The 211,701-nt window shown below is 43.0% G+C and overlaps 7 protein-coding genes and 7 non-coding genes across 18 annotated transcripts; 11 read left to right on the forward strand and 3 right to left on the reverse strand.

The window, feature by feature from the left end:
* The first annotated feature begins 6,391 nt into the window (after positions 1 to 6,391).
* Positions 6,392 to 11,860, forward strand: LOC149286866 (ubiquitin-conjugating enzyme E2 J2). Of its 2 annotated transcripts, XM_089493774.1 has the most exons (7): positions 6,392 to 6,528; positions 7,937 to 7,945; positions 9,355 to 9,428; positions 9,970 to 10,072; positions 10,597 to 10,735; positions 11,222 to 11,302; positions 11,576 to 11,860. In XM_089493774.1, the coding sequence occupies exons 3-7, from the start codon at positions 9,413 to 9,415 to the stop codon at positions 11,858 to 11,860; spliced, it is 624 nt and encodes a 207-aa protein (XP_089349900.1). In that variant the 5' UTR covers positions 6,392 to 6,528; positions 7,937 to 7,945; positions 9,355 to 9,412. The 2 variants fall into 2 exon arrangements, with proteins under 2 accessions (XP_089349900.1, XP_089349901.1); XM_089493775.1 differs by lacking the exon at positions 7,937 to 7,945 and having other exon boundaries at positions 6,392 to 6,522; positions 9,388 to 9,428.
* A 7,396-nt stretch (positions 11,861 to 19,256) lies between these two features.
* On the forward strand, positions 19,257 to 36,566 carry LOC149286867 (adipolin-like). Its single transcript, XM_089493680.1, has 8 exons — positions 19,257 to 19,427; positions 27,883 to 28,002; positions 29,531 to 29,651; positions 29,998 to 30,182; positions 30,579 to 30,687; positions 30,789 to 30,879; positions 34,906 to 34,984; positions 36,468 to 36,566. Exons 1-8 carry the CDS (start codon positions 19,257 to 19,259, stop codon positions 36,564 to 36,566), a joined length of 975 nt encoding a protein of 324 aa, XP_089349806.1.
* A 29,163-nt stretch (positions 36,567 to 65,729) lies between these two features.
* TRNAL-UAG (transfer RNA leucine (anticodon UAG)) lies at positions 65,730 to 65,811 on the forward strand. Its single transcript has one exon. It is a non-coding gene; the product is annotated as a tRNA-Leu (tRNA).
* Positions 65,812 to 84,366: 18,555 nt separating this feature from the next.
* On the forward strand, positions 84,367 to 85,392 carry LOC149286869 (beta-1,3-galactosyltransferase 6-like). Its single transcript, XM_089493809.1, has one exon. The coding sequence runs from the start codon at positions 84,367 to 84,369 to the stop codon at positions 85,390 to 85,392; it is 1,026 nt and encodes a 341-aa protein (XP_089349935.1).
* Positions 85,393 to 89,776: 4,384 nt separating this feature from the next.
* Positions 89,777 to 96,037, forward strand: LOC149286870 (45 kDa calcium-binding protein). The gene is made up of 6 exons (XM_089493781.1): positions 89,777 to 90,084; positions 92,843 to 92,979; positions 93,258 to 93,371; positions 94,450 to 94,608; positions 95,352 to 95,527; positions 95,861 to 96,037. The coding sequence occupies exons 1-6, from the start codon at positions 89,777 to 89,779 to the stop codon at positions 96,035 to 96,037; spliced, it is 1,071 nt and encodes a 356-aa protein (XP_089349907.1).
* A 3,500-nt stretch (positions 96,038 to 99,537) lies between these two features.
* On the forward strand, positions 99,538 to 121,262 carry LOC149286871 (L-amino-acid oxidase-like). Its single transcript, XM_089493682.1, has 9 exons — positions 99,538 to 99,727; positions 104,320 to 104,614; positions 105,311 to 105,567; positions 117,534 to 117,757; positions 118,117 to 118,226; positions 118,513 to 118,714; positions 119,639 to 119,707; positions 119,830 to 119,963; positions 120,476 to 121,262. The coding sequence occupies exons 1-9, from the start codon at positions 99,538 to 99,540 to the stop codon at positions 121,260 to 121,262; spliced, it is 2,268 nt and encodes a 755-aa protein (XP_089349808.1).
* TRNAF-GAA (transfer RNA phenylalanine (anticodon GAA)) lies at positions 107,972 to 108,044 on the reverse strand. The gene has a single exon. It is a non-coding gene; the product is annotated as a tRNA-Phe (tRNA).
* On the reverse strand, positions 108,188 to 108,260 carry TRNAR-CCU (transfer RNA arginine (anticodon CCU)). Its single transcript has one exon. It is a non-coding gene; the product is annotated as a tRNA-Arg (tRNA).
* Positions 108,553 to 108,634, forward strand: TRNAL-UAG (transfer RNA leucine (anticodon UAG)). Its single transcript has one exon. It is a non-coding gene; the product is annotated as a tRNA-Leu (tRNA).
* On the forward strand, positions 109,609 to 109,681 carry TRNAF-GAA (transfer RNA phenylalanine (anticodon GAA)). Its single transcript has one exon. It is a non-coding gene; the product is annotated as a tRNA-Phe (tRNA).
* A 1,513-nt stretch (positions 121,263 to 122,775) lies between the features above and the next one.
* Positions 122,776 to 122,848, reverse strand: TRNAR-CCU (transfer RNA arginine (anticodon CCU)). Its single transcript has one exon. It is a non-coding gene; the product is annotated as a tRNA-Arg (tRNA).
* Positions 122,849 to 123,158: 310 nt separating this feature from the next.
* On the forward strand, positions 123,159 to 123,241 carry TRNAL-CAG (transfer RNA leucine (anticodon CAG)). Its single transcript has one exon. It is a non-coding gene; the product is annotated as a tRNA-Leu (tRNA).
* Positions 123,242 to 125,302: 2,061 nt separating this feature from the next.
* Positions 125,303 to 144,432, forward strand: LOC149286878 (ubiquitin conjugation factor E4 B-like). The gene is made up of 28 exons (XM_089493683.1): positions 125,303 to 125,341; positions 130,665 to 130,848; positions 132,904 to 133,039; positions 133,228 to 133,315; positions 133,485 to 133,629; positions 133,729 to 133,954; positions 135,788 to 135,895; positions 136,894 to 137,020; positions 137,162 to 137,262; positions 137,755 to 137,869; positions 138,061 to 138,144; positions 138,477 to 138,533; positions 138,739 to 138,855; positions 138,955 to 139,053; positions 139,160 to 139,273; positions 139,494 to 139,692; positions 139,842 to 139,980; positions 140,124 to 140,223; positions 140,352 to 140,479; positions 140,709 to 140,807; positions 140,981 to 141,216; positions 141,984 to 142,110; positions 142,342 to 142,486; positions 143,108 to 143,242; positions 143,335 to 143,526; positions 143,619 to 143,793; positions 143,947 to 144,093; positions 144,358 to 144,432. The coding sequence occupies exons 1-28, from the start codon at positions 125,318 to 125,320 to the stop codon at positions 144,417 to 144,419; spliced, it is 3,609 nt and encodes a 1,202-aa protein (XP_089349809.1). The 5' UTR covers positions 125,303 to 125,317; the 3' UTR covers positions 144,420 to 144,432.
* A 16,215-nt stretch (positions 144,433 to 160,647) lies between these two features.
* LOC149286879 (kinesin-like protein KIF1B) lies at positions 160,648 to 210,637 on the forward strand. 4 transcript variants are annotated; one of them, XM_089493751.1, is made up of 48 exons: positions 160,648 to 160,753; positions 174,995 to 175,071; positions 175,558 to 175,737; positions 175,849 to 175,914; positions 176,946 to 177,124; positions 177,600 to 177,711; positions 177,960 to 178,037; positions 178,283 to 178,348; positions 178,971 to 178,988; positions 179,146 to 179,221; positions 179,307 to 179,385; positions 179,810 to 179,952; positions 180,462 to 180,497; positions 182,451 to 182,662; positions 183,891 to 183,970; positions 184,100 to 184,175; positions 186,240 to 186,319; positions 186,410 to 186,516; positions 186,625 to 186,708; positions 186,882 to 187,062; positions 187,604 to 187,676; positions 195,658 to 195,754; positions 196,180 to 196,328; positions 196,776 to 196,954; positions 197,222 to 197,359; positions 198,774 to 199,022; positions 201,563 to 201,681; positions 201,873 to 201,958; positions 202,241 to 202,370; positions 202,576 to 202,738; positions 203,038 to 203,128; positions 203,256 to 203,365; positions 203,469 to 203,524; positions 204,141 to 204,249; positions 204,326 to 204,392; positions 204,774 to 204,858; positions 204,993 to 205,098; positions 206,249 to 206,363; positions 206,630 to 206,763; positions 206,866 to 206,927; positions 207,796 to 207,941; positions 208,444 to 208,683; positions 208,789 to 208,860; positions 209,089 to 209,210; positions 209,308 to 209,457; positions 210,004 to 210,196; positions 210,294 to 210,412; positions 210,595 to 210,637. In XM_089493751.1, the coding sequence occupies exons 1-48, from the start codon at positions 160,648 to 160,650 to the stop codon at positions 210,635 to 210,637; spliced, it is 5,439 nt and encodes a 1,812-aa protein (XP_089349877.1). The 4 variants fall into 4 exon arrangements, with proteins under 4 accessions (XP_089349877.1, XP_089349878.1, XP_089349879.1 ...); XM_089493752.1 differs by lacking the exon at positions 178,971 to 178,988; XM_089493753.1 differs by lacking the exons at positions 178,971 to 178,988; positions 180,462 to 180,497 and having other exon boundaries at positions 182,529 to 182,662.
* The last annotated feature ends 1,064 nt before the right edge of the window (positions 210,638 to 211,701 follow it).

The raw sequence follows: 211,701 nt of genomic DNA on the forward strand, positions 1-211,701 counted from the left end.
AGCCTCCACATGCCTTATGAAGGGCCAACGCCAATGAGCTTCTCCTGCAAGAAAGACTGGCCCTGTGTAATGTATAACTAACTGGTTTAACTAGGCATTACGCATGGTCAGCTATGACCTTCTTGCAGAAGATGCTCACTGGTTTGGACCTTCATAAACCCGAGTGACCCTCATGACGTGTAAAGTTTCAATTGACTCGGCCCTGGCCAAAACACGCATTGCTCATCTCCAGCTGCTTGGTGCAAAAAAAACAGTGAGACTCAGCGACCATCACCGGCAAAACTACCTTTTGTGATAGTGCACAATCACTGATACATTTGTATCATCAAACATTAATACTGCTCAATACATTAAACATGTAAATAGGATCAGATGCATGCAGAAATGGTCTAGTATGTTAATGAGATGTTGGTAGCTAAATAGAACAGCCTCCCAGCAGAAGTGGTAGAGGGTGATACAGTGAGGGTATTAAACACGCATGGGATAGACATACGGCTCCTGAATCTAAGACGAGACCAACGACTGATTAAGGTTTGTGTCTTTACAGCAGGAGAAACGGGCGACTAGATGGACAGAATGGGGCCGGCATGCTGTAGGTTTCTATGTATGATGCCAACACTATCATTGAATCCACCTACACACGCCTACACACACCTATACACGCTAAGTCCACATATTTACTAAAATAATAAAACAGCGCTTACATATTGGCTCATACGAATATGAGTAATTATTACATACGTCATTAAGCATTCCTACGAAGAAGAGCTTACTGAAGTATTGCAATATATAAATATGTCATATGCAAATCCATATTTCTCCGGAATTTGTGATTAATAACACATTCTGACATCAGTCTGTCTGATGAAGATTAAACTTCGCTCTAAGATGGGGTATGAGAAGGAAATTTGTCTTCCATGGGGTCACATCGAGAAAGCAGCGTGCAACTTCAAACGTGCCCGCTGCTTTCTCAGGCTCTCAAATGCTCCTGAAAACATGAGCCTCTCGGAAACAGCGTCTTACTGAAACGGCTTGAGGAACATAGCAGCCTTATTTGATTTATATAGCGCCGTCATATTCCGCAGCGCTGTACAAATGTAAACCTTTAACTGATTCTGATGTAGGTAAGGCGTGAAAAGGTTTATGGGACTACAATGGAATAAATATATTACTAGCAATTAAAGCTAAATACTTGCATTCCTGTTACCTATAAAGGATATTTAGGTTTTTTAGTCATTCTTTTCAAGGTGTTCCAGCCGTAGGATCGTAGAAATAAATCCGTGCGATGTCGCCATTTTTTAAAAATATTTTTATTTGCGGACAGAAAGTTTCCCGCAAAGCGCTCTGTTTCCGTGGCGACGCTTACATGCATGTACCTGCAACCATTTAAAAAGGACAAGCAACTTTTCTGGTCACTTTTAGCCTACTTTATGATATTTGTCGAAGCTTTTTTTATGTGGAGATGTTCTTGATGTCGTAAAGGAATCCTCCGTCTGGATTCCAAACCGGCCCGTTGTGGTTTGAGGCGCATCGGACAGAATAATACACGAAAAGGAAAGACAGGGAGCAATGCGATTAACCCCTTCACCCCCCCCCCCCAAATTAAACAATTACCCACTTTTGGTCTCTTTTTATTATTTAATCCAAGCATTCAGATTATATACCTTTTGTTTTAGAGAACAGAAATATAAAGACTGGGATATTTCACACCGAGGTGGATTTTTTTTTGATCACCCCTAACGAACGGTTCAAATCTAGACACATAAAAAATGGTTGTAATTTTTTGTGTTTTCCACTCACTGACCCACTAAATACATATTATACGCGTTTTACTTAAAAATTATTTTATTTACTTAATTTTGCTATGTTATTGTATGTTAGTATGGTATGTTATTGTATGTTAGTGTGTGTAAGTATGTTAGTATGGTGTGTTATTGTATGTTAGTGTGTGTAAGTATGTTAGTATGGTGTGTTATTGTATGTTAGTGTGTGTAAGTATGTTAGTATGGTGTGTTACTGTATGTTAGTGTGTGTAAGTATGTTATTATGGTGTGTTACTGTATGTTAGTGTGTGTAAGTATGTTAGTATGGTATGTTATTGTATGTTAGTATGGTATGTTATTGTATGTTAGTGTGTGTAAGTATGTTAGTATGGTATGTTATTGTACGTTAGTGTGTGTAAGTATGTTAGTATGGTGTGTTACTGTATGTTAGTGTGTGTAAGTATGTTAGTATGGTGTGTTACTGTATGTTAGTGTGTGTAAGTATGTTAGTATGGTATGTTATTGTATGTTAGTATGGTATGTTATTGTATGTTAGTGTGTGTAAGTATGTTAGTATGGTATGTTATTGTACGTTAGTGTGTGTAAGTATGTTAGTACAGTATGTTATTGTATGTTAGTGTGTATAAGTATGTTAGTATGCTGTGTTACTGTATGTTAGTATGGTATGTTATTGTGTATAAGTATGTTAGTATGCTGTGTTACTGTATGTTAGTGTGTATAAGTATGTTAGTATGCTGTGTTACTGTATGTTAGTGTGTGTAAGTATGTTATTATGGTATGTTATTGTATGTTAGTGTGTGTGGATGTAAGTGTATGTTTTACAGCATGCGTGTTAATGTATGGTGTAACAGTGTGTGTGTATACGGTGTAAGAGCGAGTTTGCGTGAGATTGAGTTTTAGTTGTAGGGGGTAGGTGGGTTGCCAAAAAAAGTCCTACACGCAGAGACCAGTAACCCGGGCCCATCTCTGGTTTTTATTGGTTTAACACAGGAAAAGACCTGTTATAATGTACGCTTTAGGATGTCTCTTCTCCCGGTGGAACGGGATTATGTGACATTAGCTGCCCAAACCTAGCCCCGTATCTCAAAATGATCTACAAAGCACAACGTGTGCACGTCTACGCCGGGCAAGGAGTGAACGCACCGTATATATCCTGTACCGTATATATTACTAAGCAACGTGATCTGTGTGTCGCCTCGCCTACCCGCTTTACTTAAAAAAGGGTCAAGCCTACAGCTAGTGACATAAAACAGGAATGGAGAACACTTAATAAAGTCACACTTCGGAGTCACTTTAATGACTGTAATCAGCACGGTGAATGAGGACCATTTCAGGGAGCTGTGACTTCACTCCGGACGCTCAAACATCAAATGACTTGTAGTGATGTCCGGATCATGAACGAATCGTTCATTTGATCCGGTTCTTTTTAGTGATCCGGATGAGTCGGTTCACTAGACTGAACGATTCGTTTGTAGCGGTTCAGTCTGTGAATCATCATGCAGCTGTAACCTGATCCTAGAGCTGTGAGTCATCTGCAGAGCACTCTGGGGTCAGGTTACAGCTCATTAATTCTCACAGGAACGATGACTCATAGAGTCAGAGATTCGTTCAAAGAGTCGAATGATCCGAAGAGTCGAATGAACCGAAGAGTCGAATGAACCGAAGAGTCGAATGAACCGAAGAGTCGAATGAACCGAAGAGTCGAATGAACCGAAGAGTCGAATGATTCGAATCTTACAGGGATCCGGATCTTACAAGGATCCGAATCTTACAGAGATTCGAATCATTCAGAGAATATCACTGATACCATACTTTTATAAATAAATACATTAATAATGTTCACACTGCCCCCAGGATTTAGATTCCCCTGAGTTTGCCCCCCTTTACCTATAACTGCACCTACAGTTAACTTTATTAAATTAATTAAATTAACCCTCAATCATCAGCATAAAATTAACCCTTATACCCCATCAACCATAACTGCCCCTGAAATTAACCGTAAAGATCCCATTAACCATAACGGCCCCTGAAATTAACCCTAAAGACCCCATTAACCACAACGGCCCCTGAAATTAACCCTAAATACTCCATTAACCATAACTGCCCCTAAATTAATTGCATGTACTCCAGATAAATTACCTAATAAATTGGTATGGTTGATGGGGTCTTTAGTGTTAATTTGGGGGCAGTTATGCTTAATGGGGTGTTTAAGGATAATTTAGGGGCAGTTATGCTTAATGGGGTCTTTAGTGTTAATTTAGGGGCAGTTATGCTTAATGGGGTGTTTAGGGTTAATTTGGGGGCAGTTATGCTTAATGGGTCTTTAGTGTTAATTTAGGGGCAGTTATGCTTAATGAGGTGTTTAGGGTTAATTTGGGGGCAGTTATGCTTAATGGGGTTTTTAGTGTTAATTTAGGGGCATTTATGCTTAATGAGGTGTTTAGGGTTAATTTGGGGGCAGTTATGCTTAATGGGGTGTTTAGGGTTAATTTGGGGGCAGTTATGCTTAATGGGGTCTTTAGTGTTAATTTGGGGGCAGTTATGCTTAAAGGGGTCTTTAGTGTTAATTTGGGGGCAGTTATGCTTAATGGGGTGTTTAGGGTTAATTTGGGGGCAGTTATGGTTAATAGGGTGTTAAGGGTTAATTTTAGGGGCAGTCATGGTTGATGGGGTGTTAAGGGTTAATTTTAGGGCAGTCATGGTTGATGGGGTGTTTAGGGTTAATTTAATGGTGAGGGTTAATTTAATTAATTTAATAAAGTTAGCTTAAGGTGCAGTTGCAGGTAAAGGGGAATGTAAATCCTGGGGGCAGTGATTATGAATGTATTATTTATAACAGTATGGTGACATTCTCTGAATGATTACAATGCCAATGAAGGCAGAGAGTCGTTCAAAGATCCGGATCTTACAATGATCCGGATCTTACAATGATCCGGATCTTACAGTGATCCGGATCACTGTAAGATTCGGATCCCTGTAAGATCCGAATCTTTGAACGACTCTCTGCCTTCATTGACATCACTGGAGGCAGGGGGGAGGATTCATAACGAAAGGGGCGGGGCCAATCGTTAGTGTGCCTGCACGGAGTTACTGGAAAACAGTAACTCCGTGCAGACACACTGAGTGATCCGAAGATCCGGATCATGAATCGGATCATTTCAGTGAACGAATCGAAATGATCCGATTCACTTTAATGATCCGAACTTCCCATCACTAATGACTTGATGATAATGTAGATTAATTACAGCAGAGGCAGTTTGTGCCCCACAGCAATCCGTAGCTTCCATGGTAACTGACGCTTTCCCCTCTCGTGCCTCAGCACAAGGAAACCGGAAGCGGAAGTCGCAGTGTCCGGGGCGGCCATATTGGAAGCGGGGGAGGAAGAGGCAAGCGAGGAGTGAGAAAGAAGGGCAGACCTAAGCCGGGCTAAGAGGTGAGGAGGCTGGCGGGAGGTGGCAGGCTGTGTCCTCGGAGGGTACGGTGGAGGACCGGCTGCCCTGCTGAATATGTCCGGAATATGCTGAGGAAGCAGGAGAGCCCGAGGCCGGTGAGCTGGGCCCACGCAGGATTCAGGCAATGGAGCCTGGGGCTTGGCTTCCGCGACATGCCAGTCTGGAGCGTGTGCCACGAAGCCGGTGGCCTAGGGGAGCCCCAGTGTAGGGGCGGCTTCTGTGACAGGAGCTTCAAACGTGTCTGGTTTCAGGAAGTGTATTCACGTCCACTGCTTCCTGTGTAACCCGGCCAGGGCGGAATGGGTTAATGGTCAGGTGATATAGTTTGAGAGCAGATCTAGAACGGTTCCTGATCGCAAACCCGGTTCTAGAAGCGACTCCTGAGGTTTCGAAGACGTTTACTCAGTGATTCTGTGAATATATCTCATGTTTATCGCTCAAGCTTTTATTGTTTTAGGGCTGCGCTCGCTAACCGGTTATCCACACACACACACACACACAACCTGTCACCGGGAAGGTAATTACTATTCCACCCTCTGTCCTGATTCCTCGCCCACAGTCTGGGCGTCTTCTAAGACACATTTTAAAAGTGAGCAGCCAGATGCCTGGCGTAATAATCTGACAGCAAAGTGCACTGAGAATCCAGGAAAACACAAGCCCCTGAATGTTTCTCCACCGCCCTGACAATGTATATTTCATTAGGCCATCTGCTGACAGACCTCCAAGTAAAAGGGAATAAAGATGGCCCTTATTAATAAACCAGGGGTCCGATGTTTGCGTAAAATCCAGCGTCTTTCCTCGCAGGAAATGCGTCTGGCTCAACGCATCTCTCTGCACACGATATACTTTAATATGCATTTTTCTATAACGGGGGTCCGAGACATTAAACTGTCCCCTTTAGCTTTATGTGAGCTACTGAATACCCCTCGGCAAGCACACGGTACTGTCTGCCGGGCCCTCCTCACCTGTTGGTTCTGTAAGGCTAATTATTATGTCCTGTTTACCCATTGTACATCGCTACAGAATATGATGGTGCTATATAAACCAATAAATAAGCCATCTCGCTTTATGACACTGGAGCTTGCGATCTAATCGGTCGTTAAACCGCACGTGTGTCAGGAAGACTTTGGTTTACGATTTCATTTTCTATTTCAGATGAGCGGCAACAGCAGTAAGAGAGCTCCGACGACGGCAACGCAGAGGCTGAAGCAGGACTACCTGCGGATCAAGAAAGACCCGGTGCCTTACATCTGCGCGGAGCCGCTGCCTTCCAACATCCTGGAATGGTGAGTGTCCGTGTCTGCGGGACGGTACGAGCCAACAGTCCTGTGTCCGCAGGCTGGTACATGACAACAGTCCCGTGACTCACTCATACCAGACCTTATATAATGTCTGGTACAGAGCTGCGTGTCTCTATCTATTTATCCATCCATCCATCTATCTGTCTGCCTTCCTTATCTGAATCCACATTTATTCCGTTCCGGTGTTTTTCTCTTCCCGTGTTCCTCTCTGTTTGACCCGGTGTTACTCTCCACACTACGAGTTAAATGACCTCATGAATATGAATCGTACAAACGGACTAAAATTCTCCTTTTTCCTTCTGAAGCCGCGTTCTTTGGTGAGGTTTGTGCATTAATCCGAAATAAAAGGAGTTTGTAATTGAGCTGAAACACCGAGTCTCTGCTTTTACTCCGCATTAGGAAGGTGCAAACTCGGCATGCTTCAGCTTCCTGCATCTCATCCAATAACTCGCTGTTTAGTGAATAAATCCCGGAATCGCTGACATGCAGTCATTCCCGACGTGTTTACCCCTGGCTCCCCCAGAATTAAACATGCGCGGGATAAACATACGGCTCCTTAATCTAAGACGAGACCAACCACTGATTAAGGTTTGAGTCTTTACAGCAGGAGAAACGGGCGACTAGACAGGGGCCGAATGGGGCCGATATCAGAGGGTTACAGGCCCTTATCTACCATACGTGATGGACTGTCTCGTAATAATGTCCCGTGTGCCACCTCTGTGCTCCGTGTACTTTTATGTTGTAACGGGACAGATGGTGAAGATTATTCCCCCTGGACTTTTTTTTTTCTCTATTGGTCTATTTTTACTATAAAACAACACTTTATTGCTTCATTGTTTCCAGCCGCCTGTAACGCTCACTTTTACTGCATAAAGGGCAGCGGATCATCACGTGCACGGAGCTCACACGTGGAGCAAACAAAGCAGAAGGCCGTGTGCGGAAGATGTGTTTACCCAGCGGCGAGAAGCCGTCCCGTTGCTCTATTCATAGCGTCCCAGATCTGGCTCCGGCCGCTGTCGGTCTCTTCCAGTTTTTATTTATTTCTCTAGTAACTGCCAGCGTCTGCTCTTTGCCCCAATGTTTGGGTACAACTGTCTTGTTTTTCTTGTTCAGTCACTATACCTCGTTCAGACCAGCCGAGCAGAACTCGAGAGCGTGCACTCGGTTGGCGCATGTTCCGCGTGGAATGGAATGCGTGACTTATAGGGATGTCATTGTAAATTGGATTAATTTATAATTAATAATGTGAATGTTGACAGTATGCAGGAAGAATTTTATAAAGCGTATTATAAGACATAATGGAGCGGAGCGTGTTTCCCAAACATGGGGCTTCTTGGATGAGTATTCGGCTCAGTCGGCGGAGGGCTTTGAATATATAATTTACGGTCTGTGACGTCAGCCGGGCGAGGTTATTGGACTCCTAGGCATGCCCTGTAATGGCTAACATATACTTTTAATACAGAAAGGGGAGCGCGCCCTAAAAACCGTATGCATTCAGATTCCGGGGCACGTTCCAGATCAGCCCACACCCAGGTTAGGTATCAGGGATTCTGCCCTAAACTTAGGGTCAAGCACCCCACCTACCGCACAGGAGCCTCATTAACCCCAGTAAGGACAATGGGTTGTCCTTAGATCCATTAAAATAATGCATGAAGGGGTTAATGGTGTCCCGAGAGGGCTTTAAATAGCTTAAGAGTCTGTTTTGGGTTAAAATGTGGTGCAGTTCCACTGATCCAGCTCCTTGGGAAGCAATAAAAACGTAGGGCTCGTCAGAATTGGGGTACTTTGATGTCGTGGGGGGTGAAGCAATACTTGGCCATATAGAGTGACGAAATCCCTATATTAATGCCTCTGATAGGGGCTTTTAAGCGGTATTTGGTGATTCTACCCTGATTTCTCGCTTTGTTGATTAAAATATACTTTTGGCATTTACTCGCCTTCTATTTTTTTCTTTTATGACGGCAAAAAACTAAAGGGGGGGTCCAGAGTCACAAAGTCCCCTCTGGCCGTGCGATCGTCACATTATTCCTTTAGGCCTCTGTTTGCCGTTCAAATCTTTGTTCATTTAATTAGGTTCATAAAATCCAGATTTTCCCCAATATCTTAATATAACGTTCACGATGATAAACGTTTTGTTTACCGTTGGGCTTCCAGCCACCCATTTAAATATTAATAAAACAAGACACACGGCCTCTGGCAGAATGTAAATCTTGTCTTAAAAATGCAAACATTGAGGGGTTTTTTTCTTCTCATTTTCTGTCTTTAAGTCGCACGTCGAGAAGGCAGTTGCGTTGAGTTGGTTGAGCCCTTAAAATATTTCATGCATGCGCTCTGTACAGATCTGGTTATTCGCCGTCCCGGTATTTTATTTATTTTTTTGCGTTCTGACGTAACGTCCTTCCTTGTCATTCAGGAAAATTGTTTTTCTTCGGCTCTTAAAGTGCAATGATTGTAGAAAGAAAAGAAAAAAAGATAATAATAAGAAAAAAAAAAAGAATTTAATGAAAACGAATAGAAGCCGGTCGTAGTTTATCTGTAAATAATAAGGACTGGCTGGGTCGCTATACAGCGAATTCATTCAGTTCACGTTAAATGTCTGGTTCGCTTTTAACTTTGTTGGTTTCTTTATTACTCAATGACTTTTTGAGGAAATAGAGGCCGGTTTCTTGAAGCAATCGATTCCTTCTTATAGACCGAGCAAAACTACGCCACCCCTGAACGCACGTTCCAGACCGCCAGTGAATATAATAATAATAAATAAAATAAATACAAAATATTGGCTCTGCATTGAGTAATTTTGTTGCTGACATCAGAAAGCTATTTATTTATTTTGTTTTTAATTTATTTTAGGCATTACGTGGTCCGAGGGCCCGAGATGACCCCTTACGAAGGTAAGCGGCTGATCTCAACCGGCTTCCTCCTTCAAACTGTAAGTCCTGTGCATTTTAAACGCGTGTGAAGGGCTATCGACGCATCAGCCCTACGGACTACAACTCCTCTGCCGCTCCGCGGATCACCGGAGTTGTAGTCCAGTCCAAAGGTGAAGTCTCTTGCTTTACTTGGCAGTTTTTTCTTAAAACATTTTTACACCTATATATTTATGTAGCACCAGCAGGTGTACTCGGTGCCATACACATGATATTGTGAATTATACAGGATGCCATGAGTATATATAACAGAGGGTGCAGGGGGTATTAGCGGTGACGCCGAAGAAAAGATTACAGTCTAAATAACATTTATTTCTTATCTGACGTGTGTATCTGGGAGCTGCGATATGAATTAAACTGTGTATGTGTGTGTATATATATATATATATATATATATATATATATATATATATATATATATATATATATATATATATATATAATATGTCTGTTTTAAGTTGTGTTTTATGACGGGTAAACGTTGTGATTTGTTTTTGCTTTCTAGGTGGTTATTATCACGGAAAACTCATATTTCCCAGAGAATTCCCTTTCAAGCCACCCAGTATTTATATGATCACCCCTAACGGACGGTTCAAGTGTAACACACGGTATGGAGTCCAGCGAAAGGGGTTTTTTTGTGCTGCTAACTGTACCTTTTCAAATACTCATTCGGCGGTTCTACATTACATTACCTGTCTGTTTACAATACTTTCTACTTACTAAAAGTCATAGTAGGGGAAGCGCTGGGATGCCGCTAGTGTTTAGGTGGCCATCGGTGCCGGTGGACTGTATTTAGGAACTGGGTTTATGTTTCGCTAACTACCTTCTTCATTACTAGATGAGACCCCATATCATTAGCTAGAGCCGACAAGCTCCTGGTTACTGAACTTTTAATCCACTGTACCAAAAGTACAAGCTTTAGTGTTAGAATGTGTCGTTTTTGAATGTAATAGCGGAGGGTTCATTAGCCTGCCGACCTCATATTTAGTTGAGACCTCATACAATGACATTGAGATTTCCAATTCTTAGTGAGTCTGCCCCAAATTGTAGATTTAAAAGTATACAATTACATTTTATTGAAGAAAAAAAAAAACACAGGCAATCTAATTTATTTTTTTCCCCTCAAATACAGCCTCTGCCTCTCCATCACAGACTTCCACCCAGACACATGGAACCCAGCGTGGTCTGTCTCTACGATATTAACAGGTCTTCTTAGTTTTATGGTGGAAAAAGGACCAACACTGGGCAGTATAGAAACCTCAGACTTTACAGTAAGTGTCAATGCAAGCTATATACATTATATGTTACACGTTACACGCGTGTGTCCAGAGTGCATGTGTGTGAAGAACGCACTGTAAAGGAAATTAGAACGTTGAGAGAACCCAGGAATCTAGCGTTGTAGTGAGTGATTTGTAAAGAACGTCTGTTTTTATGGTGATAATTTATTTGGGGAAAAGGGAAGCTTGGATCATAGACGTATTAAATTCTTGGTGGCTGAGATCGTCGTGTCTTCATACCCTATTTAAATCAGACTCCCTTAATCAAGCCGTGTAATTATGCAATAAATAAATCTTGCCATTCATAGTAACTATATGTTCTGTAGCTTAAAACTATAAGGTAAGGGGTTTTTTTTGTGTGGGTCCACTTACTTTGGTTAGCAATGTGTGGCTTATCATTGGACTTCTGGAAAAAAAAAAGTAATTTTTAGAATGTTCGCCTTTTGTCTTTTTTATCATTATTATTTTTACCGATCACAGAAACGTCAGCTGGCAGCACAAAGTTTAGCGTTTAACCTGAAGGATAAGGTTTTCTGTGAGCTGTTTCCAGAAGTAGTAGAGGTAGGAATACTTTCCGATCTGCAAACTTTTTTTTTGTTGATAAAAATCCTAATAACGCGTAGAATAATTATGTATTCCAAACCCACCTTATGTATATACGATGGGAGCAGCCGTCGTAACTTCCTGTTCTAACCGGAAAATAACGTTTATTCACGTTTGGTATTTTTTTATTGTAACAAAAATAAAACCTATATTAAAACCATTTTCAATCTGTTTAAATATATTTTTAAATAATATTTTAATCTTCCTCTACAATTTTTTTCCCATTTCCAGGAAATCAAACAGAAACAGCGAGCGCAGGAAGAGCTCAGCTCCCGGCCTCCGACTCTCCCTCTCCCCGATGTGGTCCCGGACACAGACGCTCACCTCGGCCAGAACGGCGGCGCCCTGCTAAACGGTCACGTGCCGTTAGCAGCCGCCAATCACCCCGGCCTGCAGCAGCCGAACCGTAACCACGGACTTTTGGGGGGCGCGTTGGCCAACGTCTTCGTTATAGTAGGGTTTGCAGCCTTTGCCTACACAGTGAAGTATGTACTGAGAAGCATAGCTCAAGAATGAAACGTCATCTGGACCCCCCCCCACCCCGAGAATCAGAGACCAAAATAGCGCTAATCGGGAATAATAATGGAACCGCTAGGAGACACTGGACTCATTCAGCGCCGTGTACTGGTTGTTACTATTTGTGCTACTCTCGTGCAGGTGAACTGTCAGTTGGCTCATGGGTTTGTTATCGTTTTTTAGAACAGGAGACGATCGGTCGCGGGTTGTTTCGTGGCGGCAAACAATATAACAGAGACCCGTTCTGGGTTTACTGCGTTCTCTTTTGTTGTTCTCAGTGGCTACCAGATGTCTACCATCTACTTTAGTATAAAAAAAAAAAAAAAAAAAAAAAGAAGCAAAACCCTCGATCTTATACAAAAACCACAGCGCAGCTTTCCCTCCGTCTTTTGAACGCTTCGAGGAAAGCTGACGGCGGCAGAGTCTGTCGATCGGATTTCCAAGAAGACAGAAGGGGAAGTTGGAGACGGTCCGGGTTCCACCGCCTGCTTTGAGACGACGATCGAGGAGGAGGAGGCAGCTGCTCCGTGAACATGAAACCTCTGCTCGTGTTACCTCTTTACGGCAGCCCGTTCAGTGATTATAAATCCTATTTAATAATGTACATGTGTTTTGTGTGTTTCTTTTTAAGACGAGATGTAAGTTTTAGGTATGATAGCGAAGGTGGCATCACTATATATATATATCGCTTAATTTATATCCTAATAAAAAATGGATATTAAACTATTATGGTGACTTGGAACGTGCGACAAACCGCGTTGAGATGACCTAGAAACGCAGAAGATTTGTTATCAGATGAGATCCCTGCAACAAAGGTCCTGACTCTTGTCTTTAGGCGCTCTGGGGCCGAATGTGCCGCGGTTGGTCTTTCCGTTACATGCCTTTTCGTTTGGATGACGAGGTGCGGATACCGGCTGGAACGTATCTGCTAATCTATCAGACCTAAGGGAGGCTGGGTAACATGTTTTACTCCGAAACATCGGACACGGAGCGACTGCACGTTTTTAAATGTAATTGCTATCCGTGTTTAGTTGTGTAATTTATAAATACACCACGTTTTCAGTCTGGCATAAATTTCAAAGCATTTGCGTTATTTGCAGACACTCGAACGGCATGTACCTCTCGGCACTCACGCTTATAGACGTGAACTCGCATGCACTTGCGCAGTGTTATTCGCCAGCCTCTTGTCTTCATTTCCTTCATCTTTATGTTTCATGGTTGCACCCGCCGCGGGGGTTAAAATAATTTCCCCGAATACCCCGTTCTGTGCAGCCATTGCAGGGTTGGGGGGCCGTTGCTCGGACAGCTGAGTGCATGGAGCCAGAGGAGGTGGGCAGCGGTGCGAGTGCTTTAGACAGTATAGGCTGTGTGTAAATCCCACCATTGTGATGAAACGCTTTTTCGGTAAACTCAAAACACGATGATGACTGAAGCCTCAAGTTGGTTGGTTTAATATTTTGCCAAAAATCCTCAGAATCATGGGTGAGAATGAACCTGCGCAGGGTAACGAAGTAATAGACCGGACTGCGATGTATCAAGCTCACTCATCGGAGTAATTCCAACCCCTACGCTCTCTCCTCTAACGCTTCATCTGCTTTTCTTATTGCTATTCTCCCATGCGCAGGATCCCGCTGGTAAATATTTCTTAAAGCTTCGATGGACAAGATGGAGTTCCTTGAACGTTGTTTCTAAACCACTTTACGTAGTGGATGGACCAGAAGGACTGGCGGCTGCAGCGGATATTACCAAAAATGTAAATGGAAAAGAAAAGAAAAACTCCCCGTGTGCGTTTGCCCCCATCCCCTATTTCAGACAAACGTATTCTACCATGTGACATTTACTGCCAGTCAGCTCCAGCAGAGCAGTAGCTTTGCTAACGTCACGGGGGTGTCTAAAGAGCCCCTACTTGTGCATGTGCAATAAGGGCTCCCATTAGTTTCAAAAGGAGCGCTAGCCTGCCACTAATTGGCTGCTTCAAGCTAATCGGTGGTGATCATCTTTGGACCGCAGATGAAGGCTGCTACAGCTCTGTAGCTGCAGCTTCTCCCTAATGTAAGTACCTGGTTTTTTTTTATCCCAGAGATTGCATGGAATTCCTGTGTTTTAAGGTAAGGGTTGATTTTATATAACTTTCATACCTTCATTATCTTCAGTTTACCGCTATGTTTTATAACATGACCAAGTCGCATTCATGACGCGCCTATACTTTATTATAAAACAATTACAATTATGGAATTTTATTCAGCTTGTACTCTGCTTTCTGTCCACTGGGTGGCGCCAGAACACCAGAGAAATAAATCAGAGCAAAAGAGGTCTTTTAGGATAAAAAAAAAAAAAGAGAATTCCCAATTAATTTGATTAAAGTTTTATTTTTAGCAATTGTGTTCTTCGCAGAGCTCAGTAACTGTAAGTAGTTTATAAACTGTAATAGTTTATATCTGTGGCGCTGCACAAAGTACGATTAATCTATGCTAGAGGCCGGTGCTGGTGACGCGTTATCACGCAGCGCTGTATTAAAGTAACGGGACGTCCAATATTTGTAAGCAGAAAAGGCTTAATGCGTGCTGGCAGGAACAGATAGTAACAATAATTACTGTCAGCGTATTCGATGTATCAAGGTCTTACGATAGAATGATCCTAAACTATTGTTCTGTAAGTTGAAATTGTTCTGTGATGCCCTCGTTATGTCCTGTATGTCCATTGTGCAGCGCTGCTGAATATGGTGGTGCTATATGAATCGATGAGTAATATGAGACCATATGACTGCGGTATCACAGAAAAAGATTTTTGTGTTCTAAACTGACTATTAAAAATTCACCGCTCATAATAACAAAGCGGAAGCCTTTAACACAATTACACGCTCTTTAAACACAATAACACTAGATAAGGAAGGGGCTAAAAGTCATGAAACTTGACCCAAAAAATGATCATATGTTAAGAAATTAATAGCAACTTCCATCTGCTTTAAAAAAGAGAAATTGAACTAAAAGAACCCGCGAGCTTCCTTCTATTTCCGTTAAAGCGTTCGGTCTGATTTCAGCCTTCTTATAAAATACTTTCTATTGGAATCACTTCTTCAACGTGGGATCCCAGAGGTCGGCGTAACCGCCCTTCCCGTCATTAAGTTAGATATAAAGAATAAGAATCCCGATTCGGCGTTCCGTCTATGTATATGAGTGTGGGTACGTAACGTATCCAGCCGCACACGCACATTCACATGCGCTGCGAAGGAAGGCGAGAGGAGACAGAAAGCCCGAGCTATAAGAATGTCAGTCTTTGCCATGGACTGTGGATCTGTCAGGACTGTTTAGCTGCCGTCTGACAGATTGTCCTATTTATGTGTCATCAACCGTACTTTTAACAAATTCGGGGCTTGTCTACAACTAACCTAGAAGGGGGGCTGAAGTGGCAGCAGGCGCCAAAGAAGGTTAAATATTATTAACAAATAAAGGCACATACTTTTAATGGAATGTGAGGAAGAGAGGGAGGTGGGGAGAGATGGAGGGGATCCCAACGCGGGCTCCTTAACTCCTTAACTCTTTGAGTCTGTCCAGGGATGTGAGCCGAGGACTCCTAAACCCGATATCTTTCCATCAAGCGTTGTCTCCAGCCAAGATTTACGAGGAGACAGTTCCTGGACTGTCCTAAGATCCATCTTTGACAAGACCTGGTTGTTTTTTTTTCGGAGAAAGAAGTTTTTCTCTGGGGCCGAAACTTCTAGAGAGGGTTTAACGGGATCCTTGGAGCGCGGAGGCGCTGCTGGGTTCATACCGCGTGGCGTTCCTCTTATTACATCTCTTTAAAAGAAATAGCATTTTATCGAACAGACAGATTATATTTAACATTTTTAAAAAATAAATCCAAAAAAGGACAAAATGCACAGTTTCTAACCTGGAATTAATAATGAAAATCAGGAAATGTGAGATTTATGATATGCTAAGATAACAGTAGCAGGCAGGCCGCCTGATGTGCCGGGCGAGACGTTCCAAGTTCATTGGGTTCCGGAGTCATCGCAATCGGCCAGCGTGGCATTCCGCCGGGGAGGGAAGTTGGCAAGACGCAAACTGCAGGAGCAGAATAAAGCAGAGAAAGAGAAAAGAATAATGTTTTTTAAAAATAATATTTTCACCGCTTACCCATCAGGAGCTAAAACTTTGTAAGTTTAGTATCTCTGGGGTTCTGGGTTCTGAGGGTGTGAGGAGACCCCGGAAGGCTTTCCTCTTTTCCATTGATGAGGTGAAGAGATGCCCCATGGTGATTTTTCTCCCCATAAATGATTATCTTGAGTCCACCGTTTGGGGGAAAAAAACCCTATATTGTAAGAAGTGGTGACAAACACCGCAAAGATCAAGAAGAGCGGATATGGACGGGCAGGCAGAGTGTTAATATCATGATGTCATAGGGAGAGGAGAGTATGATGATATGGAGGATGACCGGAGTGATATAGTGGAAAGGAATCTCACGATGATGACACCGGAGAGAGATACTGATGATAGAACACGGAAGTTACTAACAAATATTATATTATGGTATCTGGGATGAGAATAATGGAAAAAAATTATTTGGAGGAAAGAGGAAAATGTGTGAAATGAAATATTTAAGGGGAAAAAAATGAAATGGAATGATTTATTATTATTATTGTAATAGATTGTAAGCTCTTTTGAGCCAGGCTCTTCTTACCTGTTGTTCTGTAAATCAGATTATTATGTTATATACTGCTTGATGTGCTGTGATGTGATGTGTTTACCCATTGTACAGCGCTACAGAATATGATGGCGCTATATAAAACAATAAATAATAATAATAATATTATGTTGACACTGTCAGTCCTAATAATACTAATAATAATAATAAGTCGTCCCATTTATCAGCATTGTCTGGATTACGCTTGGCTTCTGCGATCACGTATCTGTTCGAATCAAAGGAACGCAGAATAGATTTACAAGCGTTTTTTAGTAATCAACTTTTTTTTATGGAATATATACAATTTACCGTTTTATTGGAGAAAAATAATTTCTTGCGCCTTATTTTCCTTTACTGAGAGGGTTGTAGATAAGTGGAACAGCTTCCCAGCAGAGGTGGTAGAGGGTAATACAGCGAGGGAATATAAACGTGTATGGGATAGGCATACGGGCCAAATGTTTCTTATCTACTGTCAAATTCTGTTTCTATATTCACTGTGGAAGAAATTATGCTTTTTGCTCCCTTATAGTCATAATGTGTGGGTTGTACGGGGTTAAAAGGGAAAAACCTGGCATTTTCTGCCATAGAGGAACCATTTCTGCTGCAAAAATAAAGAAAATCAACATCACAATATTCACAATGAAATAATCTGTTCACAATAAGATAATTCCTTCTTACATTTTTTGTTTAGATCAGAGAATTCCAAATAAGTAACAGGAGTCGTAACCGATAACGTCAATCAAAACAAATACCTACAATTTATTAGAAAGGAGGCTCGGAGATTAATTGCAAGTTTACTTACTTACACTAACGATCAGGATTTTGGGGTCACTCAGCTGATTTCATGGAAAACAATGAAATTTCTGCCTGTAACATAATTACAAAAGGGTTCATCAATTAACCTTTTAAACTTAAACTTAGTGATAAAGGGCCATTGGAACACAGGAGTGATGGGAGTGACAAAGGGCCATTGGAACACAGGAGTGATGGGAGTGATAAAGGACTGATGGGAGCGATAAAGGGCCATTGGAACACAGGAGTGATGGGAGTGATAAAGGAGTGATGGGAGCGATAAAGGGCCATTGGAACACAGGAGTGATGGGAGTGATAAAGGGCCATTGGAACACAGGAGTGATGGGAGTGACAAAGGGCCATTGGAACACAGGAGTGATGGGAGTGATAAAGGAGTGATGGGAGCGATAAAGGGCCATTGGAACACAGGAGTGATGGGAGTGATAAAGGGCCACTGGAACACAGGAGTAATGGGAGTGATAAAGGAGTGATGGGAGTGATAAAGGGCCATTGGAACATAGGAGTGATGGGAGCGATAAAGTTGTGATGGGAGTGATGAAGGAGTGATGGGAGTGATAAAGGGCCTCTGTACGCCTATGAAGATATTCAATTAAAAATCTACAGCTAAAATAGTCATTTACAACCTTAACCCTGCCTGCGCTGGACTTCTGATCCATTCCATGTGACCCCAAACTTTTGAACCATTGCGTATATATAGTTTCAAAAAGTTTTAATTCTGTGATTACAGATGAGTTTTTTTTACTTGTCTTTTTCATATCACGTTACTTCCCTTAGGTTTTGGAAGAAAGAAAATATAAAGGGGCTTACGGGTCATTAAAAGTGATTAACATCTCTACGGGGAGGGTTGATCTGCTTATCAATTCTTCCTTAATGGGTCTGTTAAAAAAAAAAAAAAAAAGAGGTTTGACAGATGAGCAAAAAGAGGCCCCTCCTTTCCCAAGACGACTTACTAAGGGCTGTTACAGCAAAGTATATATTTGGAGAAAAGAAGCAGCGTGGAAAGCAACAACAGGACAGACTTCAGGGAACGGAAGAATAAACCGGAACAAAAAGAAACAAATATTACCAGACATGAATTAAATTACAGCACGTGTAGTAATTTAATTTAAAACATTACATCCGAGCGGATTATAAGACTTTGCTTTGCGTTCTTTTTTGGAATCTTCGGGATTATCGGAACATTCTATACTTTTAAAAAGTGATTTCTGTATTTCCTGTGACCTCGTTGAAGAACTGAATTGTTGCAGGTGCCATAGAACCCCCCCAAGAAAAGAACAAATCACATGCTCAGAGATTTTATTTATAAAAGAGGGGATTTCATTGTTTTTCGGCTTCTGAATTAATATTGATCTGAAATATGGAGTGACCATCAAGTGGAGTCTGAGATTGTAAAAGTAAGTGAAGACTGCAAGGAACTGGAGGACAACTCTGGATACAATCGGTTTGTTACCAAAAAGAAAGATGTTGTGTACCGGACAGAATTATTGTTAGAATGTGTTCTTCGCATCAACGTGGACCGAGTTTTAATGATCTTCACGGAGAGAGGTGCTGACCTGATGGATATGAGTGCTGGAAGATATGAGTGCTGGAAGATATGAGCTGAGAAGCCCCCTGATGCTGCAGACCCTACAGGTTACATAGTCCAGTGAGTTTTAATTCATTTCCTTGGACTTTTCACAAAGTCAATGGCAGACAATTTGCTTTCGACGTGTCTGGTTATGTGTAACAAGACCCGGTGGAATTAAGTAGATTTACGCTTTATTCTTGACCTCTCTTGTCTTGACAATCTCTTATCTACACTCAAGGATCAACTTCCACTTGTTTCCTCCGTGTTCAGCATCTTCCAGGAGTACTTGGAGCTTTCTACAGGATCTAAAGGATATATTCTCCCCAGGACACAATGAGGTGTTGCATATGGCTCCTGGTGGCCACAGTTCTGTGCCAGCAACTTACGGTCTTTCGAGTCCTGGCATCTAAGAAAGAACGCAAGAAGGCAAAGGAGTCTCAGCAGTTCACTGAGCCTTTTAACGTCACTTTGTCCAACAGCGAGGAGTTTGATGATTTTGAGAAGGTAAGTTCTCCTCAATCTATCCAACTTTTCTTACAGGATCAGCAGAAGACCCAACGTTCTCATACCAAGTGTGAAGGGAGGTATAGTCCTCTACTCCCAGACAGTACCCCTCATTGATGTTCATTTCCTTGTTAAAGTCCAGGTAACAATGTCAGATTACCTGCACGGTCCCGTCAGCCATCTCTCTCTTAACTAAACCTCCTCCTAAATTCCCACCGACCTCTTTAGTACAAAGGGGCCTCCAGAACACAAAATAAAGATGAATTAATATGTTTCGAAGAATGTTAGAGATTCCTGTACTGGCCACATGAGTCCTGACAGCCAGCCACGTAACCTTCATCAGAGATTCTAAATTGGAACTAAGTGTTTGGCTGACGATCATTCATTATTATCCAATTTACGATTATTTTACAAACCTCAAGTATAACGAAGAGGTTTAACCAAAATGTCTTTGATTTAAGCTATAAATCCCCAAGTTAGAAATGCTTCTAACCAAAGCAGGGGTTCGAGAACACGCGAGCCTCATTTGAAGTTGGTAGGGGAAAGATGGAGCCATAAAGGTGAAAGAACGCTTTGACAGAATGAGTAGTAGATGCTTGGAACGTCCTTCCATGGATGAGTGCTTGGGAAGTGTGTGGGGCTGAGCAGAATAACAAACACCTACGAGCTGCCCCGGGATTCTATGGGGAGTCACAACGTATCTTATTTTCATCAGAAAATGGGATGAATTGTAAGACAGGAACAAAATAACTTCTAATGTTCTAATGAATGAAGCATTTAGAAGGAGTTGATGCATTGAAGGAGTTAAAATGTTACAAATTTATGTGTCTTTCCTCTTATAACGACTACCTCCTTTGTTACTGTTTCCATACTTTTGTTCCAAATCATTTAAAACAACAATAATGGATTCAAACTACACCATGCAGGCTTAGAGTTACATTCATACACACACACATATCATATTATATCACATTATCTCCCTAACACTCTGCTCATAATAGTTTGAAAGGACTTCTGACTCGTCTCCGTCCCATCGATGGAAGTTTATCAGATTTTCCTTTTTTGTTTATAAACAATAAAACGAATGTTTCGGGTCGGCTGTGGCTCGCACCGCATTATATGAGGGCTGGGAATGGATTTACCCCCTACTTAAAAAATGACCATCATTGATTTTTGGTAATGGGCTTTAGATGAGACAGTAAGATATAAAATTGATTGCAGTTATTGTAGGGTATCTATGGATCGCCGGTGTGCCATTAAGCAGATCTGTCACTATTCTACACTTTACAGTTTTATCCACTAAATAATCCCATCTCAGTGGGACCTTCTTCATTTAAACCCACTGTACAGCGCTGTGGAATATGATAGTGCTATATCAATGAATATATAACAATAATAATAATGCTAACATGTTAGAACACGCAATATATATATAAAAAAACCTCATCTTATGTGTATACCTTGAGAGCAGCCAGGATCTGCATGATTATTCCTTCCCGTTAAGTTACCGCTCCCCTGTTGTTATGTTGCTGATTGTTGCTGATTGGTTCAGGCAGTCTTTGAAAATGTGGGGAGAAGGGAGTGAACTTTAGGATATTGATTGTACGATAGGACTTGTGAGGGTGACACATTAGGATTTGGCTAAACGGAATGATTATTGCCCCCTCCTCTTCTATGTTCCTCAGAGGGCAGCAGAGGCCATCAAGTTCCTCAGGGGGTCGCGGAGCGCAGCGGGCAGATTTGGTGCTGGTCTCTCACCCCCCACCATTAAGAAGAAACAGAAATAATGCGACACAAATCGTTACGGATCCTAATTCAGTAAATACTCTCCCCGTTCATTCAGTAGCTTTTACCACAAAATTAATCTTAGCAGTCGCTGGAGGGCAACAAAAATTTCTCCATATGTTTGGGTTCTTTATTTTCAGCAGCGTTCAGAATGGATCATCGTAACCCTTTGTGTACCAGAGGGGCGTCCAACTGCAACAATGTCTGCTTTGATTTAATATAAAACCAAATCTCAATGGTTTAACCCACTTGGAAGTTCCCTTTCTGCAGAATGTTTAGTCTTTTTAGCCTTTTTAGTGAAGTTGTCTGGAAATTTGAATGCTCCACGTGCTTAATGATTGAATAAATGTATATCACAGAAAACGGTCCGGATGTAGACGGTAAGAACTCTCTGCTCTCCCCGTATAGACTTTACCTGTCCTGATATCCACTATTTGCTAGGTAAGCCCAAGAGATGCATCCCTCAAGAACCGGTTAAGAGAGGTTCCATTGGGGAAAAAAAACCCTGTTTTTGTCATCTTGGCATATTCTGGATCTCCCGCATTATTAAAAAGTTGATTTCACTTGTTGGTATCCAAACTTCATCAAACAGGACCAGTCTAAATTAGAGCGTCCAGCTCGCAGAGGCGACAGCATAATGGGGTCACGCAATGCAACTTCATGTGACCCTGCAGTGGTATCAGGACTGCAAAGAACGGCTCCGGGGAAGGTGGAGATGTCAGGTGAGAGGAGGAAAGTGTTATAGGCGTGAGGTATTATTGAAGTGTGTTGTGATGTGTGATTGATAGGTGTGATAGGAGTGAGTTGTGATAAGGTGTGATGGGAGCGAGGTATTATATGTGATAAATGCGAGGGAGTGAGGTGTTAGATGCGTTAGATGCGCAGGGTCTGTTGTCTGCGGGTCTGTTTGTAACCTTGTATCAACATGTTGTGGGAAAGAAGACAAATCAAGACAAATCTTACAAAATAGTATTTCGCACAGATTTCAACTACTGTTTTTACCCGCGGGATGGATTAGAGCGTCGCAAACAAACACAAGCATTTGATTTGTAGAGCTTCCCCGTCATAAAAATGCATTTAAGAATCCAGGTTAAAGGGTTACATCGGGCCTTTGGGTACATCGCAGATATCCGGAATATGTTGCAGGGAATTACGTTGATGCGTTCGTTACAGAGAGTCACAGAAGCGCTAACCGCGCGGATTGACGGCAAGAAAAGGTTCTTCCCAGAGGGAATCCTGGGGGCCGCGTTGTAGGGATTAATAAACTGAGTGAAAATAAGGTGATTTCCAAGAAAGGTCCTTATTGATGTTTTCGAGGGTCTGACACATGCGAGGTGTCCCTGGTGACCCGTATTCAGTCATTGTGTCAGGATCACCCCCCGGGTGCGGGACTTCGGGGCGCACTTCGCGGTTCCTCCTTCTTAATCGGCTCTGCGGTTAACCTGAGTTTCAATCTTCCAAAGCTCTGGCAGCCGTACAGCCCCCGAACTGGCAGCCCTGTCTTGATGCCTTGGCTCGGAGCTGCCAACAAAGTCCTGGGGCTGCTCCTGCATTCCATAGTAATTAAATAGTAACCGAGCGAGGGAGCCGTGTCCAGCAGTCATTCCCAACGGCAACCGATCAGCCCCGGACACCACATAATTCATACCTTCTAAAAGATTCATATGGCTGTAATTACTGTATACAGTAATATAACCCCCACCACTGTATACAGTAATAACCCCCAGCACTGTATACAGTAATATAACCCCCCAGCGCTGTATACAGTAATATAACCCCCCAGCGCTGTATACAGTAATATAACCCCCACCACTGTATACAGTAATAACCCCCAGCACTGTATACAGTAATATAACCCCCCAGCGCTGTATACAATAATATAACCCCCCAGCGCTGTATACAGTAATATAACCCCCAGCGCTGTATACAGTAATATAACCCCCCAGCACTGTATACAGTAATATAACCCCCAGCGCTGTATACAGTAATATAACCCCCCAGCACTGTATACAGTAATATAACCCCCAGCACTGTATACAGTAATATAACCCCCAGCGCTGTATACAGTAATATAACCCCCAGCGCTGTATACAGTAATAACCCCCCAGCGCTGTATACAGTAATATAACCCCCAGCGCTGTATACAGTAATATAACCCCCAGCGCTGTATACAGTAATAACCCCCCAGCGCTGTATACAGTAATATAACCCCCCAGCGCTATATACAGTAATATAACCCCCAGCGCTGTATACAGTAATAACCCCCAGCGCTGTATACAGTAATATAACCCCCAGCGCTGTATACAGTAATATACCCCCCTGCACTGTATACAGTAATATAACCCCCCAGCACTGTATACAGTAATATAACCCCCAGCGCTGTATACAGTAATATAACCCCCAGCGCTGTATACAGTAATATAACCCCCAGCGCTGTATACAGTAATATAACCCCCCAGCGCTGTATGCAGTAATATAACCCCCCAGCACTGTATACAGTAATATAACCCCCAGCGCTGTATACAGTAATATAACCCCCAGCGCTGTATACAGTAATATAACCCCCCCAGCGCTGTATGCAGTAATATAACCCCCAGCGCTGTATACAGTAATATAACCCCCAGCGCTGTATACAGTAATATAACCCCCCAGCGCTGTATACAGTAATATAACCCCCCAGCACTGTATACAGTAATATAACCCCCCAGCGCTGTATACAGTAATATAACCCCCAGCGCTGTATACAGTAATATAACCCCAGCGCTGTATACAGTAGTAACCCCCAGCGCTGTATACAGTAATATAACCCCCAGTGCTGTATACAGTAATATAACCCCCCCAGCACTGTATACAGTAATATAACCCCCAGCGCTGTATACAGTAATATAACCCCAGCGCTGTATACAGTAGTAACCCCCAGCGCTGTATACAGTAATATAACCCCCAGTGCTGTATACAGTAATATAACCCCCCCAGCACTGTATACAGTAATATAACCCCCAGCGCTGTATACAGTAATATAACCCCCAGCACTGTATACAGTAATATAACCCCCAGCGCTGTATACAGTAATATAACCCCCAGCGCTGTATACAGTAATATAACCCCCAGCGCTGTATACAGTAATAACCCCCCAGCGCTGTATACAGTAATATAACCCCCCAGCGCTATATACAGTAATATAACCCTCAGCGCTGTATACAGTAATAACCCCCAGCGCTGTATACAGTAATAACCCCCAGCGCTGTATACAGTAATATAACCCCCAGCGCTGTATACAGTAATATACCCCCCTGCACTGTATACAGTAATATAACCCCCCAGCACTGTATACAGTAATATAACCCCCAGCGCTGTATACAGTAATATAACCCCCAGCGCTGTATACAGTAATATAACCCCCAGCGCTGTATACAGTAATATAACCCCCCCAGCGCTGTATGCAGTAATATAACCCCCAGCGCTGTATACAGTAATATAACCCCCAGTGCTGTATACAGTGATATAACCCCCAGCGCTGTATACAGTAATATAACCCCAGCGCTGTATGCAGTAATATAACCCCCCAGCACTGTATACAGTAATATAACCCCAGCGCTGTATACAGTAATATAACCCCCAGCGCTGTATACAGTAATATAACCCCCAGCGCTGTATACAGTAATATAACCCCCAGCGCTGTATACAGTAATATAACCCCCCAGCGCTGTATACAGTAATATAACCCCAGCGCTGTATACAGTAATATAACCCCCAGCGCTGTATACAGTAATATAACCCCAGCGCTGTATACAGTAATATCCCCCCCAGCACTGTATACAGTAATATAACCCCCCAGCGCTGTATACAGTAATATAACCCCAGTGCTGTATACAGTAATATAACCCCAGCGCTGTATACAGTAATATAACCCCAGCGCTGTATACAGTAATATAACCCCAGTGCTGTATACAGTAATATAACCCCAGCGCTGTATACAGTAATATAACCCCAGCGCTGTATACAGTAATATAACCCCCAGCGCTGTATACAGTAATATAACCCCCCAGCGCTGTATACAGTAATATAACCCCAGCGCTGTATACAGTAATATAACCCCAGCGCTGTATACAGTAATATAACCCCCAGCGCTGTATGGCTGTTCCATTTTAGAGGCGCTGTAAGGTTTAAAGCGAAGTAATCACTGAAACCTTTATGGAGCTGGCTAGTGTGTCACATGACTATTGAGCATCCCCTGAAAAATTATGAATGAGGCAAAATCTTACATGATGAGTTATTATTCTTAATGAAGAATTTGAGCATCCAGCAGTCCTTGGAATGATGTCGCCGATGTTACATTTAGTTACAGAAGTGTTAAATCTTCATACCAGTGAATGAAACATAAATATTGGGGAGATGGGGAAGCAGTCCCAGACCTGCAAGGTGCAGACGAAACAAAAGATCCTTATTACATGAGTTGCGTAAGCCTGGTCTTGGCCCTACCATCTTTTATTGCCTTACTTAGAAGAAATTATTGTTCATTTCTTCATTATTAGAAATAAAATAGAGATTTTACAAGCATCGAAGTCTTGCCCAAGAACCATTATCCTCGTTGCAGCGTTTTATTGCTTCCTGTTTGAAGTGTGGCTGACAAATTCCATACCACACCCTCGATTTACTAATGGCGAAAGCACACTCCGGCAGAAACCCGAGACTGCTAACCTCCCAACGCTTTAACCTCTCCTGGGCCACTCACTCCTCTCCTGGGCCACTCATACTCCTCTCCTGGGCCACTCATACTCCTCTTCTGGACTGGGACAACAATGAGCTTCTCTTCTTGGGTGGTCAGATGAGCAGCTTCCTTGACTACCTCTTCTGGTCAAATAGGCATCTGTCCTGGGCCAATCAGATGATAAGTTCCTCTTCTGGTCCATATAATCAACTTTTCCTGGGCCAATGAGACAACCTCTTCTAAGGTGGTCAGATGGACGATGTTCATGGGCCAATAATCTAGTGACCACCTCTTCTGGACTTGCGCCTTTTCTGGGCTAGCCAGATAAAGAGCTTCTCTTCCATAATGGTCATATCAGCATCTTTCCTTGGCCAATGAGATAATGGCGGTCTCTTCTGGACGCGTCAGATAAGCGCCTTTCCTGAGCCAATCAGATTATGAACTCATCTTCAATGCCAGCCAGATGGGTGCCTTTCCTGGGGCCAATCAGATAATGACCACCTCTTCTGGGCCAGTTGGATTTTTTTATATGAATGCTTCACGTATGGGGTCTCCCATAGTATTAAATTCGACACCAACCTTGTGTTTAATAATTTTTTTAAGGTTCCGAAAGCATCTATACCCCATTTCAGAAGATATTCTCTTAATTAGAATCTTGCTTTTTTAAAAAAAAAGAATGTTTTAGGATTATTCCCGCAGCTCTCGGGCTAGGTAACGCTCCATTCTCCAGCCATCTCCTCTCTATAAAAAACCCCGGACTGTTCAAGTATTTCCTTTCTGGGTCTGTTTTCATTAACAGTTTTTTTTGGATTTTTTTTTTTTTTTTACATCCAAGACCAAATTCATGATTTTAATTTCAGACACTTCATTTCTCCTTGGACCTCAGATAACTTCCCTCGCTCCGTCTACCACCTTGGCAGGGGTCGAGTGTCGCGCGATGTTAAGGAAAGCAAATTGGACAGGCAAGCATCTCTTGGATCACGGAAGTCAGGTGGAAGGGGAGCTAATGAATCGGCTAAATGGAACATGTATTTTTAACTTTTCATACTTTCAACTTTAATAAATATACAAATACATCTTGAGCGTTCTGCCAAGAGTTCGAGGCAGACTTTCCAGAGTCATATTATTTAACCTCTTAATGATATATATAAATGATCTTAATACTAAAACACAGCCGGATTCAACAGTGCATAGAATGATCTACATATACTATTACATATACATATACTATTACATATACATATATGACATATGTAATAATATATATATTATAATAGGAATATTAGGATCGTATATTTGGATTATAGTTAGTTCCGCTTGCAGGCGATATGTGGATGGCGTGGTGACCCGAGGTCTAACCCCCAATTGTGTTAGGACATAGGTTGGTGGTTTGATAGGAAATGGGGTCTCGCATGGCCCTATAAGCAACTGTTTAGGACCCTCTGGTCCACGAGCCTTCCATTGGAAGAGGAAGAGAAGAAGCATCTACAGTGGATCACAGACCTGTCAAAATTTCACATTAAAACCCCACAAACCTGTGAATTTGGGTTATATATGAAGCAATTGCATTTTTTAAAGATGGGACAGCTCTAGCCTTTTCAAAGACTGCAAAGAGATTTATTGTAGACACCCCAGATCCCCCCTAAATACCACAGGCTTTGTTTTCTGGTTATGGGTAGGATGGGAGAAGGGCGTCAATAGGAATAAGTGATACAAACAGTTACCAATGTCCGGTCACCTTGGCCAGAGCACCTATAATAAGGTAACCAGCTGTGTTGGTCCCCAGTTTGTCCTCACACAGCTTCTTTGGAACCCTCTTAAGCCTTAAAGCTTCCAAGTATCTTTTTTTCTTTTTTAAGACACTGTTAATGTATTCATTGTGTTTTAAGGGTTCTTTGATCACCGTTGGGAAGATTGTTGAAGGAAAGCAATCACACGCTTGTTCTTCCCCCGATACAGATCTCTGAGACTCCCGATCCTGAAATTACAGATCCTCGTAAAACCTGGATCAGGTTTATACACCGGACCGAAGAAGGGGCGAACGCCAAAAAGAAATGCAAAGGGAAGGACAAAAAATTAGTAAGTTGAAAATATTATATACTATTCCACCATAATGTTATATTATCTATATAATTATGATTGATGGAACTGGAGTACGATCTAGGTCGGTGGCCCTCAATCTTATTGGAATATTAGATATTTTATAGAATGACGGGGAGCGGTCCTAAACATTTTATTAATAGTGGTCTTATAATGGCTATTAATGGGAGCAGTGTATGGTGGGCATTATCTCTTTTACCGGGTTCCGCTGTATCTTTGGACAGCAGTTTGGTCCCCAAGTAAAATGACATAGGAAGATATATAATATAAAAAACAAAATACTGTCTGCGCTTCTCACCCTACTAAAGTTGGCAACAAATATATAAACATAATATAAATGAGAGGTTTTGGTTATATGAATTGGCCAAAGCATAATTAAGCTCACCCGCCACGTCAAGGCGCACTCTCAATAGGGTGAGAACCTACGCTCACCTCCTACATAGTGGGCAGACAGTATTTTGTTTTTTGTATACATTGTACAGCCAACACACTGTATTTGCAGCGGCTCACACTGTTTGGTAGGCCTCATATTATACATTTGTATTATTTGAGCCTGAGACTAGCTTAGCGCACCGACATTTTTTCTTTTCCCTGTTTGCAGATATATAATATATAATATATATATATATATATATATATATAAATATAATATATATATATTAAATATATATATATATATGTATATATTATATATTTCTATACATATATATATATATATATATATATGATAAAAAGTGGAGACTTTTAAATATTGTATTTAAGCTACAAATTATGGATTCGTATAACTGGTCATGGTGACCCATGCATTAAAAAAGTTTAAGAACCACTGCCCTAGAATCATTCTTGAGTATAGTAATTTATTTTTTTGCAGAAAAATATTTTGCCCAGTAATTTATTTTTATTTGGAGAAAAATATTTTTTCCCGGTATAGTAATTTAGTTTTATTCTGCAAAAATTTTTTTTCCCCCCAGTAATTTGTTTTTTTTTTGCAGAAAAATATTTTTCCAGTAATTTGTTTTTATTTTGCCGAATTCCCCCCCCCCTATAGTTATTCATTTTCATTTTGCAGTTTTTTGTCCATGATTATCTTCCTGCATTATTAATGCTCCATATTCCATAACTATAATATTTTGGGACGGCAAACTCCTGCTTTTAAAATTGTTTAACTCTTTAAGAGCAACCATTTTTTTCTTAGCTACCTAGCAATTTCCCATGCTGGTGTGGGCTGGCTGGGAGTGATGGGTATAGACTGTCTGCCCTTCTTTTAGGGTAACGCGGGTCATTGCTTTCTGTGGCTGTCAGTATAATTGGGATGTGTATGGGGTGTCACTGTTCACCAAGCTGTCATTGTCTCGTTATAGTGACTGATCAGGCTTTATCTTTTCATCACTCTGCTGTAAATCATGCCCTTGGGCTTGACTGTTCACAGACGCCTAATGTATGTTATTCAGACTCTCCACTACCTCTGATTGTATCTGATTATCTTACTATCTTTGTTGCTTCTCAGCGTGGCCCCTTGGGGCTTCCAGGCCCACCGGGCCCTCAAGGGCCCCCAGGACCTCCTGGAATGCCAGGAGCTGAGGTTACCCATGAAGTCTTACTGCAAGAGTTCAAACAAATGTTGAAAGGTATGTTCAGCGGCCATGACATAGGTAGCCTGTGCTAAACCGATAATGTTATAGATTATAGTCTTATTACCATTTTTTTATAGCTTCCATAAGTAGATCACATATCTCCAACGATAATAGTTTCACTAAACCAGGTTTTGATTGCGCACTGGCATCGGGAAAGTCCTTTTAACTTGTTTTAATAGTAGTGGTGAGCAGCCAATGGGAGATGCAATCTCTACAGCGTCTGTCTCCCATTGGTTACAAAGTGTTCGAATCAGATCTTCAACATCCACAAAGATACTTTGTTTACAAGCTGCCATATAATACGCCAGGGTTAGGCGTAACTGCTATATTTTCCCCACAGAGGCTACAGAGCGTCGTTTAATGTCTGGGGACCTTCCAGAGCCCCCCAGTGATATCCCACCCATAGTACTACCTATCGAGGACGTCTTTCCGTACAAACGGGTGGATGAGGCGTTTCATTGCAGACTGAAGGGTCCAGTCATGGTGGACAAGAAGACTTTGGTGGAACTTCAGAACTTCCAGACGGTGAGAAAACGCGAAGAAGGGATGATTATTCAAGATTCAAAACATGTTTTCTAGGTTTTCCTCGATGAATAGTTTGCTGGAAAACCCAATGGATTTGTTCTGTCTTTTCTAACTACATCATGACTCATAATTGAAGGCAATAGATAACCTACCCCCTATTTTGTAATAAGAACTCAAATGCTGTCCTAGATAAGGTGTCAAAGAAATCGAAATCAAAAAAACCGTTCAAGGACAACGTAAAAAAGTATCAGTACTCTACAGAAATTGGCGTACTTACAGCCTTCCAGTGGAAGTATAACAGTTAAAGTAGTTGAAGAATGTATAGAACGTCATTGAGTCATCATCATCAAAATATCAAAATATTAAATGTCTAATTCTGTTCTTTTTCAAATCCAGCCGGCATCCAAAGGCTCTTTCTTAAGAGGTTCTGGGCTGAATCTGGCGACCGGACGCTTCACGGCTTCCATTCCTGGGATTTATCAGTTTTCCGCTCACGTTCACATAGGTGAGTGATAGAAATCTCCACCTGATTTATTTATCTCAGATTCATAATTGTAAAATTCTATGACGGCTCGTACTTTACTTTTTTCTCACTTTTTCTTGCAGACCATAGTGAGATGAAAAGCAAGGGCCAGCTGCGTCCTCGAGACAACGTGCGAGTCCTGATATGCATCGAGTCCCTGTGTCACCGATACACGTGAGTCGTCACCTGTCACCAAGGTTCCGTCGCCATGTAACAACAATCGCGGCACTTTATTTGTTGCCAAAAGAGAGATATCCTTCTTTTGTTCCCAAAATGCAGACAGCTGACACTTTTAAGAGGTGCGGAAATACATCATGAGCATGTCCCATCCACGCTACCTTTCCTCTCGCTAATGCCTCCTGGAAAATACTTTTATTAGACTACTGGGGTTATAACTGGTGGAGGAATCATGACGACGGGGGCAAGATGTCTTTTCTGTGTTTTTCTAAAAAAAATAACCTTGACTTTTTTTAAATGACTTAAAAACTATTTAAAAATGCATTATTACACCATGTGGACTTACTCTGATGTTCTTACATTCTAATAACTATTATACATTTTTTATAAGCAACAGATCCTATATATTTAGGTTTACCGCACATACATACTCGTTAAATTGTGGTTTTTTTTGTCACTATTGTAAAAAAGTAATTCCACTGTATTTTAAACTCATAAAGTCCTGGGCCATCTACACTGCCCAAAAATGCTATCCTGGGAAGATCCCAAAAGTTGCTTTTTGGTACAAAAGTGTTTTTACAGAAAATTTGGAACAAAGACTGACATTTTTATGAAAATACACCGATTTCCGTACGAGAGGCTCAATTATAGCGTTTGAGCTCGGGCTAAAAATGTGCATTGACATCTGGATAAGTTCTCTGTGTTCCCGCTTGGCAGTCAAGCGGTTAATGGCTATTGTAAGTAGCTATTTTTTAAGTTTGTTTTTTTTTGCTTTTTAAAATTTTTTTACATTTAAAATAATTATAACAGTGAATTTACAGGAAGAGCAAAAAATGTGAAAAACAATAGCAAGTGCCAAATGTCTTTTCAACGTATCCTTGTGCTTACCTTCCCAAGATTACCCCCCCCCAGGCTTTGCCCCTCCTCGTGTTCCTTGGCAGGTACGCCGAGACGGAATCAGGTTTTTGCACTAGTAGCGAGAGTCTCGCTGTCGTCAGTCTTATCTCATGCGTTAAAAATGTTCCATTCACGTACAACTCTGCCCACCAGCTCTGGCACCGAATATTTCCCAGCACAAGTTGCTCGCTGCATTGGTTTCCAGTAAACTTTTTTTTTTTTTTTTTATTGTTCTGAAGGAACATAGTGATACTGAGTCTCAAGAGTTTTACAATTCCTAAGAACCTTGGTGAATTAAATAAACCTTCGCTGTCTGTTAGTAAAGAATGTGATACATTTGAGGGCTAAAAATATATTATTTGGATAGATAAACTGTTTGGATTAGGTTTGCATGAGTTGACTCAACACGCTGATGTCCCATGGGCTGACTGAGGTTGACTGAGGTTGACTAGGTGGCACGTTAAAGCAAGAGACCACCAAATGACGTTAAGTGGTCAGTCGTATCTAGCTCTAGCTGGTTGGCCGTACAGTGCAGTACCCGATCTGCCACTCGAGGGGTAGATTGGGTGAGCATTGGGCGCTCTTGGCCAGCGGACCATTGGCCATTGGCCCAGTGTTCTAGATGACCAGTCTGGTTATGGTTTCAAGATTTAGTTCAACTAGACAAATAACATGAAACTTGGATTCTTAAAAACAAAATTTTCCTCTAAAATTGGTGACTTTTGGTGTGGCCACTCTTTGACCTTCCACCTCTCGTTCCAAAACTCAATCCATCCAGCTGCATTAGTGGTGGATAGGCCATGTTATTTTTTTACACTCTGAAAGCCAGAGCATGCGCCATGTCTTGGTCACTCGCTGTACGTCTCTATTATCCCGAGTAACATTAGTGGACTTTTTGGGACGATGATGTGAAAATGATAACCCAAGCCAAACCAGCCTTCTTTGGTCCCATTATCTTAAGAAGAAGTTGTTCTTCAGCAGCAGCAGAAGTGCAAATTTGCAAGATTTGACATTATTCAGTGCTTTTTTTATTTATTTATTTATTTTATCATAAATATCCATTTAATTATGAAGCAATACAATGTTCTTCAGGGCCATTAAGTGCAAAGTAATAATTATTATACTCGTAAAGATGACTGATTCCAGGAACTTTATGGGTTTGCGTTACATAGCTGAGATTCCATGAAAATGTAAAAATGGCTTAGAAAGAATATTGTTGGCTTGATTGTTAATTGTTGATTGTTAACCATTTGCCAACGACGCTGGCCCTTAAAAGCCAACATCTAGGATGCTTCTCAGTTACACGCAAGCTATATTTGAGGAGGTCTTCTTACAAACTAACATAGCTGAAGTCCTACGTCCCATATTCTCTGCCTATTTTGCTGATATGACGTATACATTTAGAAGCAGCAGGGCTCGCGGGTCTGTCATTTCAGCTTTAAGAGAACAAATAGGAGGGAAATCCACGGGGATATCAGAAAGTAAGCAGAGAGTCACAGGATACCTTGTTTTTCTCCACCTGATGTTATCCAATGCTATGGAAGAATGATATTATTCTTTGTAACACGGTTGGAACGTGGAAGTGTGATTGTAACGCCTACCAAAGAATGTAATGATTTAAAACGACTGTCATAGGATCCGTGTCGTTCACAATGAATGTCCCCAGCAGGAGGCCGGGATCTTGGCAGCAATCTGCGGTATTTTGACTCCTTGAAAGAGCGCCGCGCTATGAGTCAAACAAAGTCTTATCAACATCTCTCCTGTATGGGTAATGAAAAGCAGAGCATTATATAAACCTAAAGCAAAAAAAAAAAACCCCATGACATCATTAAGATGGTTCTGATATATTAGAGAAACAAATGGTTACTAAAGGAACAGAGTCGGTTATTTATAGCAGGGTCGTCCCAGGCTGAAAATCCAGTTTCTTTTATGGACAGGACGGCAATATTTCACATTACGCCTGATATACAAGACCGGCTTGGTCATGGACTAGAACATTCAACATACATGTAAAAACTTTTCAGTGAATGACCTATTTGTAGTTCATTTATACTGTGAAAGACACGTAGAATTCAAACCATTGGACCCATCAAGTCTGATGTTCGCAAACTGTGTGCGACCTTTAATCTTTGGTAAGAAAAAAATATATTTCTTTGGATGAGAAGCCTTCAAAACAACCACTAACTTCTCAAAAACCCCACTTCTACCAGATAATTAAAGTCAGAGTAGAACCTTGCTATCTTTTTAATGTTGAAAATGTAAAGCCTTAATACTAGACATCAATGACCATGAATGGTCCAGATATTCCCATAAAAAGTTTCCCATGAACCTTGGACAGCTGGTGGCATCGGACAACAGGTTTGAGAACCAAAGAGAAAAGGTGGTTCTACTCCGTTGCCATTTAAATATTTTATATTATATAATAATATATATATTGTATTAGAATAAAAAGTTAGCAGAGCCTGAAGGTCTCACTCAGTACCATCAAAAACGATAAACGATAAAGAACTTCACAGCGCATGATACATATTAATCGAAAGTGTGAAAGATGGAATGTTCCATAGTTTCATTGTAACTATATTTGGTTTTCTGATTACATAACCTGTGTAAGAATCCAGCGATACCACACACGCTCATGAGTTTATACATGTCAAAGAGGACATGTTTCTTATCAAAGGTATCCTATCTCTGGAATTTACATGGATGCGTTTCGCACGTGGTGAGTGTATTTCTGCAGGACTACATTCTTTAATGACATCATTACTCCCTCTTGTAGCTATCATCGTGCTGATCTCCATCTTCTTTGAGTTTCACAGTTGATAGGCAGCAGGGGTTGAGTGGTCACCGTGTCATCATCAGCAAAGAATCCGAGGTGGAAGGATTCAAGTCAGGGCTGGCTCTCCCCTGGCACAGAACGTTACACGCTGCTAGCATGCTGGCTGTACGATGAACGTAATTTTAAAAGCCCCAGGGAGCTTATAGTGAATGATGGGATATGGTTAGAATTAACTCTTTCATCGGTGAAAATCTGTAGAACAGTGCACCATTTTGTATGCCTTCCATTGAAAGTTCCAATACAAGGACAAGAGTTCCACTGTGACCTTTTGTGTTTTATATTTTTTATAGGTCCCTGGAAGTCATTGCTGGCTTGGAAAGTAACAGCAAAATATTCACCGTCCATGTCCAAGGCTTGTTACAGTTGCAGGTTTGTTGCAGAATATTTTAGTCATTTATTTGTTTGCCAACAAAGATAATTCTAAAATTAGTTTTCTTTATAAAAATCAGCAACTGAGATGCCAGATTTATGTTTGGGTTGAAAGATTTGATTGTTTTTCTGATTTTTATTTTTTTTATTTTTTATTACTGATTAACACTCCCAACAGTATGGTAGCCAAGTAACAGACTAATCCCCGCATCCACTCCCGCTTGGCTGTTGTAATTCATCAATGGGTCCTTTTAACACAAGCTCGTAATTTTACTGGGTGCCGTCATGCAAGTAATTTTTACACAAAACCTCAAAAGAAATGTTGCTGGCTACAGCTTCAAGGTAGACCTGCCACTTTTTCGACAGGTCAGTGATATATGTGTTTGTGTTAGAAACCCACCTTTTGTGTGTATATCATCACAAGAGCAGTCATCCTAACTTCCCGTTCTAGGGATCTGCATGATTATTCCTCCCCATAAAGTTATGTCTCTCCCATTGTGAAGTTGCTGATTGTTGTTGATTGGTTCAGGCAGCCTTGTAAAGGTTCGGGGGAGGAGAAGGGAGAGAACTTTAATGGAAGTTTTTCCATCAAATCTAAGGTCATAAAGTTCATTATGTTCCTTAAAAAATTCCCCACAATGTTTACATGAATTGAAAAAGAAAAAGGAAAAAAAAGCTAGTTTTGATGAATATGATCATTGCATGATATCTAATAATAGCATTTTGGAAATTATAGCTATTTTTAAATGCGTTGAGCACATCTGACCTGAGCCTGAGGTCAATCTCACCTTCTCCTTGGCATTCTATTCTTCTAAACGTTTTGATTTTTAGTTTTTCCCGAAACATTCTATTTTTTTTTTAACCGAAATATGATATATTTTTATTGGGCATGGAATATCATTTAAAATATTTCTATTCTCTTCCGTTATTTTAACTTTATCTTGAACGATATTTTCCCAGAACCCACCTCAATGGGTATTTCGTTATTGGCAGAACTCTGTAAACGAGATTGAATGAGATGATTCCACCAGTGTCTGTTTTGTTTTTTTTCTCTTTTCATTGAAAATCTTGGAATCATTAAAGCCCATAAAGCTTTGCTTTCCTCGGTTACTTTTCTGGAACATTAGCAGCCGTCTCCGTGAGACAGCTAAAAATTACTATTATTGTATTTGGACTGAACGCGCGTCGTTTTTCTTGCTTCTGCCGTGGCATTTTTCTTGTCGATGAGCAGCTTTTAAAATAGCCCTGGTGGGTTTTGATTTGCTACTTAAGCCTCAGTTCCAAGAATATTGCGCCGGGAAATGTTATTGTAGCGACAGTTTATAAAAGTAATGAACCGTGTGCGTACGCCATATGCAAATACCATTTCAGACGTGTTCATTCAATACACGGGAGGTGCGTGCAATGAGTGATTTCAAAAACCGAGGGTTTATCTCTTTATATCTTGTTAATCCAAAGATTTTTTTCCCTCTTTCTGTTTCAGTCTGGACAATACACATCTATATTTGTGGATAACAGCGCCGGGGCTCCCATCATGGTTCAAAATGGGTCGGACTTCATGGGAATTCTAATGGGAATTTAACCAAACCTCTGGAGAGGACGAGATACTGTCTCCTCTAGAACACCATTTAGCGGACCTGCCTTTGGGTGGAAGACGCTTGCCTTGTTGTTCATCTTCTAGGATCTGCTGTTTTTCTGAACCGCTTGCTGACATGACCACGTGGAAAGACCCAACGCAGATGCCTTTCCTGCTACTGTATCTGCCGCTTGTAAGCCATGGACTGCCAGAGGCCTGAGATGCATTTTAATTGTATTATTAAGCAATGAATTGCCGTTCCCCGTTAATTATGATATTTTAATATTCACATGAGAGACAATGTAAAGAAATTCTAATGCCTGGGATGAAGTGCCCTTATCCTATATCTTAATTGAAGTCCATGATTTGAGAAGAAGGAACAAGACTGAGGAACACTTGGACAGCTTATTATGTCTTAATTTGAAAGACTGTATCAGTGCCTCAGCTTGCCACCTATGTCGGGCTCTATCTATAAGTGGGGACAGAATACACACGGAGCCCGGCGTGTTTGCCCAATGGCCACTGAAGGACGCCACGTTGTCACGGCACGGAGACACGCATTACTGCTGAGTTCTCTAATGGACATTTTTCCTCCATTGATTGTAAACTCTCTTGGTTACCAGCCTTTGTCCTTTTATTTTTATCTTATAAAAGTCATGCATAAAATGGCTATATGTTAATAAACAGTGTTTTCACATTCCTCCGGCACGGTGAAAGGGTCTTGGGTTTATGCATTCATTAGGTTTGATGGTATGCCTTGCAAAAAAGATTTGATCCTTTTAAATTGCTTTTCACTTTTTGACACCAGGAAAACGTATTGTGAACAAATTTCGGGTGAAAAAGCAAATTTAGCAGACCCATTCCCCATAAAGCAATGTAGACAAGTCTCTGAAACGCCATGTTTTTGGGGGTGCACGGGGATAGAGGAAGGTCTGCCTTTATTGTATTTATTTTGGCACTTTACACCCAGCCTTGTGTGCAATTTCACTTTGAGTGGGGGGAAGTGGTCAATAAGTCCAAGCAATTCACTACTCAATGCCCAAAGAGCGAGGATGAAGGAGACGTCTTTTGTTAATGATCTCATAATTACAGCATGTTAAGGCATCCCTTCAAATATCTTATTTAGATTTGCCCTCTTGCTGCCCCTGTAGTCTATCCCAGTGATACCCAACAGTGAAGATTTCCGGCTGCCACAGAACTGCAATTTCCATGATATCTTTGGATTTACAGCTCACATCTCTTCTACTATCGGGACAGTTATTGTTCGTGGTACAGTTTGACTCAATAGTAGCCAGTACTCATTACACAAATAGCTACAAAATAATCTTATAAAATTTAAGTGGAAAATGTGGGACTTGTGTGTTTGACTTAAATAGATTATGTTGAAACACATAAAAATAGTAACAATAAAGTGTTTACTGTTATTTCTACTTTCTATTTCATTGGCCATAAATCACCATAAATCACCTTTTCCATATAAATAAGGGCTGTTGTCATCAGAGCAGAAAAACATTCATGGCCGACATGTATTGTGGACGTATCGGTGGCTATTGAACTCAATCTTAATGCCCTTATAAGGACTGACTTTTGTAAATGTTTAGACGTTCAACTTCCTGTTTATGCTCCTCCCACTTGCTCTAGCACTCTGCCTTTAAATCCGCCAATAGCACTTCTGCTTGTTGGGGTCCTGATAATCAAAGAGTTCTGTTTAAAAAGCTACATAAAATATTGTTTTTGTTTCTTTTTTAAAGTTTTAATTTGCATTATGGGAAATTTTAAGATGTTTTAGTCTTAATTTAGGAAATAAACTCACCAACCTCATTTCTCTGACATTAAACACATTTTAGACTGTAACAGTCTACGTATCGGCTTACGCCAGAAGATGGGAAGATTTTGAACATATATGGACAGTTTTTTGGAAGAGAGAGAGACGTTTGCCAACATCTTTCCAGTAAAAATTCATTTTCAGGTCCAGCTCCTACTAACCAAACTCGAGGATAAGTAAACACAGACAATTATGCAAATTACGCTTAAGAACTTCCATACAAGCTGGCAATGGAAATATATAAGCGATTCTGATTTAATATAAATATTATATATTGATTAGCTACAGTAACACCCAAAATCTAAAAGGGGTCAAATAGATTATATATATATATATATATATATATATACACTGTGTCTCCGCATTCAGCCGTGATAACATTTCTGCAGGCTGAGGTGTGTTATTTGTAATGCAGTACGGGGTTAGCCATAAATGGCAATATGTCCAGAATTTGGTTACAGTAATTACTTTTTTTTTTCCAAATAGAAACCTTTTGTTTCCTTTCTTTTAATTTAACTGCCTTTCATCTGCATTCATTTTGGACAACTACAGTAGTTCGATGATTTCTGTAAAAACTCAGTTGAAGGAGAAAAGATATTTACTCCACGGGGTTTGACCTCCAGCGCTGTATACAGTAATATAACCCCCAGCGCTGTATACAGTAATATAACCCCCAGCGCTGTATGCAGTAATAACCCCAGTGCTGTATACAGTAATAACTCCCCCAGCGCTGTATACAGTAATATAACCCCCAGCGCTGTATACAGTAACAACCCCCAGCACTGTATACAGTAATAACTCCCCCAGCGCTGTATACAGTAATATAACCCCCAGCGCTGTATACAGTAATATAACCCCCAGCACTGTATACAGTAATATAACCCCCAGCGCTGTATACAGTAATATAACCCCCAGCGCTGTATACAGTAATATACCCCCCAGCGCTGTATACAGTAATATAACCCCCAGCGCTGTATACAGTAATATAACCCCCAGCGCTGTATACAGTAATATACCCCCCAGCGCTGTATACAGTAATATAACCCCCAGCGCTATATACAGTAATATAACCCCCAGCGCTGTATACAGTAATATAACCCCCAGCGCTGTATACAGTAATAACCCCCAGCGCTGTATACAGTAATATAACCCCCAGCGCTATATACAGTAATATAACCCCCAGCGCTGTATACAGTAATATAACCCCCAGCGCTGTATACAGTAATAACCCCCAGCGCTGTATACAGTAATATACCCCCAGCGCTGTATACAGTAATATAACCCCCAGCGCTGTATACAGTAATATAACCCCCCAGCGCTGTATACAGTAATATAACCCCCAGCGCTGTATACAGTAATATAACCCCCAGCGCTGTATACAGTAATATAACCCCCAGCACTGTATACTGTAATAACTCCCCCAGCACTGTATACAGTAATATAACCCCCAGCGCTGTATACAGTAATATAACCCCCAGTGCTGTATACAGTAATATAACCCCCAGCGCTATATACAGTAATATAACCCCCAGCGCTATATACAGTAATATAACCCCCAGCGCTGTATACAGTAATATAACCCCCAGCGCTGTATACAGTAATATAACCCCCAGCGCTGTATACAGTAATATAACCCCCAGTGGTGTATACAGTAATATAACCCCCAGCACTGTATACAGTAAGAACCCCCAGCGCTGTATACAGTAATAACCCCCAGCACTGTATACAGTAATATAACGCCCAGCGCTGTATACAATAATAACCCCCAGCGCTGTATACAGTAATATAACCCCCAGCGCTGTATACAGTAATATAACCCCCAGTGATGTATACAGTTATAACCCCCAGTGCTGTATACAGTAATATAACCCCCCAGCGCTGTATACAGTAATAACCCCCCAGCGCTGTATACAGTAATATAACCCCATCGCTGTATACAGTAATATAACCCCCAGCGCTGTATACAGTAATATAACCCCCAGCGCTGTATACAGTAATAACCCCCAGTGCTGTATACAGTAATATAACCCCCAGATCTGTATACAGTACTAACCCCCTGTGCTGTATACAGTAATATAACCCCCAGCGCTGTATACAATAATATAACCCCCTGCACTGTATACAGTAATATAACCCCCCAGCGCTGTATACAGTAATATAACCCCCAGCGCTGTATACAGTAATATAACCCCCAGCGCTGTATACAGTAATATAACCCCCAGCGCTGTATACAATAATATAACCCCCTGCACTGTATACAGTAATATAACCCCCCAGCGCTGTATACAGTAATATAACCCCCCAGCGCTGTATACAGTAATATAACTCCCAGCGCTGTATACAGTAATATAACCCCCAGCGCTGTATACAATAATATAACCCCCTGCACTGTATACAGTAATATAACCCCCCAGCGCTGTATACAGTAATATAACCCCCCAGCGCTGTATACAGTAATATAACCCCCACGCTGTATACAGTAATATAACCCCCAGCGCTGTATACAGTAATATAACCCCCAGCGCTGTATACAGTAATATAACCCCCAGCGCTGTATACAATAATAATCCCCAGCGCTGTATACAGTAATATAACCCCCCAGCGCTGTATACAGTAATAACTCTCCAGCGCTGTATACAGTAATAACCCCCCAGTGCTGTATACAGTAATATAACCCCCCAGCGATGTATACAGTAATATAACCCCCAGCGCTGTATACAGTAATATAACCCCCAGCGCTGTATACAGTAATATAACCCCCAGCGCTGTATACAATAATAATCCCCAGCGCTGTATACAGTAATATAACCCCCCAGCGCTGTATACAGTAATAACTCTCCAGCGCTGTATACAGTAATAACCCCCCAGTGCTGTATACAGTAATATAACCCCCCAGCGATGTATACAGTAATATAACCCCCAGCGCTGTATACAGTAATATAACCCCCAGCGCTGTATACAGTAATATAACCCCCAGCGCTGTATACAGTAATATAACCCCCAGCGCTGTATACAGTAATGTTGGTCGCCATTGCCAGAAACCTAGTTTGCTCAATAAATGAAATAATCAGTTTATGTTTAACTCCGCAACAAATGGTAATAAAGCAGGTTTTGTTAAAGGGTTAACAAGATATCTCAACTTTTGACAAAGAAGGAAATAGCTGAGCTTTAAATTTTATTTTCAGCCATAAATAGCGTTCCAAAGTATGTTTAACTAGCTGCTTATAAATCATCATTGTCTCTTGCTTTATTTTTCCAACATAACCAGACTGTGGTTAACCCCTTCCAGTATTCCGTTATTGTTACTTTATTAGCACACAAGAATTTTAGGCTCTGGATGATGGCCAGGGCTCCGGTGCCAAAATTAGGAGAGATAACCGCTGCTCACACCATCACCTGCACAGGGAGGGCAAAATCAGGCATCGGCGTCTGATAACCAGATATCCGGGCAATTTGTTGGTCTAACTCAATGAAAAATGAATCGCATTGCAATCATTAATCTTCTCTCAAGTCCTGAAAGAATGCAGTCGGTTTATAATTTATTCTTGAGGTGCCCTTTCTGAAGGTGTTGGTTCACCACCCAGACAATTCCCGAATAAAGAGGTAAGTCCGGAATCCCAGGTTTAACTCTTTCTGTCCGTGGAAATGCTGGGCTGGTGGCCATGTGCCGGAGGAAGGTTACAGTATTGAGGAGCAGGAGAATTATCGACTGAGGAGATGACCAACAGTGCAGATTCTAAGAGGGTGACTGACAATGTCTGAAGAACTAAAACGGTGAGCAGGTTTTGCTTCTTTCTTAAGATGCCACGAATCTCAGCCAGCTTAAAGGTTTTCCTCTATTTCTTCTCTTTGCTCATTTTGCTCTTTGTTTCTGCCTCTTTTGCTCTTATGGACCCTGCCCTGTTCTTTTCCTTACTTTCTTTTTTCTGTTTCTCTTTCATCTCTTATGGCCCTCCTCCTCTTCCTCTCCTTTCCCCTTCTTTCGTCTCCTTCTCTCTCCTCCCTTCCCTCTCTCCTGTATTGTTTATCACATTTCCTTTCTCATTACTCTCCTCTCTCCCCTCTTTCTCTTTTTTTCTCCTCTCTTTTTTTCTTTATATTCTCTCCCATCTTTCACATTTCTCTCCTGTCCTTTCTCTTTTCTTTATTGCCACTCCTTTCTCTCTCTCCCCTCCTTTCTATCTTAACTCCTCTCCTTAATTTCTCATCTCCCTCTCCCCCTCTTTCTTAGGTCCGGGTACTTGCCTCCAGCTCAGTTGAGTTATAACGCTCTTTCCTTTTCTTTCCCCCCAAATGTTAGGAAGTTGTATGTTGAGAGGCAAGGGCGATTGTGTTTTGTTAGCCTTATATACATCACCGGTGCTTAGGGTCTGTGCTTCATGTTAATCATTTTTAACGGGAAAACAGTCAAGATGGCATTTTTTAGGGCAACTCTAGGTTTTATTCTGTATACAAGGCGGACCTGCCCGCCATCAACCTGTAAGAAGGTTCTGTCCTCTTGCATTAAGGGCCAACATTGCAAAGAAGACAGAGCTAGTCTTCACTGACCTTAAATTTTGTTTTTAGGTTGAGTAAATAGCGTTGGTGTCTCCATGCAGACACCATTGGTATTTATATCAGATGACTTGCGCTACCTCCTGGCATTCATAGATGTTCTACTGGTGCTTAGAAAATGATTTTACTTTTATAAATAGGAAAATCTATTAATCAAGGTCTGGCGCTTGGGGGTCGAGGGACGGGGGACCTCTCGGAGACTAGTGATGACAGGGCGTTAAACACCAGAAATGTATTAGCAATTTGTGTTTCAGTTTAAAAAATGCAGGGAGAAAGCACATTTTGTGCATCAGGGTGGGATTTTGTAGACAGAGATAATGTGTGTTCTCCAACAATTTTGAAATGTGCTCCATTTATTTGAATCACTCATGTGACATATTAATGACTACGCTATTCTCTTTATTCTCATCCTTATACAGAGCTGGAAAGACTGCAGTGCTCTACCTGCTGACCCAATATTAAACTGGGAATTAAAATTGGTTTTGACGCTTTAAGTTAAATAACTTAAACTGGATATACATGGCTAGATAATATTTTGGAGCGAGTGGCAATGAAGGTACATGGGAGGTGCCATTTGTACCTAATGGTTATTCTGGGGCTTATTCTATGAATTATGGGGGTTCTAATGTACCAAAAGCCACCCAACAATCATATAATTTATAGAATGCTGCTATATGTATGAGGATTATGGCTGTTGGGCTGCAAACTCTTTGCTACTGGCAGGGTGGTCAGAATCGGCACTAAATTTAATAATGCCGGCTGAAGATTGGGAGTTGAAATCCAACACCAGTTGGCCAGCCAAAGATCAGCAGCCCTACCCTAAGAATGGACTCAATCTATTCCAACTGCCTTCAATCTCCTTCTTCCTCTCAATATGTATTTGATACAAAATACAAAAATATCCATGGCTTCTCCTCGCTATGTGCAGGCTCGGTCCTGCTTCAGATTCTGTGAGGTATTTAAAGACCCATCAAAGCATGTTGTAATCCGGCATTAGTCTGCTTTCTTCACAGAGATCTAAACCAGGATTATTATTCTTAGGCAAGGAATGTATTTAATTTACCAGCTGCCAAAGAGAAGAGGAACGAATGGTGGATCTCAATAGGAACGTCGGTATCGAAATCCCAATACCAGCGAGTGAGACGAGAGATTTAAGGCTTTGCTGCCAACCGATGCCGGATTTCTAAACCAAAGACTCTTAAAGGGAAATTAAATGTCTGTGATGCAAAGGAAGGACTTTAAAGGAAAGGTATATGAATAAAAACTGACTTTTTAGGAAGCTGAGAGCAGTCGTTTGTAGACAGGGTCGGAATGGCAATGACGGGATGGACCTGGTACATAAATAGCTGTTAGCCGCACCAACGTCACCAGGACTTAAAGTGCCAGGGCCGCTTGGGAATTGTCAGTCCCTAAAGGCGTTCTTTTACAGCAAAATATGATATACTGAACTCTAGGGACACCTAAAGTTCCCAGGGCTCTCTGTGCAATTATTTCATGATAACTATACGTTGGGCAACTATGGACAGATGTGCTGTGGGCTATAAAGCCTTTGTACGAAGGCATATGACACCGTTCTTTTAATGGGCTAACGCATACTGATTTAGTACATCAGGGTAACTTCCAGATATGAATTCTGCTCCCAGGAAGATCTTAGAAAGAGCTATGGACGGGTATTATCATGAACCGAGATCCTCACAACATAAAATGTTCCCAGCGACTCCTTTCATGGGTTTGATCTGTGGGGTTCCAAACGTTAGTGTTGTTTCATCCTGTAACAAACATCTTCCAGATTCAATATGGTTGAGCGTCTGAATCAAATGTTCCAAACGAAACCATCCTTTTCTAAGAATTTGTCCACATCGCAACCAACCTCGAGCATTAACAAAATAAACTCATAAGCGTTATGCTTGCCTGGCTGAGAGCAAAACGTCTATGGATTTTTTATATAACCGGACAACTTTTCATCATGTCCCAGGACAAGACCCAACTGGCAGTGGATATGAAGAACAGCAGTAATGTTCCTGCTGGATCGCTTAAGGTTCCATTTAAAAACAAAGTCTCAGATAAAGTGATATAGGTGATATAATTTTGGGAGTGTGTTCCCTTCTCTGGTTATAAAACACCTTGACTGTATCCATCAGGAGGTGTGATTCACACCGAGCATAAATATTTCAAGTTATGTATCATACGGAAGCGTATCTAATCTACGTTGGCATGGCTTCATCCAGCTTTGGTTAGAAAGAGGTTTATTCGGAGGGGAGAAGCGTGCCAGAGAAGCAGGAGCGGCCGATTGTGTTTTCCAGTAACTCAATTAGTACGAACCATAAGAACTGAGTATTATTCAAGAAGTGAGGAAGAGAATAAAACATGTTTTTCTTAGTCTTGGCCTATGGCAGCTCAGAAAAACAGTGGAAGAAGTGAAAGTTCTGAAAAAAACATTGTAACACTAGAACATTTATAATCATAAGCCGAATACCTTTAGCAGTAGGTGAGGGGTGATCCACCTCTTCAAACAATATTTTACGGCCAGGCCAAGTTGTTAAAAGCGTTTAAGAAAAGCTTCAACTAATTGTTAATGGCGAGCTGGTAAACTAATTTTGATTCGTGTTTTTTTCACTTTTTGGGATAATTTCAGGGCAACTGTTATAACTGTCTATAGCTCATGCTTTGTGTTGGAGATTAATTATCATGGAAGTTGAGATCGGTCTATGGCAGAACCAGCATTATCTAATCATTTCCCTAACCTCAAGTCCTCTACCTTCTCCTCTTCCACCCTTTCAATGGCTGCCTGAACCAATCAGCAACAATCAGTAACTTAATAATTTTTTAAAAAACTCTCCTAAATTTGGGGCAATCACCATGGAAACCAAACAACTATTCCTGCTGATGGTGTCCATCCATCACTGTGTTCTAGAACTGGTTTTGATAAATATGGCCCAATTAATCTGTAAATGCTCAGGTTGCCCCCGGTTCTCTATCCCCAAGCTGTCTTTCATGGTGCAAAGAACCTTTTGGCTCTAGATTTTATACGCTCTCCTGTGTAATAAGCTGGCATCTTCTCTCCCGCTCATGAGTTCGTACTAGTTTGGACCTGCCATATTCCTCTATGATTTTTTTTTTTAGACTAATTAATGCGAAGTAAACAGAATCTGCAAAGAATGGGATTAGTTAATAAATGGTGTTTTGTTTTTTTTAATCACATGGCAACACCCAAGATAGATTCAGGGAGATTGCATTCCTGCTAGAAAATCAAGTATTCTGTATATTTAAAGCAAACCAAACTATATCTCAAATCTTAAAAAAAATGGTTTACATTTCTAGTGCAAAAATTACTTTTTTATTCCAAAGTATTTAAATACTAACATAATTTTTTTTGTTGTCTTACAGACATGGAACGGACTAGTAGACAATAACTAGAAAATAGAATGATGAGTGTCCACTGAACAGGGCCGGACTGGGGATCTTATCCTCACGTAGCATGTAGCCGGAGTTCACGCTGCAGAGTATGGAGTGCCCTCGGCCAGCGGCCAACCGGTCATTTGCCTAGTGTGCCAGATGGCCAGTCCGCCCCTGCCATTGAATCACGAGGGCATTGGGCATTCCCTGTTTCCTTTGGAAAGAAGACAGGTTTAAGGTGCCCACAAGGCATCCATGTCACCTAAAAGATCCTTTTTTGGGGGGATATTTCTGTTTCATTGGAAAGTTTATGTTTTTACGAATCTACCGGTGTGTTCCCCGTGTAGCCAAAACAGAAATGTCCTTTTCTGGCAGGAGACGAAATACAGAAAATGAAATAACGTTAAATGTACGTGTTTGTGAAACAGGATCGTTGTCCAAACTTGAACCTGTACTAAGGGCTTCTTCTCCATCGTCAGCAGCACACATTAACACCACTTAACCCGACATTACCCTCCGCATGATCCAAAACAAAAACACAGCCGTGCACAGATACTGGCGCTCTGGCTAATTGTCCATATATGATTATGACAGTATGGGTGATATATATTGCCTGTGTTGAAAGCCCCTTATTTTGAGGAGCGGTTAAGAAAAAAAAGGATACGGGGGTTATTTTGGGAGATGAAAGTGTTGCCATTCTGTGTTAATCTGCATTTACAAACACGCGCCTTTTTCTTGGGTGCAGAACACCTGACCTGCGGAAACCTTGATAATAAATGAGTGTTTAATTTTCATGGAAAAAGGAAAAGCAGATCTGTTGATGGATTAATTATTTATATATACACACGGTGGAGAGTCACGGTAGGGGTAACGAGCCCGGAATTAGTTGCATTGAGTTTAAGCCACCACCTATACTGAAATTATCACCCAGGTGCGTACTTTTTTGATACGGGTCATGGAGACTTAGTCTTTGAGAGGAGATTTAATCTTTGGTGAGATTGATGATACTTTTTGTATGAGAAACATTCAATATGAATAAACTCTGCAAAATCGAATACTAGAAGACACAGGCTTCCGCCCTACACCATAGTTGAGGACCACACGCTCCTACCCCAACAAAATTGATTTTAGGACAAGGCATTGGATGGAACTCGGTGAAACATGTTTAAAAAATGGATACATTTAATATAAAAACCAGAATATGGGTGGAAGTAGGCAGGGTCAACATTGATGACCTTGAGCATGTGATGTTCTAAGACAGGGGTGTCCAAGTTTTTTCTGCAGTGGGCCACTTCATCAGAATTGTATACGTGCGCGGGCCGCACTCATTTTTCACTGTGACAAAAAATATGGCCTTTAATAAAATATGCAGATTAAAATAAAGTAAAATGACACAAAACCTTTACTCTTCCTCTCACTGATTTCTGGGCCTTGAAAGTTTTGCGACTACAAATTCAGGATTCCCTAGATTTATTCTAGGGATGAACTAAAATGAAAATTCTGGACCAAAACATTCAGGGTTCACTTATCCAAAACCGAAAATGACCCCCACCTTTAAAAATACTAATAAAAACTCACATGTTTAATAAAAGTAGGTAACACGCAATTGGACAAAATTAGCAATATGACTTGGCATGATAGGAGTGTGATTGCTGTTAGCCTAGGCAACCAGTAAATGCTGGTACCTAGGCATGATGGGACTGTGCTCGCTGTGATTGCTGTTAGCAATCACACTCCTATCATGCCAAGTCAGCCAGTACATGCTGGTACAGGGTGGCTGTAAGTGATGTGCAGACCCCATACTGCTGGCAGCATCACTACACAAGGGGGGCAGCTAGCTAGGTTTCAGCATGTACTGGCTGACTTGGCATGATAGGAGTGTGATTGCTAACAGTAGTCACAGTCCCATCATGCCTAGGTTCCAGCACTTACACATCCATCCAGTAAATGCTGGAACCTAGGCATTATGGGACTGTGATTGCTGTTAGCAATCACACTCCTATCATGCCAAGTCAGCCAGTACATGCTGGTACAGGGTGGCTGTAAGTGCAGACCCCATACTGCTGGCATTATCACTACACAAGGGAGGCAGCTGGCCAGGTTTCAGCATGTACTGGCTGACTTGGCATGATAGGAGTGTGATTGCTAACAGCAATCACAGTCCCATCATGCCTAGGTTCCAGCACTTACACATCCATGCTATCACACACACACACACACACACACACTCATTTATTCATATAATCATTAATTCACAGATTCATTCCCTCAATCACACACACTCATTCAAACACCCTCCCCACCCCCTTACCTGTACTGCAGCTCCCTCGATGCCGCTCACAGACTTCAGCAGGGGGCGCGGCCTCCCTCTGCCTTCTCTGCTAAAGCACAGAGGAAGTAGGAAGTCACGTGAACTCCGCTTCCTCTGTGCTGTCCAGAAGACCCTCCCACAAGTAAGTAGCAGGGCTTGAGGTGCGGCTCGTGTAAGATCGGTTGCCCTGGCTGCCGATCTTACGCGGGCCGCACCTCGAGGTCTCGCGGGCCGCATTTGGCCCGCGGGCCGCATGTTGGACGCCCCTGTTCTAAGATGTAAGCCTATTGGGGAATCAAACTCTGGACGTGAATCGGCTAATCCCACCTTAGAAAAGGTATTTCTACGCCGAAACTAATTCCAAAATAACCCCCACTGTAAGAAAACCAAGAGGATCTTCTCCATACAGACTTCAACCACATTCCGTTTCAGAACGAGGGAGTGCGCAAGACAACAGAACTGCCAAAAAATTTCCCATTTAGAAATATATAATGGTTTATGAGCAGTTTTATAGCACTGTAGTACTGAAGAGGTGTCTCGGTTAATAAAATTCTGTGTAAATATAAGTTTGAATGAATCTTCCATACGTCAATGAAGTCTTTTGACAGAATTACGCATTAGACAAATGGGTGCAGAAGGGGGCAGAATTGGTCACGGGAGAAATGCGTTGCTTTTTGGTAGCACAAAAGTCTGATTTCCACCAGGGTCAAACCAGGTTGATGGAATTTTCTTTAAGCTACAGGCTTCCAGGAGCAACATCTGAAGCTCATCAATGTCTTCTTGGGAGCACAGAGCCCAAGCTTGGAATCCATGAGACATCGGTGTCATTACAAACCTCGTTTCATCAACCAAGTGGTTCATCGCTTCCTTCATGCGATATTGTACCTTTTCTTTATCAAAATGGCTTCTGATGATATGTTTTACTTTTAATTCAATACGTTTTTATTGTACTCTCTCACATAAGCCAGAGTGAGGCTCATATATGCCGTTAGCTAAAAACAGTTGGGGAAAAAAAATCAGTGACTCATCCACTACAAAAGTCCATGTGCAATGGTCCAGGGAACTTGAATGTCCTCTTCCTCCGCGTGTCTCCGCAATTATGACCAGGAACAGATGATCCCATAAAACTTGTAGATACGGCTCCTCAATCTAGACCAAGGACTGATTAAGGTTTGAGTTTACAGCAGAAAAAAAGTGGGCAGACTAGACGGGGCCGGCAGATTCTATTTAATATCAGGGTTCAAAAATTTAGATATGGTTGCCGAGAGATGGTCTTCACTCTCGTCAAGTGTCTTGAGATCAATGTGCAAATCAGTTATCGAGCTGAAGCTCGGTTGATGCCACCAACTCAAATTCATGTGAGCATGGGATAGGCATACGGCTCCTGAATCTAAGACGAGACCAACGACTGATTAAGGTTTGAGTCTTTACAGCAGGAGAAACGGGCGACTAGACGGGGGCCGATCTGCCGGCAGGTTCTATATTTCTATTTAATATCATTAATATATTAATGTGTTTATTTGAGTTCCTTTCTTTGGCCATTGCTGGTAAAACTGAAATATACCGCGGCTGCTGTTTAAATCATCGGGTGGGGTCAGTTGACATCACTGAGTTGGATTGACAGGTCATATTATTGTATCTCCTTCACAAAGCTGGAGGCGAAGGTTCCATCTTAAGAACATCGAAGTGTTTTGTTAGTTTTGACTCCATGTAAACACGTTTCTGACAAGTTAAGACAGAAGAGTTTTTTCTGGATTTCTCATCATTAAAACTACATGACAGCAGGAAATCTTTCACTTTTTCAACTCCAGCGAGTGTCAGGAATACATGATATACGTGGTTATCCAAAGCTCAAGGTAGATCCGCTCCCACCCCTCTATCCATGTTACATTTTTAAATGAGAAAACAGTTTTTAGGTTATATATTTTATGTAACCCGTGTGTTTTGGAACCATAGTCAGCTTTTCTTCCTGTTCCCAGTGCCAATAAGTAAACAAGTTCGAATAATTTAAAAACCGAGGCGTAATATCAGTAACCGATCGGGGAGAAGAAGTCTGGGAGATGTTTTGAACACTCCTGAAAACGCCTGTAAATTCCTTGGTTAATGAAGATATCTCACTGGCAAACAACAACATAATCTGTTAAGCAATTATGAAGAATGTTCAAGTGATCCAAAACGTGTGGATTTCATCAACATAATGGTTGGAACACATAGGAGTCCGGTTATGGTCACAGGTTTTCAAGGAAAATGGAGCTTTCGTGATTATTGACAAGAAGAATGCCCAGTAAATAACATAATCTGAATAATTTTCTAAGGTCGATGAGAATCTATACAAAAAGTCACAGAAGAATATGATATTCTAAATGTAAAATTAACTGTGCTGAAGGAAACATGTATCGGACAAGACAAAATGTCCATTGACGACTATAATATCATCAATTCACGGATTTGCAGATTAGAGCCAAAATATGCTGGCCTAAGAAGGAAAAAAATGAAATGGAGTTTAGTGTTTTTTTTAAGAAAAGGACTTTTAACCAATTACCCTCTTTTTGCTATATTTCTCTCATTGGTTACTAAAGTCCATCAATTAGTTGATCAACTTCTTTGATGGCCTCCAGGCTAGTGGATAACATTTAAGGTAATGATAAAAATAATAAATTTTATATAATGAATGATGAACCCAACAAATTTAACGCTCAAAGAATGGCTTTAGGACACATACCCTCAAAGACACACCTAGACAAAAGATATTGTTACATTACAGTGTTGTCGGCAAATTGTCCTACAGAGATCGTCCACTGAGCCTCAGCAGATGGTTCAAGAGCCACAGTCTCTGAGTACAGTATTTAATTACATTAATCTATATTGTATCATAACTTAAATACATCACATGTGTACAGGAGATGTGCATGCTACATGGTATCCACAGTGAGCATGAGACTTGGGTGAGGCAGGAGCAATGAATTGGATCGCGTGGATATTTTACTTGGCTCCAAAAAAAACACGAGAGCTCGGAATGTAAATTGTCTCCTCTGTGGAATGTCGGCTTCGCTGCCAGAACTCACCTGATACCATCTCTGTCTGGCACCGAAGAAGCAGGTGGTTTATCAAGTGACCCGGGGCACGTAGGCACTCTATGTGTATACATATACCTGGCATGGGCAAGGATGCTGAGCTAATTGTCTCTCCTGTTATACGTGGATCTTAGTCCTGTTCTCTGATTGATTCGCAAGTATTTGATAAATAGCTCCACTGGAACACTCCGGGGGTATTAATATCACCCAGGCGGAATAAAAACCATGAGAATGAGCCACATTCAGGATCGGACTGCCCATCTGGCACATTCGGCAGATGCTCGGTAAGCCGTCCGTCGACAGAACCATGCAGCCGCCCCGTCATCACAGTCTGCCCTAAATAAATCATTTTTACCCAAAAACTACCATGTTGAATTGGTGTTAATGTTAGTTTTTCACAGCCATCCATTGAAAATTAGCATTGTGCTCAACTAGCCCCAGTTTGCAAGTCCAAGCCATTATTTGCTGTGTGCTGCATGGCATTAGTCAAACTAGCCTTCCCAGGAGATTAAGACCCACACATTCTATTATTTTGTAGAATGTGGTCAGACAAGGACCCGATACCTTCATCTAATAGATGGAGATATAAAAATTGCGCGAATGCATGAATCACGACAAAAGCACTGAGCTCCGTGGAGCTTTGTTCTGTTTTTAAGTTGCAAATCTCAATAAAAAAATAAAATAAAGTGGACGCACAACTTTAAGCGACGATATATATCATTATATAATGTTGTTCTTCGCTTAAAGCTCCAAACGTCTATCTATTCTTCATCCGCGTTTATTTATCTCCATTGGATACAAACGAAATATTTTTAAAAGCTCTCCAGCCTCTACCATTACTCAGCAGCAGGCATGAGATGGCGGTGATATCATCGCAGTAAAATGCGAACAATAATGGGATTTGGGGCAAAGATACCTGTGAAAATATGTGTGCAGCACACACTAAACGCAGAGGGTCGCAAGCCAAGTACGTATGTGTAAAAACAAAAAAAAAACAGAAAAATGTTGGGGTTTTTTTTTGCTGGCTTTGGCAACCGGAGTGATGAATGTGGTGACAGGCAGCGGCGTAGCTTATACTCCGCTGTAAGTCCTTGGCCCCTTCCAGTTAACCCGGCCAGTTAAAAAAAAATCTCCAGTTTATTTTCTGATAATAATAATATTAAAAAGAAATTCTATGGTTGCATTATCTGAGTGTTACCGTGGCTACTGGTGTCAAGAGATGCATCCCGGCACGGAGCTCGGAAAGTGATTTAACACCATAGGAATGTTTTAATTAATCTAAAAGAAATACTTCTTCCTCCTGTTTTTACTCCGAGACAGTTTGGAAGCCTAATTAGAATTAGGTAGGAACCCATATGGAGATTGGAGTTTAGTTTATTACGACTGCGAGTTTTGCGTTACACTCGGGTTACTGGAATACGGTCCTGGGAAATATACCCGCACCTTTACCTGGGCTGCAGAATAGGTCGGTCCCTAAATAAATAATAATATTATAATAAAGCACTTATATTGCATATTGGAAGGCCCGTTGTCCATGGTCGCATGCTGCCATTTAAAGTGGATCTCCCACCAATTTGTTTTATTAATATTATCAAAAATGATTAAAAATACGTTTTTAAAAATATTGCACTGGTTTATTTTTTTAAAACAGTTGTAGTTTTTGTTCCATAATATATATTTTTTAGGCTGCTGCATATCAGCCGTTTGTATGAGTTCTTGCTCTGTTATCTGACCCTGATCTACTAAACACCCTGACTCCTTATCATACCGCCTGTGGGAAACAGTAGAATGGCTCAGTCTTAATCATTCACTTGACATCCTGACTAATCAAGGTCTGCGAAGGAACGGATTTCATTAGCATTGCCATAAAGCATCAGCGCAGTGTGGTGTTTGAGCCAGGAAAGTAACCCAATTGTGTCTAATTGTGTGCATGAATGTGTAATTGTATGTGTGCATGAATGTGTAATTGTGTGTGTGCATGGATGTCTAATTGTGTGTGTATGAATGTATGTGTTACTGAGTATGAGTAATAATAAAATATTTTTAATCAAAATCTGCTATGTTGAATTGGTGTTAAAGTTATCTTTTCACACCCACTCGTAGAAAATCAGCATGATGCTCAACTAGCCCCAACTTGCCAATTACAGCCATTAATTACGCTGAAGAACACAAAATACCAGCCACCGGCTCTGTGTATTCTGTCTGGAGGGTGTGTGCACCTATATTTTACATATATTAACATATTAATGCATATCTGTTCATTAATGCAGCCAGCCATTTAAGATCGTGGCCGCAGACCTTTTCAATTACTGGTTAAATGTGTCTTTCGGATGGCAGGCGTACGTGCGTATCCCACTCCATGCCTAATTTTGAAAGAGGTCACAAAAAAGACTAACATTATTTCAGAAGAAAAGAGAACTAGTTTATGAGAACCTTCACGATGTCCGTGCCAAACACTCTTGCCACGAGCTACTTAAGTAAAAAAAAAACACGGTGATGTCAATTGCAAATTTAATGGCACGTTCCTCTGAAATTATTATAGGGATAAAAAAGAATTCCTCAGGGTTCCGGCACATGACAAATGCCCAGTCTCCGAGCATTAATGAGAGATGGATTGTGGTTCTGTTTCAGTATTTAGCTTTTGTGGTCCTTGTTGTTAACAAGAAAATATTAACTATTAGCTCAGTTTAAAAATTACAAGTATTCAAAGAAATGTTCTCTGCTTAAAAGTATGGGGGTAACTATAAGATTGCTGCCGGCTGCTTTAGACACAATATTGCGGTGTTTATGTAGTATTCGCTCAAGGGTAGATCTCTTGGGGTAGGGGGGCATTCAATATTCCCTGTCTCCTTAGTTTTTTAAACCAGTTGTAGTTTTTGCCCCATAATATGTTTTCAGGCAGCTGCCTATTAGACATATGTATGAGTTCTCGCTGTTATCTAAACACCCCGACTTCTTATCAAACTGAGTGTGGGAAACAATAGAATGGCTCAATTTAATCACACAGCCAGACACTCTGACTAATGAAAGTCAATGGAGTAACGGACTTCATTAGCATTGCCATAAAGCATCAGCTCAGTGTGGTGTCTGAGAAGGAAAAGTAACCCAAAAGATCACTTTCCTCCGGTCAGTGTTTGGCCCCTCCCTCTTACTCTCAGCCTATTTAAAGGTGTCTGGACTAGCCCCTCCCATATGCACATCTAGTCACACCCCATGTGCTGCTAGCCCTGCCCCCTCATAATTCCTCTCCCCAGAAGAGGGGGAGCTGGTCAGAAATTCACCATGGAGGCTGTGCTCTCCCTTTTAACCTCCCCATTGAACAGTAGCGACCAGACTCCCTGGTACGCAGCTGCTGCCTTTTTGGACGCTCTACTGTATGCTTAGGGCTAGTAGCCCAGTCATTGCGACTACCACCCCCGGCCCTTTCCCCCTCCAGGATTTGCCTGGGGGGCAGTTATCTCTGTTATCTATTAACTCACAAACTAACTTCCAGGGTGAAAGGTTGTTACATCATAACTCCCACTCTAGGTTTCTATTTTAGTTGCTTTGTTTAGCGCTTCCATGGAATGGTAAGAAAAATATTAACTTAATTCAATATTCTAATTGATTCAAGGCTCCTTTGTTCCCGCAGTAATACGCGGACTGCGAGATAAATTGGTTTGAGGTAAACTGGGATTGGCATTTTTAGTACAAGAATAAAAAGAATTAGACCATGAAATTTCGAAACCATAAAAGGTTTGTCTTGTGATATTTGAGATGGTCTCCCAAATGTCTGGCCGATGTCTGTCTCTTCTCTAATGTAGTTTTGTTGTAATAATACACAACTCTTACCCAAGAACAAAATCAACACTGTAACTAAATATACAAAAAATGCAAATTAACATTTTTTTAAATCCACAACCGCAGTATATTTCCCAACGTGGGGGGGGAGAATAGTTTGTCTGCGAACAGTCACGGGTCACTCGCTACCAGCAATTGGGAATATTTTACCCTCCTACCAAAAAAATGAGTTACATCACGATAAACAATATCAAATAGAAGACTTTTTTGCTCAATGTAACCTGTTCTAAATCTTCAAGTTTTAAATCAATCTTGAAAATAAAAATTACACAAGTAAATCATAGATTTCTATCTTAGAAGGAAATCCGCCTGAACTGATCTAATCACATATTTATTAAGAAATATTAACAATCGCAAAGTATGTGTGCTGGCATTTAGTTGTATTCTGTAATGATTATTGGGAACATAAATGTATTTTTCAAAAAATCTTAGGCTTATAACCATTTTGGCTCATAGAATATTCAGCAATTCTTACTTTTTGTAATGACGTTCTCCAACGTCCATCCAATGTGGGGGGAAAAAGCATTAAAGTGAAGAAGTAAGACCCTTGGAGAACAAAAGTGTTATATGAAAAGAGCCATTGTGGTGGAGCCTGGTGAATTACGCAATCGTTAGGAACATTCCATGTGTTACCATGGTGATTACACCACTTTCACCACTGGATTGCTGACGCCAATAGATAGAGAATGATATGAACTATCTGCCCAAGTTCACCTTGCTGTACGGGTGGCTCAGGTTTTCTGAAGAATTCAGTATCCAAATATCACACAAAGACATCCAGGACCGGACTGGTGAAGACGGGCGGCCAGGTCCTCTATACCTAATGCATCGGTTCATCTTAGTCTGTAAATCCTAGTTCTGTGAGATCCTTTGAATGTAGGGACTATAAGAAGCGCTGCGGGAATTGTTGGCGCTATATAAATAAAAGTAATAATAATAATGGTTCAGCAGTTAGACTTTTGTGTTATTTTGCTATTTTTGCAACAATATGTGGATTGTGTAAGAACTTTCATGCCGCTCGCGGGTATTTATCTATACTTTGTACGGTATTTGCATTATTACATCACAGGCTGCATCACACATGATGCAATCAATGCTATGTTCCAAAGAGCTTTCCAAGTTGCGGAAAGGAGCTTCGCCAATAAACAGTCGATCGGTTCTCACGTGACACATAGAATTACATTTTAAAGTTACTATTTGTGCAACATTTTGCAACAAACATTAACCACCAGGACAAAAACCAACATATTAAAATATGGCTGAGGGTTCTTAAGTACTAAGTACAGATTTAGGACTCCCCTCTATTGTGCTTTCCTTCTCTAGACTAAAAGTAGATTGGCGGCCGGCTGACTCTTTTGTCACCGCACGTCTGCCATGCATGTTCATTGTCCAGGTCCCCGTGTCCCTTTAAGGTCCCCGGCGAGAACGCTAAGCCAAGTCTGTTGCATCCTCTCAATGCTCTGCAGGCGCCAGGCTTGACAGTGTTGTGACGGGTCTAGGGAGTGAATGCTGACAGCGAGACGGTCGGTGGCTGAATGACAGCTCTGGCCGGAGGCCAGGAACACGTAGCCCTTTTCAGAGGCTGCGAATGACAAAACTCTCGTTTGGAGAGCACCAAAGGGGGAAGCGTTCCAGGCGCAGCGACTGCCCTGAGAATCCGAGTGGGGTCTAATTACTCCTGCTTCTCTCACGCTGCTTGCATATTCATTTTCCATCAGATGTCAAACCAGAGAGCTCAGCGCTCTCTTTGGGTATCTTTTACGTATAAATACCGGGCACGGGGCTCTTGGGGAGACGTACAACACAAAACCGCAGCTGTAAGATGCAGCGAGTCAAAGCGTTTTGGTGAATTAGTTAAAATATTCCTTGATTCTTATGATTTAGGAGTTGGGATTTTTGCAAATCAAAAAAAAAACTCAAAAAAAAATAAAAATTGACATTGGATTGTGTCTATATCTATACTGTGCTATACGTATGCCATGGGATCACGACATTCCCCAAAACACTCCGGAATATCCCTATCATGCCCAGTTGGACCTCATGTACCCATCATGTTTTATGTAAACTCGTACACGTTCATGAATTAGTATCCATTGTATGATATGACATGGAATTACATTGTACGCACCTGTCATGTATGTATATATATATATATATATATATATACATTAACCTCTACCATTTCTGGGAGGCTGTTCCACTTATCTACCACCCTGCGAATAAATTACAACTTCCTTATATTCATTACTGACAGCGCTGATAATATCAAGTGTAACAGAGATTTCGAGGAGGATTCCAGTACCTTTTAACAAGACAGGTACATGAATGGCTTTAAACTTATTGTAAACAGAGGTATGTTTTTGATCCGAGATTTTTCTTGCATTAAAGTTTTGTATTTTTTTTCCCCTTTTTGAAGCAAAATGAGTGATTCTGCGTTGAGGTCTTTTGCCCTCTTTTCAGCAGGATTTTGTGGGATAGGACCTTTTAAATCCCAGATACAATATAACTACCTCTACGTTAATTGAAGACCCTTAAATTTGAACATGTAACTGATGAAAGCGTTTGACCCACCGTGGGTTTCCGTGTCACGGGGGGGGGGAGACAAATGAATCTATGAATGCTTGGAGAAGCAGCGTTTTAAGCTGCCCATTCTCCATTGTATACAGCCAGAGTTGGCATCATTTACTTGTAATTTATGATTTAATTTATATTTTTGCAGAAATGTTGGGCTTTGGCACCAAGACGCATGTTGAGTGCATCCATTTCTCAACACGTCGCTTGGCTGAGTGCTTTCCTGGCAGACTCATAAATCCATATAACTAGTTCCCAATCTAACTGGTATTGTAAATATAAACCTTTTTTTAAGTGTATACTAAAAAGGGTAACTAGTGCCTGAATTTGGTTAACCCTTTTAATAGCAAACCGTGAATGGGTTATCCTACTTGTTCTAGCAAATTCTAGGGGGATTCACCTTTTTCTCGTACCCCCTTATCCTTGATACCCTGAACCACATGGACCCCTCCAAACCCGGTCTGGTAGGTGAAATGCTAACTGTAACCTTCTAAAGTTTAGAGGATAACACTATTCATTCACTTATTCCATTTACCCAAATGTAATCGTTAATTACATCTAACTCGGGAAGTAACCCACCCATCATGTCAAAGATTAATTTAGGGCAACAGAGACATTTAAATGTTTGGACAGATGTGACGTCCAATGCAACTGTTGAGCTACCTTTTGAGTGGTAGATAAGTGGAACAGCCTCCCAGCAGAAGTGGCAGAGGGTAATACAGTGAGGGTATTAAACATGCATGGGATAGACATACGGCTCCTGAATCTAAGACGAGACCGACGACTGATGAAGGTTTGAGTCTTCACAGCAGAATAGAGGGGCGACTTGACGGGGGCCGAATGGGGCCGATGGATTCTATGTTTCTGTGTAAGGTTGGTTCCGTGTTTAATCTTCTTTTATGATAACTCCACTTTCCTGGTTGTGTTACAAAGATTGTTTTCATACGACACAGCATGGGACCCTCCTGCTCTCAAAAGTTTTTTTTACTAGACCTTAATGATGAATTGCTCCAAAAATACTAAAAGAATGAATGAACGAGGCTAAAAAAGAAAGATGACATCAATGGAGTGGAGGAAAACCAACGTTTCTCTCCCGGCCACGGCCCCCCTTTCTCTGCTGCGAATCTCCCGGAGTCTGCGAAGCGGCTTTCATACACTCAAGGCGCCAAATCATTTGACCCAGGTTATCCTGAGAAGCAGGGGTCTTTTCTGCTTGACTGAGTTGGCTGGAGCCAAAGGCTCCCCTCCCATTCTCCGGCTGTCATTCCAGGTAATAATCAAAAGGTCTTATCTGTAACCTATTACGGAATTATTCTAGTTGTCTGGGCTCCGGGGTCACACTGCCGGGGCACTCATGCAGTTAACCCGCAAAGAGCGAAGAGACAATGTCTGTTAACACCCCTACAACTATTACTTTCCAGACAATGGTCACAAGCATTTCGCGGGACCGACAGCTCGGACGTATTTCAACACGCTGCGCGGGTATCACCGAGACGGCAGACATGTATGTGCGCCTCGCCGGACTTCATAATCACGAGCGATTTTCCAAACGTTAAAGGCGAATTTAGGTGATTTCCACCTCCTTTTGCAGCAAGAACGTTCACGCGCTGCAATAGACAATGGGAATATCTTGTGATGTTTTGGAGAAGAAGCAATAAAAAACCCACCGAACATTAAATCACAAAAGACATCAGAATATTTATTGGATTTTAATGGGAAACAGAACAGGGAGGCTACTTCCCAAAAGTGATATTATTATTAATGGTGTATAAATATCAACATTCCTCGTCGGTTACCAAATAAACAGAAAGTTTTGGTTATTTCAGTTGATAAATATTTAATCGCTTTTGTTTTTCAAAATTATCAACAAGAAAAAAAAGTCGGAAATGACATCAAAATAAGGAAATAGCCTCCGTTAAGATTGAAATGTTCCCCCTGATGTAGCTACATCGGTCTGTGCTGAGCGAGACCACAATATTATTTAAGATTCTTAAAGCTTATTTCTGTTTGTTGAATTATTCGAAGGGCTCAAAGTACATAAAAATAAATAAACAAAAAAAAATTACACACATTGGTCTAAAATCCCATAATTCCTTAATCTCATTGTTATTTTTTTCATGAATGTGTGTATATTTACATTTACCTTCTGAAAAATAAATAACTGTGTTAAGTATTGTATATTATTGTTTAAATATTGTATGAACTGTAATTTAAAATAAAAAGAGAGAGAGAAAGAGAAAAGTGAAGTGAAAGAGGAATCCCAGCACGTTCGGTCAGAGTTACCAAATCAAAACTGGTTAGTAAAGCGAAGGAGATGGAACTTCTTACCCTTCAGTGAATCGGCCCCTGATTCTGCCAATTGGACCCACAAACAATTAAAACATATTCCTAGTACAGAGTACAACATGCTAAGAAATTAGGATAAGTGGATTGCTCTTTGGTAATATTTTCTGATTTGTTTCTACATTTGTCATAGCACTGCTAAATTGTTATTATTATTATTAGATTATTAGATTGTAAATTCTTGTGTGAATAGGGCCCTTCATTCCTCTTGTATCTGTATGTCAATTGCTGTATTGTACTTGTCGTTATCTGTATCATTTTATTCTTTGTACAGCGCTGCGGAATCTGTCGGCACTTTATAAATAAAGTGTAATAATAATATTACTATCATTATCATTATATATTTTATTGCTATTGTCTTGTTGTAAAGTTGTATCGCCATACCTTTTTTTTTTATTAAATCCTGTGTTTTACAGTTCACTAAATGATTCAATACTGTATATTGGTGCTTACCAAATCAACCAATTAATAAATATATATATATATTATCTTTTATTTATATATCGCCAACAATTTACGCAGCGCTTCTTACAATACATATATTTAAGGGGTATGACAAAACCAAAATTGATAGACTGAGACAAACCGACACATTAAATGGATATATATATATATATATATATATATATATATATATATATATATATGAAACCCGCTATATATCTATGCCACATTGTAGCCGTAACTTTGGATCTGCATAATTATCCAGATAATAGTTCCTATTAATTAATTGATTACAAAACAAAAGTACAGGTTATCAGCTTCAAATCCTTCAGCCTGTTATGAAAGCAATAAGAACCATTATCACCAACCATTAAAAATCACATTCTGACATTAAAACATAATTATTGCGCCACCTATTGCCAGGTTGGGGTAGTGCATCTCAGTTATGGAAATAACAATTCGGTGACACCAAATGACCCTTAACAGAGAAGGAATTTACTTGATTGTGACACACAGACTGTGTTTAGAGCTAAGGTCTTTTCTGTGTTGTGCTTGGCACTGGCATCATCTGATTAATGAGGCATTTTTTTTAAGGGGTCTCCAAAAAGAGCAAATATGTTTGTTTATTCTTTTGATTGTTGTGCGTACGGTAAAGAGTTAAAGGCATGAAATTTATGCAGATATAAAATGTAAGCGTATTCATTACAGTAAAATTACGGGGTCTGGCATAACTTTAAAAACACATTTATTGGTTCATTAAATTGCCAGAAGTATATTACCCTTGCCTGCCAGGGAGAGAGGTGTATGTTTAAAAAACTCTTTTCGTTTGCGGAAAATCAGAAATGGGTCTGAATTAGCTGAACTCTCTATTTCCTGCATAATCCAGTTTCATTTTTTCCAAAGGCAAAATGTATTTGTGGTGCTGATTTCAAATCAAGCCCGTGAAAAGGTTCATGCTTTACAGCGGGGGACAATTTAAATAATGTATAGCTAACGTACATATTTTTTTCAAATAAAAGACAAAAATACGGTAGCGGCATTACTAATAGTTTGGTGTTTCTTGTGGATTTGTGATATTTTTTTTATTAATCATTTAATGTAGGATCAAAGAGAGGCTGATAGTTCTATGCACAAGATACGCCTATGCTTGAGCTAAGCTCATATATAAAACAGAAAATATTAAATTTAAAATATATATATATACTATATTACTTTACAAGTCTCTGCATTTGCATGAATATTTGTACACTAGATGTATTAGAACAGCATAAGAAATACGCACAGAATAAGAGTGTTTATTTCCCATTAATAATAACAATAATAATAATAATAATAATAATAATAATGTATTTATCCTGTTAAAAAGTCAACAGCGGGCCAACCGATGCCCTATGTAAAAAATAAAAATGGTGTCTCGTACTATAGGGCATCCATATGGGGGTGGCACACAAAAATGTTACACTGAGGATCTCAGTTGGTGATTAATTGCTACATCATTTATAGTTATTATTTGCTATGGAATGAAAGAGAAAGTACATCTGCAGAATTTAAGACCTGACCCACTTGGCATGGACGCTGGTGCATGCTGGGTAATGGACCTACTTGCACCAAGGGCCAAAAGAATACATTCCCGGTAATAATGATATTCATTAAAAAGAACCAGCCACTTCGCCAAGCACTCACTTTAAATGTCAGTTGATACAAACAACATAAGACAATAAATATACCCAGAAATAAAGGAACAAACTGTGAAAAGTGATGGTTTAATGGGCACACAGATAATTATATGTAAAGAGGGTATGTCAGAACTTATATAACCCTTGAAATATTGTATTGGCAGACCTAAAGCCAAAGTCAAGATTACACAGTTCAGGTTTGGAAGGTTGGTGACCGACAACTACATTTAATTACCCCCCCCCCTCTTTGGCAGTAACCCTGCGTCTTATGTTCGCTTTCCATAAAGGTTCATTAACGAAAGCATCTACAAATCAACAATGATACACGAACAATACGCCTACGCCGGCCTGGTTTAAACAGGAGTTAATTACAATTCTCTGTAGGAATGGTGCAATAACAGTAAATAATTTGACGAAGCTCTTTAATTATTGTTGTTTCAGCTGAAAAAGTCCAATCATTTGCTAAATAAAAAACATTCAGCAGAAAAGAAAATGTGCATATTATCATCCATCAGACTGTACGCTCCTATGATATATTTTTTAGGTTTTATGATTATTATATATTGTATAGCCAAAGTGTGATAAGGAGATGTTGGATGGGTGTTATGGACGTCATTGTGTTAGGTGGGGGTTTTACTAAATCCGATTGCTTCACCATCTCCCATGTATGTCAAAGATCAAAGCTCCTCATGTTGCAACAAAATAAGTCTTCTTACATTTGTTTATTCTTATACCCACAGTAACTTTCTACCCCCTTGTCCCTCTTTCAAACCCTTCTGTCCCTCACCCTACTGGTCTGTCTCTATGCTCTTTCCTGACCCTGTCTTTATCCCTCTCCTGGATCCTTATTGTCCTTGTTTATAACTCTCTGTATCCATTCCTGAGTACAACTCTCGGCTCCTCACATCCCTGCCTATAACTCCCTGACCTTATTTTCGTCCAGAGCCTTGTGCCCCCCATAGATGTCCCTCTCCCCGTCTCTATCTCTGCTCTCTTAATTATTATTATTTATTGTTTTATATAGCGCCATTATATTCCGTAGCTCTGACGCCTATGGTGGTGAAGTCTTTTAAGCAGGAGTTGAATGTAGAGCACTTATGGTGGTCTTCTGGGCACAAGAAGAGACCTTGAAGAAGAGGCTTCCGAAAAGCTTATCTACCTTCACATCTTTTTCTAGCAATTTCAATTAAAAAATCTACTGTATTTACCAAAAAATATAGTAACAGCGATTCTCCACGCATTTAGTTTATTGACTTTACAGAAAAACAAAAGACTCTGTACAAAAGTGTCTGGCATGGGATCCTATGCCCCGTTCCTGTCTGTACTAGATCATGATGTACAGCACAGTACATACCGGCACTAGTCAAGACAACAACAGTGACGGGGGGGGGGTTGCGAATGTATTCACTATGTACGTTAGAAACTGGGGAATTCCATGATGCCTTTCTTCACCTGCCCTAATCATGTCATTAAGTTGAAATTAGTGAAAGTACCTAGTAGGGGATGGAAGGGAGGCGCCTACGAGCCTTCATGCCAGAAGATTACAGGGGAAATACAGACAGTGCTCTCTGTGCCTCTCCAAAAGTAGTGATCCTAATCGGAGGGGGGTCATTAAGTCCTTCTAGTTAATCCCTTCAGAATCTGCTCGTCCTGCCGACCTCCTCTGTCCTTCTCACTATTCTAATGAATCCAAAGGATAAGAGGGATGGTATATTTCAGATGAGTCTGTATTTGCTCGTGATGTAGACGTTGGGTGTACGGTCTCTGAACAACCATTACTGCCTCCAGGTAAACAGCTTTCCACTGAACCTCCCATGGGGATTTCCAAAAATCCATTTAATCCCCACTAATGGGGAAAAAGGGACCAATCGAAAGACACCTTTAGCCGTCGGATGCAAACCTAACCCGTGCAAACAGATAGGGTTGTATTATGGTAACAAGCACTTTTTTTTTCTTGGGTAAACAAGCAACCGCTGACACTAAATGAAAGTTTCCTAGGATTGGGAAAGTTAACGAAGAGCAAAATCTAAGCGTGGATAATTAGCTGATTTAGGCTGATTCAGGACCCCGGGGCTTTTTGGCGTAGCTTTCTAATAGCTGCGCAACCTCAACTGTTATCGAATTATGGTAGATGGTAGCCAAGCTTGAAATATTTCACCCCGAGAACCCTGTGGTTTATTCACTGGTTTGATAATAAATATTGAGACCTTCCTTGTCCCGTGGCACAAAGTGGATCACATAACAGCTCCCCTTTGATATGACCCAACTCCACTCAACTAACGGACCTTATAAATATTCATGGTCCTCATTTTTTACACCAAGGGACAAAAAACCCTGCGCAAGTATCCAATTTCATTATTTCTGGGCTTTATTTATGTAAAATAAGCTTTGTTTTAGGGCATGTGATCCATTTTACATATCAGCACCTGGTGGGAGAGCTGAAAATGTTTGTTTTTCTAATTTTTTCTAAATTCAAATATTTGACTCGGAATGGTATACAGAGATTTTTTTGTGCGATAAACTGTTTTGTCTAAGATCAAATAGAGTGACCATGTCAGAAACTTAGAACGAGCATGTTTATTTCTAAAGAGCTTAAGCATAACCAACTAGCGATATATATATATATATATATATTTTTTTTTTAGATGTATAACACCTCTCCCTCTCTTATATATATATATATATATATATATTTAAGAGAGGGAGAGGTGTTATACATCTAAAAAATGCAAGCCTTAAATGTAGTTAAATAAAAAACAGTAAAATAGGCACAAGAAAAAAATGGGCTGATAAAAAGCCCATAATAATAAAACATAGTTTAATTACAATAAATGTAACCTTCACAATTCGATATTATTCTATTAGTATACTATTCTAATAGTATTGCAATATAAAATAACACCTTTTTTATTGGACTAACATTCCATTTTAAGGACGAGCTGTCGAGAGTATCAACCTCCCTTTACAGAGAGTATTGCTGCTGACTTGATAAAAAAGATTGAGTAAGTGGAACAACATCTTTAAGTCTGTATATTGAGCCATTAAGTATTTAAACAGCATGGAATTTGACACCTAGCGTGATGTCACCGTTTTAATTATGACACAAGAATTTTGTTGTTGGAAAAGGATTCTATGGGTAGCGTGGCCGAGCGGTCTAAGGCGCTGGATTTAGGCTCCAGTCTCTCTGGAGGCGTGGGTTCGAATCCCACCGCTGCCATTAATTTTATAATTTTGTTTATTGCAAAAGTGGCAGATAAACGGAGCAGAATAAATTAAGTACACATCTTAAAATCAATAGAACATGAATACCCTAAAAGGTAAATGATTATTTATTGTTTTATAGCACCATCATATTCCATAGCGCTGTTCAATGGGTAGACCGGAAATAACAGGTGAGGATAATAATAATAATAATAATAATTAATAATGTGTCTGGTAATGAAAAACAAAAATGGTAGTTATCTCGGCATCTGTTTCATCAGCAGAGAATGCCCAAGACAAGTAGTTCAAAGACTGGCACTGGCAGCCATTGATAATACTCTGGGGTATTGACTGACCCTGATCCCGCAGACAGTTACAATGCAACAAGTGACAGATGAATTGGTCTGTAGCAAGTAAGAGATGAGAGAAGGACTCAAGTAATGAGACGAACAGAAGGAACTAGGCAGAGAGGAGGGGAGCGAGAGAGAGATAGTGCGCTCAGGGCCGTAAATCTTGCAGGGGATTAGGGATTTACTTCAGATAGAGGAATGTATACGTTTCTGGCTCCACGGTGGCTGGAAATGCTCTTTCACAGCCAAAGCTTGGTTTGTACTTGGCCGGGGACTCCGCTTTGTATGCCCTCCTAAATTGGAAGGCTGGAAAACCAGAAATCTTGTCTCTGTGTCTCTAGCAAAATATAGCCGTGCAATGAGCCGCGAAGAAATTATTACTATTATTAGTTTGTTTATGATGGTGTAATAATAACTTTAGAGCTGCCAACGTATACTGCAGGGCCGTACAATGGACAGACGCAAATTACAAGTATTTAAAGACAGAAATGTGTTCCTGCACCGATTAATATATATGATCTAATACTTAGAGTAGCTCTCGGTGCTGGAATCCCGCAGTCCGGAAGAAAATGCTTAGAATTACATTTTGTATACTGGCTGGGCTGTGTTTTGGGGCATTTTGTGTCCAGTATAGGGCAGAGAGGGTGGTAGATAAACGGAGGAGCCTCACAGCAGAGGTGGTAGAGGCTAATAAAGTGAGGGAATTCGAACATGAATGGGATAGCCATATGGCTCCTGAATCTAAGACAGAGGACTGATTAAATTGCAGGAACATGTGAGAGACATAAATGAACAACTCGTCACAATTCAGCTGCTGTTCAACTGCAACTCCCATGGTGCTTAGCCAGGCACTGGAGATGGGCATCGTCAGTGCCGGTGCCGTCTTCCAAGTTGGTTTGCCTGCTCAGAAATTAAAGAAATTGAAAGGGGCAGACAGGTTGGTGACTACAGACGGAAGTAAATGAATTCAGTCAATTCCATCTAAATCCTGTGTCTTGGTGTTGATGCTGATCCACTTTATGCTCGGGATTAGTGGGCTTTTTTGTGCGTCTCCGGGCCGGCTGATTTAATCTGCGAAGTTTGTTTTGGTATTCTCGTTGGCACAGATATTAAAGCACCTCAGCGGGAATAATGCTGCCAAACCGATCCAGATGTGTGCCTCTCGGTAGAGTTCCATTATAGAGCATGCAAGTAAAAATTCTTTCTGCCCCCTTCTTCCACCTCCTATGACTCTTCTTAACACTGGCTCATTTTACCTGCCTCAACTGCCCTTCCTTTCGCATGCAGTGTGAAGCAGTTTGCTGGGATTAGAAGAAAAAGAAAACCCATCAAACGCATAAAGAATAATAACTGTGAAAAGAAAATGTGAATTACCGTAAATTTCCTAAAAATACTAATTTATTGGCCGAGAAAGAGGAAAATCACAAAAAGCAATCACACGTTTCCAGATTTGTTTCGAATAAATAATAATACGCCTTCTCGGGACAAAACAGATTTTTTTCAGCTTTATCCATTCGATCATTTCAGATAGAAATCTATTCAGCCTCCTTTCGAAAGGATTGATTTAAATCTACCAGAATTGTTATCTCTGGCAATTAATTCCACATCTTTACTGCCCTTACTGGAGAAAAGTCCTTCCCGAAGGACCATTGGACACAGTCGGACATTGAGCCGTACATTTCTTCTTGAAAAAACTTCTGCTAAATAAGTTACCACTTTGTATTTGAATTTGTACTTTGGGCTTCGTTAATTAACAGTAGTAACTCTCTCCGCCGTCGTCGTCCAAAGCTTTGACCCGTTGGGTATTTTTTCATGGCTGCCTCCTGTCTCGTCATTACTTCGATTTACAGCAATGAACCTCATCAAAGATAGAATAACAAAGCCTTGTGTAAGCGTGAGCTGCCACAACGCCTTCAAAGAAAGAAGATGACGGTCGTTAATCTATGAATTGGTCTTCCATAAAAGAGAAGGTAGTTCAGCAAAGCGAAAGTGTTGATTTGGTAATTGGGGAACCTGTTCCCGCTTGTTCCCCTCTTGGGTATTTGAAGATACACCGTTAGCGTCTTAATTATTGCCCCTGCGCCACTAGGCCTGTTCACGCCATGTTTGCTCTTATGCCAGTGATAGGGATCTTTGATACCTTCGCTCTGCCAACAGTATCTTTCGAAACGCAAAATTATCCTTTTCCTTCAAACTTGTAAAATAATTGTGAAAAGTAAATGTGAATTACTTTGTTTCCGCTACATAGTATCCCTCTTGTTCCTCTTTCCTCAGATATAATGGACATGATTTAGTACCGAAGTCATTGTAAGAGATAAAGGGTGAGAAAATTTGACCGCTCAATAAACAATATTTCATGTATTGAACGAAACTGTCGCATTGGCTTAGAGTATTACATACCACCAAGGTTATAGGTGTCCATGGCCACCCCTACACCTTACCTGGTGAGCCACGTTGAGGTATTCAGCTTGAGTGCCTTGCAAGGAGGACACTTGGAAGGGGCAATAGAGGGATTTACTCCAACAGCACAGACCTCCGCTGAGTTTACAGCTCAATGGGCAAGTGAGGAATATCAGAGGATCTTCTCCACTGGCCAATGGTCCAGACTTCCCGCAAAAGCAGGACAGTAGGGCAGCTACCCAAGACAGTAGGAGAGTGTCCGAAATCCAGGACTGTTGGGAAGTATGGTATTACCGTATTTGCTCGATTATAAGACGAGGTTTTTTCCAGAGCAAATGTCAGAGCAAAATGTCTTATAATCGGGGTCGTCTTATAATCAGACTTCAAATAGGTCTGACTATGAGACTAAGATCCAGATCCCCTGCAGCGATGCAGGAGCCCTGGATCCTCCTGTGTATGCCCCCCCCCCCCCACAACTTACCGGTGCTTCTGAGTCCCCGGTGCTTAGAAATAAAAACAAAATATTTTTCTCAATCGTAGCTTTTATTAACAAACAATAGTTCACATAGTTTACATGAGTTAACATTTACTGGTAAAACTTTTTTTCCTATAGGGTCGTCTTATATTCAGGCTTTTACTTTTTTTTCATAAATTAATATTCAGATTTCGGGGGGTCGTCTTATAATCGAGCAAATACGGTAATTCCCAGTACTAGAATCACCTATCTTAGAGTAAGAGTTACCAAACTCTGCATTGATATTTCTTGTAACTTGCGTTGTAAGACACGAGAAGACATGATGGCCCCACTGCTAAGCTGCTAGGTTAGGTAATAAGAATTATTTCTAGATTTCCTCACCAGCGCACAAGAGTCTGGAAACTTTTACGCAGAAGACTGACATCTCTGAGTTTTAAAAATAGTGTTTTAAATAGCAGTATAACATTCAATATTCTGGGAAAACCACTCACTTAAACTAAATTGCGTCTACCCAAGTATGACAAGCATAAATTATTCCACGTCTTTGTGTCTGCGTACAGTCATCAGTTTTAGATGATATAACAAAAAAAACAATACATTTTATGCTATACGTTAAACGCATAAACATCTTTGTAAAACGGAGGTCCGTTACACAATTCTGCATCTCAATACATGCTATCCTGCTTTGACTTACCTACAACAAATAGAAAGGGTTAACGAGACACCAGTGATCATTAAACGTCCCAGGAGGGTTAAATGCCCCGTTACGCATTGGATGACATCATTAGCAGCCTATATTTGTTCAGCAAAGCTAGGATGATGCCATAAAGGTGGGGAGACATGTCCCTGGCCTGACATGATTATTTTAATGAGCGCTTCTGAAATTTCCTCGCACAAACACACTTACAAACACAAACTATTCCCCCAAACCCACCGACAGCCTTCCCGTTGCATGTGGCTGACGGCAAATCGGGGCTGTCAACAAAATACGGCATTGTGTTTTAAAAAAATATTTCGCTGGCTTTAGATTTGTATTTTTTTTTTATTACAATTGTTGGATTCAGGGCCAAATTAACTCATTCACTGCTAAGCGCTGCAGGACAGGTAGCTCTGAGCTATTGGCAGTGTTTAAAGCGAACAGCGTTCTTTTAATACAATGTAACCGGAGGTGGGAAGGTTATTAAGCTTGAAAGCTCCATTGCATGGCCTTAGAAGTCATCTCTCAGGGGTACTATAATTTAATTACAAAGACAAATGGGATACGCTCAAGGAGAAACATTAGAGCATGTCAAAAGAATGAGAGCGGGTATGGATAGGATATACTATTTCAAAGTATACATGAAAAATGGGACTATGTCAGCTAAGCGGCCCATATCAAGTCTCCATAAGGACCGCCTCGATTCAAAACGATGACATTTTAAGAGTCTATAAATTTGGTGGGTTTTAAATACCTAAAAAAACCCTCTGATTTTAACCTAATTTAAATTTATGTTGTAATATCACAGGACGTTCTCTAAACTCATAAGAAAGGGGTAAAAAATAAGAAAAATGTTGGGTGTAACAGAAGTTTCAAATAATATCCCAGTATAGTCCTAAACAGTTGGCATAATCACGTAATTTAAGCTTTTAGGGTCCCAAAGTGAAAAAATGGGGGGTCTTTATAATTAAGTGAAGTGATGAAAACAATAATGATATATAAACTAAGGTAAGCAAAATGTATGATCGCGAGTGTATCCCGTACATCAAAACGTGAGACATTTGTCATTATTTAATCATTTTTATGTATTAATTGACCGTCATACGGTCTTTCTCAATGGTTAAATCTCATTTAATATTTTGAAAGATTCCAAATTCTATGACAGCTCAGGAAGAGCTGAGAAAACGAATTGTCCATTCTACCCAATTTCCAAATTTTCAATGAATTTCAAACAAAGGTCCGCCTTTTAGAAAACAACTTCATATGATAATCGCAAAAACATAAAGAAAATGTTAAAAGTGACGTTTCCGTTGAAATCAAGTCAGTCTTGCTACTTTGCCTTCGTTGTTCATGAGATGTCACAGAAGTCCAAATCCCATTATGTCTGCCTAACACCTGGTTCCTGGCCCTCTGGCTTTCCGCTTGCACCCAAGACCCCCGGATTACGTCGGATCAGCCCCCGATCCTGTTCTATTCATGGTTATTCCTATCCCTGTCCTTCTACCTGTTCCTCTTCCGAGCCCATCTAATTCTCTCTGTCTGTCCTCGCCGTCTGCAGGACTCCAGCTCCCTTGCTCTCGTTTTGGGTTTGTTTATACAGTTTTATGTTAATCCCGGCTCCCTTCTCATGTCTCAGGCACGAGGCAGAGATTAATGAGGGAGGCAAAGAAATATCAAACAATATCTACCCCCAGACTTCAGGTCTCTTGGTGTGTGTTTAAAGTGTGGGGGGGATCAAACTCTTGTGTTGACAAAGTCTTGTTCTATCTCTTGATGATTAATGTATTTCTATCTTTGGCCTGCCAGTTCTAATTTAACCCAATAAACTCTGGGGAGTATAATAAAAACCACAAAGGAAAACACCAGCCCGGCCAAAATTAAGCTAGAACTACGTTCGTTACAAGTATTACCGTATTCCAATAATAATACTTTCAGGGATGAGACCCAGGATTCAAAATTTAAAGGGACAGTAGAGCTTTGGGGCAATTAAGGAGAATTTTAGTACGTTTCGATCTCAGTAAGGATGCCTGTGAGGTCCAAAGCACTTATTATCATAGATTACAATATTGCTAATAACGAAAGCCCTTATTCTCATGATGATTTGCTACGCATTGAATAGATGAATTCTATGTCCCGAAGCCCCAGTTACCCCTGCAGTAACTTTTGGGGTAACGGTTCGTTCTCCGAAGAATTGGGGACTATATTAGAGAAGAAGACTTACAAACATGAACGCATCTGGTAACAGAACAGCCCAAAATTTGTTGGGCTCACATTTTACTAATTACTGTTTTACTTCCCCTCTCAAATGATTCACTTTAAGACCCTAAAAGCTTAGCCCCCCCCCCCCCCCCGGTGTGATACATGTTTATGTCAACTTCTTGTTGTTGATAAAAATGTTATCATTACTTTCAATTCCTTCTTACATTCAAAAAAATCTTATTTCACCTCTTACAAGTTTGCTTAACAATTAATTTTGCAAGCTAAATCTAAACGAGATGGATTCTGAAATGGTCCAGAAATGATCAATTAATTCTCACAAACCCTAATTAACTTAATCATTTACAACTTAATGGAACATCCCTTTTGGTTACAGTTCTAGGAGAAGGGAGCTAAAGATGCTGTTCCACCTACTCTAATGAATTTAGCACTTTGTTAACTCAACCATTCTTACTATTATTGAGTCAAATTTTTATGTTACATACTACTTGTTATGTCCTGTCTACCCATTGTACAGCGCTACTGAATATGATGGCCCTCTATAAAACAACAAATAATAATAATATTTATATTGAACCAACAATTCCCACATCGCTTCTTGCAGTCCATACATTTAAAGGCTCTGACAAAAAATAGAATTGGCAGATTAAGTCTAACCGGTACATTAGGTAGTAACATACTTCCTAGAACTCTTGGATGCCCCAAAAAAACCTTTAATTATGTGAAATTGTGCATCGTTTAGATAATGAAAAGGCTTCTTACATGTTTCTGGATTCATTGTATGTAATTAAACCTGTAGGGGAAATAAAATGACAGATCTGTTACGATGTATTTACTAAACATACTAGAGAGGGATCAGGAGTGCAGATGACCTGAAGATTCGTCCTGTAGTGTTTTCATGTAGAGGGTGACCTCCTCTCTTCCTGGAACAATTGGAACTTCATCTGGAAAGGTTTCAAAAATGAATGAATGCATTATTTACAGAGTCTGGGAGACTGGGTATAAAGACACCAGTAAGCCACATCCTCACCACTAAGCAAAGGGATTGGGAAAAGGTCCTTGTTAAGAGGAGGTCCGTGTGTGTTTCTGGGATTTGAGACAATGAATTGCGTTGTGTTTTCCTTGGAGGGTTTAATGTGTGGGCTGATCTGGAGGGGACAGCCAGAAAATGCTGTTTTTTCCTGAAGATGGTTGTATATTATGGAAGTTTTGTTTTATTTGTGACTTCTCCCAGTGGGCGCTGGTCTTCTGGGCAGGGTCCTGCCTGGTAATAGTGCCACCTGAGGTCACTTGTCCCATTAACGTACGTGAACATGGGCAATAGTAGGGGAAATGCTATAGTCGGTACCTTTCTATGGAAGCAAGGATCAAGCGTCCAGGCTGCTTCTTTATTTATTATCTGTTTGGTGGGGGTTATCATCATTATGCTATTGACTTGCTATTAAAGTCAAACTGGACCACAATGATCAACCTTTATCACGTCTGGTTCGACCACACTCATGTAGTGTGAGTGGTACACCTAAAGGAGGACCATCCATAACCCAACGCAAGCCAATCCAGCCTACTCCGGTGTAGCAGATACTAGATGTGTCCCACAAGGACCCCAATGACGGGGGGTTGCTGCATATGAAGAATCTGGTTCCGACTTGGCTTTGGCTTTTGGTTCATTTCTACCACGGAGTCATCAGGAATTGAAAAACGTGGTTTCCAAATGAATCAAACCTTAATCAGTCGTTGGTCTCGTCTTAGATTCAGGAGCCGTATGTCTATCCCATGCATGTTTAATACTCTCACTGTATTATAAATGATACATTGTTTCTTATTGTCACTCCAGGCTTTAGTGTCATCAGTGTCCAGTATTTTAGACACCAAGGAGTTAACCTATGACATCACTCATAAAAGTGACAAGGACATTCCAAGAGTAGACATGACACACTAGTTCTCAGTTCCTTTCCCTGGGAGGGAATGGCAGTAAAGAGCCCATGGGAGGTAGACAGGTTAGGAGAAGACGGACTGTATAGAGTCTCCAAAACTCATAACAACATTGCGTGTTCCACTATTCCTGTCTCTAGATCCAGACCCAGACAAGAACCTGTTTTGTTTGTGAGGCATTTTATTAAAGTAATTAACTCGCATGGGTCCCCCCCCCCCTCATTTAATGAACTCTATTTAAAACAACATAATTACATTCTTGGGTTATGATGTCAGTAGTTGCATTGATAGCTTTAACTCATACATCATACTCAAGTGGAACATAACTGGGTTTGTTTATTAAAGACGTATAGTACTTCTTTCTGCTGGAAACTGGGTAAATACCAGTTTTCATGCATATGGTGAAATTTACAGGGAAAAAAAGTGAATGTGAAAAAAGACTTTGGAAAAAAATAGGAATCTGGCTGCATAGTAACTAGTGAACAGGGAAAGATTATGTATAGAGTAAGGGTCTGATTGCTAAACAGTGAGCTCTTTTAATGGGATGAAAAACATAATTTCAATCCATTACCTAGGGGCCAGCTCAGCTCTTCTTGTGGAGTGGTTGCTGCTGCCCACCACATGGCGATGTGTGCCTAATGCAGTGGCCCATTTAATTTGGTCGCTTCCCAAGGCCTGACCCAAAGAACTGCCCCTTCTGCAGCCACAGTCCTCAATGCAGAGGATTATGACATCATATCCTGACGCTTTGTGACTTAATGATTTTAAAACATTTTAAGGAGGCTGTGCCATGCCGACCAAGTCGCCAGGCCATCTAAACAGGCTGGTTGGAGAGATCAGAGCGCTCCCTTGCAACCATCTAATTGACCAGCAACACAGTGAGAAGCCTGATCACCCGAAAGGATGATCTACCCCTGACCCCTGTTTTGCGCCCACCTAGACCTGCCACCCCCAGAATACATTGCTGGCCTAATATATTATCCCCTAACTGAGAGGTTTAGGACTGGGACCAGTCCATGCCACTAAGCTTTAAGGAGCCAAGCCATTCCGTAGAGGGCCTCACTCAGACAGAGCGCAGAAAAAGAGACAAAAAACCCACAACGCGTGATAAGTATTGAAACACAACTTTTTTGTTGTTCACTGAATGTAAAGCTGCTTTCCTTATCCCATTGTAAAAAGCAGGCAGAGAGCCTTACACATACACGAGGATACTGAATGTCGGCTTGAGTGTTTAATCTTGCCAAGTGAGGATAAAGAGATCTAAATCACACGTCTGCTTCTCACTATAATTATTTGCAAAAATGTTGAACTCTGCTAAGGTAATCCGGTCCTGTATCCCCCTCCCCTGTGCCGTTTAAAGGGCGCCTCTGTTGCACTAGTGATCTTGTCCGTGTACATAATATAAACCCGCAGGCTCTTCCAAAGAATGCCTAAACCAACTTAATGGGGAGGAATAACCAGGCAAATCCTGAAAAACATGGGAGTTTAAATCACTGCCCCCGTTATATATCTCCATGATTTTTAGAATAAAAAAAATGTTTTTGGTTAAGGCTTAAAATCAATGAGCCGTAAAACTCAACGAGACGTTTTCAGCAGAAACTGGAAGTGGTATCAGAAATCCAACCTATATAAACGGCAAATGATTGCTTGCTTTCTGGCTACGATGAAACACAATCCGTTTGGGGGAAAAAAGAAAAATTAAAGGAATCGTAGGATTGCCTTCTTTTGTAAAATAAGATTAGCCCTTGAACGTATGTTACTTCCAGAAGCAGTCAGGAGTGGCGGAGCAGAGACAGAAGGTCTGACCCGAGGATACAGAACATTCTGCTCTAACCACCTAACACTTCTTCCTCCCCGTGTCCGCCCCGCAGGCACAGCGCGGAAGACTCGATGCCGCCTGAGAGCGGTGCGCTTTTCTCTAGTCCCATGCCAGTGGAAGGATTTCTCATGTTAGCAAAAAAAGATGTAGAGCTTGTTTATTATTTTTTTTTTTCTGATTGCGCCAGATTTTTTTTCATCATTTAGGCCAACCAATAAACGATACAGGAGAATAAGGCATCGCTTATCTATACAAAGGCAAGGCCTTAATTATAGTTGTTTTTGAGACAATTTAAATGGAGATTATTCTGGGAAACGTTGAACGCCAGAGGCGTGAGATTTAATTGCTGTCTCTGATACTTTATAAAATATTGCATACATTTTAAAATCTGCTGTTTCGATGTACAGCATTGTGACATTTAGGGCTGTAGAACCCTGTAATACCCACAAATATTCTGAGGTTCTAGAAAAGAGGGGCAAAGGGGCGGAAGGCAAGGGCATGGGGGTCCGAAGGGACCCCATACTGAAAAGGGACACTTGAGAGGGATAGAGAGATTTGTCTTCAAGGGCCAAGCTTAATAGACTGTAGCTAGGGGTCCTCATTGGAATTGTACTCTGCATGGGGAAACCATGCTTTCACACTAAAAGCCCCCCTATAGTATCTAGGGGTCCCCATGGTAGTTGTACGCTGCAGGGGCAAACTATTCTTTCACACTAAAAGCCCCCGTAATATCAGGATCACTCCTGCACTTTTGTGTACACAATATGTATGGTCTGCTCTTTTTATACCTATAACCGCATGTTACACAAGACACAAATATATCCATGCAATACCCTGAATAAACGCTTTAAAAATACAGCAAAAAAAGGTTTGGCAAAAGGGGGTCAATGCTGATATTTTTTTTTTAAAAAAACAATGCGTTTTAAAGACGTGTTTATTTTTGTGTGGTCATCTTCATGCTGGTAAAACTTCGGTGGCTGACATAAAATAATATTTATAATATAAATTCCTTTAACAACAAAGACAATGCATTATACACCTTATTGTTCTGATGAATTTGCATATTAATTTCAGAATACTGTTGAAAACTAGAGTTGGAGCTGGACTGCCCCCTGCAGGCCGCGTGTGACATGGCAGCATGTAAAGGAAACCGCAACAAATTTGACTATTTTAATTAAAAAAAGCAGTACTTATCTGTTCATGTACATACGACTGTCTTAATAAGAGACATCGCAATGATCCATTAAAATACGTCTAGTAATATTGGTCATATTTTAACAGCTACATACAGCAACGGAAATTCTGTAGCGCTAATGTCAGAAAGTAAAAGAGAATATCGTGATGAAATTATTTTCATGCGGTGCCAACCCTTTCAAGCGGTATGAACCGTGTTTTCAAACATTGCATTCTGTCCGGTATAGCCCACTGCCAGCATGGCGGCAAGTTGTTTCGGGTGGTAGATCTTGAAACCATAGATTAGGTGTCCCGAGACAAGCTTGTCCCCTCTAGAAAATTCTTTAAAAAAATATCTTTTTTATCCTGGAAAAAAAGTATCCAGGGGTCTCTTCTTAGATGGAATGATTCCATCTTAAGAAGAGACCTCCAAGGTGTCATTTTCAGCTAAAGACTCGTAGGCTAATAAGGCTTCTCAAAAGCAAGACCGTAATAATAATAAAGTTGCTACATTGGCCTTCTGTGTGTGTACAGAACATTTACTGGACCAAATGGAGCTGGGGGCCCATTGTGGCCCCTTCATCCACGACAACTCACCACCTCATCTCGCCAACATTTGTCATCTCCTGCCTGATCTTACCAGTTGGTTGAATGTCGGCTTGGATTTGCTGAGCCTCCTGCGGAAACTTTCAGCTTTACTGGATATACCGTATTTGCTCGATTATAAGACGAGGTTTTTTTCAGAGCAAATGCTCTGAAAAATACCCCTCGTCTTCTAATCGGGGTCGTCTTCTAATCAGACCTCAAATAGAGTCTGATTAGGAGACTAAGATCCAGATCCCCCGCACCGCTGCAGGGGACCTGGATCCTCCTGTCTCACCCCCCCCCCCCATCATACACACTTACCGGTGCTTCCTGCTGTATTGCCGGGGCAGCGGGTTGACGTCTACGCGATCCGCGTAGACAACGTCCGCTGCAGCCGGAAGGAGGTGTGGCTAGCAGCGGGGGTTGTCTGCGTCCGTCGCGAAAACCTTCCCCGACTGTCAGAGATCAGAGTTCCCCGCACCGGTGCGGGGAACTCTGATCTCTGACAGCCGGGGAAAGTATACGCGACGGACGCAGACAAACCCCCGCTGCCAACTCCACCTCCTTCCGGCTGCAGCAGAAGGCGACGTCAACCCGCTGCCCCGGCTGGAAGCACCGGTAAGAGAGGGCTGAGAGGGGAGGGGAGGGGAGAGTGTGTGTGTGTGTGTGTGTTAGTTAAATGGGGGTATAGGGTGTGTGTGTGTGTGTGTTAAATGGGGGCATAGGGCATTTCTGGAGTGGCGTTAAGGGGGCATTTAATAGAGCACTCTGCCTCCTGAAATGCCTTATACACCTATATGCCACTCTGCCCCATAATATGCATTTTAACCCCCTAAATGCCAGAGTGGCATATAGGGGTATAAGGCATTTCTGGAGGCAGAGTGCTCTATACAATGCCTTTTAACTCCCTTAATGCCACTCTGCCTCCTGAAATGCCTTATACCTCCCTATATGCCACTCTGCCCCATAATATGCATTTTAACCCCCTAAATGCCAGAATGGGATATAGGGGTATAAGGCATTTCTGGAGGCAGAGTGGCATATAGGGGTATAAGGCATTTCTGGAGGCAGAGTGGCACATAGGGGGTCAAAAGGCATACCATGGGGCACAGTGGCATATAGAGGGTTAAAAGGCATATCATGGGCCACAGTGCCATATTGGAGTGGCAAGCCTGGGGGCAGATGTGCGTAACTGGGGGACAGGTTGGAAAATACAAGAAATAAAAACAAAAAAAATATTTTTCTCAATCATAGCTTTTATTAAAAAAAATAGTTTACATGAATTAACATTTACTGGTAAAACTTTTTTCCTTTAGGGTCGTCTTATATTCAGGCTTTTTCTTTTTTTCCTAAGTTAATATTCAGATTTTGGGGGGTCGTCTTATAATCAGGGTCGTCTTATAATCGAGCAAATACGGTAGTTAGGCTTTAAAGGTCTCGAGTTACATTGTTCGTTCTCCGCGTCTATCATGTAAAATAAACACGGAGAGAATTATGATGGATTGTTCCTTTGTGAACTAACTCAAGCACTTGCGTGTAATAGTTTGTAACCAGTTCTGTATCAATCCCCAAAGATTTTATCCCCCCCTTCCCCATTCAAGCTAGCGGACAGTTTTTTAACCATGGCCAGATCGGATACTTTGTAATCTTTCCATTTCGATTAGGCTCCGGCGGCAGCTGTATGCGGTGTTAGGAAACTTAAGGTCTATGATTTTCGTGTAATAAATGTTATTTTCTGCTCTGCTGTTACAGTAACGAGTTTTCAACGTGCCTACAAAACCGCAAAAGGGGCGCAGAAAGCCAGAGGAATATTCTCCGTCCATATCCATGTTCTGTCTGCGAGGAAGTCAGCCTGGAGCCGTGACACTGCGGCGTTCCTGGCTAGTGGCCCTGTGGTATTGCTAATACCCATACGCGTTCAAAACAATGATAACCACAAGTCTGAGGAGTTCCCATCATTGTACAGACTAACCTCTAATTTGTGTATATATATATATATATATCACTGAGCAGAACCTTCTTAAAGTTATCGAAGTCTCTTTTGCGGCTCACCATAAGCATTATGAATCTGTGTATAGCTGCTATTCTCCCATCTTCACGCAACGGCCCCCCTCAAGTGTCCTGGTTTTGAGGGTACACTCCAGATTTCCGGACAGTGTCCTGAGTAGCTGCCCCACTGTTGCGGGCACTTGAGATCATGGGACAGTTGTGGAGATCCCCCGACCAGCCCAAGGAGCCGTAAAACCGATGGAGTTCTGTGCAAAATGGAGCTAAAGAAATGTTTAGTTATTATTTCAAAAAAAGTGTTGTTTTTGATGCTGAATAACAAGGTAAATATGATGATATTCTGGCTTAATCGGATCCCTCGTGTTGTATATAATAAAGGACGGGTGATTTATGGTGGGGGGCTTGGAGAGAAATTTCACAAAGACTTTGTTAATGAGGACAGAGTTAGTTAAGCCAAAAAAAATCATGTTTATCTGATAGATGCTGAATATTGGAAACTTAGCTAGTGCTGATTATCAGCCAGCCACTAATGAGTTCTGGAGAGGCTTCAGAGGAAAGTATACGAAACTACAGTACGTCCGAATATCACACAAAATACGGGGAGAAAAAGAGTGCAAAAGGTAAACTGGTAGATTCAGAATGCACAGAAACTAGCAAGAAAATCGACCGGGATGTGGATGAGGGATAAAGATTGCGTGTGATGAATCCTATTACATAGACATGAACAAATGTACTGCGAGAAGCACTGCCGAAAGGAATGGCGCTGTATCAATTAAACATAATAATAATAATAAATTGTATATAAATAATAACAATAAACTGTATATATAATATGTTATGTCCCTGTTCCAGCTGCTAGTTTACACCATATATACCATATATATATATATATATATATATATCCATATATCCTCCTCATTAACTTATCTTTCCCCTTTGAATTATTAATATACTGTTCTTGCCACCTTCTGCCTCTGATCTGAGCTTCCATGCATAGAATTACTACCAGAAAATGTCATTTTTATAGACATTATTTCAGCACTTTGGTGGTCCTAAAACGTATGATCCAAAGAACCAAAAAGTCTGTATCTAAGCAAATAAGCAAACATGTTGTTTGTTTTTTAAACAGCACGTCACCCGTCGCCTTACACTCTCGTCTAGACTCGCCTTTCCCCCCAATGAGTGGCACTGTGTCCCAAAGCCAGTATCTTTAAAAGGTCCCTATGCACATTCTGCGGTCTTTAACCCTTTTGAGGTCAGAGAGGACGGACTTGGGAGTCATACTTTCCTCCTCTTACTGTTACAGTTATGTCTTGAGGAGCGTTAAGTCCCCCTACACCGTTACTATATTTACAACTTGGTGACATCTTCACGTCTCCAAACTTACAGCATAAAATAAGCATAAACCTCATCGCCTGCCAGGATTATGTGATTTTTGTTTGTTTGTTTTCTGGACCGCTGGCAGGATTTACAAGGATTTATTTTCTTGCCTGTGTGCAGTAAAAGCAGATTATAGTCTAGCTCCCCGTTCAGGGTAACGAGGTTCATTAGTCACAAAACACTTAGCCATCTGGTACAGACGTTTTAAAACATAGGTAATTTTACAGCGATGTTACGTTTATGTTACTGTACCCAATAAAAAAAAAATTTCCAATCCCATTTAAAAAAAAAAAATAAAACAGAGTGTGGAATATCTTGTTTTACAAAGATAAATGATATGTTTATGACACGGCATTCAAACTATATTACATGAAGAAATAATGCCAGTTACTTTTTCATTTGCAATTGGTGCTAAGGAGCAAATCTGATTGGGCGACTGTGATCGCTCTCCCCGTCCAATCCATGCAGGAGGATTAGAGGAGATCTTTTGGTTTTTTTTATGGTTTCATTTATTTTGTTGCATTTGAGGGAAATGGGGGGTTACCTGTATAGTTGAAATGTTCTAAAGACCTTGTTGTTCCATTTGCAACAAAAAAGTAAACTTTTAAAAAGCAAATTTAGTTTATTATTTACTGAATAAGCTATACTTTTATTTCAAGCATGATACTTTTATATACACTGTATTTCACGTCCCCAGTGTAACAAAATAATTAATTTTTTCAGAATATTTCAATTTTTTCCATAGCTTTTCCATAAATTTTACATCGCTAATACATTCTTTTTTTTTTTTTTACTTTTGCATTTTTTTGCCCTTTCAATACATACCGTCTAGCAGCAGAATGTATTTTTCCATTGGATTTCAACAACCGGTGCACCTTTTTGCCTTTTCGATTCTTCAGAAGACATTTGAAGTCATTCCTTGCCTGATTCATGTGTTTACTCCTGTGTTCCACTAAAAGGGGATAAAAACAGATTTAAGAAAACACAAATTAAAAATTAAACTACATTGTCTGGCATGTGAGACAGGCAGCTGGTTCCTGTAAAGAAATTAGTTTACAAACTTGGGCCAACTTTTGAGCTGTGATCAAAGACACGCTTTCCCACCTAAGTATCTAATCAGTGTCATTTTGGGTTGGGAGAAAGACAAAACTTTGCGAATCTTAGAATGATTGGGGTGAAGAGTTTAGTAATTTGGCCGGTAAATAAAGTAACTTTTTTTGGACAGATGTTTTAACAACTTTGAAAGGCGCAATCTTTTAGCAGTTTCTGTATCATAATTGACCTTGATTAGGTATGGGGAATGGTTTCAATCAAATGCATGTCTACTGATTAGTTTTAAAAATGGGTACTTCTGCAGAATGCTATAAATCGTCACCTATATAATACTAGATAATAAAGCCTGGTAACGCAGACGCACTGGACAGGATAATTCTTATATATACAAATATACATATACAAAAATGTCTTTGTAAACAAGGGTTGGCGTATAAACAGTTTTACTTGAGGGTACCGAGCTGTAACAGAAAGGGGAGCTTCCATATTCGCAGGAGCGGAACCCAGCGGCAGAGAACCAAATACATGATAAAGTCCAGAACGAGGGCGTAAGAAAGATTGTGGTCAGTCCTACCCATGGTCAGGGCAGGCAGCTGAGATGCAGGGTCAAAACAGGAATGGTCAAAAGCCAGGGAGTCCGATAATACGGGAGCGGGGAACGAAGGTTAGAACGTTTTGTCTCTGCGTTTAAGGCAGAATAACTCAGCACGGAATCAAGGAACTGTCTGGGCTTTAAAGTGGCTGATCCCTGGGGATCTATGGGATCCGCAGTGGTCGGTGGTGTTTCCACTAGACACTCCCACTCTGATCCAGAGACATGCTGTGCGTGGCACGTGGGTTCTGGGACACCCGCAGTCATTAGCGTGGGCACTGGGGGTTATTACTGTATACAGCACTGGGGGGTTATATTACTGTATACAGCACTGGGGGGTTATTACTGTATACAGCGCTGGGGGGTTATACTACTGTATACAGCGCTGGGGGGTTATTACTGTATACAGCGCTGGGGGGTTATATTACTGTATACAGCACTGGGGGGTTATTACTGTATACAGCGCTGGGGGGTTATATTACTGTATAAAGCACTGGGGTTATATTACTGTATACAGCACTGGGGGGTTATATTACTGTATACAGCACTGGGGGTTATTACTGTATACAGCGCTGGGGGTTATATTACTGTATACAGCACTGGGGGGTTATATTACTGTATACAGCACTGGGGGTTATTACTGTATACAGCGCTGGGGGTTATATTACTGTATACAGCGCTGGGGGTTATATTACTGTATACAGCGCTGGGGGTTATATTACTGTATACAGCGCTGGAGGTTATTACTGTATACAGCGCTGGAGGTTATTACTGTATACAGTGCTGGGGGGTTATATTACTGTATACAGCGCTGGGGGTTATATTACTTATACAGTACTGGGGGTTATTACTGTATACAGTGCTGGGGGGGTTATATTACTGTATACAGTACTGGGGGTTATTACTGTATACAGCGCTGGGGGGTATTACCGTATACAGCTCTAGGGTTTGCGCTCAATGAGAGAAATATTTTTCCCAATGAACGGCCCCCATGATAGCTGATATGGTTCTGAGCGCTAAATCCTGTATAAGCTTCTAGTTTGGGCTTTGGGTGGCAGATATAATGTTAACCAAATCAGAGCCACCCATTACATGTTCAATGGGTGCGGTAGTACAGAGGAAAGAAGCCAAATGTACGTGAGGAGGCACTGGGAATTTTTATTTGACAATTATAAGAATAATGGGGTTTATTTACCCCGTTTAATTCATAAGCTAATTTCCTACTGTTTCTATACACATTATCGGGGCTTTTAGGGCTGTAGAACCCCGCGATACCCTCATACCCAGCAAACATTCTGCGCTCCTAGAAAAGAGGGGCATCAGGGGAGGAGAGAGGGGCATCAGGGATTTGGGGCCTAAAAAGGAACTGACCAAACCAAACAAGGACACTTGTGAGGTAATGGACAGTATGCAGTGACTGATTTTACACTCATACTAGTCGGATTCATAATGCAGACCGACGGCCATTCTATCCCCTCATACCTCCGGCCGCAGGAAGCAAGTGCAACTAAACCAGTGCGACCCGATCAGTGTAACAAACTAGAATGTAGAAAACCACAAGTCCCAGAATGCAACGAGACTTCCGTGCGCCTGAGCCACTGTCCACGCATGCGTAAACTCTATGCAGCGCTGTATATTTACATCAGGAAAGGCAGGTGTCAGCGACAGCTGCTGGTGACACCCCGGGGCGAGTGGAGGCGGGGCTATAGGGCCTGTCAGCAACAGGCCGCAGCTCGGCAACGTTGTTCACGTGACCCGCCGGGGGCGTTCCTTGCGCGCGGTTGTCAAACGGATCGCGCGGTAGCGCGGGAAATCCGACGATCACACGGGGAGGGGGCGCGGTGATGACGGCCAATAGGACACGGCACTAGGCCGCCGGTGAGAAGCTGCAATGAACGTGGTACGGTTGGTGTGTCGCCACAAGACGGCGCTGGGCCTGGCCGCCCTGTTCATTTTCGCCGTAGTGCTTCTCTACCTGGCCAAATGCACCTCGGAGAGCCTAAAACCCGTGGGGCCCCGGGGGCTCCCTCACCAGCAGCCACCGCAGTCCCGTCACTCGCAGCAGCAGCCTCACCCCGTGGGGCCGCTAGAGAAGAGCGTCTCGGCCTTCCTGGCGGTGCTGATCGTCAGCGGGCACAAGAACGCTGAGCGGCGGAGCATCATCCGCAGCACGTGGCTGTCTGCGGCGCCCCGGGCCGGGGAGCTCTGGTGCCGCTTCGTGCTGGGGACCGCGGGGCTGAGCGAGGAGGAGGCCGCCTCGCTGGAGATGGAGCAGCAGAGGCACGGGGACCTGCTACTGCTGCCTGAGCTCCGGGACTCCTATGAGAACCTGACGGCCAAGCTGCTGCACATGTACGTGTGGCTGGACCGCCACGTCCACTACAAGTTCGTGCTGAAGGCCGACGACGACACGTTCGCCCGGCTGGACCTGCTGCTGGACGAGCTGAGGCCCAAGGAGCCCCGCAGGCTGTACTGGGGCTTCTTCTCGGGCCGCGGGAGGGTCAAGTCTGCCGGGAAGTGGAAGGAGAGCGACTGGGTGCTGTGCGACTACTACCTGCCCTACGCCCTGGGCGGGGGGTACGTGCTCTCCTGGGACCTGGTCAGGTACCTGAGCCTCAGCAAGGACTTCCTGGCCCACTGGCAGAGCGAGGACGTTTCCCTGGGGGTCTGGCTGGCGCCCCTCGAGGTTGACCGGGTGCACGACCCGCGCTTCGACACGGAGTACAAGTCTCGGGGCTGCAGCAACAAGTACCTGGTGACCCACAAGCAGAGCATCGAGGACATGCTGGAGAAGCACCAGACCCTGGCCAAGGAGGGCAAGCTGTGCAAGGAGGAGGTGAAGCTCAGGCTGTCCTATGTGTATGACTGGGGGGTGCCCCCATCCCAGTGCTGCCAGAGGAAGGACGGCATCCCCTGAGCCCCCCATGGTGCCCACATGTATCAGTGTCCCAGATGATGCCCCCCACGGGGGGCAGGAGGCTCTAGTTCTTGGGTTTGTTGGCACTTTGGACTCTGGACTCCAAAATATGGATCCACCGGATATCTTTTAATTTATTTGGTCATCGTCTGAAGCCTTGTGCGGCGGCTCGCAGTTCTGGTGGCCCGCTAGCCTTTATGGTGTAATAACTCCCGGGGGTGGGGGACTGCGTGTACCCCATGGCTCCTGGGCTATAGAATGACCTGAAACTGATTTACTCATCCAGCCAAAGGACGGGGTTAATACAAATGGCGCGTCAGCCGCATCTTGGGGATATATATCTCTCTATATATATAATGTCGATATTTATGGATGTTCCTTTCGGACGTGCTGTAACTGTGAACGATGTGTTTGTACTTGAATTTCGAGAGAAATCTGTACCTGAGCTTCACCCGCAGCTTCCAGCGTTACAATGTAACTAGTATTTTATTTTTTTTATTTGGATCTGTGAGCTCCTAGAATGTAGTTAACACCCCCCCATCTACGTACAACATGACTGTTCAGGAGACGGCAATGGGCGGTCCCTAAACCCATTGAAAACAATGCATTATATCATTAAGGGGTTAAGTTAGAAACATTTTACATTAAGTTTTTTCAGCAATGCGAGTTGTCCTCCTTACCTGACTGGGTAGCATGTTAGCTGGAAATCATAAATTTTTCTTTATTAATGTAACACACACACGTGTAACATGCGTGTTATAACTGTAAACGACTGGATTTATCTGTAACTTGTCCGGGGCCAGTATTACTCGTTACTTTAACTTCTGGGACCATGGAGGGTGTCCCCCCCCCCCGCCCCCCCCCCCCCCAGCGTTGAGTATTATCCATGCAATGTCCGCCGTGCATGCAGCGCAGTTTCCTTGTGCTGGAAGTGCTGCGTGCCAAGCCATAGCAGAAAGCTTAGCAGGAGAGTCAGGGTTTCAGCTCTCCAGTGTTTATTATGAAGCGCTTCATAATGTCTATAGGAGTCGGTTGGAACCACAGCTCTCCGTTTAGAGAATAAACCCCCAAACCTTTGGGCTGCGTAAGGATCCTCAGTTGATCGGACCAAAGCCTGTCTGATTAAATACTCCATGCCGTGAATTTACTGCTAGAACCAGCCGGCTTCCCGATGGCGTGATGTAAGCATGTAAATCCTAAGCGGACGTTCCCCCGCTGCCGTGACGGTATACGGTGGGCTTCTAATGCACGTATATTTTTTCTTTCAACAGTAGTTTTTATTTCAAAGCGTTTGGGTCTCTGTTTACTGTTCATGATGAATTTAACCAAAAACTGGAGTTGTGGAGCAACGGGTGTAACGGCGACGTTACTTTATAGCCGCTGCGATGTTAAACCCGGTTGCCGTCATGTGATCCATATTGTACGAGTTTTATTACGTGTGTCATTCAGCGGGCTGAAATCTGAAAAAACTACCTCTATTTATAACCCAGGTCGTCTTATTCAGACCTCAGATCCCTGGCACAGCCAACTAAGCCCAGTGACTTGTCCCCTACGCTCAATGTCTCCCTACCTTCTCGGCCGACCGATTCCCTGTCTCCTTCCTTCAACGCTTCTTTTCTTGCCTCTTGTTCTTCTGTCTACTTTCTTCATCAGCTTCTCCCCGGAATTGGCTCCGTTATCGGGGGTACTTCTACTAAAGGGTAGAGCCGCAGCGCACACCACAGGGATAACCTCTCCCCCGTTCTTCCAGTTGGGGCAGATAGGTGTTCACTGAGGTGTTCTGCCTTTTTGCCGAAGTATCTGGATAATGGAGCAGAGACCAGCGAGAAGCCGACAGCGGAAAAGAAGACTGCGATAAAAGTGAGGAAGTGGAACTAGAGCAAAAACTGGGGGGGGGGTCATCTTATAATCAAGCAAATATGGATAGTTAGATTAGTGGAAAGTGACCTGTTCATCATGTATCAAATTTAAGCCATATGTACCTCTGGGGTAATTATTCTGCAGGGCAAAAGTAAATATTAGGACCAATAGCTTTTTTTTTTTGTTAGAATATCACAGCAGAAAGTGGCAAATGTATAAAGTATTTATTTTTAAAAATGTCGTTTTTAATTATCCATGTAAGATGTCAAGCTTTTTATTTATTGTACCCTTCCACGTAGGCTCTACACTGGTAAAGCTTGTAACGACTGAACGTTCTTATGCTAAATGCATGATTTTTAAACAAATAAAAAAAAAAAAAAATTCTTAAAATCTTTGATTTAGTTTTTAATATATTAAAGGTTTCAACACAAATCAGACTCATAAAATCTCTCAATGGTTAACTTGGCAACCTGCGCATTAAAATAAAGTATTGATTATTACTCATACCATTTTTTAGTACAATATTTTAGCCCCCACCATCTACATCTATCTTTGTAGTCCGCACTAAAAATGCACTCATAGCGACGCGCTTAGAACTCGCATAACTGAAGCAAAGCGCTTGTACAAAATAACCGTTTTACAATATTTTTCTGGGCCGCTTTCCAAGTCACTGCCGATCTTCAGACACCTAAATAAGCTGCCCCGAGACTCTTAAAAATAGTAACCCTTTAATAGCCCATTGTGAAGATTCTATGTAGAGACCTAATCTGTTAATCAAGTGGCCGGTCGCCATGGAATCGGTGATTTGGCATTATTTAAAGATACAATTAAGTCACCTGCGCTCAAGCAGGAATATCAACCATAACATACTGGGAGCAAAAGCACCAATTGGAAGTCTTGGAATAGGAAGGAGTCAGACTGTGTGACCCCGAGAATCTGCCCCTCCGCTGGGGAAGATGGATCTTTTTTTAATTTCATAGAATCTGATTACTTCGGACAATAATTCCCTGGTCTCCATTTGATGTATAAGCCGGATTCGGACTGCTTCTTTTATTGCGGCCGTGATGGAAGACAACGCAACGCAAGCCGAGGCAGAGCGAAAAATGCGTCATCTCTTAGCGAGCTTTATAACCCCTATTGTTATATACACCAGAGACACGATACTCGCTTCCTCCATGTCACCAACACGGTAATCAAGTGTTGAGGCCAGAGCAGGCTGTCCTGATTTATGCGCGATAGCGTTATCTCTAGTGTTTGGAACTCGGATCCCAGTGACCCCTGCGGTTACTCATCACTTCCTGCTTCCAGGCTGAGGGGCTGGTGGATTGTAGAGCACCGGGTACACGGCGGCGGGGCAGGCGCCACATATACAGGTAACCGGAGTGTGTATCTTTATGTATATATACATTAACTCCCCCTTAGGTGCTTAATGATGTCATATGTGGCCCCGTGTGGTATAGTCGTTTTACTCTGCCCTCATTGAATATTTGCCAAATGTCTCTGTTCAGGCGGCACAGTCCCTGTTTGGGCCTCAAATCCTCGATGCCCCTCTTTCCTCCCCTGATGCCCCTCTTTTCTAGGAGGTCAGAATGTTTGCTGGGTATGAGGGTATCACTGGGTGCTACACCCCTAAAAGACCCAATAATGTGTAATTTATTCGCCCATTAAAATGTTATTGGGGTGGGGGGGGGTACGTCTTAGTCATATTGGGGAGGAATATCAGGCAGGATTGTGCGTGTCGAGAACAGATGTCTAGACGTGGTGTGACAGAGCGTCATAATTGGCCTTTTACTCGGCCGGGGTACCGTCTGATATTGAATGATATATATATATTCACAGGGAAACTCTGGTCTGTTGTGGTAAAGGTAGGGCAATCACCATGGCAACCAGTAGATTACTTTTTTTTGATCCACCTTTACTGAATTGCATCATAATAGTTCTTTATACGTAACCCCCAATGTCGCTTCACACGATGCCACATCAGTCCTTTTCTCGGTGTTTAATACGGGTGTTCTACCTATTCTTTTGTGTTTAAAATATTTGAAATGAATATCGAATTAACTTTTCTTGGAACACGCAGCGTTCTGTTTTATGGATGATGATGTCATTGTTTTCTAACACACGCTGTCATGGAGTGAGCCTGATCCCTTTGATACTAGACCCTGAGAAAAATACTCGGCCCCCGAGACCCTTTCCGCTCTTTCGTCCCATTCATTTATTTCCGTGTAGAGCTGGGGACCTGCCGGCAGGTAATAGAGAGCTATGACATCATACTACAACTCGGTTTTAATTCCTGAATTTCCAAATAAATATACAGCTGTTTTAGGTTACATGCTGCAGAGAGATCCAGTTTCGTAAGATAAGTGGCACATCCTCCCAGTAGGAGTGGTAGAAGCTAATACAGTGTTAGCGTTCTTCTAGATAAGCTGGTATTGTGAAAAAGTAGAATTATTACTATATTATTAAAGCCTTATTTTTTCCCTTTTTCAGGTGTTTATAAACATTAATAACCCCAAGAAGGATGATGGTATCCAAGCAAGCGTTCCTTTTCAGCCTGGGCTCTCTCTACCTCTCCCTGCTCTTTGTGTTTCTCCTCATGGACGTCTACGCCCGGCCCGCCAACAACTCCGCCTTGAAAGTAAAGCCCCAGGACAGTAAAGATGAGAACGAAATTTTACCCCCGGACCACCTGAACGGGGTGAAGATGGAGATGGACGGCCACCTTAACAAAGAGTTCCATCAGGAGGTTTTCCTGGGTAAGGAGATGGAAGAATTTGACGAAGATTCCGAACCTCGGAGAAACAGGAAGAAGTTATCCGCTATCTTTACAAAGTAAGTCCGACCGCTACTAACGGAAATAAAAGTCCGTTTACTTCCCGGCCGGATGTTTGCGGAGCTTTTCAGAGACCCGGCTGGTGTTTGTTGGACTCCAGTGGGTAGGAGCTGCCAAATGTCTCAGACTTCTGTTTGTTTCTTTGCCTTTCCTAAGCATTCCTTTACAAAGATAAGTGCCCCTCTTTCCTCCCCCCCTTGTGCCCCTCTTTCCTCCTCCCCCTTATGCCCCTCTTTCCTCCTCCCCCTTTTGCCCCCCCGATGCCCCTCTTTCTTCCTCCCCTTGATGCCCCTCTTTTCTAGGAGGTCGGAATGTTTGCTGGGTATGAGGGGATCGCAGGGCTCTACAGCCCTAAAAGCCCCGATAATGTGTATAGAAACGGCTTTATAAAATAAAATGTGTAAACACACAAAAAAGTGTAAAAACCATGGTGATATCGGGAAAATAAAAGGGGGGTGGGGCAAACAGTATTCATGCCTGGGGTGCCGTTTGATCTAGGACCGGTCCTGCGGGGCTGTTCCTGGTAAAGCGCAGTGCTTAGTGAATAGCTCCCTTTGTGTTCGTTATCCGTATAGTTGGGACCGGTTCCTGTAACTCAGACAGCCGCGTGGCATCAGAGTTACATCTAACCACCTCTGCGTGTTATGATTCACAGGGGGGGCCCCGGCCACTGGAAACCAAAAAATGAAATCCCTCCCCTCCCCGCCGTGCCACGCGGGCCGTTCGTTTATACATCTATGAAACCGCGCGACGCGTCCCGGAAACCGATAACCATTTCTTATCTCAACTCCCTCCATATTTTCTTTATTAGAAATCGCAGCCTTTAATATGTAACTAAATCGAGGGAGAAAAGTGAACTTTGAACATCCAGGAAAGTAACCAAAGCAAATATTCCCCTTGTTCTGAGAAATCTGCCCCTGCGTCTTCTGTGGCCTCTTCCTGCTGGGAACGCGGCTCGATGGGGTTCGGTTACCAGAATCGGCAGATTATTTATTAACTCGGATAACCCAAAAGTCCCTGCGTATCGGGGCAGGTAATCGCTCTGCGCACTTCGTCCTCATGGCGGGCGTTCAGGGACGGATCTCTCCGATCATCCGCAGGATGCTACGGTGCTGGATCTTTTTGTATCAAAACTTAGCTATTTCTAAAATGACCTGAATGGAGGGTTTGTAGTGACTCTGAGAAAGAGCGCGAACCCACTTCTATCCCAAATGTTATTTTATAATGAAAGCAACTCTTCCCAGTTAACTTCATCATAAAAAGCATTGAGAAACATGACTGAGAGGGTCATAGATAAGGGGAACGGCCTCCCAGCAGAAGTGGTAGAGGGTAATACAGCGAGGGTATTAAACATGCATGGGATAGACATACGGCTCCTGAATCTAAGACGAGACCAACGACTGATTAAGGACACAGAGGAGGCGTAGATGGAATGATTTCGTGCCGTCTTTGCAGGGACGGTAAAAGTATATTAGAAATGGGATAAGGAAGAGTTGTTTTGCTGCGCCGCGTTGTTCCTGTCGCCGGTGGCGGGTTCCGTTTCTCGCGGCGGGTTCCGTTTCTCACGGTGAGTCGGGTAACGTGTCTGGGGTGGGACGCGGAGACAGTTTGTTATTAATGGGGTCCGCAGGTGTCGCTCGCTACATGCGGTTTCCTGTAGAGGTCGCGTTGCTGTTCATACAACAAACATCAAAGAGAGAATTTCTACGCGCTCCGTAACGTATCTTTATCTCGAGCGATCCGAGTGCCGTTCCACTATATTCAGCATCGCGCAAAAGTGTGGAATTTTCATTTATTTTATTAAGATAGCACCACAAGCACAAATAAAAAAATAAATAAATAGTTTTTGGGTTGTTTTTTTTTTTTATGTTTCAGAAAAGATCCCTTTTATATGACTGATCCAGTTTAAAACACAAAACATTAGGACGCTCATTCCCTTATATTTAGACAAATTCCTGGTTCCCTGTATAAAACAGAATAAAGGTGGGGGGGGCGGGGGTCACAGAAACTTTGGGGTGGGATAGTAAAAATATTAATTAAAAAATTATTCATTTTTTACTATTCCACTAGCTTTGCTTTCTAATGAAATTTAAAGCTTCGGAAATATTATATTTATTTATTTATTTATTTTAGCACAGACTGTGTCTGCATGAATCAGTGCCTATTTTTACCACGCAGAAGACGAACCTCTCAATACTCATCAAATCACCCAAATGTCATTATATACCAAAAACATCATCTGCTAAAACCGTATTCCTTTTTTTTGTCTGCTGACATGCGCGTGAGCCCTCGTCATATGAATACTATATATAAAATAATTCCTTGGTACCAACGACATGTACGTTCTTCATGTTTATATAAAGAACTATTTTGTGCCGTCCCAACATAATCAGCGTTATAATAAAATAAAAAAATAAAAAAATTTTATTAAAATAAAAAAAACAGGAAGCACAAGCTGGGACAAAATGAGGATATCTGTTCATTTATTTTCTAATGATACTGTTGGAAAGAAATCCTCTCCATGATGAGTCCTGCAGCCGGCAGATGCTTCTCCCACCAAACAAATTACCCCTGAATAACACTGAAGGGGCAGGTTATTGCATCAGAGAGCAGATCGTTTCTCCCGTGGTTATGGCGTTGGAGAAGCGAGCGCGTAAGACGTAGAGGATAAATGTCAGCGTGCGGGTGTGGATGGATCAGTACCGGTGCCTTCGTCCCGGTGAGTCTTATTCCTGTAACGCTTCTCGTCATTTCCAGGGTGGACCGGAACAAAGACAAACAGATCAGCGCTCAGGAAATGCAGCGCTGGATAATGGAGAAGACCGAGGAACACTTCCAAGAAGCCGTTAAGGAAAATAAGATGCACTTCCGCGCCGTGGATCCGGATGGTGACGGTAAGCAGAGCACCGGTCGTCGTGGACGGAGCGCTGGCGGTCGGGTGTGGGGTTCATTATTCATTTATCACGCAGGGAGATGTTTTGGGGGGCTGGAATAATATCCCACAAATGTTTTTGGGGTTTTTTGTATAATGTGATGCCGGGGCGAGTGTGGCATCATACGTTCCGAGTGGCCCCTCTTTAGGGACCGTTGGAAGTGCCCAGAGATGCTCATGCATGTAAACACCCCTGACTCGGACATCAAACACCTGAACATGGACCCTCTTCCCCCACAGGGCACGTGTCTTGGGACGAATACAAGATCAAGTTCCTGGCCAGCAAAGGCTTCAATGAAAAGGAAGTGGCGGAAAAACTGAAGAACAACGAGGAGTTAAAGATCGATGAAGAAAGTAAGTCCCCAGCGCACAATATTACTGGGCGTCCACCCGTTGTACGGGTATACGATGGGTCCCCCTAGGGCGAGAACCCGTCCCATCGTATGCATTAGGCTAGCCTGGTGGTAAACTCCCAAAGCGCATGCGGATTACCGACAGGTACACGATGTCACCAACTTCTTCTTCCGTGCCCGGATTGAGTAGCGGCAGGAAAACGAAGGTGTATCGCAAAATCTCTGAGTGTCTATTTTAAGAGCGTAAGAAAAAAAGTTGCGGTTTTGAGAGAATAGTAAAAAAAAAAAAACTAGATGAATTGGTTTCTCGTAGATTCGCCGCTAATGCAAACGGCAGCATTTCTTTTTTTGTCGATAAACGTTTTCTGTGGTTTAAAAACTACAGAAGAGGTGCTTTTTTATTTTATTTTTTTTTTTTTGTAGATGGAATCCTTAAAGATTACTTTTTTATATTCACCTCCCCAGCTGAGTTCTTAAGACTTTGCAAAGCCTTTCTGTAACAAAATGTGTTCTTTTCAGATGCATTAGCCCAATAATCTCATCTTTTTTTGTATCTTCTCCCTGTCATCCCTGCGTCCCCCCCCCCCCCAAACATTTTTACTGCGATTACTTGAGCTTAATAAGCATAGTTTTTGGTTGTTTTTTTACGCCATGTAATTTAATACTTTATCTTCTTTTTGCATGCACTGCAAGAAATGCAGTATTGCTTGAAATACAACAAAAAAAATGGCTATTTTCCAAACGTAGGGGAAAACTTAAAAAATTTGGGGTCACTAAGTGTTTTGTCAATTAAAATATGAAACGGATCAGAAATACAGCACATGATATTGAGTCAAACCCTGAGCGCTCCTGGGTTATAACCTGATTGGGCTGGAAAAGACACAATCCCGTCAAGTTCCGTTTAGTCTTTTGAACTTTGCCCCCAAAATTGCGATCAGTAAAAACATTCCTTTTGGTTTCCATGGTTTCTACGTTTAGAACTTTTGCCCCAGAATGGCCCGAAGTAGTTTTGACTCGTAGTCGGTTGCTACGTGGATCTCGTCTGTTGAAATAACACTTTTTTTTTTTTTATCCCTCAGCGCAAGAAGTGTTGGAGAACCTGAAGGACCGATGGTTTCAGGCGGACAACCCCCCAGCTGACCAGCTTCTGAACGAAGATGAGTTTCTGTCCTTCCTGCACCCCGAGCACAGTCGAGGGATGCTCAAGTTCATGGTGAAGGAGATCGTCCGGGACCTGGGTGAGTAAAGAACCGTCCGTCCCCAATAGGGAGAAACATAACGTATTCTTATTTAGTGTGATCAAGAACTTGCATAGTCAATGGATATTCACGATGAAGTATGGTGCTCCCTCTAAGGCGACTGTCCTCAGCTGGAGTCATTGGCGCATGGCTGGATAAATCAAGAAAGCTACTCCCGTAATATATTTAACTTCCAACATGTGCTGCACCTCTCATATAGTATGTGTGTATATATATATATATATATTTACTATTAATGATAATGGGAACCTCGGCAAGCCTTTCCCCTGGACCCCAGCACCACAGCGGTCGCTCCCTTCCCTCCATTACTCGGCTCGCTCGCTTCTGAGCGCTTTGAATGAGTCATTTTACTGGAAGCCGAGCGTTTGCCCCGCTGTATGATAAACCCGTACATAAGGTGCATATTACACGCCGCACATCTGCCGATGTGGTGAATTCACGTACGTCTCTACATACGCCTCGGCTTTCTAGGCTCATGCAAATATGTGACTGTAAAAAAAAAATAACAATAAAAAAAACAGAAATGGGTTAAAATTGCTGACGCAACGGATGTTTGAAAAGCTCTGTTTTTATGCGGGGATGTTACACCTGCGCTGCAGCTTCCTACCTCGTTTGTGGTCTAAGAAAGAGACTGGGGATAATAACAATCTGCCCTGTGTATTTGTTCAATAAAGCTCCCTCTCTCATATATATATATATATATTATGTATTTTAAAATATAGATCAGAATGGAGACAAAAAGCTGACGCTTTCCGAGTTCATTTCTCTGCCCGTGGGGACCGTTGAAAACCAGCAGGCCCAAGACATTGACGACGATTGGGTGCGAGACCGCAAGAAGGAGTTTGAAGAAGTTATCGACGCAAATCACGATGGAATTGTAACTATGGACGAGCTGGAGGTGAGGAGGTGGCCGGTGACGTGTGTGCACATAGAACATCACAGTATATATAATAATATATATATATATATATAATATATATATATATATATATTATTACACACACAAATATATTAGTATTCAGAAGGCTTCACGTGATATAAGATGCTGCTCTGGTGATGGGCAGTCATAGAAGTCTTAGACATACTTGATACCGCTAAATACTTATTAATGCAAACTCATTGTTATCTAACGCTTCCATTAAACTAGAAATGAGAGCGGACAAGGCTGTACCCCGGGAGGTCCCTCGGCGAGTCTTGCCTTTTCTAATACGAGCGTGCTTTCGCTTTCTAGGAGTACATGGATCCCATGAATGAATATAACGCTCTGAATGAAGCCAAGCAGATGATTGCCGTGGCGGACGAAAACCAGGACCACCATTTGGGTCAGGATGAAATGCTGAAGTACAGCGAATATTTCACCGGCAGCAAGTTGATGGATTACGCGCGCAACGTACACGAGGAGTTCTGAGCCCCCCCTGACCCCGCTTCCAAAGAGATGCCCCTCTCTTCCCCGTCCGCTGGAGGAGTTCCGGGAACGTATCGAGGACGACTCCTGTAGCCGATCGGGAAGAGGGATAACACCCGTTTTGCTGCTACTCTGCCGTGTGCGTTATTGAGTGGGACCCTCGCCTTCCCCACCATGGCAGGATTTGCACATAAGTACTGGCTTTTGTTTGCTTCGGCCAATTCCTCCCCTCTGTTCCCCAGCGATACGGGGAGAGCCCGCGGGGGTCCGATCACTCTCAGCTATTCCTACACTCTGTGTTCAGAAAGGGTCTTGGATCTCTTATGGAAATGACTTCGGCCGGAGGCTGGTGATTAGGGAGCCGTCCGTGTAACATGTATCACGTTAACGTTCAGTTCCTAACACGGGCTGATCTTTGCTTTATGTAAAAGATGTCATATTATCCAATGGCTGTGAATGTCAGAGTCCCGAGCGTCCTGCGGGATACCGTATCCAGATCCTGTAAGGATAAATCTCTATTGATGGAATCTTCAAGGAAAGATTTGCAAGAATTCTAAATTTGTGACAGTCTGCAAAAAAAACAGATTGTTCCAGAATCACAGCTGTTCTTATTACAGATTAAACATTTTCTGGGGCGTAGCAACCAGCGGCGTGACTGTTTTGCTTTTACCAGCTTGCAACAGGCTTTTTTTTCCATTAATATAAATAATAATAATCGGTTGTCAGCCCGCTTCTGGCCGTCGGTTACCACAAAGTTTCCGAGCGATACGTACGGATCTTTCCCGTCATCCATTGCCCTTTGTTGCGTAACGTTGAGCTCTGAAGCAAAAGTTTTTTCCCCTCCGATGATCTGACCACATGGGATTTTTTTTCCTGAGATGTGAGTAAAATGGAAGTTTTAATATTTTCCCCCCCATAACTGGTGAGACAGAGGTGGTGATCTGACAGACGGGGGCCCGATCGTCTTCATAAAGCTTTGTGTATTAAATGTGTTCACGGGGTATTCACAGGGAAGTCGAATTACAGAACCAAACCTTCGTGCGATATTAGAATTCCGGCATTTAGCCTTTTAACTGCAAAATAAAGTACAAAGGTCCTTGTGAACCAACCGGTGACATCATCACGGAACGAGGAAGTAATCGGAGTTCTATGTTATACAAAAAGCAGAAAACACAATCATGAACCACGTAATCCTCTCAATATGGAGTTTTTAATCAATGTAGATACTTTTTATTGGACCGATTGTAGGAAAAGATGTCAAATAAGCTTTCAGGGCTTCGGAGGTCTCTTGTTCAGATGGAAAATATTTCTAACGGAAGAAGAGACCTCTGAGGTCCTGGAAACGCACGAGGCTTTCTCTTTGTGACGCTGACTACAGATTCCATCTTGTTTTGGACCAATACCACCCTATCCGTTTTTTTTGTTTTTTTTTATTAAAGCAAAGTTGCGGCTGGAGGGAAATTGAAAATTAATCCGCCTGATAAGCAGAAATATCAGCTTCTCGAGCAGAAAGAAAATTTGTGGTTTTTTGTCCTTTAATTTTATTTTTTTGATTTTTATGTGTAATATGTCATTCATATTAATAAAAATATATATATTGTATTTCTGTGTCTGTGAAAGCAGAAACCTGTATTACCGAGACGTTACGGAGCAGCTGCCGGTACAAACTTTTTTTGTTTGATTTTGGTTGATTTATTTTTTTGATTTTTTTTTTTTTTTTTTTTTTTTTTTATCTTGATGTGCGTATTTCGACCTCAAACACTAAATTATATGTAAAAACCCTGTCCAGGTTTTGTCCGGATTATTATTATTATTGTTGTTTGTTGATTTTTATAGCACCATCATATTCTGCGGCGCTGTACAATTATCACAGCATCTCTCACGGCAACAGATGCTTCTTAAAAAGATTCTGTGACGTTTTAATGTTTAACATTTTTTACTAAAATATGTAAAATTTAAAATCAGATTTTTGTCCATCTGACCCCCCCCCCCCAAAAAAAGAGAAAATATTGTCTTTAGGAAGTTTATTTCAGTGGAGTTTATTCACTAAACGGAGAGTTGTGTTTCAGCTCCTGTTCACATTATGAAGGATCTGTTCTTTTTGCTGCGACTGCTTTTTACAGATTGAGCCTCAGCCGGCCACTTCTCACAAAAGTTTAGATTTTTAAAGAATTGATTTTATTTATTAATAGCACCTACTAAAACGTAAGATCGTTTAACCAGTCCACTACTATCATTAACCCTATAACTCTAAGCTAATTTTAACCCTCTTTCTACCATCTGTTGGTCTCAGATTCCCTATTCAACTTCTTCTACGCGTTTATTTCTTGTTCCTGTGGCAACCGGACTTACGAAAAATGAAAATGCTGGACAAATTCCGCTCGGAGACTGACAGATTTTGGTGAATATAAAGAAAATGTGCCGTAACACTTTCTTCAAAGAAAATTTTACAAGAATTCTTGATTTAGGAAAGTCTGCAAAAAAAAAAAAAAACAGAAAAAAAATATATCCCAGAATTACAGCTGTAATTACCAATTAAACATTTTCTGGGGTCTAGCAACCAGCGACCAAGTCTATTATTTTCCGATACTTCTCGTTTCAGGGTTCTTTTCCTGTTTTCTGGGGGGGGGTTTAGGGGGGGTTAGGAATAATTCGGTTCGGTTGCATGAATGCTGCAAATTACGGCTTGAGAGCTTTGTAAATGACGCTCGCTGCTACTCATACCGGCTTTACGCTGAGAATCACCGTCTGTCACACCTGGAACCAGATATTAGTAATTTCCTCTTTAACTGCTGAGAAAGCAGTTTTGAAATGTCAAGATTTTAACCGCCGTACGGGGCTGCATATTTCTGCAAATACCCGCAGAATGCAAACTATCGCACGTCGACGTCCGTCTTTCCATCATCTCCGCCGTCCAGCAACATCGTTGCCAATTCTTACAAACGCAGATCATCTCAAGCAGGCGAGAGTCTGAAAGGTGAGCTTTTATGTTAATCAGAAATACCAGTTTTCTGCCTTTATGCCTAATTATTCTTTTTATTTCTCATTGAGTTTAACCTACACTTTATCCTTTGTGTTCCAAACCTCCAGTGGCTATGATGTCATAGACAAAGCCTCCTTAACAATCTGTTTTCCTATAAATAGATACAATTTGACGCGTAAGGCTTGATATCTTGGTTCCTTTTATCTCCTTTCTGGCATTTTGATACTATTTATTTCTAAGAATAAAGATTACGTCACTTATAACGATCCTGACTTTGCTACTTCGTTAACGAACCCCCCCCCCCGTACCCAATAATCTATTCACAAATTTACATTTAATTTATTTTTCTATCCAAGAAATGTTTTAAGAAAAAAATCCCCAAATGCAAATAAGATGAATACGTTGTAAGGAGTCGAGACGTAAAGAAGTATAAATGAACATTGTGGGATTGTAGCACGAAAGCCCTGCCTCCTCATTTGCATATTCTGCAGCCACTCCCCCCAAAAAGTTTATGAATGAAATGTCATCGACTGCGATTGTCAGTTCCTCTTCACTAACGAACCTCAGCGACAAGAGAGAGATGCCGGGTATCTACCTGCTATCAACCATCTTGTTGGCCGTCCCGCTCGCCACCTGGGCATCCTGCCCCGGTCACCAATACCCCATACAATTATCCGGGAGAGAGATCTGCTGCGACTACTGCAGTGCGGGTAAGACGGTGATTTTATGGGGAAAAATCATTTTAAAAATATTATTTCAATACATTTTTTTTTAAAAAAGCTTTAAATTTTTTTAAAAAATTCTGTAGCCTCTATGGGAGAAAGAGAGGGATGCCGGAATATTTTCCTTCCTATAAAGGTTTATTTTTTAAATCGAATGGTTTTCGAAGCACTCGATACTTTGTTACCCAGCGTTGGTTCTAAAGATGCGCTCAGAAAACCACCAGCGGAACCTTAAAGGTGACCGAGGAGAAACGGGAGAAAACGTTTCTCAACTAGATTTTTAGGCTTTTATATGAGCTTCTAGGTATTGTGTAAAAATGTTATTTTATTTTTTATGCCCATTTTCAATTTGCAATTGGCATAAAGTGGGGGAGGAGATCCTTTGGGGGTAACACCTTTTAATGTGGTCTCCAGCCATCCCAGCTATCCCATGCATGTTTAAATCCCCTCTACCACTTCTGCTGGGAGGCTGTGCCACCTTTCTACCACTCTCTCATTAAAGTAAAATTTACTTATATTCCATCTCAGTCTCTGATCCTCTAGTGTTAGATTCCGGTCTCTTGTTGTAATTTTTCTCCTCCTTTGAAATAAACTTCCCTCCCGTACTTTGTTAAATCCCTTTACGTATTTAAATGGTTCTCTCCCATCCCCTCTCTCTCTCTCTCTTCTCTCCCCGTCTCTCTCTCCCATCCCTTCTCTCTTTTCTCTCTCATCCCCTGTGGATGATGTCATTTCTAACATAACTTTTATTTTTTCACTAATAATTCGGATTGTTGCAGAGTGGGAATGTATTTATGAATGTTTCTAATCCACTCATTATTTCAAGATTTCTTTTCTATGCATTATTTCGGTTTAACTCTTTAGTTGACTAGAGGAGCGATTCCCCCTTACTTCTGTACGTGCAAATAAAAAGAGAGACGATTCTAAAAAAGTAAATTGGTTCAGCAAAAAATTATTAAAAAAAACAAATACATTACATAATTACGTTACGTAGACACACCGCTAAATTTGAAAACGCAGCCGAGTTTTTCGGGGCTCAAAGAATTAAGAAAGTAAAAGCTCCGCAGATTAATTCATAAAAAGTGCTACTTTTGATCTATACATTCTGCTGACCAAGTTCTATTTTTAGTATGTTAGCGAGCCTAGACCTAAAGTGTATTAAAAACCTTAAATATTGAAAAAAATTCTATTAATAATTAAATATATTATATAAATAATTAAAACTCCGATTCCAATCAGAATTTTATTAAAATGACATCTCGAGCCTTGCTTTATGACTTGGCGTCTGCAGAGTTTTTGGGAAGAGGATGACGTTTCAGGTCATTCTTGCCCCTCCCCCGCCTCCAGGTATTATTGTACGTTGAATACATAGCGATATAAAATATAATATGAAAATAGTAGTGTTTTTGGCGCATCCGCTAAATTCTGCTCCAAATTTTGGGGAAACTCCATTAGAAAAAATGATGGCGGCGAGCGAGAGGATGAAGGAATTTTGTACCTGCGGCAAAAAAAAGCGAAAACGATTTAATCCATCTTAGTAAATGTCATCTCAGCCCACGAGTTCTTACTCCTCGACACGTGAATCATTTTAGCCGTTACCGTCGCCCTGGGAAACGCTCCTGCAGATAAAAACCAAAAAGTTCCACTTCCTGCTTACCAGATTCTGTTTCCATAACGTGAAAAAAACCCGCCGTGATACAAGTGATACAATGTTATCAGAAGTCGCGAAAACCCCTTTTTTTTAAACTTATTTTATGTTTTAAGATTCAGAATCACGCAAGTTTTCTCACCACTTTCTCACATTTTTGGGGTTTTTGCACCTTTTTTAGGGTTTCGCCCATTTTTTAGGTTTTATCAAATTTTTTAGGTTTTTACATTTTTTTTTAGGTTTTCGCACCACTTTTGACAAGCAGGAGATGTATTTGGCTGAACGCAGCTCCTGAAGGCCGGCCGGGGGCAAGGAATGAGGCAAATGGATAGAGGAGGGGGGGCTGTACAGAAAATGGGAGAAAAAATGAACATTTTTTTCATATACTGTAAAGTACATAGGATGGCTGGAGTGTCCCTTTAACATGATGAACAGCTCTTGGAACGAAACGTTTTTACCCCAGTCTCAGGGTATCGGGGTCTCAGGGTCTTAGGGTCTTGGGGTGAATGGACGGATTCTCAGGGTACATCACCGTAAGAATAAAGCATGTGGCTGCGCATATCCAGCCGCCGACCGCCGGCCTTAAAGTGCCAGGTTAAGATATAACTCAGCTGCTTGCGTAAATGATACCGGCGGGGGATTAGTGATGTCATATGCCTGACGCATCATAACTACCAGTTCGTTATAACTATATTCCAGTTAGATAACTCGCCATTTCTAACCTCACAGATATCAGCGACGGCGACTAACAATATATATATATATTTGTCATTTTTTTCATCTCCAGGAGAGTATATTCTCAAGGACTGCACGGAAAAGAACTCAAAGCCCAAGTGTCTTCCTTGTCCTCAGGGGCATTATAACCCCCCCAACACGAGAAACCCATGTCTGCAGTGCTACTACTGTGACGCCGGTAAGCTGGAAGCGATAGATGATATACAGCATGTATCACTTCCCTTCACTTCCACCATTACTGGTATCAGCAAATCTGTTTCCTAAAATATCACGCTGCTGCCAGACAAACACCCCGTATCACACTATCTGTGGTAAGCAATAGAATGACTCAGTCTTAATCACCCACCCAGAATCTCTGATTTTTATCACCAAATAATTCCCCGTTTTCTTGCTTTAATAGCCAAGCTTTTCTTGGGCATCGGTTCTCATGTTCTCAGTTAAAACGATTTGTTGGAAGGACCTCCAGGTTCAAACTCTTCTTCCGTGTATCATTTCACCGCTACGAGCGTTATGAGCTCTTCTGTTCAAAAACAATGCGATGACATACTGTGTTACCCAGTTACTTAGTCACCCAAGTCTGTCTTATTATAGAGAAAGATATTTTCATACTTTCAGATCGATGTTGTTGGGGTGCTGGCTGATCAACTACATACAGCCCTGTATCAGTTATATTACTGTATACAGCGCTGGGGTTATATTACTGTATACAGCGCTGGGGTTATATTACTGTATACAGTGCTGGGGGTTATATTACTGTATACAGCGCTGGGGGTTATATTACTGTATACAGTGCTGGGGGGTTATATTACTGTATACAGTGCTGGGGGTTATATTACTGTATACAGCGCTGGGGTTATATTACTGTATACAGCGCTGGGGTTATATTACTGTATACAGCGCTGGGGGGTTATATTACTGTATACAGCGCTGGGGGGTTATATTACTGTATACAGCGCTGGGGGGTTATATTACTGTATACAGCGCTGGGGGGTTATTACTGTATACAGTGCTGGGGGGTTATATTACTGTATACAGCGCTGGGGAGTTATTACTGTATACAGCGCTGGGGGGTTATATTACTGTATACAGTGCTGGGGGTTATATTACTGTATACAGTGCTGGGGGTTATATTACTGTATACAGCGTGGGGGTTATATTACTGTATACAGCGCTGGGGGTTATATTACTGTATACAGCGCTGGGGGGTTATATTACTGTATACAGTGCTGGGGGTTATATTACTGTATACAGCGCTGGGGGTTATATTACTGTATACAGCGCTGGGGGTTATATTACTGTATACAGCACTGGGGGGTTATATTACTGTATACAGCGCTGGGGGTTATATTACTGTATACAGTGCTGGGGGTTATATTACTGTATACAGCGTGGGGGTTATATTACTGTATACAGCGCTGGGGGTTATATTACTGTATACAGCACTGGGGGTTATATTACTGTATACAGCGCTGGGGTTATATTACTGTATACAGCGCTGGGGGTTATATTACTGTATACAGCGCTGGGGGGTTATATTACTGTATACAGCGCTGGGGGGTTATTACTGTATACAGTGCTGGGGGGTTATATTACTGTATACAGCACTGGGGAGTTATTACTGTATACAGCGCTGGGGGGTTATATTACTGTATACAGTGCTGGGGGTTATATTACTGTATACAGCGTGGGGGTTATATTACTGTATACAGCGCTGGGGGTTATATTACTGTATACAGCACTGGGGGGTTATATTACTGTATACAGCGCTGGGGGTTATATTACTGTATACAGTGCTGGGGGTTATATTACTGTATACAGCGCTGGGGGGGTTATATTACTGTATACAGCGCTGGGGGGGTTATATTACTGTATACAGCGCTGGGGGTTATATTACTGTATACAGCGCTGGGGGTTATATTACTGTATACAGCGCTGGGGGGTTACCATTTGGGGAAATATGGAGGTTGTGGCATTTTCACTAAGTTTAAATCCTGGTTCAAAGTCTCCGTTGGTCGCTGAGCGCAGATCTCCGCTGGCGGATCCAGATGTTTTCGTGATATTTTATCAGAGACTAAACATAGAAAAACTTACAATTAAACATTTTCAAGGACAATAAAATTTGACATGAAAATAAAAAAAAACGACCATGTTCCTCCAAGCGATAACGCCGTCTGTATTTGTCGCGGATGTTCTGCAGGGACGGGGAGCATCGAGGAGAAGCCGTGTGACAAAAGCTCCGGGGTGGTGTGTCGCTGCCCAAAGGGAAGCTCCAAGAAGAACGAGAGGGAGACGGCCTGCCGGTGCGCCAAAGGAAGGCAACTGCTAGCAAAAGGCAAGTTTGGTAAATCTGGCCACCAACAAGCTGGGCAACAAGGTATCCGCCACCATCCGTGTTACATGTCGTATGTCGCTGTCTTTATTACAGAATGCGTGCCGTGCCCACAAGGACATTTCTCCAGCCAAGAGAACAGCGTATGTCAGCCGTGGACCAAGTAAGTGTGACGGGAACCGCGGAACCTTCTGATTATCTTTAAACGGAGGGAGACGCAGTTGCCCCCCCACCTCTGATCTGATTTAACGTTTTTGAACCTCTGTAGCACGCTTGTTTTTCTTAAATTTCTTCAACATTAGGGCATCTGGATTAAAGAGAACCTTCTGAAGCATTTACACGCTGACGGGGTCCATTCTGTGCTCCATTCCTTTTCTGTGTGGTCCATTTTGGTGAATGTCTATTGAGCAAGATTGGTTAATGTGAGCTGTTTTTGGGACCACCCTATTCCTGGGCCATATTGGCTCCCCCCCCCCCCAGTCTAAAGGCTGACAATCCTCCTCTGCATTTATAATTCAGCCAAAAAATATGAAAAAAATAACCCAAAGCTAATGATGAAGGTGTTGAGCCATTTGGTTCACGGTTTCCATCATATAATGGAAACAAAGTTCCTAACTGTATCTTAGAACAATCAATTATAAGAATATAAATATATATAAATAATACATTAATAATAAATCAGGATAATAAAATGGAATTGTTTAATTTTTTAACACAAACTTAACATTATAATTGTATAAAAAAAAAATCTGACAAAAAAATAAAAAGGTAGACAGTTGTGGTTTCGCCCCTCGATTTCCGTGAGACTCCGCCGTTGCACGCATCATTTGCCTTTGAATTTTTTTTCACCCTGTAACAGCTGCAGCGCTCGAGGTGCAGAGATTCAGACGCCGGGGACAGACGTTTCAGATGCGATATGTACTAAACCCACCAGCCACCAATGGACCTCCACGGCCAAGCTCTCTAACCACAGGACCACGGGAACGGCTTCCAGCAGCTCCAAAAGAAACTCTTCCCACGCCAGCGTCCTCAACAAGGAGGACCACACAACCCTCACCAAAAATAATGACGTATCGATTAAGGACAGCAATGTTCCTGGACCATTTATGAATTGGGGTCAGTAAAATCCGCAAGAGGTCCTTGGTCTCCACCGGAGATTCCACCAGATGTTTCTAGATGATCGCTTGTTCCTCCAGTAAAGTTCCTCTAATTTGCCATTTAGAATTCCATGATTAGGATCTCTGGACGGACTGCGGGCGGTCAAAACCTAAAAGGGACAAATGTTTTATAAGACAATTTTGTTTCCATTTCTGTTGATAATGGGGGGGGGGCGACGACTCTTTCTTTAAACCACGACCCCCTCTTTATTTTGTGTAACTGTATTTTATTTTGCCATCACAGGTACCCTGTGGTTAATTCTCGTTGGGCTCCTTCTGCTTTTCGTCTCTGGGGGAATCACCATAATGATGGCCATACGGTTAAAACCCAAAAAGGGGAACAGAAGATTGTATGTTAGTAAGTGTAACGTGACCAATGTAATACAGAGGGCCTTGTGTTAGATGCCGGTGGCTGCTCTAAGCTACAATGTGAACTCGTTCAATAGAATTATTTAAAAGATTTTCAGGGTGTAGTCTATTTATTGCTCCTTCCTCTCATTCTCTCTGTGGTAGAGCATAGAGATACAGGGACCTTCCACTCCCAACCAAGCAACTCTTACCTGCGCCTCTCATTTTTTTCTCTTGAATTCGCTTTGTTGCTTTTTCCCCCCTTTGTTCCCACTCACTCACCCTCTGTACGCTGTAAACCATAGGCTCAGCTTTCTCAGTTGCAACCAATGCGATGCCATACTGCGTTACTCACTTAGTTACCCAAGTCTGTCTTGTCCCTGCGTAACCAGCGGCCTCTAGTGGCTGAAGAATGAATTGCTGCCCTACTGAAGTCTGTCTTATTATAGAGATGCATAAGTGTCTCTTATGGCTCCCTAATGTGCCATATGGAAATCGTTCTCTGTCCAACATACACATTAACAACTCTGCAAGAGTTATAGATACGGAACTGTAAGAGGAGATGGTTAAACTCCAGTTTTTCCCAGATTGTAGATTTTAATGGGTTAACTCTATCACGCTTGCTTCTAAGACTTTTTCTTCTCTCCTCTTTATTAATTCAGGAAGGTGCAGACTCCCTGTACAGGAAGAAAGCTCCAGCTCCGATTCCAGCCTTGCCAAGCAGTGCTCGGTGTGATTGGGAATCTTGCGCATGGATATAATCACTGGTATCCAGTGAGCCTTTATGGACTAAGCAACGCAAAGATCAAGATGACCACTTTGTGACATGTTCTCCCGGAGTCATCGTTGACACATCGACATGTTGCAAGCGGTTTCTTTTCTATGATGTTTGCAGCTTCCTTAGCATTTTCTTCTAATGTGCCGATTGGTGCAAAAGACTTCAAATCGATCAAATTAAAGGGCATTATACACTTATTGGGGGCGGGGCAGCAAGGAAGGGGCTTCAGACAGTGCTGTCCTGGATCTGGCCTAGGGCAACACCAAAGATAAATATGTCACTGACTCCACGCGTATGATTTTCTTGCCTTCTTGGGAATTGCCCAAAATTTCTCTTTTTTGTCTGGTTTTTGATGAGAACTTAAAAAATATTGTAGATATATAAATATATAAGTAGATACTGAATAACTTCCTAGTACACGTAACACGTTTATTACATGTAAAAGGTGCCTGTGTAGATTAGTAAATGCCGTCTCTGTCACCAAGACAACCCCAACAACTGCCTGTATGATGTCATGTGTGACAGATTGACATTAAATCACCAGAATGTGGATGCAGAAATATAACTTTTTTTTTATATAACTGCCAGCATTTCAAATTACCAAAAAAGGGCACTTTTGTAAAAGGGGTGTCATCAGGGGGTGTGGTTAGGGGAGAGCGTGCAGGGGGAGGGGCTTTACATGACTTTTTATGTGATGTTGTGACCTTTATATTGCTATTTATGCAATAAAAAGTATTAGAAAAATAATGTATCTTATTTTATTTTGCTCTCTGGAATTTTTGATCACTAATGAAAATGTACGAGCTTTGTGTCAGAGCTCCTTCAACAAGAAAAATGGATATTATTATGTATTGATTTATATGGTGCCATCATATTCCGCAGCCTTTTGCAACACAAAATAGAATAGCTGTCTGGACCTCTGAGGTCGTTCATTACATTTCATGAAGAAACCTCTAAGGTCTCCAAAGCTTATGTAACGACATATTTTCTCGAGATGGTCCAAAAACGGGCAAGAACGTTACCAAAATAAATAATACAAAACACTAATATAACATCATGTTAAAAAAAATAATGTATTTGTGAAATGTATGATGTATCATCTAATAACATAAATATAGCAGGAGATGTCTGATAAACAGCAATAAATTAATAATAAGCTCTAAAGAGATTTTAGTTGAAATAATTGTCATCATTGTAGGGAATACTATTATGGAGGATTTGGGTGAGACACAAAAGCTGCCGAAACCCGGGATCGAACCAGGGACCTTTAGATCTTCAGTCTAACGCTCTCCCAACTGAGCTATTTCGGCAGTGATAGGAAAGTCACGCTGTAAGGATGTTGTCAATTATGTGACACTTATTGTTAGTAATGCTTTCAGTATATTATCTGATAGTTCGAAGCTTTTTTATCTTATAAGGTTTGTCAAATAAATGAAAAAAAATAAATTCATCACACCCCAGATGGGACTCGAACCCACAATCCCTGGCTTAGGAGGCCAGTGCCTTATCCATTAGGCCACTGGGGCACACATTAAAGTGTACTTCTCATCCGTGTTTCCATACCATATATGATGCTAATGATTCTATATTGTATTTCCTTTTACAGTGAATTAAAATGCAAACCCTGCCTCCTGAATACAATTAAAACAATATTCTGCTTCGGTTGGATTAGTGTGTAACATCTCGTGAGGTCATTTGTTTAGCGGAAATAAGATAATTATTATAACCTGATTGGTTACTGATAATTACGATTTCAGAATGAATCACACAAGAGACGCTGATGCAGAATTATTCATTCTACGACAGCCGAACACCACTGGTAGCGTGGCCGAGCGGTCTAAGGCGCTGGATTTAGGCTCCAGTCTCCCTGGAGGCGTGGGTTCGAATCCCACCGCTGCCATTATGCAAACTGCTGCTTTTGCAATTACATCCTATTTCCCATAGATGGCGCTGTCCCCACACCAGCCAACCACTAGCTTAGTAAATAATTGTCATAGTGTAATTATGAAATAAAACGCATGTTATGAGCTCCAAATTAAATCGTAGAAATTAATTAAACTATGAACAGCTAAGCACTTCTGTTCTCTCCATTTCCACCCAAAAAGCTGATTTTGACTATTACCAGCCCAGGCAGTGGCGCAACCTTGTATTGCTCATAAACATGACATTATATTTTATATTTCTTGAAAATTGATGTATAATTACCTTGCCTTCTTGCTCTCGTGCCTACCTCAAGGAGGGTATTTTTCACATGCACGCAGGGCATCCTGTGTTCATTGCTTAAACATGATGTCATATCCTGGCACTTCACAACAGAAAATACCCCCCCAAGTGTCAAAACAGGACATGTTTTTTTTCCTTATTTTCCATGTCGGGCCAACATTAGGCGACCTGTCTCCAGTTGCACCCCTTCTGGAACCAGTTTCACCACCTGACACCTCCTAAACATACTGGGTGTAAATGTATTAAAAACCAAGGGCTTAGGTACGTCTCATGGAAACGCTATGCTTTGCGGTAGTGAGTTCATTGAACAACAAATTCAATAATAATAATAACAATAAGCCAAGTAAATAAATGTTATATCAGAATAACTGCTGGGCTCTGAGTGGTGATTGGGCGGCGGACATCTTATTAGATTCTAGCCTCGGTAAGAACAGGGGCATCACTAGACCGAGAGGGCATTTAAAAATGGGAGGCTTTATGGGAACAGTTTGTGTCGGTGCAAAGTCAGTGCTCAGGGAAAGATGGATGATGTGATTTGGAAAACATGACTTAACATAGATAGAAGTTCTGGATCCCACATCAACATATTTACTAAGAAATCCCTGATCGGCTATATCCGGAATATTGAAGTGATCCTCATCACACCCAACTGCCGAAATAGCTCAGTTGGGAGAGCGTTAGACTGAAGATCTAAAGGTCCCTGGTTCGATCCCGGGTTTCGGCAAATGTTTTTTACTTTCATTTTTTCACAGCATATAAGACAATATTTCTTTGTAAATAAAGAATAACATAGGAGATACTACATTTTTATCAACAGGCAAAGTATGCCTAAATTTAAAGGAATTACCTAGAAATTTTAAGATCTGAAAAGTTGGTAAGTTGCCATCTAAATTAGAATAATACAGGTATTTATTTCTTTTTTTTTCTTTCTCTTATTCTTTTTCTTTCTTTGATTCTTTTTCTTTCTTTCTTTCTTTCTTTCTTTCTTTCTGTTTTAAAGGCTATATAAAGCTGTATACTATTTACACACAAATACTGCCACCTGCTGGCAAGATTGCAAGTTTGCAACAACAGGGATCAAAAGATTATTTTGATTATTGAAACTGTTATTGAAGGAATAGTTGAAAGTTGAAATGTGTTCTGTTTGTTGTAAACACTGACTTGCTTTCATATTACCTGATTTGTCAGTGTTGCATGTATTAGGGTGGGTACTCCTCCAGGACAATATGGCTGAAAAAATACATGTTTCACAGCATTCCACACCTGACACATTTCACAACAATTGTAACCCTTTGAGTCCACTTCTTCACTCACCATAATAATCGTTACATGCGCCTATCCATTTGGACTGAACGCACATACTATAATTATTTAGAATTTTTGAACATTAAAGCAGATATGGCAGTTTTCCCAAATCCAAGCTGCCTGTAAAGAAAGGCTTACCCCTAGGTTAGTTACTGTGTGTTAGTGTGTGAAAGTTCAGTGTGAGTTAGAGTGTGAGTATGTGTATGGTGTTAGAGTGTGTGTAAGTAGTGTTAGAGTGAGTATGTGTGGTAGAGTGAGTGCGTATAAATGTATGGTGTTAAGGTCAATATGGTTGTCACAACCCTGGGTTAATAAGAGCCATTGTCATAATCACTGGTTGTGATTCCTATGAATGGACTTTAACCCTTCGTATCTCGGACACCATCGACTGCACCATTTCACCCTTTTCACGCTATTAACCCACGCTAGTGTATGAGGTTAGAGTGTGTGTACTAGTGTATGGCATTAGAGTGAGTATTGGATCCACTTTCCCTAGTGAGTAATTTAACCCCTTAAAGACAATGGGCGGTCCCTAAACCCATTGAAAACAATGCATTTTGAGCCTGTACATGTACAGGCTTTGTCATTAAGGGGTTAAGCAGGAATATGGCCCAGAATATGAATTAACCGCGTCCACCACAAAAATCAAATTTGGTTTAGCAACTTAATGAGTCAACTTAATATTCATCTGATTTGCATGCATTAGCGCGTGTGATCAGTCTATTACGTGATGGTGACGATCCTTCTTCTCAAATCTCCTGTGATGAGGAAGAATCCACCTTTATTGAGAAAGAAAGAAAAAGAAAAGCAAAAGATTAATTCCCAAGATTCCCAAGAGTCGTTTCACAGTTAAGGGGACAGTCCGGTGTCCCAGGCAGCCCTTTAAACAAGGAATGCTGAGAAATAAAAAGGACCTTCCGGTGGAAGCTGCAGCTTCACATCTCTTCCATGGACCAATGATCTGGCCCACTAATTGGATGGAAGCAGCCAATACGTTGCAAGAAAGCCTCCCATTGAATTTAAGGGGGGGCACTTAAAGCCCTAGACAAGAAACTGAATAATCCTAGATAATGCTAGTTTTGACACAAATCTCAGCTTCCCTTAAGTAAAAGAAGCTCTAGTTAAATTGAATCTAGTAATTAGGCATAAAGCTGACACTCTGACAGTTTCCAGTTAAGCTTTTAGAATGTTAATTGGTTTCACGTGCGGACCCGGTCGCTAGCGATGGAAAGATTTATAATAAAAGAGAACGTGTGGACGCAAATTTGGTTCATGGGAAAGATCTTCACTCAACAACCCACGGTGTCTGTAATCACCGCCGCTGGTTTTGGCATTTCTTATGTATTTTTCCCCCAACATGAAGCACAAAGAAAGAACATTTTAATGAGTTTGAGTGGGAATTCTCTCCAAGAACTTTGGGTCACACCTAGATAGAGCTGCCAAACCTTACTGAAACATCTGTATATCCATCTATCCGACACTTACTCTATAATTAATGATTACAGAAATACCCAGCCCATATGACCCAATACAATACATCAATTGTGCTGTTATGATAGTGAATACTCCCAATTGTATATTAACAAACAAACACTAAAAAAAACTGGGGCAAACTATCACCTTAATTACTGATATGTTGAATTATAGGAGCGTTTCTTAACCCGATGTGCCGGAGGGAAAGCAGCTCAATCAGCTGGGCATTGGGTTCCTGCACTGGCCGACCCGATCCTGCATCCAGGTGGGTAACGCCTGCAGTTAGCGGCACAGAGAGTGTAGAGATCATTTCTCGCGCTCTATCCCTGCACGCTGTCTGATCCAGCATGCAGGAAGAAACATCCCATCCATTCCTTGCATGCTGGATCAGTCTGCAAGGAGGGAGAGAGAGACAGGTAAACTGCTGAGGACAAAGAAGGCACAGGAAAGCTGTTTGGGGGCTAAGAGGGCTCATGCAAGCTGTTTGGGGGCTAGGATGGCACAGACAGGCTGTTTGGGAACAAATATGGCTCAGACAAGCTGGAGACAAAGGTGGCACAGACAAGATAACAAAGACCAACTGCTTGAGGACAAAGTTGGCACTGACAAACTGTTTGGTGGCAAACCTGGCACTCTGGGACATGTTGGTGAAGTCGAAGGGGGCCTGGGGGAATTTTCGCACCAGGGCATTATGGTTCTAGCTACGCTGCCTGTCAATGCCCCTGGCTATATGTGAATCCATTGAACATGGACTTTTCTAATGAATCAGAAAATGTAATTTCTGTCTCTCTTTCCTCCTCCTCCCCTACTTTTCTCTACAGATAGCAGGAAGCATATATAGTAGTCACGTAAGCTTGCAATCTGATGCAATTCAGTTAGTTAATAAACCGTCATCTTCAGGAAACGTCTTTCCATGGCTAACACGATGAATTCTATTCCTGTTCATGCTTTCAAAGGAGACAAACTGGGGGAGCAGAAACACGAGGCAGAGATCTCATTTTCTGACTCCAATCCAAAAATTACCACCGTTTTGCTTGTGGTAAGATGCATTACAGCCCATGTAACATGGTTGGTATTTACACCATATCTGGATCCTTTCCATGCTCATATGATGGGACCCTTATGCTTTACAGCCTTCTTTTGATGGCTTTGTCCTGTACCTCATATATGATCTGCTGCGTTAAAGGGACATCCCAGCCATCATATGCACAGAACGCCTTTTATACCCTCCCGCGCAGGCATAGCCCCGGGCTATGATGTCATCTTACCACAGAGGACGTGCTTCCCGAAGAAGAGACTTCCTACTTGTCTCCGCTTTTATAGGCTGTCATTAAACGGAGCGTATCTGACAATTCCGGGAAGACGAGTCCATCAAACACGTTCTTTGGGAAAATGCTCCTCGCTGCTCGCGGGACCAGAAACCTCTGGCGGGGCAAAAGACATCATTTTGCAACATTGATTTGTAACTCGTTTTATGCTATTATGAAACTGCCGAGCACCCCAAAGCCTGTAAAACCTGTTTTCTTTATTAAATTCTGGTAAGTGTTTCACCATTTCCCCAAAAGGTTTGTCGCAAATAGAGTCACAAAGTAACTGGGTGTAGCGTCGGACGGATCACGCAGACGGCAATTATAAGTCTCGCCCTTCAGTTTCAAAGCATTTGGAAATAGGAAATTTGCATTCGGGTTCGATGGATTCCTGACGAGAAGCCGCATATAAACTTACAGATCGATAAGTATTAACCCTTTAATAGTCCCTCACTGAGATTCTACTGTAGTCGCCAAAGGCGGAAGCCAAATGGTTCTAATAACCAGAGATTTATCGACCCTCGGCGCTCCCCTAGTCCTAACCCAGGGCAGATCACCTTGCCGCCCCCTCCGCGCCAAGGTCCGTTACTTTAGTATATGATGTCATATCCTGGCGGCCACCTTCTAAACGAAGCGTGGTGGGGGAGGACTGTGCTGACTCGGCACAGCCCGCCATAGTGAACTCCCTTTTAAGCAGCCCCCTGAGTATTAATGTTGTAGGCCACTCGAGGGTCCCTCTTTTGACGGAGGGGCTGCTGCCTCCCATATCACTGCTAGTAATGGTCCTACCTTATTAGGAGGTGTTCTGAATTCTATCAACTGTTGTCAAGCAGGCAGGGATTAAACCGGCCACATTAACCTTCCGGCGCCCTGCGCAGACCCAAGATAACTCCCAAAGGAGCCGTAACTTTTCTATTTCGCCTGAGTAAACTTCCTCCTTATGTTTCCACATCGCTGGAAATTCCACCAACCTCTTTATGCAGATCCCAGGAGGAATGGCTGTCCTCATTCGCACGGATTAAGAGGTTCCCGAGCTGTGTAGACCATGTTTACATATTATGAGTGTTAACCGATAGCCCGATCACCCTGCCAGGCTAGATAGCCGGTGGACGAGTTGGGCCGACCGGTTCTTAGTTGTCATCAAACTCTTCATTTTAAGGGGTTCTGTAGATTTGCTGCCCCGGGGATGTTAATTATACATTACGTGCAGAACATGCTGTGGGAATGATGCTCACATTGACTCCAACCCCAGAGCTACTACACATTATGTACGTCGTTGGACTGATAAGACCAAGAACGTCTCATACCATATGGCCATGGAAGACCACAGACAATGGTCATGATGACGTTCAACCTTGGGCTTTACACCAAGGACAGAGTTGGCGGATAATGACCCCAACATTGACCTTTACTCTATTCTCTACAAGCTCTCCTAGACCAACTTTGGAGGATTAACTCGTAAAGTAGGGCATCATCGAGCCCGTTGGGAATTGCATTTCTTGATGTTGCTCAATCTGGAGAAGTCACCGGTAAATCAGCTTCTGCGAGTTTTGTGCAACTAATTTTTTAGGCTGAATGTGCCAAACCCTTCGATTTGCATGAAGGCTGAGTTGCTCAGAGTTGTAGGCTGGCTAAAACTATCAGGCATGATCACCCCGTGCTGATCCTCCTCGTCACAAGAACTAACAGTCCTTCCCTCCGTGTTCAGAATTCCGTTACAATCAGGGCCTGACTGGCCATCTGGTACTTGAGGCAAATGCCCAGCTGGCCACTGGCCAACATTGCCACATGCCAGTGGCTGAATATGGCCGACCGTTTGGCCCGTCAGAGAAACGGAAAAAGTGAAAAAGAGCCGTTCCAGAGGCAAATTAATAAGTGCTGCCGACTTAAAGATGGAGGGGAAGAACTTGGCTTGACGGCCACTAGAAAGGACAACAGATAAATACCCCACTGCTTCTATTTGTGATAAAATATATTATGGATGCCATTTTATTAAGATTTCCTTGTAAATAGGGGTTGGGGAATTCACATGCTTTAGAGGAACGTATCTCAAAATTTCAAATTGCTACACTTTTCAAATAAAGTACATGCCCCACATTAATTTAGAAGCCACAACTAATAAACCCACAGCCATATTCCAGGTTTTACTAAATAGCATAAAAATATGAGAATTTCTTTACTGCTAAATAACTAAAAAAAAAAAGTTTTAAAGTGGACTTTTTTTCGAACAGTTGCATTGTCACCGCTATAACCGGGTACGAGGTCAGAAATGGGAACAAAGGACTGACACGCAATTCATGATCTCGATCTAATGCGATTAACCTAATTAACGTATTTATGCTTTCGCAGCAAGGGGCTATATTGTGTTATATCACAATACCACACACAAATAAACACATTTGTCCGTCCCGGACTGCGGCCAGTTGGTTTAATTTGCCCCGCAGCTTCAAAATAGACGAAATTAATTCATGACCAACAGTTTGTTGTTTTTGTTTGGCAATCAGTCTAATTGGAGAAATTTACATTAATCGAGGAGATTGGCAGATTTATGTCTCACAATGACGGAGCCAGAATTATCTAATCAGTTTCGTAGCCTTCATGTCTCGCTGATGACCTTAAAGTGCCAGGGCCGGCTAGTTTTCCCCAGTCCTCCTCTGCATGTATATCTTTTTTGCCCCTTTCCAAGTAATTATATTAATTCACCCTTTAACACTGTATCCAAATAAAATGATATATGTAGCCGGGTAGGTAGTTTTGACCCTTTTTAGGTGGAATGTAAGGAGGTTTTACTTTACTGAGAGGGTGGTAGATAAGTGGAACAGCGTCCAGGCAGAAGTGGTAGAGGCTAATACAGCGAGGGGATTTAAACGTGCATGGGGTAGGCATACGGCTCCTGAATCTAAGACTAATGACCGATTAAGGTTTGAGTCTTTGCAGCAGGAGAAATGGGCGACTAGACGGGGGCCGAATGGGGCCGATCTGCAGGCAAATTGTATGTTTCTGTGTTTCTATTGTCTAGTAAATTAGGCATACACACAGATACTGGCTGCGGTTATAATTCCATTGTCTGGGACATTATTTCCATGCACCCCGGTGGTTAATTTGATGAGATTAACTATTTTATCGCACTACAATTCATGGTTTAGTGAATAAACTTAATATTATTAGAATATGAACTCCATCGGGAGCCGGTAGGTGTGATGCCCCACATAGCACCACCTGCTGGTCAGAAACTGTAACTGCCTCTCTTTTCCTCTAATCCAATCATGACTGTAAAGGGCAAACTTTGCCTTTGGGTCAATGAGATCTTGTAATTCTCTGTCTACATTGTTAACCGGCAGATAATGACATCTCTTTAAATTAACATATTTTCTTTGGTATACAATGAACTAAATGGCACGCCTTTGTGTTCCTGAGGTGCTTTTGTTAGGTAATACTGTACAAGCCCTTCCCATTCTTGTGACAGGTAAGATATAAATACCTAGGACATGAAAAGGATGCACATAGGACGAGGACCTGGCCTTCGGAGTCATGGACACCTTCAGTAAGCAATTTTATTCATTTATATTTATACTTTTTTTTTTTTGTTAACTAGGTCATGCACATCTTTATGTGGTTTTATTGTTTTTTTTCAATTTAGATTTCATTGTGTTTATTATTAATATTGTTATTATTATTGTTATTATTGTTTTTATTAACTTGGTCTTGGACACCATCATTAGGTATTTTTTTATTTTGTATTTATATGTTATTGGTATTGTGAACTTGGTCATGGACACTTTTATTAAGTATTTTTATATTGTTATATAATTATTGCCAGAAGCTTTTCTTGCAAAACTGCAACTTTCTTGCAGAGAGACGTCATATGTTATTAGTCCTTGAATTTCTAGTTATTTCCGCTATGTTTGTCCTTAGCTGGTCTTAGACTTACCAGCAAGTAGAAGCCGGTAGATCAGACCCATAAAGTACATCAAACGTTTGGGGTCACTTTCCTTGTTTACGAAAGAAACTCACTTTTTTTTCCATTAAAATGACATGAAATGGATCAGAGATCCAGCGCAGACGGGGTTAATGCTGTAAATGACTATTGTAGCTGGAAGCGACTGATTTTTAATGGAATCTCTTCATAGGCGTACAGAGGCCCTTTATCACTCCCATCACTCCTATGTTCCAATGGCCCTTTATCACTCCCATCACTTCTGTGTTCCAATGGCTCTTTATCACTCCCATCACTCCTGTGCTCCAATGGCACTTTATCACTCCCATCACTCCTGTGTTCCAATGGCCCTTTATCACTCCCATCACTCCTGTGTTCCAATAAACATTCTAGACTTCTCTGAGTCATGGACACATTGAAGGTAGTGGATGAGTAGAACAGCCTTTCAACAGAAATGGTAGCGGTAAATACATTAAGGTCACTACTTAAACGTATGTGCCACCGGATCCTGTTTGTGTATAAAATGTACTCACGGTTTTGTGTTCCTTTGGCAGGATATCTCTCGCTCATCCTTTTAGCCGCGATATGCCAAGTAAAAGGGGATTTAAGTGAACTGGGGGAATGTTTTGAAGACCCTGAGTATGAAGAGTTATTTAATATTGCCAAGTATGGCCTCCCCAGGAGCAAGACGGTTCGCCATAAGAAAAGCATTATTATCGTCGGCGCAGGAATGGCCGGGCTGAGCGCGGCGAAAGCGTTACAGGACGCCGGTCACACGGTAAGTGCTGCGGGGTCAGTCCCACCGCCTGCCTGTCCTGATACATTTATAAGGAGTCATGTTCTTTGCATCAGAAGCTGCTTAGAAATAAGAAAATTATAGTTTCCTAAATAATTATTAAAAAAATAAATGCATAAAAACAGAAGAATCCAAATCCAAAGAAATGGCCCCGTTTTTCAAGACCCAGTTACTCTGCGTTCTTTGCGGTTTCGCTCTGAGAAGACGAGCGAGGTTCGCTTTGCTTTGTTTAAAAAAAAAATTTTTATGAAAAAATCCCTATTTTAAACGGGAAAATGAAGGGATTAGGAGGTTGTCCCGCGAGTCCTCTGCTCACCGTAAACCACGCTCTCTTTACTTAGGTGACCGTGTTGGAGGCCAGTAACCGCATCGGAGGTCGGGTGGAGACATACAGAGATCCAGAAGGATGGTACGCCGAACTGGGACCCATGCGTCTGCCCATCCCACACAGGTACCAGTATAAACCATTTGGTTGCCCATCTCTTTTTACAACTCCTTTCCATCCCTTTCTCCAGCTGGTCCAAGAGGAGATATCTACGGGCTTTATGGTGGACATTTGACCCCAAAGTCCCATGGTCTTCCATAAGAATTGCTGTGGACCCTGGTGCCCCTGTCACCTCTTTCTCTACCCCTGATTCCGACCGCTTTCCAACGTATCCATTCTTATTTAAGCCGAAGTCCCTCTTTCATCCAATTCTTCGTTGGTTATTCTATTCATTAAATGCTTCCTCTTACAGGATTGTGCGGGAATACATTCAGCAACTTGGACTAAAACTCAATCCCTTTATTACGTCGGACGTGGACAACCTGTATTTGTTTAACAACATAAGGAGGACCCAGAAGCAAGTCATGGACAGGCCGAACGAGTTTCAGTTTGATCTCACGCCCGCAGAAGAACAAAAATCTGTTGCCGCGTTGTATGCAGAATCAGTAGAAAGGGTGAGTGACATCATACCTTAATTCACTAAAAATGCCCCCCAAAAAAATCTTTAAACTTTTGGGAACCCTTGGGCTGAAAAGCAAGTTGGGCTTCATGGGACGCAAATCCGTATTTTGGCAAAAAGTTGAAATATCGCTAAAGAGTAATGTTGGGGCAGACGTCCGTGGCCAATATTACCTTATATGGAGCTGCTGGCCGGCTGAGTATACGGGATTCTAATTACTGCAATTACTTTGCATGCCGTGAGAAAGTAGGTCTTTATTATACAATCCTTGCGCAACATCGCGTTTGCGCAATAGCATCACACCCAACGTTTCAAATTGCCAATCGATACTTTTGTTTTTGGGGGGTGTGGTTAGGGGTGGGGCTTCACAGATGCTCTAAATAAGGATTTATGACCCATTGTCTAATGACTGATTGATACTTTTACTGGTTAAAGTACTTAAAGTATTCAGATGAAGAATAATTGGGTTTATTTACCCCGTTTAATTTATAAACCCATTTTCGGCTGTTTCTATACACATTATTGGGGCTTTTAGGGCTGTAGAACCCTGCGATCCCCTCATACCCAGCAAGCATTCTGCGCTCCTAGAAAAGAGAGGGGCATCAGGGGAGGAAAGAGGGGCTTCAGGGTTTGGGGATTCTTGTGGAAAATTAGCCATGCCCAGGCCCGGACTAGCCATCTGATACACCGGGCTACGTGAGCACAAAAACGTTAAGTTTGGGCGGTCGTATGCAGCCAACAGCCGCGCTCTCGCCATGAGACAGCCGCCGGCCTTAAAGTGCCAGCACTGCCTCATTTTCCCCAGTCCGACCCTGACCATGCCATAAAAATACACGACATTAACACAATCACCCTGAATAGTCGTACATTTAGTCTCCTTGCCCAAGTATCTAATAACGCCTATTTTTCAATCACTCAGCTTCTCAATCAGATGAATGGAAAAGATTGCTCTGAAATACTGGACAGATTTGATGAAACTTCCAAACAGGTAACGTACCTACATGAGTGCGACGTATGGGATTTATATGCTGGGAAATTCTATGGTTCTGTTAATATTTTAGATTAATGGTAACTTTGACTCTGATTTGATGCATTTTTTTTGTAAAACAGGGATTTCTGGTCGAAGAAGGAAGTCTAAGCAGGGGCGCAATCCAAATGCTGGGAAATTACATGAATATGAACGGTCAATACTACGTCTCATTCATCGAATCGATTATGGGAGAAATAATTTTCAACAACAGCAGGTAGAGTAAAGAACAGGACGTCGATGGAATGGAAATGATCTATGAATTGAAATTGAAATGATCTCAATGCTTCCGCGTGTTTAGTAGTCATTACCATATCTACCTGACGGCTTCCTCTTTATAAAGATAAGAGAGCCGAGATGGACTGGAAAGTACTGAATACAGTTGGGTGCTTCCATAGACCTGAGCTAGAATGTCACCCACCAGGACATAGACTCATTCTGCCCGTCTAGTCGCCCGTTTCTCCTGCTGTAAAGACTCAAACCTTAATCAGTCGTTGGTCTCGTCTTAGATTCAGGAGCCGTATGTCTATCCCGCGCATGTTTAATACCCTCACTGTATTAGCCTCGCTGTGTTACTGGAAAGCATTGCACATTCCAAGCCGCCATTATAGAAGGACAGCGAGGTCGGAGAAAGGACTTGAGGGGCTTGTTGCCAAAAGATCAACAACTTTGAGTTATGATGTTTTCATCAGTTGAGTTTTTTTCTTAATATGTCATTTTCCTACGCAGATTCGATGAAATCACCGGCGGTTTCGATCAGCTGCCCTTGGAGCTGTACCGCCGCCTTGGCCAAAACGTCGTGCATCTGAACGCCACGGTGGAGAGAATCACGCAAAGGCAGAAAACGGTCATCGCCCAGTATCGCAAAAACAATTCCTCCTTCCTCACAAGCTTAGCCGCTGACTATGTGATCGTCACCGCCACGGCAAAAGCCGCAAGACGGATCAATTTCACCCCACCTCTCAGTCACAGCAAGAACGACGCTATGAGCTTCGTCCACTACGTCAGCGCCACAAAAATCTTACTCGTTTGCAACGAGCGATTTTGGGAGCGGGATGAAATAGTCGGTGGAAGGTCCTCCACTGACCGTCCTGCACGATACGTCTTTTACCCAAGTCACAACTTCACCGGTGGAAAAGACGTCCTGCTGGCTTCCTATACTTTAGCAGACGATTCCATGTTCTTTGCGTCTCTCAGTGATGAAGAATGTTTCAAGGAGATGCTTGAAGACTTGGAGGCTCTCCACAAAATACCTAAAGAAGAAATCAGAAAAATGTGTCCAAGGGTCCTGGTCAAGAAATGGAGTCTGGACCCTTATTCCATGGGTGGCTTTGCCTACTTCACTCCTTACCAGTTTGGTGACCTTTATGACGCATTATCAAAGCCCGAGGGTAGAATATATTTTGCGGGGGAATATGCATCCGTTCCTCATGGCTGGATAGACACATCTATGAAAAGTGGCTTGAAAGCCGCTAGGGAAATCCACAAAGATGCTAATATGTTGTTCCATGGGTAAATTCTGAAGAATATGATGAGGTATCTTGGTATTCAAGTCATTTTTATGCAAAGTAGCCCTGCAATTATAACCCCCTCTTAAGATCAGTCTAATCAGGGCCGGGCTGGGGGTAACAAGACACTTTAAGGCCAGCGGCCACCAAATTACGTAAGCGCAACTGTCCGCTGGATATGACAGGCCACACGGTATGCTCATGTACCGTGCAGCCAGCCATATCCAGCCAATGGCCACCCAATCTGCTGCTGGAGCGGCAGGTCGGGGGCATATGGAGAGCTGCAGGGCAGTAGCCCACTGGGTATTTGCCCTTTGTGCCAGATGGCCAACATACCTGGGAACTTTTTAAGTGAGCTGACCCTATATTAACCCTCTAATAGCCTATTGGGAAGATTGTGTGGCCCTAGTAAAGGTCCTCATGGAAACCTTGACTTGTCATTATTTAAAGAGACACTTGATTCACCTGCAATGAAGCAGGAATATCAACCATAACGTACTGGGAGTCTTATATAGGATCACAGCGGGGTGGAATAGGAAAAAGTCAGCTATTGTCTGTATGACCCTGAGAATCTGCCTCTTCACCCTGAGATTGGGGCAAAAACCCTCAGAGTTTCCAGGTATGATGGTCGGTCCAAGCCTGCCTCTAATGCTCTGTTACTCATAAAAGACTACTTCAGTGTACATTGCCCTATCACATGTAACATGGTTGACATAGATATCCCAATAAAATGGTAAATCAGTCAACACATTTTAGATACATTTATAGTTCTCCTTCAAATTTTATCCAATGAAAAGTCAGATAATATCTATGTTTAAAAGCAATGTTTTTTTAAAGCAATATTATGTTTGGATATTCTTGTATTAAAAAGAGTTATAGAAAAACAATAAACCTGTATGTATGTATGAGTAATTCTGCATGGGTTATAGGCATAGTCCATGTTTTTAAATATATATACTGCACAGAGTTGTTTTATCTGAAAAATATTAAAAATATTAAAAAGAACCACATGTTGTGCCTTACATGTTGTTAAATGTTACAAATATGATACAGTATGGTACATGGCTATATGCTTTTGTTTTATACAGTTTTAATTTACAAGATATATAAATTGATATTTTATGATTTTCTATTATTATTCTCTAATATTTCTTTATTATAAAAGAAAATATTAAAACATTAATATTTTTAAATTTATTTTAATGCAATTTATATGATTTTTTTTACATGAATATATTTATTTTGTTTTACATTTTCATACAGATAAATCATATAGCGAAATATAAAATTACATTACATTTTATTGAGACATCATGAAGCAATCTGATTTTCAGGCAGCAGGGGGCACCGCATACCTGCTCAGGTCTTTACCTGAAGCTACTGATCATCAGACGAGACACTATACCGGTATTTTACTATAATAATAATAATGGATGATGCGTAGTTAAGAATTACACATTTATGACCTCACTTGTTTCCTGTGCATTTGTAAATTAAGGAAGTAAAAAAAAATTACCCCTGCACCCCAGATGGGACTCGAACCCACAATCCCTGGCTTAGGAGGCCAGTGCCTTATCCATTAGGCCACTGGGGCTTATGTGGAGACAAGATGTCGGTGACTTAGTGCTATCTGTATAGGGAACGTTTTGGCGTTTTTTTTGTTTTCATAAAAATAATAATCTGTATTTAATATGAGGTACTAGCTTTATGAAAGCTACAAATATGTGTTGAGGATCAGGAAATTACGTCATATTCTTATAGTATTTTCCTACAACAGGAGCACAAATTAGCAGCGTCATATCGAAAACATGTTTTAAAATTGGTTCACCTATAATTACAGCCTATGACGTCACAGGATGTTCATGTAAGATTATTGACAAATTTGGTACAAGCACTGCAAGTAAGTCAGGATGGCCGAGCGGTCTAAGGCGCTGCGTTCAGGTCGCAGTCTCCTCTGGAGGCGTGGGTTCGAATCCCACTTCTGACAACCCTGTTTTTTTCCCCCCTTTATATTTATTTTGGGCGTTTAGCATGGACACAGAAAACGTGGAGCTGTCACCATGACAACCCACAGAATGTTCTTCCTTATTCCCCAGTTCAGGGTTTGTAAAAAAAACATGATTCCATTGTAATAAAATTGCAACAAAGTAATATCTTTAGGTAAAGTTTCCAACATACTGTAATGTTAATTATATACATTAGAGACATGATTATTGGTATATTGTACAAAGATTTCTAAATCACAGGAAAATTCCACACTGTAGATCGGGGGAGTGTGTGGTATTTGCCTGGTGTGCCAGTCTGGGTCAGATTATTATTATGAATAATAATTGTATTGTAGTCAGGGATCAGACGCAGACTCCCAAGCTTGAGAATTGACCCTTTTGTTGCCCCTTACTCTGTACTGCCCAGTGGTTGTCCTGTAAGCAGCGGGCTTGGGAACGAGAGAACAAAACCTCGTTCTATTCCCAGTGCCCCCCCCCCCCGGACAGTGGGAGATGTACACAGAGAGGGCTATTGTGTGCTCATTGCCCCAACCCAAAGTATGTGGGTGCTTCGCCAAAGTGGCCTACTGGTATACAGCACACAGTCTATAGGTTCTGTCCAGGCCCTGAATGGCCATCTGGCCCGGTGGGCCATTGGCCAACAGCAACACACACTGACCAGATCCGCCACTCCAGCAGCAGGTTGGGTGTTACAGCGTAAAAACATCCATATCCATCCATCAGCCGCACCGCCGCCATCAGGCAGCCGCTGGTCTTAAAGTGCCAGGGCTGCACCGTCATCCCCAGTCCGGCCCTGATCTGTCTGTTAAATAGCTGCCAGCATTAAAGTGTCATAAAGCATATTAACAACCTCTACGAGAGACAACATGTAAGGAAGAAATCAGCTAGATGGAATTCCCAACAGTCCCGGTGCTCCTGAACGTGGTTCCAACCACTGGCTGAACTGCTGCCAACAAAGAGTATGGTACCATAACTGATCAAAGTGCTGGGGGTTATTAATGTATACAGCGATGGGGGTTATATTACTGTATACAGTGCTGGGGGGTATATTACTGTATGCAGCGCTGGGGTTATTACTGTATACAGCGCTGGGGGGGTTATATTACTGTATACAGCGATGGGGGTTATATTACTGTATACAGTGCTGGGAGGTTATATTACTGTATACAGCGCTGGGGTTATATTACTGTATACAGCGCTGGGGGTTATATTACTGTATACAGTGCTGGGGGTTATTATTACTGTATACAATGCTGGGGGGATATCACTGTATACAGCGCTGGGGGTTATATTACTGTATACAGCACTGGCTTAATTAATAATTACATAAATGTCAGTTTGGCGTTTAATGAAGTAGGCTGTAGAATGTCTTTATAAGTGAATGAGGTTTACGCACATATTGTTTCTAAATTGATGGAATAGTAATAATGTATGCGGATAACCGTAAATGAAGACAGTAAGCTCTTTTGCTCAGGCCCCCGGGCCTTTTTTATTACTATACATTAGGTACATAGTGCTTCGCAGCGGATGAGCTGGGCCTGCAGCCATCTTCCCAGCATCCCTGTCGGCAGGCCCTGTGGCTGCCATGTTGTCATAGGAACTAGACTCTCCCCTTGTTACCAGGTGGCCCCCACCATTCTCTGTCGTATCTGACGGCAACACCTAGTCCCACCCCTGCCCGCTTGTAGTCACGCCCTACGGGTGCGTTGATTGGTCCGTTTTCTCGATCTGTGTCTAGGCCTTCCTGATGTCACGTGAGCATTTTCCCAAGATGGCCGCCCGGTTGTTTTGATGAATAATCCTGTGTGAGGCGGCAGGTTTCGGACAGGCTCCGGTTTACTCGCTGTGAGGCTCGGTGTGTATCGGGTTTACGTTTTTGCCGGTGTTCCTGCGAGTGCTGGAGGAGCGAGCCGGTCGCAGGAAGTTCTTTGTGTCGTTTCTCACGGGCTATCATTACAGACAATGCAGCTGTGAGCCCCGAGGCCCCTGTCTGTCCCTGACCGCCCCCCTGTCCCGTGTTCGGACCCCTCGCTTCTGCCACCATTAAAAGAAAAAATATGGAGGAGCTGAGCGCTGACGAGGTGAGCATTGGGAGTATTAGGTCGTTTGCACCCCATCTTAATGTCTTCTGATCCATCTATCGTAGCCCCACAGTAACCTTTATAAGCCCCAGCCACCCAGGCTTTGTGCTTGCCAGTCATTAATATCCTTAAGAGTTGGATCTTGAGCTCCAACTCCCATAATCCGCAGGCAGCAGCCCCTTGCTTGTGCTCCTGCTTAGTCATCATTAATGCCTTTGTAACAGGAGGTAAGTCTGCTGCTGCAACTCTCAGAAATCGCAGGCAGCCCCTGGCCCCTCTTCTATGTACATATCGTTAAAAAAGCTAACAAGCTCTAGATGTGTTACTGCATCTCCCATTATTCTGAGGCAGCCACGTACTACATACACCCCTGCTTACACATCACAGGTACATCACCCTTTTACCAGAGGGAGATCATCTGCTACTCACATAATACTCGGCCAGTCAATTAATCTCATCTTCGTTACCACTCGTAATTACCCATGCCCCTAAGCGTGGGCTTCCTTGTTGCCCTGCTACCCCCATGATGAGTTAATATTAGTGCCGTTGACCTAGTTTTGGGTTTGTTGCTTTATTTTTGCTCTCCAGCTAAGGAGTTAAATGTTACGTGATGACCGCGTCACGCCGATCCTCGTTAGTAACTCATTGCTCTAAAGAGGTAATTAGATGTCCCGCATCTGCCCGGAATTTGGCTGCGCAGGAAAAGTGGAGGTTTGTTGAGCGGATCTCTGGGAATCCCGGACAGAGCGCCAGAGTATAATATCCCCGTGGGCTGCCGTCGGTGTAATCAAATGTAATTATTCCTCTGCGGACGCCGTTGCCCTGATTTTCAATAAGCGTAATGACATAGAACCTGCTGGCAGATCGGCCCCATCTAGTCACCCGTTACTCCTGCTGTAAAGATAGTCGTTGTTCTCATCTTAAATTCAGAAGTCATATGTCTATCCCATGCATGTTTAATACCCTCACTGTATTACCCTCTACCACCTCTGCTGGGATGCTGTTCCACTAACCTGCCAACCTTATATATATATATTTATACTTCTTGAGTAGCGACAAGTTCAACTTGGATTACTTTTCTGTTCTGTACGGTTTATTATGAAATCTATGTGATTCTAACCGGTTCCAATGTTCGTTATAGTGGAGTCATAACAGCGTTTTGCAATAACAGGACGAGGTGTCAGAATCTATACAGGACGATATAGGCGATGCGTTCCTCGTGCTCTCCAAATGTCAGAGTCTGAGATCTGCCACACGCTAACAGGACTTCTTGTCTCGTAACCAGCGGTGCTGCTTGAGATGAGGAAGGATCCTTTGTGTCTCGGTGCCTGATGAGGTTTCTGTAAGCAGAGTACCTGCTGTGATGTCGGATCTTTTCCGCTTCTCCCTGTCCTACTTTTTTCTTTCTCTGCTTCTTACATGTCCCAATTTTCAGGGACCGGGACACAGAGTCCTATATAGGACGTGGAACGCGTCGGTATCATGCGGCTGTGCCGGCGCTGTACATCACAATGTGTGCCACGCAATAGACTATCTATAAAGAAGCGGAGTCTTATTGACATAATAGGCAAACCGCTGTTAGAGAGCCATAACCAATGTACTTCGGTGACCCCGTCTCGCTGCAGTCACCACCTAAATGATTGTATGGATTCCTTAATTTGTGTGCAAATAAATCCTTGTTAGATCTTTGTCTTTTTAGGCAGTTACCCAAAGAAACCATTAAAATGTTATCACATTTAAACAATAGCAAGTTGGTTGGTCCTAGCACCCTGTCTGTTTGATACATTGTGTGTGGGTCTCCTATACCATGAACCTCAGCAGGAGCTAAACCATAAAATTGGGGGTCTTAGATGACTATTGTAGCTGGAAATGGCTGATTTTTAATGGAATCTCTTTTATAGGCGTACAGAGGCCCTTTCTCACTCCCATCACTCCTGTGCTCCAATGGCCCTTTATCACTCCCATCACTCCTGTGCTCCAATGGCCCTTTATCACTCCCATCACTCCTGTGTTCCGATGGCCCTTTATCACTCCCATCACTCCTGTGCTCCAATGGCCCTTTATCACTCCCATGCTCCAATGGCCCTTTATCACTCCCATCACTCCTGTGCTCCAATGGCACATTGTGTTAGCTGATCCGAGTTTAAGTTTAAAAGACTAATTGATGGTTAGACCCTTTTGCAATTTGGTTACAGTTAGAAATGTCCTTGTTTTCCATGAAAACAGCTGAGTGACCCCAAACCTTTGAGCGGTAGTGTAATTTATACTGGTCATGATAAATGCTCTAAAAGTTACAATTTCCTTTAAAAGGAGTTAAAAATCACTACTTTTATTCACTACATATTTTTTGAGTCTCCCTCATTAAAGGGACAGTCTGTCAATGACTCCCTTTAGAAGAACACATATTAACCCCCCCCCCATGTATTTGCAGAACTCACCACATGACAATTTAAAGGGACCCCTCAGCCATCGCATTCCTTAAAGTGTCTTGCGATGGCTGCTGTGTCCCTTTAGTATTTGAATTATCCGATGACGTCGCTTTGGCCGTATGAACTCGTTTGCTTGAAAGTTAAGTGACAGCTTGTTTATCCCAAAATATAAATAGTTTAACCGATCCTACGCGCCGGTCACATGTTTTTCCGTGGAGCTCGGGCCTGAGATCCCGGCTATACCTCTTGTGCAACCCAGCAGCTGACTGTATGGTGAATGCTGTTTACAGTAACGTTGGACTATAGAAAAGATTTCAATAAAAATGCATTTGTAGCGGGGTTTTTTTCAATCCAGAAGCAATTCGCTGTTAGTCTATACGCTAAGAATGTCCTGTTATTGGCAACATACATTGATCTGGAATTTCTCGCTCTTTTCCCTAACATTAACCCTTCTCGTTCCAGAATCTATATGGTGCAGTGTTCGTGTTTGATGGCCTAAAGGTACATCAAAGATAATAAGATATTTTTGTAATTTCATGTAAAACGTAACGTAATTTCCTGATTAATGGTAAATTTTGGCCAAACTCGTATATTTATTATGCAGCCCTCGTTCATTAAAGGAAGAATATGCATGAGAAATCAGATGCATTTATCAATTCGAAAATTTAATAACTCTCATATGACAATTTATACTACTTTAATACGGTGATTGGTAGTACCCCTAAGGTTCTGGAAGTGGATGTAACACTGTCCTACCTGAGAACTTTGTAAATGAGCGGAGTCTGAGACTCTTTAAATATTAACCCTTTAATGGCCCACCATGCAGATTCTCTGTAGCGACTCGTCAGGTGTGTTACCCGAATGCCTGTAATGCCTGTCCTCGTGGAAATATTGACTTGTCGTTATATGAAGGCATATCCGCCATAACATAATAGGAGTGTTGCATATGATGGCAGCGGTGAGCTATAGGAAGGAGGTGGCTGCAGTCTGTATAACCCTGAGAATCTACCCCTTCACCCTGAGAGTTCCCAGGTATGCCCATTGTAAATGATATTGTGCCGGATTAGCGTCCTTGGATAGCTGGCCCGTTCTACCCCAAGGCAGTCAAGGGCTGTGAGATTAAAAAGGGCCTTACAAATTCTAGACCAAAGCTATGTACACGGAACCTATTCACTAAGCTAGGATATGAACATAACCATTCGCGTGGATGCCCCTTAGTTCCTGTTCTGCCATTTGTACCTCCAGTAAATCCATTTTCCCCAGCTGGACTTTGGACGCACACTGGGATGCTGTCCTGTGAAGTATTGATATACGGACAATAGAAATCGATTGCGTTTGTACTATCTCAAAACTTACATGGAGGTGAAAAGAACTGATGTGTCGTTTCCGGTAAAAGTTTCTGAAGGAGAAGATTAGAATAGAATGAGGGATCTGTTGAGATTCGTTTGCTTAACATACTCGATATTGCGATTCATAGTTTGGTTAACGATGCTGTTCCACTTAGACAAACTGTGCTGTTTGGGCAGTTAATGGTATTGCTTTCCTGTGTGTTTTTCCCCTCCTGTGTTTTTGGCACCCATCTCCTGCATTGCGCAATATAAATTATGTTTTTAAATGCAGCGCCCCTTTTAATTTTTTTATATTTTTTTTTATATGGTTTTTTTTCCCCCCCATTTTTTTTTTTCCAAATATAAGTCCTTGCAGAGTTGAAAACAGTTTCAAGTCCTTGAAAATAACACAGACCCTTGGATGATATGTTCCAGAAGGGAGATGGAATGTATTCCCGAGCTGAGCCGTTTGCAGCAAACCAAGGACTCTTGACTATTGTAAAATCATAACTCCCTTCAGTGTTTTTTAACTGAGCCCCCGAAGCCAAACCACTGAATTTCTACCGCGCTTTCGGAAGCACCTTGCTGTCCTGCGTCTCTGCCACCCAAAACCATTTTGTGGAGCAAATCTAGGAGAAGGTCCACCAAGCCGGTGAAACTCTCTGCGAGTTATGAATATGAAGAAGTGTTTTTATTGTAGTAGTTACATTTTTCAGCCTTGGGCGTATAGAAAGGACTTTTCCGAGACTTTCTTTGAACCATGGATAATGGCGCTTGGCTCCTTGCCGCTGCAGCCCTGTTTCAGGGCACCATTATTATTGAGCGAGCTGCCTTGCTGAGGTCAGTCAGCCCCCCTGGGATGTAATATAGAGTACTGGAAATTTCCAGTTAGAAGAAGAAAAAAAACCCCAGCAAATATTACATCAGGAAAACCTATAATCGTCTCGTTCGGCAGTATTCAGAAGAACGCGTATCGGGTGACCTGCTCTGCAGACGCTGGGTAGGGAAATGGTTTAGAAGAGTTCCTTTTTTGCCACCGGGGTTTTTAAATGCACCCCCTACGGTTTAAATACAATATTCCAAATATTTCAAAGAGTTCTTTCATGGTTTCATTTTTCATAAAGGTATACTTTTTATGAGTTTTGCGTTTACATACGCGGTCTCTTCTTATTGATTCATATTCTATGTGGTTTCCACCAAACTCCACTGTGCCCAAACCTTAGGTGTAAGTGTCCGGAAGACTTTGTCGTGGTCCCCGTGAGGTTTTGGTTACTTTGCAGAACTCTTCTTTGATATGATGTTTTATTGTGCTCGGCAGTGAATGGAAAGGGTAACCGGTATGTGTTCTAAGTCGCAGAACTTCAGCCAGCCATGACCATGTGGCACCAGAGCATCGCTGGAGCAGTTAATTCCAATGGCTTAGATCTGTTCACACCCTCTAGGACTTCTGTAACTAGCCAACGTGACCGCCGATTTCTTTTGATTTTATCTTATATCTGTTTGGATGTTTTAGGTGCCTTTTTAAAGTGAATAGATATTTTGATTCTTTTTCATTTTATTTTTCAGATTAGGAGACGGCGCCTTGCTCGGCTAGCTGGTGGGCCGTCCTCGCAGCCTACAACTCCGCTTACTTCACCACAAAGAGAGAATCCCCCTGGACCACCAGCAGCAGCCGCCCCGGGCACATCCCAACAACTTGGCTTGAATGTTCAGGGAGTAACCCCTGCTACCTCACCCATAGGGGCATCAGGTAGGGATTAATCTGTGCCGTGAGCCAGATCTTTAATGGTGCCAAGATTTCTGGGTCACTTTCTGGGTACTTTGCGGCAACATTGTTAAAAACTTCCGAAAAAGGATATCTACAATAACATAACCAAAATGTTGGGGGTATTTGAAATACACACTGAATAACTCACAGGCAGCCTGCTCGGTGTCAGGGTGATTTATTCACTAAATAACGATTAATTATGAAGGGCTATCACTGGCGGGTTTCTCCAGCAAGAAACTGAAACGCTACTCTCCCTTTGTGAAAAGTGTTTTAAATTGTGTGCGTTGAATTTAAATGTGCATGGGTTAGGGTAAGTATATAGTGCACAACAAGACTATGGTTATATCAGGTTGTGCTGTATATAAGACACAACCAAGAATAAGAAATGAGGCTTCTGCAACAAGAAAGGACATGGAAAAAACGAGGAGTGAGTCCTGTATTTGCAATTGGTTAAACTGTAAGGTTTTAATTCTTTTTGTAGCTTTTTCTGTATATCCTCCTCCGTTTTTGGTCCAAATACCGTAACGTTAAGAGAACGGTTTGTTCCGCCTTCCACGCTTTGGCGACATCGAGGTCTCTGCTGGGTGTTACGCAGCCCGACGACATAAACAAAAGCGTGTTTTGTAAGTCAGATGTTCAGAGTAATCGCAGGTCGGGAAATGTTTCCCCCCCCCCCCCCCCCCCGTCTCGTTGAGATGTGATTAGACCGGCTCGGCTAATTTACATCTCATAAGGATTTCACCCTTCCTCTTAATGACTCCAATTGAATTAAACAGGCTCCTCCGCTCCGGTGTGATGTAGAACGCCCTGGAACCATTTAACCAGATTCTTCTCGCCGGTTCAGTCTACGTTCCAGCTGCATGTTAGCTTTCCCGAGGATAAACAGATTGCCTGTTACACAGATGTGTAACCTAAATGTCCCTATAGTTTTTAACCCACATTCCTGCTTATTTTATGCATCACCCAGTCTTTGATCGATTGCCATTTGCAGGGTAATCTCTCCAGGTATGCCTGTAATTATTGGGAGTGCCAGACAAGCAAGCAGATCCTGCTTCAAAGGGTTAAACTGCGATAATTGTAAAGGCAGCTAGTGTTTTTCTTTAGTAGATCATAGGGTGTGTTTATAGGGAATGCCGATGAGGTGAGTTTGGGAACCCGAGCTGTCACGTCACCATTCATTCACCTTTATAATGTGTATCTCGGTTGGGCGACCGGTCCTTTTCTCGCGCTGCTCTGGGCATCGTTGGCCCCCATTGCAGAGCGTCGGCGAGCGGTGTGCATCAACCGTATAAGCGAGCTGTAAATCTTGTTTTATTGGGCTGCCTAAATAGAGGAAAGTGCGCTGATGGACGTGCCTGTTCTGGATTCCTGTGCCAAGAAGGCAACCCTTTCGGCTTCACAGAACATTTTACCTCTCGATAAGTAAAGGGTTAGTCCAGGGATCTAGTCCCCCAATAACCTAGCATCGCCGCCATCCTATTTTTCCAAGGGCTTTTGGTTTGGTGTGCGGATTTTTCTTTGCTCTAATGAGAGAAAAAAGAGCGGTCGGATCTTGCCTTCTTAACCAGAAGCTCGTCTTTGCCATCAAATCCTGCGCTGATTCAACGATACATTGGAAGACTGACACAGATGTAAGAGAGCCCTCGTGAGATGCTGATAAGAATGCCCCTTAGCGGTGTATCGATATAACGAATAACTTCGCATCTAAGCATTAGCGGTTGGCCGAGGATCATATAAGTTGTAATCAAACTGTAGATAAAGAGCCCAGACCGCCTGGTCTGCTTAGCTTTTGTGGGGGGGGGGGGCATTAAACCTAACATTTTTTAAAGTGTGCAAGAGTGTAAATCACCCCCCAAAAAACCTGATTTAAATAGCTTGTCTGGCGCTATGCACAGGTTAAATATGCGTTGAAAGAGCTCGTTTAAATATAATTTAGCCAACAAATCTTACACATTTTATTCGTACAGTTGGAATATCTCTGCTCATGTTTGATAACGAAGGCTGTTTGGTTTATTTTCTTTCTGTATTTTTCCGCAGGGGTGGTTCATGGAAGTCAGAGTAGTGAAGGCGTCAGCTCGCTCAGCAGTTCCCCATCGAATAGCCTTGAAACGCAATCTCAGTCTCTTTCTCGCTCCCAAAGCATGGACATTGACAGTGTAGCTTGTGAAAAAAGGTAACGCTTCCAAGGCAGAACTGCAAAGAGTTAACGGGTGCGGGGGGGTTGCAGACATTCAGATGTAGGAGATCGGCTTATTGAAATGTAGTTTAAAAGTGTACTAGACAATCACTGCTGATTAATTTAAAGGTAGTAAACCCAGCGTACTTTGATTTAGGTGTTTTTAACCAATATGTTACTTACAGCATGTCCCAGGTGGATGTGGACTCGGGAATTGAGAACATGGAAGTAGATGAAAATGATCGCAGGGAAAAAAGAAGCCTCACAGATAAGGTATCTGTAACGTGTGGGTTTTTTTGGGGGGGGGGGGATAATCATTTGGTTTGTGCACCGACTTAGAGCTCACTAAATCATTTCCCACTTAGGGAGGAATGCTTAAGACTGTTGTGAAAAGATTAGTGTCGGGAAATGTCATTCATCCAATATTTTCTGGGGGTTTCAGGAACCGTCCGCTGGATCCGAGGTTTCTGAGGAACAGTCTTTGCAGCTGGTCTGTAAAATCTTCAGAGTTTCCTGGAAGGACCGGGATAGAGATGTTATTTTCTTGAGGTCGCTGTCGGCTCAGTTTAGACAGAATCCAAAAGAAGGTGATTTTTTCCCACTCGCTCTCTCACGCGTCTGTGGAGGTTATCCGCATGATGTGTATTATTATTATTTGATTTGTTCCTCTTTTCTCCATTTTTCAGTGTACTCCAATTTTAAAGACTTAATTGGGCAGATTTTGATGGAAGTCTTGATGATGTCCACTCAGACAAAAGACGATAACCCGTTTGCCAGCCTCACCGCCACGTCGCAGCCCATTGCAGCCACTCGGCTACCTGAACGGACTCTCGTGCTGAATTCTGCAGCGAATCCTGGCACCAGCCCCATGTTCTGCAATGCCGGCTCCTTCAGTGCCAGCTCGGCGTCCAGGCAAGTCTTTTGCTTAGCGAGCTAAATGTTTGTCCTTGTTGAGGAACACTTTAAAAGAAAAAAAAAAAAAGCTGTAGATCGTTTCCATTTAAATATCACCGCTGTTGTCCTCTGTAGACCTTTTGCCTGATGCTGTGAGTAAGACTTTCACTGACTTTACCACCAACCGGATATACTGAATGTCGCTGGGGGGGCTGTGTGATGTTGGATATTGAAGAGAAGCTCTCAGTCTTAAGTCTGTTTTGTCATTTAGGTTGGGAGAATATGTAACAGCAGCCTGAGAACTTTCTTCTGCGTTATGCCTCACTTTTTATTTCTTCTTTCATACTGGAAGACACTTTTCAGTTAATCTTAACTTGCTGACTCTCTGACATCATAAGTAGCACGCTGTATACTTTGAGTTCCTGCCTCTCTCTCTTTTTTTCTTTTTCTTCCTCTAATTTCCTGTTTTATTCTTCTTTCTTTTTCTCTACGATGTAGTCTGTATGGTTCTAGTCCAGATGTTATCACCAGGTTTCCCGCTGGTTTACCACTGGCTGTTTCACCCAACCTCCCAATCCCCACATCCAGTCCGTCCACAGCGAGGCAATCTCTGCCCAGTGGCATTCGGCTCATTCAGTCAAGCCCACCAGAAGCTCAGACGTCCTCGCCACCCAACAGCCCGTGTACGCTCTCCCGATCAAGGCCCTTGCCCATTCCTTCCAGACAAAGATCGCCCAACGTCTCTCCTGTGGCTTATCTGTCACCGAGCCCTCGAGTGCCGTCTCCCAGCGCTCAATCTTTTCCACCCTCCTCTCCTAGACAGCGAGCCTCAGGCATCCGTCTTTACTCGTTATCTCCTAGACTGTCCCCGAGGCACGCGAGGATTCCTGTTAGGTATTTCATGCATGGTGTGAATCCGTTACTGATCGGTTTTTAGCAGCATGTTTACTAGATCCCATAACAGATCACTTGTTTGGGCATTGGCTGCAGGGTTTTTGATGTTAGAAGACCATGTAACATCCACACCTTCTTTCTTGAGTTGTAGAATATTCCGCTTTGGCTTTTGTCTTTGCTTACTGATTTATAAATGTATACTCCGTAGAGTAAGGATGAGTATCGGTTCATGTGCGATAGACATGAAGCCTTTATTAAAGACTTGCTATGCCCGTTTCTCTGTAGTTCTGATACTGAATCTATAGATATTCCGCCGTTCCTACCGTTTGAACCCTTAAACCATTTTACTTTAACAATTAACTTTTAAGCCCAGCTGTTTTGGGTGAAGTGGGCCGCTTATTAGTCGCGTGAAAGCAGTAATAATTTGTACACGAGTCGTAGAAGCTAGCAGTGATCACCCACCATGATTGTACGGGGTGAAGGACCAGCCGTTTGTGCTGCTGGGGTATAAGCTGAGCAGAAACTAGAGGTTAATTCTGACCCAGGAGCTCGCCTTCCAGCGCCCCCGCGTCCTTACATATCGCATGCTATTACTTCTTTGTATAGCGCCGTCATATTCCGCCTGTTGTGCTCTTAAGAACTGTTCCAATTGTGGGTCAGGAGTGACTATTCACGGCAAATAGGAAGGGCTTTATTCATAAACGTGTCTTTCTAACACCGTTCTTTTGAATGTGTTTCTGTAACCTACTTCTGCAATTGAGGCGCCCACCATGTGTCCCCCTAACTCATCCCTTCTTTACGTTTTCTTTTTATGTAACAAATATTATATTTTAATGATGGACAGGTATACACATTTGTGAAGCTGTGTCCACTGCCCTCTTTTTTTTTTTTTTTTTTCTTTTTTTTGACCCAATTATACCTTTTCCATGTTAACCCTTTGTTCTTATGTTGTGGTAGTATGTACGACAACCCTCTGTCCCTCCTTGCCGCCCGTTCTGATGAGGGTGAGGACAGCAGCGATGATGAAAACGAAGAGGATTTTGCTAGCGTCCAGTTTGGGGGCAGGTATTGGTGGAACGCAGTGATTATGGCACCCTTCAACGCTCGGCCTTGAAACTAGATCTTTAACCCGCTGAATAAAAATGCACTGGAGATTTACCCAACACTTAAGCCTCCGCTCCGCCACTTCACTCTTTTACTTGGTCCGTTAGTGTGGCTGAGAGCTTTACGGAGCTACACGCTTGTGTTGGTTAAATGGCGGATACTTGGGGTGATCCTCATGGCAGCGGGTACCCCATTGGTACCGACCCGTGCTGTGGGCATTTGCTGCATCGGTTTTTGTGTGTCGGCCGTTACGACGCATGTTCTGCTTTTCTTGTTGTTGACTAACCCGCGAGTTTCGTAAGGAAAATAAAAAATCACGGGATACCCTTGGAGATGTCTCTCAAGATGGCGTGTGTGGTGGGTGCGTTGAATGGTCGTATATTTAACTGTTTCTCATGTGCTGTGTGGTAGGAAATATTTGTAATATAATGGGAATATAAAAGGGACCTAACCAAGCACCGCAAAAATGCAGAGGCTACCCCGTCCATTTGTTTTAAGGCTGCGCATGTTCTAATCGGATGCTCTGATGACCAGGGATTTCAGCACTTCGTATAAATCGGTACTTGTACATTTCAGTGAAAACTCAGCGAACTGTATGATACGGTCACTAAATTGCAATTAAGGAGAAAAGTAACTTAACTTGTGGCGTTGCGGTCCAAAGATGGTTAAAGGAGATATTTTAATAATATGCATTATTACTCCTGTCCGCTACCATACACTAAATGCAGTTTCCTTGTGCCGCTGTTTTGTGATGAATAGTCCTAGAGGTCCGGTTGCAATGACCTCGAGCGCAACCTACGATTTAAATCTTAACTCTGGGTGCTGATTGGTCGTTTTCCGCACGCCAATTGTCTATTAATCGCCCTGACGTTTTGTGTGGACTGCTCACCAACTAACCCGTTGCTTTTTTCTTGCATATTTTCTTTAATACACACGTATATAATTTAATGTTCCCGTAGTGGAGCCAGCAGCATGGAATCCTGCAGTGACCATTTCACGATTGACACGTGCAAAGAAACCGAGATGCTCAACTACCTCATCGAGTGCTTTGACAGAGTGGGGATAGAGGAGCGGAAAGCACCGAAGGTAAGCACTTGCCCTCTCATTCCTCCGCTGATGAAACTACGGATATACGTCGTGTGTCTGCGGTGTGTATGTTTGCTGGGCATTGCTGCCTGCATTGTCTGCAGAAATCTAACGCAAGCGCTTACTTTGTCGTCTTTGCAGCTGTGCAGCCAGCCAGATGTGAGCCTGCTCCTGAGCAACCTCCGATCGCAGTGCATCTGCCATGCTGCCCTGGTGTTACAGGGTGCACTGACACAGCCAAGGTAATTCGGCCCCATTCCTGCTGCCATGGCAGACGTGCCATTATTCTGTGTTATGTTACTGTTTGTTAATTTGCCTGCCGACCCACAGGATCAGGTTTAAGTAAAAAAAAAATGAACACAGTGCCGTTGCTCCTAATTGTTCTGATGCCAAGGTTTTGGGAAAGTGGCTTTTCCACTTTGCCCTAGTTCTTTGAGTCCCGTTATCACAGTTTCTCTTTTATTATGTTAATGTTTAATACTTCTCATTTTCATCATTTGTTTTGTTAATACTGGAGATGCACCAGAATTCTGCCTGACCTGTAGTCCCTCGAGGAATGAATTGTCTAGAAGTCTGCAGAAGCCGATGTCCATATATTTCATTTTATACAAAATCAAATTGTTTGTGTTTAACTGTGGTTATGTCCTATAACGCCCCATAAAGGGCCATCAGTGACATCCACAGTTTTTGGCCACTCAGTGCATTTCGTGTTTGCCCCCCCCCCTCTTCCGTAGGCCTGCGCAGCAACCCTCTCTCCTGGTGCCCTACATGCTCTGCCGAAACCTGCCGTTTGGGTTCATCCAAGAACTTGTGAGGTCCACGTATCAGGATGAAGAGGTCTTCAAACAGGTGCAGACCAGACTTTGGCTCTTTATTATGCTTTAGAAAAACAGACATTATCTATGTGAAAATATTTCACTGAGCGGTGGCTGCATATCAGATACACCAAAATGTTATAGTTTAGATATTTAAGAGCACAGGTGAAAGATTTAGGAAATGTTTAGCATTAAAGTTTTCTTTTTTTTCCCCCTTTCATACAGATTTTTATCCCCGTTCTTCAAGGCTTAGCTCAGGCTGCAAAAGAGTGTTCTCTGGACAGCGACAACTTCAAATACCCTCTCATGGTGAGCGTCCCACGTTTTGCAATTTAAACTGTTAAATCCCATTTAAACGTGTCCCACGCCAGGCCCGGTTCACTCCGCACATTTGATTTAATGATGGAGAGCTCTAATTTTACCAATAAAGAGATTGTGGATATCATTTTATTATGATTCCAGCCAGTAACGCTAACATTAACCGACCACCGCGTCATTGGGTAGGCTGTGGTATAAATGGGTATAATCCCAAAATATATTGGCACTTAAAATAACATGAAGCTGTCTTTAAAATAGTTACACATCACACTAATTCCAGTGTACATATTAAGAAATGATTTCAATTTCCTTGTAACTTCTAGGCTTTAGGTGAACTCTGTGAAATGAAGTTTGGGAAGACGCACCCTGTTTGCAGCTTGGTAAGTTAAACAGCACTGTACAGATCTAAGGGTTTCTTTTTTGCACGGTCTGGCTCTCGGCTCCCAAATCTTAAATTTTTTAATGTTTTGGGCACTAAACCAATGTATGTGATGATGAATATGTGTTCTAGAATCGCGTTGTGCGATAAGTCATGTCCTGTAAGGTCACTCATTGAATGTTTTCCTTTTTCTGTTGCTATTTTAGGTAGCCTCGCTTCCATTCTGGTTGCCCAAATCTCTAAGCCCTGCCACAGGACGGGAGCTTCAGCGGCTTTCTTATCTTGGTTCCTTTTTCAGCCTTTCTGTTTTTGCCGAGGACGATGTAAGTCTTTAGTTGAAGTCGTCTTTGGTGCTTTCTAGCAAACCTATACTGTTTGTTTTCCTAAATTTTTTTTTTTATTTTTTTTTATCATCTCTCCAGAATAAAGTTGTAGAGAAATATTTTTCTGGGCCAGCTATAACTCTAGAAAACACAAGAGTGGTCAACCAGTCATTACAGCATTATTTGGAGTCCGCACGGGTACGTCACTTCCCAAAGCTGCTTTTACCGCAAGCGGATATAGAAAAATGTTACTGTGACAAAAGTGATCTAATATCTATGTTTGAAAACTTTATTTTCTTAACAGCAAGACTTATTCAAGATTCTGCACAGTATCCTACTGAATGGAGAGACCAGAGAAGCTGCTCTTAACTACATGGCTGCCATAGTGACTGGTAACATGAAGAAAGCACAGATGCAGGTAACCTCCTTCCCTAGAGATCTTCATATCAACAAAAAATGGACAACTTTTTAAAACACACATTCAATTCTTAACCACTGATGTATTTGCAAGGGCCGTTGCGGCACCCCTAGTCCTACTTTTCCAAGAGTCCCCCCCCCACACCTGTTGATATAAATAGGGTTTGTTTTAAAAGATGATCTCTGAACAAACGGTTCTTTTTATTTCTTTCGTATTGCAGACGGACGACAGGCTTGTTTCAACAGATGGGTTCATGCTAAATTTCCTTTGGGTGCTTCAGCAACTCAGCACCAAAATCAAGCTAGAGACTGTGGATCCCATGTACATTTTCCACCCCAAATGTCGCATAGCACTGCCGACCGATGAGACTCGTATCAAAGCCTCGATGGAAGAAGTGAGCAGCTGGATATCTGAACTAAGTATGTGTTTCTTTATGCAAAGCATCCGATATAAAGGGGCTCTAAAAATTTATATCCTGTTAACATTGGACATGTCTAGAGGGATTTCTGAGGCATGGAATATATTTTAGATATATATTCATTATATTCATAATCAATGTCTTCTGTAGATCAAGACCCATCTTTATTTTCCGAGCCTAAATTCCCAACTGAATGCTTCTTCCTGACCCTGCACGCCCACCATCTTGCCATTCTTCCGAGCTGCAGGCGATACGTCCGTCGCCTGAGAGCCATACGAGAGCTGAACAGGTGAGTGGCACGGCTCCAGCACCATGTTTAATCTCAGGCCGGTAAAGCTGTACGGTCGGTGAGAAAAGGCACATGAAAGTTGAGGGTGCGCTTGCTTTTGGACAGCATTACAAAATTTTCAAACTTTTTCTTGTCCTTTTCAGGACCGTGGAAGAGCTAAAGAACAACGAAAGTCAGTGGAAAGATTCCCCTCTAGCGGCTCGGCACAGAGAGATGTTAAAACGCTGCAAAACACAACTTAAGGTCAGCCTGGTTTGTGAATATCATTTTTTGGTTGAAGATTTTTACATTCATGATGAACTTCATTTCATTTTTTTGTATTTGTGTCCGTTGTTACCAATATGCTTACATGGCTACATGGCATATTGCAGAAGCTGGTGCGCTGCAAGGCCTGTGCCGATGCTGGTTTGTTGGATGAAAACTTCCTTAGAAGATGTCTCAATTTCTATGGAATGGTGATCCAACTGATACTGCGCATCATGGATCCTTCCTTCCCAAAGTGAGCCCTGCTTTTTCTACTTAATGCCTATTTAATTTATTTTGTTCTAATCGTGCATCATGTCTCAACCACAGTTCATTTAGTGATTGTGTAACTCCTTGCCAACCCAGCAATCTGTAATCCAAATCTCCCACTGGAAGCCAGATCCTACTGTGTTCTTTACATTTAAAATCATTTCTTAGTTTTTTAATTCCGCCCTATGTTAACATAATGTTTTTCCTTCCTTTAGTACAACGTTGCCTTTAAACCCAGAGGTCCCCAAAATGTTTGCAGCCTTGCCAGAGTTTTATGTAGAAGATGTAGCGGAGTTTCTCTTTTTTAGTGTGCAGTAAGTAAACCATATGTTTTCCTTCTATACATTGATTATCTATATTCATCTGATTGATAGCGATATATATATATATATATATATTTATATATATATATATATATCAATCAGATGAGACCTCTCCCAGGAACACTGATGACAAAGCTTCCCTTTGTGTTTGCCTCTCCTCTCAGATATGCTCCTCAGGTTCTCTTCGAGCCCTGTACACAAGATGTTGTGACGTTCTTGGTTGTGCTGCTGTGCAGCCAGAATTATATCCGGAATCCTTACCTTGTGGCCAAGTTGGTGGAGGTCATGTACGTTACCAACCCCGCCATCCAGCATAGAACTCAGAAGTTCTTCGAAATGATTGAAGGGCACCCTTTGTCCATAAAACTCCTTGTACCATCGCTGATGAAATTCTACACTGGTACGTAGCGAAATGTGGGGTAACAAACACAAAAATTACTTGTTTTTCTGGAACAATTCTGTGAGCTTCCCTTTTAAAATCAAGTGGTGAGACTAAGCACTAAAAAATGAAACACTGGTTCCGTCCATGTTGTTTATAATTATAACTGCTGTTCCACTTGGGAAGCCATGGGCTGTACTCGGGTATGTTAAGTAAACCTTGGCCGACCTGTCTTTTTATTCTTTCCTTTGAATTTTCTGTTGCATAAAAAACCCACAAATTTTTAAGAATCTTTTTCATTTTCTACGGTAACATCCTATCAGTAGCTGCTTACAAAAGTGTTTAAATCCAGGTTTCTTTTTTTTCTTGTTAAGCACTGAAAGCTCGTCGTCAGGATAACATTCCTTTGATTGTGGCGTTTAACTCATTTCTAGACTTTTTTTAAAAATATTTCAAAAGCTTGTTCTTGGAAATGCATCTAAGAGAAAGTAACTCCTTTGTCCGAACCAATAAGTTCAAATCTGTGCGAGGAAATCTTGAAAGTCTGCTTTTTACAGAGAGTGGGTAAATTACGTGACCTCGTGTCGCGAGCAAGCAGTGCTTGCAGGTCTTCTGCAGCAGCGATTGCTTTCATTAATTACGCCACGTCAAGTTGTGTAAAATCAGATGATCGTTCGGTCAGAGGGTTGCCAGTTTCTCGCGTTTCTGGAGCCGGATAAAACTGCCGCCGGGGGAAATCCGTGTATTTTTACTGAACGTTAAGAGGCCGACGTTTTTCTCTTTCGCAGACGTTGAACACACCGGCGCCACCAGCGAGTTCTACGATAAATTCACCATTCGCTACCACATCAGCACAATTTTCAAGAACCTTTGGCAGAATCCGGCTCATCACGGCACGTTTATGGAAGAATTTAAGTGAGTTATAAATAACTTCGGTTGTATTTCAGTCGAATGGAGAATCCGCTCTAGATTACAAATTAGGAAAGTGTGGGTCTGCCCATCGTAAATCTCAATTAAAGGGCAAATATTGCGACACATACATGTTTCTATATGCACATATATGTGTGAAGGTAAAAAAAAAACCCCTAAACTGTACTTTCTATAAAGACTCCACGTGGACTGATGTTCCCATCTGTGTGTTTGCAGCTCGGGGAAGCAGTTTGTGCGCTATATAAACATGCTGATTAATGACACCACGTTCCTGTTGGATGAGAGTTTGGAGTCTTTGAAACGGATCCATGAGATACAGGAGGAGATGAGGAATAAGGATCACTGGGATCAGCTTCCTCGGGTGAGATACCTCGACTCAAACCCCGGTGGGATCCTTGGGGAAGCTGCCCGCGACATCACAATTAAACATTAAAATGTGGCTGAATTTATCAGCTGAGACTTGAATTACAGATTATGTCCTCAAGTGGGGCTGGTTTACTTTTTTTCCTTTCCTGGTTCCAATGTGTGTAGATAACAAATGTTTTTACTTAATGTGGCACAGAGACGCTTTAAAGGGAAGAGTCATCAGATTTTGTTCACTTTGACTTTAGACACTGGCTTCTCATATAGGTACGATTGCGCCATTTCATCTATGGTGGGACTCCTGTCTGGGCTAGTGGTGTGTTAGTGCTGGCGGATGGGGTAGTGTGTTGGATCATGGAGGGGTTAGAGATTATACGGAGTCCGGGGGGCTGGGGGAGTTTTTAATTAACAGCAATAGATGTGTAAGAAAAATGACATGACTATTTAAAAGCAAAGACACTCGCTCTCTCTCCATCTCTCTCACCGAAATACGTGCCACAGACACTCCCAAGTTACAACACTGAAAGTGCTTAAGGGTCTGTTTATTAAAAACTAAATCGGTTTCTGTCCAGTCGAGCTGAATGCTGCTTGTTAGCTAAATTCTGTCTATCGTCATTAGGATCAGCAGCAAACTCGACAGTCCCAGCTGGCGCAGGACGAGCGCGTGTCCCGCTCTTACCTCGCTCTGGCTACTGAAACCGTGGAAATGTTCCATATCCTTACCAAGCAAGTGCAGAAGCCGTTCCTGCGGCCTGTGAGTACCAGGTTACCTTTTGTTTCCAGGTGGAAGGCCTTCTTGCTATGTTCTGTTCTGACCCTGGCGGGTTTTATTTTTCTTTATTGCAGGAGCTGGGCCCTCGGCTGGCAGCCATGCTCAACTTCAACCTGCAGCAGTTGTGTGGCCCCAAGTGCAGAGACCTGAAGGTGGAGAACCCTGAAAAATACGGGTTTGAACCAAAAAAGCTTCTGGACCAGCTCACAGATATTTACCTACAGCTAGACTGCGCCCGGTTCGCAAAAGCAATCGCAGACGATCAGGTTTGTCATCCCACCCCGCCCCCCCCAATTTTTTTATTTTTATGGATAATTACATTATCAATTTAATCGTTTCAACCATTGATCACTTCCAGAGGTCCTACAGCAAAGAACTTTTTGAGGAAGTCATTACCAAAATGAAGAAAGCTGGAATCAAGTCTACGATTGCCATTGAGAAGTTCAAGCTTCTGGCGGAAAAGGTGGAGGAAATTGTGGCTCGAAATGCTCGGGCAGAAATAGATTACAGCGATGCTCCAGATGAATTCAGAGGTACATTGCCAGACATTATTTAATGCATCAATGAATGGATTCCTTGAACGCCCATCTAACTGACAAGCCATAGAGCGTCTAGTAATATTACAGCAACTTCTTGCTAATTAAGGGTCTCCACCTATTGTGTGGTTTTTTTTTTGTCCCACTCAGATCCACTGATGGACACATTGATGACGGAACCAGTGAGACTTCCCTCTGGAACGATCATGGACAGATCCATTATTCTGCGGCATCTTCTGAATTCTTCCACCGATCCCTTTAACAGACAAACGCTCACGGAGAGCATGCTCGAGCCAGGTATACGCCAAACACATGCGTACAGGCACCGATTATGAGTGTCATCCATTGCTTATCCAGCATATGTATTTGAATCCGTGATTGTACCGTAGGAATACTTTTCCCACGTTTTCCATTGTACTGTCCCTTTAATAGTCTTTCGTGTCTGTTACATTGACAGGATTGTGTAAGTTTTTAAGGCATTCGGCCCCTAGCAGGCTCTTACCTGTCTATTGGTTAAAAGCGAACCCGTTTTATCTTACTCCTTGTATTTGCTTCTTTTAGTGCCAGAATTAAAGGAAAAGATTCAGGCGTGGATGCGCGACAAGCAAAACACGGATCCTTGAACGGGTTAATCGTCTTGGGCTGCCCACTCTGGAAGAAGAGGAACCCTGTACATATATTTAAATAATACAAGAAATTACGCGATCACTTAAAAGATGGAGGAGGGTATATTTTCTTAAATTGGGGCCAGCACTACAGTTCTGTAAGCAGAAACCATTTTTTTTCTGTGCGTAAAAAGGACAAAAAAAAAACCACAAAAAAACATCAACAAACTGATCACAAGCCAAACCGCACCGAGGTGTCAGTTATCTGTTATCCTAAGAGTTCCCCGTTTTCCTCCGTCATGCTGCGGCAAGCTTGGCTCTCCTTTCATTATTGCTCCCCCCCCCCTTTTTTTTTTTTTGTCCTTCTATTAACCTTTCATTAGATTTGGAAAGTTTATGAAAACATAATAATGAGTTGAAATCACCTTTTTCACCCATCCATAGGACATGGCGATCACTGTATGACACAATGGTCTGTCTGGATGAAGACAATATCTGGCGTACGGAGTATTATCGGCTTGCAATCCATTCATTTAGCCTTACCAAAGCAAATGTTGGTGCCGGGCGGCCCGGCATGCGCAAAGATGCTTTTTGCTTTTTTTACGACACCTTTTTTTGTATTACTGCCCTCCACGTCATACTTGAATTCCTGCGCTATCCTTATGTGGAAAGGCAGGAGGTTTTAAAATTAAGTCTGTTTAAAAAAAAAATTAAATAAATAAATAAAAGTGTTCTTGCCCCCTCCCGATATTTCCAGCTCCTCGCAGAGTTCACCCTCTTCATTTTCTGTTCCAGGTTCTGGAAATACAATAAATGATGACAACAAAAAACTCCATTTTATTTATTTTTGTTCTTCTTTGACACAAGTTTTAAGGGCATTAATTACAGTAGGTTAAGAGATTCAGCTCTTTGAAAGTTATCTCTTCCTATTATGTCACTGATTGCCCCTAAACGATATATAGTAAGCGTGTGTGTGTCTGTGTTATTCCCTGTTTTGGGTCCGTCTGGGTTTGGTGGGCACCTGATCCTCATCAGGTTAAGGTAGAGGTGGGACATGGTACACCCGTCAGCATGTTGAGGAGAGAGACAGGCATGGGAGTACAGGGTGTTAATGGTGAGGAATAGTGGGAAGGAGAAAATAGGAAAAGGAGATGTAGGTGAGGAAGGAAAAGAAGGGGGAAGGTTGGGCGGAAAAGTGGGAAGAAGGAAAAGGTAGGTGAAGAAGAGAAAAAAGGGAGGAGGCAGAGGGTGGGCATGGAAAAGTGGGGTGTTAAAGGGAGGAATAGATGGAGTTTAAAAAAAAAAAAAAAAGGGTTTTTTGGCCACCTAACAATGGGCCCCATACACGAGTTAATAAATACATTTCTGGTGTTTTAGTGGCTGAATAGTTCAAATTCTACTTTTTTAAGCCCTTAAGGACCATGGGCTGTCCTTAAAACCCATTAAAAACAATGCATTGTGAGCCCGTACATGTACGCGCTTTGTCATGAAGGGGTTCAATTTCCATTTTCACTTTATTCTCTTGTGAAATTCATCCTTAAAATTTTAACCCAATTGAAAGTTTACCTTGTTTGTTAGATGTTAAATTAGTTGTGGAAACGCCTCTGTCCTGGTTAGGAAAACCTGTAGCTTAATGCGGGCGACAAAATGAGGTGAGACCGCGAAGGATTCTGATTTACTCGGAGCTGTAGAACATAAGTAATTCCCCGTGAAAACCGATTAAATGTATCTCCACGCCAGAGGGGGGTGTAATCCCTGTTAATGGCTCCTGGTCGTAACAAACATAATCTGCTCAGCCGGCGCAGGGCAGACTCTTATTCCATTTAGTCTCTGGCTCTTTCGAGGGTTTGCCAATGAACGCTCCAGCCGGAGGATCCTTCACTAAAAATACACATGCCCAGTCTGTGTCCTTTTGTGACCTCTAAAAATGTGATCCCGAATGCTTGTTCAGGAGCACGCTGGTACTCGGTGCTCTGATACGCTAGGAGTGTAAGTGTACACAGGTGTATGGTGTATAATTATTGCTGCTTAGACTACAATCATGGGACTGGTTTCCTCGGCTCATGCAAGTCTAGAGATTCTCAGGAGAGAGGGAAGAGAGGAAAACATAAGGGGAAAAAAAAAAGAGAGTTTTTTTTTATATAATTCTATCTACTTCAATCCTACGGATCCTTCCTGCTTTTGATCCAAAAGAAGGCAAAACAAAACCCTAATTAACCCTAATTTTTTTATTTATTTTTTTTATTTTGATAATTTTGGGGAAAATATTAATTCTTGACTCCAAAAGGTAATCTGATTTCTCCTATGATCGAGAAGCTCTAAAATATGAATTTTTTTTTCTATCGTTTATACCCCTGTATGTTGTTGAAGGATTCCGATGTATCTGATAGAACCCTCTCTGTTGGCAGTGAATTCCGTACCTTTACTGCCCTCACTGTAAAGAATCCCTTTCTTTGTTGCGCCTGAAATCTCCGCTCTTCCCGTCTCAGAGGCCAACCTCTTGTACGTTTCTGTTAATGAACCGGTCTCTGGTCTGGAGAGCTCTATTTCGTCCCGCATGTATTTATACTTAATATCCCCTCTAAGACTTTTTTTTTTTTTATTATTTTATTTTATCAGAATACCTTCTTGGCCTTTGCAGCTGCTGACTGGCATTGAGAACCGTTGCGAAGTCTGTTGTCTTTCCTTCTCCTTAGTAGTTTTTCCCAGGAGAATAACTATTTATATGTTGCATTGTTATTGTTCCCATAATGCATAACCTTATATTTGTCTGTACTGAACCTCATTTGCCTGCCTGGCCTCCCCTCCGATTCAAGATGTATTCTTGAATGTATGCCTTTAACGACCCTTCAAATAATTTTCCCACTACAGATGTCAAGCTCACTGGCCTGTAGTTGCCTGGCTGGGATTTTGATCCCTTTTTAAATATTGGTGCCACATCTTCCCCTCACCAGTCTATTGGAAACAATGGTCAGGCCAGAATTGGGCTTCGCTCCTTAAGTACCCTTGGGTGTATGCCCTCCGACCCTGGGGTCTTGTCTACCTTAAGTGCGTTTAATTGATTAAGCACTTTTTCTTTTGTCACCCAATCCCCAAGTTCCTTAAAATCAGCCAGCAGTTCAGCCGCTTTCTCTCGGTCATCAATAACCAAATTTCCCATTTCCGACAGGAAAAAAACTAACTCCCCACCATCCATTTACATACTTCAAAATTAAAAAAACAAAACAAAAAAACCTCCTTAGCAACCAGTTTCTCGTTTTCCAATTTAGCCATTTTTAATCGCTTCTTGTACTCCTATAAAGGATGCTGCTGATTGCTCTTTTATAATGTTTGAATGTAAATTATATATATGGTTATCTTGTTAACCCTTTGCTGGCTCTCCAGGGGGAAACCTGCCTGCTAGGGAAATGGACGTTTGTCTAAGGGGAGAAGTTGAGCAACCAAGGAAGTCTCGAATTATTTTGAAGGACTTTGAGTCAATAAATATTTAATAAAAATTGTAAATTAGTGCATTGTCATTGGTTTAGCAAAATAAGAAGGAATGGGGGAGGGGTAAACTGTAAAGTAAAAAAAAAAAAAAAAGTAAGGACTGCTTCTGGAAGGCGAAGACAGTTGGCAGCTATGCTTTTTTTAGGAGTCAAAATGAAGACGTGATGTTTTCAGTACACAGTGCTTATTTTAGTATATAATTAGTGTTTAATATAAAACAATAATAGTTTTATTGGGAATGCACGAGTGGTTGCTATGGCATCACCGGCTCATTTGGGAAGCACAGACGCCGGCTACGCAGAGCCGGTTGTGGGAATTGAGTCACGGCGTGACGTCGGCTGCAGCCGACAGACTTTATTAAAAGAAATGTCTAACGTCAGTAATAAGTAATAACCAGAAGCTCCGTCCATCGCTCGTCAGGATTTTAGATCTACGCTCTAAATATACAGTCTTTAGAATCTTGTCTAAAGTGCCTGTTACTTTTCCCTTTTGTACATCGCTGTGGCATTTGTTGTTGCTATATGTATATATTGACCAGAGAGAGAGTATAGATGTATATGATATGATATATATAATGTGTACCGCGGTAGAGTGGAGGTGAAACATTGATATTTCTATAGATTCCGTGTTTGGAGGTGAATCCGGGATTCGGAGCGGCAGCCGCCGGGTGTCATACAGACCGCCGGCTATTTATGGCCCACCAGCTGTTAAAGTGGATTTAAATGGCCCTTGTGCTATTCCGGTGTTTCCAGGTTTCTATAGATATTTTCACAGCTCGCTCTCTCATCTGGGAAACACAAACTGCTTGGTCAGTAAAAGGGATTTCGTTTCACATCCCTGCCCCAAAGTACAGCAGGGGCCACACTTTACTTTCTAGGCAGCGAAGATGTTACCTGGGATGACTACAGCTCACGGGGTTCTAGAGAAATAACCAAAGCTGCGTAAAATATAAATTTAAATAAAAACGGGGTTTTATCTCATTTCCCCCCCCCCATAAACTCCCTTTATTTGCAGACCTGGGGGCCGCCATTGTGGGCAGTAATGCCATTATTTTGGGTGATACTTTATGCTAATAAAGTTCTTTTTCTAATGAAGTCCTTTCCTCCATAGACTTTAATGAGCTATAGAGTCCCTTTGGGTTATTGAGACTGTGCCATTCTATTTTTTAACTCAAAGCAGTACGATACCGAGGCTTTGTGTTTGCTTAGTAGATCGAGCACAAATATGCAGCTGTCTACAAACATATGAAAATAAAAATGGTTTTTTTTTGTATTTATTGGTCGGTTTTATTAGAGCAGTGACCTGGGGATCCGAATATCTATGCTTTTTAGGTTTTTACGCTCCCCTATTTTAGTATTTTTTTTTTTCACTGTGCATATTTGCAGGTTCTGTGCCAACCTGGTCCCCTCCCGTCACGCAGATCCTCGTTAACGGAGTCCGGGGACATCGTTACTGCACGTCTAGTCTGAAAAAAAAAAAAATCAAAACTTTAAATCAACAAAATGGTTAAAAAGTATCAGCGCCCTAAAATGATACTTTTTAATACAATCTATTGAACCTGTTTATCTTTCATTAAATGCTACACAATCCGTTGACGATTTATTCTCTTGATTACCCCCTGAATCCGCTCGCTGTTATCATTCCTTTACTCTCTGCTTCACATCCATCGTCCCGTTACCTACCAGGGGGAAATACGACGTCCGATTAGACCAAACATTGGATATATGATCCCGGAACATCGATTCAATCAAAAAACATGATCACAAAACCAATCTGGAACTGGGAGTCGTCCCCCCCCCCCCCCCCCCACACACACACACACACAGAACGGCCAGCTCTAGAACGTAGAAAGCATGCGCAAGGTGACTGCACTAAATTTACAAGGAAAATAAGTGATAAGAATATCGCGTTATAGAGACAGTCAGAGGTAAACGGGCCCAAAATAATAAAAAAGGTGCGGATCAGGCGGTTTTATTGGCTGCATGGTGATGAGCTACTATTTAAACGCCACGTAGTTATCATTGCAACAAAAAAAAAAAATGCAGATTCATATTTTTGGCAACTTTCTCCTGGCCTTTGTGTATCTGCCCCCCCCCCCCCCCTTCCGGGGAAGACTGGGTCACTTGGGCTTTATTTCATCTCGTCCCACATCAGCCGACAGCTCTCTGATTTCACGGGGTTAATACAGATCCCAGGGTCAGGTGACCTCCATGCAATGACACCGACGGGGGATGTAAGAGCGTGCCAGTGATGTCATATTCCCACCTACAGTAAATCACATAGGATGATGTCATATACACCGTAATACTAATGTATAGAGGATGCTACGTGACCCAATCCCAGAACGGTCGATGACGTCGCCCTGCTATAGGCGGGGAAGCATTAGAGCGTTACGCATGCCGTTTTATGATTCTATTTACAAACCGCTAAACGAATGCAGGCAGAGGTCGGTTACTGGAGACCGCCAGCCATGGGCTTATTATAAGCCTTATGTTTGGACGCCAGCCCAGGCCCTCCATGTTTATTCTAGAATAATCCAGTAATTTGCACCTTTTATGAGACACAAAAACTACCCCCCCCTCCATGTGTGATGCAAACTCCTCTTGTCTGTTTATTCATTGAAACAACTCCCAGCACGTTTAGCCAGCCACAGACTGGCTGAGCACACTAGGGGTTGTAGTTCGCAGCTATCCGGCATTAGATTGCTCTTTCTCGGTGGAGCGTGGAGGTGGAAGCCGGGAAGCTGCAGCTTCGGCCATAGACGCCCTTATCCCAGCCCTGGGGTCCATGGTGCTGATGCTGCAGCTGAGGCCTCAAACTGCGCGTGCACATCACCTCGTGAACACTAGGGGGAGCCAATCACAGCTCGTCATTCGCAATCCCTAATCTCCTCAACTCATCCTTTAATCCCCGCCCACCTGAACCTCTGCATCTCGGATTGGTTTAGGATTTCTTGTGCGAAGCCGCCATTGAACGGCAGTGCTGCCGTTCTGTAGTGACGCACGACGTGGGAGCCGGCGCAGGCTGCGCTAGGTTGTGTGGACTCAGACTGAGACAGACGGCGGAGGAGGCAGCATCAGCCCAGCAGCGCAGCGCACCCACCAGGCCACCCTTCTTCACACGACCGCCAGCCCGCACTCCACACAACTCCATGGCGGGGCTTCCCTCCGCTGGCTAACCTGGCCACCCGCCACTGCGCAAGGTAAGGCTTTCTAGCCTGTCGCGATATGGAGAGGGCGGGGCTTCGTATCGGGACAGTGGATGGGTGTGGCGTAAATCGCAGTGACATCAGATTACATCATCGCCCCTCCTGGGTGAGATGAATAGTGATAAATATTAGTACATGTCGGTATGGATAGCGCTCACACTGCGATCAGCTGTTTAGGTAAATCCCCGCAGGAAGATCAGCAGATGAAAAAAGTATATTTTTATATGGTGCGTCCCTATATATATATATATAAATAAAGAAATTGTACTAGTGTGCATATAGTCATGAGCTTGTGTGTTTGTGTGTGTGTGATATATATATATATATATATATATATATATGTGTGTGTTTGTGTTTCTATGTGTATATATTTATATATTTAAAGTATATGTGTGTATATAATATATATAGTATGTGTATATACCGTTCATATAATATGTAGACAAATATATGACTGTTTGGAAATCTATGTGACGGTTTTGCGGTTTTATTAGAAATGCCCATAAATATTGTCTTTAGTAATTGGTCCTCTCCCTGATCCATTAATCCGGCCTCATCCTCACTGCCTATTTAACCCTTTAGACCCTCTGGAAAATCAGTGTTGTTGCATATGACGCCATGGCCTAGTATGAAGGGGGGGGGGGTGTCAGCATTCAGTGCAGCAAACCCCCGGGACGGTCCCTAGAATTAATAAATCAGCGCGCTCCTCCTCAGAGGGTTCGCTCGTTGTTATTCGGTTCCGCCGGAGACTTGCTCTGGAAATATGTCTTTAATTAAGTGCAGTCGCCCGGGGTGACGGCTCGGCATGCACTGTGGTCAGGCTGCAGACACGACAGGGCGTGAGAGAAGCTGCAGTCCTGTCTTGAATTTATTAACAATGCTGCTCCGGAGGTCTGTTTTCTCCTTTTTCGCGGTGGAATTCTCCGCGCTCTCCCCCGCCCCAATTATTTCTGCCTTCTCGGGAAGCGATGGCTTTTCCGGCCGCTCTGTCCGTAGAAAGATCCATAACTTCGTTTCATCTATCGGAGGCGCTGCAAACTATTTTATTCGACAGCCGCTGCGTTTTCCGCTTCTGGATGAGACTCCTGCTCCTGCCCCCCCCTTTTTTTTTCTTCCATATCCATATTTTATTCCATCATAAGTGGATATTTGATCCCGTGTTCCGTGTCCAGATGAGCGTTCCAGATGTTTGCCGGCTTCACTAGCTGTAGCAGCCATATTAAGTGAAAGCCCAAGATGGCAGCACACAGCATCTCCCTGGCCTAGCCGCCTCCAGCACATATACGCTCGCAATTATTTATTACCCGAGAAACCTCGCATCGTAGCACAGATTCTCACTTCGCTTTACCTTCAAAATCTGCAATATATCTTACAGTCATACCTGTCAGAATGATTACTAGCATTAAAAATCTTTTTTTATTATGGAAATATATATATTTTTTATGTTTAGGCATTTAACATATTGGGTTGATCAGCCTTTGTGACGCTGCATATATTTTGCTATAGGTGATTGCTGTGTGTTTTGTTAAGAGTTAAAATGTTCACGACACTTACCAGAGCATAAAATAAACCCAAAGTTTATTACACTAAAGGTACGTTAGACAAGTCTTGCGTGATTAAACAAGGACCCCCATTGTGGCGGCAGCCATGTAAGCAAGTAACACCCGTATGTCATAGTCCTGGTCGGTGGTCCGGGCAGGTGTACATTTGTAATTTGGTTAAAACAGGTGTTTTTTTTTGCACAGAAATATATTTTAGCTCGAGGGTCCTCAGGCTGTAGGTAGCTCAGAGCGACTTCCCAGTGTGTAGAATACCCCGATACTGGTTTAAGTTAAGGGTACTTTACCCCAGTGTTACTTTTGGTTCGTGAGATGGACTGGGTTCTTGATTTTGTTTACCCTAGACGATGCCAAAAGTACCCATACAGCTAAGAGGGACCGCGGCAGAGGATGATGTGAGCATCCCCAATATTCCTGCCAGAAAAATGAATCAGCACCCAGCCGTGGGCAGGGATATGCAGATCGGCGCTTGTCCTTCATGGTGGCCACACCCATTTATTGATTAAAATCTGTGGGCTTTAAAACATGACATAACAGTGTTTTGCATGCACGGATTAAGATTTATTGCCCACCCTGTGGGGGGGGGGGAATGTTGACACCGCTGCCCCAAGGCACATGCTGCTTTCAGATTAGTTGATTAGTGCTTTTAAAGTGCAGAGGAGTCGCCCTCCGGAACACCTGTCTGTCAGGCAGGTGCTTTAAATGCACAGCCTCCTCGGCGTGAGATCCGGCCGAAGCATTTGCCTCTATGCGGGGTGGGCTGTGCTATAAAGCAGTGCGTTCTATTATCATATTCGAGTATTAAATGATATGACATAATTTAATAACATGCCACACTCACCAATGGATTCTTGGCATTAATGGCCATGTCTCATTGTGCTGGCAACTCTTCCCTCGGCTTGCTCTTATTGTCCTTTAATTACCCAGCGGAGCTATTGTGCAGACTTATGGAGCAAGTAGTGGCATTTGGACAACAGAATAGGCCTCCCGCTACCTGTATAGGTGTGCCCAGCAGCCCAAAGATGTTAATGATTACCTTTTAGTGGGCCAGTACCCTTAATTTAAGATGAGGATCTAAATATATACATTACTGGTCCTTCTAATTTTCAGGGTATGGACAGCTTATGTGAAGCGCTTACTGTAGAACTGCTGGCTCCCTAAAGGTTATCACAAACTTATTCGTATTGGTCCATTACCATTCCAGCAGTTTTATGGTTAATGGAGGTGACATCGGGTCCCGGAGGAGATGCACAAGGGACAGTTTAGGAGTTGAGGACACATTTAGGTAATAAGTTAGGAACCAGACAAATCTTGCTATTTTTTTTTTTTTTTTTTGAGATGCAAAAGAGTTGCACCCAAAAATGTGAGAGCCGGATCGGGAAATCTAGGAGCCACGGCTAACTGGCTTCTGGGATTTGCCAAGCCCTGTAGTACACATCACATGACCGGGGTGAACAGTAATTGGGTAATATGTAAGGATTATTCTCCGGAGGCAGCCAATGAACTACAGCCTCATATCTCTTCATACAACACAAGAAACAATGCATCCCCCATCATACAATTTATAAATGGGGGATACATTGTTTCCAGTTGATTAGGGAAATATCTGGCCTTCTCACCTTATTTTTGTAGCTAAAGCAAACCGTTAGAACCGGTAGCTCAGTGTAAGGGGGATGTGTGCAGCTAATATGCAGCTGTTTATTAGATATTTAGAAATGAGCCTCGTGTGTCACTTGATAATGAGTCAGCCTGGAACTGCATACCCCAGTTAAGAGCTACTTTCTAAAAGAGAATGAAATCAAATCAATATTTGAGCTTGTAACTAGGGAAAAATGCAGAATCCTTACATATATCATAGCTTATGGATAGCGATCCTACAGGTTTTTGACTAACAAGTCTGCCGGTGACTAAAGGGTAAATCCTAGTTATATATAAGGTCGGCACTTATTATATTTGAAATGTTTTTATTTAATGTATATTTAGGGATTTGGAATGCGAGACGTTAAGTGATCCTTGTACGGGGGAAAAAAGTGGAAGTGTCTAAATTTGTCTGGGACTCATAGGAAATGAGTTGTGTGATGTCACAGGCGAATGGTGCTGGTTGCCATGGAGACCACGTGACAGAAAAGGGAAATCTGACGCTTCAATTAAAAAAGGATCATGAGAAATAGTGCTTACCCATGAGAAAGCATTAATAAAAGATAACTTTACCTTGTCCCTGCGCCTGAAGGTGACCTAATCACGTCATCGGCACAGAGCCAACGTCTTTAACCCAACGCGGGCTAGATATGTAACTAAGGATTTACTGCTTTCAAGTGACCGGCAGCCAGAAGGCGTCATTAAGAAATCAACTGTGACCAGTCAACGCAAGCAGTTTAATTGGTAATAAAATCATGCAAGCAGTGTTTTTAATTAAGCCTAGTTCTTAAAAAGAATAAAAATTAGCCATTCTATCAATATGCAGAAAAAATACACTGCTGCAGAATATGATGGCGCTATATAAATCAGTAGTGTTACTCTTACGAGTGCTGTAATGAACCTGCTTTGACAGGTCAGGAATAATCTGTTACCAATATTGATTTCTATAGTGACATCATATTCCGCAGAGCCAGGCCTGTCCTGTCCTAAGCGGCAGGGTTCAGCTGAATCTCGTAGAGCCACTGCTGAGTTTAGCCAAAGTCAGCGAGATCTCTACTCAGCGATGTCTATAGCCCTGAAATCCCTGAATTTGTGGAGTTCAGGTGGGGAAGTTGATTTTTTTTAGCTGCATCTAAACCAGAGCTGTTTTTTTAGCACCTAAAGGGACACTACTGCTTATGATAGCAAGGAGGGTCCTTTAAATTTTCATGGTGGCCCCCCATTGCAGATGCAATGCAATCCCACCCCAGCTATTTTCTATGCAGGAGATGTGTGATATACTTGTTATACTGCAGCTTCTCCCTAAAGTCTCCCATTATTACTTAGTAGGTTAAATGGATGCATATTAAAATAATTGCAAAGTACCCTGGGATACTGGTGTTAAGTAAAGTGTTTCAAAACAATTTTGCAACAGATGTTTCAAGTAGTTCTTAACATTTTGGTGAATTATGCCAACAATGTATCAAGCCTTGAAAGAAAAAAAAATGCTACAGCTAACCGGGATGTACTTTTAGAGAGGACAGTTTGGACTGGGTTATGTTGGGGACCAGCACAGGCAAACATGCAACTGGAAGAGGGGAAGTCCGAGGAGAAATTACTTAAATCTAATGATCATATTTATCTGCCCACCCAACCCAGGCACTACACTGAATTAGTTCTAGCAACAATCCTGCTTAAAACACAAAACCACAACACCTGAACTAAAACAGGAGGGCAAACAACAAGGCGCTTACCAGCAGGGGATGGAGGTGCAACTGAGCAAGCAGAGCAACTGGGCAGGGTGGGTTAAATAGCACTGGGTCTGGTACAGCAATAGAACACTGATCACTCAAACTAGAACAAAGCAGACGAGCACAGATAAATGGATTCACACCACTGCTGCATCATACATAGCAAGGCCTGTAGCCCAGCCAAGTGCTCCAGTAGAACACTGATCACCTGAACTACACCAAAGCAGATGAGCACAGATACATGGATGCACTCCACTCTTGTAGCATACATAACAAAGGTTGTAGCCCAGCCAGGTACTGGGGTAGAACACTGATCACCTGAACTAGAGAAAAGCAGATGAGCACAGATTGCTGGATTCACACCACCGTTGTAGCATACATAGGGATGCCTGTAACCAGGCCCTGAACATATAGCATTGGCTGTTGTAATGGTTTGTCCCCGGTGAGCTGACGGGTTTTTCTAATAATGGCCCTTTGCGCTCGGCCAGATCTAGATGATTCCTGATATCTGGAGGTATTTAAGATGTGGGATGAGGCTGGGAAGTGACCTCTGCTGTGGGAAATAAGCTGATTATTTGCTTGCGGAGTTCGGTGACCTGAGATAACACGCACACACACACTTACTTGCCTTCAGTTTTTCTGCTTGCTCAATAAACGTTTTGAACAAACAACTCCTAGATACTTAATAAGAAATGTGTTTTATGGACTAGTTGGAAAGCTAGTAATATTGAGTTATTGGGGTCATTTTATCTCTGTGACACCCACCCCACGCGGGGTCTGCACTTAGGCAGAGGTCATCAATTCAAACCAGTTCTTTTAAGAGCATCTGGCAGAACCTGAACAGCTGGCCCGGTAGGTGGTTTGGATGTCTACATGAATGTGAAGGGAGTTTTGGTTACCCTTTGTACCCTTTGAGATCAGACTATAGGTATATTGGTGTCGGCTATTGGCTGTGTTCCAGCGTGTTTATGACCAACAGGATCCCTTTATATAAGGACTCCAAGACAGGCAGCAGGAAGGAGCCCAGCCCGTATATCCGTAAACACATCGGAAAACCAAAGAAAAGAAGCCCGGGCCCCTGGATAAAAGGCTCGCCCGGTGTTTATAGGCAGCATACGCCCTCTGTGAGAAAGCACTGAAAACAGGCATATAACGTGGATTGTGCTAAATGATTAAAATGAACTGTAATGGTGGACTAAATACAACACGGGATGGTTTTCATGCCCTAGATTTCTTCTATATTCAGGGATCCTTACAGGCTAATGGTAGCCCCCCGAACTGTTGGGTACTATTACATTTCATTAAATAAAAAAAACATTTAGTTTTCTTAGCCAGGCAGTTCGTACATTCCTGCATGAACACGGGTGAATACGCCATTCATGTTTCCAGAGATCCGGTAATATATAATATGTATATGAACCAAAAATGTATAAACTGTTAAAAGACAGCATTTAGTCTTGTTTTGTTTGACCACTTTGTTGAGTTTGTCTGATCCCCAAGAGGTTCTGTAGCAGGCGCCAATCTTAATACGGGTGATACCAGTTTCCTTGTGTAGAGCAAATTTGTTTTATGCGGAAATGATGATATTTAGAACACATTCCTTTTGGTCCAGCGATTCTCTGGTAGAAGGGCTGCAGGTGGTTTTTCCCCAGGTTTTTACCCAATTCCACATTTTTGTTGAGAAAAGCCGCAGTCACTGAGGGTTTATTCACTAAAGGGAGAGTTAGCAGGAGAGTTCGGCTTTCATCTCATGGCCTTTATTTTACATTATTAAGGGCCAACCCCAGCGAGCTTCACTTCAAGCAACAGCTTGTCCGGCCCTGCGTAAAGCATATTTAAATCAGGGAGATTTCTTGAAAGCCACAACAGCGATTGAACTATGCATTATGCAGGGCCAGCTCAGCCCTGCCAAGGATGGCCCTGTACAATGCATAGTGAAACCGTACTTCTCTTGCCAATTCCCAGACTTTTAAATAAAAGTTTGGGGAAAATAATAAACTGGGTATTTGGTTGTATTATTCATAGATAATGCAGAAAGGGCGTTGCGTAAGTCCAGCATTTCATCCTAACACATCTGTTTCTTTTTGGACTGAGTTCAGGTTTCAGCGTGTGACCCCCGAGCTGCCACCGGCAGGAAGTTGATGGCGTCCAACAGGAAGTGTAGGGACCCAACTGTGTCCAGCGTCCCAACTTTGTGTCTCAAGTTGGTCGCGTGTTGCATGCTGTACCTCCGAGTTGGTGGTCATGTCCGGCCGCTTGTTCCGAGTCCCCTTAACGTGGATCTTCCCCACAAGCTCGACATTTTTTACGCTTAGTGGTTTTTTTTATAATATTTTTCCATAGGGAAACCCATCGCAAGAATAGATCAAGCAACGAGTGTGTTCTGTATGCCGGAGCCTGGAAAAATGATTCATCCTGGGAGAGCGGGTGTATGAGATCATCCCATAATGCTTTCTTGGGAAAGGTGGCTGCTTCTTTGTCTAGTCGATCCCCTCCCTGCCGGAGCCTCCCTGCAGGTTCATATTTTTCACGAGGCCGGTGTCTTTACGGGCAAAAAAAATACCACGTCAGTAAAATTAATAACAAGCAGTTATCGCCAACAAAGAGAGTCGCGTGATATATGTCTCTCTGCACCTTCCTGCGGCAGTCAAATGGTTAACATAGAATTATCCAAGATTTATTTATTTACATATTTTTATATATTGTTTTTATTATTATAAAGGCTTAAGGTTTAAGAAAAAAAACCATATAATTCTGTTTTTTGAGCAGTCTGTATAATGTAGGTCAGCGGAGCGGCAGATCTCTTGAATCCAGACAATGAAGTCTCTTGCAGCAGGAAAAACGGTTCGATTAAGATACAAACATTTTTCATCTTGCGAATCGTTTTGAGAAAAAACAAAAACAGGAGAGAATTGTTATTATAATTACAAAACGTTTATAAATTCCAGTTTTCAGAAGAGTAAACAAGAATTGCACCCTGTCTGCAACCCGAGGAGTCTGAGAGATCTGTTAATCCCGAGTGCGCCTTCTCCCAGAGAAAGCAGAGCTCTGTTCAAATTTGCTATAGAATAAATATATATATATTTCACTTAGGAATTTATTTGTTTTTGAAATAAAAGGACATTTTTACCCATTAAAATAATATGAAATAGATCAGAAATCCAGCGCAGATGGAGTTAATGTTGTAAATGACTATTGTAGCTAGAAAACTGGATGATTTTTTATGGAATCTCTTCATAGGCGTACAGAGGCCCTTTATCACTCCCATCACAACTTTATCACTCCCATCACTCCTTCATCACAACTTTATCACTCCCATCACTCCCATCACAACTGTATCACTCCTGTGTTCCAATGGCCCTTTATCACTCCCATCACTCCTGTGTTCCAATGGCCCTTCATCACTCCCATCACTCCTGTGTTCCAATGGCCCCTTATCACTCCCATCACTCCTGTGTTCCAATGGCACGTTGTGTTCGCTGATCCAAGTTTAAGTTTAAAAGGCTAATTGATTGTTAAATAATCGCAAAAGTTTTCTAACAGCTAGACATTTTCTGGGTTTTCCATGAAAACAGCTCAGTGACCCCAAACTTTTGGAATGTAGAGAGATATATATATATATATATCTCGTATATATTCATTGCATCTGCAAGTTTTGAGCTCACAATGCTATCTATTGGCAGGAAGTACAGAAATACATCCTTTGTCCTTTTTTCATTCAAAACTTTCTTTAATGTTTTTGTTTAGTGTGGATGTTTTAGAGGAAAAGGGAAGTTCTGTCCCGTTCTAGCTGTCTGGATGCACGGTTTGGAATGTGATTTATTTCCATCAAGCTTTCTGCTAGGATGGCAGGATTCTACCCAACGTGTGTCAGTGTTCTAGAGCTTCCGTGCCTTGAATGCCCGCCGCGGGCTGCCACACATTGCACTTAACCAATGAAAAACATGCTCCTGTAGCCCACAATATTTTGGAAATCAGAGCTACGTTCCGTGTGTGTTTGAGACCCGGCCCTTTGTTACTTTCTATGGGATGCAGATCATTACAATGTAGAGTCATCACGCAGGAACCTCTCTTCCCCACGCTCTCTTGCATCACTGTGAGGATGCGTGAATTAAAGCAGTGACATCATAACTTGCCATTATTCGTTCACTGTTCTGGACTTCTTATATACGCAGGGCCCCTGTCACATCTTATGATGAAGGCACCAAACAAATAATATTAACTGATTAAGGTTTTACGTCGTTACAGCAGTAGAAACGGGCAGGCTAGACGGGGGCCGATCTGCCGGCAGACTCTGTGCTTTATGAATGTATAGACTGCCGCGCCCTGGCCCCGGAATCGCAGCCTGATGTACATTATGTGAATGATGCTTTACGTAATTTCATCGCAGCAATCTATAATCCGGTAATAAAGTGTAAATGGGCGTTGGTAGCGCAGTTGAAATGGTTTTATGTTGCGCTCTCTTTCTTTCATACCGGAAAGGGCTCCGGTTATAAAAACACTCCCTTTATTATAGATCTTCTCTTTGATTTGCAGGAAGAGGACCTAAAGTCTACAGCCTCTACGCGAGAACACCTATCTAAATTGTTACCGCTCAACCCTTCCCCCCTCCACGGATCAAGATGTCGGGTGCCTCTGTGAAAGTGGCGGTCCGGGTTCGCCCCTTCAATTCCAGGGAGCTTAGCAAAGATTCGAAGTGCATCATTCAGATGCAGGGCAACTCTACCAGTAAGTAGACGCCGCGCACGCACCATTTCTGGATGCTGGTTTCCATGGGAACTGAGATGACATCATCTGCAGAGCCTCTCGGGAGGCAGAACGCCGGGTGGTTTGCAGCTCCCCGCTATGTATTATTCAGCTGATCGAGCAGCGAGTCAGGGGTCTCCTCTGGGCTCCTTACTTACGTCAGGGGCCAAACACCTGTCTATGGGCATGAGTAAAAAAATATGTTATTTAAAGGCTGTCAGAGGATCATGATCTGTCACTTGTACACGTCGTGGTCTCTTGGACAGTCTCATTTCCCCGTTCTCTGGCTCAGTCTCATCTTGCTTGCTTTGTCCTTGAATCTGTCACTTTGCAGACTGATAATAAGATCGGTCTCTCTATCTATAAAAAACATTTATTTGTATATCTAAAAAGAAAAAAAAATGTCTCTTTTGCTGCTCAATTTTCATTTTTATTTTGTACGGAGGCTAAAATATTAAAATTTCCACAACTTTTTTTTTTTTAATTTCCAGATTATATTAATAATAATAATAATAATATATTTTATTTATATGGTGCCAGCAATTTACGCAGCTTCACAAATGCATTAAAATGTATTAAAAATAACGATATTAACAATTTTAAAAGTTGGGATATTGGTTTTGTTTTATTTAAAAAAGGTGATTATTAGGAAATGGATGTTATAATCTCACTACGTTCAAAAATCTAAATCGTTTTTAACCCTAAAACTAAGAATTCAAGATTTAGATTTCTGAACCTACTGAGTTCATAAAACCCATTTCCTAATGAACATCTTTCTAAAATAAAACAGAAAAAAAAATCAGACTTTTAAAATTGTTAATAAAAAATAACTGAACATGACATCACTGAGTGGGCGGAATTCTGTTCTACAACTTGCTTTCTATTGGTCAGATTTGAGCTCTCTTAAGGCGCAGTTTGCTTTTGGGCTCACTTACAAATATATAGAGCAAATCAGAGGTTTTAAATTTCAGTCAAACACAAGAAGAATTGGGTTCCCCAAAACTATATTGAATTCTGGTGTTTCAAAATGTAATTTATTTTGTAGAATGGCTTTATAATGTTTTTTATGTATGTTTTTTGTATATATATTCGGATTAGGTGCGTAGAAATGCCAGCTTTATTGATTATTGGTTACTGATCGCAATGTGTTTATTTAGTTGTCAGTCTATCGAGCGCATTCTGATGCAGAGATGAAAAGGATCAATAAAACATTGTCAGATGTATCAGTTGAATGATGTTTATCAGATCGTCCCGTTGTCTTGTTACCCAGTAAAGAGAATCTGATGGGCTGGGGAGATAAGGGAACCATTGTGAAAATAGTTGTCATAGAATAGCTTAGTGATGTCATTATAGTGTGAATTGCATTCATCGTGTCCCACCGTGACCTGTGACTGCTACCTCTGCTAAACCAATATATATAACTTTGTTTCATTTGTGGCTTTGGCTCTGCATTGTTTTTACACAGAGGTCGCGGGGGGGGGGGCTACGCCAACAAACCCTGTGGCTTTGCTGATGAGATGCTATCTGTCTGTCTGTTAGATGAGAATACAAACCAATGGCTGGTTTATGGTCTATAAGAGATATCCGCACCGGGCCGTAAGGAAAGCATTGAGACCGTCCCCCTGGACCACGATGCAGGAAACATTTATTTTAATAAACATTTTACTAGTAGGGCTTCTTTAAAGAGACTCTCCAGGCATTATATGAACTTAAGCGCTGTGTGATCCCTTTAAATTCTTGACGCAGCCAATCAGTGGCAAGAAATGTTGGACAAAAGAGTAGAAGGGCAGCTGCAGCGACAGGGCTGCAACTTCCAGCTAAAGTAAGTTTTTTTTTTTTTGTTTTTTTTTTTTTCTTCTTCTTTAAGAAGAATGCATATTAAAGTAGTCTCAGAGGGTTGGGGTTACCCACAGAGTACTGTAGTAAGCCCTATTCCTTAATGAGGGTGTCAGGGGCATTAAACTTTTAAATGATTCCTGCAAAAAATGGAATTTCTGGATGTTGGGAACACAGGAACGTTTCAATCAGCATGTGATTCTTACTGTGTTTTGTGGCTATTTTGGGATCATACCGAAGTAAGGAAAGAATGCAGTAGCGAGGCCGACGCCGAGCGTAGCCAGAACAATGACTTGGGGTTTGAAGCTGACGTATTTCTGCTCCGCTTCTAGGGTATTTAGCGGCGGGCAGAGAAGTGGTAATGGGTATTACTGAAAAAATCACTGCCCATCGTCCTGATGATCAGGAAAAGTAAACTAAAAAAAGCCAAATCATCAGAAATAATAGATTTAGTGAGTACCATGACCCTGATCCCAGTATATTAGGGGGGGGGGGCACTACCTTTTGTTCCGGGCCCCCATTAGCGAGAGATTAGCCACCTGGGCAGGAAACTCTCACGTTTCATTTTTCTCTGCATTGTGACCTTGAGCTCGTTCCCGCTGGTTTTCTATTGTAACCAAAGCTTTGCTGATCTGCGCTTTGACCCTGCATTGTGGGGACCCCCGGCAGAGGTGGCAGGGGGGGGGGAGCCGTAGCCAAAACAAGATAAGTCCATGGACAGCAAAGATAAAGTATTGCTGCGTCCATGTATTATATATATATTTACGGTGTGTAAGAGTACAGAGAATGACCTTGGAGACAGCGGAGAAGGTGTCCAGTTTTCCTTTGAATTCAGCTTTTATTACGGCATCTGACCTCAACCTCCTTCCCAGGGTCTGAAGAGGAAGGAATATCGAAACCCCCCACTGTATATTAAATATATTGCATTTATGTGAAGTTCTGTATGAATATCGTACGAAATAACCTTTCAAGGGGCAAACTTGGGTCTTCTTTCTAATCCTAATCATTCTAAATCGTCCTTTTTTTTGGTAGAGGTGCCTTTTTTTTTGCCCCCTTGGTCCCTACCCTAGAAGTTGTCCATATGCTTCATTCTGTTCTCATTGCTTAATAGCCCCGTCTCGGCAGATCGCTTCTGCATGTCTGTGAAATGAGCTTGGGATTGAAAGACTAAATAATAGACGGGGAAACGTAAACGCATTAAAGGCATCATAAGCCTAGTCGCCTCTTCAGCAGATCCAACAGGTCTGATACAACTCGGCAAATCAAAACAGACAATACCCAGCGGCGAGCCTCAGAGGATATCGATGGCCTGAGGTCCGAGTAAATCATTCCGTACCCCGTATCTGAGAGACACGCACTGGTAACATTATTACTGAGTTGGTCGTGTCTGCACCCCCTTTCTTTAACCATTTGTCGGAAGCTTTGCAGCCGATCCCTTAATGAGAGTCCCCGGGACCCCGTACCAGGAATCAGATGCTTGCGCTGCACGCTGCTATGCGGTCTCGGACGCTCTCACATTTCCATTGCCTAGAGACGGCAGTGTTTTTGCGGGGAGGAGGCCGCGTAGCCGTCCAGCTGCCGTCACATGAGCTCTCGCCATTAAAGGCTGGTATGTTGGCAGCAAGCCCACCCCAGGCTGTGCGCTCAGGGGCCGGGTGCAGATGGTATGTGTTTGAAGGGCTTGAGCATTAGGGTGGGATTGAAGTCAGAGAGGTTGAGCTGAGAATTGAACATTTATCTACACAGCTAGGCTTGAATTCTAATTACATTTTTCCAGTGCTGTTGGGAATTGTCCGTTTTTTTTGTTCATTCCTCGCTACGTAACCCGACTCGTTATTGTTTAAGAAGAACACGTATGAAGCCTGGCGGCAGGTCTTACACACGAGGAGGAACATGCATGTAAAGAAAACCTGTTGGTCTAGGCTTTTTTGAGTAGCAGGACATTGATTAGAAAGGCTGAGGGTTTCGTCAGATTTGTAGAGAGTCGCTACAAAAATTTTGGACCCGACTGTCGTGATAAGCAAGAAAGAGGTAGAGAAAATGTAGGTGACCACTTAGGAGTCCACCTCCACCACGGTCACCTGCTCTCATGTATGAGATCCTGAAAATGATGGGCCTGAAGGAACGGCTTTGAGAACTTGTGATACATAGTAACCCAGTTCTGTAAAAGAATAAACACTAGTCTGTGAAAACAAGGAAATGTAGCATATGACATCATAACTCTTGGGTTTCTTCTGATGAAGTCATTGGTGTGAAACGCCTGGGCGAATGTTTTTATGAGTTCCCAAAGTCAACAGCCAGGCTTGGAATGCACTTGGCACGTGGCTCCACCACAGATACAAGAGCTGCGGGGTCCTCCAAACACTTACAAACATTTTACGCGAGCCACGGGGGGCAATTAATTTAACAGGAGAAGACCCCGTAACGGGCTTTTCATTGACTGCCCTCCTGTACCGGCTGCCGCTGGAGTCAGGGAAGAGTTTTCGCCGGTGGAAGTTGGTCCTTCGCGAGGATTACTCGCTCCTTTTCCTTTTGCCCTCTGCCTGCTGAGCGGGGCAAAATCAGTCGTAATATATTCATCTTCCTAACCATTTCCAGATGTAGAAAGGATTAGGAGATAAATGCATAGGGGGTAGGACACGTTTTCAATGGATAGGCAACCTACAACAACCCTTAATCTGTGTATTATTAAAAATACCTAGAATTTATCGGTGCCGTTTAGAGAAACTGCATTTTTTTAATTAAAATGAAACCATGAACCAGATATATTTCCGTATCTGCGAGATCGTCCCACTCCTTCTGATGATCCACGCAAACCACGTTCCGAGCCCCGGACCTGCAGGCTTTATTTACAGCATCCTACAGGACATATGGCTCAGCGCATGCATAACAACATGATAAAGGGGGACACCGATCCATCTTTTATTACTAATATCAGATAAAAACGAGTTTCCAAAGATATGGCACTATTTTTATTTTTTATTTTTTTTTTAAACGTAGTTTTAGCCCCGTAATATAACATTTTCAGAGCTAGGGGTTATTACTGTATACAGCGCTGGGGGGTTATATTACTGTATACAGCGCTGGGGGTTATATTACTGTATACAGCGCTGGGGGGTTATATTACTGTATACAGCGCTGGGGGTTATATTACTGTATACAGCGCTGGGGGTTATATTACTGTATACAGCACTGGGGGTTATATTACTGTATACAGCGCTGGGGGTTATTACTGTATACAGCACTGGGGGTTATATTACTGTATACAGCGCTGGGGGTTATATTACTGTGTACAGCGCTGGGGGTTATATTACTGTATACAGTGCTGGGGGTTATATTACTGTATACAGTGCTGGGGGGTTATATTACTGTATACAGCGCTGGGGGTTATATTACTGTATACAGCGCTGGGGGGTTATATTACTGTATACAGCGCTGGGGGTTATATTACTGTATACAGCGCTGGGGGTTATATTACTGTATACAGCGCTGGGGGGAGGGGTTATATTACTGTATACAGTGCTGGGGGTTATATTAATGTATACAGCGCTGGGGGGGTTATATTACTGTATACAGCGCTGGGGGTTATATTACTGTATACAGCGCTGGGGGGTATATTACTGTATACAGTGCTGGGGGTTATATTACTGAATAGAGCGCTGGGGGTTATATTACTGTATACAGTGCTGGGGGGAGGGGTTATATTACTGTATACAGCGCCGGGGGTTATGTAGAAGGAGATAAATATTTAAATAGCACCCAACGTGTCCGTCTCTCGCAGAGCGAGTTGAAATGATATCTGCTCTGGATCCCTGTAGAGTGGAAGATGGTGGATAATTCTCTCTCTCCTGCGCGGCCCCAGCGAGGATCCTCTAATATTCCAATCAAAGCAATCAATAGCACTAAGCAGAGGGAACGGCCATTCCGAGAAGGAACGCCGGCGTTTTGTTCTGTTGCGGTTTTAATAATGGCCGTAGTGAGCGCATGCATTCTCCGGGGCTCCGTGCTGTTATTGGGCTTCCGTCTGCTTTTCTGTGTTCAGGATGTTTTTTTAGTTGAATCCCTGAAACCATCGGCTCGGCGTCACACAACCTTATTACACGCGGCCTGATCTCCTACACGGCGTTAACAGAGCAATCTAAAGCCGTAAGCGAGGGCAACGCCGTCCGAGAATCTGCGCTATCGCCCCGGTCTTTCCTTAACCTTTAAATAGTGGATTGTCTGCTGCTATGGCAACAAAACATTGTATCCAACGGTGCTTCCTTGTTTATATGTCAGTTTTGTTTTTTGTTTTTTTACCACCAGTCCTGGGCAGATTCTCAGGGTCACACGGTCTGGAGCAGAGTCCTCCATATTCTACTTTGACATAGCTCCCAACTGTCCTGCTTTGCGCGGGACAGTCCTGATTTTGCCACTGTCCCATCGCGCTACCACTTCAGTGCATTAATGCATAGTGTGCATGCGCAGAATCATGCGCGGTAGCGCTGCCAGTTTGAGTGACACCCTACCTCCCGAGCACGGCTCCCCGGCGAGAAGTTGGGAGATACGTAGCGTGCTATTCTCACTGCTATATCACAGCTGAAATTACTGCTTGAGCACAGGTGACCTCAATGAGAACATCACATGCACCATTATAAGAAGTCACTATTGCAGGTCACCTTCATGATGCTCTAGTAGAAGATGTTTGACGAGCCTTGGGGGCAGTTTAGGTATCCTGCCCCGATACGGCGTGACTATAGGCTAAAATTCATCAGACTTTATAATTGGGGCAGAAATGTAGATGAAAAATTCGAAAAAAAAATCGAAAGATGGTATTCCTGGTAAAAAAAATATTCACAATAGGTGGAAAAGCCGCGGCAACCCCCGTTTCTCTCTGGGTCTGATGTGTCTGCGCGTGTGGCCACTGTCCCCCCTGGACGGGCTGGTAGGGGCACTTTATCCACCCGACTCATTGGGGACAGCTGCTTGTTGGCGTGGCAACGGTTTTAGAATTCTATTTGCATTCCGTAAATATGTAAAATACTATTGAGGATTACCGGGGAAGCTGCCTGTTCCGTATTTACGTTGCGGTGAGGAACTCTGCCCCTCGCCGGCTGCCAAGGGAGCAAAAAACATTTTACTGATTTTAGGCATTTTAATAGTTTCCCCAAAAACAAGAAAAACAGACCTTAAAGCGAATCTTCAGCTTTTCCCGAACCCCCTCTTACTCTTCAGCAGCTCATCCAATGGCGATATCTATTTATTGGAACCAGTCCTGTATTATTGTCTGCTAATACCCTAAGCCTGACCCTGGGCAATGCCCCCCAGCCACCGTCTTTACTGCTGAGATATGACATCATATCGCAGAGCGCTGAGGTTTTTCATGTGACAACTTGTTAAATTATGTGACCTCTGACCCCTTTTTATTCCCTTCCATTGATCGCATTGTGAGTCTCGCCTGCTCAGCTGCAGTGTTTGTGTTTTAAATGTCCGGGATAATCCTGCATCCCCCAACCGCCCGCAGTGCCACCGATAATCCGGCTGCTAGAAAGCTTTACGACGCTACTGGGTTGGAGGGGCTTCAGGACTCCTCTGCCGGGTTGGAGGGGCTTCAGGGCTCCTCTGCCGGGTTGGAGGGGCTTCAGGGCTCCTCTGCCGGGTTGGAGGGGCTTCAGGGCTCCTCTGCCGGGTTGGAGTGGGAACTTATGTACAGCGTACAAGATCCCTTTGGCACTCATATGGTTAAATCATCCCGCCTATATGAAATCATTCGTTTGCCAGTTAAAAATCATGTAATTTTTTTTCTGTGACCTTCTAGTTTTTAACCACTTAACCCGGACTTGGGGCACAAATAGGTAAAATGTTTGAGGGATGAGTGACTGTTTCTGCAGAAATCAGTATTTTTCACCTTCTGGTGGAGTTTTGTCGCCCCCCCCCCTTTTCCTTAGTTAATGGTTAGATGGATTCCTTGGGCAGAGTAACCTTCAGCAAAGTGCATCCATTATTGATATAGCAGTATGTGTGTGTGTGTGTATATGAGTCTGTGTATGTATGTATGCGTGTGTGTGTGCATGTGTGTAATGTATATCTGTGTGTGTGTATGTACAATATGTATATGTGTGTGTGTAATGTATGTGTGTGTACAGTATGTGTGTGTGTGTAATGTATGTGTGTATGCGTGTGTGTGTATGAGTGTATATGCGTCTGTGTATGTATGTATGCGTGTGTGTGTGCATGTGTGTAATGTATATCTGTGTGTGTGTGTGTACCGTATGTATGTGTGTATGTATATGTGTGTGTGTGTGTATGTGTATGTGTATGGCTGTGTATTTCATACTAGAATACAGGACAATTCCTATTGGCTGCGGGTCCAATAAGGCTATGTTTCCATTGGTACAGTGATACCATAGTTACCAAAGTACCTCTCATAGCCATCAGCGGAAAGAGGGACTGGGCAAACTAAACAGGGCCATTCTGCGCTCACTGAACACGGGCTGTTTTGCTGTTTCTCAGTAGGCATGTCTCAGGGGCCACACGGCCATAGGAAGCGTGACGAATGCAAGTAAAGACCCTTTTATCTCTTTTGCATTGTTCTCCACCAATGGCTGCAGGAAGAGTCAGTGTGTGTGCGTATAATGTCTGCCCCCCCCCCACCAACTGCGGCGCTTGTATTTATAGCAACTGAATCCTCCGGAACAGCCAGAGAGGGGGATTGTTCCAGCAGTTTCTGCCGCTCTCAGTGCATTCCTCTGCCTCGGATGCCGCATCGGGCTGACTCCTCCTGCTTCCTCCGACAGATCCCCAGAACCCCGCACTTTGGCTTCACTTTCTGGTGTTTTGTAGAGAGGCGGTTATTTATTCTGCAGAGTGGGGGGGGGGCAGGGCATTAAGAAGAATGAGAAAGTATAGGAATTAAGACGCTGTCTGTATCGCTAAACATGCGCGGCCTTTAGCAGATTAGCTTTGAAGCTTTCTGAAGTAGAATAAATGTGCATTTGATTTGAAGCTTTCTATATACTACCCTCCATTGTACCTTCAGAATCCGCTCAGAGCGGTGTTTGTTTGGAATGTAATATTTATTATTATTATTTTATTTATATAGCAGCAACAATTCCTGCAGCGCTTCGTACAGTCCGTACATTCAAAGGATCCGACAAAACTAGTACCGACAGACCAATGCGACCCCATACATTAGGTACAGAGGGCCCGGCTCGCAAGAGCTTACAATTTAGAGTATTATATATCACATGACTGCATATAATGGAGGTGTGATTTTTGCAGAGAATATAATTTGACTCCCCATTTAATGAACTCGTTGTCCTCGGATTCTTCTTGCTTATTAGTCGGTGAGAAAAATGTTAAACATTTAGAACCAAGGTACAAATTTTCTTCTCCGCAGCCTGGGGCTGCTGGTAAACCCCGCAAACCTCTGATCCTCCAAAAAGCTGAGCCCGATCCTTCTAAGAATATTTCTATTTAAACCACCGTTCAAACGATTGCGGTCACTCAGCGGTTTTTATGGCAAACAAGGACATTTCTGTCTGTGACATAATTACAAAAGGGGTTTTAACCATCAGTTAGCCATTGTGATAAAGGGCCGTTTGAAGACAGGAGTGATGGGAGTGATAAAGGGCCACTGAAACAGGAGTGATGGGAGTGATAAAGGGCCATTGGAACACAGGAGTGATGGGAGTGATAAAGGGCCATTGGAACACAGGAGTGATGGGAGTGATAAAGGGCCATTGGAACACAGGAGTGATGGGAGTGATAAAGGGCCATTGGAACCCAGGAGTGATGGGAGTGATGAAGGGCCATTGGAACACAGGAGTGATGAAGGGCCATTGGAACCCAGGAGTGATGGGAGTGATAAAGGGCCATTGGAACACAGGAGTGATGGGAGTGATAAAGGGCCATTGGAACACAGGAGTGATGGGAGTGATAAAGGGCCATTGGAACACAGGAGTGATGGGAGTGATAAAGGGCCATTGGAACCCAGGAGTGATGGGAGTGATGAAGGGCCATTGGAACACAGGAGTGATGAAGGGCCATTGGAACCCAGGAGTGATGGGAGTGATAAAGGGCCATTGGAACACAGGAGTGATGGGAGTGATAAAGGGCCGTTGGAACGCAGGAGTGATGGGAGTGATAAAGGGCCATTGGAACACAGGAGTGATGGGAGTGATAAAGGGCCATTGGAACACAGGAGTGATGGGAGTGATAAAGGGCCATTGGAACACAGGAGTGATGGGAGTGATAAAGGGCCATTGGGACACAGGAGTGATGGGAGTGATAAAGGGCCTCTGTACGCCTATGAAGAGATTCCATTAAAAATCGTCAGTTTCCAGCTACAATAGTCATTTACATGATTAACCCCATCTGCGCTGGATTTCTGATGGTTCGTCAGAACATTATTTTAATGCTGGTGAAGCCTTATCGGCGGGTAACCGTCGTGCTTGTGCCTCATCGCAGATGCTAAAATAATCATATCTATTTCTATAGGTTCCTAATACTTGGGGGCAATTATATCTACAAGCACCCCCCACACACACACACTGGAAATGACGTATGTGTTCCCAATACTTTGTATAATGTCTTCTCCCTGACCGTCACAGCTATGATGGCTTCTAAGCCGCCGTGGCTCTCCCAGGTATTAAATCAAGGGCCCGCGCTTGTTGATGGAGCGGTATCTTTCCAAGGGTTTTGTGCGTCATCAGCGATGGATATCCCCAGGGATCCGATCCTCGCTTCACCTGCCGTCAAAATCTCATCCAACTTCAAACGCTGTCCCGGTTTCCCGCAGCGCGGCGCTCTCTTAATCTCCGCTAATTAGCCAAAGTCTTGCCTGGATCTACACATCGGGGCTGATGTTTGCGGCACAAAAAATCTACAAGCGGAACCTTTATGGAAATAAGGCTTTAATTCATATTATTCCAAGCAGCGCCTGTCTGTAAAGTGCTTATCTGATCGTTCGCTGGTGATTCGCCCCTTGTGCCACAGCCTGTCAGCTTCATAAAAGAAAAATAAACCTTTACACACATCAGACACTTCGCTTCCTATTATAAAAGGTGTAAGACTTTTTACATTATTCCAGGGATACATTTACAAAAGTATTACAATATTTTTCTAAATATAATTTACACGCCTGTCCTGCATATTAGCGCTGGGGGGCCGGCATAGTGTGGGGGGTCCTTCTGCGCAGGACAAGCAGCTTTGTACCCTGTTTTTCAGCTGGGATTATAATTAATCCTCTTTGCTGGTAATTTATACGAGTCGGTTGGTGGCTCACCGGTATTTTCATTTCTATTTATTTGACACGGTGTTATTAGGTTTATTGTAGCGCTGTATTTGTAGCTTTTCTGGGTTATTATTTAAACAAAAGATGTAGCCATTTTTGTCAAGGAATGTATCGGAGTAACACAGAGCGAGACTTGGCACGGGGAGTTTGGTTACCACGGGGTCTCCGGGAGCAGCGGAACTCAGGGTCTCCAGCAATTATATTATTAGTTTTTGCAAAGGTTTTTTTTGTGTGGTTTTTTTTGGCCACAAAATAAAGTTTATCTGTAAAACTGAGGGGGCTTTTAACTAAATATGTATAAACACTGATCGGAGCTGCTGCTATGCAAACAATACAAGCACTTTCACAGTTACACATTCCCCGTGTCATCTCGCACATAACTAACATGCCAAGCCTGATCTGCCCCGGCGTTTTGACCCCTTCTGCAAACAGCTAACAAAATATTTCATCGCTTTGCCGGTTATTGCAAATCGGAAAGCCTTACTTTACCTCTTTCACTGCTTCTACACAACACCTGCGTATCGTTTGCCCTCCTCTCTGGCAGACAAAGGGTTAGGGGACTCTACCTGGGTCAGTTAGGCAGCCTTTATCAGTTTACCCCCCCCACCACCTACCCTACCAAAGTTTGCCCTGTGTGACCTCCGGAGTTAGATCGCACACTTTTGTTTAACCCTCTAAACACCAGGGTGGGTTGAAGCCATTGAGCGGATGCAGCGAGTCGGGTTTAGTCGCCCAGTCCGTGGTATAAGCAGGCGATGCCGTTAAGTGCGCAGCCCCTCTCGCTGCCGCTGACAACTTAATTACAGCCAAGGTGGCAGCGTCAGGAAAGTTTCAGCCCTTGTTTGCAAACAGAGTTTTTAATTACAGCCCAACTAATAAAGAAGCTGCTGAAGCGGACGCCGCCGGATGCGAGTCTTATCTGTATCCCCTGTTTTTTTTTCTGCGGCTTCGTGCCGCGAGAACTTAAACGCCACGTCCGGGAGCGCCACGGATCTCAGGCACTTTCTGGATCAGGGCAAGGCAACCGCTAGCACTTTTCATTGTGTTTGACTTGAATCCTAGCATCCTCAGCCGTCCCCTGACAACTCAGGGTCTTCAGGGCTAGGCTGCTGATTTTCAGGGCGATTTTCATTGCTGCCCTGCATGATGCATATATATATATATATCTATCATATGCTTGTATGTGTGCCGTTAAAGGGGTCGTGACAGCGTTACGCGCAGGTATTTAATAGTTTAGCTTTCTGTGGCTGTCACCGGGTGTCCGAGTGAATCAGACGTCAGTGGAAGGCATAAGGTCTCGACGGGGGGTGTGTGCTGGGGAAGCGTAGCGCACCTCGGACATTTAAAACAGAAGTGAGTCACCGCGATTCTAATCCCCTTCCAACCTGGCTCCTCGCAGCTGCTGCCGCCATCTCCACGAGAGGAAAGATTGTTCTCTGCAAAAACGTTGCCTGGTGACTGCGTTCCAAAACGGAGCCTGCAACAGCCTATTTGTATCACACGTGTGCCACGGCGCGCTTCTCCACTTTGTCGTGCCACGGCGCGCTTCTCCACTTTGTCGTGCCACGGCGCGCTTCTCCACTTCTAAGGGTCCTTGTCTGTTTTACTCCAATATTTGTTATCAGTGATCAAGAGGTGTCCTCTTCTGTGGATGTAGCGTGGCTCGTCCACGGTTGGATTACGAACCCTTGATCTCAAACAGAAATATGACCTACACTGTACAGAATAAACCCAGAAAAGGGGGATATGTTATTAACAAATATTTGCATAGAAGGAGAAGTCTACCTCGCTGCTAACACCCGTCCTGTGTCCCCTCGGATCCCCTCTTAAAAACCGCTCCGTTCTCTCCGTATATTGGGGTAATCTATCATATTGTTGCCTCTCTGAGTCTCTTGGAGGCGGCAGGTAAGTCTCCAGCGTGGAGATATTATTCCTGGGGCAGTATTGCAGCGTGGGGGGGGGGGGTAAAGCGGGCAGTTAAATCGGATTTGGTTCTCTCATATCGTCTTTCCGACTCTATTGCTGCATCATTTATTATTTCCCGGGAAGCCGTATTGAAAGCACCGAGGAAAGTGAATAATGACCTTACTTGAAGCCTGATATATGGCAGCCGCACGCTGCTGACCTGCACCGACTCACAAACAGCATCTCCCCTGCGTCTTCCCGTCAGCTGCCTCTCGCATTGATTGTTTGAGTGATGGCAGACGGCCGTCTAAACCTGCCTGTTGGTGGGTGAGGGTTAGAGCCATTTAACTGGAAAGAGGACGGATCATCCTGCGGTATCACTATTCATTGCTAGTACTGGGGGTGACCGTCTCGAGCACATATTTCTAATTTAAAATCTTGAAACGACAAGGAAACGGTACATTATGGATTTTTCACGCTGCGCCTTCGCAGTTAGCGTTTAATGCTCACGTTTTAAGGGAGTGTATGATGCCCCCTGGTGGCGGGGAAGAAAAGTCACGTAAAAAAATTTAAAAATTACAAAAATTCTTCAGCATGCGCTGCAGATTCTCCCGAGACTCTGGGCAAAATGAAACGTTATTGGGGGTCCAATAATAATTTCCTCCGATGAAAAGGTCAGGGTTGTGATTACATTATAAAAAGTCTCACCCTGCCTAGGCATGCCAACGGCACCAGTGTTACTTAGTGCATTGGTGAGCGTCTGAAACAGTTAATGCTAACCAGACTTCAGCTGGTATTTGCCGGGAATTGTAAGGGTGCAGCCGAGACACTCGGCACATACTGGGGTTCTGGAAAACCTTCCAGCTGTCTGTCCGTCTCGCTCTTTGTCTCACCGTCACTCTACTGCAGACATGCCATGGATTCGAACCAATTCCTTTAGTTTTTTATGTATTTTTACATGTAAATAAATTAGCTACATTATTTTTCCAGCACTAAAAACACATTTCCTCCCCGCTGGCCCAATTCTCGTTGATCTCTTTGCAGATGTCTTATAATGTTTATAATAATATTATAATACGGCTTATAATGTTTATAATAATGGTATTATTTTAACGCATATTCTGTTTATTCTAATGTCAAATGACCTTCTGTCTTCTATACTCCGCAGCTTTGAGTGACATCTCTTCTGTTTTCTCCTTGCCTCGCAGGTATTATTAATCCAAAGAATCCTAAGGAACCAGCCAAAAGTTTTAGCTTTGACTACTCTTACTGGTCACACACCTCGGTAAGTGTCCCCGGGGGAGGATTTTATGGGTTAACGTCTACCGCTTGCGGCTTAGCGTCATGAGAACTGTCATCTACGGCGGCTGAAGGACTGGAGGTTGCCTTTCCTTGGAAATTCTAGCCGGAGCGTGAATTCATTTTGATTCGGGGAATCTCTGAACCCCGTTTATTATATCAGATAGGTCTGCGGGGCTCCGTCTATTAGTTAATAGATAGGTAAAGCTCTACAACGTGCTCTTGATATAAGTACTTGGGCTACCGTGACAAATACAGACGGGCAGGGTCGGGTTTTCCACGCCTGTTATTGCAGGTAGGAGCCTTAAAGTATGTTCTATTTCTTTTTATTTATTTTTTAAGTAACAAAGTATCATTCCCATAGATCCACCCCAAACACTGTATAGATACAGTTAAATAATATTTTTTGGTGTATCCAAAAGCACAATTTATCAGATTTTTTCCCATACATGTCTTATTTCTATCTTTGCAGCCAGATGACCCGAGCTTCGCATCCCAGAATCGCGTCTACAATGATATCGGGAAGGAGATGTTGGAGCATGCCTTTGAAGGATACAACGTGTGCATTTTTGCCTATGGGCAGACAGGAGCTGGTAAATCCTACACCATGATGGGAAAACAAGAGGAGTCCCAGGCTGGCATCATCCCTCAGGTACCAGCGCGACGGGACGGGCATCATGGGAGTTATCACCCAACACAAACCTGCAGATATTGGCGAGATGCTGTTACCTCCCGCTTATCTCTCTCTGTCTCCTTTCTTCAGCTCTGCGAGGATCTATTTGAGAAAATAAATGATAATCATAACGATGAAGTTTCCTTCTCTGTCGAGGTGAGTTCCGAAGATTAATCAGGTGTTTTGTGTTCCTTGCATGAAGTCTGTGACCTGAAGTGTTTGAGTCCACGCACAATTAAGTGAATAAACCACAATATTTTAGTTTCTGAATGATCACAATCTGCGTGTGGAATGTTCATGTATTTTAGGTGTATCTATTTTGATTGCGATCGTAACAGAGTAGCTTATCTCATTAGCGGTCGGTGACGTATTTATCTTTATTTACCACTAAGGTAAATAAATGACGCCATATCTTGGTCTCCTATTCTGTGTCTTATAGAGGCAAAGCCTCCATAGTGTAGATAGACTGGTTGGGGAGCTCAGCGTAACTTGCCCATTCGGCACGGCACACCGGGGACCTGTTGCCCAAGAGGCAGAGGGACTACCACCCCCTGGACCTGCTACCCTGGAATAGCGTTGCCTCTAGTAGTACCCAAGAGTTATGGAAGGTCGGGCAGGCTGTGGGCATTGGAGTTAATGTTTTGTTGGCAGTGAGTCAGATTCTCGGTGCATTAAGCCCAAATGGCAGCATCCGTCGCTGGCCCTGCGTGGAGCCCGGGTAATCGCAGGTTGCCTACATTATTGATGTGAAGTTAATGCTGCCGTGAGTTTTTTTTATTGGATAGTATTATAAAGCTTTTAAAGAAAGATAAACCTCTTAAACTCTATAAATACATCTCACCAGATCACTGGATACATTACGATGGGCATGGCCCCAAGAACTTCACAATAATCACGATACATTTGGCCCCGTAATGCAGAGGCATTCGTTACTGTATTCAGCGGAGCTAAGTTTAAGGTCTAGAGGATCCCGGCTCACATTCTCTTTTAATATGAAAGTGAATAATTCATGATTTCCTTTTAACATTTTAAAGCCATGATTTTCGTGAGAGCCAAGACGCGTGTTCCCCGGGATATGAAAAAATATTCAAAAGCAAGTTTTCGCTGCCGAGCCTTTGAGCAACGGCCTCGGTATATGTTATCGATATAGTGACGCCTTGTTCATCTATATCATTCTTTCTCTGCAGGTCAGCTATATGGAAATATACTGTGAGCGCGTCAGGGATCTGCTGAACCCTAAAAACAAAGGAAACCTCCGTGTGAGAGAGCACCCGCTCCTCGGGCCCTATGTTGAAGACTTGTCCAAGTTAGCAGTCACTTCGTACACGGATATTGCCGACCTGATGGATGCCGGCAACAAGGCCAGGTGAGAGTTTAGTGAGGAACTGATTCTCTGGGACGCTCAGGGGGTCTAGTTCCAAAGTTTGGGGTCACTTAGAAATCACTCCCATCACTCTTGTGCTTCAGTGGCCCTTTATCACTCCCATCACTCCTGTGTTCCAATGGCCCTTTATCACTCCCATCACTCCTGTGTTCCAGTGGCCCTTTATCACTCCCATCACTCCTGGGTTTTAATGGCCCTTTATCACTCCCATCACTCCTGGGTTTTAATGGCCCTTTATCACTCCCATCACTCCTGGGTTCTAGTGGCACATTTTGTTCGCTGATCCAAGTTTCGGTGAAACCCCTTTTGCGATTACATTTCAGCCAGAAATTTCCTTTCATGCTGCTGTAAAGTTCAGGAAATATTGGGGGGAATTCATAAGCAATTAAATATTTCGGGAGCAGGATGGAGCTTTGGAATCTAATTTTGTTAAAGTTTTTACCATATTCCTCCTCAGAACTGTGGCCGCCACAAACATGAATGAGACCAGTAGCCGCTCCCACGCCGTATTCACCATCGTCTTTACCCAAAAGAGACTTGACATCGAAACCGATCTCTCCACCGAAAAGGTAAGAGAAACACACCGTAATAACCTAAGAGAATACCGAGTCTGTAGCCAAAGCCGATTCCTTTTACTGGGCCGACATACAAAAACATGTAAAGTTATATTGGCTTTCGGGACCTCGGGGGTCTCTTCATCAGATGGAGAATGGAGAATAGACTTTTGATGTTCCAAAAGCTCACATCTTCACATCTAAAGTCCAGTTATACAGTATTTGTGTCACCATATCGAAATAAGTCTCTTTCTCCTTCCTAGGTCAGCAAAATCAGCTTGGTAGACTTGGCAGGCAGCGAGAGAGCCGATTCCACAGGCGCGAAGGGAACCCGATTAAAAGTGAGTGCTTGTGGGGGGGATCAGGGTGCATGGTAACGGTCCGGCAACCGGCAGACTGCAGAACCGCATGTGTATAAGTAATAATGTATAGGTTTTTAACAATAAGCGGCGCCCGCCAGGACTCCTTGCGCCCGGAATACTATGTGCGTATCCAAAGAAGCCTTTATTTCCATCGGCAGCCATGACGTTATTATATGTTTTCCATGCAACCTACTAATTCAGTTATATTTTGCCTGTATTTTTAGGAAGGAGCCAACATCAACAAGTCCCTGACCACTCTGGGGAAAGTCATTTCGGCTCTTGCGGAGGTGGTGAGTCTCGTACCTTTAGGTGCATCTTGGGCCGATCTACGCACGCAGTCCTTATGCACTAACAGCGATGATGCTGTTACTTTTAATCGTCTTTGTACCTTGTCTTAATCCACGTAATGGTGCTCAGAGCACACCTATAGCTCTGTGCAATGATCTAAGAGATAAATCGGGATACTCTTTTTATGTGGATGTACCAGTGTGACGTCATCACGCTTGCCTATTACCAGTATGGCATTGTAGACCAATTCACTGTCCAATGAGGTCACATGAATGACATCACAGGTGGGGACTGGAGAAATCACTGTCCATAAGTTACTATAAGATTGGTGGCCCACTATATATATATATTTATAATATACATATTGTTCTGCTCATGCCTTTCTAGTGAGAGTTTAAACGGATGACCCATTTATATGTAGTATCCAGATTGCTGTGAGATGCGGCCCCCATTTATCTTCTTTATGGATCCGAAACCTTTATATTTGCAAGGATTGTCTCCTTTTTTTGGCTAGTTTTTTAGCATTCCCTCAAGTAAAGCATTCCCCACTTTCCTTTCAAGCAGAGAACTTGGTAACATATTGTGTGTTTATTCCTCCCCATCTCTTTCATGCTCTCATATTAGGACAACTGCCCCAGTAAGGTATGCTTTGCTCCAGAACGTTGCATGGTTTAGCAGAGCCGTGAGTGTAATTGTATGAACTCGGATATGTATTTTTTACATTGTTTTATTCCCAGATAAGGTCGTAGCTCCCATGTTTTTGTGCATGCGCTGATTTTCTATTGTTTGTATTTTTTAGAGCAAAAAGAAGAAAAAGACCGACTTCATTCCTTATCGGGACTCTGTGTTAACGTGGCTGCTTCGTGAAAACCTGGGTGAGTGGGGCTCACGTTCTGTTTGTAGCGGCGGGTTCCCAGAGGCCCGAGGCAAAGAGTCTAATGTCGGGGTTTTTTGGCGCAGGTGGAAATTCCCGGACCGCGATGGTTGCAGCTCTGAGCCCAGCAGATATAAACTATGATGAAACACTAAGTACCTTAAGGTAATACCTGAACCGGCTGCGTTTAATACAGCGTAAAGGAAAAGGCAGGGTATTAACAGTTTCCACCGCTGAAGCTCATCGTCGAGATGTTAATGAAGCCTGTATTTAAAGGAGCTGTTATGGCACGTTATAGGTTAATAATCCTTGGCAGGTCTTGCAGTCTTATTTTTTCCTCTGATGGTTTAATCTCACAAAAAAAAACTACAAGAAAACATTTAAAGCCTTTTCAGTTTCTATGGCAACAACCCGTCAGTGAATGGATGCAGCTTTTTGGTCCTAAATGTAACAGTTATCATGCGTTGTTGTTTGAGATCCACTCTTGATCACTCTTCGTCTCCAGGTAGTCCGCGTATAAAGCAGATCATAAAGAATGTTGTCTTGTCCCCCTTGTGAAATTATTTTGGGGTCTTTTGTCTCTGTGCAGATACGCTGATCGCGCTAAACAGATCAAGTGTAATGCTATTATCAACGAAGACCCCAACGCCAAACTGGTGCGCGAGCTGAAGGATGAAGTCACTCGTCTGAAGGATCTCCTGCGCGCTCAGGGCTTGGGCGACATTATTGACAGTGAGTAGAACCTGGCGTTATGGGGTCCACCAAAAAATCTTGAAGCCTAACGTCTCTTTATTCCTGAACTCTCAGTCAGTGGGCTCTCTCGGCCCCTTACCGTACGTCACAGTTTCATTGGGGGCTTCGCCGGTCTGTGTGATCAGGAGGACACATGGAGACCCCGTTGGTGTGGCTCAAAACAACGAACATGGCCGAGGCGCGTAGTCCTGGCCTCCACTGGCTCGTTCAGTCCGTAGTTTACGTGCGCTAATCTCAGTCTGGTTTTAAGATGGGGAGAACTTGCGTAGTTGTTACGGTCGTACATGATTAACCCTTTTGGGACCAGGACGATTATTTACCCCAAAGCCTTCCATATGAGGTGTAAGTGGCAATAATATTAAACAGAGACTGGGTCCTCTAATCATTAAGGTGTCTCTTTCTATGAACACCTAGCAGAGGCTTCTTTTCAGGCATCCGTGTGCCAAAATATTGACCTCCCGTCTTGTTTCCCTTCCGCCTGCGTTCAGTTGATACTATTGAGGACAATTACCCTGGACTCAAATGTGTGTATAACGTAATTTTTCACTGGTCTTGCTTTACGGCCCGCCTGGCGGCTTCGTACTGGAATCTGCATGTCCGCAGAGTCTGCAGGAAACCTCAGACAGAAGTAGCCGATATCCACTCCCGTCAAAATGCCCGTTAAGGGTTTTTTTAATAGATTTCGGCAGATAATGGGGTCTGACCTGTTGCTCTATGGCCGTTCTTGAACTACAAATCCCACAATCCATGTGCACAGGGGGGGTAGCCATGACGAATCCTGGTTTAATGAACCAGCAAAGCCTCATAGGATTTGTAGTCCATAGACGGCCGGAGTAATCTGTGATAGATTAATAATGCTTGGCACCGCCCACAATGCCCAGGCTCTTATAAAAATCGCAGATATGCTTCTGTAACAGATGGCGTCGCTGGGTCGATGTGTCTATAGGAGCATTTGAAGTGGTCGTTACCCCTGCCTGGGGCAGTTACCGTTTAAATTACCGCAGGCCCAATTGGCTCGTACCCCCCTTTTAATATAGCGTGGGCAATAATCTGTCTGAGATCTCCTGGCAGTGGATCAGCCCCACCGGGTGCTCTCGGTGCTTTGAGGGGGGCCTTTTGCTGTAAGTTTGACAAACCCCCCAACTCTGCATGCGCTGCCTAAGGTTCCTTTGCAAGCAGCGGTGTTATGTTTATGACAACAAGGCAACCTTATAATTTTGGATTTGTAAATCGTACCAATTAAATATCCTCAGTCTGCCTGAACCCCGCGCTGCCAATTATATGCTTGAATTATTATTATTATTATTAATAATTTATTTCTAAGAAAATTATATCCACAAGCTAAACGAGCATCGCTTAACGTTCATATGTCCTGCCCCCCGCTTCTTTCTAATATGCCCGGGTGCAATAATGCAATGTTATATGAGACAGGATAATATTCTGGTATTATATTTATTAAAATTAGATTGCTCGACCATATCATTTTGCTTTTGTAGCAGATATTAAGTGCAGTTTTTAACTTAATAAATTAATATTATTAGTATTTTATTTTTTCATCTATATTCTAGCTGGATTTCTCGCTCGTTTATCTTAATTACAGTCTGCAAAAGCCCAGGACTGGACACTCTTCTTTTTTAGGGATATAATTTCCTTGAAATAATTCAGAGCGTAATTGCTGAGCTTAACACCAGTTTTTTATTTATCTTTTATTGTTTCCGTTTCTAACATATGATGTATTTTTTTTTAATAAATAACCAGTTATTTAATATGACATCAGCTGCATTTAACGGATACAATTATATTATTATTATTTATGTATTTTTTATTTGGAACTACAAAAAAAGTTGTGCCGTGAACCAAAAATAAATTTGAAAGCTAGAAATACGTATAATTCTTACTTAAAGCGGACCTGTCACTTTCCGGAATATTACATCTCACCGTTCTGTAGACCATCTTAATCTCCTGTTTTGTGGCTCAGAACAATTATTCCTCCCTATTAAGGTACCCCCCCCCCCCCCTGTTAGGTTGCTGATTATTGGTGATTGCTTTAGGCAGCCTTGGTCGGGGTGGGTGGGGGGAAGAGATCTTTGGGAAAAGAAACTGATCACGATAATGGTGAAAATGCCCCCAAAGCAAAACGAAATGTGCCACGTGCGTGTAAATCCGTTTGGTTATGACATCGTGAAAGTGACGGCTCCCCTTTAAGGTTATCGCTGAGGTCACGGAACGTGTAACAATGTAACATTTGCTCCGATTGTTTCCTGCGCTGTCCTCCCGCTCGCCTCTTTACTTGTCCCTTTTTCTTGCCGCTGTACATGAGCCTCCGTCTTGCTGTACGCAGCGTATAAGTAAGGCTTCCCGTCCCGTCTCTCACTGCCTTTTTTTCCTTCTCTCTCTCTCCTTGTCGTCTTTCTCGGCTTCCCATGTTTTTCTCCTGTATTTAGCTCTCCCGTCTGTGGCCTGCCTTCCTCTCTCAGATGTGAATGATAACCAGAACCTTAAGAATAAATACTTATTAGCGAATGACAACCAACGCCCTGGCAATTTCTCTACAGCCTCCATGAGCTCCCTTGCCTCTTCCCCATCTTCATGTTCACTCAGTAGTCAAGTGGGCTTGACGTCTGTGACCAGCATACAGGAGAGGATCATGTCCACGCCGGGAGGAGAGGAGGCTATAGAGCGTCTTAAGGTAAGCAAAGGGTTACACGATGATGCCAGCTAAACCCGGCAGTTTGTTATTACCCCCTAAGGATCGAGGGTCGTATTCAGACAGAGCACAATTTTTGATCTGTATGAAAGTTGGTAAAAGTTGCATCTCGGCGAAAGATTCCTCTAAATCCAGTAAAAATGCTATTAACTGTTTGAGTGCTGCGGCACACACTTACATGGAATCAGTTATTTCTAAGGGGGGGTTGGGATAAGACAGAAACCAAGGAAGTCTTTTAGCAAACTCATATTGTTAACTTTAGCTCCAAATCACTAAAGATCTTTCAAGCGCAGAGTCCATTGTCAGCGATACACAATAACAAAAAGTACACCCGCAGGTTCTGCCTGTGGACTCCCATAGGGCAGCTTTGTGTGCAACAAGAAAAAAGTCATCAATGTACCTATCACACGTCAGCACCCATAACTGCTTGGCTTTGAGCTTTTTGCATAGGAATGTGATGTAATAGTGAAAAAACGGTGACATCATTGAGTTTATGAAAAGATACCGCAGACAGGGGGTAAAACCTCGGAGAGCACCGGGAAGGAGGATCCTGAGAGCCACTTCCCCTCCTCCAAAGCCTCACACTCCGGTGGTACAAGACAAGCGGCTTTTCAGCCCAACTCGGAACAGTTCTTCCATTGTGCTGTATATAAGCTGCCCTGGATGCTGCACGTTGCATTCATGCGCAGGGGGACAAAGAGAGACATGGAATGGACAAAGAGAGACCTGTTCTCGCCCATCGGGTTCTCTGCATGGCTGGATCACAACCACCGCAGTACCAGAGGCAGACAGGGGCATTATGCATAGAAAGTGGGGCAGATTCTGTTAATGGGATTCTGCACCTACGTAAAGCAGTTTATGGTAAATAAAGAGGGTTCATCCAGCTTTTGAGGGCATCTGGCCTGAGGACTACTGTCCACTACTGTCCGCTGAAATAGTTACACAAAGTATTTTCATTTCCTCAGTCCGGGACGCTCATTACCCCTGTATGCACGCTGATTCTGGTTCTAGGAAACCTGACACAAAATATACATGGGTGCAAATTGCTAAAAGTTTGATCTACACAGAGGCTTAACCAACTCTGAAATTCACAATTTCTGAAATCCTGCCAAGCCCTATGGGATCTAGTGGGTTCCTTATTCCTTATTAATCACCATTTTCTATATAGTTCTGAAAGTCATCGCTCACGGCTTTATTTTTAACTTTCCAGGAATCCGAGAAGATCATTGCTGAGCTGAATGAAACTTGGGAAGAGAAACTTAGGAAAACAGAAGCCATCCGCATGGAGAGGTGAGTGTTAGGCGGCACCCCGCGTCTGTATTAATGACGGTCCCGTCCCGTTCTGTACAATTTGTTCTCTGGGTTGACATGATAGAGCTGGGATAATAAACCCCGCTCCCCTTTTCCGTTTTTTTCCAGGGAAGCCTTGCTCGCTGAAATGGGAGTTGCCATTCGGGAAGATGGCGGCACTCTGGGAGTATTCTCACCCAAAAAGGTATCGTGTCTGTTTCCTGCATTCCGGGAGCCTAGAACGTTGCGCGTCACCCCATTACATTTCTTATCTTAACATTAAAGAGATAAATGTTGTTCGTCCTCCTGTTTGTCTTTATGTCCAGCAATACATCATCGATCGGTAGTTTATATGCCGCTGATCACTTAATGATTCATGCCGCGTGACAATGGCATGGCCCCCACTTCCACCAAAGTGAGATTTCATGCCGGATCCCTGCATTCTCTACAGATTGTCTGTTTTTCCTCCCCACAATGCTGAGTGCCTTATGTGACGTGGTTTCTCGCTGCTGATTTGCCCCCAGATGCCCTCCATGCGCTTTGATGAATTTTTTGATGCGCTTTCTACAGATCAGGTCTGTTCGGGAAGCAGATTCATGAGCCGCAGCCGACACAATCGTTTTTTCTTACCGTTACAGAGCCACGAAACTTAGATACAAAGTATTTTCTCGTGATTCCTCGTTACTTGCAATGTCAAGCGTGGACTCTTGAAATTGCAAGCTTTTTAATCTCCCTATCCTCCTGCCCACCTAAAACATGAAAGGAGTGTGTTCATTAGAGGGGCTTCAATCAGATGTGGCCCCTTATCCAGCCTCAGACTCGTTCTAGAAGATCCTAATTAGATTCCCCAATTCAGTTCTCTTACTAAACACCTCTACAGGATCAGCCGGGAAAAAGTCATCTGCCGAGCGGCACAATGCTCACTAACGCCCTCGGAATCTCTTCCATCAGCAGAAGAGGCAGATGATAGCGAGTACCGTTCAAGTCGAGGGCTATTTTTATGCCAAAGACATTTTAAAATAGCTTCTACGAAGTTAGCGAAGTTATTTTTGAAGTTTTACGGCTCCGTAACTGTAAGAGATTTCTTTTTGTATCCCCTTTTGGCGCCGGGTATACTTTGGGTTCTTGTCAGCGAAGGGCGAAGCGTTTGTGCCATTAGAGAATATATTATTGTATAGAGCAAGCCGGGCCGCTCATGAATCAATGCTTTGTGTAAGGTCGTTTAGCTTCGTGTAGTCTATCCTTGGCCTAAGCAATAAATATTCTGGATTCTAGAATGCTAGATGCGTAGTGAAGCTAATTGGGTCCGTTATACACGGAAAGTCTAGCTCTGCACCCCCTGTGATGATAATTTGTGTTCTTTGTGTAGCATAGACTCCACGTTAGCGATGTATGACCGTATTAATAGCCTAGTTTCCCTGAAAAGAGCGGCGTTGGGGATTTTTTGACCTGGCAGGCTATATACGTATATTTATCCACTCAATTATTTCTTTTTCTAGTATGTTAAAATACAGGTAGAGGTGAGCCGGTCTATACGCCATTGAAAAAATCATTTACAAGAGGCACCTGTAATTATAAACTCATTATCATGAGCGGTTGGTGGAACATCGCTAATTTATATCGAAAGCCTAAATCTGTTCCTACCTGCACCTTCTATATCCGAGGGCCACGTGTCCCCCCAGCGAGTGGCTCCTGTGTGTGTTGGTGCCATGCGTGGATGCCGTTTATTCACAAAGATGAGGTTGACCGCCCCGTACACATTTTGTTTCCTTCTGTTTTTCACTTCTCCATCTTGTTCCTTTTTGTTTTCGCTCTTTTCGCTGTTTGCTGACTGTTGTCACCCAGGTTTTGTCACCTAGTCCTTGCGATCTCTTTGCGGATTCTTATGGGGTCTTTTCCCCGAAGAAGGTTTGTTGGCTGCAGCGTTGCGCTCTTAGAGTAGACATTGCAGATAGTATGTGGGGTCCGGGGCGCGCTTCATCCAGTAGTCTGTGATCGTCTCCTTTCCACGTAGAGCTGTTGAGGTTCCTTGTAGGCACAGAATACATTTGATATAACCTTTAATACTGGGGTTGCCACCTCCAAAATGGCGGGAGGGGCTTGATGTGTTCTCTTGGGGCTTAATGATGCGTTACAATGGGGTATCTACCCAACCACTCACGAGGTCATGGAGCCGGCGTTCCTTGTGTGGGTATTATATTTCAAGGCCCCATGAATATGTAATGTATGTAAAAAAAACCTCTACTAATTGCCTGGCTCGTTCTTACAGACTCCTCACCTTGTTAACCTTAATGAAGATCCCTTGATGTCCGAGTGCCTTCTGTATTACATTAAAGATGGGATTACCAGGTAAGGGCTGAAAAGAGTACAAACGCTCTCCTCTCCCCGTATATATATATATATATGTGGGGTCCTTAGCTGTCCCCTTTCTCTGTTTAGGGTGGGACAGGCTGATGCCGACAGTCGTCAAGACATCGTTCTGAGCGGAGCTCACATAAGAGAGGAGCACTGCGTCTTCCGTAGCGAAAGGAACCCCAATGGAGAAGGTGAGTCCCCAGACCGGTGGGAATTGTAGTTCATTGACGGTCAAAGCTGCCATCAGGACTTTAAATCTGGAATTTGGATGTAAGAAGCCGCCTCTGTGTGTCTTTCAGTAATCGTTACCCTAGAACCTTGTGAGAGGTCCGAGACGTACGTGAATGGGAAGAGGGTGGTCTTGCCTGTTCAGCTACGCTCTGGTAAGTAAAATGGCGGCGGATGACCTGTTTTAAGATGTTATGGATGAAGGCCAACAGAGGTTGCTGCTCTGGTACAATTTAGATGCTTCCTCTCGCCATGTAATGTATGTATTTGTTTGCATTCTATACAGTATTCTCCTTATGACATTACATATTGTGTTTACTCCTTCCAGGAAATCGTATAATTATGGGGAAGAACCACGTCTTCCGCTTCAACCACCCTGAGCAGGCCCGTGCGGAGCGCGAGAAGACCCCATCGGCAGAAACGCCATCAGAACCAGTGGACTGGACCTTTGCTCAGCGCGAGCTCCTGGAGAAACAAGGCATTGATATGAAACACGAAATGGAAAAAAGGTAACGGGAACGAACTTTAGGAACCCGGCTTCCAAACCTTCGCATACATCGTAGAACCGGTGTTATTTCCGCCTCGAGGAGGACTTAGTAAAAGAACAATGGATCACAGAACAAAAGATTGTCACGCACAATGCCCGCCTTTCTGCATTCCAGATGCCCAATTAGGGACCCCTTTGTATGTGTAGGTGGGGTTAGAGGCGTGGCAGGGCTTTTTAAGTGACCTGTTGAGATCTATAACTAATACATTTAGAAGAATAAAAATGAATGAGTTAATTAAAAAAGCCGTTCCCTGCTGTTTCTATACACATTATCGGGGCTTTTAGGGCTGTGATACCCTCATACCCAGCAGACATTCTGAGCGCCTACAAAAGAGGGGCATTAGGGCATAATAGAGGGGCACAGGGGAGGAAAGAGGACCAAAGGCGTTTGAAGGGATTGACCCTCCTAGATAGGGACACTCGGGAGGTATGAAGAAGCAGTATGTTTCTGACATATGGATGTACTTGTTGTTCATGCCGTTAACTGCCCCTTTACACCCCAGGCTTCAAGAGATGGAAATCCTGTACAAGAAGGAGAAGGAGGAGGCAGATCTGCTTTTGGAGCAGCAGAGACTGGTAAGCGTCTCCTTCGTCCGCCTCTTCTTTCCACAGACAGGGCAGATAAGATAGTTTTAGCTCTTCTGCACGATGCTTTTCTGCTGTTTGCGAACCTTAAACGTGTCACCGGTGTATCTGGCTGCACTACGCTCTCTGTCTCCTACGTGTGAAACACCAACGCATGATGCGTGCAGCGCGCTGCCCTTTAACCCTAGCAAATACCCTCTCCCGGGGCATAACGTTTATCCCCGAGGCCCGAAACAAGAGCAGACAGACTCTGGCCATACTGCTGGTCTAGAAGTACAACTCCCATTATCCTAAACCAGCCTCGTTAACTGTCCAGGGATCTGCAGAGATCTGATTTCCCATCCTCCTAACGTGAAATGCAGGAGCCCCTGAGCCTTGCAGTGACACTGTTCTCGGTGCTTGCTCTGTTGCGTTCTGCATGCGTTTTCTCTCCTTTCTCTGCATGCGGTTTAATTTTTGTCTGACTTGTACCCAACAACCTTTATCTCGCTGTACGAGGGGGTTTTAACCCTGTAGCTTCTCTACCTTCATATAACCCGACCGCTGAAAATGAGCTTGGGACCGAGCGCCCCAGGGACTATATTATAATTTAAGGGACGCTCAGCCGCAAGCTACTTTACAGCAGTTGTAAGATCTATATATATATATATATATATATATATATATATATGGATATATATACATACATATAGATATATATAGATATATAATATATATAGATATATAATATATATATATATCTCTATATATATCTCCCAGGGAGCTTGTAGCGTCCGATATAGTTTGCTCTTTGTAATTTAAGTTTATTTATATATTTTTATAGTATCAAAAGTAATCAGGAGTTTTTTGTAGTAGAATTTATTGATTGTAGACAAAATCATCTTCTTAAATCAGAACGTACGGCAGCCAGCCTCTGTTTCCAAAACGTCACTAATTATTATCACAAAAACCCTTAAAGAATCTAACAGCAAATTTGTGGGTTAATAATTTTTGTTTTTAGTACTTTTAAGATTCATTTATTTATTGGTCTCTAGTTTCTTCCCTTTTACCCAATCCTTGTTAGCGTTGCTCTAGAATAAGATTATAAACTCCCGTTCTGTTAACCTGAGTTTAGATGACAATGTGTTTATTTCACGTTTATTGCGGTGCTTTTATTCATACATACTGGGCCTAGAATAAATTAAGTCTTATTAAGATTATTTTTGCTCTTCACCTTTGATATACGGCAAAGACGCAAGGTGAGGTCACGTTAAATTAGAGAAAAGAAAGCAAGAATAAAGAATAAAATAATAAATGATAACCCGTAAATCGCGTTGGCCTCTCGATGACGCGGATTGTGTCCCTTTAAACTCCGCGATGACTTCACGGCGCTTCCGGTGTCTTCGCGTTCTTCTTCGTCTCCACGCGGGGCTCTTTCACGGTTGGCGTCTGCAGTAAAAGGCTTTGTAACACCTTGTTCTCTCTCTTGAGCATATAACACACCTACCAACGGTCTATAAAGCAAAAGACTATAAAACAGCATCCGAAACCTGCATCTACTAACCAGCGTTCACTCACCTTCTGTTGGCTGTTCTTGTCCACCCTGTCCTCTTGCGTCTCGGAGTGGTGGTTTTGCTGTGCGCGGCTACACAGAATTTGGCAAGTGTGTCGTGGGCATGCTAATGACTCTCTTTACACCCCTGTCTCTGTGCTCTCTAAGTGAAGGCTGAGTGTCTCTTCTTCTTCCAACTTTACACTCGCACTAGGTGAGGACTAAATCATTCACCTTATTCATATTCTTTGCACATTTTTATTTTCCTCATCTTTTTTTTTTCTGTATATATTTTACTTTTTTCTGTTTGTCCATAGTTTTGCTGTACTTTTTTTTTTTTTTAAATATATATTTATTTTTCATTGGTTTTTTTTGGTTTTTTTTTTAAGTATTTCCATATTTTTGGTTTCTTTTGGGGCCATTTTGATTTTTTTTCTTTCTCAAGGATGCGGACTCCGATAGCGGGGACGACTCCGAGAAGCGTTCATGCGAAGAGAGCTGGCGTTTAATCACCTCGCTGCGAGAGAAGCTTCCGCCCAGCAAAGTGCAGAGCATTGTCAAGAAGTGCGGCCTTCCCAGCAGCGGCAAGAGACGCGAGCCGAACAAAATGTACCAGATACCTCAGCGCCGCAGGCTAAGCAAAGATTCCAAGTGGGTGACCATCTCCGATCTGAAGATCCAGGCTGTGAAGGAGATATGCTACGAGGTGGCGCTCAACGACTTCCAACACAGTCGCCAGGAGATCGAAGCTCTTGCCATAGTCAAGATGAAAGAACTTTGCGCCATGTACGGCAAAAAGGACCCTAACGAACGGGACTCGTGGCGAGCGGTGGCTCGTGATGTGTGGGACACGGTAGGTGTCGGAGACGAGAGAATCGAGGACGTGGTCGCTGTCGGGAAGGGGCCGTCGGATGTGGACGATCTGAAGGTCCACGTTGATAAGCTCGAGGACATATTGCAGGAAGTGAAGAATCAGAACAACATGAAGGACGAGGAGATAAGAGCCTTGAGGAACAAAATGCTGAAAATGGAGAAAGTCCTACCTTTGATAGGATCACAAGGGGAGCGCAGAGGGAGAGATGGCAGTACCGAAGGCGAGAGAAGATTATCGGAAGGTGATAAATGTCGGGGTGAATCGAACGGAACGGAAGAGCAGGTGGCAAACCAGCTGGAGAGCGATCCTTTGTTCCGCCGAGGACGCTCGCAGTGGATGAGACAGGAGCAGATCAAGTTTAAGAACCTTCAGCAGCAGGAGATCGCCAAGCAGCTACGACGCAATAACGGCCCTCATCGTTTTATCCCACCGGAGAACCGAAAGCCTCGCTTCCCCTTCAAAAGCAACCCCAGTCACAGGAGCTCCTGGAGCCCCGGCACCCACATTATCATCACAGATAAGAAAGTCATCGAGGTAAAAATCCCCAAAGAGGCCGAGATCAAAGAACAAGAAGAGGTGGAACCAGAAAAGGAAATATGGAGCCCGTACAGCCAGTCTCGTAACCAACAATGGATACAACAGCAACAGCAATACAGGAATTATAGCAACAACCACAATCCCGCCGCTGGACGCTGGAGAAGTAACTCTTTAAATGGCCATCAGAAGGGACTCCGCCGACAAGCGTCCGGCTCCTCGGAGTCCCTGCAGTCCTGCGATTCCCAGCCGGCCGAATCCCATCACCATCATCAGGCGTACCAGCAACCGCGGCAGGATTGGAGCACTTACGACTCCATGGAGAGCGGAGTCAACAACACTTACCACAAGCAGCCTGACCGACCCCACCAATACAACCAGTTTGTCACCCCGCCGCGCATGAGACGCCAGTATTCAGCTCCCAACCTAAAGTCAGGCCGTGAAACTACTGTCTGAACAGCTGTCTGCCTCCACAGCTAGCACAGAATGGCGGGTCGAGCGGCTCCATGTGCAATGTGACCCACTAAGTTCTCCAATCGGTTTTTTATGTATATTTTTGACAGTCGGTTGATCAACCATAGCAGTGTTGGGTCTATCACCACTTTCTCATTCATTAAGTTACATTTTTTTTGTGTATGCCTGTAGTTTGCACCCCGGTGAGAGGCAGTGGACTGGTTGATGATGTGTCTACGTGTTCCATGGAGTCTTGTTTTGCTTCTTCTAACTGGTAACCAGTGGGAACCCCTCCGTCCGTGTCCTGAAGGCACATCTACCTCTCCCACCTCTCCCACCTCTCCCTGCGCAGTATTAACATTCTCTATGTCTCTTCCTTCTACATACATTATCCTCTTCTTAACATTTAACTAAAGGTGCGTCTTTATCTGGGGGAACCACTTTATTTTTTTGCCCACTGGCAACCTTTTTTGCCCAAAACAAAGATTACCTTTCATTACTTCTCACTACTTCTCACTACAAACCACTAAAGAACCCTGAAGGCAGCAGAGCGGCTCGCGGTCCTCAAAGGAAAACGCAATCGATGTTAAATATTCCAGGGGCGGCTAGCTTGTAGTGGGAGATCTCGCAGTCCAAGGGGGCCACCATGGGCTCATGTGCTTTAGTTTTCCGCTTTATCCTGGCTTGAGGACCCTGTCCTGCTAGAAACGAGATAGAAACGATGTAATACTACAAAAAGGTTCAGAATCCTCTCTTCGCTCTCTAGTTATCATGCCGTTTAAAGGGGCGATAGATCGAAAACAGCAGAGGCTTTTTTAGGGGGGTTAATATAGTTTAGTAATATTTTTTTTTGATGTTTATATGATAAGCTTGTGTTTAATGAACTTGCTTTTTACCTGATCTTTGTCCATGAGAGGACACCGAAGTTTGTAGAAATGTATATTAATTACACTGGAATAATCAAGAAAAAAGTAAGTCTGAGAAATGTCCGCGGTGCCGATGATGGGGCCGACCCCCGGGGCAGGCTCAGATATTTCTCTGCTATTTACACAATTTAACATACAATGTGTGAAAGCGACACACATCGCATTTCTTTCACAGCACTGTCTATTTAACCACTTCTTTTTATAACGTAGATAAAATGCATGAAACATAGAAGTGTAAAATTTGATGGTAGATAAGATCCTCTTCGGCCACCCAGTCTAACCAGTACCTATATATAAATACCCTCACTATACTAACCTGTAGCACTTCTGCCGGAAGGCTGTTCCACGTATCCACCACCCTCTCGGGTGAAAGGGATTACTTTTTACACTACAGCCAAGCCTTCCACCCTGTAGATATAGATTATTTTGCCTGCAGTTCCTGCACCTTTACCGTTTACCGCCATATTAAATAGGAATCATTGGCAGGGTATACACAGAGGGTGGTAGCAAGTAGGTTATTATGGTCTTCGCTGGTTGTCGGATAGTTCTACATACGACTTGCGGGAAGGAAGGAAAGCCTCGCGCTGCGCTGATTGATAGGAGTTATCATTTTAAAGATACCAGTAAGTGATACAGAAACTTTTGGTACAGTTTGGGCGTTTTGGGTAGAAATATTTTTTAACGCTTGAGGAAAATCCCAGCTAAAATCTTAAAGAACAAACAAAACGTTGGGTTATCTGCGGCTGCCGGCGCTCGTTACTCCGTATCGCCTGATTCAGGCGGCAGATCTAGAATAATAGAGAATGATTAAAACATTTGGAATATTGATACAGACTGGATCCACGGATCAGGGATGGTCTCCGTACGGTGTTTGAGAATATCTATAGACAGGGTAATAGCTTTAGTGTAATTCTCATAAAATATGCTGTGAAAAAAGTTATATGACATAAACTACTGTAAAAAAAAAAAAAAGAAAAACACTAGCTCCTCTGTGGAGCGTTTTCCATGGTGGGACAGACCCGGGAAGGTCTCCTACGTAACCGAGGTCTCTCTGACGGACGGCTGCCTTTTGGGAAACCTACCCCAGGCTGTCGTCTGCGTTGTGATCCGTGACGCTCTTTGTCGGCCACTAACGAGACGTTTCCTAATCTGCTTTTGTGTCCCGTCACCGGTGCTGTCTTTCCATTCTTCTCCCTGTCCCTTTAACCTCGTTAAATACCCGCCAAGTCTTCCTGGGGATATCTCGCGGGGTATTCATTATAAGGTGCTAGGTCTCATATTGTGGTTCTCCAAAGCCGCCTGAAGCTCGCCATTTACCTATAAAGTATTAAACGAGAAGACCCCGCAGAAGACCTGGGTTATGTGCGGGGGGGGGGCTCATATTCCACCCAACACTGAATGGTTTGATTAACTCCATGCCGAGAGCCGTCCCTGACCGTGTTCTGCCTCCACCTGGTGACGGTCCGGGATGGATCTCTCTTTGTGCCCCGTTTGGCGCCCTGCTTCCCGCGCGCCGCCGGCGTCAGCTGTACGTCTGGTCACGCGCGCCGGGGTTTTTCCTCCTTTTACGCGGGAAGCGGCCATCGTGAAACTGCCGATGAGGACAGTTTGCTTTGGTTTTCGTTGTTTGGGAGCCGTCTGTTGAGGAGGTTTTTTTTGTAAATGGTCTGTCGTCTGTTTAAAGGCTGCTGATTAAACATGGAAAAGTTCTGGAAACCTCTGTTTTGTGTTCTTTTTTTTTTGTCTCCTCTCGGCCGTAAGCAATATCAGATCTAGACGTTAATCTAGACGTTAGAATTACAGCATTCCCATAAACCTAATGAAAAAACAAATGACAAAGGGCTGTTTTCTTGATAAATACTTATTTTAGAATGATTTGGGTAAAAAAACCAAAACACTTCTTCCCCACCCTTCAGTCCGGCATCAATCTGAAGCTACGATCCGATTCTCTTGGGTTTACAGTAATATAACCCCCCGATATATATATCGTCTGTTTAAAGGCTGCTGATTAAACATGGAAAAGTTCTGGAAACCTCTGTTTTGTGTTCCCGATATATATATGTATACAGTAATAACCCCTCAATCACACTGAGCTGATGCTTTATGGCGATGCTAATGAAGTCCGTTAGTCCATAGACCTTCATTAGTCAGAGAGTCCAGCTGGGTGATTAAAACTGAGTCAATCTATTGTTTCCCACAGGCAGTATGATAAGGAGTCGGGTGTCCAGTAGATTGGGATCAGATAAAAGAGCGAGAACTCAAATGGCTAAAATGCAGCTCCCTGAAAACATTATATTATGGGGGGAAAACTATAAAAAAAAAATTAAAAAAGAAAAGTGCACAATATTTTCGAAAACTATTTTTAATCTCATATTAATAATAAACAAATCTGGTGGTCGATCGCCTTTAAAAAATATGTAAAAATGTAATATGTAAAAAAAAAATGTAATTTTTAAAGATTAATATTAAGAGTCATTTGGTTGGTAGAGACATCAAAGTTTTGTGTCCCTGATTCTCACTCCTCCCGTTACTTCTCATGCTTCATACGGGAAGTCTGTTGGCTGGAACGAGGCGCGTCCCGGGATCGTTCCGGATGGGGAAACGTCGCTATGGTCCTCCTTCCAACGATGGAATTATATCTCAGATTAAATAAATATGTGTTGCTTTGTGTGCAGATAGAGCAACCGATAACACAAAGCTGCCAATACGGGCCAGACAGGCGAATAATCGATTCTCTACAAAGACGATCTGTGCAGACTTCATGGGCGCCCATTCCAGAGAATCCGGGTGAAGCATTCGGGGTCCCTTTATATAAAGCAAAGATTTTGTTGCCATAGCAGCGGATTCTTGCTACACACATGTTCTGGTTTTGTGATCTCGAAATAAAAGCAAAAATAAAGCGTTACCGTCTTCTTGCAGATGTTTGAAGGATCTTCAAACATCATCCTCGTAGACTAACACCTGCTTGTCGGGGGTACTCCTGGCTCGGGTGGGTTTAATGGCCTTATTCCCATGGCAAGCACGTTTGTGTGAGACGTTTATAACCAACCCATGGTCAGGGCGGGAAGGATAAATACAATTTAGACCAAAAACATTCGGAAGCCACTTTTTCTGATACTTTTTAAATGGAAAACAGATTCTCCAAACGTATGGATTTCCAAGAAATGAATCTTCCCACCTCCCTTCCGTTTCTCCCGTCTCACACCATCCGCCCTCCGACCAGACTCTCCATTCTCACGCTTATAACCTTTCTACTTAGATTGAAACAAGAAACGTTGGCTCCATAAGTTACAGTAACGCGTGCCGAGCCAAATCCTTAAACAGCTCATCCTCGCCTCGATTCCGGTTTTTAGAGGTCGTCACTGCGTTGTCGAAGGGCTGAGCAAAGTTGCTGGTTTTAAGGGACGCCTGTGAAGTCCAAACTTGTTTTGATTTCCTTCATATCATCCTGTGTTACGGTTTGCCTGCGTTAACCATGATTTTGGACACGCTAATGGCCGGAAAGACAGGTTCAGTCTATTGTTAAGATAATAATTTAGGGTAACTATTACTGCCCCTTTGAGGAGCTAAGCGCGCCAACGTCTTGTCTCCCTGCCTGCATGTAATGCTCTGTCTTCACGTTCTGCACGTCTGCTCTTTTCTCTCCATCCTCAGGATTATGAAAGCAAACTTGAAGCTCTTCAGAAGCAGGTGGAGACGCGTTCGCTGGCAGCAGAGAACACAGAGGAAGAAGAAGAGGAGGAGGAAGAGGGTAAGAGCTCATATAACAAGGCATTGATGGCCAACATGGCCTAGAACTGCCGTAACTATAAGTCAGATAAGGATTAGCCGGCATGATGGGAATTATAGACTAGTAAGAACTACCTACAAGCACCCTTGCTCCATAAAGTTGTTCATGGGGATCTATGTAGCAGGAAATAGTTCACTTATCTCTGTGAGCTCGTAAGCTGGAGGGAAGTGAGGTCATTGTGGACCTGTCCCTCACTGCGGACCACACCGCTTCCTACAGATCTGCAGAAATGTCGTAGAAGGGCCCCATTTGTTTAAATTTAACCTGTGCCAAATGATTCCATCCCAGATTTGCCCCCGCGTTCTGATCCCGTGTGCCTCAGCCTGCTGGCACGTGGCAGTCTGTTGTGTCTACACGTCTTAATGCTGTTGTCTCCTTTCTTGCAGTTCCTTGGACCCAACATGAGTTTGAGTTGGCACAGTGGGCATATAAGAAGTGGAAACATCACCAGTTCACCTCATTACGGGACTTACTGTGGGGCAATGCCATGTACCTGAAGGAAGCCAATGCCATCAGTGTGGAGCTGAAGAAGAAGGTAACATGAAATACCATGAATACGTGAAACTTACGTATAGAGTGCTAGCGGATTTCGTAGCGCTATCACTATAGGGGGCCAGTGAAAATTAACAATATACAGTTTGACAATAAGAGTAACACATATTAATGTGTTGTCATTTTGTTAAGTTACGGTTGAGGACAGTTCATGTTGACCTCGAATGCCTTCGCCTGTAACTTGCAAAATTGTAGGAACTTGCAAGCCCTGGAATTAGGGAATCTGCAGGTTGTTTTGCAGGTGTTAGCAGCCGAGGGAATGCAAGTGAAGTCTAGGCTGGTCAGCTGAAGTCTAGTCTGGTCAGTCAAGACCCATTGTGCTCGTGTCTTGAAATGGGTGTATTTAATTTGCTAAACATGAAAAAATAAGCTTGTTAACATTTCACCAGGTTAATTAAGTCATCTGCTCGTTGTCGCTCTCCTTCCACAGGTGCAGTTCCAGTTTGTGCTGCTCACAGACACCCTGTACTCACCCCTACCTCCTGAACTGCTCCCTCCTGACGCTGAGAAGATCCCTGAAGACCAGCCGTTCCCCCGCACGGTGGTGGCTGTAGAAGTGCAGGATCTGAAGAATGGAGCCACCCATTACTGGTCTCTGGAAAAGCTCCGGTACGTTTCCCCACCAGTATGCCCAGTACCTCCCTGTTACCTGCAACAGTTTCAACTAAAAATAGTACTAATAACAACCGTCAGAGTATTATACGTCTCACAAATGTCCTCTCTAGCTGCTTGGTCGAATTCACCAAGGGTTTTAGAGCCTTAGACCTTTTCGCCAAACAACCAGGGAGAAGCCGACCATTTGGATCAGGCAGGAACTTTGCTTTCCACTTTTTTCCTTACTCAAGTTTTACAATTCTCTCCCGTCCTCCCCCCCAGGCTACGGCTAGAACAGATGCGAGAGATGTACGATCGGGCCGGGGAAATGGCCTCCAACGTGGCAGACGACAGCGACACTGTGATAAATGGCAGCGACCCATTTTACGATCGGTTCCACTGGTTCAAGCTAGTTGGAAGGTAAACCCCGAACGTTATGTTGAGCGACCCTTCGTAGAGTGTCAGTTTGAGCATGCGCGTGTTCTAGCCAAAAGCTATATTTTGCCTTCAGGAATAGTCCTGGGCCATAAAACCAATAATAGGAGATCTCTCAAAGGACCTGCTGAAGGTTAACCTCTAAGCGAAGCGTTGGTCTCATTCTTATACATTCTAAACTGGTTACAAACACACTCAACTTCTTCGTGGAAGGAGAAAGTTTGCGATTGTTCCTTCATGCATTTTATTCTTTCACGGTTTAAGTACTTTTATGTTGTAGCCGATGGGAAAGTTGCCATAATTGTCTTTTATTATGTTTGGGTTTTTATTTCTTATTTTGCTGGTTTCTTTTTTAATTATTTTGTTTTAAGCCCAACATTTCTGCATTTTACGCTTCTTTAATCCAAATATTAACCAAAAACATACACTCACACTGACATTCACAAGGTCACCCCTAGAACTCGGACGTGTTCTTTGACATTTTAATTCTTATATGTTGGTAACGAGCTGATCTCCTGCTGGCCTCGAATGGTTATTAACCGCGTTCCATTTGGTGCTATTATCACGCGCCGCTGAATTTTTATGTTTTTTGAAGGTTTTGACCTGCTAGGGAAAGACAAAGACTCATCACACACTAACATTCATATCGAAGATGCTAGAAACATTTGTATCTCATTTATCGGGTCTGCGTCCTTTTCCGTTGTTACTACAAACTGTTTGCCCATGTAATTAGGCGCCATGTTTTCTCCAGGGGCAATCTAATCCACCGGCACGATTCTCATGGGGGAGAAATGTAACGAATGCCGTGTTTTATACTGGTGGTAATATAATCATTGCCGGTTTATGGCATTGGGGGCAGGATAATTAGGTACCAGATCTCACTCTGCCGGTGGCATTAATCTGGAATAGCCTCGTGATCCCAGCTTTCCTGTGACGTATCTTCATTGTAGGACCCGCTGGCTACGTCAGGTCCACATTCCACCGGGACGATCGGCTAGATTGTAACACCTTTTCTGTCCTTTGTGGACCCTGAAACAAAGTTATTCTAACAGGTCCTGCCTTAAAGAGCAGAGCGTTTACCAGGCTTCAGGTCACCTGGATTAATTCACGTTTCTAACGATGGGTGACTCGGAAGCTGAAGGTTCTTCATGAGCCCCAGAAGCACCAGAAATGCAGACTCTTTCCATACTTCTTTTTTTTGTTTTCTATCGCTTCCCACTGTGCTCGGCTTTTAATATTCCCCCCGTTTCTTTTATCCTGCCAATACTTTGCTGAACCCCCCCAGCTCGCTTGCGTTTCATGAATTTTAAAGTTTTGGTTTTGCCGTACGACCCCCCCCCCCCATCCCTTCCCTCTGCCGCTGGGATGTGATAACGACTCTAACGTTACAAATGTTTAGTTCTCCTATATTCCACGGGTGCGTGAACGAAAGGCTGGCGGATCGCACCCCGTCCCCCACCTTCTCAACGGCAGACTCCGACATCACCGAACTCGCGGACGAGCAGCAGGACCAGATGGAAGACTTCGACGACGACCCTTTCGTAGACGACACCAGCTCCGATGTTGGAACCGAGGAGGGCTCTGATCTCTTCAGCGACGGCCAAGACCCTTTTTACGACCGCTCCCCATGGTTCATTTTAGTAGGAAGGTTGGTGAGGTTGTGGTAAGGAGGAGAAGGACAAGCTCTCTCAGAACCCACATCAAAAGCGTGTGGTCCTCATGTATAAAATAGTCATGGAGACACAAAGCAAAGATCGGAGATCGGCCCCATTCGGCCCCCGTCTAGTCTGCCTGTTTCTCCTGCTGTAAAGACTCAAACCTTAATCAGTCGTTGGTCTCGTCTTAGATTCAGGAGCCGTAGGTCTATCCCATGCATGTTTAATACCCTCACTGTATTATCCTCTACCACCTCTGCTGGGAGGCTGTTCCACTTATGTACCACTATTCTAGACACACACACATTGCATTGAGATTGTATCATGGTGAGACAATTGTCGTCGTTCTCGAGGCTCCCTGGGCTGGAAGTTCTCGCAGGGAAGTGAAGGGCTTGTTGGCCGTTCCACCGGCTTCTTTATAAAAGCAAAAAGTGGCCGAGCCTCAGCCTCTCGGGGCTTCCTTTTTTTTTTGCTTAGACTTCTAAGGCTGGTGGATTGCATAAGAAAGTTTGCGGATTGTTTATGGAAGTTCTGATCCAATTTATATCCACCGGTCAGCTTCATTGAGTCTGACATTTTTAAGTACCTTGCGTTTAAAGGCCACCCGACAAATTATCCCGAGCCGCTGCCAGACGCAGCCCCCCCCCCCCGTTATCCTTTTCCGCCCCTCGCTTGTTTCTGCCCCGGGGTCCCTCTGCGGTGGAGGAACGTGAGAGCTTGTCCTTCCCTCCTACACTATGTGGACTGTCAGTAAAGGCAGGGGATCTCGCGTGACAGTCGGACCCTCATCCTAATGCTCGTTAGCGGCGCGTCCGTTTGGTTTTCTCGCATTTCGTTAATAAACAAATATCATTTATATTTGATAGGTGTTTCTTTTTTGTTTGTTGAGTTGTTTTTGCCATTTCATCTCACCGACCTCGCTGCTAACGCCGTCTCTTTCCTCTGTCTCCTGGCCGTGGGGTGGATGCTGCTCCAGAAACCCCAGTAATGCTGCCCGCGGAGTACATTTGGCTCAGTCCTTCCCGGATATTTCTCCATGCGCTGCTACCTGCTGTATGGAAACTCTCTGGCTTCTCCTCTTTTCTAATGGGGCCAGCAGATACACCACCGTCCAAAAGTTTGGGGTCACTGAACATAATTACAAAAGGGTTTCGAACCATCAATTATCCTTTTAAACTTGGATCAGCGAACACAACGTGCCATTGGAACCCAGGAGTGATGGGAGTGATAAAGGGCCATTGGAACACCGGAGTGATGGGAGTGATAAAGGGCCATTGGAACACAGGAGTGATGGGAGTGATAAAGGGCCATTGGAACACCGGAGTGATGGGAGTGATAAAGGGCCATTGGAACACAGGAGTGATGGGAGTGATAAAGGGCCATTGGGACACAGGAGTGATGGGAGTGATAAAGGGCCATTGGGACACAGGAGTGATGGGAGTGGTAAAGGGCCATTGGAACCCAGGAGTGATGGGAGTGATAAAGGGCCATTGAAACCCAGGAGTGATGGGAGTGATAAAGGGCCATTGAAACCCAGGAGTGATGGGAGTGATAAAGGGCCATTGGGACACAGGAGTGATGGGAGTGATAAAGGACCATTGGGACACAGGAGTGATGGGAGTGATAAAGGGCCATTGGAACACAGGAGTGATGGGAGTGATAAAGGACCATTGGGACACAGGAGTGATGGGAGTGATAAAGGGCCATTGAAACCCAGGAGTGATGGCAGTGATAAGGGGCCATTGGGACACAGGGGTGATGGGAGTGATAAAGGACCATTGGGACACAGGAGTGATGGGAGTTACCCATTTCATGTTATTTTAATGGACCTTAAACTTTTGAACGGTGGTGTTACTGCTATTTAGTGCCTCTCCTGCCCCTTAGGCAGAATAAAAGCCCCCCACACCAAATCCGCTTTTCTCTCTTTGATGGGTTTCCCTTCCATCTAGAACATTAGGCAGCCATTACAAACCTAACTGGGCACCCCCCCCCTCCATGAGACATTTAACCCTTTGGATTGTGCCTTCCGCCTGGCTCTCAAGGGGTTAAACTGAGGTCCTAGTTTGACATTTTAATTTTTAGTTTTCCTTTGCAGCTACTAAATATTTCTTTTGTCCCCATTTTCGTGTGGTTTGTAATATGATAACTTGGCTTATTAATCCCATTTTTTTCTGTTTGCATTTATTTGGGTTTTTTTTTATGTTGCTCGTATTTTATATTCTGTTTTGTGTATTTGGGTTGTTTTTTTTTCAATGCCTGCAAATGTTATTTTCACAAAAGGGGGGGGGGTTTACCAAGTAGGAAGGGGTTTTTTTTTACTCAAAAATCCCAACATCTAGGTGTTATCACGCACAGGTCCCCTTGTCGGCTGTGCATGCGTAGCGTGGTCTGCCATAGCATTCCAGTTCGTCCGTGTGGCCTGTTGGAGGCGCAATTATCCTATGAAGGGGGTACACTAATGGCCTGGACCCCCCCAGGTTGAATTCCAAAATCCTAACTGCCTTAAATGAAACGTCTTCTTTCTTTGTTGCAGAGCGTTTGTGTATCTGAGTAACCTGCTCTTCCCGGTCCCTCTGGTCCACCGAGTGGCTGTAGTAAGCGAAAAGGGCGACGTACGCGGCTTCCTGCGTGTCGCGGTGCAAGCGATCGCTGGTGAGTTTATTCTCCTCTTGTTTTGACCTCTCAGCATTAAGAAATCCCCTCACTGTTTTACCCCCTGCCACTTCCGCTGGGAGACTGTTCTACTTATCTACCTCCCTATCGTTAAAGGGGGTGCACGCTGTACTCTCTATGTGTGTGTCTTTGTTAAAGAACCGAATCATCCACTTGCGTTTTCTCCATAGGCGATGAGGAAGCCCCAGATTACGGATCTGGCATTCGACAGTCCGGAACCGCCAAGATCTCATTTGACAACGACTACTTCAACAAGGTGACTGATTGGTGTCTGCCTGATTCTAATCTAGAGAATTCTATTAGATATTTTATATTAGATTATAAAGCCTTCAATTTCCTTATTGGGGGTAAAATTAATTTGCTCTTTTTTTTTTGGCCCATGAGGACCTTAGAGGACATCTGTTTAAAAGTCTCAGATCGTGTAAGAAAAGAAATCCGTTATCCAGCGGAGTCTGGGCAGCGATTTCTTGGATCAGGATGAGTTTTCTGAGTTGAAGCTGTGATTACAAGCCGTGGATTCTGTATTTTCTGTCTACAGAATGACTTCTCGTCCACGGTTCTCACCCGCTCCGGACTGTCTCAGGAAGAGCTGCGTATCGTGGAAGGACAGGGTCAGAGCTCGGAAATCATCACCCCGATGGAAGAGATCAACCACAAGGCTGAGCTGGGTAAAAGCAGCGGATCCCGGGGCTATAAATAATATAATCATTGTATGTTCTAAATGACTGCACTGAGGGTATCCGATGAGAGGGATCCGCCGGCTGCACGGGATCCTTATAGATCTGTCGATCTCCTGTCACGGACGATCTCTGTTTATAGTCTTTATTACCGGCATCGCAGTCGCCATCGAGTCACAGCTGTCGTTCTTTGTAGACATGAAGTCCGGCAGCCTGCTGGATGGGAAGATGATGATGGAAGGGTTTTCTGAAGACGTCGGAGAACATCTGAAGATCGGCAGCGTCTTCACTTTCCGGGTCACGGTGCTTCAAGCGAGCGGCATCCTTCCTGAATACGCAGACATCTTCTGCCAGTTTAAGTGAGTCTTTTTCCGGGTATTATATCACAGGTTCTTCTCGCTTGGTGCGTGAAAGGGATTACGGGGGGGGACACAATCATCAGCAATGAGATTTACGGCTAATCGCATGCTTCCCGCTGGTCACATTGTTACTACCGGACAACCCTTTTATAATATTCACATAGGTGTGCTTGTGTGTATGTGTGCTTGTGGGTATTGGATATGGTAAATATCGCACCCCGGCCAAAGTCTTTGCCAAAAACAGATGTTCTATAAATATGCAGAGTTTTTTTTTTAATGTTTTTCGGTGTTTTTTGCAGCTTTTTACACCGACACGACGAGGCTTTCTCAACAGAGCCGCTGAAAAACAACGGGAGAGGAAATCCGCTGGGCTTTTACCACGTCCAAAACGTAAGCTGCGCGGTTCCGTTACCCACGTGCTGAGAATTATTATAATGGTTTGGCTACTTGATGGCCTTAACATTTAATCATTAAAATCCTTTTTGATTTCTCGCTGACCTTCCCTTTAACCTCTCAGATCGCGGTCGAGGTCACTGAATCGTTTATTGAATACATCAAGACCAAGCCCATTGTGTTTGAAGTGTTTGGGCATTATCAGCAGCACCCCCTGCAGGGCCAGGACCTCAGGTAAGGAAGCACAAAGGGTTCAATGTCACGGTGGGTCGGGGGGCGCCATTGGGAGAACCCCATCGAGTTCTAACCAGGGTCTCCTCTGACTTCCTCCTAACAGCCCACCCCAACAATGCCGCCGCTACTTCCCTCCTCCGATGCCCCTTTCTAAGCCAGGTAAGTTGTACTCGCCGTCTGTTTGCGCCTCTTGTTTACTCGATTGCATGTTTGTCCCGCGCGTTAATGGAAACAGACCCAGAAACCGAGGGTGGTGTCGCTGAACCGCGTTACACACATTTCCCCCGCTGAGCTGAAGATGTTTAATCGTTATTTTGCATGTGAATTTTACCATTTTTCTTTCTCTTTTACCCTCCCCCCTCGCACTCTGCATGACGATATCTCTCCTTTCCCTCCCCAAAATGCCTTTATTTGTTCCTTTCATGCCCCCCTACCCCGGGGCACTATGGTCAGCCGGGGAGAGGAGGATAACCCTGGTGCGGCACCTGATATCTAGCTATGTCAGTGTGCCCGTGCTGGACGCCCTCTCGGAGCATGCCTATGTGCTCTCCGCCACGCTGCAGGACAGGGCCGACCACCTGCCGTCTTTTCACTCCCTGCCGGTACCAAACTGCCAGCCGGAAAGGGCTCCCAAACACGATGGTTAGTAGCCTCCTCGTTACGAGCCTCTAGCAGTGAAATGTGGTCCGCTAGCCGATCCCCCCCCTTACATGGTGAGTACACCCCGGGCCCGGGTTCAGGTATTTTACAATATTTTTAACATTTTTCATTCCAGTTCCGGCCACCAAACTGAATCCGCTGAGCAAGCCGAGCCTGGGACAGAGCGTCAGCAAATACGATCTGCTGGTTTGGTTTGAAATCAGTGAATTGGAGCCGACCGGGGAGTAAGTCGCGAGCGGATGGCACGCGGGCGTTGGCGTGTATGGGGCAGGTACTTACTGTTACATTATCTGCCCCTAGGTACATACCTGCTGTTGTTGATCACTCTGGAGGTCTCTCCTGCCAGGGAACATTCCTGCTACACCAGGTGAGATTCGTCCAGACGTCCGTCTTTCTTACCTGTCTGCTTTATTTTACCCAAAAAACGACCAAAAACAGCCCCAGAAACGCAGTCGCCTTCCGCAGTCTCTCCGGGATGTACAAAGTGTCCCCAACGTCAAAAGCAAAAAAAAATGACGTTCTATAATTTCCATTTTTCTGTTATTATCTCAGAAAACACATTTTATAGCGAGAAATGCAGTGATGAGGAAATGAGTTACTTAGAATTCCATGGAATGTTCTGTAAGCGGCTTTTCTCTCCCTAAAACGATTTGAATGCGTAACTTAAATGCCTTTTACAGAGAAGGTAAGTTGATCGGTCTAAACCAACCATTTAAACCATTTACTAAACTGGCGTTAATCTCCACAGGGCATCCAGCGCAGGATCACGGTCACCATTATCCACGAAAAAGGGAACGAGTTACACTGGAAAGACGTCAGGGAGCTGGTGGTGGGTGAGTACCGCGCCATCTGCCGCTCCAATTTACTGCATTTTTTTTTTTTTTTTTTAAAGATTTCAATAGATTTTTTACAAAATGTAAGACTCGTAGCCAACGCTCGGCCCTCTGTGATTTGTCTTCCTCCGCAGGGAGAGTTCGCAATAAAGCCGAAGTGGACGAGACGGCCGCGGAAGCCGTCCTTTCCTTAAACATCATCTCCGCAAAATACCTCAAGTCGTCTCATAGCTCCAGCAGGTAATCCCCGAGTGCCGGCGGACGTTCGGAGAGAAAGCTAACGACGTCGGGCATTCAGGGATTTAACTAAAACCGGGGGATGTCCTCATGGGGTGGGAGCAAAGGCGAGACACCGAGATCCTACGGTGTCTCTACCCCGGGGAGATGATGATTCCCTCCATTCCGCTCTCAATGTGTCCTCCGGAGACATCTTGTGTCCAAGAGCTAGCACTCCAGCCAAACCACACAGATTGGGGGAATTAATAGGTTTCTGGTTAATATGATACGTTGCTTTGCTGTATTTTTTTTTTTATTATATTTGAGTTGCTTTTCATTTTCTCGTTTTTGGTTTTTTTTCTCTGCTCGTTGCGTTCTCTGTCCGTCCGCGGCCCCCCCCTCCGTTCTGTTACCCCCGTCTGTCTCTGTCACTAATGGCAGCTTCTTCTTCTGTGTCTTGCAGGCTGTTTCTTGATAAGGATATGCCTAGGTATTTTTCCGCTTTGCTTTTTTTTCTTTTCCGCACACATAAAGATTCTCGCGCGGAATGCTTTATGTCTCCTGCCTCTCCGCGTGCTTCCGTACCCCCGACCTCTCCGCTCTCAGGGGGTTTCGCTTTACGTTTAAGTCTCTGTCTTTAGGGAGGCTTCGTATCAGGAGGCTTTTTTATGGACATTAAACGGTACAGGCCAGCCAGCTACGAACCAATAGAAGAAAATTAACTTTTCCTCTGCATGAGTAGCACTTTTCTAACATTTCTAGCATTTCTGTAACAGTTCTAGCTTGGGGTATAAATGATCGGCTAAAGAAGCCGAGCGAACGACTTCGATTCTTTCATTTGGGTTTTAGCGTCACATTTAGAGAAGAGACAGAAAATGAGAGTTGGGATAATAAGTAGACAAAGTCCTCCGTTTAGTAAGTTTGTAAGATATTCTGTATTATGAGGCTCACAACCACGGGTTGGTGCTCTTCATCCCGTTTCGGACCGGGGCCGGCTTGTGGTTGAGTCTCGTCGGATCCTGTAGCCTGCGTTAGATTTCCGTGTAGTCTTTTGTGTAGAGCAGTCTTTGTGTCGTCGTGTATGTAGACATCTGTAGCCCGCGTTCCTGGAAGACCTGTCACGTAACACGCACGCCTGGCGGTTTACATGTGAACCCTGTCTCTCCCTCCGTAGGACGTTCTACCGGTTTGAGGCCGTGTGGGACAGCTCTCTGCACAACTCCCTGCTCCTAAACAGGGTCACCCCCTACGGAGAGAGGATCTACATGACTCTGTCGGCGTATCTGGAGGTAAGGTCCTTCGTGTATGGACCGCGCTGCATTATTTTTGGGTTGGATTGGGGACCTGGATGAGTCTGCAGGCTAAATGCCCCTCTGTATTTAATAAGCGTGTCTTTGGGATACCGGCCCCTTTGTTGGGACTTGGCAAATGCCTCCACTGCCTTTCTGTTCACATAGAAAGCACCCCACGGGCTGTTAATGACGATGCAGTGTGAGCCCCGTCCGTGAAGGGGTAAAGTTCCTGATTGTTGCTCTGATCTCCCCGTTCTCCCCAGCTCGATCACTGTATCCAGCCCGCGGTGATCACAAAGGACGTGTGTATGATCTTCTACTCCCGCGACGCCAAAATCTCCCCTCCGCGGTCCCTGCGCAGTCTGTTCGGGAGCGGATACTCCAAGTCTCCTGATTGGTGAGCGTGGGCTTTATTATTATTATTTATTATTGATTATTATATGTTTTATTATTTCTAATATGGCGTGAAACCCGATCATCTCTTGTCTCTTCCAAACAGCAACCGCGTGACCGGGATCTACGAGCTCAGCTTGTGCAAGATGGCAGATACCGGGAGCCCAGGTGAGCGCAGCCCCCCCGACACGTGTGTGTATAGAATGTGTGTCCCAATCCACGGGTCGGCGACCGCGGGCTCGGGGATACCGTATGTACGAGAGGTCTTTCACCTGGAAATTCCTTTACGTTCAGCAGGTTACATTACAGTACATGGCCAATAATAAATGCACAGAATAAACCCAATCTGTGTACATTTTATGCATGTTTTAGTATAATATATTTATATATTTTAATGACACGGTTGTGCTTTTATTATGTTTTATGTGGACTTAGTACCTATAGTTCAGAATCCAATCCCATTACTTGTTATTTAATATAGGAAGCTGACCAGCGATACTACAAAATACCCAATACCTTAGGAAAACTAAGATACGTACTTACAAATACAAAATGAAAATACATGTAACTCCAGAAGTTCTTCATATTGGAAGATATTGGGTTCATGTAATGTGAGGAAGTTTTACTTCCTCACTTAGAGGGTGGTAGATAAGTGGAACAGCCTCCCAGCAGAAGTGGTAGCGGGTAATACAGTGAGGGGATTAAACATGCGCGGGATAGACATACGGCTCCTGAATCTAAGACGAGACCGACGACTGATTAAGGTTTGAGTCTTTACAGCAGGAGAAACGGGCGACTAGACAGGGGCCGGATGGGGCCGATCTGCCGGCAGGTTCTGTGTTTCTGTAGTGAAGCTGTTCATTGGGCACGTTGTGTAAACCCTTTGGTGGAATCTGGTCCTGGCTTCTTGGAGCAAATTAGACCTTTTTGTTCCCGGAACCCAATCTGGACGTTGCCTCCTAATCGTGCGGCTTTAGGAGGAGGAGGCGGCTTTGTTGTGTTTTTTAAAATTGGATTCTTTGTGATTATTCTTTAGGAATGCAGCGAAGAAGGCGAAAGATCCTGGATACGTCTGTGGCTTATGTCCGCGGTGAAGAAAACCTGGCCGGCTGGAGACCTCGCGGGGACAGCCTGATTTTGGAGCATCAGTGGGAACTTGAGAAGATGGAACAGCTACATGAGGTGCGGTCATTGGGATTATCGGAAGGCCGATCCCCAGTTGGGGTGAATGTGTCTTCAACTGCTCAGCGCTGGTAGAGAAACATCCCACCGCTTCTATATCAATGTTACCTGTGCCGCACACCACCACGTGTCCCAACTCTGTTACTCTAGCCCAGTCCACTAGACAAACACGCCAAGTCATTATCAAACAACCTTGTGGTCAATAATAGAATGTCCCAGTCTTATTCCCCCATAGAGACCCTCTGACCGATAAAGGGACTTTGTTAGCATACATAGGACTTCATTAGCATTGCCATAAAGAATCAGCTCAATGTGGTTTGGAATGTAACCAATGTATCGCAGGACTGTCCACAATGACCCCCTCTGGCTCTGCAGATAAACAAAGGTTACCCCCCCCAAGCTATTTTTCCCTTTAAGCTAAATTATGGCAACATCTTGTGTCTGAGTTCAGCTGTCCATTTAGGGTCCTTCGTGGCTCGTTGAACACCGTGTTTTCTTTCAGGTGGAGAAGACAAGGCACCTCCTGTTGCTGAGGGAGAAGTTGGGTGACAGCATACCAAAATCCCTAAGTGAATCTATTTCTCCGAGCCTCAGCAGCGGCACCCTCAGCACCTCCACCAGCATCTCCTCCCAGATATCCACCACCACCTTCGAGAGCGCCATTACCCCGAGCGAGAGCAGCGGGTACGACTCCACCGACGTGGAGAGCCTTGTGGACCGTGAGAAGGAGCTGGCAACCAAGGTAACCGGCGCGGGCAGCGGCTGCCGCCATTCCTTGCTGCCCTGTCCCATCATGAAGTCACGGGGGCCTCGTGAGTCTCTAACCTTCTGTCCCATTTCTTCCCAGTGTTTGCGGCTCCTTACACACACCTTCAACAGGGAGCTGACCCAGGTGTGCAACAGCATCAGTGATTGTAAGGTACGTGGGGCGAGGTCCCTGAAAACTGCTTAAAAAATGCTATTTTAGGGTCATCCTGGAAGAGTGTAAGGACAGAGCGCGCCATCTTGTTTTACGTGGCACGACCAATAAAATCTAGGCTTGCCTTTGCCATTTATTTGTTAAAGTTCATTAAAATGGCGATTAAACGAACTGTTTGATCCGAAGGCTCTCGCTGGCTGTCTGATAATCTCTCTTCTTTCGATGCAGCTGTCTGATATCTCGCCCATCGGCCGCGATCCGTCCGTTTCCAGCTTAAGCAGCGCGACGCTTACGCCCTCCTCCACCTGCCCGTCTCTGGCGGACTCCAGATGCAGCTCCGCGGATCAAAAGTGAGCCGCAAAATACGTGCAAAAAGCGATCGCGTTCTCCATTCTCACTCCGCAACTCAACTAACGGACCGGGGCTTGTTTTTTTTTTTCCCCCCAGGACTCCCGAAGCCAATTCTCGTGCGTCCAGCCCCTGCACGGACTTTGAGCCGTTCCACATGGTGCCGCCTGTCCAGTCGTCGTACTTGGCCCGCGCTGGGAAGCACGAGTTTCTCAATCTGGTACCGGACATCGAAGAGATGAGGCCTGGGTGAGATCGAGCTCCCTGTTGTGTTTGCCGGCGTCTGTGTAACGCTGGCCGTAAGGGGGCAAAAAAAATATATAGTTTTAACAGCTTTATAATAGTCAGCATTTTTAAATGTAAATTCTTTCATTTTTTATGAAAAATTAGAATAGTTTAAAATATTTATTTTTTTTAATTTATTTATTTAATTTTTTAACTAATTTATTAAAATTATTTTTAAAAAAAATGTAAAAATATTTAAACATTTTCCAAACTCTCAGTTTTCCCCGCACTGCTCTCATTGCGTGTTCCAGAGCTGCTGTATATCGATTACTCTTTTATTGATGTCAAAATGTTGAAAAAAGTGTTTTGTTTTGTTTTTTTAATCTTTTTATCTAACTGTGCGACGACTACACGGAGAGACTGCCTGGGGTTACACGCAGGCGTAGCGTTAATATTCTACACTCCGGCCCTTTGGAACATAGTAAAAGAATAGTTCACGCGTCTTACGCAGTCACGTGAGGTTTCTTTAACCCTTTCAGATACAAACTAACAAACTCTTGTCTTTCTCAGATCTGTGGTGTCCAAGAAAGGCTACTTAAACTTCAAGGAGCCTCTGTCACACTCATGGGCCAAGCACTTCGTGGTGGTACGTCGACCCTACGTCTTCATCTACAACAGTGACAAGGACCCGGTGGAGAGAGGACTCATCAACCTGTCCACCGCCCAGGTGGAGTATAGCGAAGACCAACAAGCCATGGTCAAGGTCAGTACGAGCCGCTGACGTCCGTGTTCACGGATACATTCGCTTTCATGCATACGCCTGATATTCCTCATTCATGGTTTTTTTCCCCACGCTACAGAGTCCTAACACTTTTGCCGTATGCACCAAGTACCGCGGGATTCTGCTGCAGGCCATTAACGATAAGGATATGAACGACTGGCTATACGCCTTTAACCCCTTGCTTGCCGGCACAATACGGTAAGTCAGGGTCAAAGGATTTTCTGTGCACAATATACTCATTCATTCGCAGAGGATCATCAAGGAATTAAAAAATAATAATACTTATTAAATATCAGTTCCCAAGAAAATCCATTTGTTCGATGTCTACGCGTGAATGATCGCTGTAACCGTCGCTCACTCCTCGTTCCTTCTCCCCGCAGGTCGAAGCTGGCAAGACGCCGCTCTCTCTCCATGAAGTACTGAGCTGCTCCGTCGCCTTCAGATAGGAAGTGTTACCTCCCTTTACTCCTTTTTGTGATTCTTGACAATTTCTCTTTGTCTGTAAACCTGTGGCTTTTCCCCCCAGCGCCTTTTCCCTTCTGTGCTGAAGAAACAAAATAACCCAGCTCGTCGCATGTGGCCTAACAGATCAAAGAAGAGACAAAGGGGGTCCGGAATCCCGCGATTCCTCGCTTCTCTGGATGTGTTTTACCCCCTTTCCGAGCAGTTTCTAGTGTCCGTAGCGTAACGCATCTGTCACCGTGTGCATTTTGTTTTCACTTTTTTGCCCCCTTATTTTACGGGAACCTCCGGCTCCCCCTGTTGGCCGTTTCGGGATCCCCCTTCGATGTGCTGCTAACACTGCAAGGGGCGAGCAGGAGTCCCTGTGCTGCCGCGGGTCGTCTGTCCTCCCCCAGGTTAGGGCACATATTTGCCCGACGACTGCACTGTGACAATACCAGAGTCGGAGTTCCAACCGGGGCATGAATTTTGGGGCATTCCGCTGAAAATGGTTTCCTCTGCTGCTCACTATAACAGTAAGGTGCAGAACGGTGCCGCTGTTTCGCCGCTTCGTGTCTGGGTACGTCGGCATCCACGGAGCCAGACCCAAAGGACCACTGCGTGCCCCGCTACAGGCAACGTTATTAATGGATGGGGGGGGGGGTGCTGACACTTGTCCGTAGTTTTTGTTTTAATGTAAATTAACATTTTTAATTAGGCTTCATCTCATATTTTTTTTTAAATAAATTAACATCTGAAGTTTTCAGGGACCGTGGGAAATAAAGTGGATCTGCATTAACCCCTTAGGTGCTGGATCAGGGAAGCAAGGGGATGCGGTAGTAAGTACCCCTCCTGCCCCCCCTACATAAAAAAAAAAAATGCAATTTCACCAATCTCTGCCGTTCATAACCTGAGAGGATTTCATGGCTGGTGGTGTAAAGGGGGTTAATGTTATCGGAGGGGGTGACATTAGAACAAGTCGAAGGCTTCCTCGATCCTATGATCAGATTAAGAAGGCAGAAAGAACAAAATGGGGTTTTTTTGTT

The sequence above is a fragment of the Sceloporus occidentalis genome, unplaced genomic scaffold (genome assembly GCF_023333645.1).
Source record: "Sceloporus occidentalis isolate IW3139 unplaced genomic scaffold, rSceOcc1.0.p SCAF_66, whole genome shotgun sequence".
In the NCBI taxonomy this organism is placed as follows: domain Eukaryota; kingdom Metazoa; phylum Chordata; class Lepidosauria; order Squamata; family Phrynosomatidae; genus Sceloporus; species Sceloporus occidentalis.

Coding starts and splice junctions, on each gene's coding strand:
- LOC149286866 (XM_089493775.1), top strand. CDS start 6,392: ATGAGCGGCAACAGCAGTAAGAGAGCTCCGACGACGGCAACGCAGAGG. Junction 9,429..9,969: donor CGAGATGACCCCTTACGAAG/GTAAGCGGCTGA, acceptor TTTGCTTTCTAG/GTGGTTATTATCACGGAAAA. Junction 11,303..11,575: donor TGTTTCCAGAAGTAGTAGAG/GTAGGAATACTT, acceptor TCCCATTTCCAG/GAAATCAAACAGAAACAGCG.
- LOC149286867 (XM_089493680.1), top strand. CDS start 19,257: ATGAGGTGTTGCATATGGCTCCTGGTGGCCACAGTTCTGTGCCAGCAA. Junction 28,003..29,530: donor AAGGGAAGGACAAAAAATTA/GTAAGTTGAAAA, acceptor GTTGCTTCTCAG/CGTGGCCCCTTGGGGCTTCC. Junction 30,880..34,905: donor TCCCTGTGTCACCGATACAC/GTGAGTCGTCAC, acceptor TATTTTTTATAG/GTCCCTGGAAGTCATTGCTG.
- LOC149286869 (XM_089493809.1), top strand. CDS start 84,367: ATGAACGTGGTACGGTTGGTGTGTCGCCACAAGACGGCGCTGGGCCTG.
- LOC149286870 (XM_089493781.1), top strand. CDS start 89,777: ATGGTATCCAAGCAAGCGTTCCTTTTCAGCCTGGGCTCTCTCTACCTC. Junction 92,980..93,257: donor CGTGGATCCGGATGGTGACG/GTAAGCAGAGCA, acceptor CTTCCCCCACAG/GGCACGTGTCTTGGGACGAA. Junction 95,528..95,860: donor TAACTATGGACGAGCTGGAG/GTGAGGAGGTGG, acceptor TTCGCTTTCTAG/GAGTACATGGATCCCATGAA.
- LOC149286871 (XM_089493682.1), top strand. CDS start 99,538: ATGTCATCGACTGCGATTGTCAGTTCCTCTTCACTAACGAACCTCAGC. Junction 99,728..104,319: donor CTGCGACTACTGCAGTGCGG/GTAAGACGGTGA, acceptor GATGTTCTGCAG/GGACGGGGAGCATCGAGGAG. Junction 118,715..119,638: donor ATGCAGAATCAGTAGAAAGG/GTGAGTGACATC, acceptor TCAATCACTCAG/CTTCTCAATCAGATGAATGG.
- LOC149286878 (XM_089493683.1), top strand. CDS start 125,318: ATGGAGGAGCTGAGCGCTGACGAG. Junction 137,870..138,060: donor ATGAAGAGGTCTTCAAACAG/GTGCAGACCAGA, acceptor CCTTTCATACAG/ATTTTTATCCCCGTTCTTCA. Junction 138,856..138,954: donor CTGTTTTTGCCGAGGACGAT/GTAAGTCTTTAG, acceptor TCATCTCTCCAG/AATAAAGTTGTAGAGAAATA.
- LOC149286879 (XM_089493751.1), top strand. CDS start 160,648: ATGTCGGGTGCCTCTGTGAAAGTGGCGGTCCGGGTTCGCCCCTTCAAT. Junction 187,677..195,657: donor TTTTGGAGCAGCAGAGACTG/GTAAGCGTCTCC, acceptor CTCCATCCTCAG/GATTATGAAAGCAAACTTGA. Junction 202,371..202,575: donor CAACCACAAGGCTGAGCTGG/GTAAAAGCAGCG, acceptor CGTTCTTTGTAG/ACATGAAGTCCGGCAGCCTG.